Consider the following 256,028-nt stretch of genomic DNA (forward strand, 5'->3'; position numbering starts at 1 on the left):
TTATTTCTCTAAAATACACCAACACAACACATTTGTTTTAAAAGCTGGACTGAAAAAAAATACTCCACAGGGATTTACATTTGTTTTGTTTGCATGTTAGAAAAACATGTCCAGCCAGACATGTGTACCTCCAACATGATTCTTTGAGTTATGTTTGCATGTCTCTCTGCTTGTGCACAATCCATAAATGTTTCATTCACTGTACTGTCGTTCCTGTCAATCTGAAATTTGGAGAAAAACAGAACAAAACATCCCGTTGACAGTAAAACAGGAAACCTTGACAGTAGATAAAACCGGTTGAGAAAAAGTCCATTATGCCACTTCAGAATTACAACTGAAACCTGAAATTCTCACACACTGCTCAGGTTCATGCCAAAATATTTTTGATATTTTGTAAAAATAAAAAATAAAACAAAAATGTACGATTTTTTTTGTCACTTATTTCAGATAGTGAAACTTGAATACTATGCAGATTTATTACAAAGAGTTAAATATGTCAAGCCTTATAGATTATACTCTTGATGACCAAGGCTTCTAGATAATGGAAACCAAAAATTCTGTTGGTCATTGATTGAGTTCACTGTGGTCCCACACCAAATCACTCCTGAATATTTACACTGAACTTCAAGCAGTGGGGAATCTGTGCATCTCCACTCTTCTTCCAAACTCTGAGAACTTGATTTCAAAATTAAACACAAACGTTACATTTCCCAATTCTTTGAATTACTGTATTTTTCGGACAATAAGCCACTCCTTTTTTCCCACGCTTTGAACCATGTGGCTTATAGCCTGGTGTGACTTTTCTGTGGATTTTTTTGGACAGTCAGGGAGCTCTTTAGCAGGGAGTGGATCATTGGGTGTCAAAATTGGAAATCAAAGAAACTGATGATTTTAATTTAGAACAAGTACATGCTACCATCAGGCACGATGGAGAAAGGTTTTCAAACTTATACCCTATCATCATGTAAACCACACGAAGAAGTTCATATGATGCAGTTTTTAAGTTGAGGGCTATCGATTTGTCAGTACAGATCGATAGCCGCTGCACATAAGCTCAGCGTGAAGGAATCCAAACGTAGGGCTGTGTCCTTGTGGAAAACTGAGAGCGGCGGAGATACCAGCGGCTTATAGCCCGGTGCAGCTTATATATAGACGTTTGTAGTTTTTTTTGTTTTGTTTTGGGGTTGTTGTTTTTTTTTTTACTTTGTAGGTGTGGCTTGTCGTGAGGTTCGCTCTATAATCCGAAAAATACAGTACACAAAAAATGAACAGATTATTTGGTGGGTTGTATCTATAGTTTAAACTGTTGGAAAACCTGACACGTATAAAAAGGCATTCAAGTCATACAGTTCAAACACTAAGGAAATGTATGTTAGATGATAAGAAGAAAAAAAAGTTACTGTAATTTTGTACAGTTTGTGTATGTCTGGTTTCAACTGGACTTAACTAACCTCTGCAAAGTTTTTCCATTTCTGCTCTTGCAAACCAATGGGTGATAAAGAATAACACACCAAGGCTGGCTTTTGTGCAGTTGAAAAACAATTCTCTTCAAGGTATAAAATCTCATTAAAATTTGTATCGAGATAAGACAGTTCCAGCTCACAGCGCTTAAAGCATACATTAGTAGATCTGTAGTTCATTGGCTCTAATCGTGTATTCCTGTCCGCTGGTGTCTTTTTGACTCAGGCAATTTAGCATGCTGGCATGTTGCTTTAAAAATGACCCAATTAATTTGATTATGAAGCTGAGGTTTAAACATGAGTGGAATCATAAGGGTAGTGGTGGGGCGGGGGTGTTGATGAGAAACAAATTCAGCAAGAAAGGCAAATAAAGAAGTTTATGTAGGTGTTCCATTTAGTTTCACAAGAGCTTTGAACAAGGATGAAACAAGGAAAAGTATTTTGTGCAAAAAAATATGTCAACAGAAGATCACTCAGATGATATGCAGCACATGAGATGATTGGTGTTTATTACATATATATATGGGGTGGACAATTAACGTTACCAAAACAGGTCATTTTATGTTGAGTAGACTATTTTTGGGGTTGTATATCACTACTAAAGATGCTTTAATATGCCTGAGAGCTGGCTCAGAGCCAGTGAGGGGAACTTATTTTCTGAGCAATTTAGGAGGAAATTGGTCTAGAAATGGAGGAAAATTACTTTGTACAAAAAAATGCACTCTGGAAAATAAATAGATGGAAGATTTCATTCTGATTATGTAATGCAAAAGGGAACTGGAGGTGATTTGGTTTCATCTGTTTCCATGATTATGTACATTTCTACTGCCCTGTTGTTTTTCTGTTGTGAAGGGGCTGTTGTCCATCTACAATTTGGAAAAACCAATTGATTTAACATGAACTGTGTGATGAAGCCAAGGATTACTTCAACACGATTCTAAAAATACTGCAGTGATGCACATGTGATCTGAACTGTCGACTTTAGGCTGGTCTAACGAAGGTTTTACTTCATAATGTTGTTTTCAAACATGACACTCAGTGCCATTTCCAGATATCCATACGCAAACATGATTTGGTAAAACAGCAAATTTGTAAGATTTCCTTAGGCCATTATCATGTGCATTGCTTTATTGCATGTATTGAAGAGAAACATACAAAATAAAAAAAGAACATGCTCATTTTGTCTAGCATGTTCAAAAGCAGGAGAGAGATTAAATATTTAGAATGACCACCTACAAGTACTGATCATTTTCAAAGTATTTTTTTAGTAAAAACTTAGCTTTTTGCCCAGTTAGGATTCACACATTACTGGCTCTTCCAACTCCTTGGAGAAATTGTGGCTTTTGGAAAGCCAATTACTTTAACATACATTTTGGTCTTGCTCAAAATGTGAAAGTACCCAAGAGAGATGCTTTAGTCACAGCAAATTGGTGTGCAGGTATTACATGAAATTTGATACAAAATAGCACATTATTATTAATACTATAATAGTATATTCCAGAACAGAGTCCCCCTCACTATCTGAACAGTTCTATACAGCTGTAGCTAAGATGCACGAAACTTGTGATTTTTTATTTTTTACTTTTTCCCCACTGTCTACAAAGCATTGGCTTCTTTGCTCCATTCTGGTCATTTTGTAATAATTCCAATTACATTTGTTTTTGTTGATTTTATTTTCTCAGCATTTCCAGTTTTATAGTTGGCTGATACTTTTTCATATTTTACTGAGAGCTTATGGCGCTCATTAGGCTATGGCGCCCTGAGTGGGAAGCCTTACACCCCATACAATCCTGGTACATTAATACAGTTGGAAATACATGACACTGATTTCAACTTCAACTGCACACTAGATGTATGTGACTTAAATTAAATAAAGCTAAAGTAGAATAAAACAATGGTGAAGGCCGAGAGCTTTTTTACTCTCTCATAGCTGCGATTACGATCAACAACAACAAAAACGACATTGTAGAAGGCATACATGTTTCACACATTCATAAAAGCAATAAACAGTGGTAACCTTCAAGGATTAAAATGGTACCCCACATCCGGTCTTGATCTATTCGAGCCATAATCGCCTTGAATGCTTCATTGGATGTTTTGATTTTCAAGCACTGAATAATTCGCTTAAAAAAGGGAGACTAATTGCAAATCAAAATGTCTCTGCTCCGAGTATTAATTATTATAATGGATGCATGTTTCAGTGCCACACAATCCTCTTGCATCACGCATACACACCATATAACGCGGCGCGGTGCACTTGCCTCGCTCCTCGCTGAGCCCTCCTTCCCACGATCCGCCCACCACCTCGGGCTGAAGTCACGTGCTCCACCGCCTAGTGTCTCTCGGCGTTTCTACACCATCACAAATCAAACTCTCAGTCAGCGCCGGGCGGAGAGGGAAGCCGAGATGAGCGGCGGAGAGGCGTGTGCTGCACAGACAGAGAGCCCCCAAGACGCCAGCGGGCTATTCACTGTGAACATCTAACAGATTACATCCGCTGCAGCTGGCCTTTCTTTTTCTTCTTTTTCTTTTTTCTTTTTCTTTTTTTTTTTTTTTTTTTTTTTTTTGGTACTGATTCCTGAACTCATCGGAACAGGACAGGAGATGAGATTCACACAGACCCGGAGATCTCCGCCTGGTTCCAAGCAGTCCGCCAGCGTTCAGCGGTGCGTTGAGGGGGTCCGGGGCACAGAGCGCGCAGCCCAGAGCCGCTCCACCTCAACTGTGGACTGAAGACAGTTGCCTTTCTCTTCCTAAAGCGCACTTTTGTTCTGCTGGATTCTGGACTAAGGTGGGGGGGATACCATGAGGGCTCTCTCAGCAAACTTGTTCGCTGTGCTCCTACTGTGTGCCCTTGCAAGTGTTTTCTACGTGTGGAGCGCGCTGGAGAATCGCTTGGAGCGACACAAACGGGGCTTCTCCGTGCCGGACGGGGGGTCCTTTCATCAAGGTCCTTCAGAAGACCTTTCTGCCAAAACTTTCCGAGCGCTCCTTGCTGTTCCAGTTGCACAAAGACAGAACTCGGCGGGCAGATCGAAGGCTCAAAACCTCACCACCCCATTTGGCTTCGTGGGAAGTCGAGATTATCATGTGAATGGGGATGACGAGAGGTCAGCGCAACGGGAGGGTCCGGTCAATTTAGGCTACCCAGTGGATGATGGGATATTCTGGAGCAACTGGCTGGAAGACCTCCTCCCCGTGAGATTCACGGAGGGATACGCCGAGGCTTGGAGGAGCAAGGCAAGGACATCAGCGGTGGTGAAGCTGGAGCCTGGATGCGGCAGGATATCCAATCAGCTGGCCACGTTTGCAGACGGGACGAAGGCGTGTGTGCGCTACGGAATCAACGCGGACCAGGTGCAGGGGGAAACTCTGACATACTACCTGGCCAGCCTGCTGGGCATCACAAATCTGCCTCCACTCGTACTGTCACAGCTTAACGGCGACAGTGCGCAATGGCTGACCGTGAGGACGCGGGTAAATAATTTGCAGTGGAACGATCGGGCTATTGTGTCTCTCACAGAGTGGATTTCCAACCTGACCGGAGTGATCACACCTGCGCCCCTCAGACAGGAGAGCAGCGGGCTGCTTCCTGCTCTCAGGTGCTTCGAGAACAAAACTACGGCAGAGCTGCTGGAGCTGATGCAGTGGAGCGACCTGGTCGTGTTCGACTACCTGACTGCGAACTTCGACAGGCTTGTCAGCAATCTGTTCAGCCTGCAGTGGGACCCCCACGTGATGGAGAGGGACACCAACAACCTGCTGAAAACGCCCCACGGGGACCTGGTGTTCATAGACAACGAGGCCGGACTCGTGCACGGCTTTCGGGTGTTGAACATGTGGGAGAAATATCACCATTCAGTCCTGAGCTCCGTGTGCGTGTTCAGGAAAAGGACTATGCAGCGCGTGGCGGAGCTGCACAGGCGCAGAGACTCCAGGCAGAGGCTGCTCGATCTCTACAGAGACAGCGAGCCTTTGTCTCAGGAACTGGGATTTCTCTCTGACGAGCACGCTGCTGTGCTCCAAGACAGGATAGATCAATTGCACAAACACATCATGCAATGCAAAGAAAAGTACGATCAGCCGTGAGCACCAAGGGCGCACAGGTGATAGATTGGCATGGCAAGTCATTAATGACAAACAGTGGTGCTCAGGACGCAATACAATGTGAAAACCCTACCAGAAAACCGTATTTGAAAACTCTTCTTTTCTCTGAAGAGTTTTTTTTTTTCTTTTCAAGAAATTGAAAACGAAATTAAGCTACATTGTTCGGCTTGTGTAATATGTTCATGGTAATAGTAAAAGTTTACAAAGGCCAGCTGATGTCAAGAAAGTTGGTATCAATTGTGGTACGTTTGTCCTATTATAATTTTCAAATGTGTTGCTGTTGTTTTAAAGAAAAATAACTTTTATTAATATCTATATAATAAAAGTTGAAGCAGTTAATTGAAGCAACTGCTTTAATGAAGGCGTAAGTGGTGGAAAAATTGCCATTCAATGGCATGCTGGATGTTTTTAGTCCTCATGAACAGTTTTTTTACTGCACAACTGTGTGACATAAAAAGAAAAGGTTTATTGACCAGATAGATCGCTTTGTTTTCATCGGTTGTTAACACAACTTCATTTCACAGTTTTTCAAAATGGCATTCAATGACTGGATAAAACATGTAAAATATGGGATTCTGGTGGGGATCTTACAGTGTCCTGATTTTGAATGGTGAATTTTATTTTATTTTATTTATTTTTATTTTTTTAACCAAATAGTACACCAATGTTTGACACTAATGGAATGCCATAGACGATTTGCACGGTATGATGAGCTTTGCAAAACCAATGCCTGTTACACAAAGCTGATTTGAATATCCAACTGAACTACCTCTTGTGAATAGAATGTGTTGCCTACTTTAAATATAAGTCGAGTTTGAAAAATGTTCAGAAGCTTCCCGCTGAGATTTATGCCTCTCTGAAGTGGAGATAATGTGGCCAATTTGAGTTATTTATTTTTCTTAATTTGCTGAACATTTGCTGACTGGAATATGAACAAATGTAAAGATGATCTGCTGTAGACCTGTTTGTGATTAGGTTACCATAATAAAGTCCTTAAAGAGATAGCTCAGAATTTTTACAGTGAGGTTAAAAACTTATCAGCAGTTAATATCTCTGATGTATCAGATAACTTTCATAGTGTCTTCACTTTGCAAAAATAAGAAGTGATTTTCTCTGGATCCTGAAGCTAATGGCTACTCAGAGAGGGATCAAGATCGAAGTGGGCTCCCACCCTTTTAAAATCAGAGTCCAGTCTCGAAAGTGTCACAGTAGTTTATGAAAATTATTTTTTATAAACATTTAAGCTGTCATCATGTCTGTATGGGGAAGTTATTAAGATGAAAGCTGTTGATTTCTTTCAGTGTAAGAAATAAGGAAATCATGGAGTGTCCTGTCTCCAGGAGATTGTGCACTTCAGAACATCTTCCATGTGAAATGCATGCTAAGAACACAACATGTTACTCCTTTTCTGGTTATTTTAGTATTTTAATCATTTTAAGATGTTAGAAGCCCACTTCTGCTTGACTCCTCTTGACTTTTTTATATGACACTATAAGAGTTTTCTATTTTACTAACGATGTTAACTACTCATAAGCTTTTTGCAGAATATCACTTTTAAGAATCAGAACTTAAAAGTTCTGATTCATACCCTTATGTTGTGTTTGAATATTTGCCTTGTGTTTAAATATCCAAGTGACATATGCCTACTCCAAAGCCTTAACCTATGTTGATTCTTCTTCAGTATTGTATTTCTGTTCACATTAGCTCGCTTTTTATAGACAGTAATTTGCACACATTGTAATAGATAGCACCTGCACTCGTGTCAATGTGTTAATATTCAGCCTTAAAAGTCACAGGTGTGTCATATCTATTGTGCATTTGTTGCTTCTGTTGTAAATATTGTCTGACAACAAGTTTTGATGCTAAACTGACTTAATGTGCATTGTGACATTCCAAAATTGTGTCCTTTTTTGAACAAAGAAATACACAAAATGTATTTTACAACATGTGTTTTGTACACAGAATATACCCAAAAGCATTAAAATCACTGTGGTGTAGTATATGTAGAGTCTGGGAGTGGGGAGTTAGTGTGAAAGTCTATTTAGTCTTTGTATTTTGCAGGTACAATTTTTCACAAAAGCTTGACTGTTGGCCACATGCTTGTAACAACACAAATCTCTTTAATCCCCCTTTTATAATCTCTACTAGAATGATGAGCTAAAGTATACTGACTCTTTGGGACATATTTGAAAAAGGGTTTTAGTGTTCCCTAACTATAACTTCCCTTTATTTTTTTAAATTGTTATGCTTTGGTCAAAGATTAGAAATGGTTACTGATCCAGATCAATAATAGTTTGTGTTTTAGGTTCAATCTATTGACCTAAAAGGGAAGCACGCTCAGAGAGGATTGGATTGAACACTTCACAATTAATGAGAGCAGTGTTTGTATTTTTTAGCAGCATGATTTTGGAATTTTAAATTTATTTCCTGAGTGAATAACGTCACTACTTCACTTTCCATCATTTTGTAGGCCCTGTTCTGTGCCTAATTTCTGTTTGTCAAGCACATCCAAAGAATTTTGAAGGCTTAATCGTCCACTATTGTGCTGTCATACCGATAATTATTCCGATGTTGCTTCCCTTACTAGATTAAATGGTGCAGCACTAACTGTTTCTGCAATATCAAATTTCTTCATCTCTTTCAAATTGTGGGTATTTTTGGAACTTGCATCCTTTGTGTCAATGATTTGTGGTTATTTCACAACAGAAATGTAGGCAGGTGCAACTGGACTAGTTTTTTTTCCTCTATTAGTTTCCAGACTGTGCCTCAGCTGGGAAAGGGACTTAAGGATCAATATGTGCACTGACTGTAGTATGGGCGAAAGCAGGTCATGTTAATGAGCTGGGTGAGGGGTTACATGTGAAAATTTGTGTCTCGGTGGGGATTTTGCAATGACTGCACTTGCAGCTGGGTTTGGTGCTGTAAGGATGTCTGTTCATGCTCTACAGAGATTTTGCAGCTAGCTGCACATACTAGGGATTAAAAACAATGCCAAACAGAGGTCTTCACATCTGAAGCGCACTTCCTATCCTCCTTCTGTGTTGTATTCTCTCTCTCGGTATTTCATCCACATCACAACCATTTCTCCAGTGCATTTGCATTCTTTTAAAACATTATTGTCAGCTTCATTTGTGAATAAAAGAGAGAATGAAAGTTTAATTTTCCTAATTAGCCTTTTTGTGGACTCCTCTGCATGTGAGAGCCCTTTTAACCAGGGGGACCGTGCCAGCAGTAATCACACTAATGGGGAGAAATCAAAGAGGTTTTCAAACCACTCCATAACTGTTCACATATGTTCTTCTTTCACTCTTCCTGTCTGTTCCTCTTCAACCTCCCGATGGCAACTTTTTTTTTTTTTTTTTTTATAGCAAACACATGGCATTTTTTTGGGCTATTCTGCAGAATGCACAATTTTCTTGCTCTCTGAATGTCAGGTTTATGCTCTTTAATCCAAAGTTTTCACCCTGCTTGTTTTTAGATCAAACCTAATTGCAGGCTCAGTCAGTCTGTACTTCCAGGGGATCCGGGCATGTCCGAGCAAAGACCCCAGGTAGTGGGGCTGATCTCCTGCTTCTTTGTGCACATTGCAAACATTCCAGAGAAGCAGAGGGAGGATCATCTCCATGGACACATTAACACACAGAGACACTGCTAAGGCAGGAAAGTAAAAAGAATCCCAGCTGTGTAAATAAATCTCTGTAAAATGGTTGTTGTTTTTTTTTATTTTGTCCTCAAAAGTTTTGAACTGGTGAAAGTTAGTTGTTAAAAATGTTCTTCTCACACTAATGCAGCATTTTATCTGCTCTAGTTAAAGACTGTTAGAAATCCCTCAGTAAGGAAAATTCTCACACCAGAAAGCAGCTATATGATTTGCTGATCTTTAGTACTGGAAATGCCATTTTGGGATCCAGAGGGCATAAAATCCTGCACATTTCTTTGTTACAAAAAGAAAAAAAAATGGAAATAAAGAAGAATAAAATCAGGACACTCTATAAGTCTTAAAAGCACACATTTGTCTTAAACATCCATAACAAGATAATTTATTGCTGTTTTATTTTTATTTTTTATTGATGTTTCTATGCCATGAATTTCATGCCTTCTTGCCTCCACTCAAAGTATAAACGTTTTTGTTTTGTTTTGTTTTTTCCCCCACTGCATTGCTACAAGTTTAATACTAAATTCTGAAGATGTTACAAATGTTTTTTATTTACTTTACACAGCTGAGGCTGTTTTCCCCTTTCCAACTCATTCCAGGAAAGCAACTAAACATCTAAACTATCAGGTTAAAACCATTGATTTTCTTTTAAAAGAAAACATACATTTTCTATAACATTCCAAAAACTGTTGCGAAGCAGGTGACTAAATGTTTTCTCTGCCTTATGCATGTGTAGAGACATTCTAGTATTCTTTTCAGGGCTCTGCAGAACCTGGAATCTCTTGCACATGATTACATTATGAAACATGGACATGAGTCACTTAGTCACAGTTGAATGAAATAGTGGGTAAACTGGGGGGCTGAGTCAACGTCTGGAGGGGATTTGACAGCATAAAGGCTGCGGTGTCCTGCAGAGGTGGGACAATGCCTGGCTTTGTCCAAGTCACTGTTCTAGGACTGAGGTCAAATCCTTTGAGCATTCTTTCTCAAGGGAAAGTTGAAGTTAATGAATATAAGATCGAGAGGGGGAGGGAGCAGTTCCTGCTTGCAAATACTTTATCTTATGAAAAGATAAAGTAACGGAAAAAAACTATGATTTTATTTAGTTTTCATTCATAGTTTGTTTAGGCTGGTAAGATTTAGTCTTACAAAATTTGGTGTCCTTCCACAGATTTGCATGCAGCATTAAGAAGAGAAAACTCTTCTTATTTAATTTTACATGTTCAGTCAAAAATAAATCAAATTGTCATTTTTATTACACTTTAAGAAGAGACACTGCTTGATGATTCATATTGTTTCACATTTTGTCTGTAATCAGTATTAAGGAGCCTACATTCAAGATGTTGGCATCTAATATAATGGAAAAACAGGCTTTCAGTGCTTTTTATAAACCACTCCTCCTTTCTTTTGATTTATTTTGTTTGTTTTAAACCACCTATGTTTAATCTTTCAATTTTGGTCTCTAATAAAACTTCACTAATATGTTTTCAGTCTGCAGACAAGCTTCAATGTGAGTAATGGTAGTTTTTAAAGTCTTTAATGCATCTGTCTGCTTTCAGCTGTCACACTCCTGTCATATTGGCACAAGACAAATTAAACCAATTGGTCTCTTTCCTTCATCAAATATGTCAAAAACAAGTCTTTTACACATTCCATTATATAGTCTAATAAAACAAGATAAAACTGCTCATTGTCTTCTTATTTGATTTTGCATTACAGGATTGAAACAGATGATACTGCAGAGTCCCTGCATACAGACACATTGATTTGGATATAATCCACTAAACTGTTTTAGAAACAAGAACTATTTAACCTTAATTTAGAGTCCCTCCATTTTCCTTTAATACGATTTTCTTCATGCCAGTCATAGTACACACAAAAATAAATCCTGATTAATTTTACCACTTAATTCCATCCTATTCGATATGCTTTGTCCCTCAAGCTCTGTTGACAAAACGTCACACGAGAGTCTGCAGAATCTAACGATGGCTGCATTTTATGCAGAACTCGGAGAAGAACTCTTCGACTGTTTCACGTTTGGATTATTTTTTTGGCAAATTATGTATTGTGAAATGATAATTGATAAAGTGATGGTCATTCATTTTCTAGAAACTTATTCAGATATTTTTTGTACGTCTGTCGGAAGGCTGTTGATGATATAATTAACCACATATCAAAAATTGTTTTTGCTTTTCTGATTTAGCCAGTCTTTTTCATTCAAATATGTAAAAACATTCAGTTGTAATGTTTTGCTTTCCCCATCTTGACTTTCACTGCATTGATTGACATGTTTGATGGATTCAGATTCTTTAGGGTGATGTTTGTTGATGCCTCAGTACAACCCGGGGAGTTTTTTCAAGCACACACTGTTTTGCATTTGGATTCATCTCTATGTAAATGTGAATCAGTATGCTTATGGAAATTATTTTTTATTTTTTTTATTTTAAGTTTTTCACTAGAAAGAATTACTGATCATATTCATGGGGAAATAATCTATCATTTTATGGTTGAATGCATTTTTCTTGCAGCCATCTGCACTTAGCTCAGATTGTGACTGTAATTAAGGTTATATTATGCAAATTTCAGAAATTCGAGGTGGGTGGTCCCAAATAAACTCCAGAACAAGGCAAATAGCTGGCCCAATTTAGCAGACTGGACATAGAGTTGTGATTACCTACCAAATATGAGGAGTAAAGGTTTGTGCAGATGCAGTTGTGCTAAGCAAAGTCTGCTTCTACATCTCATAACTTCTATGTTAAAGAAGAAAAAAAAAGAAACACTGAAAACCTTTACAGTCTAAACTGCCTGAAACAAAACTGTTGCTACATGTCATTATTGTCCTTCTTCATGTTTTATGGGAATGTTGTGGATTTTGCTCTCTCCTTGCCTGAAGGGTGGTGAGAATCAATACACAGAAGGGCAAAAGGACGTGTGATACTTGATGACAAAATACCTACAACCTGCTGAAACAGCACATTCCTTCCTGCTCGCTAACCACTTCATCTCTGAATGTTAGTGTTGGCTGGAGGCTGTAACCTGATGGAGTCCTGCGTGTGGGTATTCAAAGCAGTCATCTACTGGCTTTAACAGTGATAGGTAATTTGGCCATTTCTATGTAGATTGGACGTTGCGCTGCCATATCAGGATGTTGTACAGCAGCATATACAACTTTCCTCTTCACTCATTGGGATGGTTAAAGGTAACTGCGAGAAGACAGGAAGTTGATTTAGAAGACAATTCGGCAGAAGTGCAGAGAGGAAGGCAATTAATGAGACCAATGAGTTGGTGAAAATGTGTGTAGGACCCAGATCATTGTATTTATGTTACAGGGGATAAACCTAGGAACAAAATTATAGCAGTCATTTGTCTGAGGGCGGATATGCCTTAGTGGCCCTGAAGTGAGGCTAATTTAATGGAAACCAAATGTAAACATTTGTAAAATGTGGGTAAATTTATTGGTAACAGTTCAACAAATCAGTTTAAGCTCCCACAGACATGATTGATGGTTTTTTTTTTGGACCTTGACATGGCTAAATAAACAAATAAATCCTCCGTAGTTACTAAATCAGTTTTGCTCTGGTCAGAACCAAGAGTACTATGCAAGGTATGCAGTTGTGTTGGGAATATAAACACAGTGTTTTAAAGTAATGGTTAAACCTTAACATTTCGATTTTATTTCCGTACAAACAAGTGCAAAATGAACATTTCCCATTTATTAGAAACAAAGAAAACATGTAGAACAATTATTTAAAAGGAAGGAAAAATGTTGGGCTTTTATCACAAAAGTGAGGCACAAATTAATGGCAGTACACTCCAAAGAAATAAAAATAAAAAAATATTAGATTTTGTTTAACTTGTGTTCCGTAAAACATGCTTGGATTCTTAGCTTCCCTGTGAATATTTTGTTTCAGAACCACTGTTTCTCAGAACTGCTTCACATCTGTGTTGTATGGAGTCAACCAAGTTCAGGTACTTGTGTAGAGTTGCTTCAATTTGACGATTTTTACTACATTCCACAGCGCCTGTGGAATGTAGTAATTTTTAGTTTTGTCTCAGAAATAGCAGTTGCTTTCACAGCCTCACTGAAACATTTATTTCAGTCAGACATGAGTGTCTCTTATGCAGCAGAGGGCAAAATGACCACTAACTATTTTAAGTATGTTCACATTAATCCATTATATGCAGTAAGTGATATTGAGACTAAACATCATAGTATGAAAACTGATATCTTAGAATCAGAGTGTACCATTGGCTGAATATTCAGTCAGCTCCTAATGCTGACAAAGTGTTTTTATTCCCTTTTTGGCAGAGCAGACCAGCTGTCTTAAGGACAAACTGTTTTTCGCATTTTTTTGAATTTCTTTGTGAAATAGTCTTTTTTTCATACCGAAATATATGTGACCATATTTAGTTGCAGATTGTTTTTAATTTTTTCATGTAATATTTCTTCCTATGTTGTAAATTTGCCCTCCCTGTGCAGTGTTTTATTTCTTATTTTTTTGTTTTCATATCTTTATCTTTGTGTGAAACTGCATGGCTCTTTTTTCCCAAATTAATTTCCGCATTGAGGAACAATCAAAGCAATGTCTATTCTGTGCTATTCTAGTCTTCAAGTACATGTCAGTTATTTGTATTTTGCCTTACTGTTTTTTTTTTCAATTAGGTACACACATGCACGCATGCACGCTCACACACACGCACGCCCACACACACGCACGCACACACACACACACGAATACTAATTTTACCAGAAAATGTTCTGTTAACTGCATTTGGAAAACACTTCATGACACACACCACCTTCATGAAAATAGTTTTGTCTCTGACTTTTATGGGATCTCTTTGCTTGCATGGTTTTGAATTATTATTGCATGTTGAAGTGCAGAGAGAACAACCATTTTTTCAGCATAATAGAATGTCAAAACCCAGTGAAAAAAGAAAGTTTTTCTCACCCGAGATTCAAACTAAACCCAGAAATATTAATCACCATCCTTCCACTCAGACGTGGAAAATATAGTTTAGCCTTTCAACTACTTGTACCTCTAAATGTTCAGACACTAAATTCTTTGATTACCTATTTGAAATGTTTAGAGATGATACGAACAGTAAATGTCAAGCCACTCTGCATTTCTTTCAATTCTAAGTTGCTGGCTTTCTTGTAATCCATCAGTGCCAATGTTCTATCACACTTTTTATTCTCTCAGACTTTTTAGACGTCTCAGAAAAATGATTTTTTTCTTCAATCAATCCTCCATGTCATAAATCATTAAAGCATGAAAATAAAATGTTAATCTAGAGAGAGCACGCATTTGACAGGCTTAGCAAGAAAGTACAGTTTATGAGAAATTGAAGTTATATTGTTGAAAGGGTATATTCAGAAGTCATACTGACTGAAAAAAGGTCAAAGAAATGCATTTTTTAGGATTTGGGATGATCTGAAAATTTGTGCAAAGGCCAGAGTGTACAAAGATGCTGTCCATGTGCAATGGGGAAAGGTCTGAGTGTGCCAAGGATCATGTTGTTTTCAGTCAAAACATAACTTTTTGCTATCTGTCAACACCACATTTATTCTGTTTCGTTAAGATTATCTAGAATCGTGAGAATTAAGTTTACTTTCCATGTGTCTATTAAAGAGTGTGAGAACTGAATGTAGTGGTGGCACAACAAAGCATTGCAGTGCTTTCTATTTGGAGTCAGAACTCTAAAATTCCAGACTTCAATTTGAAAAATCAACTGGAATGCCCAATGAAGTCAGAGTTTGCACTCAGAAAATGAGAGAAAAGTGGAAAAAAGTTTTAAAACATTTTAATTTAATCACATTTGATTATGTATGCCTTTTATGTCCACTGAAAATGGTTTCAAATAATGGCAGAATATGTGATAAAAAAAATGGTATATGTTGTCATGATGCTTATTCTGCTCTTAAAAACTTGTCGGAAAACACAATAAGTTTAGAACAAGTAAAGACCTGCTGGGCCAAAAAGGGCTGGCTATACACCAGAAGCCTTGGAATGTTAACTTAAAATGAAATGGAGAAGACTTGAGGGAAGATGTGATACCAAAGCCAAGATATACTTAATTCTGCTAAATTGTTAACCAATTAGTCTTCAGGGTCATCTTAATTGTAGGTATGATTCACAGATCAAGTACCATGTGCTTTGTAAACAAAACAATACCCTGACAATACACCGGGGTAATTTCAAAGTGAGTTAAAAGTAATTTCTGTTATGTTCATAAAATATGTTGTAAGTCATTTACAGAGCCTGATATTCTGTTGGTCCAGAGAGCTTTAAAATGGGCTTACAGAAAAGTTAGACTCAAAATAAAAAAAACAATCGGATGTGACTTAAAAACTATCTACAGTGTGATAAAAACGTTGCTCCAAATGTCTTTGAGAAACCTCAATTACAGTCTCTCGTAGTATCAATATACCCAGTTTTTTAGAAGTGGGGCAATGTGCTAATGGTGGAATTGTTGAATAAATCCTCTTTAAGCCATGCTCTGCTTTTCATTTTAAATGGCTGCGTATGCCAGGCTTATGCTTGAATGAGTACCTTGTTAATTCTTTGTAACGTTTTCTTTTGGCAATATCACAAAGTCAGATCTAGTTAGATTTATGTGTCAGCCACAAGTGCAAACTCATCACTCTGAGAAATTAAGGAGTTTGCTTTGCTTCATAATGTAACATTGTGAGGAATGTAACTCTATACAGATATCCAAAACTTACAATTGTTGTGTTAGATGAAAGGCTTCAGCTGAATTTTCCCCCTGCTTTTGACATATGATATTCCTTAAAGGAAAAGCTACATTAGGCAAAGTAACAATTGATTAAAAATCAATGCTTCTACAGTAGCACGACTAAAAGCTCACAAGTAAGATTTCAAAAGTCAGTGAGAATATAAAGCATCACAAGCAACGCAATGAAATATCTGAGAAAATTGAAACAGCATAGATTTGCTGTTTCAGTTTCTTCATTTGATGTTCTGATCAATCTTGAACAACATGCAAAGCAGTGGTGGTGAATACCAGGATATATTACCTTAGGTTAGTGATTTTTAAGCCTTCCTCAAGTTAGATGTTTCCCTCCTTCAGCAGACCTGAATTTAATTGTTTGATGCCACCAGTCTTTTAGGTTAAATGTCCCAAAATGCACCAGCAGGTCCAGTTTTTAACAACAACAAAATTGAGATTTTTAAGTTGCCTGGTGAAATTTTGGGCTTAAATCTACTTAAATTGCAGTTTCAAGACTTAAATTGGCAGTTTATACTTGAAAACACTACAATGTGGCTAACCAGAAATATTTGGACCCATGAGAGAGAGTCACAATTCCTCCACTAAGATGTAAATGAAATATAAATTTTTACAAACACCCAATATTGTCACCAAAATCAGAGTAGCAGGTTACCATGAATAAAATAGAGGTGGCAATTAATTATTCATCCAGAGCCAAGTTGATTTTTATATCTTTGTCAATTAGTGCATTTGATTACTTGAACATTTTAAGCCTGAAAAAGGCTAAATCTCTGAAATCTGTAACACCATTTCACAGCAAATGAACCTGTGGAGTATCTTCTATAAGAAATGACAGAGTGAAGATAACAAAGATTCCTGTCGACATTTTGATGTACATTACCCATGTCCTCTTTCTACAAAGACGTGTACTGTCTGGAAAATAAATAAGCCAAGTCAAGGACAACGTGTACTCTTTACAAAACTTCCTCTCAGGAAGTCCCCACTGCCACCCCCACCACCAATCCACACCACACCTGTAACATGACACATTTCAAATTACAAGTCTGAGGGATCCGGGCTTCCCACGCCAGCAGCAACAACAATTATACAACAATCTGACACGACTGCTGGCTGAGGACTCAACGTCTGGCACTTCTTGACGCCCTTAAATTACCTTAACCAGAGAAACAACAATACGTGGTGTCGGAGTTCACTTCCTTCCACACTGAAGGGCAGTTTAAGCAGCTAACCTTTTGTGTTTATCTCTGTTCCGTGCATAATATCCATCCTTTGGCAGCAAAACTGAAATTAGCCTCCTAGGTTTCAATATCCTGTCAAGAAAAGACATTTGTTGGAAGGAAAGGTGCGGCTACAGCAAATTTATATCGCCTGAGAATCAGCAAACTGAGTCCACAGTAGAGAGAAGCTTTTGGAAAGACATGTGGCTGTTGTTCTTATCTCTGTTTCACATATTCGTCCCATTTTCCAAATAACTCATCTCCTTTTTTGATTCAATCTTTTTCCTTCCATTTATCTGGTCTGTGCCAGTATCACCATTTTGGGATCCAGAGGGCATTGATTGAGTGGATGTGGGGGGCTAATCATCTGACTCTACTTACAAAGACATTTTCAACACAATCAATGCCACTGCAAGAAGAACTAAATCTTCTTAGGGTCCCACAGTCCAAAGTAATATAGGACTGTCTACCACATGGGAGATATCTATTTTCTCTCATTTTGACTCTGTTCATTGTTCCGCCATTCCTTCGATTTTTGAACCACCTCATTAATTCTATATCATTGATGCTTTCAAAGAGAAAATGGGAGAATTTATCTGACTCTTGGGGTTTGAAATACGTCAGCTGCAGCATATGAGTCAATTTTAATGGAGGAAAATTATGTCCCCCCATGAGGACATTGAAGAGTAGAATGTTGGGCAAAGGCACAAAAGATGCTTCTATAGCAAGGACAAAGAGAGAGCCTAAGAGTGATTTATAAATTTCTGTTTGGACTTTTATGTCCATCTTATTTTTCCTGCAAGTGTGAGGTAGCTGCAAAGAACACAATTTTAGTATTTGTAAACTGGTCATGCCAGACCTGTCACACACAAGGATGCAAGCAACAGAATGATGACCATCTATATGACTTGTTCATCAAGAGAAAATTAATTAGGAACTATTTCAATCTTTCATGAAATCATTTTAATCAACAAATAAGTTATTTATCCTGCACTTAAATGGATTGGAGAAAGTTTAATCTGAGAATTGCATTACATTTCTCAGACAGGGAGACAGGTCAATGCATTTCCTTAAGAGAATTTTCTAATCGGTTCTGCTCTGTAAACAAAACAGTGGTTGTTGTATTTAAATGGGAAACGTCAGTTTAATCTCTTCACTTAAAGTCAAGTGGGTTAAGCTCTCATTTCTAATGGGTATTTTTTTGTCAACAAATGTGAGATTTGATCTATTGAATTAAAGAAAGCAAGGTAATAAGAAAACGTTTTCCATTTTTCCTTTGTAGGTAGACTTGAAGCGATACTTTTAAGTGGCAATGATGGCATGTTTAATTGATGAAGAACAATCACACTGAATCTTTAAAAGTAAATGGTATAGTTAAATACTAATTATTATTTCTGACACTTTTTCCTGGCAGAAGAATTATGACGAAGCAACAAGTGTGTTTGAAGCAACAAGTGTGTTTGAAGCAATGTTTGTGATGTTGAACGTGAATTTAATATATTTTTTAATTATTAAAAGGTAATTATAGTGTGAATTACATAAGCATTGCTTAAAGTAAAACTACCTTAGCAATTACTCTTTAGAATTCTATTCTTCCAACCCAGAAAATGAATAAGTCCACAGAACACTTACTTATAATTATCTAGCAACCCTGAATAGGAGCATCTAGTTTATATACTTTGGATCAACACTATTAGATTATTTTTTCTTATTTTGCTTTCCTTTGGATTGTTATTTTGTTTGTATTTCTTTTCAAGTCATGTAAAACACTTTGAATTGGCTTGTTGTTGAAAATGTGGTATGTAAATAAGTTCCAATAAATCAGTCACACAACTTTATTTTGAGAAACTTAAAAGATGATTGTCAAATTATGTGGACCTAAACTCCTGGTGAATGTTTGCACCATAAGCAGCAGGAAATTGAAGAAGAGTTTAGGAAAACAGATGGTAAACAGATTCAAACTAAATGCTGATCGCTGACACAAATGGAGCTCAGACTCTGAGCATGCAAGCATGAGGAATGTGAACTTGCTGCACAAGATCGACAATCAAGCCAGGTTCAGTGACCCTGACCATGTTTTGTTTTCATAACCCTCTGCCACTGCAAAATCATTCCTCTCTGCCCTCTTTGTCTCATCCTTTTGTTTTCCACAGCTTATTTCAATCTGAAGTTTCCTCTGGACATTTGACCGTGACCTGGTAAAAACAAGAGGCATACGTGAGAATGTGCATGCAATCAGCAGGCTTGTTTTTCACACTTATTTCATAATACACAGGTGTAAGATAGCCGTTCATCAGAACTAATCCATCTGTCTTGTTTGCTGTCAGCGTGTTGCCCTTCATAGGTGTAATCAAGCCAATCCCCCACCCCCTCACATGCACTCTCAGTCTGTCTCCCCGTCTCCTTCACCCTTCCCAGGTGTTCCCATAACTCACTAGGTTCTCAAATCCCATATGGGCATTCCTGAACTTCAGAGCCTGGATTTATGTCTTGCTGATTGATGGCGGAGGGGGTGCGGAGTGAGGATTGGAAGGTGATAGGGTCCACTTCAAAGAGAAGGACACGTTTGTTGTTTTATCCAAGACACATGTGGTGTAACTGGCTCACGCTGCAGCTCCCTACCTCAGACAGCACACTCAACCACCGGTTTACACACAAAATATGCAAAAATAAAACAGTTGTTGATCATACCCTTCATTATACATCTTTCATACAACAACAATTGCACAAACATAATCGAGCCTTTAATCTTCCATAATATCAAAGGTGACCCTTCAAAGATTGCTTTTAGATTGCACATGCATACAAGAACCTGGCACTTAAAAGCCATCTCATTCCATCTTATTAGAATATGTTTGGGTGACTTTGCATATTCCTTAATAGGTCAGAAGCTACCTCACAAGTGTGTTTGTTTCTGCACATGAGGAGCTCAAGCATCCCCAAGCAGCCAGCATTTCACCGCACTGGGGCCCTCGGTGTGAAAAGATGATGGATGGGTGGCGTAGCATCGCCTCTGCGAACGGATGTGTAATGAAGCCTGCTTTGCCTCTGTAACATTTCAGCTGATTGATTACAAACAGAGGCCATTTAACAAGCAGTAGGGTTGCTTCTTGAGAATGCAACACAGCTTCACAAATGAGACTATACATTTGGCATGTGTAAAGATTGTTTCTCTTTCCGCTGTTCTTTTTAAATAGAAACTGTTTTGGTGTTTTCTTTTTTTTTACACCAACAAGAATATGATGAAGCTCCATGAAAACTTATAAAGATGTCCTTATCTGAACGCTGCAATTCTTGAAAGTGATTGTCTGATTGAGATAAGAATATTGAAGTTAAGTGCTTGTTGTACCTTCTGAGGACCCAGTTCTCTCATTTATATTTATTTCTCTTTTTCTCTTTGTCCTCTGCTTTCTCTGTAGCTGCTCTCAAAGCACTTTTTTTTCTGAGAGGTTCCCAGCTCTACTCTTTGTGAAGCTGAAAGCTGATGTAACCTGTGGCTGTTAATCCAAGTAACTAGGGTGATTCAAAAGAGTCCGGCTTTCCCACATTTTGTCCAAACTACTGTTTGCTTTCCCTCTGCTTTTCTTCACTGTTTGGTGTGCAAAATAAAACTGTTGTCAAAAAAAAAGATAAAAACTAAATATTGAAACTGCTCTTGAAATGGAGAAATATTTGTTGGTGAACCTGATACATAAAAGTAGTAAGTAAATTCTGTTGTCATCACAGTAAACTCACACTGAAAGTGCTTGTTCATTTTACTAACTGGAGAACGCACAAAGAATTGAAGTCTTTGCTCCAAGCTGTCTGTAAAATCTGGTTGTTCCTTGCTTATGCACACATCCCTTCAGCTCACTCGATTGGCTTTTAAAAAAAACCCAGGAGGTTCATGACAGTGGAGACCCACCAAAGAAGATCAATTTTTATTTCCAGTAAACTATGTATGTCTTGATTTAAGTTTGGGCGGCAGATTCTTATTTAAAAGGTCCTGTCATTTTGGAGGTTTTATAATGCACTCTAACAAGCTTTGACAGAAGCTTTAGTACAGAAAAAGGCTCACAGTATCACAAACACTGTCACCACATTAAAAAATTGCCATGAAGTCCTTTTCCACACCTCCACACCTCCACACCAAAGTATAAACATGCCATATTCATGCTTTGTTTCAGTCCCATCCCATGTGAAATATTTGTTGCTAAAACAGTCCCCTTTAGTTTAATCTAACTTATTCCACATGACTATAATTGTGATGGTGGGAGAAACACATATGCTTTCTAAATGTCTGACCAGATGGCATCTGGTTTTGTTAACCCAAAGTTGCCTTTTTTTTTTCTGCAACTTTCTACCAGTGAGCTTTAGAGATTTGTTTTATCTCCCTCGCCATCCTGTCCAAAATGCGGGGTGCCAAGACAAATATGGGTCCACATCCAGGCTATTGGCTAAAATAAATGGGCCTACATGTCATGTCATATTTATATCCCAGTTAACCAGAAAGTAATGCATTAAAAATTAAGTGTTTCTTAATTTTTAATGCACATAAAAAAAGCAAATCATACATTAGGAATACTTTTATTACTTCTAAGGGGCTTTTAACGGTACCGATATTTGTGTTAATAGTGACTGAAGAAAACATACATTTCTAAGTATTGAATATTTTTCCCCCACTACACTAAACAAATATAGTCAAATTAAAGTTAGATGTTTCTATAAACAAAACAAAACAAAAATATTCTTAAAAAAACAAGATAAAAACTAAGTATTAACTTCCTATTGGAGTTAATACATTTCACAGAAACTGTATGCTTATCAGTGTGGCTGCATTTAGTCTGTGCTTTCATATTGTTTTCCGTCTTTGCACCATGTAGAGAGACTATCGAAATTGCTTCATTTAGCCAGGCAGGGGTGCCACAAAATTCTGACTCTTAATGTGTGTGCGGGTGTGTTTGCAAAGTGTGTGTTGTACTGGCCCTGAAGTTACACAGCGAGGGTATAAATAGCGCAGGCCCACAGATCACAGTGCCAGACAGAATGTGGCATCTGCTGTGCTGAGAGAGAAAAGTGTTTGAGAGTCTCTAAACTCCTCTCCATTTCATTTCCAACCCCTCTTTTCCCCACTTGTTTTTCCCTCTTTCATACTCCAAGCTTCCAAAACCCATCCACTTTCTTGTTTTAATATTTTCTCATATTCCTGCTATTCCCCATTCCCCCTATTCCTTAACTCTCTGTCCCTTGGTCTTGTTTTCCTTTTCACCCTTTTCCCCTCTCAGATATCTACACATCTGCTGCCATGTGTTGAGCATTGCAAGACAGTCCCACTTTCCATTTAGGTTATAAGATTGCATTACAAAACACACAGAAAGCACCAGAGGAGCTGGGGAAATGGTGATAAAAACATAGAAAACAGGAAAACATGAATGGCCCTGCAGAGTTTTAACATCAAAAGGGTCGATTTTAAACCATCTCAATTTCAACATTCCTGTGCACCACATTCACGATGTAGAAAACATTTAATCTCACATGATTATGTGGCAATCTCAAGATGCAATCTTGACCAACTTTGTAAGAAAAGCAGACAAAAACCAATGAAGATAAAAAAATTTAAAAAAAGTCCTTGTCATTGGGGATTAAATCCATCCAGAGCTGATTACCAGTCCAACTGATTTAGTGATTCATTTCCTTTCTCCCAGTAAAGCCACAGTAATCTGAAAATAAGCTCTCAATCGTTGCATCACTCACATGGTGTCACACTTTGGAAAATGTCTAGGAATAAAACTCATTCACCCACTGTTTGTTTCCCCACCCAATGCCCTACATAAATATGCACACAAGATAAAGAAATCAGAGCAGAACAATCTTTTTCTAATGCTATTGTTGCTGTGTTCATTTATACATCTGATCGTTTAATATGCATTTCCCAGAAGCACACCCCTTAATCTTATAATCTGCTTTTGCTTTGATGGAGAGTTGTATGCCTGCAAGATAGAAGATAAACAGGCGGGCACACATCTGCACATAGACATTTGCAGCATCAGCAAAATTAATAATCAGTTTAACCGTCTTTATAGCTTCATTTTTACAATGGTCCAGCTGTTCTTTGCCCGTCGCTTTTAAAAATTTTTAATCTTTTGCTTTAACCATCTGAATGAGTTGTGACAGGTATTTCTTTGCATTTGTGTGCTGTCAACCCCTTTGGTGCTCTAGTAATTGTTTCAAGAGTTGGTATTAGACAGCGGCAGAGACCGAAAAAGGGAGAGAAAAGTAGGAGCTGCCAACGAGAAGACAAGGGACCATCCAAACGTCAGCAAGAAAATGGCAGCAGGTCATCTATTCATTCTTCTTTTTTTTGCTCGCAGGCGCTGTTCTTGCCTGTGAAGATGAAATTCAATCTTCATTCCTTCACTCACAGATTTCTTTTCTCTCCTCTTTTTATCAGCCTGTCTTTGTGCTAAAATTATTCTTTGCTGCTCCTTCCTTCTTCCTATTCTTCAATGCATTTTTTTTTACCAGGTTGTCAGCAACATCAGCAGCAAACATCCACAGAAGTTTTAAACATTACAAGAACTCATTTTTGCCTTTAAAGTTAGTAATTATGTCAGTGATTGAAGCAAATGTGGTCTTGCTTCTTCAGCCTCTGTCGTTCGCTCATTTCTTGCGTGCAGCATGAACATTTATGTTTTGACTGGCAGGTGCAGTGTCTGAGCAATCTGGGATCAATACAAAACTCTGATTAGGGAACACATATGAAAACACAGAGCTTGCCACTGTCAGGATGAAGGACTAGTTATGACAAAATGTGATTTAAGAGGTAGCCAGTAGATGATAAGACTCAATAGAAAATAAAAAAAAACTTTAATTTTCCTCAATGTCTAAAATGTGGTTTGTTTAAGTATTGCTACCTGAAGTGCCTCCAAAGTTTTGTCATATTACAACCAAACCTCAGTATATGTTAATGAGATAGACTAACACAAATTACTGCATAATTGTGGAAGGAAAAGGATACATCCATCCATTGTCAATACCTACTCAACCCAGTGTTGCGATGGGCTTGGTGCCTAAATAAAACAGTCATTGGATGAGAGACAGAGCACTGCAGAGCACAAAAGGACAAAGAGGATGAGCAACCTTTTACACACACATTCATACCTACTAATAACCAAACTCTATGCAAAAATGGCTCTGGTTGTGCAGTTCCTGGATGATTATACATCGTTTCTTGAATTTTCTGCATAGCAGCAGCACAGCATTACTATTTAGATGTATCATTAGACAACTGAATGCCTTAGATGAAACATGTAAAACATTTGGCTTGGGGGACACTTGAGGTCCTTGGAATGACTCAGTGTGTCCCTTTATCGCAAACCAAGAACAGCCATAATTTAACTCACCAGCTAAAGAGGCTGATGAAAGAAGACATGTTTAATTGCTTTTTGAGGATTTCACAGACCAATTAGGATGGCAAAATGGAAATTTTGGAAGCACAGAGCAATTACTTTTTATTACTCCAGTTTTTCATCTTAGATTTTTAACATTATACATTTTAGAACCATCAGTAGTCAGAAACTCAGAAACAATCCATATCCCATTCCTTTTGGTGAGCAAAGATAAAGCCTTCTATCTGGGCTAACTAAATACAAAACAATTAACTATTTTAAAAATGTGGACATTGTATGTCTTTCTATTAACAAGGTCACCTCTGTTTAAGAGGTCATTTTTACACAAAATCATAGCACTTTTACTATGACTAACTCATATAAAAAGTTATGAATTAGTCATATTGTTGTACAGGTGGAAAACAAGTTTCTGTCCCAATTTGTGTAGTTCTTTTAACTTGAAAATTGGCCCACATGACATAAAGTGTTGACACCCTGTTTTAGATCAAAGCATTTTCTTGGACAAGTCAATGTCCAGATCTGACTCTAACTGGGAATCTATGGCTGATGACCTTTATCTAATTTGACTGAGCTTGAGCTAAATCAAGATGATTAAAATTATACTTTTGAATGTGCAAAGCTAGTAGAGACATACCTCAGGAGACTTTCAGCTTTAATTGCATTGAAGGATGGTTCTACAAAGCATTGACTCAGGGGACTGAATGCAAATGCAAGGCCCTTGTATAATAAAAATTATATAATAAAAATCTAATTAAGTAACTTTCCCTTGACTTCACATTTATCAGCATTTTCTTCTGTTTTTCTTTTCTTACTTTTGTGCATTACTGTGCCAAAATATGAAAAAGTTTAAGTGGATTACTTTACACTAAATAAACTATTTAGCTATACACTGTGTCCCAGGGCACATGCTCACATTAGAAAGGTTTCTCTTCCAACCTTTTGAAAACTGAATCTGAGGCCTAAGGGACGTCATCCTGGGATTTGGAACAGTTGAAGTCTTTTGGCTTGCGCGTCCGTTCTGAGAATTTTCCAGGGCGACATCGGTGCCAGGACGCCATAAGTCTGAGGGCACAGAAGAGCATTGTGACCTGGCGCCCACGTTTAGGGGCCTGCAGAAAGAGACCACAGAGAATAACACTGAATGTCATTGTCGGAAGGCAAAATGCCAGCGATCTGCTCCACATCCCATGACATCACGCCAGACAGCTATCCAGCTGTGGACAAGCATGCAGCACTTTAAAAAAGAAAAGGTAATTAGTATTTTTATACCACAACTTAAATATATATTTATAAGCTTAATATGACACTATTTGTGCTTCATATTTTATTTACAAATATTCTTTCTCAGTCTTAAACTTTTAGAAGGCAGAAGTCTAAAAATGCAAGTGTTGTGCTCACAGCTCCAAAGATTCTGACTCACAGACAAGAATGCACTTGTTTTCCACTGATGAAGTACAGATGTAGCACAAAGTTGTTGTGTGAATAAAGCCAAGCAAGAGCCTACTTAGACAAACCACCCATTGTATTGGATTCACAGTTTTTTCTTTCGAGTTTGAGGGAAGATTTAGACTGAATCCAAAAGTTTAACCAGATTAGTATGGAGCAGCTTTAATGAGGACACAGTTGTTTTTGATCAAACATAGAATGTCCCAGCTTTTCTAAAAATTCTTTATGAGACAAGAGAAAATTAATTTCACTTCATACTAAGAGAGTTCAGTGAGTAATATAACTCTTGAAAAACTCTTGAGACCAAATTGATGCTGTTTTATGTTAAGAAGAAAAATGTACTGTGTAAGAAAGTATACTTTTACATTTCAAAAGATGTCTCAGTCATATGGAGGCTCTCCATACAGTCATGCTTACAACAGAAAATCAATAGAAGTACATAGCAAAATGCACCTAAATGTACATAAAAAGGAAAATGAAAAACAAATTCAACAGATGGAGACACGATTCATGCATAAATATTAATTCACGTTTGTGACAAAATTCTCCAGTATGCATGAAGAATAAATGAAATGGGTCAACATGTATGACAGGGCAGGAGTGCTCATTATCACTTCAAGAATTGTCACTACATGGCTCCCACAGCTTTTGAAATAAGCGAAAGTGTTATCTCTGCTGTAACAAATCTGCTCCATCTAAACAGCAAGGATCATCTGATTAAGCTACATCTTAAGATATTAATATGCTGGGTCTTTTTAACCATTTTTGTATCTTTAGGTTGCAGAAAGGGAGCAGTGGATTTAAAGGTTTTCACAGCACAAATGTTTTTTGCAGGTGAAGAATGCAAATAATTTCACCACACTAAAGCATCAGAAAACAGATAAAATGTGTAACTAGTTGAATTGTACAAGATACACATGTGGGTAAAACTGTTGGTATCTCTCTGTCAAAGGTAAGTCTTATAAAAAATATAAGATTTTTACATATTTATTAAAATGTACTATTTCACAAAGTCTGTGAAAAAAAAATCAAGCTCCTCCCTATGGTCCTACTGCTATTTGCATACATATGTTGCTCAGTCAGAAGCAACTAATTAAAGCCAAGATTGCCTGATTAGTGCTGTCAATCATTCATGTGTACACACCCTCCACCTTGCTCTCTGCTGCTCTTTGGGTGGGTTACCAAGATGGGGTCAGCAATGAATGCACAGGCTCACTAGGATGCAACCAATAATGCCTGAAAAACAGTTGGTAAGTAATGGTAAGTTGTTTCTCCTCCATTAACAGAGCTGAAGTGCATTCATTGACGATTGACCGTGCTAAGCCACTTGTCCTGGCTATGATTGGTTGTTTCTGAGAAGGAGTGATGTATTAAAGGCCAACAGTGGCAACGCTGGCAGGAGTTCGTCCGGTAACCGATGGATTACTGGTTCAAGTCCCTGCTCTGTCATTGTTTTCTTGGGCAAGATACTTCACTTGCCTTGCCTCTGGGTGGTGTTCAGGTGTCAGACTGCTCCAGGGTAACTGTGCCAATTCTGAAAGCTGGTCTAATAAAAAGTATATATCTGCTTTAAAGTTATTTTCAAAGGTACTTCTAATCTTTTATAAAGAAGTTTAATCTCGAGACATAACATATATTATTCTGTACAACTAACAGATTGAAAAGGAATCTAAAGTCAATAACACCAATAATTAAAAAAAAAAACAAACACAAAAAACATTTAAGGTTTTGCTACAAAAGTGAGAAAAAAATATGAAGTTGCAGCTTTGGCTTTGTTACACTCCTTTCTTTCCCTAACTTTCATCTACACTCAGCTAATAATTTCAAAAACTTAAAAATGTAAATTGATCTGTGAGTTTTCTCTCCTATGCATTACCTACAAATGAAAAGATTACTGAAGTATGACATGCTTCAAATTGTTTTAGGATGCTCAGGCATAATTTGCTTAAGCATTCAAAGTTGATGTTGGAAACTGAAGGATGCAGACACAAGCAAGTACTTAGAGATTGCACATCAATATTCTGAGGTTAGTGGTGCAAAAGATTTACTGTGGTCACTGAATGTGTGAACGGATGATAAAAGTGGCATATATGTCAAGATGGTAAGTAAATGAATATGACAAGGCAGCGAAGGCACATTTACAATTAATTTCCCTTGTATTTCTGGTTTTGAAGAGTGTTCACCTAACATCTGAATGTAATGTAAAATTATTTGCTAAACAAAGTGCAGCAAAAATAGTATAAAGGTTTTTCTTTCCTATAATCTGTACTTTTCTTCGTAAAATAACGGTCTATGAGGATCATATATTATCCAAAGGGTTATTTGTTTTTTTTATTTGATATGTAAGCTATTAAAAGAATTACAACGTACTGTAAGCACAGCTGTGTCTTGAAAAGAAACCCAAACATTTGGTTATCCTTCATTCTACCTGTTCACATTCATAAATGTATTCCACACTTGAACTAGGGTCAATGGGAATCCATGCAATTGCTGAATAAGATATGTATTAACCCATAAGACACTTATATAAACTTACTGAAGACTGAGACGAATGTGCTCCAATTAATGGAGACATACATCATTGCTCATAATGGCAAATGGTGAATGCAAGAGAAAATAATTTTGTCATTAGGGAATGTAGCTGTTTATGAGAAATTTCTGAGCTAAAAATAATATAAATTAGAATGCTTATGTCAGCTGGTCTGGAACAAATTGGTAAAAAGGCAGTCAGGAAAAGGGGAGAGAGGGTTGCACATCTATCTCTAACAAAACCTAAGGACTTGTGGCAGATAAACAAACAACTTACAATTTCATGTTAAAATGAGACACATTTTATTTAAATATTGTCAATTTAAATGCAAATGTATACATATCAGATTTATTGAACAGCTTGAGGGCTGCCAGTGTTGCCTTGCAGTGAGAAAATCCTGGATTCAAAGCCCAGACTGTGTTCTATTTTGCTTATAAAAGTGTGTAGATGTGTCCATTGTTGTATTTTCTGTATCTGTCTATGTTGCACTGTGATGGACTGGCAACCTGTCCAGGAATACCCTGACTTACCAGAGAGAATAGTCGTGTTCTTGAGTAAATATTGTGAGTTATTGATTGTGCCCTTCCTTGTAAAAACAGATTTTTATGCCTCTGCCTGGCTGCACTGACCCATATCTCAGAACACTGCAGTGCCTCTATTCAGTCTTGACAGTGTTCACTCCTCTGAAATGCCCTGTACAAATACAAGTGAAGCTTATCTTAGAAAACAGCCTCTCTGATTTATCAGCAAGTGAAATGTAAAACATTTATGTTTATTTCTATTGGATAATGTTCCAAACTATTATTATCATTGTCATTTTTTTTTTGTCTTTTTCATTTTTAATCTGTGTTCTTCATTGGATGCAGTTCTGGTCAGAAGATTAGACATTTTCACCACTCAGTTGAGTTTAAAATGTTAACTTTTAATGATTCATCAGAAGTGTTGATTTTTAATGGACTGATCATGCAGCATACTGAACAACTTCAATGACATTTAAAAGCAGGAACTTGGTCCTGGTTTGACGTATTGTGCAAGGGAGCCGCCAGGAATCTTGGGCCCCTTGACAAAAATTAAATTGCTCCCAGAGCAAGGCGAGGGAGGGAGCAGCCACATGAGATTGTGATTGACAGTCCTAAAACACTATAACTCTCCTGCCTCTGATTGTTTGTTTCTAGACAACAGTCATTTCTACACTATACTGTCTCAAACTAATGACAGTTTTAGTAAATATTTTAAAAATATGTTTGTTTTGTAAAAGTTACGTACTGCAGCTTTAACTTCAGAGAGGGCAGATCAGGAGGGAGGTGGGTTAGAGCTGCTGCTGACTGACTTGTGTGTTAAGTGTAGTAAAAAGTACAGGTGCAAGTTAAAAATATGAATATGTTGGGTTTTTTTTTTTCCTTCGTTCATAGAATGCTAGTAAAATATAGGCAAACAGTAGTTTGAAGCTGAGCTAATTATGCTAAATGGCTGATAATCTCAGACAGTTTACCCACCTCTCTTGGAGAAAAACTGGGTTATAAATTGGCACTCTTGTTTTTTCCTTTCTCTAAAACCTGACTTTATTCTTTTTCTTAGCGGCATAAGTAACAGCCACAGTCATTCTTGTCTTCTACTGATTGCTGCTGAACACGTCACCATCAAGGGCTCCAAGCAGGAACAAACCATTTCATGGAGATCCAGAGGGGTTCGGATGTCTGCCATTTGGAACCAACACACAATAAAATCTTCTGACCGAACAATGATCCCAAACCCAACTAAACCTGGCTCTTGAAGGCTGTCAAGCTTGCACAATGATCTGTCCAAATCCATATCAAAACGTGTTGAATATCTGTGTGTTGTACTTAAAAGCTGGTTTCCCACAGGAAGCCAACCACCCTGATTGAATGTTATGCATTCTGTCAAGCAGAATGTAGCTACAAAACCCCGATAGCTACAAAAGCCATGTGGTCAAAATAAAACCTCTAAAGAAACATTTCATCAAACACTAGGGGAGGTGTATGTATATTTAAATTTGTTAGGGTAAAATTGATAGAAAATCTATAATAAATCATAAACTTTTGCACCCATTATTTTTGCTTTAATGGAACTTTTAAGTTGGAAAATAATTTAGCTCTTGACAATGAACAGCTTAAATGCATCTCTGAAATCACAAAATTAATCCAATGTTCATACCACAATAACTAAATGTTAACTTATCACTCAGATTATAGGTTTCATAAGTCTATAGCAACTTCCACACTGGCATATATTTATTATGTTTAGGTTTCTAACTCATCAGAGAGGGGGCTATGCTAACTTACGTCAGACTTATTCACTTCTGACAGTGCAGCCCTATTCCCCTGCAGGACATTTCATCTTGAGACCAACAACTGACCTCATGCCAGCAACACAATGTTAAAGCCAAAAGATTAAGTAAGTGTTTTCTGTGTGCTCTGCTCTTCTGCCAGAACTGACTCCTTCAGTCTTGGCTGTTATTTCTAGGAGCTTGATGTCCTTTGTGTTGCAAGCATTCGTGCACAGCAGTTCCTGAGCTGTAGAAATAGAATTTAGGTAAACAAATTTAGCTCCTACAGCGTGTCACATTTTGTTTCACAAAAACTCTCATTTGGAGATGAAGAAACTGCATATTGCATTCTTTCTAACTGCTAATGTAATGACACGCAAGCCAATGAGGCTTTTAATTGTTTTCAGTTTTGTGCAGAATGCAAAACGACAGTTTAATTTCGCCATGCAGTCAAATTCAAGGCATTTAGACATTCTGTAATAAGTCAAAGGTGCATGTGTCGTCACACAGAGAACGCTGTGAGTTTAAGAGTGCAAATGAGTATGTAAGCAAAACCGAGTTCATTGTGATGTGCAAGGCAAAACCATTTGTGCTTTCAATTGCATTAGCTCCATTTCCAGTTCCAGTACACAGGTAAGATGCAATACCCACAGGACACACTGTCTCAGTTTTAGACATTACATCAGTGTTGCACAAGAACCAAGCCAAAAGAAATATTTTCCAGTCAAAAATGTTGCCATTGAATCCTCTTTTATGTATATAACCCTCTGTAACACCATTTTTAATGTAGGAGAAAATCTCTTCAAAGCAATGCAGAAAAAGTAATCCATTTCCACAGAATGCTGGAGGGTTTCTTGGAACACATAAATGGTTATTCTCTGTTGTAGCACTCAAACCAAACTACCAGTCGGTGAGTATTTGCCAAATAGAGCTTGTGTGAAGCCCAGTTCAATAGGCTATTTAGATCTCCACAGAGAACAGCTTGTTTTTCCACATTTCTCTGTATCTCTCTCTAGACCTCTAATCCTGTTCCATTGTCTCTCTGTGTTCCTTTATGGTGGGCATGGAACAGAAGGGAAAGCTGATATAATAATTAGAAAATCCTCATTAGGACTTGTAAGAAACATTCACAGTTACTCTGCCCTTCCAACTGAGCCTTTTCATTTTCTCTGTTCCTGGCCTATTCAGATACATGCACATGGCCTTCTATCTGCTGATTACCCATTTTGCTGCAATTCCTTATAAACATACATACAGACAATATACAACAAAAAAAGGGCACTGAAAAAAGTTTTTATACTCAACATCAGTATTTTGCAGTTAATAGACAACTAATAATCCACAAGCAGGCCTTTAATGGTACATGTTTTTTGTTTTTTTTTGCTCACATGTTTTGAATACAGTAAATAACACAGCAGTCCATGACTAATTAGATTTGAATCGGAGACAAACTGGGCTGATCATCTGACAAGCTTAATGTCTGAGGGCATGCACAGCGTTTAAAGACCATTTTCTATTTTTGGCCATGGCATTCGAACTTACGAGAAAAAAAAAGTAAAACAATCTTTAGAAAAACTGCAAACTAGACTCTATGTTCTTGTAGATGACCATCCGTAATTTGACTGCATTCATGTGTGCAGCAAATTTGCAAACACTTCTCTGTGTTTAAAAGTCTTTATTGTACAACTGTATGAGACTGTCTGTCTTTGTCTTCTGGCTAAAAGTTACTCCAGTCACTCTCAGCCTGGTGGGTGGGCCAGATGCTGTGCTGGCAGTTCATTTCTAAGCAGAGCTTGTTGAGGAAGAATATGGTTTTGAGAATGGTGTGGGGAGTACGGGGGGCATGGGTTTTGGGGTACGCCCTGGTGGGTATTGGGGGTTTGGAGGATGAGTGCATCTGCCGTGGCCTGCTTGATGCCTGGGGTTCTGGATCCCATCTGTGGTGGGAGTGGGCTCTGCGTCGCTCTATGGTGTATTAATACGGAAACAGGCAGGGGCCAGGTTGGTGGATGGCCCCCAGAGGAATTCAAAAAGGGTCCTTGGCACCCATCCCCTTCTCCCTAACATATGTAACATTATGCTAGAATAAATCTTGATGTGTGGTACAATGGACTTTGCAGGTATGCTTCTGCTCTTTCTGGGTACTCTGGCTTTGTCTCACAGTCAGAAAACATGACTGTGAGGTTAACTCTCTCTTAATTGTCCTTCCACTTTGTGAGTGTATCTCTTTGTGTTGCCCTGTGATGGCCTGGTGAGTTGTCCTCCAGCATGGACCCCATCTCTTGCCCAATGACCTCTGGAACTAGGCATCAACACCCCATGTGACCATGCAAGAAAAAGCAGTATTAGAAATTTTCTATTATATTCAGGAAACAATACTTGTATCCCCCAACAGTCTATACTGGAAATATACCTAAAGATAAAATGATTTAATTACTTGTGGACACAGGTGGGTAGACTATCTAAGAGCTTCAACACATTTTTACTCAAATAAAAGTAAAAAGTAACCATCCATAATATTACTTCAGTATTTTTTTTAAAGGCTGCTCATGTAACTGGCCGTAACATCTGATTTAATATTCTGCAATGTCATAAGACAGATACACACACACACACACACACACACACACACACACACACACACACACACACACACACACACACACACACACACACACAAAAAAGTTTCCATTTTGAGAATGATCATTCCCCATGATAAGCAAACTTATCTAAATGAAAATACTTTTAAACTAAATACCAGGTTTGTCTTCCTACCCCGGGTTCTCTATTTCTCTGGTGGTTGTAAACTGTCTTTCCTCCGCCTGGCCTCTATGTGTCTCTGTTTCTTTCAGTCACTCCCAAAGCTGTGAATGAAAAATGAACAATGAAAGAAGCAGAGAGCAGTTCATGAAAATAAGGAAGTAAATGGTGTTGGACTGGAATCGTAGCTTTACCTCTGTTGTTTTGAACAGAAATGTATCAGGTAGCAGCTCCGTGACAGAAGGCTAAGGAAGTTAGCGCTTAAGCTAACTCCTTAATAGACACATTCGTATCGTAAAGCAGCCCATGTACACAGAGACAAGTGAGAGGAAGACACGAACAAGTAAGTAAACAGTACTACCGTGCTGAGTAAAAGAAAGGGAACAGATTTGTGTCTTGTATGAATACGTTAGTCAGAAAGAAGTGGTAGAAGCAAAGAGGAGAATTTCCCCCCCTTGTATTCAAGCAGTTTATGTTGCTATTCTGAGTCAGCCTTGATGAGTAGTACAAAAACAACAGCTCAAAAAGAGAAAGAGGGACACAGGTAAACAATATATTGCATGTTTGTCCTCCTTCTCCTCCTCCTTTCAGTTCGAAGAGACATACCTACACACACAAACACACGCACACACACAAAGAAAAACATAAAGGTCAGGGCCTTGGGAGAGCAAGAGATATTTGGACCCGCTGAGACTACACATACTCAGCACTTTGAGTTAGTAAATAAGGAGAGAGTGAAAAAGGTATTTCAGTAGCTGCAGAAGCAAGACACCATTTAATAGGACTTGGACAATGTATTTTATTGTGTTCAAGGTTTGCATTCATTTATTTATTTTTTTTTCTGCAGAGCTTTGCTGTCCATAATGTGCTGCAGACGCATGCCACTAATCAGACATAATGTCATAACTACACATTTTTGCAAAGTAGCAATTTGTTGATTGTATATGGTAATGTGTAATGTCAGTTGTTTTATTGCTTTCTGTTCGATTTTTTTACTCTAATTTCTTAAATTAAAGACAATATAAATGTGTCTTTTCTACTTTAATATTCTTCATCAGCTTTATTTAACGCTATAGAAAATATACAAGGCTAACCCCAATCTATCCGATAAGTGCCCTACAGGTGCTTGTTTTCCTTGTTGTGTACTAAAGGGAGAAATTTCTGAGATTTACCTGTTGATGCAGTTCCCCAACAATGTCCATTTTTATTGTTGGGGAACCTTATGGAAATCGACAAAGATTTTAATACATTTCAGATTATGTTTTTGGAAATAGCCCTGGCACTGGAAAGAAAATGCATTGTTTTTGAAGTAAAAACAAACAAGAAAAAAAAAAAAACATAGGATCTTTAAAATAGTACAATCCTTATTTAACCCCTTTAATATCAACCTCAAAATGCTTACATGTAAGTCAATGGGTCCATGAGGACACAGGTGATGAGCACTGAAACACAAAGTTCTTAACATTATGGTAATCTTCCAGTTTTTGAATTTGATTCCCAAGTTCTTAAACCATTTCTGGACTGCATACGATTTGTATGCCCTTTTGTGATGCTGTACAATATCTGGCTGAAAGAGGGCACAGCCATAAGGGAATTTTGTTTTCACACCAACTATACAACCCATAAAGAACAAAGTGCAATGTATTGTGTATTCTGATGCCCATCGATCAGAACCAACATAAATTTCTATTGCAATGTGAGATGTAACATATTTTATTTTGGATAAACTCTACAATCGCTTTGTACATGAGCTAGTCAGACTACGCTGTCTGTGACCCTGTCACTGGTTCCCCAATTTTCCTGTCTTGGGCAACTTTTTATAGCTGGAGATCACTACAAAACCTCTTGAGAGATGCAGTTTGGCAGATTCTCCAACCCAGTCATTAGCCATCACTCCTGGCTATTGTCAAACATGTTCAGCTCCTTTTATGTTTCTATCTTTTTGCTTTAACACATCAACATCAGTGAGAAAATCTTTACTTGTTGTCCTATATATTTCATTCCAAATCAGGGACCTTGATGAAGAGATAATGGGTATTATTTTACCCGTCAGTCATTATAATATTATGCCTAATTGTTGTAAGTTAGGGATTAAAGTTGTGAATCTTAGACTTTTCCCTCATTTAAAGATATCAATCACTCCCAGCAGATCTTAGTTATATACCATGTCCCATGCTATTTGTTTCTAGTATAACTTATTTATGTGATGCGCAGATATTTCAGTCACGATGGATCACAAAGACGAATCCCTGGAGGGGCTGAGTCAAGATGATTTGCCACAGATGGATGGCTCCTGTGATGCATGTGAGCCTGATGAAGCCCAACCAGCGACACATGTGTGCCACATCTGCAGCTTCGCCTTCTGCCCGATTCATGCTGACAGACACTCCAGCAGCACACGGCACACCTTAATGCCTTATAACAGTGAAGGTGCTCAGGCCTGTGGTCTGGACACAGAAAGTGATTCAAGAGTCGAAGGTACAGCCCAGGATGGATCCGGTGAACAGAGAGCAGCTCAAGTGGATGAAAATCAGGATCTGGCAGAAGGTGGTGAGTGCGTGGATGCAGACAAAGAAAAAAATGCGCAGAATGAAGGAAAAGATGGGGAAGAGGCTGAGGCTGCGGCTGCGGCTGCTGGAGAGGCAGGGAAGAGGGACACAGTGACAGTGGAGAGACTGCGCTGCAAAGAGCATGGCCAGGAAGGCTCCCTATACTGTAAACCAGACGAACAAATCATCTGCGTGGTTTGCGCTGTGCAGGGCGAGCACAGGGACCATGAGATCATCACTTTGCACGAGGCCTATGTGTGGCAAAAGGTAAGCAGCAAACAACATGACAGGTTCATACAAGGAGGGATAGCAGAGTGTGATTTATTACATGCCAAGTGTTTGATCTAATCACTTATGGCATGCTGTACTATATCTGCAGCCCTGCAGCATTTTGTATTCAGACTATCACCTATCTGCTTTGCATTTTTAATTTATTATCAAGTATTCCACTAGCTGTGGGCCTTTCACTCCTTACAGCCAGCTCAACAGGGCTTTGTAAGCGCTTAGTTTAATATTTTAAATACAACATTTCATGGTCACCTGCATGACTTCATTATTAAACTGATCCAACTGCACTGCGATATAAGTACATTCCCTGAAAACCATAAAATGGAAATGAAACTCTCATCACTGTCAATTTTGCTTCACATTAAATGTGGATAAATATAGTTTTTTGTCTTTCCGCAATGTTTTTCCTTTGATCATATTTAATTGGCTCAGTAATTTAACTGTTGTTCAGTAAAGCATAACATTACCATTGGAGTTTAGTTATTTCTAATCATTTATTATGTTTTCTTGGATATACATATTTAACTTTGTTAGTTTACATTTCAAATGGTTATATGAATTACTATTGTAAAATAATATTTTAGTAATCGAGTAATCTATCTACAATTAATTGAGTAATCAGATTTAAAAAAATATCAAGTAAAACATTGGTAAATCTAACATAACAGCCATATTACTATCGCATATCAACATTAGTCCAGTTTTTCACAGTTGAAAAGTTATACAAAAATCTTAAATTGTATTCAATTCAATAATAAAGAGGCAAGCTCACAAATATGCTTATAAAAAATCACTATATACTCCAGCTTTTCGTTTACAGTATCTTCAGTATCTTCAGTCAATTTAATAGATTAACTCTCACCTTGCCCAGACATTTATAGCTTTTGTGTTCATGTGTTCATTTGACACCTTCGTTCGTCACACACAAAAGTGTGTGACCAGCTAAGTGCCGCCACGATGCGCCCCGGGATGATATAAAATAAATTTCCGGTTTGTCCGTAAAGCTACACATACATTGATTATCTAATGCACAGCCACCTGCAGTGTACAGTCTATCCGCCCACCTGTATTCATATACCTGCAGCGCTCTTCCCCGACGTTCGCTCTTCACCGCCACCAGGCAGCAGCTCAGGTCCAACAGTCTCGTAGAAAAGGCTGTTTTATGCCATTTAAATAAAACTAAACTTTTATGAGTAACCATTTTTTTAGTATCTTTTTCCTTTTAGAAAACAACGTTTGTAACATCTGAGGTTGAAAAAGATTTTAGTGTATTCTCAAGTTATTTTCTATTTAACTTCAGTTTTGCATTGTAGTGAAACATAAACACTGCATAGACCAAAAAGTTGTCATTGAGATGAAACACAATTGCAAAGCATACATTTTTTAAAAACTCAGCCATAAACATTAAAATGTTGACTTCTCAAATTAGTTTGAATGGATAAAAATAAGTAGTTTTGCCTCTGCAGATTTTATGTAGAAATCCTTTGTGTCGTCTGGGCCTAAAATAAAAGGAACCATTTAGTCTCAAAAGCCACATCTGTCATGTATTTATGTTTAAAATGCCTGACTTGAGCACTGTGCTCTTTAGCTAAGGTTCCATTAAGGGTGACTGATGTGCTGGATGAATAAATGCTGGCACCACTGTGGTTTTCTTTTTATATTTTACAAAAGACATCACTCGTCTTGTCTAGACAGTAACAACCATATGCTGCAGATCTTGTAGCAAGTTGTTAGGTTTACAAAGAGAATCAATTAACATGTGTCTAATGGAGTCAATCACTGTGTTATCATTGAATTACTGCTTAAGCAACAAAAGTTTTCAGTTGTGAACACCGCAATAGCTTTAGGAAATGTGGCAAAAGTTGAAAAAAAATGTCATACAAAGTCATTTTATTAAATTTTCTTTTGTTTTGTCATGTGTCTGTCCATCTGGAAAAGAAAGGTAAAGTAGCCAGCTCACTGGTTTATACTAAAAAACACTCATAGATTAATGAGCACCAAAAAAAAAGTCACACATGTGGCCCAAAGACTTTTCATTTAGTCTAGACCTACCTCAGTGTTCATTCTTACTTGCAACAATTTCTACTGATGAGTGATGATGGCAGACCTGTTACATGATTCAGTTTATTGCACAAGTTTAAGATATTAAGCTTTATATGTAGAGTTGCAGTCAAGGATGCATTGATGTCACACATAATTTATTTTGTGTGGCAAAAGTGGAGTACTATCACCAAAATCTGTGTGCCCGATTCATGCAAATACTGTTTTGCATGAATTTATATATTGTTGGGTTTTTATGCCATAATATTTGTGTTCATCTCATGGTTTTATGTAGTATCTTACACTGTTGTATTTACTCCTTGTTGACGTTTTCTATCTGCAGAGCAGGCAGGGTCACGACCTGCTGGGCTACACACAGCAGATGGCTGAAAACGTCAAGACCAAGTGGACTAACCCTGAGGTGAGTGCAGACCTTTCCTGAACTCCAAATAAAATACTAACGCAGTTTAGTTGATATCAGAATTTGCTAAAGAGCACCTCTCAGGAGATGTGCTCCAAACTGCTATATTTAACCAATAACTTCAAAGCAGCACAAGAAAATTTATGTGATCTACATCTGGATATAGAGATTCATGTTAGATGTTTCTTTAGAACTTTGTGTTACTGATTTTGTAATAGGATTTACTTGTAGTTCCACTATTATGTCTGGAATAGTTTTATTAAAGTTGACAATAACATGAAAAAGCTCATATAAATTAATGAATTAAAATATTTTATTGGGAAAAGATTAACCACATAAATGAGTCACTCTCAATTAACTTTGTATGATTGGTTGTATATAAATAACCTTGCATTACATAGAAGTGATGGAATGTGAATAAAATATACTACTTTACTGAGCTACCTAGAATATTGTTGATTTGATTTTTTCTGCTTTGATGGCCTATTTGTTCAACTGATTTATGAGAATTTCTTTCATATTCTTCAAAGAAATCGGCATCCATTGCTGCTTCATTCAGCACAATTTCCAAACTTTGAAAACACACAATTTTCTTCAAGATATTTAATTCCATTATATTATAATTCTTGCATAACTCATATTTAGACAGAGCTGTACGTGTGACAGTAATGAGAAATTCTGCAAAAAACAAAATAAAAGTGCCAAGACATTTACTTTTGCCTCATCACCAATACTTGTGTTATTCAATAAATGTCTTTATTGTGCTATTTCACAAAATTAGTCAATGTTTTTAATCAGAACCCTGGATGACCTCATGTCAAAGACATAAACAACAAACCACCTTCATAAAGAAAACGCTATTGTCAGATGTGACTATTTTCCAACAAACATAATACATGTTAAAACTTAATATTTTTTTGCAATCTCACAGAAAATATTTAATATAATAATAAAAGGCAAATCTATTCCTAACCTGCATTCAATTGTATCAAGAGGCTGAGAAATTATTTATTTGCCATGTAGAGTCTGTAGCATTAAACAGCACAGCTTTATGGTTGTTGCAGAAGCACAGCAGTCCAGAATGTTATGCTGCCTCATTCCCAAGTCTGTTGTTACGGATTCTGCAGATAAAATTCAGCTTGAACCATGACATGAGTGTGGACATCTGTAGGCTTTGGCTGATGTCACTTCTTTGTGTCAGCATATTTGTGCAAAGTCAAGAGCTGTCTTTTCACCTTTATTTGTCTATTTTCTTCCAAAGTGAATATTCAGGGTTTTTATATGAAATGTGGAATACTCAATGTCCTCAAGGTATCTTTAAACTGATTTTGAACCTAGGCAGTTGATGGAAGGAAAAACAAAAGTTATAGAATAGTGACCCCCAAATGTCTGCACACCCTTTTTATACAATGTCATATCTGTACTCTAGATCTGAAAAACAAATATGTGTGTGTGTGTGTGTTGGAGATATTACTACAGGATAATTGCTACATTAAAAAAAGCTGGAAAAAATATTTATTCCATCATTCAATTTTAATAAAGTTGCTGACAGATTTGAGAGGTATTGTGTGCGAGTAAAGTTTTGAGCAGCTTTTCAGTGTATAGATATTTCAAATATGGTTGCTCTCAAAGGAATTCTGACCCATATATAGGAAATATTTAATCTTGATGGTTGCTTAATTCTGCTGTGGTTTGTTGTTGAGCTTTTTGTCTCTTGATAGTTTTTGTCTGCATGGAACATTTTTTTCTGCATTCCTGTTGAAACTCCTCCAGGTTACTCTCTGCAGAACAGTGCAACTTGTGGATTTCTGCTCATGTTAAAGGAGAGAAATAAAAAAAAAAACTACTTAAGGTGAATTTTCATAGCAAGCCAACCTTGAAAATAGTTTCTGTATTTCCATTACAGATGCCGTATAGTGGAGGCTTGTTGTGTCACTGAAAATAAAACCTGACCGCCTAGAGTTAGAGGGTTGTGCATTGAAGGGCAGAAGAGTGAAAAGCAACATCAGAAACGTGCGGCTCTGGTCTCAGCAAATTACCACTGAAAGCAGAAGTAGTAGCATCTCCTGCTCTCTCAACCATCCACACATTTTCACCTCTGTCAAAAACGCTAAAGGAGAGCAGTGGCATACCCGAGCACAGCTGAATACTATGAGGTGTGACCCAGGCACAATGGCATAATGTAAAAGGTTAATTTCCCTCACCTGTGGGAGATAACACTCTTTCTTGTAGCTTTCTCCCCTTTACCCTTTACCCCTCCTTTACAGTTCATATGTATTATCATATTGATATACCAGCTCTAGCTATAGGTTTTCCTGAAGGTTGTGCATTTTGCTGTTTCAGTGCAGGGGAGCAGTGTGTTGGGGAAAAGCTCTTACCTGCTCACTCACCGGGCCTGGTGTTAGAGACCATTATGTGGATTTGTCGATGTGTCCTTTCTGCTCCCTCAAATGTCAGTGTTTATTATTATGCATGACAGGCAGCCTTCAGAGAGGCTGCTTCTGGTAAGGAAGGTTATGTCTTAAGTATGTGAGCAACACAGAGACAGACACACAAAGTGCATTTGGAGTAGGCTAAATTGCATGGTATTGACATCCTGAAACACTTTCAGTACGAAGAAGCCAGAGTGGTTGTCTGGTTGGAAAAGATTTAACCCTTACCATCAGTTTGCTTCTTGAATCCAGCCTGCTTTATATCAGTGTTTTGCAAAAATATTATTTTCCACACTCTGCAAATATATTAATATTTTAATACATTATAACCACAAACCTAAGTGTATGATACATCATCACAAAATAGGATGTAACTGAAATGAAAAATCAAGTTTGCATAGTTTTCAAGCTTTTTGATTATACAAATATGAAATGTTTCAATTTATATACAGCTCCACTGAGTTAGTACCTTCCAGAAATGCCTTTCAATACAGGTATAGTCATAAATTTTTTCAGGTAAGTCTCCTCCAGCTTTGTCCATCTTGAAATTTTTGCTGATTTATGTTTCTTTTTTCTCAATCAGTCTGGAGGGAGATCTTCTGAACAGCAATTTTCAAGTCTTGCAACATATTCTTTAATAGAGTCAGGTCTGGATTTGGAGCCATTTTTCTCTGGTTCTATGTGTGTTGTGCTAGTGAAAGGTGAATATGCCGAGTCTTTAACAGACACTAATGGGTGTTCTTCCAGGATTGCACTGCATGTAGCGTCATTCAATTTTCCCACAACTAACAAAACTATATTAGGCTTGTTTTCAGTTGTGTCATGCTCTAAACACACAGCACACATAATTTGTTTACCATTTTCTCTAATTACCTTCAAGGTTTTATTGAACTGCTGGATTTCACAGAAATAAAACGATAGTGATCAACAAGTTTCACCAACAGATGAAAACAGTCTTTAATGGTAGTGGGGTAAAGGGAGCTGTATATACTTGAATGCCATATGTTTATTTATTTTTTATGGATACAAAAAAAAAACATGCATCTATACATATAAAACATACTTTCTAATCCACAATTCTATTTTTCATTTTCTTTGTCATTTGGATTTTGTTACATAATATCCAAATAAAGAAAAATTAAAGTCTGTGATTGTAAGCTGACAAAATTTGAAAATGTTGAAGGGCATCAACATGCCAGCAAGACTCTGTATGTCCTTTCCATACAGAGGTGAATGGTGATTTAAAAGTCATATTTTCAGTTCAAAGTGAAACCGAACACAACTAACATATCAAAAGGTTTACACTGAAGGCGGATTATCTAAATTATTAAGCATTATCTGCAGTCAGTGAGCAAAAAGGGAAAATTTATGTGCTTATGGTAGATACTAACTAGATTTATCTTCAACTTACCTTTTGTTTCTTCACGTTACGGTATGGGGGATGGCACGTACATATTGTAAAGCTGCTCCCTACAGCTGAATCCCTGTGATATGATACATCAGCAGAGCACAGCACTGCCAGTCACAAAAGTGTATGTGTGTTTATTGGCTAAATCCATTTTCACTGTCTTATATGATCTACAAGAGAAGCAAGCACATTAAAGCTGTCTTAAAGACTCAAAGCAGAGAGGCAGGCAGTGGAGGAATAAAAAAAAAAATCTTCCCTATCTTTATCTTTGTTCTGTTCTTTCTATCCAGTCCAATTGCTCTTTAAGGCTGTCACTTCTATTCTATCTCGACATTTTAATTCTGTTACTTTATGGCATTACCAGGAATGTTCCTTGGCTGACATTGCTTCACTCAAAAGCAATAAAAAAGTTGCAGGGTATTGAAACTATTATAAGATCCCATGCCATCTTATTTTTCTTTCTTTCTTAGATATAGATGATGTCTGTGATTGTGTCAGAGCTATTGTTTTTCAAATAAAGACTATATTTATTGCTTTGTTTTGTGAGAAGCTAAATTGGAAAATCTAATTCTGAGGGGAGATAAAAGAGTTTGAAAGTAAGAGTGCACTGCTGTGTTGGAACACGTCCACTATTGCCAAGGGCAAGGACAGTTCAAAACCATTTACTCCTAATGAATTATTAATGGTTTTTAGGCCCTTTTAAAAAGACATCACACCAAAAGGAGGACTGAATAAGCAGCACCGTCGGCTGTGATTTTGGAAGACCAAAGATTTTAAATAAACTCTCACTTTGCAAATCCCGCCCCCCACAATTTAATACTGTGTAAAAAACATTAAATCGGGAATTCTGTGCTCAAGCTCTTTAGTGTATTTAATTTACATATGGAATATTTTAAATAAACCTTTAAAAAAATTGATATTTATCTTAAATTTCTAAAGCTTTGTTTCTTTGAAACAATGTGAAACGTGTAACTTTGAAAGCTGAAGCTACTTTCGTGAGGCTCCTTGTATTTTGTAGTATTATTTTCATATTGTTCTTTTTTGAATTCCTGGAGTTTTGCTTCTTCTTAACTTTTGACTACAGCATATTCTTTGTATCCGGTCAGAATTTATACTTCAAAAGTTTTCAGTATAGTTGCTGTGTTTAGTAATTTAAAGTGTCACATAAGAACATTGGACATTTTTTTCATAAACTATAAAATCAACTGTTTTAGAGGGTTATTAGCCACAAGAAGTTGTTTACTTTGCTACATACATGACCGCAGCAAGAGCATAAAATAAATCTTAATTTGTCCCTTTTTGCCATGTCCCCACTTTCCTAAACAATCAGCCTGATGTCCTGCCAGGGCTTGTTCCCGCTTGCTCCTCTTGCGTCCTTACAGCAGCCCTCCCTGCGTAAGCATTGTGCCGCTGTTCCTCCTGAGGCCTCATTTTGTGGCCTCAGCTTGCAGTAACGCTAATGAAAATTAGCATGCATGAATGCTCTTTCCTTGCGGCCAGTTTTTTTTTTTTTTTCCCCAGAGCAAAAGGTTTGTTGGCAAACTCCACAAACACAAACATCCCAGATCACAGTGTACATCCGTCATGTTGACCATGAGGACTTGTTTAAAGGGCACAGGGCTTTCTGTAGGTACTGCGAGATGATGTAATGGTACACATGTAAATCTTGACAGAGACAGGATGGAAAGTTTTGTGTTAGCCAGTGCAGCCCTATTTGTGTTGAGAGCATCCGATTTTTTTAATGCCTCAATACAAATTACTATGAGTAGTTTATATATGAAAATTAAATTTCCTAATAAATAAAATCATTTAATTCTTGCAAGTGCTGTTCTTCTTTTCATCTAAGTTTTTTATTGTTTTCTCAACACATTAACATATTAAGATAGTTTTCAGCATACATTTACATAAGACATTAATCAGTCAGTCAAGACCAGTCAATGTGAAATGGTGTTTATAACTCTGGAATTTCCTCCATCTTCTTCATCCACTGGTCCATAATAGCTGTAAACAGATTCAAACTGCCCAAATGTTCAGTAACTGAAGTCTGACTTCTTGCTTTTAGCTTAACTTCAAAAGGCACATGTACATATTTATTTATTTATTTATTTCCATGTCAAATGTATTCACACGTGGTAGCTGTCAAGATAACTCTTCATGGTTACTTTCATTTACATGTCTGAAATTGAGAAATATTTTTCAAATATTGTTATATTTGGAACAAATCTGAAGAACGGAATATGATTACCAAATCTCCAGCTAGAATATAACCTTAATAAAGTAAATATATTGTGTACAGTGGAGAGGAGTCTGAAGAATTGTTGCGTGGGTGTAAGAGTTTAGAGGCCTAATCTACCAGCAGCTTATTGATGGATTTAGAAGTCCCCTCTTGCCAGCCAAATCTCCCTTTTGTGCAGTGACTTAAGATTGCAATTTGAAACACAAGCATTCCCACTGGATTACCCTCATAAACCTTTGCTCACAGCCTGACCACAGATTATGTGTTCTGTAACTTTTCAGTTGAGCTGTTTATATTATATTGTTTGCATTTGGGTAGTTTAATCCAAGTTTGAGAAACACTAAAATTACCTCTGCCTCTCCTAGTTTATATTTGATCCTCTGGATGAATTTTGTTCATACCTCACAAGTAACTTGAGATGTATTTCTCCCAAAGACCTTTTAGGATCTCATAGACTATGGAAAGGAATTAAAATGCATTATTTTACCAAAAACGTCAGCCCGTGATTAGAGACTGGTGTATTATATTCAATTGATTGAAAATTTGTTATAATATACAGTTTACAAATGTCCTGCTCTGAGACATGTTTCTCTATTCATGTATTGTTTGTAGGACGATGCGACAATAATTTACTTCCACAACTTATTGTAAGTATAGACTTTAATGTACTGAGACTTTACGTCTCCACAAAATATCTTTAGTAGTGTCATCAGCATAAAACATTTGATACCTAAATATCATTTAGTGGATGATGCCAAAGTCCAGTTTTTGTGAGCTATTTTTCTGCAACTTTTAAATGCTTTCTTGCTCCAAAGCACCGAAATCAAATAGCTGAATTCCTTCGCTGCCAACCATTCAGCCCTGCAGATGCCCCGTATCAAAAAATTACTAGATGGTTGCTCTCAATGAATTAAGTTGGTCATCCGTGGTCTAACTATATTCTCACCTATCTTGTTATTGGGTGTACCTTGCTAGTGGCAGATTGGACCTTTTTTTCCTCCAGATCTGTCTTAATTCTTGATGGCATTGATTCAGTAAGATGTTGGAAACATTCCTTTGAGATTTTTATTGACATGAGAATTACAAACTTGCTGCACATTTGGGTGTAGCACATCCAGTCTCAGCAGAGAGCTCCGATTACACAATATCCCAAAGTTTCTCTATTGGACTGAGATCTGGTGTAGAGTAAACAAGCAATGTTAGAGTTCATTGTCATAAAATTTTGGTAAGCCTTTTAATTGTACCCTCATCTTTCCTTTCTCGGTTGGCAAGAGTGCCACTCCCAGTGCGTTCTGCATTTTTAGCCCATCTGACTCAAGATGTGACTTGTTTATTAGAGATTGTATTCCTCATACCTTGGATGTAACAAGTAAGGATATGACTTAGTGCTTGATTCTCTCTCAAACTAATTTGTTCATTCTTCTCAAACCGCTGACATCAATTTTATTTGAACTATTCTGTGTTAGATCCTGCTTAAATTCAAAACTTCCTATACTTAATATTTGCATACAAATTAAGCTCGGAGTTAGAGTTTTGTTGATATACAGTGATAAGCTAATAAAAGGTGTTAGAAAGTGACAAACTAACAGCAGCTGTTCCAATACAAAATTCTAGTAGTAAATGTCATGTAAATTATTAGTTTATACTGTATTCTCAGAGAGCCTGCAGCTGCAATTTTTATTAAAATTAACCCTTGTATTTTGTTAATTTCATTAACTATTAATCCCGGAGTGGTTGTGATTAATGACAATGCTATAACTTTAAATCTTACGGCTGCCTTACCAGTCTTTCAGAGTTAGAGATGCATTTAACAAGTCCAGATAAGCACTGAAGCGTTGTCCAACCTAATTTCTTGGCTTTCGTGCCTCATCTCTCAAACATATATTCAGGTTGTTAATTTATTTGGGACTGACAGAGAAAAACTCATTGCTCTCCTATTGGATGTTAACTCTCTCCTTCTGTCTTATTCAGAATGAATGATGAGCATGTTTTTCTGTCCTCATAGAAAGAGTAATTTAAAAGTGTTACCTATTGCGCTTGGTTTAATGGGCAATTTGGAGAATCTGATTGCTTGTGAAGAAATGGCAAATGCATAATAAAACTTTGGGCCCTTGGGGGCATTCACTCTGCCAGACTTTGTGAAGACAATGATTCTTTGCTTCACTGAAGAGAGGGAGGCTGAAGGGAAACAAGACTGAGTGAATGGAGAGGAACAGAGTTAAATTCAGCTCCAGGGAAAAAGGGAGATAGAGCAGCTGATGTTTGCAGATTAAAACAATTAGAACACATTAAAGAGAAGAGACCATGGCAAGAGAACCTGGAATGTTTTACGCCATGACGGCCTCTTTTTTTTAAGGAGGAGTCATTTCAATAGGAAGGATTGTAAGGAGGAGTCTGCTTATTGAGGTGCTTTAATGTAATGAGTCGGATCTAAAGAGTCTCAGCGGAGAGCTTGGTGAGAAATTAAAAAGTTTCTCGGTGAGCAAGTCAACCATCTTGAAAGCAAAACAGATGGCTTCTGTTGTAAAAGAAGCATCTTAGTTCTCTGTTTACTTATGGGATTTGCAGAGTTTGCCCCAGTGATTCTATGTCTTACTAACAAATAGTTCCTGCATGAAAGAAACCTGTTGACTTGTAGAAATTTGTTTGAAAAAGACAACGACATTGATTCTTTCTCGCTTTCTTTGATCTCTTTATTTTGCTATGTTCCGCTACAGTATTAGTCACTGACTTGCAGTGCCTTGAAAACTATTCATATACCCCTACATCTTGTAAATTATTGACATTAAAGTCACAAAAAAGAATTGCAGAAGACATCTTGTTTACAGATTGTCTATTTAGAGGATACAACCAACCTGATGAAGATGATCTGATCAGATAAAACCCAAATGTTACTCTTTAACTTGCATGCAAAATACTATGGACAAATTCTAATACTATGTGTCCATGACATCATTGGCAAACTTGCTGCTGGCACCATCATGCTGTGGGAATTCTTTCTTTTGTTTAAAATTCATAAAAGTTTGGGGTTGTAATACCTTTGTTTGTTTTTATTTCCTCCTCTCTATCATATTTTCTACTAGATGTCTACAGAGGAACTGGAAGAATATGTCAGTGGCCAGTTTGATGAGCTCCGCAGGTTGGTTCGACTGGAGGAGAGGCGAACTCTTCACCTAGTGGACCTCAAAGAAGCTTTCCTTACAGCATCGGCTGCAGAGAAAATTGCTGAAATCACCCTCGAAACTGAAAAGCTGCAGGAGGAGATGGATAACATCACACACCAGTTGTGCCTGCTGGAACAGGCTGAGGCTCAAGCAGTAGGACCTGCAGCGGTGGCAGAGGTCCTGGCAGCGAAGCCTGGACCAGTCCACAGATTACTGGTGAGAAGATCCTCTCTTATTCACTCTCATTGTTTTTGTGAACTTACTCAATACTACAAAGCTGAGTTACTGTAGAATTTTGAAGATGCACAAGTATAACTATTACAATTTTAGCAATTGGAAAAGAAATGTAAATTTTTTTCTGTAAATGAAATAATTCAGTGATTTTTTTAAAGCTGTAGATGATTTGTATAATTTTAAATTGAAAGTGTAGAAGGTTATCCAGTACTAGGATAACAGCATGTTTTATTTAATGTCTTGTTTCTTACTCACTTGTCAGTAACAATATGAAATATAATTTGTTAGCATATTACTGATATTTCCACTTTAACAAAACACTTTATCTAATACATATGAAGCCTCAAAATTGATGTTGCAGAGCACAAGGCTACAAAAAGTTCTTTGAAGGTTTTAAATAACATTTATTTAAGGACAGCACAGATTTAGTTTATTTTGTAATACAGGAGTAATTTTGGTGACATCTCAGCTATTCATAATTTGGATTAGATTTAGCTCTTATTCTTACAGTTATTCAGGATTTATACTTCTAGCCATTTAGCAAAGATCCAAGGTTTTATTATTCTTTAAATTCTGCTAGTGTAGAAGCTGCAGTGATACACAGATTTGTTCCCTTGAAAGGTCAAACTAGCTCAGTGATTTATTCTAGATATTATATATATTTATACAAACATACATAAGAGATAGTTGCATGAAAATATAAAATCAATAGTTTTGTACTTTTTTGAAAAAAATAAAAATAAAAACTTGGAAGACATACAAAGGCTTGGACGTCTACAGAACAGTGAGGGATGATCACAGGATTCTTTTTATTATAGAGAGACAAAAATACACTCCTTAGCATCTGGCAAAGTGAAGGACACTCTCCAGAGAAGACTTCAAGTGAGCAAACATAGAGGCTTCTCCACAAACTGTAAACCTAAGCCTTCAGAATGGAAATGTCAGATTAGCCAGTATTCTTCAAAAAGATAAAACACATATCATTAAACAGTGCAAGAATTATGGGGAACAGAAGCAAATACAAAGCATGCCTCAAAAGCACATCAAATAATTTTTCAAATGCATGAAGAGCAGGTGATGACATAAACATGCATTGGTTTCGCATCTCAGGTTTGCTAAAGTTTAATGATAGTAACTGAATGCAGAAACAGCTGATGAATTTATCTCCTGTATTTCAGTCACAGAATGCAGCTAATGCTAAAAATCAGTTCTCTTCTGTGGACAAGAGAAAAAAAAAACCCTGATGGCTTCAATGACAGCAACTGGGGTGATTTTGATTAAAAAAGTGGAGATTCTTGCAGACGCGGAGTGAACCTCTATCATTCCAATCACATTATGCATGTCATTTCTTAAGGAAAATGCCATAAAAGAGCCACAAGCATGTAACCAATTTTATTGCAGTCCTTCTATTGTATCTTTCCTTGTTTAAAGATCAAATATGTTTTAGAGCCATTAAAATGGGAAAGGATTAGACAAATAAATGGTAATCTAATGTTTTTCAAAGTGAAGAAGAAATCTCTCAGCTTACCTTTATAAAACAAATGGTGTTTGCGTGACTCTGAAGCAATAAGCCTCCACCATCTATAGATTATAATGTTGGTTTCTTAGTGGATCATTTAATATGAAAAAGTTGAGGGCACTGGTTAGTTTATGCCACTGCACAAAAGTGATAAGGAGAGACTAAATGACCAATATAGTTCATAAGTGTTTTTTTTTTGTATTTTTTTTTACATGTCTGCTGTAAGACAAATGATCAAGAACGTTAACTTCACCTGCTGCCTAAATATTTGTTTTAACTTTCTTTCCATCCCCCAAGATTGTGGCATTAGCATGAAGTGATTTATTTATTTATTACTATTTTTTTGAGTGCCTAAAAATGTTTTGGGGAAACTAAGTAGAATTACAGAGAGGATGCAAGTTTATTATATTTTAAAGCAACTGCATTTCTCCTGACTTCTGTTTGCTTACTTTATGAATCACCATAAAACTCTTTACTTCATAAACTACATTTTAGCTACAATTTGTTCCTTCGTTGCATCTGTCGTTTGTGGGGTGTTGTGTGTTTATGTAAAAATTTGGAATCATCACCCTTCATCCCCTTTCTGCTGTTTGCTCAGCTGATTTTCTTTCATGTGCCTTTTCATATTTCTCAATTGGGACCCTGGAAATGAATATAACGCTCATAAACTATAAGCCTGGACACATTTGAAAATGAAAAGTTGTAAAATCATTAAATATGCTCTAAAATTTTCTTTTCATGCCAAAGAGCCATTTAAATCCCAATGTCTGCATAGCTGTTCTATATAACATAGAGCTTTTGGAAGATGTGAGCTTTGGCAGAAGAGCAAGTCATGTCCTCACACTCATCAAATTCTTAAGCACCTCACTCCCATATGTCTCATTTCAAAATTGCAGAGGGCTTTTAGTACTTATAGATGCCAAATTTAAAAAAAAAATCCCGTTGGTCCATTTTTCACTCACTACATTTTAGTCACCCCAGTGAAGACAGGAGGCGTGAGGCTTCCCTGGAGATGCTATGCATGGCTTAAAAGGCTGTAGTAATGGTAATAGCTGATATGCAGATTGCTTTTTCACTGAGAGGTAAATCCATGGTGGGCCAGGTTCATTACTGGCCCTAATTGAGAGTTCCAGAGCTTCTGCTGTATTTGTTATTACTAAAGTTGGCAATAGAAAGTGTAGTCACCTGAGATGAGTCTCTGTAGGGATGAGATTCTTTATTTTTTTAATTTGTGAAGGATTGCATAAATTAGCATTTTAATTGTTATTTATGCTGTAATTTGATTTGTCTTTTTTTTTTTTTTTACTTTTCAGAATGTAAATGAGAGAGAATTTGCTTTTCTCAGTGAAGTGCTTGTTCTGAAGCCAGAAATGTTTACATATTAGGCTCAAATACTGCCGACATCACTTGACTGACTTGCTGAATCTATCAACTGTAATGTAAAACACAGCCTAATGGAAAATAAGTAACATAATTACAGAAACCAATCCTGCTTTAGGTTGAACAAATATGTCATAATATACCACTGTACATAGATTTACAATAAAGGTCAGCACGCATTTGAAAATGGACAAATTTGTAGAAAGCAGAGACAGAATATGTTAAGAGACTTTGTCTCAATCTGTCTTCAACCATTATTAAAAACTCTGCCTCAACATGTTTTTATTAAAAAGTGCCAAAGGCTACATTTTTACAAAAATTGCATTGGGCAATAAGTAACCTCTGACTTTTAAATCCACGGTTAGATCTTTGCTGCTTAAAATGTGCATACATATGATTTGAATATATTAAGTGAAGACATGCTCTAAAAAAAGATCTCAGGCTCTGAACACATGTAAGCAGTGAATTTGTAACTTCATACTTGATTCTGTTGCATGTAGGGCTTCTGCTTCTCAGGTTTACAGGGATTTATATAAACCTTTAAATAACATAATAAAATAAAAAGTAAAATAAAAAACTGCAATAATCTGGTTGTTTAGTTTAAGAATGTACAGCCTTAAAACTAATACTTTGTTGAAGGATTGTTTGAAAGACTGCATGAATTTATCTTTGGTTCAGATCTGTCAGCATTCAACATCTCAACAGTTGTTACTTGTTTCTTTCTGAAAACCTTTAGTCCACTCACAGTCCTCTTCTGGTGAGATTTCCTAGCAGATTTACTAAATTCTGGCTGGTTATTGTGAAATTACAGTGATAAAAAGGTAAACTATCATTCACATTTTTTAATACCATAAAAACTCCCACGTGTGCATGCCATATTTAGATAAACTGTATATTTCTGTAATTAACTATAATATTCCATTGTGTCTGCCTCATTCAGTGTGACATGTACTGGTGTCACTTCATATTTGAAATTGTATTTTAGAAAAAGTTCTATGCAGCTCCTTCCAAATGTAATTATGTCTGGGAATCTAAACACTCAACAATTTTTCAAGCTGGACAATTGCCAAAAAAGGAAAAACTCAGTTTGTGTTTCGTTCATCTTCTTTTCTGACGATGCACATTTTTTTCTATGTAATGAATATTTAGAATTGAACTATTAATATATGCAAGGCTGGTTTTCCTTGTCGAGAGAGAGCGCACGCTCAGACTGAATCGTTTGACTGCTGACTCTTTAGTCTTGATTGCCCTTTTCATGGCAGTGACCCAGCTCATTTAAACCTATTGAATAACACAGAAAATAGGTAATTAAGATATATTAATCCGTTTCTCGGCACTTATAGTTGCAAAGGTTCTTACAATAGTATCAAAGTGCCGTAATTTTCAGCTTGTTGGGTTTTATCTGCAGGGGTGCTTGCATCCAGAGTAAATGTAAATGATTCATGGAAGAAGTGGAGATAAATCAACGTAGCTATCACTTTTTTATTGCATTGATCTTTTCTTTATTGAGATTAAAATGAGAGATGTTTTCCAATGTTTATTCATGATAATAGTAAAATGGTAAAATGTCATTACAGTGTAAAAAGTCACTTTTCTTTCATATAAAAATTACAGTCTTCAATACGTATAAGCTGACGGTTAAAAAATTAAAATTCTAAAATAGTTTCCTACTCAAAGAAAAAGTAACAGCTAGCCCATGAATAATTTCTGCAGCTTACTGGTGCTTTGCTCCAGATAGTTCCTATAAAACCTCATGAATATACATGAGCACAAGTGGTGACTGAAAGTGGAAATTAATTGGTCTGAATTAAAGGCACACCAGATGTTAATATATCTTGTGCTATCTGACTTTATAAAATTGTTTTGTTGATTCCAACACTTGCAATAATCTTTTATGTCTCATTGTCACCCCCTCCCTTCTTTCTTTTTCTCATTGTTTTCAGCACGACATTGAAGCCAGGCCAAGGTAAGAATGCCTGTGTGATTCATGCTCACTTTCTTATAGCACAATCGTAGGTGTTACAGAAAGTGGACCCCTCTGTGCTTGAGTTTTTGGTGCAACTTTCACCATGAAACTGACTAGTATTCCTGGTGCATAATACAACCCAGAGAAACACACATTTTTTTTTTTTTTTACGCTTCCTCAAACAATTCCACCTGCCAGCTCTGCCTTCAAACATCTGACAAACTCCCTGCAGTCACATCAGGCCTGCCTCACCCCCAAACCTTTCTGATCACATGCAAGTCACAGTTGTGCAGTAGTGGTGACAACCTGCCCAGTCAGATGAAAGGCCTATGAAACAGTGGCTGGCAGGCAGAAATTTAACTTATGCGTAGTTGTATTGTGTACATGCAAGAAGCTGTTGTGTAATTACCAGAGAAGAGTCTTTGTTTCTTCACATTGTTCACACCTTTTTCTTCTTCTTCTTGCTTTTTAATTTTTGTTTCTTTCATAAATCTGTTTTTGCAGCTTAGCAGGTATTTTATGTGTTTAGTGTCTGCCTTTCTTTCCCCAGTACCTTGCAAAAGTAATGATGCATTGTGAATATATTCCCATACTGTGTGATTACAACTAAAGAAAAAAAGTTTTTTTGTAGTGTGTAATTGTGAAGTGGAATGAAAACTATTTACATTGAAATAATTTACATATATTAATCTTTTATGAGTGACATACATTTGCATTCAACCCCCTTAACACTGACTCCTAGATACAATGACTTGCAAAAGTATTCATACCCCTTGAACTGTTCCATATTTTATCACATTGCAACCACACACATAAATATATTTAATTGGTATTTTATGTGAAAGACCAACACATAGTGCTATACATGATTTAAAACATTTTTTTACAAATAAAAATACTGAAAAGTGTGACATGCAAACATGGCTATAAAGCTAAACCATTGGTGAAAATTTGGATCAAGCAAAATACATGGCAACTCTGAAAAACAATTGTTCTAGACTGCAAAAGACTTGAAAGTTGGCTAAACTTTTTCTACAGCAGAACAATTATATGTAAAACTGGGACATAATCCAAATGAACAAAATTATGTAAATTATAATATTTCCCTCTATTTAAAGGGATGTGAGTTCTAGGCACAAATTCACAAATTTGTATCCACTCTAAGAATACCAGCAATTTAAGATTTTGTTAATGTGGAAACATTTCTAGTGTTTTGTATATTTTGGCAGGACATTGTATGTCAAACGTGTCTTTTATGACATAAAACCACTTTTATAACATAACCACTTGTAAAAACAATTACCTGTTTATGATAGGTAGGTTTCAAAGTGAAAACTAATTTTGGTAATATACATTCAGGAGTATTTTACATTTTTTTTTATATTTAAAGCAATCTGAAATAGAGATTCCTTTACATTTCTCAAATGTGAAAACCTTTGCCTTCTTTACTTGCTTTCTTTACTTGGAGCATAAACCCTGACAGGAGAGCAAGTAAAGAAGGTAAAGGTTTTTACCTAATTTGATTTCTTCATGGCCTTTCATCTGAAATTGCTCCAGATGCAGACAACACACATTCACAAGAAAAAAAGGCTTTGAGAAAATGTTAGACCATCTGTTATTAAAGAAAAAACCCTATTCTCCTCTAGACTTCAAAGTGAAAACTACCTATTTATGGTAAAATGTACTTTTTGATGGGCAATATGCTTTTTCCTAGAAAATAGAAATTGGATTTTTACTTGACATTTTTGTGGTCTTGCTGCTTTCTTCTAGGAAAATGTTCCTTATTTCCTCTCTGTGGAGTTTAATGTGCCTTGATTTTAATAACCAAGGAAAGTCGTGACCAGTGGTGCAGGATGGTTCCAACATGTAATATGGTATTGATTGGTCAGCCTGTATTATGACCCCTAAGCACTGGAGCAGATGGCGGCCAGCTTGGACCTGAGGGTGAGATGTAACTAATGGCTTGCCCTTAGAAAAGGTTGAATTCTACAACTATACAAACACATACACACACACACACTAATATTAATCCAGATCAAACCATTTTGCACCAAGCTGCAGACCCTTGAAGAATCCTTAGTAGGTGTGACATGTGACACTTTTTGAACAAGTTGCTAACCAAAAAAAAAGCCCGGAACTTGGACTTGAACTTGGATAAAAATGGACCCGGATATTTGTTGAGAAATAGAGAGTTTTCTGACAATTTGAGGGTGAAGTAAACCAAAAGGCGAAACTAACCGGTATTGGGAAAATAAACAGAAAGAAAGAGAGATTTTGGAGGATCAAGCGACAAATGGATGGTTAGGGTTGTGTGCAGTGGGATCCAGACAGCAAATTGATTATGGAGCAGAAGCACTAATCCGCTGTCTGAGCCCCATATCGCTGCCGTAGACAAAGCATCCCCACAGGATCTCAATCCTGCACCCACACTCATCTTTCTTAGACTATGCTCGTCAATAGAAGCCCCCACCTCTTTGCAAGCCCCTCAACATAGGTAACCAATGTCTGCCAAGATTTTTCTCGCCTCTGAATGTAAATCCTTCTTTTGTCCCCTTCTCAAAATCATTTCACTGGTGAGTCTAACATGATGCATTGCAAATTTCACTTCATGTCTGTGCTTTAATCTGCACACCTTCATTGCAACCTGTGTCCCTGATGTTTGGATCTTACAAACGCTTACATCAATGCTCCTCCACTGTCCACACATTGTACATCCCAGTATTCAGGTGTTTAGGTCTCTATTTTTGTTTTAGTGAATTTGAGCATTTTTTAAAAGGCAATATAGAACAACACCTAATCTTCACATGATTTATGTGCATGAATTTGCAAATGTGTGTACACGTTCGTATTCATATGCCCACAGATGAAAGCATATCATCATCTGAAATCTTTGGGTGCATTATTCAGTGTGCCCAAAGAGATCATATCTCCCAAATTATAGAAGATTGTTGTTCCTGGCAAGTAGCTTCTTTTTAATGCCTCAAAAACTTGATTATCAAACAACCAAAAGTGCAAAAGCATTAAATGGTTGAAGGGGTGAAATGACCAGCAAAGTTTAGAAAAATATGTCTGTTTGTTTCATTGGGCATAATCTCTATCAGTCATAATCAGAATAGGGATGTTGAACCACAAAGAAAATTATAAATTACTAAAATTGTTACAATTATACACTATAAAATAGAATCTCATAAATATTGATTATATGCAGCTGAGCACATATTTTACCTTGTCAACATTACCGGTAATATTGCCAAGGTATTACCTTGTCAGTGAAATGTAGTGAAATGCTACATATTGAATTGTTAGGATTTATTATATGTAACAGTTGTGAGAAATTGTGCAGAGTTCAGAGGCCATCTGTAATGGCATAAGCTCAAGCAGACTATTAAAGGATTAGATAACTTGTATATCTGTTGAGTCTGCATACATATTGAATTTTATAGAGTATTTGATTTTTTGAGACATTCTGTTTGCACCCCATACCGATCAGCCATAAAAAAAGAAGAAATAAAACACTGCTTTCTGTTATTCCTTAAGGCAAGTACGACATGGAGGTATGGGGTCATTGTTGTTTGCCTATTTGTTTGCAAGATTATGCTAAATAGTTTTTTGCCAATAGATTACACCTCCTCAGTTTGAACTGAGAAATTGCTTAATACTGATGGAGTGTGAAAGAAGACACAGAATGACAAGTAAGGCTTAAGGGAAGCTAGCTAAAATGATAGATGCAAAACAAATAGACAATAACAGTTACTGCAAAGTAAGGAAGCTGATCTTCCAGGCATGATATTTACAAAGAATCTCTGAAATACACGTCAATAAGCAATAACACTAGCAGCTAATAATTTGATTTGATTTTCAGATTAGTTTAAAATAAATACACAGATTTTGTTAATTTATTTGTGCAAACAACCAAATCAGGAAACATATCAGTTGAACATTTGGTAAATTTGCTTTGGTAGATTGTTGGAGACCAGATGACCACATGTCAATACTCCTCTCACATCCCAGTAATTGAAGCTGGCAAGGGAGCAGAACATATCATTTCTGCAGTCATGAAACTGTTTACTGTATCTGACATCCTATTTTACACTCAGTGCATGCATGTTCTGTCATATATGCATCCATGAATCTACTGTTTTGAATGTCTTATATAGAAACAAGTTTATCTAAATTAATACAAAACTACATTAAGCATAAATTAGCTTGTTCTTACAAAAATGTACATTTTCAATAATGGATCGTTCAATCACCACTTTGCAGTGAACAGATTCTGAAGACTCTGTTCCCATAAACATGTCACAGTTACTTTAAAAACACACTTCTAATTAAATTAGCATTGACAACACCAATTATCATTTTTAAATTAGGGGAAAAGGTTGTGTGGAGCTGCTGAATGTAACAAATGTAGCAACTTGTAATCTAACTCAGTTACTTTTGAAATCAAGGAAAACAACTGACCTTTTAATTGGTAGTCACGTTTCTTTTTCAAGGTGACTTTCGTAAAATATTGTGACAAAGTTAATCGTCTGACATGTTTGACCTTTGTTTTCTAAGTTTCATAGTCAATTTCAAATGAAGTTTATTTCATTTTAACCACAATGCAGTTCAAAGTGCTTTGCACTTAAAAACAATTTTGCTTAACATTTGTCAGGACTATGTTCTCTAAGGTGCAAAGACCTCTCTGTCTGTCAGCCTAAGCCAAGACAGCAGCCCTGAGGTCCCTGTGTTTTTAAAAATGGCTTCATGCTTTTGTCAGATTATTAGCTAAACTGAAGTCACAAAAGCTGAAAAATTTTGATAGCCCAGATCTGACATCCATCTGTTTTAAGTGTGACAAGGGAGACAAACTCCCATTTAACATCTCTTTCGTATGGCTACTCCTTGATCCAGAACTGTTTCAATTCATGAAGACATCATTGCTGTTTTGATGTAACATCTCTGACTGAGTGCTCTGTTATTCTTGTCTGGCTGTTGGTTCGTTTCACTATTTCTTAGGTGCTTCCTCTTACCTGACACTGTTCACAGACATAATTTTCAGAATGAAATTGGAAGAATTGGTGGGTGATGCATTAAGATCTGTATTAAGAAACAACACAAATTGTTGTATTAAGTAAAACATTTACAAATTCTAACTTGTGTAAATTCTGTATTTTAGCTAAATGCTACAGTTTTGTTTTTTCAGATTCTTGTGGACAGAGTTATACGTCGTCATAATTTGATTTCAAGAGTTAATCAACCAGGTCAGATTTTTGGAGGTTATTCCCTTCACAGTTCTGAGAGGTGGCTCATTTAAAATCATTATTATAACAAGTCTTTCACACTGCACGGCTTCATTCTTAGCTCATTCATTGCACTATTTGTAGAGCCAAGTCAGCTTATAGAAAAAAATCATTTCTGAACTATAATATTTAGGACTGTCTTCTCTGAAAGACATTTTTGTAATCTTAATTTTGTTAGGGACTAAAAATCCACTGTGCATTGTGTACCAAAAGACATGTTAAATTATAAAAACACTAGTTACAGATGTTATTTTAGATCACTGTTAACTAAAAAGCTATCAATTCTGTACTTCTTGCCCTGCACTCTGGCATTTTCTTTTTCAAAATTTGATCTACCATCTCATTGTTTCATGCATGGACAACAGAGTTCCAGAGATGTTTGTCCCAGGTTAGAGACCACCCATTGTCACACAACGAATTCACATGAACACACAAACCAAGAAATGGAGGCTCGCACAGAAGCAGAGCATAATCTAAGGGACACAGCTTATCTGTCTGAGCTTCATGCCTTTCACTGGGGTCAAATAGATGTGTTAAGTGAGGCAGGAAGTGAGGGGAGAGTGGCTAGAGGACATTCGATGGAGCTCAGAGATTAAGACATGGAGGGAGATGCATTTCCTCTATTGAAAAATTAATATAATCACCCAGGATATACCCTCCCATTGTTATGTTTTCTGCCTGTGTCTTTCATTGCTTGTTTGTTTGACCAGCTGTCTTTGTGTGAAATGCTTTGAATTTTCAAATATGAAAAGGAATTTTGTCTGTTCCTCTTAATAGTTGATAATGTTTCGCTGAGATCAATCTGTTTCTATTTTCTTGTTTGCATGTGTGTGTTTGCTAGAGAAACCCAGATGCTTGATAAAACCAATCTAAACTTTTCTGCATTCTCTCTCACGGTCTGTCTGGCTTTCTCTGAATCTGTCTTTGTTTCTTTCCTTGTCAGGCTTTCTTCTGCCTGCTTTCCTCAGGCTGGCACTATTCCACAGTGGCAATACTAAGCTTTCAGATTAATTTAAAGCACACTAACCAAACCGTAAATATATAAACATGGAGATAAGAAGGAGGCATATTTGAGATGTTGAAGGAAAGGGGTAAAAAAGTCTCAGTATGAGCACCTGCTTTTGAGGTTTGTGATGACTAATGGCACTTATTAGCTTCTACTGAATATTTCCGTGAATATAAATTACTTAATTTAGGTAGGAAATACCTCTACTGGTGTTGCTGCAGCAATATTATCTATTATATACTTTGTAGGTTGAAACCTCCTTTATGCATCAAAATTAGACATTTCTAAGAGTTGCGCTGCAAAAACTCTGTTTAAGTGATGTTTTTCTTTTTTCATAAATCTTTTTGTGGCCTGTTTTTTTTTTTTTTTTTTGTGCACAGCTTCTTTATGTGACAAACCTTCATATTTATTTAAGACAATACAAATTAATGCTTTTGTTGTAAGAAACTTTGCAACATTGTTTCTCAACTGAAAACATACCCGTTTAGTCAGTCATCATCCATCAGTTTTGACCATCAGGATTTTACAAAATCCAGTTCTGAGAGTGAAATGGTTTTATTCTTTCCATGTCGTGCAGCCTTGTATCATTTACAAGGAGCAGTAAATAAAATATCTGGGACTTCTCTGCTGCATATGAGGACTGCAGCAAATCTGTGCGTATCAGTGATTCCAGAAATGACGGGTTGTAGTTAGAGACCAAGGTACCTTCTGAGGTTATTGCTGATGTGTTGATGTTATGTGCTTTAATTGCCATTGAGAAATTCATTGATAGTCCAGGTATGTAAGGTGCAGCTCTTTCCCAATAACCTTTTGTGAACTTCTAGATGCTGTTTTTGTGTTTGCCAGCAAAGATGTGTGTTGGTCTATGCTCATTTATGCTTTATGTGCCCTCTGAAAGTCTGCCGAAGCAGATTGCTACCCTTTGAAAAGGCATTCTGATCCTAAAGCAATAAATCAATGTTCACTAAATATATCTCATCTCTAAAACATATTGAAACATAGTCAGAACTGCACAAAATATCCTATACGTTCGATAAGAAAATCATAAGAACATAAAATGGATATAGAGAAGTGTGCAAATATTTAATTCATAAATGACTAAAGACCACTGGTAATTCATTTTCATTCCACAATAAAACAAATACTAGCCTTTGTGGTGTTGGCAAAGAAAATAAAGATTTAAGCATCCATAAGCTTAATTGAGGCTTGTATAAAAAAGAACATTTTGTTGAAAGTAACTGGTTGAGACCCTTTGCTAATCATAGTGGCTTAATGCTCTTCACTTTGTGATTCCTTCAGCCTGATGTTTAGTAATAAAGATGTTTAAGGAGCAACACCGGTGGATATTGGATGAGAAACTGTGGGTGTAACTAGGCAGGGAGGAGATGAAAAGAAGGTGTAGCCTGCAGAGATGTATTTCTGCTTTGTCGAGGCAGTTGTGGGGAGACTACTGAGGAGGAAAGAGAAAAATACATATAGGAGGAAAGAGGGAAACTGTGTCAGGTTGGCAATTCTGTGGGGATAAGCATGAAAAAAATGAAAGAAAGCATTACAAATAATGTTTCAAAAGGCTACACTCTACAAGATCCTGAGACAATGGGTTAGAACATTGAAACTACATCTACGTTTTCTGGCGTGAACATTTTATCTCCTCAGTTGGACCACATATTGTATTATCAAAGCATAATGCCTGATGGCTCCTGCTACTAAACACCTTCTTGTGAGTAGTCATACTATGTTTTGGTTGTGTGCTTCATTTTCGTTTCTAAACCTGTATTCATCAGAAATAGTCATCCTGGCTTTTTTTTTTTCCAAGTTTCTTGTCTGATCCCCACAGTACCATAGAACAGTGGATTCCAGCTCCAGTACTCAAGTTTTACAGCACTTTTCCACTAACCCGCCTCTAACTGGTACAATTCCTGTCCACCTTGGCCAGATTAATTTTCAATTGGCAGTTCCCAGATTTTTGTGCCTGCTTCAAGGTTAGTACTAGCTGCATCGAGCCCAGTATTGCACCAAAGTGATTTGCTTGACAGCTATCTATATTCGATTGGCTTGCGATTACCTCACAGCAAATTCCAAACTACTTTGTTGTTTAATCAGCAGGTTTGAGTTAATTTGCTGATCCAATTTTAGTGTGAGTGAAATGATCCAATAGATCCATTTCATGCGCTGAGAAAAAAATTGAGAAAAAGTACTATTTACATTCGAGCGAGGTTTTCACATACTTTTATTTTTATTTTCTTTATTTTGTGTGCTTATTGCCTGAGAATAAATGCAGTTCAATTTTATCGTTTTACGTTTAAATAGTAAAAGATTAAAACATTGGGTTGGTTGATTCTTGGTCTAAATAACATCGGATGTAGACAGATTTCAGTGTATGTAGGTGAGTTTTGACGATTTGCAGTTTGAAATTGTCCACAGAAAAAGTTTGCATAGCTGCCATACATTTCCACGCCAGTGATAAAGTGAGTATATTTACGCAAACTTTGACGCAAAGTTCATTTTTATACATGCCGATTTGTGCGTAAAATGTGCATTGCTGAATGTTGCTGCAAACATCAGCGGAGAGTTGACCACAGTTACTGCACGCTCAAGTTCTGCCCACAATAGTGAATGGCAGACCATATAATGGAGAAGTTCACTGCCTGAGGTAGGATCAAACCGCACATTAACTGGTTAGTGGGCGACTTGCCAGTGGAAAAGCACCTGTAGATCTGTGACTGCACTAGCAAAGCTGAAATGGTCCTACTCCCTCTCACCATGTTCTGGAGAGGTCAGCTAATAAGTCATCTTTTCATTCAGCTGTGTTCAACGAGGACAAGAACTAAAACATGCAGGATATCAGTGACTAGGGACTGACGTTGGATACTCCTGCCACAGACGTTTTTGCAGTTTGTAGACTCTATTACAAAACATCAAAAATTAATTTTCAATTCAGATTTGTAGCTGCTATGAATGCTACTGTCTAAAGCAACACAATTATATAGAAAAGAAAAGAGTCAAGAGTCAACAGTGAGAATAGATTTTATCTAAAGAAGAAGCTGGATAACAGCATCAGAGAGGTATTCTTCTCGCATGTTTATCACATGTCAAAGCATATCAAAGATGATGGAAGTCTGTTTCCCTCGTAATGAGCTGACCTTTTTTGTCATATTATGTTGTTAATGAGCACTGTTTTGTAGTCAGTACAAGGATGTCTGTTGGGTATTTTGCCTTCAGACTGCAAAGCATGACTGTGCTTGAAGAAGAGTAAAGGGGAGATATTCCTAATTAAAAAAATTATTGTGTTGAATTTAGAATACAACCAAGTTAAAGCTGATTATTACTATGGATCGAAATTGATAAGATGTTAGCGAAACAATTCCATTATCAAGCTCATAATGGATCTATTATGATCCATTATCAAATTACTGAATATCAATTTTGAATTGATTTCAATGTTAACATAGTCTTACTCTAAACAATTCCAAATACAAAATTCTTACAAATGTCAATTCTAAATCAACTTAAATAAATTCTAACTACCCAAAAAATAAACTAAATTGTTACAAATTATAATTCACAAAATTTAACATAAATATGCATAACACCATGCTGCATTTGATTCAAATAAAATTAAATCTGGCTTTAAAAAATAGGAATCTGTCTGTCAAATGAACATTTCAACATGAAATGCAACTTTTTGCACATCAATCCTTTTCGTGCAGCTTTCTAAAGATTTTAGAAAGCTGTAAGGAAACAACTGCTCAGATGTTATTTTAATTTATGTTTTCCTATAATAATTATAATAAAACGTTAATGTACTGTATGTCAGTAATTTTGAAAATACTTTATGGTACCAAGAGGCACCTGCTAACGAAACCAGTTTCAACAGAATCTTTCTGACAAAAACATGCATGTCGTATTCTCACCAAATCTTTGGTACGTTAGTATGCAACACAATGTATTCTATGCTTGCCAACCAGAGTTGACAAGCATAGTAAAATCAAAATGCATTGTAATTTTTATAGAGAAAGAAAAACATCTGACCCTCAGCCAAACTGCAGACCAGTTCTGTCATTGGTCTGGACAGCTTTTCCTTTCATACCTCTGCTTCATCTGTCCAAAATTCACTCCAGCTCTCATTTTAAACAGTACATGTTGCAAGATAATTACACTTAACTGCATGATCGCCTACTTCAAAAGATTTACTGAAACACAGTTTGGAATTTGATTTTTTTTATTGTTTTTTTTTTTTACGGAAACTGAAAAATAAAACTAGGCCTGTCGACAGTATAGCCAAATTTAAGTTTTGAACATTTTCTGAAAAAAAAAAAAAAAAAAAAAAAATATATATATATATATATATATATATATATATATATATATATATATATATATATATATATATATATATATATATATTCCCAAAAAATGTCTAATTTCATTGTCAGGAACTTGGTATGTCTTGTCTGATGAGCTGGATGTGTCAACAGGTATCTAATGACTACTGTCACTTATGTCATAAAATGATTATGCTTTTGACTTTTCTTAGTTTTTATTGTTAAAAAGAAAACTTGGGCATCAGCATACAGCCGGGCACACTGAATGCAGTCAGCAGTACAGTGGAACATAAATCTTTGCTTACTTTTGAAAATAATTTGGCTTTGGTGTGACAGAAATGAAATATTGCAGAAGAGAGTAGATAAGGCAATTAGAGCTTCCTCTTCTTTTGACCTCAGCACTTTAGTCCTGTACTAGTTGTTTTATGCACTTTAATGGTAAAATTGGATTGATTTCTTAGTGACAGAAGATTACAAACAGCTTATGTGGAAATTCTTTGGATTTTCAGTCAAACCCACATACACAAATGCATAGGTTCTCTACAAGTTTTATCCATATGGCAGAATGTCATATTTGATTGGCGTATGATCTTTCATGGAGTACTCACACACACTGTAAATGCACTCAAATGATGTGCTGTGCACAGTCATTCATTATTCTTTGTGCTTGTGTGTCTGTTAAACAACACAGACACACAACCAGACATTTGCATCCACCAGGTAATCAGAGAAAAGATAAAAATATCACAAAAGCCATCTTTCTGAGCTGTCAGAATGACACTTTAAATGCACTGATGTAATTTTTTCATGTAGTCTGACCTATGGCCTTCTTAACCACACGCACATGTATCTGAATGCTCACCCATATAATCATAGCTGCTTTAGCCTTCAGAAGGAGTACAGGTCTTACTTCAGCTTGGTGGAGATGAAGAAAGATAATGGCAAACTGAACCCAAAGGGCAATGAATCAATGTCTTATAAAACTATTGCTCTTGGTATGAACTGTCAACACAGAATCTGCCGTCTCCCCTTCCACAAACGCACTCTTGAAAAAACATATTCGTTCCACAACTGGAGATGGCACCAATGGTGCAACAACAAAATCTGTGCCTCTCCTAGTTCTCACTTTGTCCTTCTGATTAGTTATTTTTAAAGTGGGGAAGCAGGAGAGTGCTACGGGTGGCATGTTTAATTCAGCAACCTCATGTCAAGTCCTGTTGCCACATCAGTTTAAAATGTTTGGTAGTGAAATATGAAAATAGTTTGGATTTAGCTACCCGTAGGCTGTAATAGAAGATATTGAAAACCCTCTAAAAATCACATTAAGCTAGTGATTCTTAGAAAAATAGAAGAGGATGCAGGAAGTATTAGATTTTTTTACTACTTCCAGTATGTTTTTTGGGAGAGAATTTACATATCGTCACTTTCCTAAAATAATGGCCTGAGTCTTTTTTTTTTTTTTTTTTTTTTTTTTTGCCAAAAGGTAGGTAATATCTCCTATTTTCAATCAGAGACAAGAAATAGGGCATTTTACTAAACAGCTAAAGATCCATTTTCTAATTATTAATTAATTTGTCTCTTAAAACAGGTTTTCTCTTAAGTGTGCAATCACCTTCAGTTCCCTAATAATAGAATACCTAATAGGTGCATGTGACCTCCAGGAAAAGGCAGACGTTTATGACTGATGTTTTACAGGATGCATTAGCACACATAAAAGTTTATTAGTCAGGCAGCACTGGGGGAACCTTTAAGCTTCACAGATCTGTTTCATTGTGCTACAGTGTTGAATCCAGTCTGAGTGCCTCTATAAGAACCCAGTGAAATAACTTTTTTTTTCTACAAAACTGATCATTGCGTTACTAATATGGTTACAGGTACGGCTATGTAGATCCTGTGTCCACAAGCTTATTTAGGCAAGTTTTCATTTTATATGTTCATGTATTGAATATTTTGAATCTCTCGTAAAAGTATAAAACCTTTCTCTTTGACTCAAAACTGGTTTTATAAACAACTATAACATTGTCGTCTGTTGGAATCAAGATAATATGCATGTACATTTAACTTTAAATCCTATATCAGTAAAGTCTTTGCTTGATGTAGTAGGTTGTAGAAATGACATAACATATAACTTTATCATTGGAATCTACATATCAACTTCCTTTAGCTTTTAGATTTGTTTTAAAATTTTATCCCTTGTTTTTGTAAGTCTTGATGACCTCATCTCATGTCTTAGTGACACTTTTACCACTTTTGTATGCTCAACCCAGAGTTGTAATCTACTGGTGACACCAAAGACTCCAATCAAAATGGAAGAAGCTACTTTTAGTTATCATGACCCAAAACTCTGGGCTGCTCACAGAGTCTGAGACCTACTGACCCCTTTAACTATTGTACCAGCTTTTTATGAAGCTTTCTTTCATTTTTTTTCCTCTATGAGGCATTTTGACAACAGTGCTATTGAAAAGGTGGTGCAGAAATAAGGATGTATTTATTTGTTGCAGGTGTATTTATTTGGTGTAATCTGAGGAAAGTCATTTGATTCATACTAATTAACATTCCGCAGGGTAGAGGAGGTGTATTGTACTTGTATCTGGTCAGATGAGAGTTGTGACAGTCTGGTGACTGGATTGTCTATCTTGATGTCCTTCACACTGAAGGTTTAGATGACAGGCCACTAAGGGTGGATGAGTTTTCGTGTAGCAGAAGGCTTGCCTAATAGCCATTCTGTTCTCCAGCTCTGTCTGCTTTTCACTGGCACAAAGAGGATTTTTACTTCTTTTTTTTATTATCCTCCCTGGTTTTTATGCACCTATGATTCCCCTACCTCTCCAATCAGGTAGAATGTAGACCAGAAAAGGATTAGTATTATTGCTTCATATGTGGCATAAAGAGGCTTTTAATTTAAAAATTTCTCCAGAGCAATCTAGATTTCAGGACAATGCATTGGGGGTACCAGAGCTGTCTCTAATTAAGGAGGCGTCAGCGATCTGCTGTTAGAGAAGGAGCTTGTTTGAAAAAGGCAACAGGGGGCATCTCTCCCAACCTGCCAAATGTGTGGGCGCTGCTGTGACCAGTCAGTCTTCATAATGGCTGTCTGCCCCTGGGACTGAGCCAGTTCTGTGCTCACACGACAGATTTGTGGAAATGAGACTAGAAAGAACAGGCTTTGTGAGTCCTGGATTGTCGGACAGGGCAGCAACAGAAAGTGGAAAGTTAGTGCAATAAGAAAGCGTTTTAAATGCCTCACAGTAAATTATGTATGAGCCATTTTATTAAAGCAAAGAGAAAGGAGAGAGCAAGAAGCTTTGGGCAAAATGTGGGATGGGGACACTGCAGGCTCTTACAAATTATTACCAGATAGTTATTGAGTTATTTAAGAACAGAAAGCCAGACTATTTATTTTTTGTTTTGCTTTACTTGTCTTCTTTTGGCTTCAATTGCCTTTGGTTCATAATGACCAAGATTAAAAGGTGAACAAAAAAAAAACCTAAAGATGGCCATTTGGCCCTTTTTTCAGCAGTTGTAAGCATAGCTCAAATTATCACGCTGGGTGGTTTCTTATTGGTCAACACTGAATCACAACAGAATGGGTAAGACACGCAACATGGTTGCAATAAATATCCCTTAATTATTTTATGAAAACCTTTTTTTTTTCTTTTTTTTTTCAGTTTGTGCATTGTAAAGATTAATGACTGCATGTTTGCGAATAAGTTGAATAACAGTGAGTGCTACAGTGCACCATCATAAAAATATAGTCTTGTTAGCAGCAATGTGCAACATCTGTCTTCATCTATCTCTTTGTTATTCATCGGGGAACCATGAAAGGGATTCCATTATCTTGTCTGCACTCCCCTTTAAGGAATCTCCTTAATGTCTTATATTGCCATGTAATTTGCAACTCATAGTATAATGGCTGAAGGAAATGGGAGAGAACGGTCCTTTGCATATAAGAGTGCAATATTCAGAGTGATTGGGGATTGTTGACAGGTTAAAAGCCCCCATGGTAGAGAGGCTTTCAAGAATGAATCCCTCATTCTCACTCTGCCCTAAACCAAGCAGCAATGGAAATCTTTTTCTTCCTGTTCAGGTTCATTTCATACTTGCATTGATATTATAGAGAAGTTTTATTATTAGGATACATGGATAACATTTCTACAGTTCCCCTCGATTAGCCATAACCGCAGAAATGGTGAAAATCGCTAAATGAGCCAATGTGAGATTGAGCCTTTCCTGTTGCTAGGGGCTTTTATGTAAATGTCACTTAATTAATTTCCCGGCATGATTAGCAGCGGTTACCTGTGTCACAATAAGAGGGAATTCCGTTTATGAAGGGATAAAGTATTCATCTAACAACTTACGCCTTCTGCAACACAGACAAAGCTATGCGATTATTCTGATTGGCTGAGCATTAGCACACTGCTTTATTCTGCGTCACTGACATTTTCTGCCTCATTGTGCACTGACCGTATTCATGGGAGACCATCCCGAGCATGTCACGTATCTGTGGAGTTTGTTGCGTGCAATCATTGAGTAGAATAGTTTACCACATTTTGTTCTCGAAACTTTAAAATGGTCACGTACAATGTCCAGAAGTTTGAGTAAGTTCTCCTCGAGGGGATGATAATTTGTCATTGTGGTCGATATGGAGGTCATATTAAACATCCTCTAGGTCAATGTCACATACATTTGTTGTATTGCTTGTTGTTTTTCTTAATCTCTTTGCCTTTACAGAAAATTGATTGATTTAAAAAAAAAAAAAAAAACGCACACACACAGAGGATTGGATTGTTTAGAAAGGAATAAGTGTAAATAAGACATATTTCAACATAGTGCCAATACTAGACATAGTATGGAAGAAGTAAAGTTTTACTACCAAAGGATAAAGATTTTGTTCATCTATTAGGGAGATTACAAAATTTAACATCAGAAGTCACATCTGTAACCTTATTAAGGCTGCTGCTTTCTGTGATCATAATGACAAAAAAATGTCTGTGTTACATTTGGCGGATGGCGTAGCACAGGGGGGCCCAAAGTGTGACTCTGAGATCTGAAATTTTCATTAAGAAAAATGTAGACAAATTAAAATAATCTTGAAAGAGAAAACTTAAGCACCACATGAACTATTTATCTTTTAGCAACCATTTTTTTTCTTTCTTTTTAATTTTATTGTGCATAGCATCACAAACATCCAGTGACTTTTACTCAGAAAAGAATTGGGTGCACCTATTTATTAAACTAGGCTAATTAAGACAATTTAGAAAATCATTTTTAAAATATGACTTGAAAAGAGGGCCTTGTCATGTTCCCATATCCTGGAAAACATCTAAAATGATTTGCAGATACTTTGGAAAACTTGCCTAAATTTAACTGGTATTTATTAAATTTGTGTTGAAAATAAATGTTTTATTACTACTATAGCATCAGAAATAACCGTTGCGTTTGGTGTCCAAGTTCCACTTGTGGGTATGTGTGTGTATATATATATATATATATATTTGTTTGTTTATTTTATTGTTTTTAATACCCTGCAGCCATTTACCCAAGGTTGTCACAGAGAATCTCAAACCAGTCATTGCAGTGGTGCTCTCTTTACAGCCTACCTAGAGAATATACCTTGACTTGAACTGATCTGGAGGTTATTTGAGAAAAATAAAACTGTATATTTTCTTAGTGTATGCAGGTTTATGTTGTCATTCTGGGTGACATGAGCCAAAATAGTTTTCTTTTTTGGTATGAAAACTCTGTCTTCTTAACTCTGTTATATCTGTTTAGAACGATATACAAGGCAGATATGTTGCAAGTTCTGCATAGTTCCTTGATGTGTTGCTGCAGATGTGGGGGCTTTCGAGAAAATCACAGATTTGTCATTAAAATGCCCCAGGGGTTTTGATTCCCCTGTAGATTTTTCTCTCATCTCAAGGTGGAAGAACAGGGCTGTGGTTGTTTTTTTTTTGCCCCAAGGCATGAATCCCCATGTGTCTGCTTGCGCACCATTTGTGTGCATGCTAGTAAAGCCTTAGACTCTGCTGTAATAGTATTTTTAAAACCTTTGGCTTCATTTGTTCTGGCTCCTGCAGATTTTAAATTGAAGCACCAAATCATAGCAAAAAAAATTATAATAATGACAACTAAAAAAAATATATATATACATATATTTGAGGACATCTGATATATCTAACGGGTGTCAGATGTATGCTTGTTTGCCAGAAGTTTGATAGTAAAATAGTTTTTACTGGAATAAAATCCAAACAGTGACTCATTCTTTCTGTCGTCCACCTGCTGTACCTCCACATATTGCTGCACCTGTGCCCACACAGCAGCCTCTCACTGAAGACTCTTAAAGGCGTCTCCTCATCAATAACCACTGTCACATTGTTTATTATGCAATGGCAAGGTAAAAAAAAATCCTCTGTGATCATATTTTAAAAATGATTTTAAAAATAGATACAGTAAGCAACGGGAAGTAAACAGAAGAACCCAAAATAAGAGCTAGGGGAAGAATATTTTGATGTGAAGCACCTTTTTTGTCCTTTTTTTAACCTGTCCTACCTGTTATCTTGAGGTGAGTTATCATAAAGCTTCAGACTCTTGAGCTCAGCACATTTTACCTTTTTCCTACAATCTATGTTGTAAAAATCAAGACATGCTTCATCTTTACATCAGCTCTAATCCTGTCAGAGGGGCTTTCATCTGTTATGGGGAGGATGCAGTCATCCTTTGAAACTAGTCTCAGAAATTTAAAAATAATTGGAGCTAAACTTAGTAGGCACAGCTGACGAAGCAACTGTCAGAGGAAAGTACCTCTATCCTTTCTGCATTGAAAATTTTAGCAGCTGCATTTTGAAACAGCCAGGGTAACAAGGTTATGTTTTTTTATTCAGGGAACTAAAAAATAAAAAAAGTGTAAACATGCTGGAGATGCAGTTTGTGAACAAGTTCACTGTGTGTTTTTTTTTTTTGTTTTTTTTTTTGGATCACAGAGGTAGACAATGACACCCCAGATCATTTGGATATGCAATTGATTCATGGCGCAACAGCACAATCTCACCTTTTTGTTTGTTATAAAGAGCTAAAAATAGTCAGTGATGATCCATCAGTGCACACCACTGTGGGCCCCTCACCTTTTAATCTAGTTAAGTTCCATTCCTCTTCCTTTTTATGATTTGTTAGTCTTACAGAAACTTTTATTTTATATTATTTTGTATAATTGACAATCTACAAACATATTAGACTGTGAAATTGTTTCATACAAAAAGACAATTGGGCTTTGTATTTTTTATTTAGAGGAAATAAATACAAGATTATTGTGCATGTGTGATTTTTTCTGATTCTGATCAAAGCTCTGTGTATTTAAGGCTGAAAAGCTACTATAGCATTGTAATAAATTAGGATGTCACTGTTCTTTGACAAGTTTTATGGAGATGCTGATGTTATTATCATTCAGTAATTACAACTTTACTTAGTTGACCAGCAAACTGGTCTGACTTAAACCTCGTATAGAATCTCTGGAGTGTCGCCAAGATCAAAAACATAATCCGCAGAATAGATCCAACAATAATGATGAGCGAAAGGGCACGATTAAAGCAACCTTAACTTCCTTAACACTTTATCAGAGCTGCAGTCTGATAATGGTGCATGCACAAATCGATCAGCAACTCGATGGAAATTGGCATCCTCAAGTCCTCATCAACACAATCTGGAATTGAACTTACAAATATCTGATTACAGGATGATTAGTATTCCCACTATAAACCATAGCCACTCCAATTAAATATAACCTTTTTGTAAATTAGGATGTCACCTCCTTGATACTTTTGCGCTCCGTGTTCTGATTGTTATCTACCTGAAGCACATCCTAATTAACTTTTTCAGTCTTAAGGTTTTGTCCTTCTCTCTATCATTATTTTTTGTCATTAGTGTTTTCCTTCTTATAAGGGAAAAACTATTAGGTCTGCAGATTATTGCTCAAACTAAACAGAGTTGAAAGTGTTGGGGAAATTGGAAGTTCACCAGATGGGAGATCTCTGTGGTGCAATCTCTAAATTAGACATTTGTTACTTAGACATTTCTTCCCACAGTTTTACTCTTCTGTGAGCATTTCTGTTTTGTTCTTTTCGTTTTTTGTTTTGTTTTTTAGTTTATCTAGTCTTAGGGAATTTCAACCAGGATTTTGCTTTCATTTCAAACAATGGCTAAATGATTATGGAGGTAACATTTTAAACTGAATTTAGCATCTTGTATAACAAGCTGGCATAATCGGCATTACTACTGGGGCCTTCAATGTCAATATGTTAACGTATGCGATTAATCTAAAAACTTAATGCACTGATAGTTCATGGTGCTCAACTAAAAGCCTTCAGAGCAGCATGTCACATGGTCGTCTACTGGATTCAACAATGCAGAGTTACAATAGTGAATGTAAAGATGAGTGAAGAGAGTCAGACTGGTGTGCTCAGCTGTAATGTTCGCTTTAAAAACACAGTGGTTGGAGTGGAGGCCACAAATTTGAAAGCCATCCTCAGTTCCTTTCACGTTTCTTCCCTCTTCTATCTGTCCTGTTCCTGTCAACTTAGTACCAAACAACAGCCAAAAAAAATCTTAAACGCACACAGATGCACATTTGAAATATAAAGACTAATTTTAAATCTTCCTGAAATTGAAAACCTGGGAAATTTGATGTTTTCCATCTTGCCGTCTTGTTGAGACAAGAAAACATTTCGTTAAACGTTTTTTTTTTTTTTTTTTAAACCTGCATTTCACATTTTTTATTCTTTTATTCACTCAGTTTGTTTTTTCTTTTCTTGAAAGTACTTAATTTGTGTGAAGTCCTTTTGCGAATTTTATCTGTCAAAGATGCTAAATAAGTAAAATGTACCTATATATTGTTTTATTAGAACACTATTACTATTTCTGTTTTTTTTTTTTTTGTATAATGTTGTTTATTATAACTGGCATTTCTAAAAGTCTTTTAATATTTCCATGTTCAGTATGTTCCAAGATGTAGTTTTGAAGCTCTAAATGAAGCCGTTTTGCAGTGCTCTGACCCGTACCATATCTGCTGAAAGTCTTGCTCTCTTCCATTTTCTCATAGCTTTCTTGAATTGCAGACAAATTACACAAAGTATAGTTTCCTTTTTTCTGTCCTCACCATCAACAACTTATAGATTCTAAGCAAAGCTAATTTTGAGTTACCATCACTCCAACAAGTGTTACATGTGTCTGAGTGGGCAAAGATCATTTTTTTAAACTGGTCTTTCACAGGTGTTTGTGAAAGACCAGTTGGTTTCCACTTTAGGGCCAATCAAGAACATCCAATTCCAAACAATTTCTTGGGATTAATTTCTCGTTTTTAGTGTTTTTTTTTTCTATAATGTTGTTCATCCAATGCTGTTTAAAGCATGGGAGTTATAAGCCAAGTGGATTGCTTCTCAAGAACATGGGGAAAAAATATGTTCTCTTGGGCTCTTTAAGTAACCGTCAAGGATCTTCTCTCATTAGAAAAAGCTTCATAATGCCTCAGGGCTTAAAGGAATGGGTTCTGCCTTCCTATGTGATGGAATATGCATAAGATGGCATCACTACTGTCTGGGAATGCAAATCAGAATAGTTATTTTTTTTATTTTTATTTTTTACCTCTGGATGATTGCCATGGGGTCTATGTACATGGCCTTATTCTCGTTTAACTTCCTTGCTTAATCAAGAAAAACCTCACTCCCCTAAGGGCAATTCCCAGTTTGCTCTTCAAATACTCCTTTTCTCATCTCTCCATCTCTATACACATATACACACCTCGGAGGCTCATAAAGCATTTCCAAGCTACTGCAGTATGATTATTCATATGGCAATGAGGCTGGATTGAGCCAGCTAGGCTGCGACAGTGAGATAGGAGAGTTTTCGTATGATGACTTAAGAGCACTGCATTTTCTCGCTCAAGAATAGCGAATTCAAACTTAATCAGGGCAAGCACCCATCCATACTCTCTTTTCCAGCTAGCTCAACAAGGTTGAGGCCAAATTGAAAATGGAAAGCAGGAGACAAAAGTCAAAGTCTGGGCAGCATCATACACACTTCTATCCTTTGTTTCTTTGCCACGAGCCTGAGGTTTTCTCCCATGAGCGATGGGTTTCTCTTAGGGCAATCAGAGAAGCATTTCTGTTTCACTCGAAGAGGAGACATTAGTAAGATTAGCTTTCTTCCACTCGATCTGACCTATCTAAACCCTTATCTTTTTCTCATTCCTTGTCGCACACACTCTCACAATGTTCCAGATTTCCACACACAATGGTCACTGCCATCCATCACTCTGTAGGGCACCAGGTATGTTTTAGTGAAGCCCCAGCCAGTTCTCCGGCCAGCCTCACAGCCGTCAGCTCTCCTCTTTTTCCACAGGCCATGGTCACATCAGAAGGAGGAGGCAATGATGGTTCTTGATCAATAAAACATCGACCGCATTAAAGCTCATGAATAAGTCATAGAGGGAAGGAACTCAGTCGTTGGGACACACACATACACACACAAGGAAATTGGTTTTATTTAGGACAGGGAAAATGAACAGACACAAAAAGAGAGTGAAGAAGAGACCTTAACTTGAAAGAGGTTTATTATCCGGCGACTGACACTTCGTTATGTTAAAGCTCTTTCTTCTCCTCCACTACCTATCAAATTTGTAGCTGTTTTTTTCTCAAGTTAAAGGCTCTTTATCTTGTGGAAATGACAAAAAAGCTCTTGCATCCTTTTGTCCTAAACTACCTACATATAATTAGTTTGTTTTCCTCCAATGGCTTTACATTTGCCATATGACTGTTTCTTGGTTACACAAAGAAAATGGGAACTTATTGGAAATTAGGAGAGTCGAGAAAGATGTACTGCTCACACTCAAATTTGCTGAGGTTTTACCAAAACGGTCATCTCAGACCGCATGAAGCTGTGTTTGAGAATGAGGTAAAACTCAGAAGACTTTGCGAACTGCTTTCTGCTGAATTCAAACAGCTTCAACAAAAACTAACCTGGATCTTAAGTTGCCGCATTGACACAGATGAGGAATTAAGGACTTGTAACCTTTTTAATTTTATTCTTTGATGTGCTATCATTTGTACTTCATGTGAGTATGCACTTTATTTAGGCTGTCTTTCTTTTCCTTTTTTTTTTTTTTTTTTTTTTGCATTTGGGTTTGCCCAGGATTGAAAGATATGCACTTTTCCTCAAACATTCAACGAAAAATGTAAATGCATTGGTTAGGATTTTATAAAATTTGAATTGTTTAGATCAGCATGTTCATGACTTAAAACAGTCTAGCAAAGTCAGACATAAATTATTTTGAGAGCTGTGACTTAAAAATAGATGATTATATTGTAAAGCCATGTTTTCTTTACAGTTGGTGTGTTTAAGTATTACATAAAATCCCGGTAAAATATTTTGAGCTTTGTGACTGTACTGTGGTAATATAGAGAGAATTTGAAGCAGTTTGAAACTTAACTAAGATCCTTGTTTCAGATTCAATAACACGTGAAAGTACCTGACCTCAAATAATAAAAAAATTAGAGAATGTGAGCAGTTCTACTCTCGAATTGCATGCAATGTTCTTCTCTTGAGATGTTTGTTGCAGGCTGAACTGGGATGATTTGCTCCCTCAAAATGTATAATGAACGATGAGAAATATCGCTTTTTTCCCCCCGTGAAACAGGAATGTTTTGAGAAGAGTTCTCAGAAAAACGTTTTTAGCGATTTTGCTTCCTATAAAATGTGGTTTGCATGGCTCCTATTGTTAGAACTCACAAATGAATCCACAAGCTTCGGAAATGTATAAGTTTGAATATTCTGACTGAATCATACCCAATTAAAATCTCAAAAATAGAATCGCCTTAAACGGCATAAACACGATAGTAATTAAAAAGTGTTCAAAAAAAAAAAAACTTGCAGAAATAATGTTTTGAAGGTGGATCACTGTGCTACAGATGTAATTGGAAAATATTGATGACTGACGAGTAAAATTCCAGGAGAGTTGCCTTTCATGGAGCAGCAGGCAGCAGGGCTCTGCCGCCCTCACTGCACTGTTCAATTAGAGCATATGATTAGTGTAGACTGTCTCAAGTGAAATTGAATCTATCAGCCTGGTTCAGATTACCACAGGTCCTTGCAATTCAGCTATCACTTTGTCTCTGTCGCACTAATATAATACTGACTGAATGAATGATTTCTGCTTAAGGCGACGCTTGATTGAAGCTGATTGCATTTTGCAGAGGTTTATTATGTTTCCATAATTTATCATCATGACTCTGAAGTTTGTGTTTGCGAGGCTGCATGCAGGTGGTTGTGAAAGAAGGGAGGAAAAAGCAGCTGGAGTTCTGCAACCAAAGTCATGTTTATCCATTGTTTTATTTTTTCCTGCTTGCAGGGTGCCGGAGCCGAGAGCGAACCTATGGACCCACGGGACCTTGAAGACAATGATTCTGGACCGTCCATGGACCACGCCCCGTGATGTGAGCGGACCAGACTCCTCGTGCGTCTACCTGTCCTTGATGATTTGCCTCAGCCTGCCATCAGCCCAGTTGAGCCGTCAGCCCGGCCCTTTCTCTGTCAGTCATTTTCACCCACCGCTCCCGCCTCCTCTCCCTTCCCTGGCAGTGACCTTGAGAGGAGGCTGCAGTGACAAATATGGATGGCAACAGCTATTCCACACTCAAACTTTTTTCCTGATTTCTCACTTGCTACAAACTTTCTTTAATTGAAGCACTGAAGTTATGTGCAATCAATTACCATCAGGCTCAATTTTCACAGCCAAACAGATCTATGACTCACTGATGAGCCTGGCTAATTCAGAGAGGAGTTTGGGCAGGCAGGCAGCTGTAAAAAGCAGCTGTTAAGCTCAACAGCTGTTAGAAAAACAAAAGTATGTGATGCAATGAGTAACACTCCTCATTTATTTGGAATATAATTATGGTTCTGCCGTTCAGCCTTACATCTTCAAGAGATTTTATTACATCTAGTGCTGCACTGAGCGGGCTTAGGCCAACACCAATTTACAGTTTACTTTAAGGTCTGGCCTTCTGGTTCCAATTTTGACCATTGCTGATTTTATTTCCTTTTCAGAACTATATACCATATGAAAGAGAACAGAATTAAAAATGGACTGCTCTTTCCGAATTTAAGGAATTCCATGATACATGTTAATGGGGAGATCTATTTTCATTCACGGTTTAAAAACTACATTTTCCTTTTTTAACAGTGATTAACAAAATTATTTGTATTTGCTAAATAACAAGCGAGATAATTTCTTAGAGATTTTTATTGCTATTTAAAAACAAATCGTTTTAAAATTTGGTAGAAATATTCATGACTTGGGTCAAATGTGTTGGGTGTTCTCTCCTTCAGTAATTGGCTGGCCCTTTCTTCCGGATAACTGGTGAACAGTCAGATTTGAAGGCCTTTTGGACACAGCGTATCTGTCACAATTTTTAATGATATGGAGATCAGCACTTTGTAGTGACCACTTCCAGAACACTTTGTCCTTAGTCCAGTTTGTAACTAACTTGCCAGTATGATTAGGGTTTTTGTCCATTTGAAAGACCCATTGAGCCCAAGCTTTAGCTTCTTGGTGATGGAGATGTTGATTTAGTATTTCCATCTCATGGTCTGTGAAATGTACCAATCCCCTCTGCAGTTCTCACTCAAAAGCAACTAGAAGATATATTTCTCAGAGTATAATATCATACAACAAAGCTGCACATTTGAGATGTTGCCTTAAAATACATCCACGTTTGCCTCTGTGTAATTCAGATATTGTGAATTATCCGGAAGCTTACAAAGCCTTTTATCATCATCTGGTGTTTCCTAAGTGCTTGAAAGGCCTTTATACATTTGTGTATGTAAACTACAGAACTTGAAGAGATTAACAAAAAAGAAAAAGCAAGTCTTTAGATATTCTGGGATTTTAAAAACTTGGATGTTTTATAAGGTGTATGTAAATATTTTTTTTCAGCTGTAACCATCAAAGTATGTGCTCTTTAGAGACATGGGCTGGTTTCCATTTTCAAATTATACCAAGGTTATAAAAAGTTGTGGCTTCAAACTGCTGACATTTTCCAGCACATCCAAACTGTTTCAAGTCTTTTTGTTTAGATGCAAGACAAAGTACAACTGGAAGTGGAGTACTGCCCCTACCTGCTGCTGTTCAGCTGGCTGAAAAGAGGCTCTGTCTCCATTTCTTTTGTTAATAAAAACAGATGAATTTGGTTGTTTGGAAACATATCCAATCAAACTCTGGGAAGCTAAATGAGCACCAACAACCCGTGTTATTAAGCTAAGCGCAGTTCAGAGTTGGAACGATTCTCACTGACTTATAGTTAATGAACGGAATTATTCTGTGAGAATTTAGATGATAAAAAGATGATTTGTTAAAAATGTTTTGTGAATACATTAAAGCCATGATGTTTGTGTTCAAGTTTATCGTAACATGAGTATTTTAGAGCAGCCCATGTCCAACTCTTAACTTTCATTTGATTTTTAAGTGAAACACAAAAGTAATCCATGTTCATGCTGTTTGTTGATGCATCTGTAGTTCACCATGGTGAAAGTTCTTAGTTGTTATTCGTTTAATTAACTGGCACAAAAGAGTTTTGATCTCTGACCAGTTTTACGTATATCCGTCTACAAGGGTGGTATTTTGATTGAAAAAGGGGAAAACAAAGCAAAAAATAAAAAATAAAAAAAAAAATGCTGTTTTGTTCTGCGCCATATTGTGGCCTTCACTTCTACATTTGCTGTTTAGAAAAGTTTTTAGATGTGTTCACACTTACTCTTGTTTTTCTTGGACGACTTATTAAAATCAAGGTGTATTCTGACACCTATTGATTTGTAAATGTTGCTGAATCTTAATAGAGACTTGTATTTAGCTGTGCAAAAACAGCCTTTCTGCATTTACCAGCTCCATGTGTACTATAATGTAAAGGCTCATTACTCCCGACCCGTCAGCAGTGTATGACGGATTGCAGTCCAAAGATGCGAATGCACTTTTTTCCTTGACCTGCTGAGTCGCAGCTGTCACTCATGACACATTGCCACAGTTTTATGTTCATATCAGCAATTTGGGGTTTTTGTTTAGTTTTTATTGTGATTTATTGTGTTGCCTTAAAATCTGAACTGAAATACTGTCATTAATGATATTTGGGATGGGTTTCAAAATAGTTTTTTCACTACAGTAGTGCTGCTCAGAAATGTACTGAAGTTGCATACCTACTCAAGGGATTTGTTAATGTGTCAACAGCAGATTGTAAACAAAAACAACAAGATCGTATTCTGTATTCTTATTGTGACAACAGACAGGAGTCTGACTGTTCTTCTGTTTTGTCTGTTTTGGTTTTAAATCTATAAATAAACAGTCTGCTTCTTAAGGCTGGAGGTAGATGGCATTTATGTTTCAGTTTAAGAAATTTTGTTGTATTATTTGACTCTTGCAAAACTCGGGGAAACCGTTGAAAAGCATCTGTCAACCAGTCAACCGAGTCTGTGGTATCAGCAAAAAAACCCTTGCACCATGTAAGGTTTTTCTATGATTGATGGAGACAGGAAGAGTGATGAAGTGGCTTAAAGAAGAATTCAGGATGGGGAGAATTTCAAGTTCTTCTTCATTAAAATTCAAAGCAGCAACACATCCAGTTAGGACTGGGAATAGGAGGTTTAGGAGCAGGGGAAGGCAGTGCCTGAGCGATCTTTGGGGTTTCTCCTCCTCTCTCTGCCCAGAAAGACTATGTTTAACCAATCCTTCCTCCAAACAAGCCCAAAAAAATGCCGGTCAACTCCTGAACTCAATCTGAAACCATTTGCGTCTTTGCTGTTTATTTTTCTCATCTCATCTCTTGACAGACGCACCATCTGGTACGCATTAGTGCCACCTGCTCTCTACCTGAGCCGTTTCATCCTCTCTGCCTATAATTGAAAAACTGGCTCTAACACATCGATTCACAGATACTTGTTTAGCCACCACTGCTTGCTACCCTGTTGGAAATAGACAATTTTACATTTTCTTATGAGCTTAACTCTTGATCTTAGGTGCTCATAGCTGATGACTCTGTCCTGGTGCATTTAAATTCACCTTGTGTCTGTGGCCATAGCCAGATACAGCTATGTGCAAAAGTACTTCCCTCCTCTAAAGATTTCTTCTTGTCACTTTAATGTTTCAGATCTTCAAATATCTTTCATAGACAAAGATAACTTGAATAAACAGATTTTAGATGACTATTTCTTTCCCACTATTCATTTTGCAGTCTTGTCACAGAGGCTAAATGGCAGTTGTTGCTCCTAAAAGTGGCATGCCCTGTAATTAGATTTAGGAGGCAATTTCCTCATCAGTCCTGGTGGGTTTACTTCACTGAATCCATATGAAAAAATGCATATTTAGTATTTCCCAACGTCCTAGTTTTCTGAATTTCTAATAACATTTTATTTGACAATATAAATGTTTGCGATGTTTCAACAAAGCGGCATCTGTAAGGGGAGGAATACTTTGTCGCAGTATGCTCCGAGCCCACAGGCACCTTCAAAAAGAGAATAATGATCCACTCTTTATATCCATTTCATATGATCAAAGCAATAATAAGTAACCTGAAAGGCGGACAATGTGCATCTTGTCAGTGGAGGAAATGGAAAGAAGATTGTCTGATCTCATTTAGGCAGTGAGACCACAGGCTTGCTCTCCCCAGCCCCTACTCCACACCCAATTACACCTGCTCTTCCAGGTCCACATCACAGAGCTTGTTTCACACAGAGACACAAGGATGTGCAAATAAACAAAAGCACCGCCTTAAGACCCTCGCTCTCCTGATGGGGGCCAAAAAGGACTATTTGTGTATTTGTATTGACATAAATTAATTGCTTCATGGCTTGTGAGATTGAATTAGCTACGTGACATGCGTGCTAGTGGTGATGCAGCTTGATTACTGCCTCTAATGGAGCCTGTTTCTCTGGCATCCCTTAAGAAGCCAGTCAGGTCTGCGGCTTCAAGGTAGTGAAGCAGATTAACAAAAAACCTGTTATGACACACCTTAATGATTCTGTTTATTGGAATGGAAGAGATGGTAAAAATTCTGATTTCTTTACCCCAAAAACACAGTTTCAGACCAATGTGTGTGCATCGCATGTTCTGCATGTGCATAAAAATATGTATTCAGGTGCAAGAAAACAGCTATTATACAGTGAGCCACATCATTTTCTCCACGTTCTTGTATAACTGAAGAAAATGTATTGCTTGGTTTACAGTTGATGTGCTGTCTTATTTTATTTTCCCCTTCCTCTCCCCACATTCACACAAACATGCACAAAATCAATAAAACAGTCATTAGTGTTGGAATTTAAGCTTAGATTTTGAAGTCATTCACTGTGGAGCTGTAGTAAAAGCAACAGTCACGCTGACGGTCACACTGAAATACCTGACTTAATCTATTGTGACCGATAAAAAATTGTGTTTTTAAGTGTATGTTTTTCTCCCTGTTGTATCATGTAGGGGTTTTAAATCTATACTCTGCATTTTAGCTCCATAAAAAAAAGTAAAAATAAAACTCAAGATATCAGCAACAAATCTGCAATCAATTACTTCTACATTGTAATTGTTTCAGTTGTATGATTTAAATTCTTTAAATGTATTGAACATTTGGGTGTCAAGTGTTAAAAATAGGATGTATGTCCTATGTCGCCACACATCTCAAATTTGTATTAAGCATGTCTTTCTACTCTATTATGCACTTCTTTTTCTATTAAAATCTAAATTAAAATCACTTCAGTTTATTTAGATGAATAAATTGACAAAAACTTAATCTACGTTGTATCTGCAAACTTAAATCAAGTAATGAAACACGACTAACAAAGCGAGTGTATAAAGAACTTGCACATTTTAAGTGTTTGAGCTCCCCTTCCATCATTGTGGAGTTGCGTAGGGTAAGTAAAAAGGTCTAACGTTATCTCATGTTGGCTTATTTTTATGGCCTCATTGATAAAACCTGTTGAACTGAAAGATGGTCTCACTGTGTGCTACTGTTACTTCTTCTCTCTTTTCAATTTTAGGCATACGTGGCACATCTGTGAAATATTAACAGATATATATTTTTTTTTCTCCCGGTTGTTGAATTTGTGACTCATATGAGTTCCTGCTATAGCAGGATGGAGATTGTAGACCATCCCAGACTGACAGTAGGTATCTGTCAAAAGTGGCAGGTACAGACAGCTCCCTGGCAACTCGGTCTCATGAACAATGACTGGGTGGAGACGAGACAGGCCATGGAATCCATCTCAATTCAGGACGGGTACCTTAAGGCTCTCTCCATCCCTGCGCGGTCTTTTTCGGCATCCCACTTTCGTGAGTAGTGAGAATTATATAGGATGAAATGAGGGGGCGAGACTAAAAGGATACAGAGATCAAAAGACCAATAGATGAATCAGTTTTCAGCAACGTTTAAAATGGGAAAAGTGAATATGGGTCACATTTCAAAGAACTACCCAAATAACTTGCAGGGATGATGCATTCAATTTCAATCATTTAGGATAATATGGGTTTACACAATTATAAGTTTAAAATTGAAAATCTAATATCTGATCAGCTAATATTTTTTTTTTCTGATCAGCTAATATTTTTTTTTTTTTCTGCCCAGTCGTTTTTACCATAGCAGTTCAGCCTTTAGCTGTGCTTCAAGAGGTTTTTATCATGCTGCTCTGAAAATAATGCTGATGAAGAAATAAAACTGGCTATTCCAAGGCAATACGAGATGTTGATCCTGAAGCCCTGGCTTCAGTTTCAAAGGAAACCTGGGTGCTGTGTTTTCATCGCCTGATAATCAAACGCGCCTCTGAATAAGATGAACATTCCACACAGATAACAGTCCGTGTTTTCCCTGTGAGAGCTGTAACACATTACGCTCCCTGTGTCACAGCTGTGATGAATAATCACACAACACATGAATCCAAGAGGGAGCGATCGCATTTGCAGGCTCACTTTACAAAATGTCAACACACAAAGGATCTTTAAAAACTGAAATGCATTATGTTTAAATTATAGTGTGAAGGTGGTATATGGGCTCGGAAATGTGGCTTTAAAATCTTAAAGACCTAAGAGCATTTAGTGCACCAAAGCCTGGCAACCTGGTGTGATGTTTTCCTTTCCCCCTTCGATCCTTCGTCATTCCTCTCATTATTCATGCTGTGTACACAGCCTGCCCCTTGCTGGTTGCCCAGGCTTCTCCAGAGCTTGTTAATTGCATCGGTGACACAGGTCTGTGTGTGAAGTAGTAGTAGTAATTGCTCTAGACTGGCCTGAGGGGAGGAAGGTGTGGCAGTCTGGCCTGAAGGTCTCCCCTTTGCCAGTGAGATTAGATACATGTCTCCACGTTTGATGAGACGGGTGGCATTAACAATTTTATGGGGAGAGATTTTACCATCCAACTAGTGCTGCTCTTTTAATTGGGTTTGTTAGACGGCTGTGTGGAACCCATCAAAGCAGCTCAGGCTAGATTATCTTATGCATTTCCAGTTGATGCTTCATAAACGATGTGAAAAGCAAGTAACATTGCATGGAAGCATCAATGAAGTCATGAACACAATGATTTATTTTCCAGCAGCAGCATGTGTTAAACAGTCAATATACGATGAATATTGCAATATGTTTATTCCTGTTTACAGCGCTGTGAAAAATATTTGCATCGGACTCTTCACTCTCCGATCCAATTTGTACGTAACGTACGGTTCCACCTCAGCTGTCCGTTCAGTGTGGAAAAAGTGGCTACGCACTATATGTGATGTTTAGGGGAGCTGCAATACAGAGGTCACCAAAACAATGGTGGAGAAATGAATCCTAGCTTAGAACGTGCTGGGTTGCTTTTTTTTTAATTATTATTACTTTGTTATCACAGGAAACTTAAGCTGGGGAAGCAGAAAAGAAAGTTCTCTGGGACAGAAAACAAAGAGGGACAAGGATAAAGATGTGTAGGGATGAAAAATGCTTTTAAAGTGATTAATGGACAGTAGTTTATGTCAGTCTATGAAGAGGTGGCCTGTAAATTTGCAGGTTGCTTAAGTTACTAGTAAAATGTGCTGCAGTTAATGTGTCCACTTTCACCTCAGAAAGTATAGAGCTGTGTCCCTGTGTCCGTCCACAGACCACCAGACTCACAGGAGTGAGTTTTCACATGGACGTATTTAACAGAAATCCTACAAATATTAACACAAGCCAGCTGCTCAAACAAGCAGACAAGATTACAATTTTACTCTTTAATTTTTTTTCTGTACCTTTGAGGCCCGATCATGTACACTTTTGTGAGTAAAAGATTTTCATTTGTATTTTTCCCAAAACCGGATGCATTTAATGTTGCCACAACGTTTCATTCAATTTGGGTCAGATGCCAAATCAGATCTGCTGTTTTTTTAGCATTTATAGATTGACATTTATAGATTTTTTTTATTTTTTTTTTTTTTTAGACATACTTAATGTTTTTGACAAACTATGTCAGGTTCCATAAACAGATATACAGAACAGATAAAGATTGTTTAAGTGAGTATTTAATTTCTTAAGGCTTTCCAAACATAACATGCCTATGTGAAAAAGTAATGCCCTTATTTGTTGTTCCAGATTAAGAAATCATTTAAACAGCTGCCTAATGACATAACATGAGCAAGAAGATAAAAAAAATAATAATTATATTATACCCTGAGCTACAATAAAAAGTTAACAGATGAGGAAAAAATGACATCACAGTCAGAAGCTTCTTAAAGAGTAATATAGGCTCTATATTAAAGAAAACAATTGTTTTCTCCAAACAACTGTTTGGAGAAAATTACATAAGTTACAACATTTAATTCTCATCATGTACTATTAAAGTGAATTGAATTGTATTGTATTGAATTTACAGTGAACCGAGTCACAGTAATAAATAAGTCACACTTCGAATTGCTCAGAGATGAAAATTAAAAACTTTTGGAGTGGCCTTGTCAAAGTCCCAACATAAATCAAATAAGGATGACATGACAATTCAAACAATTAAGCGAAGAATAATGGTCTGAAATTTCTCCACTGTAAAAGAATGCAAACAGGCCCAAGTTTGGAAGGCGTTACATAACACTTTAAGTATTTTTTCCCCACAAATCATGACAGAAGTCACAATTTGAAATTTACCCAGGATTCTTTTGCTTGATATTAACATTTGTTTTAGGATCTGAAACATTTAGGTGTAAAAACACCAAAACAATAGGGCATCTTTAAGGGGAGAAATACATTTTCATATCTGTATATTTTATCAGTCATTTACTTTGAAACAAAACCTCTTTCTTTCTACATAGTCACAATTCAATAATTATCAAAGTATAATCCCATACAGCAGCAGCATGCAGCATTGTTAATCTGCTTTATTCAACCGTGATTCATTCTTACAAAACTCACAGCTCCATTTAAAGTGGATTATTACACACCACAAAAGCTGCAGAATTGCAATTTACTCTGCTAGTATATCACCTTCTATACTGAATTGCACAACTGGTGTTAAAATAACTTCTATGCTTTTACAATAGCATGCAGTTCCTTTGAACAGTGTTTGTATTTAAGATTAAATCCACAATCTTAAATGGATTTCCTTTGGATTGTATCTAATAATTCAACAAAAAAAAAGTTGTTTGCATCTCTGCAATAAAAGTAAAAGGGATTTTCCTTTAGGAATAAATGCTATAAAATCAGGCTGGTCACTTGCCTTTGATGAGCCCGTACTTTATGGAAGCACTGCTGCTTCCCTGCCAGTAGAGCTGCAAGTCGTTCGGGTATGCAACTACTAATGTGGCACATAGAAACTGAAATCTTGATCCATTTTTCTTCACAAAACAGCTCAAGCTTAGCCAGACTGAAGTGAAAGTGTCCATGAAGATTGAATGTTAGGGGTGCCACTGACTATGATTTGGAGAGAGTAATGTATCTAATATTATATACAGTGTGAGACAATAATGGGAGGGATGGAGGATGGGAGGGACAGAGGATGGAAAGGAGAGAGGGAGGGAGGGAAGGATGGGTAGAACACTGGGTTAGCCAAATGTACAAAATAACAGTACAGACAAAAGCTCAACACTGACAAAATAATAGATCCACCAAAAACAGCAGAGTATTTATGTATTCTGATCCACAGTCCAACTCATTTACATATACAGTATAAGTAGAGCAGCTTGACAACTGACTATATTGAGTTGGCCGTCATATTACCCAGAGTCTCAGCGTTATCTGTTCAATTTATTTGTTTCTCTTTACTCTGATGCAATGAGATTAAATGGTGAATTTGTAGACCCACATGCATGCAAATAGCAGAGCTAAATGCCAGCTGCTGCACAAATAGGTTTCTCTGAAATTGGGCCCTAGAATCAGTGCCTTCCATTCATCATGGCATCCTTGAAAAGACAGGATACTTTACACTGGTAATGATCCTAGATAAATCAAGGTAGTATTTGGTGAGGAGAAAGGAATATCTAAGGATGTTTTTTTTTGTTTGTTTGTTTCGTTTTGTATGTTAAAAATGAGGCAGTTTGATTTACTGTCCAAGAAAGGATGGTTCTTTAAAATATGCAAACTTAGTCTTAAATTTAGTGCAAGAATTAAATGAAATGCAACGCATTTGTGCCTGTTTTGATGTGGCAAAGCACCTTTCACCGACTCGGTTTCAGCAAAGTTTCACATACCTTTAAAACAGGTAAAAGTATGTGAAGTACAAAAGAATCCTAAGAGAAAATCTGAACTGCGAGTGGAGCTTTAATATGAACAAAGTTTTTTTTTTTTTTTCACTTTTGTTAAGAGCTTGTAAGGACTGACTAATCTTCTGAAGCATGGATTTAAAAGAGGGTTTACAATTGTGGCTTTAAAAAAAAAGTGTTATTGTCTACGGACAGTTGTCTGTTATTCGTAGAGATTTAGTGAGAAGTCACTTGTGTAAAAAGGAGAAGTAATTTTCTAGGCTTTTTGTGATTATGGCAGTAGAAATGCCATCTGGAATTACAAAAACAAATCAGTTCCTTTGTTTGGTCCAGGAATGAAGTTTTGTTGTTCTACAGATGGCACTGTGATTATAGACAAAGAACCACAAAAGCTTGTATTGAAACGAGAGCTCAATTGGCCCAGGATCACATGGACTTCAGGAGTATTGTGCAATAGTATCCCATGTCCTTTAACTGTTCCTTATTTTTGACACTTTAAGAGCACAAGCTGCAGTGTATTTTATTGGAATATGTGAAAGACCAACATAAAGAAGTGGAATAAAATGAAGCATGACTTTCAGTACGTTGTCATCTGCAGGATGGAACTCATATGCAGTGTGTAAAAAATAAATAAAATAATGAACATATATATTATATATACATGTGTGTGGATATATACACAGATACATATTTCAAGGGATGAATACAAATTGGTCTAAAAATGCACAGAGAAATAAGTAAACAAATATCAGCATCAGTAAAAATTTAACACTATCGAAAGGATGTTTTCCATTTGGCTCTTCTGTGATAATCTGTATCATTGTCTGTCCTTGTATTTCCCTCCCTCTCAGTGTTTTTCCACTGACTCCCCATGGTGATTCTTAATCAAGATGACAAGCAGCTTGAAACCACATCCTAATTGGATCTCCTAGTGGTAAGATGTGAACTGAACATGCAGACATTCATGTATGCTGAATTAGCCTCAATAAAGAGTTACCAGAATTTCTTAATAACTTCAGAATTTATTAAGAATTTCTTTGTTTTTAACAGACTGCTAAATTTTATGGTTGTCTAGAATTGTACATATATATATAGAGTGATCTTTAACTTCTGTTGCACTTGTTGCATTTAAATTTGCATTTTAGTGTAGCTTCATGTGATAAAATAACCATAGACACTTGCAGATATGCAGATCTTTCAATGACCTCATATGAGGAAACACTTCTCTCTCTATATTGTAGGTTCATGTTTGTTTTCCACTTTTTGTGCAAAGACGTCAAAGAAAGTAGAAATTAATGCAAAGTTCACATAAATCACTTAGAAACAGATGCTTTTATTTATATGAAAGTTGTAAAATGACCCACATTTACAGTTTATGCCACAATAGTATACATTTATTTAGATGGTTCTTCTCCAACAGTTCATTCAGAGAATGTTCTTACATTTTTAGGAAGTCTCAACACCTCCCACAGAGAGACTGAGGCCCTTTTTTGTAGCGCAAAGTGAAAGTCTTGGAATTTTTTTATTAGGCTTCTTAACTAGAGCAGCAAATTGGCAGAATATATATTTTCATCACTTGCTTTGTGGTTTTCCTTCTCCTTTATAAAGCATAGCGTATGCAGTCTCCAGGGGAGACATGTACCTGCAGGAAGAGACAGAACTACTTTACAGGTAGAAAGAAACACAACATAATGTTTCAACTGAGAAGCATTTTGAATCCTGAAAAAAAAAGAGCAAAATTGGTAAACAAGCCATTTGCCAGATTCTGCACCTGCTGGTGAAAACTACTGGAATAGGAAATATTTCAATGTGTACATAGATCTCAGTGTGCTACTAGCAAACATGCAACTTGGAATTATGTAAATATAATTTAAAAGGCTGGAGGCAATTTTGCGGGAGGTAAAGAGGTAAAAAACATTATCTCAAGCTCTAATAGTTATATTTTCATTTGCAGCTTAGGAATGTGAATTATGACATAACTGACACTGTGGAAATGGAATAAAGGGAAATTAAATGTGGTACAAACTGAATTCCTGTATCTGATACAGGGAGGCAACTTAAACGTGAGAAAGTTGAGAAAGCTCTCAGATGCTATTCAGTCTTAAATTGTGCATGATACTCACAGAAGCAGAAAGGGATTAAAGGTATTTATGCTTTTGTCTCATGTCCACAAGAGCCTGAAAGCCCACTGCTCTTCGATCTCATTGTCTCTCCAAAAGTGACTAACATCCATTAGTGGCGGCAGTCCGGGTATTGAGATGAATGTGTTCCAATTTTCACCGCCCCTCTGAGTGCCCTGCTAATCTTGCAGCATAGTGGGGCTCTGAAGTGAGAGCAGTAGCTGTCCCGATCCAAATGACTGCCTAAATGTCTCACACCTAAATCTATACACTGGGTTGAAAGCTAAAAAAAAAAAACACCTTTGAATGTGCTAGTGCAGCTCCATAAAAATAGGTACATAGAGGTTTATTCTTTTTTCTTGTTCTTCCTCTCACTTGTCCACAGTTACGTAAGTGAGCAACATGTAAGCACTTCAAATGTGGCCTCTCTCTGCCAGCACTTTATAGCAAACAACAGTGTAAAAAGACCTTCTTTTTTTTTAATCTATAGACATTGCGATCCCAACATAAAAGCTCAGAGGAAACTAAATAACAGTTTTTATTTATCAGCGATGCACTGGAATCACAGTCCACTACATACAGAATCCTCTCCTTGTGAAAGCTTTGTGTTTATCTCAGCAGGGATACAAAAAAAAATGCCTCATTTATCCTATTGGAAATTTCAAAGGAAATTTCTTAAAATTTGCCCAAAGTTATAATATATTATTGTACGTACTGCTGGAAAAAAATTACATTTTTTTTTTAGACTTTCCTTTATTGACTTTCTCATATTTCATAAAAAAAATTCTAGGTTTTGGTGCTGTGCATCTGAAGGACTTTAGTTGTTACATTTGTACTTTCGTCATCTTCTTATTGTTTGCAGCTACAGCAATGAGACAAGTGTTTTGCAAGAATGAGCAGCTGATTGACATCTCTAGAGCTCAAGTCATACTCCAAATGCGACCCTTAATCCTTGAGGAGTTAAGCAGGAGATGTCACAAATGTGCAGTAGGGGCAAAGCAAAGAGGACATTTAAAAATGAGATCCCTCCCTCTTGCTTTATTTAGTTCTTTATTTCACCAGTTTGTGAAAGCCGCAGCAACACATATACTGAATGCCTTTTATAAGTATTGGCTTACTGACAGCGTTTCACTCCTTTTTTGAGGATAATGAATGATCATAGTTCGTCCAACTCCACAGTCATAAATCTTCCCTTCAAAACTGGTGGGAAATTCCCAACAGGCTGTACACATATCTGTATTAGCTACAGGGCTACTTCAGAAATACTCCAAAGGGCACGAAATGTGCAAGCAGGATTTGTTAAGGAGCTCTCTCTTTAACACAGTTACTAAAATTGTTTATGCAATTTATGGGTAAGCTCTAGGATCCAAGTCTGTACATTAGTCAGATTGCTTTTCAAGAAATGTTTACCACTGAAAAAATAATGTGTGGAAGTCAAGTTAAGACATATTGTTTTTCTTTTTTTTCTCTCTCTCACATATATATATATATATATATATATATATATATATATATATATATATATATATATATATATATATATATATATATATATATATGTATATATATATATATATATATATATATATATATATATATATGTATATCCTTACAAACACTTATGCTGTATGAACTTTCTCATATTTTGTCACATTGAAACCTCAGACCTAATTTTATTATCTTGGAATTGTGTGTGATAGACTAACACAAAATAGAGAGCGAAAACAATTTTAGAAATCAGCTCATTATTATTATTATTATTATTATTATTGCTCGTCAACAAGTGTGATTTAATCTCAGAATAAATGAACAGATATTGCACAGCTATGAACTACCAAGGCATGGCCAAGGCTGACATAAAAACTGACATGAGAAGAGAGAGAATTAGCAGGTAACTCTGAAGGGGAGTTGCAGAGATGAAAGGACAATTCTTTGTTATTCACTTCACAAATTTCAATCTTTTCACACTGTTGCACATTTTCCTGTGACCAAAAGGAAAGTGTGCCACAGCTGACAGGGAAAACAGCAAATGGAAAAGAAGGTGATCTTGTTTGATGAGAGCAAAATGGAAGGTTTCAGGTTACATGCAAAGTGCTGTGTGTGATATAAGGCTAACACTGCACAACACACTGAACACACTACGCTGACGGAGAAATACGGATCCAGCATCACCTTGCTGTGGGAATGTTCTCCAGTAGGGACAGAGAAGCAGGTCAGAGCTGATGGAAACCTGGACTGAGCCAAACACTGGGAAGTCCTGGAGGAAAACCCAGAGGTTCCAAGGTCCTTGATACTGGTGGGACATTCACTTTTCAACAGTAAACACACAAATAGAGATACATGTTTTTGAGGAGTCCATTAAGGTTTTGGTATGTAACTTTAATAATTTTTTTTTTTTTACCTTGTTAAAACTATCATTATGTTTTGACAGTATAGTATGAGACACATCATATGTGAAGAAAATTGAGCTCCTTTGCCTTCTCCCAGTGCTCCCAGAGCTGATTGAAATATGCTGCTTGCTCAGAAACAAGCTATCAAAACCTGAAGGATGGTCTTAATACCGTCAATCATGCTGTGGTACGAACTGCTCAACCTTTCCCACAGAGTATTTGTCTGGTACTGTCACGACATTGTGACAGTTTCGACAAATGTAAAAAACATTTTAAATAAAGGCTACATACTGCAACTTTAAAGTAAATCATTTCAATCTAGAATCTGTGTCAAGTTTTAAAACATCTTTAAGATCCTCTATCCATATTGTGGTCAAACTCCAGTCAATGTTTTATTCAATTAAAATTCAATAGAACTCAAACAAACACATAAAACGCATATGATTTAATCCAATTAATAATAAAAAAAAATCTTTACTTTGCTGCAATTCCCCAACCTTGAGTGAGGAGAGGGTGACTCGACCAAGAAAAACTGATCATAAGTTTGAAGAAACCTCTAATCATCTAGATCATGTCGTTGGTGTTGGAAGAGGACAGAAAAGTCACAGAAAAACACAAATATTGTTGGAAAATATAATACCTAAAAAACCAATGAGAATGAATGATTAAACATTAACACTTAGACTAAAATTGACAAAATCATCAGGTAAAACAGTAGTCCAAAAACAAAAACAAAATGTGAACCTTTCAGATCTGAAAAAAGCTGCAGCTTGGCCAACAAGATCTAACTATGGAAGAAAAAAGGTGATTTTTAAAAAAAAAAGATTTTTGTGAAGGAAGTTAGTGAAGGCAAGTTAAAACCGGGAAATATTCCCAGTGATCATTCTCACTGCAGGCCTTTTTTAAAAAATTATTATTATTCTGATTTGTCAAACAGAAACTAGCGCCACCTGTTGGAGCCTTCTGTCCTCTCTCAGTGGCTCAGCTCCTCCTGACATAGAACGTGCTCCTATGTGAAGAACTGCGTCGATACACGTCAACAAAGTCCCACTGCCCTGCAGCAATGACTCTAATGAGAGCACGCCCACGGCAACACAAGAGAACAAAGCGATTTGTTTGTGTCTAGAGCTGTTTGTGAGTGTATTTTGCCAATAAATTAATCAGTGTTTGGAGAAAGAAGCTGATATTTGAATGTGAACGTTTCCCACAGTGCTGTTGGGCTGAGACCCCGCAGCAGCAGGCATTGAGCTGGTAATTCTTCACCCTGTGATCAAAGGCTCAGTTCCCAGAGAGCTCCCTACCGCTGTTGCTCGGTTCGCTTTGGCCTCCCTTCATTCCCTGCTCCAATCACAATCAAGAGCAACCAGGCGTGAGCTATAACCCTGTGGCAGTGTTGCTTATTAAGGTCTTGCTTGGTAACCCCTCACCGTGCTGAGTTGTACCCCCTCTAACCCAATTTCCTTTTCACACGGTCAATCTGCGTGCTCCAACTGAACCCAGACTTACAACCACTGATTTCACTTCTCGCTTTTGTTGAAAACTTTCTGCAGCTGATTCAGTGTTTGCTATTTTCCTCCTTGTTTAACGCTCCTGAGAATCACATCATTCACTCATCCCACTATTGACAGAATCTCTTAGCAGCACTCCTCATGTTTCAGTTCAGCTATGATATTTCACACACCCTTAACTTAACTTTCCTCCCAACTCTTTTTGAAATTGTCTATAATTTGCCGATTTTGTTGCTGAGAGTGACGTGAACTGATGCTTTTAGCCGCCGTCCAGCATAGCCTCTCTCCTAATACACAATTCAATAGCTCAAACGTGCCACTTTCTCACAAGCCCTTTTACATACCCATTTTTACCCCTCATATGTTTCAACTGCATGCAGCACTATTCTCAAGGTTATTCTCAGCTTCACTCTTCTGCAAATCTGGGTCTTTTTTTCTTTTGTCTTTATCTAAAACTATCAAAGAGCCTAGAGCATTCTGATGGAAAATACAGAACAGGGTACTGTCATGACAGGGAAGGAAGAAAAAAGTGGCCCATATTTGGCCCATAAAAAACCCCAAAAAAACACCTGAGACAGTTGGTGGCTGCCTAAATGACGGTAGCCTGTGGTATGAGCAGAGTAGGTCCAACCAAAATGATTGCTATAAAACAGGCCAAGCCAGCTGGGAGCGACGGTGCCTCTTTTCATCTTGGCCTGTCTCCATGACATGACCTTCCAGACCTAACGCTTCCATTAATCTGGCTTCCTCCACCTCCTTGCTGGTTTTCTGAAATATTACAATTCCTTATTTTTCTTTATCTGTTATTAGATTTTGTATTTTTTGTATCTTTTTCATGGCTACTATGGCTTCTGTGCTCAGGGGAGTTTGAAATTTATTTATTTTTTTGTATTGAATGCAATTTTAAATGAACTGTATTCAAAATATTCTTATCTGTTCAACTTTTACCATTTAGTCACATCACAATAGATGTTGATGTATTTACTTGAGCTTGTCTGTTACAAATAAACACAAATTGTACAAAGAAGGAAGAGGATACATGATCGTCAAAAATGCTTACAAAGAAATATTTGAATGGTGTGGCATGTATTTGTATTGAGCTACCATTCATTGAACTTCTAACTTTGCACATCTAGAGACTGAAATTATTTGAAATTATGTTCAATTTTGACCAGATTACACCGGAAAAGCTTCAGATTCTCTAAAAGGAGCAGTTTGACTTGTATATTGTTCCCTTTCTCTCTCTTTCAATTATCCATTTTGCTACTTCTCACACTATTCTCTCTTTTCCCAACAAGTCAGTGGATGGGCAAGTCTTGGAAGGTTTCCAAAAGGTACTTCTCCCTTTCTCATGTGACTTTTCATGTGACATTGCCAACAGGTCCGAAAAGATCATCCAACAAAGCTTGTATGGTTACTCTTTATGATTTCATCTAGGAGCTACAAATGTGATTCAGTGACTCAACTGGGTCAGAGTGATTCTTTGTGCCAGTAGCGGAACAAGTCAGAGTCGGGCCAGGGGGCGGGGCTAAAGACCGGGACCTTCATACCCAACTAATATAGCTCATTATCATTTTATTTTACAACATATATAGGCCTGCAACAGTGGAACTTACAACTTTTCTTTTCCTTGCTCTATTTTTTCCATCATTTTCACTGTGCCGCTCCACGGAGCTCCACCAATGTTAACTTAGTCCGTAGAAATACTCTAGCTAGTTTGCCATCTGTTGCTGATTGATGGTGCCGTTGGTAGATGGCTGGTAATTTTTGTAATTTTGTGTGTCATAAAGTTAAATGTAAGAGTGTCGCAAGTCCACTGCATGTTGTCATGTGGCACATTTTATTCAATATTTTACACCCACTATGTCGCTAAAATCAGTCAGTCTTGTAAAGATTTTAGCAGCCACAAGTCAACAATGACTGGGGCAGCCTATTATATAATCAACTGGGGCACCTTACTGCATAATCCTGCATACGTCATACTTAAAAGGAGAGGGCCCGCCTCCCATCCGGGTGCCTGCCGACCCCCCAGCCTCCCCTGACACTCCGCCCCTGCTTTGTGCAGTAGGCTTATGTTTGTTTATCTCTTTACTTGTTATGCAAAGATCAGATAAGAATTTTATTTACAAAGAAAAATAATCTGGGGTCCGAAACAATGAAAATGTGTTTGCATTCTTAGCTGTACTCGACACCCACGTTCTGTGAAGGCCATCACTGCTCCTAAATTTAAGCTCCCAGAGGACACTTAGAGTCTGACAAGCTGCCTCTGGTGTATCTTTTTCCCTAATGAACCGTCGTTTAGACTAAACTAATAATGATTGGATCATGGAATGACATGACAAGTTGCATGAGAATCGTTTTAGCTTATGTTTCGTTTTATAAAGGGCAAAATTTAAATAATAAAACATTGACTTCTTTATGTTTTTGTCTGCCTGTTGTGTGGCGAACAGATTAAATCACGGATAACTGGAGTCTGTTGAACATTAACTGACTCCTGCTTGTTCTGGATTCAAACTACAAGATTGAAGTTTGAAATTCTGTATTAAGTTTTTTGTATCCAGAAAAAGATACATCTGTACATTTGAAGGATTATGTATGATTCATTCAATTGCAAAAACAATTAACTTAATGATTTTCTTCTTTGTTGGTTTAATGAGCAATCAATAAATAGCAATCGAAGTCACCAACAATTTACTTTCCCCTAAAAATGCTCTGGGATGGATTCACTTTATTTAATAACTGTTTTGAAACTGTAATATTGTGCTAATGCTGTATCAACGATGTATCACTTTTATTAAATTAGAAAGATACTTGTTTATGCTTGAGGCATTACTCTTTGCAATTGTCTTTCCATGAAATCCCAGATCAATATCTGATCTTTATCGGATGTTCTGTCTGAGCCTAGTAGATTGACAGCTGTTTACAGACACACACACAAGACTTCTGGGCTTGTTGACGAGATGACGTATAAACAATCATTCAAATGCCTGGAAGCAATGTGTCAGTATTGCTAATAATGCCACAGTAAAAAATTTATTGATCTCATCATTTAAATATTAGTCAATAATGTTGCTATTATTTAGGAATATGAAGTTTCAGACAGACGTTTTACATACTCATCATCAGCATTATTAGTTTGAGGCTTTAATCATTAATCAAAATCGTTCTTTTTTATTAAATCTGGACTGATAATGCAAATGTGTGATTTATTTTATTTTGGACTTCCTTTGATTCTCAGAGGAAACATCTTGCAGGCAAGCTCAAATATATACATAATCTCTGACCAATTTGGATAAATGTCCCCTATCAAGTTGAGAAGAGACCCCCATCTTTTTGTATCCATCAACATGTTTCTGAAATCATTCTGGGGAAATATGTGCCCTCTCCTCTCATCAAATTTGGTATTTAGATTGGTTGGTTTCTTCCAACAAACCCAATTTTTAAGCAAGCCCAACACAATCTATTAGAGTTTGACTTTGGGACGAATTCAAAACCTTATTGTTTGCCTGATTTATCATCTCCAAAATCAATCCCCATGTCTGTTGGGGACAGAGAGTGGAGCTACAAGTCGTACCTATCCAACTGTTGATTTGAGAGAAGTCAGGTATTTGGATGCAATGTACCTTCATTGTTCCATCTACTGTGGGAATAATTCAACTGGCAGATAATACAATATATCAAAAATAACGGACCTTCTGAATGAAGTATCCCATTCCTCACCCATCCAGACACTGAGAATGCCAATAATTAATCGTAGTTCTCTTCCTTTAAATCTTATGATCTAGTACTTTTTCTGAGCATCCATCCATCAATTACCCAACATGCTTATCCTTGCTGGGTATCAAGGGGTGCTGCTGCTTACCTCCAGCAGTCAACAGGGAAGAGGCAGGGTAAACCTTGTCACAAGTCCATTGCATGGTAGTACAGGGACAGAGAAGACAAACAACCAATTTTTTTTCTTATTTATTCCTCTTTTCCTAGATGAAATCCCAGAATGTATTTGTGCTGATGATGATTTAATTGGAAATGTATATGGACAAGGGCAAGATTCATGTTATTTATATGCAGTGTTGTTCAGGAACAGCTACAAATGGACTGTTCAGACTTTTCAATATTTTAATCGGATTCTTGAAGGGCAAAACTGAGAATGCTACAGAATTCATTACAGCCTTGTAACATGACGAGTCCTGTCTCCTGTCATTCTGCCGTTTCAGAACCATGCACTCACTCACAAACAACAACATGCTTCATACTGGTGCACTGGTTATTAAAAAATGTACAACGAATGTCAACAGGCTCTCAGCGGAGGGTGAACCTGCGTGTGCCAGTCCTCGAGGGGCCTTGGCATTTCACAACTACCTCGATAGCTGTCTGCTGTGACAAGGACATGTCATCTTTAAGAGCACAAAAGCTATATCTCCCTCTTTGTCTCCCCAGCCCATATTCCGCTTAGATAGTCTGATATATTGTAAAATTTTTGAGTGGCAGGGATTTCTGCTTTTTTCGTTGTTCTTTTTTTTTCCCTGAAATTTGAATGTCTTTGCTTTCACTCGTAGTTTGAAGCATGCAATTTATTCTTTAGTAAGGTGGGGAATTCTGGGTAAGCAACTTCCTTCTCTGACTTGTTATCTCATATCAAAGAGTGATTTCTTTTTTCAGTTTTTTCACCTTCTTTATCACACTTTTTTTGCATCCTAGTATATCCATCCTTTTCCTTGCCTTTCTGGAAAAAGCCCTTGTCTCTCTCTACCTCAACACATGCACACACCCAAGAAGGCTTTCTTTTCTGTTGCACCTGTACACATTCTCGTACCTCACGCTTAATCTGAGGCTGAATCTTTCTCTCTGCGCCGCCATTCGCCCGCAGGCAAAGCCTTCCCAGGTTCCTCTGCCTTTTTTGCCAATCAGATTGTAGCACTACCTCAGAGCCATTCTTCAAATTCGGCCTCTAATTGGGTTTCTCCAGCGATTAACTCAATAACAGCCAGCATATTAGAGCTTAATGTCTCTTAATGAGTCCATTTGTTGGCCAGTAGCTAATTAGGTCCGTGCTGTTTATAGATGTCCTAAGCTATTTGATAGGCATTAGTGAAACACAATGTCAATCAGGAATGCATTCAAGCACATTTCTGCTTTTAGTCCTTTTGTGCAGGCCCACCAGCCCCCAAAAAGAAAGTAGAAAAAAAATAAATAAATAAATTTTAAAAAAAAGATTATTCTCTTCTGGTTACTGGATCAGGCTGTGTAATTTGGTAGACAGCTCAGCATTAACATTAATGATAACTCCAGGGGAGCAGAATAAAATCCATTTAACGCTGACTGACAAATCTTCTTCCTCCTCAACAAGCATTCAGTTAGACTAGTGGATGATTGTATGCGGGATTTGTGTTAAGGAGACTTGTGTCTGCCTTTGTTAACTCTGGTAATCACTGAAAAATTAATGTCTGCCAACTGTAGACAGCAGTGGTTACTCTGTGTGCTTGCACTCCCTCATCTCCCATCAGCACTCACTGTAACATAATAAGAACACAATAATACATGAGGCCTTGCAGGCAGCTAAGGGGGAGGGGGGGAACCGAGGACAATGAGGCCATTGCAGAAGCTATCAAACTGCGATCTTTGACAAAGTTTTGACAGATTAGCCTGACATGCCAAGACCCTTCTTTCAGAGTGTGAGCGTGCACAAGTCTTTGGCTTGATAGCGTAGTCAGTGAATGAATATAAAGTGAGCTACAGGAGTTAGATATTGGGACTCATCCCAATCACATGCCTCCAGGTTAGCATGCTGTCAAAAGGAGCAGGGTTTGTTTGAAGCAAGGTTGTGTGTCTCCACACAGCTGCACTTGTATGATAAAGAGGAGAGGGGCCTGATAGGTGAATGCTCTGGTTTTTCTGTTCCTCCTCCTGACTTTTTACGATATGGTTCAACCTGAATTACATTTAAACATAAATATAAAGCCTTGGAATACTTCCTTCCCTACCTTCTATTTTGTATACATATTGCCTTGTTAAGGTGTTCATAATTATAAAAGATGTCCACATTTTGTCATTCTACACCCCAAACTTTATTTTACTGTTCTGGGATTTTAAGTGGGGTGATGGTGGCTGTCCCCAACGGGGACAGGATATTCTTCACATCTGTGTACACTCTTCTCCTCAACTCTGACCTAGCTCCTCAGTCTTCCAAAACAACAACAACAACAACAACAAAAGTTATCTCCACATCATGTGTTACTCCTTGCACCCTGTGCCACAATGGAGATATTTTATTCAGGGTTGTGAGTCTCAAACCTTGTTCAGCATGTTTGTTGTGTTTCCTACATGATTTGCAGTCAAATGCAAAAAGGACGTCTTGTGCGTTTTTTTTTTTTTTTTTTTTATAAATGACTTTCTTCTCGCCACTCTTCCATGAAGATCAAATTTGAGGAGTGAATTAAGGAATAAATTGCCATGGGCGTCTTGCCTGCTTCTCTGATTCATACACACTTTCCCAAACGTGTCAGTTTACATAGACAGTCATGTCTTTGGAAGTTTTGCAGTTTTGTCATACTCTTTGGTGCAAAGATGTAACCATGGTTTCAATCTACCTCTGACCTGTCAGTCATGTATCTCGGTATTAGATATATTAAGTAGTGGTGTATAACAAACCTTGCATTGGATCGTATTTAGGCATACATGAGTAAGAGCATATACCACAGTTTTTTTCATAGTTTTACTTGAAAATAAATTGACAAAACACTTTATTAAAAAAAAGGATTAGGTATAGTTAGTTTTGTCCTCTGCTTCACATTTTGATTTTATACCTAGCATTTCATATAAAATCCAATTAAAATATTTCAATGTTGAGACAAGAAAAATGTGAAGGTTCCATGGTTATTTTTTACACATGTGCTGCTGATTGAAAATACAAATGCAACCTTAAGAGAACACATAATGCACTGCATGGGTTCTTTATTAACAACTGCACCCCCACCACCACCCTCCCCACCCTTGCCCTCCTATGTGTGTAGAAGAAAGACAAGCAAGTTCACATCAGTTTAGACTTTTATCCTCCCTGATACATTTACTGTAAAGCAGAAGTTAGAAAACATAAATCCACAAGGTAAAACATAATATATCATAAGTGAAATGACACTTTTATCTGTATGAGTATCATTTAAATTAAACACAAGTATTAAAAGAAGAGAACTTTGGATTACGTATCTTGTCCAAGTGACACATGGCAGAGAAGAAAGCTGATACTTGAAAAAATAATTGATGGCTTTGACATAAAGGCTTTAGAGTTGTTGACCAGTTAGGATATCAATGCTGACCCCTGTCCATCTCCAAAAGAATAAATGTGTCAAAAGTGGAGTGGAGGACAACAGAGGAAGGGAAAAAAGCTTCTTTCACACAGACAGAGGGATGCATAGGCTACTACTTGTCTGGAAAACATATGGTACCAGGAACAAGCCAAGGCAGCAGAGGCGGTATGTTGGATGATGTTTTGCTCAGAGGTCCTCCCATCCATTTTTCTGTTTTTCTTTTTTTTTTTTTCTTATCATTGTGGCACACATACTACCTATCAAAGCATTGTTGCAGAGCAAGTAACTATAACTTTTCATAAAATGATCAAAAATGCCTAAAAATAGTTTTAAAGTGCAGAACAACTTTGAGACAACGAGTTCTCTAGAATTCAACCCAATGGAGCATCTTAGAGTTGTACTTGACAAAGTGCTAACATTTTACTGCATTAACAAGTCAGGGTTGTTTTACCATAGAGAGACACAATATTAGACGGGTGGCCATTATGATCGGTTTAAAGGCTGTAATGGAAGCCAGATTTCAGAAAAGTGAAAGTTTGAGAGCGTTATACGCCCCCTCGTCCCCCAAGCTGTCTGCAGGTCAAAGTTTGTTAATGACTTTATTAATTCATTCATTAATTTTTTTATTTTGGGAGGGGGGTGTAGCAGTCCTCAGACCTCACTCAGTCTGAGAGCCGCTGACCCGGACAAGCCGACCTATGGTCTCCAGTACTTTGCCTCCGGCTCCGCCTCCCTCTCAGCACCGACCGACGGCAGAGCCAGCCTGCCCGCCACCCCGAAGCCCCTTCAGCTCCGACTTGTGAGCTTCTCTCCTCCCAGTCTCCACGAACCGGGCTCGGTACCACTCTGCTACCGCGATCCGATTCCTACCGAACTCAACGCGCTCATCGTTCCGTCTGAAGCTACAAAAGTCCAACTTTAGAGGAGTTTCAGCATCGGAGAAGTTTGTTTGTTTAGTTTTTTTTTGTTGTGTTTTTTTTTTTTTCCTTTTTGCCCCCGGATTCTGGCCCCGTCGCGGGGCAGGACTACAAAACCAGGCCAACAACGGGTGAGAAAAGAAGCGAGCATACGATGTGGATCTGGTACCTTCTGCTTGGTTCGGGGTCAGGCTCGAGAACTGCCGGTGAGTTTTGTTTTGAGCGGAACTGAGGTCGTTATCTCGACGCAGACACGCATCAGTGCGGGTGGGAAGAGGACAAATGCGCTTCAGGGATCTGCTGCTTTTGTCTTCAGAGAAGTTGGCTTGAACTTAAAGGGCAGCGCTTCTTTAAACTGAAAATTAGAGCAAAACAGAGGAAGTGAAGTCTTATTATGTCTGGCAACATATCGAGAGTCAGTGATTGTGTTTGAATCCAGTTTCCTTTTGCTCTGTTTACTAACGTTAGCATGTTGTTGACAACACTACCTATAGGCTATAGGTCTTGCAGCCAGTACAAATTCATGGCAATGTCACCATAACTACAGACATTTTAAAATGAATTAATTTGATGTCTTTAATTTTGCTTCTCATTTTTACTTTGGATTCTACATTTTAAAGTTCCAGGTTTTGTAAAGTTGGAATTTCAAGTGCAAAAAGCTAATTGTAAGTATAAGCCATATTTTTTGTGTTTATTTTTATGTTTTGTGTTTACATATTCAGTTTTTTTTTTGTTTGTTTTGCTTTTTTTTAGTGTAAAGCCACAATAAATTTAACACAAAACCAAGACATTATTACTTTTAGGATAAAAGTAATATTATATTACAGTATAGTATTTTACACTATACATTACATATAGTGAAATATATTTTGAAACTATTAGAGTTATTCTAATGGTGTACAAATACAACTGCTTCTAAACCACACAATATTTAAACTGAAAATGTTCAAACTTAAACACAGCATTTATTGATTGAACCATTTGCACAGAAATAGTTCAAACAGGAAGAGTAACAATATTATCCCTACTAAGAGCTTCTGAGATTTTGCAGAATATTATCATTTTGGGTTCATCGTTTTTCTCACAGGACAAATTCTTATTCAATAAGAGAAATTAAACAAATGCCAATACTTATGCAGTTTTAAAAAACTGCTTTGAAGAACATGCTGCTACAGCAGAGAAATACATTGTTGCTAGTTTTCATTGATAATAGTGGTTAGTCTGATGACTGAAGTTCTTCATGCAGCAATTAGCGAAAATAGCTGGTTTTCATCCTTTGACCTGGAAGTTGGAATGAAGCCATTTCTACATCCAAGTTCTGAGTGCAGATGTAAATGAAACCCTGCATAAAAAGGCACAAAGCCTTGTTGCAGATTCACTGTTGTCCAGATGTATACTTGAAGTTCTAGAAACATTCTCCATGCACTTCTCTTTTATGACGTTTCCAACAAAGTGAAGATCAACGGGCTTGAACAATCGGCCTTTTTACATGTCACAATCTATTAGTTCTACTCCACAGTTTGTATTTGTACTGCAAACAACTGTGCCAGAATTGTTTCTGGGTGCCACTAAAGACAGCTGAAGAACTCCTACAGTGTGAGAACCACATCACCAGATCATTTGTTTATCTGAATGAATGTAAAGAGTTTATACATTTAGGATAAGCAGTGCAGGACATATTTTCCTACCCCACTCTCGGAAATAACGCAATACGTTTTTAACAATTCTGTTAAAAGCTGTTGTTGATGGAACAGTACATCTTCCTTTTACAATCAGGACAGGACTTTGGTCTTATTCCACTACATTTCACAAAGACAGAGGAATATTTGTGATAGTTCTCATTCTTTCCTCTCTTCAACTCACTGCAGAGGTTTTGTATTGGTTTTAGGTCTTGGTCCTGGCAGAAGGTTGATTTTGTATCTGGTGAGCTTTTTGCCATATGCTTTGGATCACTATCCTCCTGAAAGATTCAATGTAAACAATAGACAATCAAACTTATAGATTTTTTAAATAAATTTATGATGTTCTGTAGTCTAACTGTTTTAAAGAAGAAACAGGCCCACACATCACAAATTCATTCACAATACATTTTATCTTGAAACTATGGTTAATGTGGAAGTTAAAAAGTACAGTTGTTCCATTCAAAATAATTTTTGTTGTGCTGTTTAAAAAAACACAAGGAAACAATTCAAATTTTATACATATTTTTTTCCTTTTGAAAGGATAAAGCCCGCAACTTGATTTATTGCAGTGCAAGAGTGGTTGTTGAAGGAGAATAATGGGCACTCATGACGCTGAATTGTTTCCATGCCTTTCAATTATTACTAAAAAGCTTTGAACTACATTTTTGAAATACTTGGTTGCACCTCAGTTATTGAATGTCAGGCTGAACTTCTCATTTGCATAACGTCATAATCTGTTCTACTTAAAGAAAATCTCAATAAATAAATAAATAAAAATATCCAGAACTAAAAAAAATAAAATGAAATCAGAAGGAACAAAAGGTTGAAGTAGAAGTTGAACTGAACTGCAGGTCGCATGTATTTAGAAATTGTCAAACATGCGGGGGACCTGGCCGATACTAATTATACTCCCTAGTGACGTTTTTGGTTGCTTTTTAACAAACAGATGGAATCTTTCAACTTTGGCTTGGAAGTCTTCTACCAGTTTCCGATGGACCAATGTCTGTGCTCTAAATTAGGGTGTTCAGAAACGACTCAGCTCTGCTGGTGAAGTGTGCAGTGAAGGAGAGATGCCTGCAGGGTAAATCCAGGATGTTGGGAGGGGGTTGAATAGCATGAAGCCTTGCACCCAAAAACAAAAATCTACATTCAAAGTCATTTGTATTCATCTCCTTGGCAAATAGGGTGTGGAGACATAACTGTACTGTTCACTGTTCTTGCAGTTTTGAACCATTCAATTCCATTTGCCAAAAGCAATTAAAATCGCATGTGAATAAGTTGGTTCACATGAAAAGTTATTAATAAACAATAATTATCCTCTTCGTGATTTGCGCCAGTGGAAACATCTGGTTGTTGATTATGTGATTCGTGTGATGTGAGAATAGTGCTGTCATTGCAGTTTTGCTAAATAAACCAGTTCTGGTAAAGCCAAAGAAACCCCCTCACTTTTAGGCAAAAAACAACTTTTTATTTTTTTTTCTGAATTAGGGTGTTTTCATTCAGCAAACTTGTTTTCAAAATGCCAAATTGAGAAATGACATGATCAATGGAAACTCGGTTAGTGGTTCATGTACATCAGAATGAGAAAAAGCTGTATATAGTCTGCAAAATGGAAATCCAGACTGTATGCTGTATGAAAAGTTAAACGGTACATGCTTAAGATCAAATTTTGACAGATTGGAAAACCAGCCATCTAATAAAAATGTTAATAATTTAACTTTGTTTAGCATTGATGTAACTCCATATTAATGGACCCATCAAGTGCACATGTCAGATTAGTCAGAAATAAACAAAAAGACAAAGGGCGTTTTAGCCTCCTGCCAGTGTATCCTGACCCACTGGGTCTTCATGTCCTTTGCCAAATGAGCTGTATATGAACCTTAACTGACAGTTAAGCTAATAGGTTCTGATGAGGGTCATATTGATGCTACTGCACTATAGCTCTGGAGCAGTGTCCTTGTTCTATTAATAACACACTGACCACTTAATACATTTTTAATTTTTAAATGATAACTCAAATCAAATCAAAATTTATAATGAGAAAATATGATAATTACAGTGCCTATGTTAGGCTTCAATCATTTGAAACACACTTTTTTCTTTAAAATGTGCCCGTCATGTCCTGTTGGGCTGAGTACATTGCTGATTGCTTTATGTGTCAAAACCTGCTCTTGTATTTTTAGTGCTGGCACACCTGCATTTTCCATAAGGATTCACTAAAATGAGAATTTTCTTCTTAACGGGATTATGGTAGCATTGTCCTTCAATGCTGTGTGCTTTTGTAATGTTGAACATTATTTGTGGCAGTAAATCAATTGTAAGGTAAGGACGTAAGCCACATACTGTGTTTGATTGCATGTGTTGCTCTGTCATTCAGGTCAATATGGAAGTTAGAAATCTGCACAGCTGTTAACAGCCAATAATGTTATCTTGTGGCGCTGTTTGTTGTGGCGCTTTTCATTATAGACATACACCAATAACACGAGGTCTGTGTCGAATACATTTTTTCCATCCAGTGTGTTCTTGTTGAACATTTAGGTTATAAATTTAAAAAAGTGACGGCTGTAAATCCTGGGCGGCATGATGTTAAATACCTCTGTGACATTTGCACAGATGGCAAACAGAACATTGTTCTGGCTGTATTTATTTCTCCATCTTGTCAATGACTTTTAAATTTTATAGTTATGTAACATATGGAGTGTGTTTAGTTTTCGTCATTACTGTGTATGAATGTGTCCTACATTTTAGAAACTTTGCACACATAAGCCAGGTGATTTGAACACTTTCATTTTGTCCCCGGCACAGGCTATTTGGGTCATTCAGTGAACTGGATAAAATAATTACATTCTTGCTCTGCTCATTGTGCTTTGTATTTCTGCACAGTGGCTTTGCTGAAACAAGCCACCTGACTCAATCAGTGTTGCGTGTTTGTGCTTATGTTTGCATGTCATTGGAGCAGAAAGGAGAGGTGAAGGCATGTTTTCACAGTATCCGTCGTAGTTTTATTGGGGGGGGTTCCAGTTAAATGGCTCTGAGATAGCCTGAGATTGAGTGTGGTTCTAGTTCCCATAGTCGTTAAACAAAGCCTCATGACTGGAGTCACGTTTCAGAGCCCAGTGACAGAGCAGCTTTGACAGCTAATGTCATTCTTACCTCATCATTTCAAAGTCTAACAATACCTCTATTTGTTTAATAGGTTTCACCTATACAGTGTTGGTGTGGTATTGGACTTTATAGTGTTGGCTGCATAAGGTTATATTGTACGTGCTCTGACCAGTCTCTGTGCTTGTCTATTCAATAAATTATGGTGTGAAATATTTTATGAACTCCAGTGTAAATGGATCGAAGTAGACAGCAGAAACAAGGGGGTAAAATACAGTGGGGGAAAGGTTTTGAGCATAGCCCATTATTGATTGGTTTTGAACTGATCTGTTTTAATATACTAAGTGGTAATGGATAGGTTTTCTCGGTTCTTTATTGTTTTGATATTCTACTGTTTATTATCTGGTACTGGTCTGTTACGTCTTTTTTCACTATTTGAGTGAGGACGATCAAATACATTCTGCATTCAATTAAAAACAATGAAAATCCATTTCCTTTACAATTTTAAGTTGTGTATTTTAGACCAACTTCATCACCATTTTGCTAGAAAATGGCAGCATCTCCTTCAATGCTGTTGTCAGTGAGCAGGTCTTATTTATCAGCTGCAACAACAGAATAAGACAACCAAACTGCTACTTTCTTTCTTTCTTCAAAGTAAGAGTCTGAAATATGGATACAACAGGGTGTAAAGCTTGATGCTCTTACCTTTGCATCCATAATTTTACCAAAATATATGCTAACACACCAGTTAGATAATGCTGCTTGAGACAAACAACATGTGGATGAGATGTTGTAAAACATTTCAATATCACAAGATCCACTTGTGATATTGTTCCAAGACATCTTGAAAAAAGCCGTACTTGTTACACAATGCTATTTAGGGGAATTTCAGTGTCCATAAATAATTTTTATCCTTATTTTCTTAATTACTAAAGCTGTAATATAAAAATGGGTGCAAAAGGCTTGCAAATGCATTTGAAGATATCTTCCAAAGTGTACTTTTTGTGCACACATATTTCTCATAGTTCGCTGACAAAGTGTGAAGTCCAGTCAGCTATGCTGCACCGTGAGCCCTGTCACACACTTATAAAAAATGTGCAGCCTTATAGTAGGCTACCTGACGCAGAGTAAGTTTAAATTCATTATAATTTCCGATGCATGTAGTTAGAACTTTATCCCTTTCTTGCCTGCAAAAAAGAATGGATACTACAAGCCTCCTAGCATCTTGAAATATATTCTGCTCATCTCTGTGAAGAAAACAGTTGTCACCAGAGACATCATACTGTGGCATTTGTTAGAGAAAAAAAAATGTTTGTGGGCTGGCTCTCTGAGCTCTTTATACTGGAATTGTTGATTAAATTTTCCTCGAGCCTGCTTCGCTTCCAGATTAAATTTGAAGGCAAGACTATGACATCTTATATGTATATAATTATTATATAATGCCATGCATTCTGTTCTTTTTTTTTTTTGTTTTGACCATAGCAACAACACCTAGATGTATAAAGTTGAACAAGAAAAGGAAAATACCTAGTTGGGTATAGAGGATGTTTCAGAGCTTAATCCATTAAAAGAACAACCTTTCTCCCCAAAGTGATATAAAAAAAAACTAGAGCACAAATTGGCAGCAGAATCTACAACAAAAGTACAGTTGCAGTATTTCACTGTTATGTTGCAGTTTTGTTTGAAACTGCAAATACATTAACTTTTATGTTATTTTTTTTTTCTTATTTATTTGATCAAAAAAGAAGGCTTGTCAGGAGCCAACTCTTTCAACAAGGTCTGAACATTATGTCAGCTTCATTCTGCTGGATGACCTTCCTAACTTTATTTATTCATCTAAGGTGACCCATCGGGGACGAAAGGGATCTGCTGCATGACTCCCCTGTGTTGCTTTGCCTGCTGTCAGAAAGGGAATGGAGGCTGGAATGGTGACAGCTGGCTCCCCTTCTGTCCCCTGTGATTAGCAGTCATTTGCTGTCCTGTGTCTCACAGCCAGCATGTCAGCCAGTGTGGACACTGGCAGGCTATTTTAGTCAGAAATTTCAGCATTGCTCTGTCAAACCAAACAAACACTACCTTAAAGGTCAACAAAAACCCATAGAGGATTAGAGATAACATCAGGGCTACTGATCCTTTGTTTGTTTGTAGACTAGAGGGAAACTATGTCTGGTATACATCTCTGAATTTTTTTCTGACTTTAACATTCCCCTTTATGATTCTGAGATTGCTATCATTAAGACACAAGCTACTCAACTCAACATATTGAGTTCTGATTTCTTAGTAGATTTTTTTCTAATCTCACTTTTTTCTCCAATGGACTATAACATATAAACTAGGAAACATGTGTTACACTTTTTCCTGATATATGCTGTAATTTTGAATCCAGTAGAAAATTAAAGTATTGCAAGATTACTCTGGCTTACATCAGAAATTTAATGGTCGCTTTACTGGGTACCCCTAACTAGTGATGGATTGGATCTCAGTTTGCCTTGAAGGTTGACTCCTTTTTCCATCCATAGACTGATCAAGACATTTGAAATATTCTTCAGCGGTTTTGGTCTGTACTGCTACATTTTCATCACACAGTTGTTACAAATTTGTCATCTGCACATCTATGATGCAGATGTTCCATTTCACCACATTCCAAAGGAACTCTGTTGGACTGAGATCTGTTGGTTATGAAGACCAATTAAGACAGAGAACAGTAAACCAGTTGAAAATGACTGGGACTTTTTTGACATGGTACTGTTTCCTTTGGGAATTAGCTATCAGAAGATCGGTAGCAGACATGAAGGGATGAACATGGTCCAAAACAAAACTTAGGTAGGTTGTTATATTTGATTCTTATTTGGTGTTGAGGGACCAATGCCATGCCAAAAATTATCCTCTACCATCACTTCACCACCAGCCTGGACAGTTGAAATGTTGTTTATGCTTCATTCTAAGCCTATATCTGTCTAATATAATAGGATTAATGATTTTATGAAATTTTCTTTGGAATATTTATGTAAATACCGTGACACCATTTTTTAAATTGATGAGTTGAGATGAAAAATGCTCAGAGTTGTCCATTTTTATGTAGTAAATATATTGTAGCCGATTAAGCAAATAATGTCAGATCTCTGGCTGATTAATTGGTGCATATCTAATTATGAACTTAAAATGCATTTATAAAGTCTTTATACCATAACTTAAAAAATGTCCCTATAAAAACTAAAACTAGTGACTTTGTCAGTTAGTAGATTTTCCTCTTAAGCCTCAAAAAGACGTACAGGAAAAAGTCAACACACTGCATTAATATCATGTTTGCTTTTCTGCCTTAGTATATTTTTGCAGTCTTTATTATATCCATATATTGGAAGATTACACACATCAACTGCAATCCCTGTGGAGGTAATTATGCAGCACTAAATCTTTGTGTGAATAAACCTTTAGCCTAATGTGTGGTTGTTTTGTGCTCCTGATATACCTAAGGCACTTTAATCACCATATTGATTGGTCCAATTTCATTCTTTCGCTTAGGTTAGCATAATGAGATGCAAGTTTCTAAAACTGGTCTATCAGTGAATGCTACCTGTGTGGATGCATTCATCGAAAGGATTAGAATAATCCGTATCATTACTGCAGAACTCTTTTTCTGCTTTAATGCACGACCAGTAATTCTGATTGTTCATAGGGCTGGGACAGATTCTAACCCAAACACTAACAATCAAGCACTAGTGGCAGATGAAACAAGCCCTTTGGTGAAGTGAGCCTCACAATCATAATTGAGGAGCTGCAGAGTGTGAAATTTACAGACTGCACTGAAATTTCCTTTCCCACAAGAACAAAGCATATCCGTGTGTCTCATGGATATTAATCGTAGGATTTCTTTTCAGGGTTTAAATGAAATTGTGATGTGGCATTATTATTTCATAGACATGTTCATATGGATTTGGTTCTCACATCTGTAGAAAAATATAGGATTATATGTTAGTAAATTACATTTGATATAAAAATTCTATACCCCATATCGGTTAGTACTTTTTTAGGATTGGGAAAAATAACATTCAAGATTATTCATTTAGACTTTTTTCAGCTTTAATGTGAAATGCAAGCTGTATGTAACTCAGCTTAAATAACAAGCTCAAAATAATTTAGGGATTAAATGAAAAATACAGGAAAAATAAAGTAATGTGGTTGCACATAAAATGCACACTATTTATAGATACACGATATACATTATTGTATATCTCTAAATGTAATTAGAATTAAATACCACATATAAAGTGTCCTACACTTTATATGTGGTATTTGTCAAAATATCAAGTACATTTTTCAGTATAACTGATAATAAGTGAACACTTTTTTTCAAGATCTCCTTTGCACCAAAATTTGTGTGAACCATCCTTATCTTCTGGCTTCCTCGCAGGAGTGGGACAGACAAAGACACTAACCCTTCCCCTCAGTTGCACTGGCTTACCTGATGACATATTCCTCATTTCCACAGAGGGGTATGGCCACATCAACCCCCGTCGTACCGCTCAGTGGAAATGAGGCATAGGAGTAAAGAGAGTAAGATGGTGCCTGAAGTTCAAATACTCATGTAACATGACAAGTTTTCAAAAAAACCAATGCTTTTTGAACTGTTCTTTCTTTGAATGTATTTAATCTATGAGGCATAATGAGAAAAAACAAACAAACTGAAGGTTGTCAGTGAGCCCTTATACAAGCTGTGGTTAATGATGGCTAGGAAGTTAATTAGCTCCACAAACCAGACAAAGCATTTGTAAGACCCACAGTCATGCAATACAATTTGGAACATTATTGTAAATAATAAAGAAACCAGGCAGGTCAAGAAAAACAATATTTATGAGACTTTTATCTAAAAGGATTTAGTGCTGTAATACAATTCACTGTCCAAGGCAGCCATTTCATACATTTTTGTTACCTTTGTTCCCTCCTTCAAAAGATTTTTTGTGTTTTACAGGTCACATAAAACACAAAAAAGTTGTGAAATCATTTCCATCTCAAAAACTTTCTGCGTGCAGACATTTTATACCAGCTGTACCTCTGGGAGTATGTGTGCTTGGTCAGGCGCGATTGAGTGAGCGGAGACGACAGCTAAATCCTGCTTGCTGTGAGATTCTGTCTGTTTGCAAAAAGCACAAGAGACGTGATCTGCACCTCCTTCTTCACCTGATTGACATTAAGTTGACAGTGCCAATTGAATTATTTTCACCTATCACTGTGTACTCATTCACAACGACACATATTTAATTTAACAGCCTTTCAGGTGAAATTTCAATCTATGGGCATAAAAGCTATTATGGACCTCTGCCTCTTTCTTCAGCAGAGTTCATAGATGGACAAATAAGATCAATCTCAGTTCTACAGTCTTAATAATTGCCAATTTGTCACAATTAATTTTACTCTCCAAACCTACTTACCTGAAAACCAGTCCAATGGAGCTGAATCTGGAGCTTCTCTGTGTTAAATGGAGGATAAAAGGGTCAAGATGGTAAGAGATTATTTCTCTGCTAGAAAAAAAGAGAAAGAGAACTGGAAGTTAATGCATGGAAAAGGTGTTGCTCCACCTCTGCAGCCACACAAACAAGCCTTAACTCCCTGAGCTACGAGGTTCTTTTGACTGCATAATCTATTTGATTCCCCACGATTGTCTTTCTTTTCTGACAGCCATGATTCCTTTGAACTCTCAGGGTACGTATAGTTTGTTTGTGCATGGATAAGGTATGCAGGATGGATGTGTGATACTGGCCCAAGAGATGAGTGTGTATTCTCTCTTGGGCCAGAACCATACGAAGTGAAGTGCTCATCTTCACTGGAAATAATCTGATTCTGCGTGCTTCTTGCAGAAACAGCTCAGCCAGCCAAATCATATACAAACCTCTGCTAATTGTCTTAATGCTGCTTCACTGTTAAGAATGACTTGTCAGTAGTCTCCAGGACGAGGCCACAAGACAGATTGTTTTCAATTCTTCACAAGGGAGATCCTGCCCTTTGTGAATGAATAGTAATCGATAAATATCATGCTTTGATTTTTAGAATCAAACAGAGCAGAAAATAAGGTTGGAAGACAAATTTATTGTGACTGGAAAATTGGACAGAAGGTCAGGCCTCGCTTAGCATTAACAACTAATCTGAAATGATTTATGCAACGATTCCTAGCTCAGTCTGATTCAGCATAGTTTCATTTTAGCGAAAACTTCCAACTAAGTTCTGAATTGACAGTTAAGATCAAAATGATTAATTCTCCTGAGATATTAAGATTTACAGTTATTTTCATTCAAAACAGAGGTTTGTTTTCTTTTGATGACTGACTTCTCCCAAAACATAATAGGCCAATCTACAAAGGTCAAATTCTTTAAAAGCACTCTGAAAACATAGGTTTGAATCCTCCTTACCATCATACTAGTGTTTAGCTCACTCCATGGATCATCAATTGGATTCAAATTGAGACTAGCGGTGTACATACAACATAATATGCAGGTATATTTTGAGCCTAATAAAATCTGTTTTAGTGAATGTTAAAATAAAAAAAAAAAGTTTTCTTTGTCTAAATTCAATTTTTTACATGTGAAGACAATTTTGTATATTCCAAGCTCATTACAAAGAGATCATAAGAAAATGAAAGAGCTTAACTTTATTTCTGTTTGCTAATTCTGTTATTGTGTAGTATTAAACAGGTTGGTGTTTTTATAAATATGTCTTGTATGCATGAAAATATCTAAAAGTTATGCTATTTTGCAAAAAATATCAGTTTTTCAAAGAAAATTGTTTTCATTTGATGAAACAAAGCACTGGGGATACATTTTGAGTGGATCAGCTGACACTTTCAGTAGCAGCAAGGTTTTGTTACCTTGTAATATAAAATAGTCCCAAAACATCAAAGCAAGCACAGCTGGACATAGATCTGATCTGAACACTTGTCATAACCAGATGAAGGATGATGCATCTCTCATGTCTTGTCAGGTTTTTGCTGCATCTTACTCTTTGATTTTCTTTATCTGATGTAGACAGTTCAGTCCGCAAATTTTAAAGCATGCTTCCCAATTTCCTAACAGTGTGTTTTTATTGCTTTGATGTCATTTTAAAACACTTCAAGAATTGTCTCCATGGGGCATGCTGTCGTGGCGTAGGGTGTTAGCTCAACCCACATATGGAGGCTTTAGTCCCCGACAAAACCGTGGCAGGTTTGATTCCCGGCCTCGTCTTCCCCTCTCTCTCCATCCCATCAGCCTACTTTCAAAAAATACAAGCCACAAAAGCCAACAAAATACTTGGAGGAAAAAAAATACAAAAAAGAAAAAAAAATGTTTCTTTACTTCAAAGAAAAGTAGAGAAACAGAGTGATTTCACACTTTTTATCATAAAGTGATCACAGTGTATTATCTATAATAATGAACAGACATCCTGTTGATGCTGGCTGATTATGAAGAGCCTAAAGGACTTAGCAGCAAACATTAACACTGTTAAATAATGTAGCTGTTAAACAACTCACAATGTTTTGAGTCCTGCAGAGTTTTAAGAATTTTCCAAATATCAAATGTGGAGTCTTTTAGACTCTTTTTAAGCTACTCCAGAAATACTATAACTGCCTCAATTTTCTCAGAAATGTAAGAATTACTTCAACCTGTTCGCACTTTCTGTGAAGCTAGAAAGTTCAAAAGAAATCTCACAGAGAAACCAATAAAGCTGGTGAACGTCATGATTAACCTTCATGTGATTCTCATCCACAGCGCGGCAGCCATAAGTCAGGAGCTCATCTATCCTGAAAAAAACCCACATGGTAGATTGTGATGGATTCTACCCTCACTGACCTTTCCAGTCACAGATTCCTTTCTGAATTTCTACACACAACGACAAATGAATGGTGGTGCTGTTTGCACCACAACTTGGTCAGCACTTCATACCAATCATTTTGTCACTAACACTAAAATGAGATAAAAGTTTTTTGTATGCCTACATTAATTAAAAAGGTGCAGAGTGAACCTTTGCCTAGATGATCTCTTTTTAAAATGAACTAATTTGTGGGTTTTATTAACTCTATGCACTGATTACAAACAGAACGATTAATTACAAAAACAGAACAGCACCACTTAATGTACCCACCTTTGTTTCAGTTAAAACGGGCATATTATGCAAAATTCTCTGTATGCATATTTTGTACTTCCATTTGGGTCTTTATTACTTCCAGAAAAAGTTCAAGTCCTTAAAAAAAAATAAAAAAGTAAATGTGTCAGTGTATGGAAAAGGAGCAGTTTCAAAAACGTTCCCATCATTAAGGCACTACCCCTCACCTGAGAACCCAGGTGGAGCTCCACTCGGTTATTCAAAGATGAACACGTTTGTCAGCTGCTTTCATCGCTCTATGTCCTACACAATGGCAACGAGATAATCTCAAAAAACTGTACTTGTATGGCTTCATTTTATTTTAATAATGTGGTTTCCATCAACATTTTCTCATGCATTAGATTTTCGCATTAGAAAAGGTTGATGGAAATGGCAAAATTCAAAATATGTAACCACAGAAGCTACTCAGGTTGCTGCAGGGAACTGAGAGGTGTTCATTACTGGTATGAGCTGACCCCTGTTCAGCCATGTGGCCGCTAAGTTGCGAAAGCAAATCAATGTTGAGCAAAGGCCATGAGACACAGTGGGTGAAGTGAAAGAATGTGAGTCATTTTGGTACTTTGATTTCAAAGCACTGCTGCTCTAGATATGAGTCTGCATGTAATTTCAGCAGTAGGAGGTCTGACATGTTGAAGAGTGAAAAGTAAATGGTTGGCCGTCATGCGAGTCCTTAGAAGCTTTTTGGAACTATTGTTAAAACCCATTTTCCTCATTACCATGACAACACAGAGGTCCAGGTCTTTCCCCATTCGAGTTAAACTTCTGATTGTCAGAGAGGGAGTGAAGAAAAAGGCATAAGTAGCAACTCAAAAAAACTGTCTGGATTGTAATCATCACGAGAAACATTTTGAACATTAGATTGTATATTTACATCTGCCTCGCTTTGATTTCTTTGGCTGAATTAATTTATTCTATCAATTTATTTGATAGTATCGTGTAAATGTGATTTTTATTAGCCACTAGTGACAGGCATTATTTCAACAGAACAATAATATGTGATCAAATACTATCAAGAGAAACTGAATGTTAGCATGCAGTGAACAGTGGTGTTTTTGAAAAAAAAAAAACAACCCACAACAAAATAGAGAAAATATTTGTACTTTACTGAATATTTAGTGTAATAACAGTTAATTAAAATGCCCTAGAATAGCTGTGACTCTTTGACTTCAGTAAATGCATGCTTACAAGAAGGGCTTCTGAGATATTATGAAATTGGATTGTGAAATTATTGCTTCCAATATTATCTGTGATCTGTAGACTCTTGGACACTGTAATCTGTCAGGTTTCAGCATATATGGAAAAGATACTCCATCTAACAGCTAACAAATATATGTATCTGAAATAAAAGACAAGTATTGCTTTCCTAACAGTCCTTTGCAACAACATAATCAATGCTAACACTCAGCTGATTGATAAATATTTATTGTGCAGTCCTCAGTCAGAGGACTTAAAACTGAATGTCTTTTCTCATTCTCTACTTATCTGATGTGATGCTGCAGCATAATGTACAATTCAACGTTCTTTTTCTACATTCTGATAAAACTGGATTTAAAAAAGACGAACAAAAATCCAGACTCTTTATCAGAAAGAGTCAAATTGGCTCACACCAGGGCTGATTCTTCAAAATAACACGGGTGTATCTTAATTTCTTTCAAATTAAGAATTTATGCTTGTTTAATTAATTTTGGATTTAATCTTGACTACTGTAGAGTAGCCTGGAACATAAGAAACAGATATTGACTGAGGTTTAAAATGCCCAGGTCTGCAGTAAACTGTCATTTACACTAAGGTCTACAATAATTTCTACTGTCCAGATGATGGTACGCTATGATGTTGGTGTACTTGAACTATCTGTATGAAACAGCAAAATGGTATGAACACAACAAAATAAGTCTTACACAGTTATTTTATTATTTAGTTATACTTCTTTGCTGATGGATAACAGACAAAATATTGTCATTAGTTGGCAATGCATGTTTTGTTGAAGTGTACCACTTAGATGTATGTTCTATTTTTCTCAAAAGTTTAAATTTAACATTTGGAAATGCACAGGAAGGTTCTGTGAAGTTGTCAATCCTAGGGTGAAATCTGCTCTGTTTAAATGTGTTTTTACGTATCCACATTGAGGCAACTTTAAATGTAGCTAATCCCACAAAAGCCAAATTGAAAATAAACCAATCCCTATTAAAAGCACAGTCATATTGATTAATGGACATCAGAATATGTTAATTAACAACGTGAGTTGTCCTACGTTACTGGAGACATATTTCTTTCTAGATTCCCTGACCTTCTTTCACCATAACTCATGTCTTTTCCTGTCATGGCTCTTCTTCTAAGTTGACCTTTTACAGAATGCATCTGCAAAAATCCTATTGGAATGAACTTTAGTCACAGAATCATTTCCCACTGTCAGATCTAGTCATACATTCAATACCATTTTAATACCCTGCCCTCCGTTTAACTTTTTAACATTTTAGCTCATTACTAAAGATGGTGTCTTTAAGAGACACGACAAGAGGAAATGATCATAACAAGGGAAGATACAGAGTACATGAAATGGCCACTGGTACTTGTTTGCCCTCATCTGCATTCTGCTGAGATACACATTTTATTGTAATGCCCTCATCATTTCCCCTTTACCCTCTTCTCCTTAATAAGAAGGCTCTATTTCTCACGTCCCTTTATTTCTTTTCTCTCTCACCTTGCGCTCTCTCTTTCAGTTCCTCTATCAATCTCTTTGCCCTCACGCATTTGGCAGATACAGTTAATTCCCGCTGCTTTTCAACCCCTGCAGTGACTCTACGGCCTGGCTGCACAATTAGGAGCTCATTACTTGCTAATACACAGAGTGGAAGGGAGACAAAGGCAGTCTGTGCCGTTTTTGTGTTGCGTGCAGCTCACTTCTATCATTTTATCGCACTCCATCCCCAGGCACATTTTAAGCAAAAGGGTGTAATTTGTCTTTCCTCCTCCTCCTCCTCACTCTTCTCGTCGTTGTCTACAGTACATCAACAGCATGGTACATAATAAACCTGTGTGTGCTGGGAACAATTAACGGTTTAATTTCAGATCTTAGCATGGTTTTCTTCTTATAAATATTATTATGTAATAAACTTCCACCTTCTGTGATGATTAAACTTTTTGTCTCTGATTCAGATTTGGTTTTTTTTTGTTTTTTACACTGAAGAGTTTGTGATTCATTTAGTTTTCTGACTGCAAGAAGTACATTGTGAGGCGGTATTTATGGAGTCTCTATAGATGTACCGTAAGGTCAGCTCTTGCAGATTACCACAGTGGTGCTGTCTGCATCATCTCTCCCGATCTGGCTGGCTGTGCTGAAATGCCAATTTAGTCTGTGAAGGCTCTCGCAGCATGGTGATGGATGAAGGTTATGTCCTGTTTACCAGTGTGTTCTGCCACAGTTGACTGCATGATGAAAGAGACGCAGGGGAGTGTTGACATTTCGTTTTATGAATGGAATAGATGTTTCTGTGAGAGCGGAAACATTTCCTCCAAGACTGATGAACAAAAAGCAACTCTACCGATAGTTCAGGTTCTAGATTGTTTGGGTTTGGATTTGCTTGAAGCCATGATCGTATTGCTTTTGAAAAATATCTACCATTTTATCCAACTCATAGCAATTTGGATATGTAATGCAACAATTAGGAGTTTATATTTTACCTAATAGGATTGAATCTTCTACACAGATGGATGGAGTGTAAGTAGCAAAATTATAAATCATTGGTGCATATTACAGACTGCAACCATGTTGTGCTAGTTTACACTTAACAAGACCCAGTTTTAAGCTTGATTCACACAGGAGTTATTCACATTCAAGATTCAGAACTACAGAAATGTCTAAAGAAATTGTCACTCATTTAGCATTGGACCATTGAGAAACCAAACTAGGGAAAGTCTGGTTCAGTAGTGGCCTACATGAAGAGTATTAAATTTGTAATTGCTCATATGCTGATTCCAGGCTTAATCCACTTCTTGTGAAGCCACTTTTTACTTAACAATCCTGTCGAGGCTGTGGTTATCCGACTTGCTGATGCACTTTTTCCCTATCACTCTTTTTCCTTCCAGTCAAATTTCAATAAATATGTTTGCATTATATATGTTTGTAGATTGTTATATTCAAATTAATCTGTGAAAACCTTTAGATTTTACCTTAAAATTCCCAAATGTGCTTTAACTGTAATTTGTAACAGCGATACGTCACACAATTACAGCTTTTCAAAGCTACCATTTGTGCTGCAGGTACAGGAGTGAAGTTCAGATTCTATTGATTCAAAGTCAGGCATCATTTTCTTTTGTTATGTTGAGGCTCTTTGCGTGGTCAGCAGAGTTTTGACCCAACTTTGTGGAAGAAGTTGGTCCAAATTTAGGCTGCAGAGCATATTACAAACCTTTGAATGGCAGTGTACATAATATTGATATTGTACAAAAATCCTTGAGGTGCAAGCGAGGTGATTAAAATTGATACTTTTGAGTCAATAAAATATTTGAGAAATCATGTTATTTCTTCCTGTTGTAGATAGCCACACCTGGTTGGGAATATAGATGCTAACAGCCCACAAGAAATATTTTGAGCATTATGATAGAATGAAAAGACTGAAGACAATATAGCAATATGTACCGATATTCCATATTCCATGTTTTCCCAATACTGTATTGTGCAGCCTTAATGCAAAACCAACAACCAATACCATCCTCAACTAGATTTCCAGCTGTTCACATTCTTCCTAAGCCACCTCACCTCCCCAATAGTTTTCACTATGCTTTTACTTTTCCTTTCTAAAGCAAATCAGAGTTTAAGGAAGCCTTGTATCTGTGTTGACGATCGATGATGAAGGACAAGTGGACTTAAATGTTGCATTGTATAAAACAGGAAGTCCCAATAGATGGGTTATTACTGGAAATGCTAATCTTTCTATCTAAAGACAAATCAAGTTATTCCAGTAACATGAGGCGTGCTATCAGTGCAGCCTTTAATTGGTTGGATCATCTTTCCAGCACAGGCTTTTCACAGTCTTCTTTAATGGCAGACTCTGATATCTGAGCTGTATAATCATCTAGAATCTGGATACATGATGTGCAGCAATTAAGGGAAATGACAAGCTGCACATGGATTGCTGATGCAATGATAGTGTAACAGCCTACATGCAAAAAAAAATCAGGGAGCATTTTTGCATATAATTCATATATACTAAAATTACTCTGATGCACTGCATAATTGTGAGGGGAGGAAGTCTCCTCTGTTTCAAAATTTATAACCATGCCTTTTTTTTTGTTGTTGTTATTCTCACAGAGTTCAGGAAGGCTCTATCAAAACAAAGACCCAGCATGTCACCGAAGACAGCTCACAGTGACCACATTGCCACATGCATCTCAGTCGCTCTGATGATGATGTTACTGTAGAGTAATATTTCTTCGAAATATATTTTCCCACTGTGTGACTGTCACTTCGAGGTTGTATATTCATTTACTGCATATACACATAGCTGAAAGATATATAGATCGAGTCAAAAAGGCCAGCTGAGTAAGAAAGCTAAACAAAAGCAACATGGTTTCTGCTGAAGAGTAAAATAATGTTGAATCTTCCTTGATCAGTCATCCACATTTTATGGCATTCTGTATACTAGTTGTAAGACCAAAAGACCCCGTTCTGCAGACCTATTTGCCTGTAAAACTAATGATTTGAAAATGTCACGTTGGGACATGAGGAAACAAATCTTGAGTGAAATTGCGGTGTTTCGATCCTCTCACCCTTCCTGAATTTATGGCTTAAAAGGTTGCAGGCCACATGCGATACACATACATGCAAGCAGCAGTTAAATTTAGTACTTATGAAATGAAATGTGTGATTTGAGCGGCTACGCTCAGGCTGAAGTGTAATCAGACCACCGCCACTGCAGTAGTGGGTGTGATGTGGCGTGCCACTGCGCCGAGAGGCATCGCTGCATTAGCATATTCATAAGACTTTGAATTTTTGATGAGAAACATGGAGTAGATGTGCTTTTAATCCTTTCCGTTTGTTTATTAAACATGTGTTTGTGGAGAAAGAAAACATATTAGACAAAATATCATTCATCACAGACAACTTTGTGCTCATCTCTCAAGAGAGAACGTTAACCATGTAAGAATATTCTCTTCTTAATATTTCATATATATTAACTACAAGCAAGAATATAAAATGTTTGTTTTAACTTGAGCATTCAGCTGTCTTTAGTAGGAGTCAAGGTGTCATCTTGACTTTTAACTCTAGCTTGTAAAAATTGTCCATATCAGATTGCATGAACATCTGTTGTTCTCAGTGCTCCTTTTGTAACCCAGATAGTTTTTCCTCATATTTAGTTCCAGACCTATATAGGCCAATTCAAATTTCATCTTTCCTCTGGTGAAGTTATTTGTTGATTTAAATGTATTCTTGGACATTTAGTGAAACTGGAAAATGAAGTTCTCCTTCAGCTTTCCAGAAAATACCCAAATATCCAAAGGGTTTGGATCAAAACTGACTGATTTTGGAGTGTGTTTATAATTTTATTCACCTTGAAAAAAAAAAAAAAACTTCAATTTGAAGAAAACTGAGCCCAGCTCATGCTGCCACCACGTTTCACTGTGAGAACGGCGTTTCTCCCACATTTCTCCCACATTTCTCTCACATTTCTGTTAAACAGCCTTTTTGGAATTGCGGCCCAGAATTTTGTGTCTGGTTCTGTCACAGCACAGCACGTTATTTCAGAAGATTTAAAACATTTTTAGCTGGATGTTGATATTTCCTTTGAAAGAAAAAAAAAAATCAGTTTTCGCAATTCTACCTATTAGACCAGACATTTGGAAAATACCAGAGATTTTCATGATGTTTTACAGCAGAATCAGCATTTGACAGAATTCCCTACAGTTCCTTCACTGTAATCTTGCTGTCAAAATCTCAACAGATTCCAAAGTCTTTTTTAATCCTATTTTTTCATTAATTCTTGACAAACGTCCAGTTTCTCTTCTGTCAACATGTTGTTTTTTTTTAATTATTCCTAACTGTCTTCACTGCACTATGATACTTTATCTGTGTGGATGTTTGAGTTTTGGTGTTTATCAGACTCTCCACACTGAACACTTATTTTTCTCAGGAAATTTTGCAGAAAAAAAAAGAGAAATTTCAATATAATCACACATTTCTGTTGATCATGGTCATCAAGTCAAGTTCTTTATTCTAATTGGTTGAAAAAAAACTTTGTATCTAAGAATACCGAACAGCTTACGTTGAGTCATTGACTCCTCCTTGATAAGCCTGTGCAACAATCCTTCTACCTAAGCATGCATGTTGCAACAGCGGAGACATAACTCTCCAGTATTATTGTGTGTGGACGTGCAGGTGTATGGGTGTGTGTGGGAGTGTGTGAATCTGGCATTTTTTTTTAAATTGTTATTATTACGTAACAGTTTTCTTAGCCAGATGAATTTACTTGACTTATAGTGCGTGTGTCTGTGTCTCATTTATGACACAGACACCGCTATGCCTTTAAAGAACTAAAGAACTATGCCATTAAAGTGCTAAAAATGTAGCCTATTTTATATTGTGTAGTTTGCTAAGTTAGGTTGCTGTCTTTCCTGTATGTATTGTCTAGATGTTCCTGTGTTTTAGCTCTGGCATTATCAATGCATATGTCTTGTCCATTTATGTTTCCTCATCAATGTATCATAGTTGTATGGTATTCTGCTGAAATAGTCCTATAGATGTTGGATGAACAGATATGTACGCCTTCACATAAATGGTTTTTCATGCACAGGCAAAGAAAATGGATACTGATATTCGATTGGTGTTGTGCAATTTATTTTTCCAATTTCCAAAATTATTCAATGTTTTTAAAATGTTAAAGATGAAATTATTTTAACCTTGTGTGTGAACACAATTGTAGTGCAACACATGTTACAAATAATTGTCCTTAACCAATATAAGAATAAAAAATTCTTCAAAACACATTAATTCTAAAGTGCGCCATTTTTGACCCACTTATGGAATATTGTGCATCAGTTAAATATCAATATTTTTTAAATGGTCAGGATGCATGTCTCATGAAAATTAGAATGTTTTGAATTTGTTAAATTGAACTTAGCTCTTTAAAATTGTACTTGAAATTGAAGGTTGCTTTGTTTTATTTTTCTCTACATCAAAACCTAAAATTATTTCTAGGTAGATAAAGCATGTCAGAGACTTATTCATGGGTTAAGAGTCCTCCCCATTGCGCTTAAACATAAACAAGAACATATTGTAGTAAATATATTCCCCACATCTTGGCAAAACTTTTTTAGGCTTACACCTATTATTAACATTCCAGGGTATGAGCTTCAGGCAGCCTTGTAGAGCAAAATGTAAGATTTTTCATTAGGAGGAGACCACACAGCAACCAGCAGGGATCTACATGGGCGAGAATCACTCTAAAAGCCTTGGCCTTGTTAAAGAGGCTGGATTATTGATGGTGCATCAGTGGGCAGAAATAGAGAGTCGGGTGGGGGGAATATCTGATGTTGGAGAGAAAAGGGTCATTTAGAGGGAAAAGAACAGTTCTTTAAAGGCATAGCAGTTTTAGAAAACAACAGAACAGCTTGTTATATTGACTACAGCTACAGCTATTTTTTTTCCTCTTCTTTTGCATTTGTAAAATGTTAAAACTTCAAATGATCTGCTGGTCATTGGGGTTACTTTGGGAGAAACACTTTGTAGTTTCAGTAAAAATGTAAACTCCAGCAGAGTAAAGTAAAAGCTGAGTCAGAAAAGAAAATATTTATTTTGTTTTCCCCCTGTAAGCAAATCCTTACAGTACTGGTTGTCAGGTTTGGGGAAATATATGAAAATTTTTTATGTCAATTGAGTATTTCAGTGTGTTTGAATGATGTATCTGTCGTCCATGAAGTCATGATAATGTTTTTGAAGACTATAGATGCCCTTTGCATTTTAAGGAAAGTACGCAAGATATAGGCTACTCACAGCTTCTTTGAAAGTATCTTTCTTCATTAGAATATCTGCAAAAAATCTGTATTGCTCCTTTTAGAAAAGAAAACCATTCAATTATTATAAGTGCCAGAGATTAGCCTCAAAGTATTGTCATAAAAAGTAGATAATGTACTGCTCAAATTTCCAAAACTTACGATCCGAATAAAAAGCAAGAATATTAAAAATACCTCCAATTCACTTTTATATCATTATTTTTTGGCATATGCACAGTCATGCCCACCTGTAGCAAGTATTTGTATTCATAATTATACCTGATTGTGTTTAATCCCTAACCTTCATTACTTATGACACAGCTCTAACCAAGCTGTTTCATGGATAGTCATGTATGTTGGCCTTTCTAAAATGTGTTTTAGGTGGATCTTAACTTGCATAACATGTTAACTTTGTTAAACAGCAAATATTATGATATTATAATGCAATAAAGTATGTGTTGCTTATGATGCAATCTAGAGCATGTGTTTTGGAATAGAGGGAATTGATTTGTTTCTATTCAATAATTGGCTAACCAGCTGGAAATCAAAGCACAAGGCTATCAGCTAAATTTAGCAGAAAATAGCTAGACGGTCCTTCGATTGGTGCCATTTCAATCATTCAGCATGCAGAGGTGAGTGAATCATCTTAGAAACCACATCTGCATAGCATGATAATAAGTAAATTTACTATTTTACTGTTTACTGTTGGTTTCATAGTTTTCAGATTTTTCTGGAGTAGTTTGCATCTAAGAGTGAAGTGGCTGGGATGAAAATCAGCACCTCCAAATCCAAGACCATGGTCTTGATCTGGAAAGGGGTACAAGGCCCTAATTAGTTTCTTTTTGTTTGAGTATTTAGTTATGAAGACAGTACTATTTCTCTAAACTTGCACCTACAGCTATCTGGCAGCATTGATAGAGCACATTGCCTGGACTGTGTGTTATTATTATGTATTATTTAGAGGCAAATTCTTTATCAAGCAGGGCTTGCTCTTAATTTGGTGTATTCTTTGAATCTGTGGAGCAATTACTGGCTAAATTAGTCTCACTGGTGAAATTGCACTCCATTAATCACAGGCTGTCCTCCCATTAAATGTGGGATCACGGATCATAGTGAACCTATAATACATTGCCAACAGTTTATACTTGCTGTTTATGAGTCCATCTTAACCGAGATGCAAAATAAGAATTAGAACACAAATGCAGTACAACACAGTCTCAGTGCTAAAGTCTCAAATCTATATTAGTCACTCTCACAATGGCAGCAAAAGTAACTTTCAGACATCTAGTTTTGTTGCATTCCTCTTTTAACCACTTGGGTATCAGGCGGGCAATTGTCCATCTAATCCTCTCAGAGATGAGAGTGGCTATATAAACACAGCCTCAGCCTGTTAGTGTCAGTTCAGGATTAACATCACAGAGGATGTGGGCAAAGATGAATGTGGAGGGGAATAGGGACTGAAGTGAGATATAGCTTTGTGGCAAAGCTGTTCACTGATCAAATGTGAAGGGAAAAAAAACAAGGATCAAATGTAACCAATAAGATTTTGTAAAATAACAAAAACTGTCAAAAATCAACCTTGAGCTCATTTTCCAAAAAAGACAAAATACATATAATATGGTTTGAGCAAAAGAGAGCATTTCAAGGTACATTCACAAGGTTTTCCTTGTGAATGTCCTTTCTTATCTCTGTGACACAACAGTTTAAAGCGGTTCACCTTGATCACCAAAATGTTATACCTACTGCACTGTGTACATTAAGGCCATGTTTATGTATCCTAACCTGCCCTTTAACAGTTATTGTTTGCCAGAGGCAAAAATAACTTGATTAGATTTTTTAAAAATATGTTACATATATGTAGGACAATGTGTAAATGGTCTGTACTAATAAAATATATATCACTGTGGAGGAATTTTGGCCCATTTATGTTTGTTTTAAATCAGCCTTATTGAACGTTCCAAGTATTATGAAACAGGAGTTTAATTGGATTTAAATTTGAAAATATGATTTTATTGATTTGAGTCATGCAGACTCAATTTGGTTCTTTATTCTACTGCACAATCCAGGTTCACTTCAGGTCACAAACTAATCACTTCAACCCTGAGAATCATAGTTTCATTAACATCAGGAAGTTGTCACTAGTTCAACTGAAGAAACCAAACCATCAAACATATTCTTGATTTTTTTTTTTAGGCTGAGGAATAATTTGCTGCTTAAAATTTAGTTGTGTTTCAATATGATTTAATAAGAAAAATGTTTTTCTTTTATTATTATTATTATTCTTTGAATGAACATTGTTTGAATAGGCTTTTCACCCTAAAAAGTGGATTTTGTATTTACTCAGATTATCTTTGTGTGATATTAAAATTTGTTGTCAATAAGTGAAAAATAAACAAAGTAAAAAAATAAATAAAAAAATTCTGTTAGGGGAACAATACTTGTGCTGGATGTGCTTGTTCCCCACTGAAGAATTTGTTTGAAGACTGGCTGCTTGTGAGAGTATTCATGTCGCTCATCTTATTGGGCCTTGTTTAGCTGGAGCAAGCATAAAAGAAAAGAACGTCGGGTTTCATTTTTGAACTTTGCCTTGGATATGAAAACACATATGAGAGGAATTTAAGTCAAAACACAAAACGTGTTGAAATGTTCGTGTCCTAACCTCTTTGATGTTCATCCACTTTTGAACAAAAAAATGCTGTTCCCAGGTGAGTTACTCCCATCAACGTGACTATTTTTTTGTTGTCATGAAGCTTATTTTTGGAACCATGCTTCATGAAGGAGAAAATAAATGAAATGACCTACATACTGAAATAACTACTATCATAACAAAATCAACTCACACACACATACACACACACACACCAAGGTTGACAATATTAAATGGAAAATGGAGTAGACCAAGGGTAGAACAACTTATAAATCTTGCCACAATTTTAACCATAAAACAGTATGCTGGGGGGCCTTTTCCATTGATGAAATTAATACAAACAGATAAAATAATACTCTTAGAACAAATTGTAGGCCGTGATACCATAGTAGCACCACAGTCCAGGGTGTACCGTGCCTCTCGTCCATTGACCGCTGGACATAAACATTTTAAATGCTGTGAAAGACCATGTGAACAATATGTAAGCATCCAAATCCTGGCTTGACATTTTTTTATTCCTGAATTTGGCCATAATGTGAAATAGTTTTTCATTAATGAGTTGTTTTCTTTTGTTCTTCTTTTGCCTCTTTAATCATCCTTAAAATCCTTAAAACCTTAAAACAAATGTTGATGTATATCTTGTTGGGTTGCTGGTCAATTCCCTTCTTTGCCATTTTAAAATTTTATCTTTCTAGTAATTTGTGTCCTATTTTTAGAGATATAAATTTGATCTGTCTGCCACAGGTCGCTCCATTTGTGCGTTGACAATGATTAAAGCTTTTCACTTTATTTTATTAATATGTGGTTCAACGACAGGGGGTTAATAGAATTATTTTTGGTTTGATCATTGTAATATTTCATTACAATCAACTGGCTCAGACAAAGACCAGAACCTAAACAAATGACAATGCAGTATAAAGATCTTCTAACAAAAACTGATACAATATTAGAAATAGAAAATATTTGAGAAATTGCAGGATTATTTCCACGTCTTAAGCTGTAGCAATTTGTTTTCATAGCGCTTCATCAGCCATTCTCTGACTAACAGGAGTGAGTTTAACAAGCATGAGTTTACATGAACATTTTTCTAACTTGCACTTTGTTCTTCTCACAGTAAAATTAAATTAGCTCAAATTTATTGTGGGCCTTGCTCAATTTAACTTTATTGTCAATTGCTCATTTAGCTTTTATAGCCAAATGACACTACCTACATAACAGGTCATGGAGCCAGCAATACCTCCCTGTAAACAAAATGTCCCAGAGAAGAGATTTGCCCTTTGACACTGAAAGAAAATAAAATGAAACAAGCTTAACAGCAGCTCAGTAAGACAGAAGCTGGTTTCATACTTTTCCGGCTTGTTGTTTATTTCCATGGATGACTGATTTCTCTCTATCTGTGGCCATTAAGGCCTTGCTTGCTCTGATGCTCACTCCCTGCATCATGCTTCCTGTAAGTCTGTCCTTTTGAGGTGCCTCTAATTGATGCAGACCAGTTTGTTTACACTTGTGCCTATTTATACTGAACGCTCCAGTGAGCTGAAGGAACAGATCAGAATATCCCTTTTTTTTAGAACGTTCTCTCTCTGTCTCTTTCTTTCTCTCTCTCTCTCTCTTTCTAACCAACACACAAGAATATATTCTGTGTGTGTCTTGCATTGTGAAGGGAAGCACCAAATCACCTCCACACCCCTGCTGCGCCTCAAAGCCTCGAGCTTGTATAGCCAACCCATTAAAAATCATGTGTAATTGAAAATACTTTTTTTTTTTTTCCGTGAACCTGAAAGTGCTAGTTTTTATTCAGGGCTATGCTGTATTGATTCAGCCCTTCTCTATCTTCCATGGTAGCAGACTTTGCTGCCCATGTGTGAATTGATATCATCAGGCTGGAATTTAATTCGGCATGCTTCTTCATGCGCACGTATATCCACCTGATTCGGTTGAGATATTTCTGATACAGACTGGTGCATTACTGGAGATGCTTACATTCATGGTCCACAAATAAGAAGACGAGATTTATGTTTTAGAACAGAACTGGTTGATTTTTCTTCTTTTTTTTTAATACTGCATTCCTTCCCTTGGTACTACTTTCATTTTCACTCTGTCCTGCAAACTGAACAATACCAGCCAATCAATTCTCCGGCGCTGTTTCAGTGTGAGTTAGAACCTTTATCCGAGGCTAATCAATGCAGGTCAGATGTCCAGGCCTTCTGAGAAACAAAGGGTGAAAGCTGGAACAGCCCAGTCAACAGTCTTCTCAGATTTAGATTTATATCACTGACCTTTCTTCTGCAGAGCACATGGGATGAGAGTTGCTTAGGGCAGCTATTGCTTGGGATCCAGGGGCAGAAAATGGGATCCTTAATTTTTATTAGCCTACTCTCCACCATTTTCTTGCTTAATTGCTTAGCATGGCCATGTCCGTTTTTATTTTTTGTTTCTTGGTTTCTATTCATTCACTTATACTTCTTTCTCACCATCTTTTTCTAGCACGGTGATGCCATTTGAAGAATAAAACACCATAATCAGATTATTTGTGCATCAGAAAACAGATCTACTGATTACACTTTTGCGGTCCATTTCCAGTCTCTAAGAGCATTTTGTGAAGCTTTTACCTGCTAACAGTGATTGATATCAGCAGTTTATATATATATATATATACAAATATACATAAGGACAGATTTCAGAATTTGGGGCAGATGAAATGCCACAGTGGGTAAAAGCAGGTTCTTTCTATTACTTTATGACAATCAGAAAATTATTAAGGTATTCATAATTTTAGCTGTATTTAGCTTTTTTTTCTCCAGAGTTTTTGCGGCACTAGTGGCTTGTATTTTCAACAATTCTAACATTGCAGCGTTTGTGTATTTTCACAGGAAGCCTTGTTCTCTATCTGTCTTATGCAGCCTTCTTCTCACAAACTACCTATGCGCCTATACAATTTGTTGAAGATACTTTTTGAGATGAATTCTGACATCCCTGTGAGTTTATTTATCAACACCTTACTAATACTGTAATGAGTAAATTATTATCTTTTTCTTTTCATAATATAATAACTTCCACACTGAAGAGTGACGTTGGCATGACCTTGTAGGGCTTAAGTTTTATGTTTTTACTATTTGGCAAAAATTCAGAGTTTTGAGTCATAACCGGTTGGTCTTTAATCAGGGCTGATTAAAATGGCTTTATCTCTCTAACTGTCCCTGATTGCATGAGATATATTTTCCTCCAACAGTAAAGTGCTTGGCTTTATCTCCATGTTGAGTTTTGCAGCAACATTTACTTCTAATAGACTTGGCCAAACAAGACTGAGGGGATATTTTAAGGAGAAGCTAGGCCAAGTTTGCCATATTTTCCATAGCTGCTGTCATGAGTTACAGTGTTTAGATTTTACAACCAAATAGGCCGACCAGCAACTGAATGACGTGAAGTGTAAAATATTCATAGGATTTGTAACAGTGCCATGTGTGTGGGTGGCTGGTCATATATTTACATATTATAAGAAATGTTTAGAGTGCACTGAGGTCTGTAGGCTGCCATGTCCAGAAGCATTATGTGCTTTAAAGAATCTTACCTGCTGGAAACCTAACGTGTACAATACAATATGTTATTTTTGTATTCTTGAAATATGTAAAAAAAAAATTATATATAATTTTTATTACTCTAAATTCAATACTTTGTAATCTAATTGGATAGATTTTTCTGAGATCATTCCAACATTCAATAGTATAACAGTTGTTGCAGTAGCTTTTGTAAAACTGAATTAGGATATTCATTTTTAATTTTAAACAAAGATTTGTGACTATCTTGCAGAGAGCAATCAGTTCATTACCCTTCATCCAAAGGTTTTTGTGGAATCTGAAAACTGAGTGCAAATTTCAAACTATAGAGTGCTATAGAGAATGTTTTCCTCTAAATATCTACCCTTGAAACATTAAAAAAAAAAAAAAAACAGACAAAAAGTGCAATTTCAGGGCACTACCTGAAGGTATGACTGAAAGTCACACCTATGGATCCAGTCCCCTTAATGAGATCTTGCAGAAAATGCTGGATTGACTCGTTATAAAAATGAGCTGCAAGCAAGATGTCTATTAAGCAGCTGAATGGAGGCAAGTTCCACTAGAAAGCCTGACTGCAAAACTTATATCAGATTATACTTATGTTTCTCTTGAAAACAGCAATTTGTGAACCCTTTTTATATTTTCTTTTTCTTCAATATTTTAAAAAGCCAATTGTGAGCCAGAATACAGAAATGGTCTGAAAGAGTCATGGCTCTTCTTAGAAATGCTGTGGCAATATTCAAGCATTAGCTGAAAAAATGATTCTGCATGAACTAATTCTATATTTTCAGAATCCATCAGTGGACCTAATATTGCATACCATTTGTCACCCAACGCGTACCAGTTGTTCCACCTTATCTGCTGAAATTTCAACAAATATATGCAGCAGGTAATTTAATAATCAGTTGGAGTTTCATTCAAAACCGCTGGGAAATTAGACTTGAGTTTATGCTGAAAGTCCTTTTTTCTTTTAAATTAGAATTAATGTGTGCTCTGAAAGATCACCAGCCACAAGAGCTGAACTGAAAAATTAGGAGGCAAGAAATTTTCCCTTAGTGATTCGCTCAAGCTTTATTTAAAACAAGAAGAAATTTAAATTCTAATTAAAAAAGTATCTAGCCTGCATCTCTAGCATCTATGATTTAACAGTCTAAATGTAACCTGAGAAGACATGCAGAGATAGAAGGGGTCTGACTATGTGGAGAGGCTAAGATAGTGTAGTCAATATTTACTCTGAGTAATTGGTCTACACTTCCTTCAGCAAGATACACAGCTGTCCAGAACCATCCGTGCCTTATCTTCTTCTCTTTTCCCTCATACACACACACAGTGTGACCACGGTTTTGCACAACAGTAAAGTTTTGCTGCTGTTCACAATCCTTCTAGCTACCCACAACATAATAACGTATATGGATTGGTTGGTTTACAGAGTATGCTTGGATACCGCCACTATAATTGACAGATGGGAGTGTTGCAAACAACATTATTCTGTTTTGAAGTTATATGAAATGAGTTTGATACACTTACTTTCCTAATGAGTTTCTTGTTACCCCAATGGTAAACGACAGAAGCATCCAGGCTTGTTACTGTACCACTTCAACAATGTAAAGTTTGGAATGAGATGCGCACAGCTCGCCAGAAAATAGGGCTCCCAAACTGCCAACAAAAGATTTTCTGTTGGCATTATCAAAGACACATTGGAACAGATTAGCTGTCTATCAAGCCTTCTTTCTCCTCTGCACTTTTTGACCACACACAGTCCCTTTGCCATTCTGCCATGCCCTGAAAGCAACTTTCCAATTAACCCGCTGCCTCCCTGCAGCTGTCCTTTGAAGTTATTTTCGCAGGGTTCTCTCTCACATTTGTTCTGCATTCCTCTGACTGGACATTTTTGGCATGTTTTTTCCCTGGAGTGCTGTCAACACTGAGAGGCCTTAATCAAATGTACTTTTGCATAAGCTTGTTTACCTAGATATGTTCATCAGTTTTATACTTGATTTGAAGTACAAAATGTGTAGGCTAGCAGCACCATCATTAATATAATCAAATAAATCAAGAACAGATTCCTTATTACGTGCACATTTTTAGCAAACTGTCTTTTTGAACCAGATTAACATGTTTCAACTTTATGTTGTAAATAATTATTGGTTTTGTTTGAACCTAATAATGGATAGTCAATATTAGAATTGTGGTAAAACATTGACCTAGAGAGACACGGCAAGAAATATCAGGGTTTAATGAGATTTTAGCTACATTTTAGGATTAATTAAAAATACATTTAGAGTTTACAAATGAGTTTAAAGTTTCTTAAATCATTGTAAAACAATTTGATTCATATGTGTTTGTGTTTAGCTTAGCCCTTTAGCTCAGCATATATTTTAGCATCATCAGTAATTAAGTATTGTCAGATTCCAGGCTAGAGGCTGTAATTTCAAAGAGTTTACCAAACATTCACATTATCTATCTCACCCTCTCTTTTGCCCGTCAAGCACTCAGAAGCTGCCACTGTAATTTACAAATGATGAGGACGTCATCCATGCTTATTCGATTTTTGTTTGTCTGCTCTGGTGACTATCACCCAACTCAAGAACTGCTTTCTGTGTTGCTTTAAAATGAGAGTCTCAAACGTACAGATTATCAAGCTTAAAATATTTGCCTTGAGACCTTTGTGCAACAACTTAGATCAAAACAAATAACACTTTGGGTTTTAGAACTTCACTTTGGCGAGAAATTTTCAGTTCAGTTTTTAAAATTACAAGATGTCGTTCCACATCTAATGGACATTGATTAGTAACATGTTAGATAGGTACACTTGCCCTACAAGTATTTTACAGCGCTGTCATATTGTGTATATGAAGCTGACTAAATAACAATAAAATATGAAAAAGACAGCAGAGATCGTAGCATTTCTGGTAGGAATATAAGCTGAAATTTGGGCGTTTTTGTTTGTCAATTTCTTCTCAAATGTGAATGTGTAATATTTGCTTCATGTGAATAACTACCTAAATTTGCATCTCTGTAGAGTAAGGTGACCTTTAATTTGAGTGATGTTCATTTTGCAGTCGTGCTACTCTCACAGTGCAGACTTGCTGCTGGCCACTCGCCGTGCTTACAAAACATTCATATCTCGTCTGTCACCCTGAGACAGCACTCAAAAGGCTGCCACCATAATAATTTTAATGTGGTGAGGGCGCTTATTTCAGCTGATGTTTTGTGTCTCTAAACTTAACGGAGTTAAGTGATACTATATTGTTTTTTTTTTCTACTAAAAAAACTAAACAAAATAATATCATTAAAGGGTTTAATGGTAAGCTTTATTACTTTATTGATATAATAAACAAATAAATAAATAAATAACCCTTCACCATTTTGAAGGGTGTAAAAATATGTAGTTAGGAAGGTTGTATCCTTCTGAGCTGGATCTGTAAAATGCAAATCTAAACAGCTTACAAAATCATATTTTTAAACACAGATGGTCTTAAAAAAATGCAATTGTTTTCTTTCCTTTATTGTGTTTACGTTCAGAAATGAAAATATCTTGTCAAGTCAGTTTTTGAGCTATTTCTTGACTTTGCATGTGAGTAAGAAATATCTATAAAAATCAATAAAATCAATAAAAAAATTATTGACAGCCATGAATTTACTCATGAACTAAAATAAGTCTGGATTCATTCAGGTGTTGTTTAGTCTGCAACATTTCTTGTGACTGATGCAATTTTGTTGTCTAAAAACAAGTGCAACACAGATCTAACTGCCACAGAGCAATAACCCCCACAGTAATATATTTTGTGAAAGCACCAGCTGCATGTTTTTTAAACATTGTAAGTCGTGAATAAGAGTAAAGATAGACATAATAGAAATTATAACACTATTTTCAAATTAGTTTTTTTTTGTGTCAATTTTCAAATGGAAATTCCATTTCTAAATTGCAAAAGCCAAAACAGAACTTTACATCATCTCAACAGATTATCAGAAAGATGGTGTCATTTAAGTGAGGAGCTGTAGGCTGTGTTTCTGGTATCTGCAAAGGTAACAACCAGCAGAGCTGGGAATGATGCAAAAATAAGATTGTTCTGCCGTCAGTTACTCTGCCTGTCTGTTTGCACTGAGCAAATATCAGTCATCTGTAGTGTCAGTGAAAACTCTGGTAAGAATTTCAGAACACAATGTCAGTGTTCATTTGTATATTGAGTGTGACCAATTTTAAATTAAATGTAGAAGAAAACCAAAAAAAAAAAAAAATCCTTGATTTGTCATGCATGTGTTTTTGCGAACATTTCACCTACAACGAGGCGTGGCTCAATTGTGAAATGTTTTACATTCGCTGGAAAAAATCAAATATGTACATTGTATGCTAAAATTTGTGGTATTTCCAGCTGTCTTTTCCTTTTTGTAAGTTTAATCAAAATAAAAATGCTTCTGCTGCCATGTAGTATAACTAGGCTAACAAAAAATCAACCTGTCCATTTCATATGCACACATAGTGATGTTCATGACCATGGGGCGTCCATGCTTCCTGCCAGTAGTTAGTTGATCAGTGGCGCAGTACAGGACACAAAACCATTTAAGCACACTGGCGTATCACAATCTCCAACTAGCATAGCACTCATGTTTATAGATAATTAATATTTTTGTAATGCTGGCAATTCATGTTTTTGCTTTATTATTTTTTATTGCTCTAAAATATTCAAATATTAAACCATACAAAATATATATTTTTAACAATTTACACATAATAATGAAGCTGCTAAATACAATTTTGAGGTTAACTAATCAGAAAAGTGACCAATTTTGCAAAGTATTTATTTTTATTTGTTTTCATTTATTCACCTCTTGTCCTGATACTAAATTGCAGTTGCTGTAGACAGTTCAACTTTGTTCTTGTTACCTTCACCACCTTTATTATGAAAAGAGATCAGGACTTTTAGCGGCAGGTTCACCTTTTGCATCTCATTCTGAATTTGTATGAAGTGGCCCTTCAGTGGACCATAGTTTTGACGCTGCAGGATAAGTGTTCTCCGTTCTGTCTGGAACTCCTCATTACTGTCACATAGCTTTGTTTACAAGTGAAACCGCTCGCCGCACAGTGTCAACCCTCAGCCAAAAGGTCATGCTTCACATTCCAGCCTATTATGCTGCAGCTGCACTGCGTCAACTAGATCGGGCCCAACCTCGATTAGCGTGCATTCTTTGTGTGAAAGTGTCTATTTCTGGTATGTATGGGAATCAGTGCATCTATCTTGAATGTGTAAAGTATGTGCTCTGTGTGAATGAGTGTTTACCAGTGTTTGGTCTATCATCTTTTTTGCCAGGAAGATACTGCCTCGCTTTAAAGAAATAGTTTTGCCAACCATGCTGTTATTCGTGAAAGACCTTCTCAGTTTAAGTATTCATTATCCTGGCGTTTTTTTTATCCTTCTGCTTATTAAACAAAACCTTCCCCTTCACTATGTTTATGCCTTCAAGGGAGTCAGATCATAAAGGTTATGCGTTTTCACTGTGCTGCTGATGCATCCTTAATTGATTTATTTATGAAGTGAAGAAATTGTAAAATAATCTCTTCTTTTTTTTTTCTTTTTTTTTTCCCAAATCAGAGAGCCAAAAGCTTCCTGGGAATAACTTCACAACTGAGTGTAACAGTCCTGGGAACTTCATGTGTGGAGATGGAATGTGTGTCCCAAGTGACTGGCAGTGTAACAAAGTCACCAACTGCGTTGACGGGAGCGACGAGAGAGGCTGTCGTAAGTTGAAGCTTAAACCCCTTTATCAAAACCTGTTTTAGAGTTTTCTAGCTGGTAAAGCAAGATTGCCTACTTAGAGGCGTGCAGTGGTCTTTCAAGTCTTGGACCTTTCTCGTCACAAAGCATTGCAGTCTTCACTGATCTTCCTACCCGGTCCACAGAGCCATGGGCCAGTAAAACCTAATTCTCTGCCGACTTAAATTAACTTCCCTCTTCAGCGCTCACATTGCCCTCCCCATTGCATCCTACATCCTTTTCCTTCATCCCGTTAGCCTCAGTTTAATACCAGGGCAAAACATAATATCATCAAAGACAAGACCAATAACTACTGCATGTGGAAATAGAAAAACATAATTTTACTCTAAGGCAACTGTACTGGCTCATTTTTTATCTTTGCATTGAGCTGGCTCTTATCCCTCTGATCTGCTGCTCCTTGCTTCCTCCCTCCTGACGTACTTTGAGCTCCACACAAAAATGAGATTGCTGATGAAGATTGACTCTGTGTTTCTAAGACGAACTGAAATCCCTATCACTCTGTTAATTTATTTCTCTGTGTATCAGCGTCTTTCTAATTTATCTTATTCGATGGTTTTGGTTTCTAATTTGCTTTGTAGAAGCTGTTCTATTAAAAACATTAAGACCACTTCTTAAAAGAGTTTTACTCTTTTCACCTGACTAAATCTGTTTGGTAAGAAAAACAAAATTACAAATGGCTTATCTTCTCTTCTGTCACTTCGCTTCATTTTCTGTTCTCTTGCCCCTCTAGCTGTCTTTCCTCCCTCAGTTGTCTTGTGGGCAGTTTAGGGAACAGGAAGACAACTCTTGACAGTGTCCCGTAGCACATCAGTGCAAAGAAATATGCATACGGCTGAGTGTCATCAGTCATTTAAGTCTGCAGTGACTTTTTTCCTATAGATTGCAGATTTTCATCTCACTTTTAGAGATGTACTACACTGCTGCTATGATCCCAGCATGTTTTGGCTTCCAGCCTTGGGTAGTCATTAATTATTGATAACCGACAGCAACATGACACAATGAATGTAAGAGAGCAGTCACTTTAAAAACAGCTTCAAAGAAAACATTACAACAAAGACAAAATTATTTGGGAGTTTATACTTTATATTCAGTGGACTGATTGATTTTCTGAATAGACTTGCAGGCTGTTCAATATTAATGGTTCATGACAATATATATATATATTTTTCTTTCTGTAGCTTAGTAATGATAACAAGATATTCTATTATTCCCTTATGGCTAGTAAGGTGTTTGAGATAAAATATTTTTATCAACTAACACCCCATCCAATTTACCTTTAAAGTTGTAAAAAATTAAAACTTGCCCATATGGTGCAGATTCTGTACACCAGATATAGTATCTGTTTGACATTTACCTTATATTCCCACAATTGTGCAGATCTGCAAAAAAAAAAGAGAGAAAAAAAAATAAAATAATTCCCAAATCCCAAAATATTAAGTGTGTCCCATGTCTGACTCAGTTTACTTGAAGATGTTGTTAGTAAGAATAAAAGTAGGCCAGTTTTTTTTTTTTTTTTTTTTTTTTGCTGATATTTTGTGAAGCATCTATGCCAAAAGATCTTCAACCATCACACTCGGCCTGCCTCTGCTGTCAGGGGACTATTTGCACTTGTTGTAGACAACTGCATTATCTCTTCTGGCGTAAGTAGGCCCTATTATCCCTAAATAGATGGCTAGTTGTCATGTGGCTTCCTCATGAAAATGCTCTTGCTCCAAAAGGGTCTCTGCAGACACAGACAGACAGATAAATGGAAGAATGGGAAAAGGGAAAGTAAAGGAAGGAGAAGAGGTGCAGGAAGGACTTATTATGATAGCTCCAGCAGTAGTTCTGTCAGGAAGGGTATTATCTGAGGACACAATGCCTGGAAACCTTCGGGCTTCAGTACTTTGCTCTGCAAGCAGAATCATAATTATCTGTCCCCTGCTAAGATGAAACACACACACAAACTCATGTTTCAATATTTATTCAATAGAAGGACATGACAGTTTGCTGTCCCTTTGTCCGTAAGCAACGTCAATGTCGTGTTACAATAAATATTAATATTTTTTTAAAATCACCTTAGTTATTGTAAAATATTGTTGTCAAACTGACATTATGTTTGAAAGTTGCTAGCTACAGGTGTATCTATGTTAATTAATACCTGCAACACATAAGAAATTGTGCAATTACTTATAGATTTACTCTGCAGAATTTGACCCAGGGAGCAAGTTTTTGAAAAAGTAAGAAATTTAGTTTAAGTGGAATTTCAGGTTTGCATCATATTTACGATGGTTCAACATTACATGATGTAACAAGACTCAACTATATCAATGAGGATCGGCAGTAGGCAGTGAGGTTTCCGGTTATCAGTTTAGGTTAGTAAACACTGCATTGGATAAGGAAGCTTTATCAGCTTCTGCTGTAGCGTCTACAGCATTTACATCTCCTCTGTCAGACTTTTACCCCCAAAGAATACAACTTAGATAACTAAACATATGAGTTTTTGATAAAGTAAGTGAAGTGACATCCAAAGGGTTCCACTTTGCGTGTTTCAACCAGTTTGACTCCGATGATACTGGAACTATGATGCCGACATGCACGGATGGCAAAGCTAACACAAACATTGATTATCTAACTGATTGAATGTTTTCCATTTGATTGGTTTCTGTCTGTTTACTTCTCATAAGTCACATTTGTCTTTTAATACTTGTTTTATAGATACCTGTCATGGGGGACATAAAATTGTGGAGCAAAAACAAATACAAAGTGATGCAGAGAACTAAAGAAATCATTTGCCTGAACAAAATGTCTTTTTTCTGGTAGCATGGACTCAGTCCTTCCCTATGGTGTCAGCTGTATTGATGTTTACAGCATAGGCTGTACTTCAAGTACAGGGATAGCAGGGCTAACTGGACAGATTGTTCTCATTATAGGTTTTCTGCCTTGCTGCCATCATAGCTGTAGTTATAGGGTATTCAGGTCTTGGCAGGATATAATATTTGGACTTGAAAATCATTTTTGAGTTCTGACTCCTCATCAAAAAGCCCCCTTGGGTCTTGATAGCAGTTTCACTCAAAATGATCTCTGCAGATCAGATGAAATCTTGCCATTTCCCTCCTCCCTCAGCCACTTCCATGTGAGTCAATGTTAACAAATTATTCTGAAATACAGTATTATAATCTGGAATGTGGCTCAGAGGTTTTGCCACACCCACATGGATGGTGATTACATAAAAGTTAGAATGTTTGCGAGACATTTTTAATTCAAAACATGCAAATAAATGTTTTGAATCTTTAAGTGTGACCTTTGTAAAGGTCACACTTAAAGAACTCTGACTTAAAGAACTCTGACTTTTGACTTGACTTGCTTTGAGGCTTGTTTTTGAAAAGTGTTTTACTTTGACACAATAACAATTTACAATCTAAGAGGTTAATAAAACTAGCTGCAATATAATGTTTCCATAGTGAGTCAAGATTTAAAGTGACTTTGATCATATTTTACAGAAAAGGCCTGACTTTAAGTTATGTGTGTGTTGTGAGTTGCACTCTCAGATTTTAGGAAAGCTTTGCACATATATTTTTTTTTTCCTATGTAACATGTGATGGGAGCTTCTATACGAATATTTCCAAAACCCATTATTTTATTCCATATAAGTATAAACACATTTTTTACTGATATAAAATTCGCATACGGCCCAGAAGGAAGTCTGGGCCTCCCTTCTTAAGCTGCTACCCCCGCGATCCAACCCCGGATAAGCGGCAGACGATGAATGGATCTAAACAAATCCTTAGTTGTTGACGTCCTTGAAATAATAACATATTTGTAAGAAAAATCCAACTGTGGAGCTGTAGAGTTGAACATGTTGGTTGCACCCAGAAAAAAAACTTTCCAAATTCATCTCAATACAACAATGCAGCTTATGCTTATATTGATTATTGTTTGATGTTGCTGACTTATCTTGGTTGATCAAAGTTTAAAGAAGCAAACCTTTTTGGCAGTTTTAGCAATGTATTCACATCATATGAGGGTAAAGAGAGCTGGATGCAAAGGACCAGACAGGCAAGTGAATAAAAATGGATTGCTTACAAAAGTTTCAAAAACTTATAAGAACTAAAGTCCAGGAGACTCTGTCATAGTCCACCACAAGAGCAACACAGAGCGACAAGAGTGTGCTTTTTGTGCATGAACATATATATTTCGTATGCAAAGTTTTCTCTAAATCAGTGTGTAATTTTACAAGAAGCATTTGAACCAGAAGGCAACTGTAATTGATCCCCTTTAAGCCCATTAGGCAGCAGATTGTGCTGATGTGGCTGTCTCAGATCCAAGGAATACTATGTTGCCTCAAGTAAAGGTCAAATGTGATTACATTTTGCGGTCTCATTAAATAAATGTCAGTTTTAAAATCAAGCTTTTTGCATGTTAAGCAAAATATGACTTTCAAATGGTTTTGTCACTAGAAAATGACACCATTGGTAGTTTTCTCAGTATGGCTATTTAATTTGAATAAGCTTTGAAGCTTTCACTCACGGGGATGAATGAGCTGCATAAGCTGTAAAAGGCTCGCGATACAGATCAACCCACACAGGAACCTCGGCAGATACTCGGCGAAGGATTTCATACACTTTTCTCACGAACAGTTACTTTAACTCAAAAGTAAACTTTGTCTGTGCCTTCTTGTTGACCTGAGTGCATTATATGCCGATGCTAACGCCTGTGCTGAGGTTTTTAAGTGAATCATGAAAACTTCCACAGACTTTTCTACCTTCGATCTATTATTCATCGCAAATGTTCCAGTCTGCTAAGCCCAGTGGACCATGCTGCGAGAATTGTATCTTGAATAGTTAAGAATTTATTGACCAACATGAGACGAACTGCTTTCTTATTTTGCGACCCAGGACTTCTCCTTTTGTTAGTGTGTCCTTCAGATTCCTTCTTGGAAAAAAAGTGAGCTTGGGTAATGTTAAAAAAGTTTTGTAATTCATATTTTGGGAAGAAGCGTTCATCATGTGATTTTAAAGGATGCAATACACTGTGTAGCCTGCACAAAATAATAACCCCGTATTTTATTTTGGCGGGTCAAACCGGACAGCACGCTTTAAATTCGGGGTCAGAACTGCACTCGGATCTGCTCAATTGCTTTTGCTGCTGTCTGCTGGTGTTGGCGTTTTCCTAAATCGCTGAAGAATATTGCAAAATCGAGCCCAATTAACACAGCCGAAGGATTATATTGGGTATAGTCTGACAACTGCTCGACGGTGAGTCGTTTATTTTACGTCTTTTGTTTTTTTTTGTATAGTAGAAAATGCGGTGGCGACACGCCCACTTAAAATGATGTACTGGCGTCTTAGAATGGTCTTGTAAACTAAAAGATCATTCTTTCTTTGTTAATTTTGTGGCCGAATAGAATATATATTCTCAATGAATTAAGCAAACCTTTTGATTTTTGTAATTTGCCCTTTACGGATACTTTTAGTTACTTTTCATTGATTTTGTTAACGGCCAATGGAACTTTGGAATTGGTTAATTTCTTTAGGGTTGCGCAACAAAACAGAAAAAAAAAACTATTTGAAGTAGTAATTAAGTCAATTAAGTTTAATTGACTTTAATGTCAATTAAACTTGGATACAACTTGAAAGTGCACTTTATTAGATCTGTGACTTTATTAGATCTGTGACTTTATTAGATCTGTGATTTTACTAGATCTCTGACTACTTGATCTGTAACTTGATTCTAATCTGTAACATTAATGTGATTAATTTGAAACTCATTTGAATCATTTCTGATAAGTACTTTATGGAATATAACTATTTTTTGTAATGAATGTTTATGTGTCTCAAATAGCAGATTAAGCCTGTTACATGCTAATTTGTTTTATTTATGACCTTGTTTAGGTCAGGTTTTTTTTCCACCCCGGTTTCAACCCAGGATGGTGAGCTACCAGATCACCGCAGCTTTGCGGTAGGACTAACTTGGACCAAATTGCTTTAGTTCTCTGGACCTATAGCCCTGGATCATGGACTAGGGAAAACAAAAGGACCTAGTCAGACTGTGATTGGTGGATCATTAATCACTCTGCATGTAAAGTACTGGACTTGAATGAGAAAAAGAACTCTTGGGTGTTATCGGGATTTATTTATTTATTTGTTTAATTATTGATTTATTTTTGTTGTTGTCTTCTTGTTGTAATTATTGTTTATACTCATAGGAAATATATATATTATTATTATTGAATACCTCCCTAAATATATGCAAAGATATGCTTTTGAATACAATGACTTAAACTTACAACCTGTCTGTTGGTGTTTTATTCACATGCACGGGCTCCTCAGGCGAACCCTTCTGATTGCCTATTGCTATATTTGGCTGTAGTCAGGCGCCTAGCCTCAGTGAGCGTTACACTTGGTGAGCTAGCCAGGAGCCTGTGAGTGTGAATATTTTTTTGGGGGGTTCCTTAGTTACACTTTGAATATTTATTTGAGTTTTGAGGAGGAAAAGCTTGAGTAAAATATATAATATAGAGGGGAAAAGAAAAATAAACATGGATTTTGTTGCGCAATCTGGTATAAATGTATCACAGTCAGTGATGATTACTGGTGCTACTAATACCAAGGCCGATGAAGAAATACTTGATTGCTTGAGTAGCTATGGTAAGCTTAGTCGCACTCTGTATGTAACTGATTCCTCAAGCACTTTTTTTAAAAACCTGATCGTTGAATTTGCGGATTCCACTGCTTTTTCCGCATTGCAACCGCTTTTGCCTTATACTTACTCCTCTCAAACAACTACTGATCTTGTGTTCCGTGTCACTGCTTTGGCACTCGAGTACGCAGCCACAGTCGATAGCAGCAGTAGTCATCAGCCCAACTATGTCACTGAACTTAAGAAAATCGCTGAGCAGAGCGGCCATCGTTTTGAAGATGTATTAAAGGTAGTAATGAGCCAGATCGGCCAACATTTGCATGCAGCAGGAGCCGACGACAATTTTGGAGGTGATGCTGGCATTAGAGATGATGATGATGATGATGATTATGACGACGACGATGACGATGAAGAGGGTGGAACAAAGGTAAAAGAGGAAGAGGATACATTCATTGCTCGACAGCCAGTGCAAACAGGATTGAGATCAGGGTCATTATCCTCACTTCCTCCTGCTCATTCCTCTGCGGAGCAGGGAGCACGACCCCGACGCAGGAAACCGGAACCAGCTTCAAGGCTGACACTGTCCACCAATGACCTCAATCCACCTCAAATACAACGGGTTGTTGTTGAACATGTGGTCAGAAATGCTGATTTGACTGGTTCAACCTCACTTCGTCTTCGAACTTTTTCTGGACGGCTTCCTAAGCCGAGTAATGAAGCGGATTTGAGTCCTGGCGTTCCCAGATTGAGTCTCTGCTTGCTGACCCCAGCTTTCCTGCGCTGCATATCACCAGAAAAATTACAGAAAGCTTGTCATCACCTGCAGCTGACTTGGTCAAAGGTTTGAGCCCCAACACATCACCAGCGATTTTGCTAAATATACTGGATTCTGCCTTTGGGACAGTGCAGGACGGTGAAGAACTGTATGCCCAATATTTAAACATTCTCCAGAATCCAGGGGAACGACCGTCAGTTACCTTCAAAGGCTTCTGCTTACTCTTAACACTGTTGTGAAGCAAGGAGGAATCTCACCTGCAGACATTAATAAACATCTATTGAAACAGTTTTGTCGTGGGTGCTGGGACAACACTGTCATAACCAAGTTACAGCTGGAACAAAAGAAAGATAACCCACCATCTTTCTCTGATTTGTTGTTGCTATTGAGAACAGAAGAAGACAGACAGTATGCTAAAGAATCACTTATGAAAAAGCATATGGGCACATCAAAACAGAAAGTTCATATCCAGTCCCAAAGTGCCTGTCCTTGTGGACATTCTGCACCCAATGAAGAGCTGAAAGAAATGAAAAAAGAACTTCAGAAATTACAGCAGCAAATGTCTCAACTTCTGTCCAAGAAAAGTTCAACTGAATTCAAGTCCATGCCAACACAGAAGAAATCATACTCTTCTTCACCTCAGTCAAAAACCAAGCCCAAGCCCTGGTACTGTTTTAATTGTGGAGAAGATGGTCATCTTTCCTCCTCCTGCACAAGTAAAGCAAACCCTAGTCTTGTTGAGCAGAAAAAGAAACTGTTACGCCAAAAGCAGCAAGCATGGGATGAAAAGAATTCAAAATCTTTAAACTAAGAACAGCTTCTATTGTGGGACACACAGAAGCTGTGCATATGAACAGTCCCAAAGAACGCCAGATAAAGACAGTGCCACGAGGTCTTGTTGGCACAAAGAGTACAGGCCAAGTTCAAATAAAAGGAGATTGGTTCAACTGCCTCCTTGATTCTGGCTCACAGGTTACTACTATCCCCTACTCCTTCTACAATACTTACCTCAGGGATCATGAAATTAAACCAATAAGCAACCTGTTGGAAATAGAAGGAGCTAATGGACAAACAGTGCCTTACCTGGGATATGTAGAGATTAACATAACCTTCCCGCCTGAATTGTTTGGTTTACTTGTTGAAGTCGACACACTCACTCTTGTTGTGCCTGATATTAAACCTTCTCAACATCTGATTCTTATTGGCACCAACACCTTAGATGTTGCTTATAGCAAACATTTTGATACCCATCCTGATGACTCATTTCAACCTTTGATGTCAGGCTATATAGCAGTGTATAAGATCCTCCAACACCGCTATGCCCAGAGGTTGAATGACTATAATGCAAATGTCACCCTGCAGTCTAATCAGCCTCAACTCATCCCTGCTGGCCAAACCACAGTTGTAGAAGGTTGCTTGGCTGCAAGATTATGGCAAGATGTAAAACAAGTCCTCCTTGAACATCCAAATTCTTATGCTCTCCCTGGTGGGCTTATGGTAAAAACGTGCCTCATTGACTTGCCTCAACATAGGCCCTGTCATCTGCCAGTTGTGGTAAGCAATGAGTCTGACCATGAGATTCATATTCCAGCACGAGCAGTCATAGCAGAAATCAGCACTTTCCAGAGTGTTATCTCCCAAGAGCAAAAAGTTCAGAATTCAACCCAGTCTACAGAGTCACTACAACAATCTCAACCACATTACAACTTTGGAGATTCACCTTTATCTCCTGAATGGAAGCAGCGAATCACCGAAAAACTCAACAGTATCCCTGAGGTGTTTGCAAAGCATGACTTGGACTTTGGCCGGACAGACAAGGTTAAACATCAAATCAAGTTGTCTGATCCCACTCCTTTTAAACAAAGGCCAAGACCAATCCACCCTCAGGATGTCGATGCTGTCAGAAAACACTTGCAAGAACTTTCTGATTCAGGAGTAATAAGAGAGTCTAATTCGCCATTCGCTTCCCCAATAGTGGTTGTTCGCAAGAAGAACGGCAGTGTACGCCTTTGTATTGACTATAGAAAATTAAATCTCCAGACAATAAAGGACGCCTATGCTCTACCAAAGCTGGAAGATACCTTTTCTGCCCTTTCTGGATCAAAGTGGTTCACTGTGTTAGACCTCAAGTCAGGATATTACCAGATTGAAATGGAGGAAAAGGATAAATCCAAAACGGCCTTTGTTTGTCCATTGGGGTTTTGGGAATTCAACCGCATGCCCCAAGGGGTCACTAATGCCCCAAGCACATTCCAATGGTTGATGGAAAAATGCATGGGGGAGCTGAATCTAAAAGAAGTTTTGGTCTTTATTGATGATTTGATTATTTTTGCACCCACTCTGGAGGAACACGAAGAACGCCTGATGAATGTTCTCAACAAACTTAAAGACTTTGGGTTGAAATTGTCTGTTGAGAAATGTGTATTTTTTCAAACATCTGTGAAATATCTTGGGCATGTAGTGTCCCAGAATGGTGTTGAGACTGATCCTGATAAGATCAAAACACTTACTTCCTGGCCAGTACCCAAGAACCTGAAAGAATTGAGATCTTTCCTTGGTTTCTCTGGATATTACCGCCGTTTTGTTCAAGGATATTCAGTCATAGTTAAGCCACTGCATGACCTCACTGCTGGTTATCCGCCATCCCAGAAGAAACTGAGGTCAACTGTGAAACCAGAAAATTACCTGAACCCCAAAGCACCATTTGGAGGACGGTGGACACCAGTGTGCCAGCAGGCCTTTGAAACCATCATTAAGAGATTAACTTCTGCTCCTGTACTGGCATTTGCTGATCCACAGAAGCCCTACACACTCCACACTGATGCCAGTTCTACTGGTCTTGGTGCGGTGTTGTATCAGGAGCACGACAGAACAAACAGAGTTGTGGCATATGCCAGCAGAGGTCTCTCGCGAAGTGAGTCTAAATACCCAGCTCATAAATTAGAGTTTCTCGCTCTAAAATGGGCAGTAACGGAGAAATTTAATGATTATCTGTACGGCGCTCAGTTCACAGTTGTCACAGACAGCAATCCACTAACTTACTTGTTGTCCTCAGCAAAACTCGATGCCACCAGTTACAGATGGCTTGCAGCCTTGTCTACATTCACGTTCAAGATCAATTACAGAGCTGGAAAGCAGAACATGGATGCTGATGGATTGTCTCGGAGACCTCATGGTGAGCTGTCTGATGATCTTATCTCCAGAAAGGAACACGAACGAGTCCTGAAATTCGTTCAGCAACACCTAAATGAACCAGATTATGTCCCTATTGACCAACCCACCATTGAAGCGGTTTGTGCTCGTCACATGGTGTATAGTAGAGGTGTACATCTTGACAATGCTCTGGTGTTGTCTATGTCCGCCCATGTCAACAGCCTACCGGATAGTTTTACTGACGATGAACAGTTCAACTCCTCTTCTCTTCCTCAATTCTCATTAGATGACATTGCAGTCAAACAGCGTGACGACCCTGTTATCCGCCATGTCATAGCTACACTCGAAGGAGGAGAGTCACCATCACCATCAGTGAGGGAAGAACTTCCTGAATTGCCCCTGCTACTGCGAGAAGTAAACAAACTGGAGCTCCAAAACAACCTTCTCGTTAGGAGGAGACAAGTGGGAAGTGAGCCAACATACCAACTAGTATTACCTCAGAGGTATCGAGCTGCTGTGCTACACCAACTGCATAACCAAATGGGTCATATGGGAATTGAAAGAACTCTCGATTTAGTCCGTTCCCGTTTCTACTGGCCCAGAATGTTCATCGACGTTGTTGACAAAGTCAGAACTTGTGAAAGGTGTGTGAAACGCAAATCATTGCCTGAGCGAGCTGCACCTTTGGTCAACATCAAAACCACTCATCCATTGGAGTTGGTGTGTATGGATTTCCTTTCTGTAGAACCGGATCGCAGAGTCAAAGACATTCTTGTCATAACAGACCACTTCACAAAGTATGCCATTGCTGTGCCTACTCCAAACCAAAAAGCCAGAACTGTTGCAAAGTGTTTGTGGGACAATTTCCTTGTGCACTATGGTATTCCGGAAAGATTGCACAGCGATCAGGGTTCAGATTTTGAATCGCGAACCATTCGAGAGCTCTGCAAGATGGTCAATATCCACAAAATAAGAACCACTCCATACCATCCAAGAGGAAACCCTGTTGAGCGTTTTAATCGGACACTGCTGGACATGTTGGGAACGTTAACCGAAAAGGAAAAAACTCATTGGAAAGACTTTGTAAAACCGCTAGTGCATGCCTACAATTGCACGAAAAACAATGTTACAGGATACTCACCATATGAGCTGATGTTTGGACGCCAACCTCGCCTACCAGTGGACTTAGCCTTTGGACTGCCATTGAGTAGGGACGGATTTACCTCCCATACGCAGTATGTGCAGAAGTTAAAGTCCCACCTGGAGGAAAGCTATAAACTGGCTAGTAGGAACTCAGCTAAGGTGATGCAACGTAACAAGACTCGATTTGATCGAAAAGTTACTGCATCAGACCTGGACATTGGAGACAGAGTATTGGTGAGGAATGTGCGACTAAGAGGGAAGCACAAGCTCGCAGATAAATGGGAGTCATCTGTGTATATTGTTGTGAAGAAAGCCGGCAATCTTCCTGTGTACACAGTCAGACCAGAAAGCCAAGACAAACCACTAAGAACCCTACATCGAGACCTTTTATTACCATGTGGGTACTTACCAGTTCCTGAGGAGGAAATACCTACCAGAGACAAAAACAAATCTCCTGTGTTTTCCCCAGTACCTGCTGCTGATGATGACCAAGCAGAGGATGAACTAATCAATCCACCTCTGCACATTCCACTATCTTATGAACCTGTCAAATTTACAATTGACCTTGATCTACCTCCTGCTGAGCAGCCTGTCGACTTCACACAATTCCCAGGACCTGTCACTGAAGAAGACAGGGTCGCTGAGGAAGATTAACCCAAACCTGTGGAAGGGAAACCCACAACTGTTGAAAAGGAACAACTAGCAACAGGCAGTGAGGAACCTGAAATTGATTCTGGACAAATCACTTCTGCAGAGATCTCCAGAGCTGATGGAAGTCTCTCTCTAGATCCTGATACTCCAGAATCTGACAAGGCAGGAGTTGACATGCAAGAGCTTGATGTGCCAGACATTTCCAGCTATGCTTAAGAACCTCAAGAACCAGTGGAATCAGTAGCTCTGGATACTGAGGACCAACCCCTGAGACGTTCCAGCCGTACAAGACATCCACCAGATCGGCTACAGTATACTTAAACCTGGCAACCCATTATTGAAAAGCATCCAGACTTTGCTTCATGGATTGAGTTCTGCTTTCTCCTTCGCCCATCAAGCAGATGAAGAGCAATTGATTGCTTCATACCCCAGCCAGCCACCTATCTGCTGCCAGCCTACTACATGTGCGAGGACGTACATGGAATCAGGAGGGGAGAGTGTAACCTGCACAAAATAATAAACCCGTATTTTATTTTGGCGGGTCAAACCGGACAGCACGCTTTAAATTCGGGGTCAGAACTGCACTCGGATCTGCTCAATTGCTTTTGCTGCTGTCGCTGTGGCTGGCTGCTGGTGTTGGCGTTTTCCTAAATCGCTGAAGAATATTGCAAAATCGAGCCCAATTAACACAGCCGAAGGATTATATTGGGTATAGTCTGACAACTGCTCGACGGTGAGTCGTTTATTTTACGTCTTTTGTTTTTTTTTGTATAGTAGAAATGCGGTGGCGACACGCCCACTTAAAATGATGTACTGGCGTCTTAGAATGGTCTTGTAAACTAAAAGATCATTCTTTCTTTGTTAATTTTGTGGCCGAATAGAATATATATTCTCAATGAATTAAGCAAACCTTTTGATTTTTGTAAATTTGCCCTTTACGGATACTTTTAGTTACTTTTCATTGATTTTGTTAACGGCCAATGGAACTTGGAATTGGTTAATTCTTTAGGGTTGCGCAACAAAACAGAAAAAAAAAACTATTTGAAGTAGTAATTAAGTCAATTAAGTTTAATTGACTTTAATGTCAATTAAACTTGGATACAACTTGAAAGTGCACTTTATTAGATCTGTGACTTTATTAGATCTGTGACTTTATTAGATCTGTGATTTTACTAGATCTCTGACTACTTGATCTGTAACTTGATTCTAATCTGTAACATTAATGTGATTAATTTGAAACTCATTTGAATCATTTCTGATAAGTACTTTATGGAATATAACTATTTTTTGTAATGAATGTTTATGTGTCTCAAATAGCAGATTAAGCCTGTTACATGCTAATTTGTTTTATTTATGACCTTGTTTAGGTCAGGTTTTTTTTCCACCCCCGGTTTCAACCCAGGATGGTGAGCTACCAGATCACCGCAGCTTTGCGGTAGGACTAACTTGGACCAAATTGCTTTAGTTCTCTGGACCTATAGCCCTGGATCATGGACTAGGGAAAACAAAAGGACCTAGTCAGACTGTGATTGGTGGATCATTAATCACTCTGCATGTAAAGTACTGGACTTGAATGAGAAAAAGAACTCTTGGGTGTTATCGGGATTTATTTATTTATTTGTTTAATTATTGATTTATTTTTGTTGTTGTCTTCTTGTTGTAATTATTGTTTATACTCATAGGAAAATACAAATATATATTATTATTATTGAATACCTCCCTAAATATATGCAAAGATATGCTTTTGAATACAATGACTTAAACTTACAACCTGTCTGTTGGTGTTTTATTCACATGCACGGGCTCCTCAGGCGAACCCTTCTGATTGCCTATTGCTATATTTGGCTGTAGTCAGGCGCCTAGCCTCAGTGAGCGTTACAACTGTATTAGTATCCTGCTGAGAAAGGCTGGAATTCTAGGTTTTTTCTCAAAGGTTTAGCCAAATTTCAAACAGAAGCCTATCTGTAGACTTTGTAGTATGTTCACTGTTGATTACCTTTGCTCTCTTCATAGTTCTTGTGTCACAGTAATGGTGCCTTGCAACACCTTTCAAACCTATTAAACCTTTTCACATATTGTCACATTACAACTGTATAGTTTAATTTATTATCAGGATTTTGTTACACAGATTGACATAAAGTTGGAGGATCCAGTAAATATCCAGCTGTTCTGTTAATAGATCAGAGGTGTGCTAAAGAACATGTGTGAACAAATAGCAACATCAAGACCAAGAAGCACACCAGACAGTTCAAAGAGAAACATTTATGTGGGTCAGTTTATAAAACTATATCTCAAGCTTTAAACATCTTAGGAGGTGCTTTTAATCTTTTGCAAGAAAATGGAAAAGATCTAATGCAACTTCAATACATGGTTGTCAACCTTACCTGACAGGTTGGGTAAGGAAACATTAATCAGAGAAGCAACTAACATGGGTTCACAACTCCAGTGAGAGTCTGTTGACAAGAAACTTATTAGTTGTGTGCTGCACACATCTTGCTTTTGTGGAAGAGGGTAGAAAATCAAACAACTGAAAGCTCTATTTAAAGTTAGTCATGTAGGAGCTGGCCAACATGTGGAAGAAGGTGTTTTTCTTAGATTGGATCAAAATCACTTTTTGTGAGGCTGCTCTTCCTTAAGAAAGACAGATTACTTGGTAAAAGTTCATGAATAGAGGTGCATACAAATTCAGTCCAATTGAGAAGCTGAAAATTGCTATGCACACATGTTCTCCATTCACTTCCAAAGAAGAATTTTCCTTAAGGAAATGGAACGAAATCCATCAAAAGATGTTATTGTAACAAGAGGTGATTCTGTCAAGTGTTGACCGAGGGGGGTGACTGCAACTGGATGACACAGTTTTCAGATTTTATTTCATATAAATTGTTATCTGTAGTCTATAATCCTAATTCTCTGAAGATTGTGGTGGTAACTAGACAAAAAGTATAACAGTTCAGGGAGAATTAATCCTTTCAGAAAGCACTTCACTTGCATGGAATCACATGTGTATCACTCCATGTGATGCTTCAGTGACTCAGAATGAAAAAAAAAGTACATTTTGTTTTGTGTGTGTTTAAAGTGACCATAACTGGTTGAATCTGTACCTGGAGCTTTTTATAACTTTGTGCATCATTGCGTACTATGGAGCTCACCTCCTGACAACAGAGGGAAAAAAAAACAAGTCATGAATAAATTGGTTTAATAAACTGTGCTCTGGGAGTTGGAGTTCTTGCTTGTGGATAAGCTATCATGTCAGATGTTGTCAGTCTGCGCTCACAGATTTTTTTTAATGTGTGCATATTTTTTAGACATGACTTCTTTCTTCGGACGGAAAATAGGAAAGCAAGTTTGTGTATGACGAAAGTGTTGTGATAGATGTATAGTTATGTAAGCCTGAAGGTGAGCTTCCTTCAGACCATTTAATAGGCTGCAGAGTTTTCACCTCACAGAGTAGATTCAACTCAGAGTGCTTTGAACTACTGAGGTTGTAATAAAAAAGCTAGTCTGGCACAACATACTACCTTCAGTGGAAAACACCAACACAAGCATTTAGCCACAGTTTTTGCTAGAACAGAATCATTAATATATTTGCTGGCATGATCAAGGGAACCTGAGGCGGAGATTAAGAGGGCATGGTCCTGAATAATTCCTCACAAAGAGGTCAAAAGTACTATCCTGCTCCCTGGTGTCCATAACACCGGACTAGGAGAGTGTCAGATGAAATGTTTGCTGACAGAAGAGAGAAGGGAGAGAGCTGACTGAGCCTCAGAGCCAGGATTAGCCTCTTTGCCCTTGTCTGAGCAAGGCATGAGCCAGCAAGACAGCAGAAACATTGCAGGGCCGAAACTGGGAGTGGACATGATGCATACACCAAGACGTGGGGAATCAAAGACATAGACCCTTGTAAAAATGGGTCTTGTACAGAGAGAGAGAAAGAAAGAAAGACTGAGAGGCACTTTTCAAAGCAGTGATTGTTCAGAAGTAGCAGACCTGCAGGCCATGGTCATGCCCTCTTTGTGTGGGAGAATTCATGTGTTCAGAACGCACCACGTACATCCATCTGTAAAAGTTCAGCTTTTACTTCACTGACCATCAGCGGGACCAGTAGTGCTCAGAGACAAAAGATAAGGACGCCATGACATTGACAAATAGCTGCTCACTGGCTGCTAAGTTTCTGCAAAGGAATCATGAAATCATGACTTTAAAATGTAGATGACAGTTTTAAGATTTGTAAATTGGATCTTAATAAAGGGAAATTACTTTCATGTCTCACCAGTTACAGTGTTGTGCAAACACATTTATACCCCTTCAAGTTTAAAAAAATATATTAATGTCACAACACTTTGTGTATTTAAATAGAATATATATATCTATTCCAACACACCAGTGCATAACTGTGAAGCGGGAGGGGAAAAGGATATGGTTTTCAAAGCTTTTTTCAAAATAAAAATTATGAAACTGTGGTATTAAACCCCTGTTTTGATCTCTCTAATTAAAATTCAGAGCATACAACATACCCATGGTTACGGTTAAGGATCTGCAGAGATTCGTAACTCAGGCAGGGGGAACTCACATCATGACAACTCTTAGTCATGCTCTCTACAAACCTGAACAGGGAACATGGAAAGAATGGAGGCCATTACAGTTTGCTACAAGCAGTGTATGCAACAAAGATAATACGGAAATGAGTCAGATAAACCAAAATTCTACTTTTTTTTAACGTACATGCAAAAATCAGCCTTCTTCTAATTGTGGTACTAACATCATCATTTTATGGCATGCTTTTCACCAGCAGAGGTAGAGTAGTATACCAGAGTTGTTGGGAAGATAGATGATGTTAAACACAGGACAGTACAGGAAGAAAACCTGAGACTTGAGACTGGGGTGAAAGTTCACCTTCCAAAATCACGACAGTATTTAACATGGAAGAAAAGAACCAATGAAGTTTCCTTGAGGTAAAGTGTCTGTGGCACACTTGAAAATTTATGTTCTCAAAAATCTTCCATCCAGTCTGATTGAGCTGCTTTTATTTTACAGAGAATAGGTAAAGGTGTAATTTTCTACATGTACAATGTTGATAGAGACAAATTCCATAAGACTTGCACCTGTGATTGTTGTGAAATTACTGATTCAGAAGGCCTGAGTATATGTGCCACATTTTTAGATATCTGAAAATAAATAAATACAATAAAGGTTTAAAAACAACTTACTGTGTAATGCAATTGCCAAGAGATAACTCCTGTGTGTTAGGTTTCTGAAAATAATTCAAATGCATTTGCTTTGCAATATGTTGGCAATATGAGCTGATGACGTGATTTATCCAGATATCATCCAGCTTTGTGTTATTTAGTTTACTTAAATATATTTTTTGAAAAATGTGTGAATATCTATTTTGTATTTATTTATTTTTAGATTATGTATTTTGTTTATTTAAATTATTTCATTCAGTTGGGGACACTGGGTTCCCAAAAAGACACAAAGACAGTATTATTTGTTTCAAAGTATCTGCTTGCTAACAATGAGGGTTGTGAGTTTCAATTTCCCGCTTCCCTGTTTATTGATGTAATGATGTCGACGTAACATATAGGAGCTAAGTAAATTCCTCTGTTTGATATCGGCCTTGATTATATTAAAGATTATTTCTAATCTTTAATATAATTAAAGATTATATTAAAGAATATATTAAATATAATCTTTAATATATTCTAATATCACTCAAAGTGATATTAGAAGTCAATATCACTTTGAGTGATATTGACTCAAAGTGATATTGAGTCAATATCACTTTGAGGATTAAAAACACAAGCCTATGCCTGGAGCCAAAGCAATTGAGCTACTTTTTTCCTTGTTTTCTGACTTCCACTGGATTCTTTTGAGATATTGACTTGAAAAGAGCCTTTAAATGCTTATCAACAGCAACAAGTTCTGCTTAACAGCAGGGGTGTAACATGCTCAAGAATGCTAAGGTGTTTGTTTTTTTCTTAAATGAAGATATCAAAGCTTACATACTGCAGTCCTTTAGCTGTCTCATCATGTAAAGGGAGAGGGTTGTCAAGATTAGCAGGGTGTGTTCATGTGATAAGAAAAGTGGCCACAACATAAAATTTTAACACAGAGACGATTGGTGTTTTAGTCTCTTAATCCGTGGAAGCTTTAGCTTGCCAGATGGATTTATTTCAGTATTCAGATATTTTCCTTTTGTGTAGCTATTTGTTTTTCAATTGAGTCAAATGACACACACTCATGGATAAATCAAGCAATCAGTCTGCATTGACTTGCAGTAGCAAGAGCTTTTTTTTTTTTTCTTTTTCTTTTTTGGTTTCACTCTGCTCTCTTTGGGAGATAACAGCGGGCAGCAGTTCTCATAAGAAAGACAGTGTTGTTTTTGTGCTCCGTTAACTGATTGAGATAGGGAACCTTGGGGAAAAAAATTAAATCGCATCCTTTGGACGAAGAATGAAAGGCTGATAGAGGGTGTGTAGGTATAAGCTCAACCTTCTAACTGATGAGCCAGCAGTGGGAGCCATGAGAGTTTGAAATAGAAAGTGGTGACTGATTTGTTCAAGCAACACACTGCCTTTACAAGCTCATTACCATACTAACTCTCACCACCAGAATGTTGAGCTTAACCTACTCAAACTATGCTCCACTCTTAAGTGAGCCGCAAATTATTTCTTATAAAATATGTTATCATTGTAGAATAGCACAGTTCAGAGGAAACAGTATACCTGCTATGGTTTTCATCCTTGTTTCTTTTTTTTTTTCTTCTTGGAAATAAAAAAGCTCTTCTAGGGTGCAGCAGCAACATGGGGGGGAAATTACTTATGTATGGAGACCTCAGTCTTCTACACGGTAGTCTTGGGTTTGAGTCCCTATCTGTTGACCTTTGCTACATGCCTCTCTCACAACCAACTGTTGCTTCATTATCAAATAAAGGCCACTATAGGCAAAAATAGACCATAAAAGTATTAATGTTTTTACAAATAGAATAAAGGCTATTCTTTATTCTTTAGACTACATCTAAAGCAGTGCTTTACAGAATGTGTTTGTAGTATGGATTTATAGGATGCCTCCCTGGAGCCTCTTTGGAGGGTTTCTTTTCCACTGGGATAACAACCCTGGGGCAGACACTGAACTTATATCCTTCTAAATCTCTTCTGGCCTTTGAACACTTTGACATCCACTGGAATGTGCTGCAGAAAGCGGATAAGCAGGAGGCAAAAAAAAAAAAGATGTTTTCTCAGTGTAGAACAGTCAAGTATTAATTTGATCAGTCTACATAATTATCTGAGCAAGTGATTATTAAGTGTCAATATAGACAGCTGCAAAGCAAATGTTAATATATAATACAAGTTGATCAATACAAACTCTTTAATTCTTTATTAAGGAAAAAGGGAGTTTAACTTTGGAAATTGTGATTCTGAAACCTTTGCAAATATCGGTTTGAACTAAGAGAGAAAAAAACAACAACAATCTGAGACAAAAGTATGATACATAAATAAAACATCAATATAAGGGAAAGCCTGGAAATCAAAGAAAGGTTTCATGAGATGTCTGGTGAATTGTATTCCCTTAATGCGTTTCTGATCAATGACCGACTGTAATTAATATGAAGGTACAACGATGAATTAAAGCTGCAAGCAGCCTCGAACGGCCCTCGCAGCCAAGCGCCGCTCCGGCCTATTGCCACCGCGGGGTACGAGCAACCGCCGCCTCACGCCAGCCACCACAGAAGCTCTCACGCAGTTTTCAGCTCCTCTGCCCGCACCGCAGAAGCTGTTGCTCAGTTTCCATCAACGCTGGCCACGTGCTAAGACAGAAGTTGTTGCGCAGTTTCCGCGCCCGTCCACCAGGCGGTACGCACTGATGCGTTCGGATTCGCTCCTTGACGATGCAAAAAATGTGGTGCAGATTCATTGGTTTAGCGAGGAAATATAGCTGGCGGATTAATGTAGGACGCGCAGTGGAGTCAAAATATATTTCAATGCTGTTGTTCTTTTTAGAGGTCAACAAAGGTCATACGTATCCAATTTGGCGTCAGTCGGATGATCCACGTGTCATTTACAGCCGATCGTATGCACATGGCGAAGTACTACAGTTCGTCATTTTTTCATCATTTTCAGCTGTGTTTCTAAAGCACTCTATTTCATTGTTGGAGTAATACTTACTCAGAGTGGCGAATTACTGAAATGGTTTGGAAGAAGTAAGAAAACGCTACATTTACTGCATGATTTAATTCAACAAAAATTATCTGAGACATTTCTATCCTTTTAGAAATTTCATGGCAACGCTCTCACAAAGTTTTCGCGCCCATCCGCTCGTGGATCTGTTTGTCATCGGTGGAGGAACACTGACACATACTGGCGAAATACTGATATTGTTCTTCATCCTGTTTATCTGCTGTTTCATTTGTGGAGCAATACTGACCCCAAGTGGCGAATTACTGAAATGGTTTATAAACGCCAAAAATGGGATCAAAATCTGAACTTCAATCTAAAATGGCTGACTTCCTCTGGGGTTTAGACCATGGGTCCAAGAGACTTTTTTGTAAGTCCTGACATGGTACACATGTGTACAAAGTTTCGTAATTGTAGGTTAAAGCATGGCTTGGGGCTGATCATTTAAAATTTTCTAGGGGGCGCTATAGAGAAATTAGGCCACACCCTACAAATATTGTGATGGATTCCTGTCGGGGAGTGGATGAAGATCCATCCTTGTTAGTTTGGAGCAGCTGCGCCCAAAAATGTGGAATTGAGAGCCAAACGTATGGCGATGGCGTTACAGGTCACTTCGCCACGCCGCCACGCCCAGCTGCTCCATCGAAGCTGGTCGGGGTTGGAATCCTCAACACACCAACATGTCTTCTGTGTCTGGGCACAGTTTCATGTTGATGAGGTCAAAGGGGTCAGATAGCGACCGTTCAAAGTAAAACATGACACTTCCTTTTCTCAGGGGGCGTGGCCTAAGTGATGTCATCATTCGACCATAGGGTGTTGTAGGACACCCGATGATGATCAATCACAGAAACTTTGGTGCCTCTGTGAGTTTCTGTGTAGGAGATATAGCAGTTTATTTGTTTACGGCGAGTAGGTGAACTTTGACCCCTGCTAACCCCCCTTCAGCATTCTCAAAAACTCACCGTTTTGATAACTTTAGATGGGACATGCCTTATGAGCAGACTGACCGAGTTTGAAGCCGATCAATCGAAATCCCTAGGAGGAGTTCGATCAAATACGGAGGCTGTAAACGGCAAAAATGGGGTTAAAATCTGAACTTCAATCTAAAATGGCCGACTTCCTGTGGGGTTTAGACCATGGCTCCAAGAGACTTTTTTGTAAGTCCTGACATGATACACATGTGTACAAAGTTTCGTATTTGTAGGTTAAAGCATGGCTTGGGGCTGATCATTTAAAGTTTTCTAGGGGGCGCTATTGAGAAATTAGACCACGCCCACCAAATATTGTGATGGATTCCTGTTGGGGAGTGGATGAGGATCCATCCTTGTGAGTTTGGAGCAGCTGGGCCTGAAAATGTGGAATTGAGAGCCAAACGTATGGCGATGGCGTTAGAGGTCACTTCGCCACGCCGCCACGCCCACCTGCTCCATCGAATCTGGTCGGGGTTGGAATCCTCAATACATCAACATGTCTTCTGTGTCTGGGCACAGTTTCATGTTGATGAGGTCAAAGGGGTCAGATAGCGACCGTCCACAGTAAAACATTACACTTCCTGTTCTCATGGGGCGTGGCCTAAGTGATGTCATCATTCGACCATAGGGTATTGTAGGACACCCGATGATGATCAATCACAGAAACTTTGGTGCCTCTGTGAGTTTCTGTGTAGGAGATATAGCAGTTTATTTTTTTATGGCGAGTAGGTGAACTTTGACCCCTGCTAACCCCCCTTCAGCATACTCAAAAACTCACCGTTTTGATAACTTTAGATGGGACATGCCTTATGAATAGACTGACCGAGTTTTGAAGCTGATCAATCGAAATCCCTAGGAGGAGTTCGATCAAATACCAAGGCTGTAAACGGCAAAAATGGCCTCAAAATTGGACCTTCAATCCAAAATGGCCGACTTCCTGTGATACTTGCACTATGACATTAATTGTAAATTTTGAGCATCTTGGGAAGCTCTACAAGTGTACCAAATTTCATGTCTCTACAATGAAGTAAGTGAATAGCAAAGGGTCCTTTGAAAATTTCTAGGTGGCGCTATTGAGCCATTTCTTGTGGAATTTTTGCGATGACTTTAAAATACGTAAATTTAAACAGGCTTAAGGCCTCCGCCAAGTTTGGTGAGTTTTTGAATATGATAAAGCCCCCAAAAAGCCAATTCATTTGGAGGGAGAATCATAATAATAATAATAATTAAAGCTGCAAGCAGCCTCGAACGGCCCTCGCAGCCAAGCGCCGCTCCGGCCTATTGTCCACCGCGGGGTACGAGCACCGCCGCCTCACGCCAGCCACCACAGAAGCTCTCACGCAGTTTTCAGCTCCTCCGCCCGCACCGCAGAAGCTGTTGCTCAGTTTCCATCAACGCTGGCCACGTGCTAAGACAGAAGTTGTTGCGCAGTTTCCGCGCCCGTCCTCCAGGCGGTACGCATCGATACGTTCGGCGGCGCTCCTTGACGATGCAAAAAATGTGGTGCAGATTCATTGGTTTAGCGAGGAAATATAGCTGGCGGATTAATGTAGGGGCGCAGTGGAGTCAAAATACATTTAAATGCTGTTTTGCTCTGTAGAGGTCAACAAAGGTCATACGTATCCAATTTTGCGCCAGTAGGATTATCCACGTGTCATTTACAGCCGATCATACGCACATGGCGAAGTACTACAGTTCGTCATTTTTCATCATTTTCAGCTGTGTTTCTAAAGCACTCTATTTCATTGTTGGAGTAATACTTACTCAGAGTGGCGAATTACTGAAATGGTTTGGAAGAAGTAAGAAAACGCTACATTTACTGCATGATTTAATTCCACAAAAATTATCTGAGACATTTCTATCCTTTTAGAAATTTCATGGCAACGCTCTCACAAAGTTTTCGCGCCCATCCGCCCGTGGATCTGTTTGTCATTGGTGGAGAAACACTGACACCTACTGGCGAAATACTGATATTGTTCTTCATCCTGTTTATCTGCTGTTTCATTTGTGGAGCAATACTGACCCCAAGTGGCGAATTACTGAAATGGTTTATAAACGCCAAAAATGGGATCAAAATCTGAACTTCAATCTAAAATGGCCGACTTCCTCTGGGGTTTAGACCATGGCTCCAAGAGACTTTTTTGTAAGTCCTGACATGGTACACATGTGTACAAAGTTTCGTAATTGTAGGTTAAAGCATGGCTTGGGGCTGATCATTTAAAATTTTCTAGGGGCGCTATAGAGAAATTAGGCCACACCCTACAAATATTGTGATGGATTCCTGTCGGGGAGTGGATGAAGATCCATCCTTGTGAGTTTGGAGAAGCTGTGCCCAAAAATGTGGAATTGAGAGCCAAACGTATGGCGATGGGCGTTACAGGTCACTTCGCCACGCCGCCACGCCCAGCTGCTCCATCGAAGCTGGTCGGGGTTGGAATCCTCAACACACCAACATGTCTTCCGTGTCTGGGCACAGTTTCATGTTGATGAGGTCAAAGGGGTCAGATAGCGACAGTTCACAGTAAAACATTACACTTCCTGTTCTCAGGGGGCGTGGCCTAAGTGATGTCATCATTCGACCATAGGGTATTGTAGAAGACCCGATGATGATCAATCACAGAAACTTTGGTGCCTCTGTGAGTTTCTGTGTAGGAGATATAGCAGTTTATTTTTTTACGGCGAGTAGGTGAACTTTGACCCCTGCTAACCCCCCTTCAGCATTCTCTAAAACTCACCGTTTTGATAACTTTAGATGGGACATGCCTTATGAGCAGACTGACCGAGTTTCAAGCCGATCAATCGAAATCCCTAGGAGGAGTTCGATCAAATACGGAGGCTGTAAACGGCAAAAATGGGGTCAAAATCTGAACTTCAATCTAAAATGGCCGACTTCCTGTGGGGTTTAGACCATGGCTCCAAGAGACTTTTTTGTAAGTCCTGACATGATACACATGTGTACAAAGTTTCGTATTTGTAGGTTAAAGCATGGCTTGGGGCTGATCATTTAAAGTTTTCTAGGGGGCGCTATAGAGAAATTAGGCCACGCCCACCAAATATTGTGATGGATTCCTGTCGAGGAGTGGATGAGGATCCATCCTTGTGAGTTTGGAGCAGTTGGGCCCGAAAATGTGGAATTGAGAGCCAAACGTATGGCGATGGCGTTAGAGGTCACTTCGCCACGCCGCCACGCCCACCTGCTCCATCGTAGCTGGTCGGGGTTGGAATCCTCAATACACACCAACATGTCTTGTGTCTGGGCACAGTTTCATGTTGATGAGGTCAAAGGGGTCATAGATAGCGACAGTCCACAGTAAAACATTACACTTCCTGTTCTCATGGGGCGTGGCCTAAGTGATGTCATCATTCGACCATAGGGTATTGTAGGAGACCCGATAATGATCAATCACAGAAACTTTGGTGCCTCTGTGAGTTTCTGTGTAGGAGATATAGCAGTTTATTTTTTTATGGCGAGTAGGTGAACTTTGACCCCTGCTAACCCCCCTTCAGCATACTCAAAAACTCACCGTTTTGATAACTTTAGATGGGACATGCCTTATGAACAGACTGACCGAGTTTGAAGCCGGTCAATGGAAATCCCTAGGAGGAGTTCGATCAAATACGGAGGCTGTAAACGGCAAAAATGGGCTCAAAATTGGACCTTCAATCCAAAATGGCCGACTTCCTGTGACACTTGCACTATGACATTAATTGTAAATTTTGAGCATCTTGGGGAGCTCTACAAGTGTACCAAATTTCATGTCTCTACGATGAAGTAAGTGAATAGCAAAGGGTCCTTTGAAAATTTCTAGGTGGCGCTATTGAGCCATTTCTTGTGGAATTTTTGCGACGACTTTAAAATACGTAAATTTGAAACAGGCTTAAGGCCTCCGCCAAGTTTGGTGAGTTTTTGAATATGATAAAGCCCCCAAAAAGCCAATTCATTTGGAGGGAGAATAATAATAAGAAACAGTAGGAAAACAATAGGCCTTCGCAGCGCTTAGCTGCTCGGGCCTAATAATAAACAATAGGAAAACAATAGGCCTTCGCAGCGCTTAGCTGCTCGGGCCTAAATATTGATTAGACTTCCAGTATCATGCTTTCATTTTTTTATCATGCTTTGTCTCAATTTATGTCTTTCTTCTTGCTAATTTGTCACTTCAGTAGTCACAAATTAAGAAAAGTAATTGCTTTGAATTCTTTAAACCGTTGAAAAAAAGTGTCTTTCTTCTTGTAAGAAAACTATTGTTTAATACGAACAACCAAAATTAGTCTTTTTAACTGTGTCGCCATTTTCTGTGTATGATGGATATTGCATTGGTTTGCGGATCTGATAAATTACACTCTGCTTTTTTTAGGTTTGCCCTTCCTTTGCTCCACTTTTTTTTTTTTTTTACCAGAAGCTGGTAAATTATGACAGCATTCTTCTTCATGTTGTTGCTGTATGGCATACAAACTAGAATTGCTGTATCATTTACCATTAAGCTTGATAGATTTTCAGAATGCCAGTGGCCTATGAATGCTTCCCCCTGGAAAGGAAGCTTGTCTCCTACTAATGTCTCCCACAAAAGTCTACTCTGCTTTACAGTACATTTATAAGTCATAGATAGTAAAATGTAGAGAGTGATTATTTTGATCGCAGGACCCATTTGAGTGAAACTGCCCGTTTGGTTCTTGCTTACACTGCGACTCCGTTACCTATTGATTTTTCCCCCTCAGAAATGCCCAGCAAGGTCAGAGAATCCTTTGATGTCCTCAGCTGTCTCCACTCCTTCTCGCTTTCTATTATCTCCTTCCTCTGCTCTCCGTGCCTTCTTTCTTGTTAGTCTCTTCTCCGAGGCCTTCTCCACACTCTGTCAATCATGCACCATGACCGAGCTTACCTGTACTGAAAGTTATTCTGTTCTTGGAGGAACCAAGGAGGAAAAGAAAAGGGCAGATGGTCGTGTGTGTGTGTGTGTCGGGGCAAGGCAGTGGGGGATGGAAGGTAAAGAGGTGGATAAGTGAACGTAGCAGAGCACAGGATCCAGAATGCAAACCAGATATTAATCCTGAAACCACAGGGGGAATGAAAACAAACAACAATATTCTGTTTTTACTTTGACGAAGATTATGTAAAGAATACTTTTAATTTCCAACATAGAACACTCTGGACTTTGTTTTCTTTGTTCAGGGTGTGGAAATAGTAAAATTATCTCATGGCTTTTCAAAAAAGTTGAGTTTTTCAGAAAAGTAAATTTTCTGTAATTCAAATCTAAAAATTCAATTAGTGAATTACATAGAATTGCAAACTTTTTGATGATTATGGCTTAGAGCTGACAAAATGGCAAAACGGTTTTCTCAGAAATTTAAAATATTACGTAAAAAACAATAAGTTAAAGAATTTGGAATCCAAAAATAATATATTTGACCTATACAATCATCTGGATGACTGCTGATTCTGCAGGTATCCAGCAGACCCTCCTCACACCCTCCTTAATGGGGATAAGTCACAAAAGTTTATTTAGAAGGAAGCTGTCCACTCTCATTGTTGTATCTAAGCCCATTACTGGAAGCTTTAGGGGAAGGAAAGTGTTTGGTATACAATGCTGTACAAGCAGCTGGAGTTACTGATGTCTCCAGAGTATTAAGATTAATGTCCCAGGGTCTGCAAGTAGAACAGGAAGGCACAGAATCCAAGTTGGTCCATTGTTAAGTTTCCACAGTCTGTGATGATTTGGGGAGCCATGTTATCCGCTGATATTGCTCTATATTTCATCAAGTCCAAAGTCAGCTGCTTTTGCTCCCGTCTTCTGACAAGTTTTAAAAAGATACATATTTTATTTTCTGAAGAACTTGGCACCTGCTCAAAGTACCAGAATCTGGTTTAATGACCATAGTGGCACTATCCTTAAATTACTAGCAAAATGATTGGACAAAGCCCAATGGAGAATCTATGGATTTTGACAAGAATGAGTGACACCAGGCCCAATAAGGCAGATTAGCTAAATTCAACTATTAAAGAGGTAGATATATTTCTAGGCACATAGTGACACTTTATAGTGCAATGAAGTAACTGTGTTACCTTCAGTTGTTATAAAAAAATGCTATAGATATATCAAACATGACTTTAAAAAAAAATAAAAAATCATTTCGCAATTTAACACCTTGTAATTCGGCCTCTGTTTCTTTAAGAAGCTCCTCTTTTCTGACACTCCGCCTTAAGTATGTCATCACAATAACCTCCATTCTTCATTAACCCTATAACATTATCAGTAGTTGCTCTTTTAATTTGAATGGCGTAATAAACTACCTTCTTGATGATATTCTAATACCCAGATAAACACATGTACAGTATAGTTTTTTTTTTATTATTATTTATGTGAGATACAGTTATAAATAACAAACAAAAGCTGTGGATTTTGACTTAAAGTTGTTTCAGTCGAAGAAGCTTAAAGGTATTTTCAGTAGCAAGTAGTAAAACAGAGAGACAATGGACAGGCTTATCTGTTTGTTTCTCTACCTCTATGTTTGCATGCGTGTGTGTGTGTGTGCGTGTGCGCGGGTATGTGCCCACCAGCTGTGTGTTTTTTTGTGAAACTGCCATGTTTTTCTGCTAGTGATAGTCTTTCCTCAAGGAATGAGCTCAACTGCTAACCCCATTCGTTTTCATTTGTGCTGCTTAGCTGAACATTGGAGCAAAGTTTGGAAGCAGTCCAACGCTCTGCTTGATTTTTGTAAACAACTTCTTAGAAAAAGGTTGAGCGGAATGGAGGAATATTTGGCATCAGTAAAGCAGAAACTGCACAAAGGTTTATGAGCAAGGTGGAACAGAACTGATTGTCGGTAATATCGGAGTAGACAGCAGTGTTTACATCCAAAGTTCAGGACTATTGAACCAGTAAACTTTCATAGAATAAAATTCAAAAGCTAATACGTTTTTATCTTTGGCGTGTCTTATACCCTCTGCTTTCTCCATGTAATTAATTTTTCAACTTCCTGCTCTCATAACTACTTGGCTCAGGCTATAAATGGCTAAAAAGCCACAAAATACAGCTAAGCACATTAAGTTTATCCTTCCGATGGGCTCTGCGTCTCCCACCCACAGCTTTCCACTCATGAGTTTGCCCTTCGTTTGACTTTTGAGCTAATTTGAAGCACAAACATTGACTGAGATGAATCATAGCCAGCAGTTAAAGCAGTAATGAGGATTCAGATGAGGGAGGAAGTGTCTGACAAAGCTGTTGCAGAAAACACTTCTTTTAGCAAAGCTCGCAGAGCACCAAGAATAGAGGGAGTCAAACTTGTGTGAAAGCAGAGTAGAAACTTTCAATCATAGCTGACAAATCCACAATAAAATTCTCTGGAAAAATTATTGAAATACAGCAAATGTTAAATAAATGCAGACAGCAAATAAAAAAAATATGTTTATTTTTTTGCTAAATTAATTTCAACCTCACTCCTTTGCAGTGGCGTGTATTTTTATTATCATTATTTTATTTTGGCTTCTTCTACAGCCCTGAAGCTTGTCTATTTTTCTTCCTTTGGCTCTAATGAATGTGATACAGCATGCTAAATGTGATTTGGCTGAGCAGAGCTTCCGCCATCCAGGTAAACAAAGACTCCCTAGATAACATACACATAGATTGGTTGCTATCCGTTCTTCCTCCTGCTTCCAGCGGATTACATTTCATCCCAGGGATGCATGCTCCAAACCAATGTGGTTGTTATGCGTCCTCTCCCCTCACCCTGATATACCCGGCTTGAAAGAGCTCATAAATCAGTCTGCCAAAGAATATTGTGCAGGGAAAAATGTGTGCCCCTGGCATTTGAGACAACCCTTTGCCAGCCTATGAGAAGGCCAGTTCCACCCTTTGTGTTCAGTACAAAAAACAAAGAGAATATACAACACACACAATACTTTGTGGGTTGTTTTCAGATTTATTGGAGGCCAATTAACTTTTTCTCTGTTTCAACTTTTTTTTTCTATTTTATAGACATTAAAATGTCATGCGTTTTTTTTTGTTGTTGTTGTTTTATTTCAGTTTTGCTTGGGATTTTATGAACTTGTTCTATACAAAATAGAGTAAACTAGTGGAATATATGTGTAATTTTTACAAATACAATATAAAATATTTTGTTGTAGACTTTCACTGTGCCTCTCCTAATTTGATACTTTGTAGAGCCAATGTTTCCTACACCTGAAAGACTTCCAATCTCTCTATCAGCTAATCTGGAGACTGAAATCTCACGCTCTCTTTGCAAAATAACTCACCCTAAGAATGTACAGTGTTTGCATACAATTGGTATTTAGGTCTTGCCAAATGTTCTGAGATGAATTTAGTTCTGAACCGTGTTGATTTTCATGCCGACATTTAGCATGCTGACCAAAAATATTTATAACTCTGAAGCAGTTTAACAGCAGCCAACGTAAAGTAAAGGAGATGTATGAGATTACATTGTTTGTAAAAACAGTTGCAGTAGCGTCTCTTATCTATTTTTCTATTATGTGTTTAAACCTCAGCAGCCCGGTATTGTTACAGTCAAATTAGCCATATGCTATTATTTCCAGGTGTCTTCACTTGCTCACACGTATTATTTTATTTATTTATTTTTTTCGTTTTTCTTGCTCCCAGATCAATATGAGCTAAAAGCTAGTCGTGTTTGTGCTAAACTGAGTCCAGCAAGCATTGATGTTCTACAGGATTGTCACTCAAGTCTCAGGCCTGTCCTTGGAGATTAGACCCATGGCCTACTTAGGCTGATCGATGATGGGATCTATACAAACACTCTTCCATGCAATTTGCTCTCTTTGTCTTTGCTGTTAACTTTGTTTCACCTATTGGTTCATGGTGTGCAGAACTATTCTTTTGTGTCAGATTTGTTCAAAAGTGAAGGTAAACTTTATGAGAAAATATGTGCTGAATAGTAATGTATCTCTGGAACAACATATTTGTTCTAAAGTTTGGACCTTGAATATTATTTATGTGTGGTTCAGTTTTCAACTGGAAATCCTGTTCCACAGAGTATTTGTGCAAATTGCTTTATAAAACCTTGAAGAAAACGCAGTTGACTTCTTTGAATAGTTCCTCCCTTTTCTTATGCATCCTATTTAAAGCCAATATTGTTTCAAAATATTATGTAGTATGTTGAATGTAGTTGCATCTGCTTATTATGCACAGACTAATCTTTTGTCCCTCGAAGTAACATGTCTCATGACTTCTTGTGTCCTGACAGCTAAGGTCAAATCTAAGTGTGCTTCCACATTCTTCGCCTGTGCTAATGGTGTCCACTGCATCATCGGAAGGTTCCGCTGCAATGGCTTCAGCGACTGTCCTGATGGGAGCGACGAGGAGAACTGCAGTGAGTCTCTCACACCATGGTGTCCAGATTCAGCAACACTCATATGCTTCCAGGCCACAGTCACAAAAAGTTATAGTCAAAGTTATAGTCAAGATGTACCAACCTCAGGTCATTACACTTTATGGATGAGAGAGGGCCAAAAATTTGGGTTTCTGGCATGAAATATTTAAATAGTACTCCTGCAAAATCTGAGCATTGTGTTAAGGTGGTGATGGACACCAGTAGTTTTCCAGGAAAGTTTAATTTCACTTTATGAAGGGAGTTCTGGACCGCATGGCAAGATTGAGTGAAAAAGTTCATTTGTAGTTCCATGTCAGAGATCATTTGGATTTTGTTTAAATGTGGAAAAATTGTAATGTATTGGACAGTAAAATTTATAGGGTTTATGTATTGGGACCAGATCATTGATTGCCAAAATGCTACATCACCATTTTGATGTTTTTAATGCTTAGCTTCTGACGGTCAATGATGAAGGAATGATTCATTAATTTATTAAATAGGTTTGGTTAACCACCAACTGTGTTACTGGTGTGACATACTATTTGCCTGGCAGCACAATTGAAGAAGCAGATCTCTCTTTTGAAGGAGTTTCTGCTTAACTAGAACTTACTAAGTAGTAAAATGTTAACGGATTAACATTTTACTACTGCGTATTATAATAAACAAAAGTTTGTCAAGAATCAACAAGTCAGACTCACTCATTTTCCAGGAGGTCACCAAGTGTCCTCACAGTTGAACATGCTGTGGGGATGTGGGAATTCTTTGTGAGTTGAGCAGAAAATACATTTCCAGGAAGAAACTGTTCTTTTTAGGTTACAAACTTAAATCCAGAGTTGGATCTTTTGAACTGTCAGGTGAAACTTCTGAAGCAGAACAAAGATAAAGTCTTCAGCTAAGAACATTTGAATTCGTAATACTTGTAGTTTCTTGAGGCGCTTCCCAGAGGATCACCTTTTCACTTGTCACTTTCAGTTCAAATTAAGACAGGCAAAGAGGAATCTGACAACATTTTGTCATATCAGGGTGTGCGTCGCCTTGTCCTCTAGACAGAATAGTTTAAAACTATTTTTATTATTATTTAGAAATCTGACCCTATTCTGACAGTAAATTTGCTATGAGGAAGTAAAAACCAAGCATTCATATACAACTGTATCTTTACACATTTCTCATAATGTTTCTTCAATGTCTTTATTCCGTCTATTCGTTCCCCTTTCTTTTTATTTATACTTTTCTGCATATGAATAATGAGATGTTGCTAACAAAAGTTACATGAAACCCCAACTTAGATGTAATTTTAAAATTTCTAAGGCTGAGGTTCCAAAAATATAACAGAAATCTATAAAAACAAATCCTGGTTAAAAATCAGGAATTTTTCTGCTCTATATTCATATTGTTTTTCTCATTATCAATATATTAGTAGCATCTTTGATTGTAAAATCTATCCTGGTGTATGTATAACTGTTAACACTTTCAATTCTGTCACCTTTCTTTAAAAAAAGTCAAGTCATCTCCACTCGTTTTAATTGCATGACTTCCAATAAAATTTCTTCTCACAGAACCACTTCACTGCTTTCCCACTGAGAATCACTTCTATCACTCGCCATTGTCAAAGACGATGTTCTTTGCCTGCAGGGCTCAGACTCAACCATCTAATCGTTCCATTTAAAGGAGCTTTGCTTCATCCTTGCAGCAAATACTGCATCACCACTCTGTAATTTTATGAAAATTCTCAGAAGATGATTGTGCCTCCTTTTAAGAAGAAGAACGAAGACATAAGAGCTGAACACGTGTTACACAGGAGTTGTGGTTCTGAGAGGGATTTGGCATGTTTTTATTATGCCAAATAATAAAAACATAAATCTCTGGATTTAGTTTTTTATCAAAATTTACCAATCAAATCATGAACAAGTTTTCATTTTTCTTTTCATTTCCAAAAAGAAAATGCCCATCAAATGATAATATCATCTTCCACCCGTTATCTGAACACGCTTATCCTTTCAAAGTCCCGAGGGGGAAGGGGCTGGTACCCAGCTCCAGTGGTCATCTAGTGATAGGCTCAGTTTTATTTTATTTTAACAGAATAAGATGGTGCAGGTTGGGGAAAAACTAAAAATAAAACAACTGCAGTTCTGCCTGTAAATTATTTGTTTATATTTAACATGATTGAGGTCTCTCATAAATTATCTCCTGTTTTTCTGTTCTAGCCAGTTTGAATAGAAACTTTGCTCTAAGACCTTCTTTGAGCAAACTGCTGACCTTTGACACCTGTCTTTTCTCAACCACAGCAGGTAACCCCCTCGTGTGCTCAGAGACTCGCTTCAAGTGTCGAAACGGCCGTTGTGTTGACCGAAGCTTTCTCTGCGATGGCCAGAACAACTGTATGGACAACAGCGATGAAGAGCTCTGCTTGACCACAGCAGGTAGGTCTTCAAATGTATAAAGAAAACATGCATGCAGAAAAAAAAATGACTGCAGATCTTTTTTTGTTTTTATTTTTGTTTCTTTATTGTTTTGTTTTTACAAAACTCGAAATGGAAACTCTTTTGTGGCAAAGATAATCAATCAACCTAAGAATGATGGTCGATTAACAATGAAGAACTCTGAACTGCAGCAGGAAAAAATGTTGGAACTATTTTCAAGCAATCTGACTTGCCTTTTTATTCAAACACACTGTGTATTCCTGACTAGTAACATACTGTACCTCACAAAACTATTTGCAATCCTAAAACCTTTTTACATTTTGTTATCTTACAACCTCAGACATAATGAGATTTTGTGTAGAAGCAGAATTAAACTATGTGTGGTTTTCAATATTCCTGACTAACATCTGGAAGGGTGCCATACATATGCATTCATGCCATTGTATGTGATACCCTTGAAGAAAATGTTGTGTACACAGCAATCTGTATTTAGTGTAATTCCTGTGAATATGATTATTCTCTAAGGGTCCCAGAGATTTGCTAGAAAACATTAGTAAAAACAAAAATACCATGAGCACTGTGGACAAATCAAGAATAAATCCAAGGAGAAGCAATACACCAAGCTTTTGTCATCCACTATCTAAATATAAAAAGTGAAATACAACTGCAAATTTCCCAAGGACAAACATACAATATTTATTAGGAAAACAGCCAGGAGGCTAGGTTGCCTTTAGGGGAGCTGTGGAGATCTACAGCTCAGGTTGGAAAATATCGTTACAGGATAAGTCATACTTATGGAACACACAAACTTGAGCTTCATAGAAAAGTGGAAAAAGGAAGGACACTGGAAACCTGTCTCCACTTTGTCACAAGTCATACACTGCAGGTCTATTGCAAACATATGAAGGAGCTGTGGTCAGGTCAGACCGACATCGGCATTAGTTTCTGTTTCATAGTTAATCTATTGTCATCTTTCATAATTCATGTGTGGCAACACTCCGAATGGAAATTATGATTGTGATTTAGATTTAGATACATTTATTACAGACTCAAAGTCCAAATTACATAAAAAGAAAACCAAATGCAATAAAAAATAGTAGCTATATGTGTAGCATTCACTCAGGTTGTATTTCACTTAAATATCTTAAGTGGACTTCTGCAGCAGATAGCAAAGTAGATCGCAGTTAACTCTGTATAAACTACAGATAAAATTATGAAGTGTAGGAGGTGCTGTTCATTAATATCTAATGTTCCCATCATCTGGATTCCACTTAAATCTTACAGGACACGTATTATACGGTCTGTGTTTCAAAGTAATTAACATTACCTCCATGCGAGGAAAAATATATGCTGCTTTCATTTGACCTTTTTGTCAATGAAGAACCTTCTTCAGTTTTGTGCCTCAACTCAAAGACACACATGTGGTCGTATACACTAATGGGTAAGATGCCTGGTGCTATAGGTATCCATCCAATTGGCTGGGATCTCCATTTCCTTTTGGCATTGAAAAGCACAGCTGTCGACTGCTGTCAACACTTTAGCTGCACTTTCTGCCAGTAGTATAACCTTGACATACATATATCCACAAGCAGCCAAATGTGGAAACAAAAATGTTCCTCCTGCTCCATCATGGTGAGGCTGTCAGGCTGATCACTGGTGGCTTGTAAATATGTTTTCAAAAATAACAAGAAAGAACATGTCTATAAGTAACCACAGCTAAAAATGAAACATTGTTAGTATTCAACTAAACTGTGATAAAAATGCAAAAAAAAAAAAAAAACAACAACTATGTTTCTGATAGATAGGATAGCTATAATGGGAATAATTAAACAAAAACATCATGAAGCTTATAAGATATATAACAATGCATCCAGCACCATTTAAATTAGGTTTTACTTGCCCTAGCTAATTACTTTAAGACATTGTTTTTTACCTAATATTGGAGTTGTTCGGTTTCCTCCGCTTTTGAGGGAGAGAGACACCCAAAGTGAGTCAATGCCTCATTACTAGCCAAAGCTTTTCACACTCCACAACTCAATACAGAGACGCAAAATGCTGAATGGAGCTTTATTGTGATGAAGGAGTATTGATCAGTATCTGTATCCACTGCACTCTATTTCCTTATTTATAAGTGAAGAATGAAAACTGCAGCGTATTCTTCAGCTGCAAATCTTTGTACTGTAGCATCCAAAGGAACTGTTAGAAGCATTCCTTTCAGCAAATACTAAAGCTGTCCAGCTTTCTTCAAAGCTAAAAAGCTTTGAAGAAACCTTTATGTTACAGGGGCAAAACAAAGCAAATAATCACACTATTGTCAATGCTTTATTTATGCTGTGTAATAATGTGTTTTATTAGGTTCTTTGAGAAATGTACTCGAGTAGTTTCTACTGAATTCTACCGAGTTGATTAGACATTTTCGATTTTTGAAACATAATCTCTTTAGATGGCTGTTCATATATGATGCACATTGCAGGTTCTGAATACAATTATGTCACCCACATTTCAAAACATATCTGGCCACACAGAAACCTCTCTGCCTTCAAGCAGCTTTATTTCAAAATGTGCACTAAGATGAGCCTTTGCCAGAATAGTACCATCTCCAAAATACTTTTTTCACATGCTGTCACGCTGCAGCCACAAATGTTTTTGATTAGATTTTGCATGGCAGACAAATGCAAAGTAGCTCAGAATTTTAACCTCAAATGTTGAAATGACTAAATGGAGGTTTGGGATTTTGGAAGTGTGGTGTGCATTTTTGTTCAGCCCCTCCACTTCGATGTCCCAAAATAAAATTCAGTGCAACATATTGGATCAATTAGTTAGTATGAATAATTTAATTCGGGAAATAATTTATTTCCCAAAGTAGCCTACCTATTTTCCGGACAACAAGTCGCACCAGCCATAAAATGCATAAGAAAGTCGCATTTTTGAGGGAAATTTATTTGATAAAATCCAACACCAAGAATAGACATGTCATTTTGAAAGGCAATAAAAATAGAATAGAGGCAACAACAGGCTGAATGATTGTGCGGTATGCTAACTTTGCATGACACATGAACAACGAACTGAGAATGTGCCTGGTATATTAACATAACATTTTAAGAGTTATTCAGATAACTGTAGCATAAATCACTGAACGCAATGAAATCTTCGTCCTCGATGTCGCTTATAAACAACTCTGCTAACTCCGAAAGTAGAATTATCACAGGCCTAGAGCACCCTCTTGCGGTTTAGTGTGAAAGTAACATGTGATATCATATAATGACGCGTTGGATAATTTCCACATATAAGTCGCTCCGGAGTATAAGTCGCACCCCCGGCCAAACTATGAAAACAATTGCGATTCAGTCCGGAAAATATATACAATGCTATAAAACTATATATGATTATCTTTACATAAGTACCAGAGTATTTTTCACATTTATTTCACTGTATCAGATTTTTACTAGGGCAGATATGGGTGCTCTTTTGTTACAGCAGTCCCTATCACCATGGATCTTAATATAGTCTTTGCGTGTGTCTGTGGTGCACAGGTGACCTAAATGTACTCCTGCATATTTTTGCAGCTGCCTGTGCAGAAGGTGTTGAAAGGTTGCGAGTTTCATATTTTCATGGCCTTTAGAACACATCAGAGAAGCCCAATGTTTATTTCTCCTTATATAATTTGTTTCATCCACCACACTCTGTGCTGTGGAGGAAGCGAGGGCATCGCTACAGTTTGCATTCAAACACTTGCCTCACATTCTGCTCTGACTTTGCCTCTTTCTATAATAAGCACAGACCTGCAGGTGACAGATAAGGCGTACAATATCCGCTCTAAGCCACCTGAGAATACCATCGCCCTAATTTTCGCCTCTGCCTCTCCTCCTCAGTTCAACCCTCCCTTTTCTTACTCATAATTACTTACTTCAGTGTCTGTAGGTTTGTTTCCACTGTTTGCAGCCTTTTTGTAGTTTGTAGCATGCTGATGAACACATTGCAGATTTTCTTTATATTTGCTTATACAAATGGTGAAATGGTAACATCTACATAAGCAGAAACGTGTTCCATCAGATCATTAGTGCTGCAAGGAGAGCCAGAGCTGTTGGCACTGATTGTTCAATCTGAGGGCCAGCTGTTGATTTTTAAAATTTAATACAAACGATGGACGAGCAAATAGCACTATACGGCAATTCAGATTTTTCTGTAAATGTGTTTGTGCAATCATCTCAAAGTGAGACGGAGGGTGCGGTACAGGCCAACTGAAATGGATACATGAGATAAAGAAATGGAAAGAGCGCCACAGGAACATAGCACAGTGAACCTGAGATGGAGTCACAAGGAAGCAATGAATAACAATGTGCAGGAAGATGGAGGTAAGCAAAAAGAGACAGGTGATTTGGCAGCGAAAGGCAGGGATTTGGATAGAAGTCAGTAAGGTATACCGGTAAGCTGGAGAGGATGAGCGCTGCATCCATCGAGAGCCGAGCCCCGAGGCCAGGTGGTTGTAGCTCTGGAATCAGACATGACATTAAAGCAAGTTTTGCAAAGCTGAGCTTCTCTTTGCTCCTCCCCATCCTTCCAGTCTGTTTACAGAAAGAGAACAAGACAGAGAATCTACGCACCGTATAGAAGCAACCTGTGCTTGTGCTTGAGTGCATGAACTCATACTGATGCAATCAGACAGACAGCGAATTCAGGTTTCTGTCAGTGGTGTCTGCATATTTACTTGGAAAAGAAAAAACTATCTGAAGGTCATTTCACTGACAACTTTAAAGAACAAAAGTGATGAGCAGGGCTGCAGTGTGCTTTAAAGAAGTCCCTTTAGACTGCTTTCAGCATCATAATTGATTTGAAATGCTCACATCAGCACCTCTCATTATGCATTAATTAAGTTGAAGAGACAAACAGAGCCTAATGTGGAGATGAGACTGTGGTGGTAATTATGATCACATCCCCTTTTAGTTAAAGAAGCGGCAGTTTTGTTCTGTTTTTGTTGACTGAAGCTTTGAAGAGAGAAACTGTAGCAGTAATGGGAACTTTAAATGGCGTGAGACTAAAAACAGAAAAGAGGGCCAAAGGATGATGTGAGGGCTTCAAAAGCTCCTTGGTGGTTTAAGGGGATTTTGATTTTGAAGACTTGCCATGCTTTTTTTATAGTTATACACATCAAAAGATTGTTTTGTTTTTATCTTTATTCATATCAAAAGTTTGTGAAGTTCAAAAGATTTTTTTTTTTCATTTTTTTTTATTTATTTATTTTTTTATGGACTGCCCCTTTCCTGAATATGATCAAGATTAATGCCATCATTTCTACATCATATTTGCAAAAGGAGCCACAAAGCAAACAGGTTTTTTAGGAGGCTAGTATTTGTGTAGTTCAACATTAATTTAGCAAGCCAACAAGGTTTTCAGAAGTGTTCATGAAAGAGCCCGTCTTCAAATCTGCTAAAGACTCTTACATCAGTCTAAAGAACCTTGCGTCAGAACTGCGAGACTCCCGGTGTCTTAAATAGGAAAGAACCTCTATTGGGTTCAGACAGTGTAATGCTTTTTTATTAAACATTGGGGCAGAGGAGCGTTGCAGGACGCCAGATGATTATATCAAAAAGATATTCAACACCCACCTCAGTCATTTACAAGTTCATAATTTTTTTGTATTTATGGATCCCTGAGCTGCCCCTAACCTGAACCATTTCCCCCAACTCTACACAATAGCTACGTTGATGAGATAAAACATTTAATGTTTATTTTTCTACTCACTGTCAAAGCCTGAAAGAGAACGTGGAGAAATTTTCCTTTGCACATGCAGTTAGAGATAAACCTAGAATATAAGCCAAACCAGGGATGATTCTTCCATAATAACTTTATGAATATTGCCTTCTTTAATAATAATTGTCTGGATTAGATATTATTACACTCTGTCTTTTAGACTGTTGGCTACTTACCTTAGATCTAACAGTCATTGGAGTATAATAAAAAACATTAACAAATTATAATGACACCGCAACTGTGATGAATTTCAGAAATATTAACCCAGTATCTAAACTTTAAGGTCTACTATCTATAATATCAAAATGTATCAAGCTTTTTTCCCCAAAAGACATAACTGCTGATAATTAAACCTGCCAGATTCTATTGTACATTTTGACGAGCCTCCGAGCTTAAATTATTTCTTTTCACAGTCCCTGTCTGGGGAATGCAGTCAATTCTAACAGTAACTAAAACACAGCATGGTAATTAACTTTCTTTTTGCTTGCTAAAGGTCCAACCACCTCCCTATCGCTGCCAGTAGCACAATAAGCAGTTCTAACCTCTGATTTGTGTGGCGAGCATGCAGTCTGAGATGTCAAATCCCTCATTTTGAACTCCAAGGATACTCCTCTCCCACTGAGTAATCTCCAGCTTTCTGTTTGTTATATCCTCCTAAGGCCATGCAAAAACTCGGCGATAGATTCTCCAGCAACGCATCTGCTGTTTTGCATAAGTACTGTGCATTTGACAACCTGTCTTCATGGCATTGCCATTTATGGGGTCAATAAACGCCAGTAATTCAGAAAGGGACGTATACACAGTGGCATTCTGCTGACACCTAGCAGTAATTTCTACTTCACCATTACACAGCTTGTAAACTAGACATTAATGTATAGTGTCAGTCTGATATATAAAGAACAAAGAATGTCACCGTGATTAAAAGTCCCTTCACCCAGTATCCATTGCTGGTATCATTTTAGCTTGCTAATAGCTGCTCACACAACCACGTCCTCCCAATTGATTGCTGCTGTGGAAATAATGTAGGTGCTGCAGATTTAAATGACAAATTAATCCACGTGCAAGTGTTTGTGACGAAGATGTGTGTGACGCCTCGATGCTGATCTCCTCAAGCCCTTTGTCAGCAGCGTTCACAGAGAGCTGGCAGCGAGAGAACAGTGTAGGAGGGAGCGTGAAATAGTGTAGAGGAATATAATGGCAGGAGACTGAGGTGTGGGAGTGGAATGTAATAGTGCCAGTTTATCAGCGCCAACATACACTTGACAGGCACAAATAGAGGGGTTGCAGGCGATGAGGGGCGAGGGTTCGCATGTCACAGAGCTATGAACTTGAACTGCGGAAAAGTTTGAGGTTTTTGCTTTAGGTGGTGTTATTCATTTCAGAAAAAAGTGCTGAGGGTCTGAAAGTGAGGAAGGCCAAGCAATTGGGAAAAATGTTTTTAGGTGCTGGTGGTGATGTTGGACTGTTGCATCTGAGCAGATTTCTGTCTATTTGAAGTCATACTGTGGGATATATTGATTTTGCTTGTAGCTCAGTGTGAGTTTTTGTTAATATGGCAGTGAATGCTGCAAGTTTAAAGATCCAGCACTATGAAAAAAAGGGAGTGCTCTCTGCGCTTTGACTGGGCTTTTATGCGCTTTTGTTTTATCTTCAGCTGTCTCTTCCCTCATCGCCTCAGCCACCAAGGCTAAGTGCTGGTCTTTTCAGAGTGGCTGTGTTTTTAAGAGGCTTGCAGCCATTGGCTGTGCCTGCTTGAGGGTCACTCTGGGGACCAGAGCCCGTGTGATTCATCCCTGTCCTTGAATCTGGACCAGTCAACCATCATACTTAAGGCTCCCTTTAAATTAACAACCTTTTCCTCCCAAACTGTCCTCCTCATAACGTCACCATGGTGATGATCCTGGTCAAGTAGTGCCCATTGCCCACCAACTAGCAGAGGAATTTCGCTCTGAACAGTTGCTCCTCTGTTGCAAGAGGCTTTATTTGTTCCTTTTAAAAGTTGGTTCAGTTTAAACACACAATACAATAGTTTTCTAATAGTGCAACAAAATGCAAGAATAAATTATTCTTATCACCAACTTATGTGGACTGTAGATACACCTGATAAAAGACCCAGACCAGCTATTATTACTACTATTATTATTATTTTTATTGGTTTGTTTACCTTCAAGTACCTTCAGAAAGAAGAAGCATGATGGGATCATCCAAAGAGTGGAGACAGACCAGAAGTGTTGTTCAGGAGTGCAGTGTGATGAAGTGTGGAAGTGGGCGTTAAGGATGATATGCATGCAGCAGAGCAGCTTACTAAACCCAGAACAAGTTATTTTTGAAAAATCTGGAGCCCAAGAAAGATCATCAAAATTATGTTATTTTATACTCAGCTTTCTGTGAATATGACATTTGACTTTTGGAACAATTAAGAAAAAGAAATATTGTAAAGAAAAAAGTATTCCATGAAAATGTTGAAGTATATAGTGACAGCATCTTGTGAATTCTCCACCTACCAGATCTGCCTCTACAGAACTCAATTTGAAACCATCATCTCTGACAATGCAGTTGAAGGGAGCTGCGATTCTTTCCCTGTATCCATGAGCTGTTATATTTTTTTAATAATACTGCATTTAAGTGCAAGGTCTTTGGTTTATACAAACTGTATATGAGAAAATGTCCCTTTATTTTCCTTACAACATAGATGTAGATTGGATGTATAATGCAATCTACATTATACATGTAGATTGTATATAGAGAGTATAAAAAAAAAAATTATGCATCTTTTTGCAGGGCAGACACACACATGCCAATTTGTGGAGTTTAGTAATTTACTTACCTGCATTTAAGTCGCCAAAAACAGACTAGTGTGTTATTATGAAGCAAATATTCATCTACCTGCACCCTTCAGAAGTAGCTTTGTGAGTAAGCACTCTCCAAGTGTCTGTAATTTAATATTTGTATTATGTACTCTGCAGCCAAATGAAGGCCAGACCAGGTGAGCTTCTATGAAGAGAAAAATAACTGAGAAAATAGAAAAATTTTAACAGTTGAAATATTAAGCAAATCATTATTTGCTTCTCTTTGCAGAAGAGAATAATATATATATATATATATATATATATATATATATATAATATATATATATATATATATATATATATATATATAAAGAAAGCATTGGAAGAAAGCCCTAAGAATTGCATTTTGCAACAAACCATGATACTTTAAACATTTGGAGGAAGGTGTTGTAAAATGAAAATCTTGGCCTACATGCAAAATGCTATGTGTAGGAAAAATCAAACATTTCTCATCCTTTCAAATTGAATAGAAGTTGGATGTTACTAAACACAAGTTTGAAAGAGAACTTGTTAAATAGTTGAAGTGTAAGGTCAATGTACAGTCTCAGATATTATTGAAAGGCAAACAAATAAAAAAAATCAAATGTGTGAGAAATTATGTACTCATACAACAGACCCAAATCAAACTTAATCTTTGGCCAGAACCCTTAAACACAGTTGATGTTGAGCTTTCTTGCAGAGAAATGCCTGTCTACATGTGAAAAGCAGGTATTGACTTAAAGATGACTGAAATAATTTAATACTTATCTGTATCTGAACTGTGAGATGTGCATGTTAAAGCAAATGTCCACATTTTGTTCTGAAGGATTTGTCTTGTTTGTTTAAAATGAGGGTCTGTTGCAGTTCTAGTGGAAAAGACAATTGCTGTTTGTAAAGTGAATAATTTCAAGAAAATGTTAGGATATATTGTCAGTACCTCTTGAATTTTCCTCCTGCCTGTCAGAGATGCTGCTGTAGCACAGAGTTTGAAACAATTATCTTTAACAATTTGGGTGCAGGAATCTGAAACTTCTACCCTGTATTTATGAGTTGTTTCACTGATTATTAAAGATTAATTCAATAATCTACTGCTTAAAATCCTCAGATTTTACCAGGACGTTCCATTTAATTATCTCAGGTGAAAACAACACAAAATGTTCAACACAAGAGGTTAAAAAAATCTTCATAGTGTGAAGATGTCATAAAATTTCAAGTCAGGAAAAGATGGTTTAGCATATTTTTTCTACAGGTAAACATGTGGTAATAGGTCAGTTTTGACTGGCAACACAAGGGTTAAAATCCCTAACAGCTCTAAACTAGTGGAAGACATGTCTTCTTTGCAACACTGCTTCTGTGCAAAAGTTCAAAGATGATTAATGAAGTCCCTAATAAGTTGAATGTGGTCCAGAAAAAACATAAAAGTGAAATTTAATCACTCCTTATTTGTGCGTTTCCCCTTGAAATATTTTCATTTGGTTCCATATTATTTTTTAAATTAAATTGTTCCTTTCCAGCAGAGGAAGAAAATGCTGTTTCCACATTTTTAGTCTGCATAAGTTTTAGTTAAATTCAAAGAAAAGTAGGAAACCATAGGAAAGACGTACTAAGAATAGGATTTAATTATGTTGCATGACTTTGATGAATGTTTTTTTTTTTTTTTTTTGTAAATTTGGACAAAGTAATTTTCAGAGATAGTTAAGGGGTCCAGTGCTCAATTTAATTCCTGCCACGCTATTTTTACGACCGTATTATCTTTTTTTTCCCAAGCATGTGTAATGCACCCATCCATATATTTTGTATTGAAGTCATTCAGCTGTTTTATGGCTCTTGCCTGCTGCAGTTTCAGAAGGGAAATCATGAGCTTATCTTGAGGGAGTCATATTGGAGAAAAGAACAGGATCCTGATGCAGCCTGGGAAAAGTGCAAAAAAGTGTGAAATTTAATGTGATTATTTTTCAGGGCTTGATAAGTATGGAAAAAGAAAATGTTTGTATAAGTTCATCCATTTATTCATCCAACGAAAGTCAGTGTTTGTATCTGTCCTTTAGAACTTCAAGAATATAGGTTTAAAAAAGTTTGGACATTTTCTGACAAAAATCTTTTGAAACTGCAGCTGAATGATATCAAAGAAGGAAGATACCCTTCCTAAAAATTGTAATGATGCTATTACAACTAGGCCACAGTTTTCTGACTCTTTTCTATGATACAGTGGCCTTGACACATTTCTCTAAGCTTATTATCTCAACAACCCAGGCGACATTCACACAGCAAGCAAAATGTTACAGAGATCTTTTTTTTTTTGCCCATCTGTAACCCACATCCAACTTTTTCATGGCAAACTGAACAAAATAATTCCGATATTTTCACCCTCCCAAAAAAAAATTCACATTTGTGTCACTTCCATTTGTGCTACTAAATCAGATATGTAACCAATAGTTTTCTAGACTTCTCCAATCTGAATGGTCAGGTTGCATTTTAGTCAAATTTTACGTCATCGACGTGAGACACAACATAATTCTACCCCAGACTCCCGTTGCTCAAAAACTTTCAAATTGATCCAGAGACAAGCAGCATCCATTATGACTTTCATAAACAGTTCACTGCTGTGTGACATACATGTTCTGGAATGGCAGTGATAATGGGTCGCAATCGCAGAAAATAACACAATGGGGAACAATGCAAACTGGAGAGATTAATTGCAAAGGGAGAGGTGGAAGTGACCAAAGAACTGGAAGAGCTAATCAGGAGGGAATAGTGTATAGCAGTGGGAGAAATGAGGAGATGAACAACAGCTGTGAAGGAAAGAAGGCTGAGGGAAGGTGAAAAATAGAACAAAAGGAACAGAGGTAGTGAAAAATTAAAGGTCTAAACTAATTCAGCACTCCTGGAACACCAGGAGGAGCTGAGTGGACCCTGTGTGAAATTTTTACCCTGGCACAGACCTGGAGGGGTAAGTGGGAATGTGACAGAAAATTAAAAAATAATAATAATAATTAAAAAGCTGAACTTTTAGGCCCACCTACTAAATGCTATGTGTGGTAGAAAACTAAGACTGAACATCGCCCTATGCAAACCATGTAGAGGTAAACGATGTGAGGATCAAAGCATGGTTCCAAATGGCTTGTGGAAGGTGTTACAGTTGATGGGAATATGGATGGAGATAAAAAAAAGAGAAAAATCTGGAAGAAAACCTGTTGGAAGCTTGTAAGGTGAGCTCTCCCATAGTCCATCTTTTAGCAGCACAATGTCTCTAAACACCCAGACAGACCAATGGAAGTCTGGACACAAACAATTTAATGTCTAGATATGTGAAAGAAATAGAATTATACTAAAACTGTGACATTTTAAATGCAACAGATGGTGGTTCTATGTGAAAAGTTGGTTCTTAAAATCTTTGACTGAAGAGTTGTTCAAGCGTTATTAATAATTTTGAGAAACTATTGTGTTCTCATTACAACAAATCAGCTTTCATGGCACAAGGCTGTGTCGTTAAATGGGACTTTTTTCAAAGTCTTGTCTGAGCACTGAAGTTACTGGCCACATTACCAGCATGTTAAAATAAGGGATAATAAAAATGCTTTCTTCGTATTTTTAAAAAATGCACGGATCTTGCTTGTTCTGCAAAGTGCTGGTTGTAGGAAATAATCATCGGTGGTCCTATAAGGCAAATGTGCAAAATCTGCAAATACTTTAAGCACATGTTTACACCCATTTACTAAAGAAATCACATTGGACTGCCTTGCTGCACAGTCTCAAATCTTTTCATCTAACCTTGCCATATTTAGTTTTTTTTTTTTTTTTTGATAGCCTGGAGGATTTTGTTTTCAGAAGCAGAGGATATTTTGAAAACTGAAAACGGAAAGAGAGACAGAACAGAAGCAGCTCAAAAGGAGTAGCCAGCAGCTAGTCTTATATCAGGAGACATCATCATATGAGTCAGCCTTCTGGTATGACTCATGGGGTTAGAGATTTGGATTTAGATCACCTAAAATCTTCAAGAACTGAATATTACCCCATAATACTATGATTTGCATTTATTTAATAATCTGCCTGACAGTAAATAATTCTGTGTTAATTACTAAGAGCCAGCATTATCTATTTGCAGCTATTGAGAGTGAATGGCATGTCAGTCAGCCGTCACTGTAATGTGATGAGCTTTTCCTGCCAATAGTTTTAGTGTGCATTTTTATTTTAGGTAATTGCCACAAAGGCATAGCTCCAAAAAACTAAAAATCTCCAGCAATTACAAAAGGTGTCCTGTGATTTAATGGTATGAGTGTGGTTTAAGAGGGTTAAACATTTATGTATGTGTCTGCCTTGAATGTATCCACCAGGGAGCTGCCAAATGAAGGGTAGCTTAAATGGAACGAGAAAAGTGTAAGAGTGCCCTAGAGTGAGAAAAGAGAGATTGCACGCCAGAGAATGTGAGAAATTGATGTGTGAGAAGACAACATTGGAGGCGAGGAGGTAAAGTACGAGCTAACAAAAAACATAGTGCTAGTGTGAAGACAATGGAGCGGAAGGGGAAAGCAAAGCACGAGGGACATGGTGGTAAACAATGAGAAAGCTGATTGAGATGAGAGATTAGGAAGGGAGGCAAAGCCAGAAAGAAAAACGCATAAAAGCTTCTGGGTGCACTGTATGTAGAGTCAGGGATTTAGAAGATAGACAAAGAAGTAAAAAAAAAAAAAACAGTGATGTGAATAGAGTAAATGAGGGCTGGGCCATGGAAGCTGGCAGAGGAAGAAGCAAAGCACCAAGCAGAGCAGTAGGAAAAAGATGAGAAAGTTAGCAGGAAACAGGAATAAGTAGACAGCAACCTGAGAGACAGGTGCAAAAGGAAAAATAAGGGTAGAAGAGGGAGAAAAAGCATTTGGGGAGACAGGGGAGAACAAAGGAAAAGGATCCGGATCAGTGGATTGAAGATGAGCCAGAGTGGAGAAGTGGGAATGAAACAAAGCAGGTTAGACAAAAGTAGTGTGAAGGCACAGATGAAAACAACAAGCAACATAGAAGATGAGATATTTGAGTGATGACAGGATAATGCAAGGGTAAAAAGCAAACACAGAAGCGTTGTGAAAAGACTTTTTAACAGGATTCGTAGCTAAACACCAGACTGAAAAGAAGGCTTGATTAGACCCATTATATAAGACTGGTTCTATTTCTATACTTCTGAGACTCTTTTATTTTCTAGTCAATCTCTTTTCTTGTTTTGTCATTGCTCATGTCTCATCATGACAGAAAGAGAGACATCTGTTTTTGTTAGCTTTGACATTTGTCTCTAATCTCAGGTCCTTCTCACGCTATTTCTTATTTTAAATTTCACCTCAACTGCCCCACTGTCTCTAACTCCCCTCATTGTGGACTTTCTTTCCTCGCTGTGTTTACAGCTCATTCCCCAGTGGTTAACTGCATAGCCTGTGTTCAGATCCAGTATTATAAAACAGAAGGTGCTACACAATAATTTACCATCCCTTCTAATACCTTTGCTTCCCCCATCACCCTTCTCACTTCCCTATTCAACTCTTTTATTATGTTTTAATTGTTAGATGCAACCATACGGACACCCACGCACCATACACTCATTGAAACTATGCAGGGTTTTGTTAAACCTTGGGGACAGGAAGAGAAAAGCTGAAATGGATTTACGGAACAATAAAAAGAGATTATTTTTTGTTATTTCATGTTTGCTGCCTCTACTAAGCTGGTTTGTTTGATCGAGAGTGTGCAGAAAGCGAAGCTAAATTTGGCTTCAGGACAAATGTGTGTGCAAATTTGTCCATGCATCTGGGGGAGTACAATCAGATGATGTGGCTGGAACTTAGATATACAGCCTTTAAAGTACAACAAGCCATAAATATTCTGGTATTGACGTACACCTACAGGCCACTCTATTAGCCGTTTTTTTTCTCCAAATTTCCCCTAACTCAGTGTATCCATACTGATTGCTACATCCCTGTTTGCTATGTGTCAGTGGATTTGAGATGGACATACTAATTATTAGGAGTGTTTGGTACACTAATTATAAAGTAGCCTGTGGTGTTTAAATGACACCCAGTTAGTACTTAAGGGTCTCAGGTAAGCCAAATAGAAACCCTTTACCTTTAATAACATGAAGCTTCTTTTTTTTTTTTTAAAGTTTAATCAGTAATACTTTTATGACAAATTTATGTCAGATCATGATTTCTTGGTAAATGTCAAGTTGTCATAACAGACATTTTTAATAATGTCAACTTTGTATCAAAAATGTCATGATTTACCGAATGACACTTTATGACAACAGTGATAAATATTCATGAAGACTTACTTGTGTTCATGACAGGTGTTATGTCATGTTTATGACGGTGTGATGACAGTCTTATTCACAACCCGTCAAATAAAGTGTCACCACCAACCTTTCAAAGAAGTACTATATGCCATCCCTTTGCACTGTTGATGCAAAAGGATGGCATAAATGAGATGTTTGACTCTTATCAGAGTAATGTATTGTTCTAATATCATCAAAGGTGGAAAAAAATTGTTTTTCTGAAAAGGAAATAAATTTTTTTTTTCAGATATTCCTTTTGAGCATACACATAAATGGAGTGAAAAATGTAATTATAGAACCATAAACACATATTATGCTTTATTTAATTAAGTTTATTTGTTTATAAACTCATGTAGAGTTTTCTAGCAACATGAGTGTTTTGTTTTGTGTGCTACATTTTTTTTTATTTATTTTTCATTTTTTTTAAATGAATCAAGTTGTGGGGGAGTTTGGGAGTCAAAGATAAATTACAAATACTTTCCGAGAAGACATCATCATTAGTTATTCAAAGACACCAATTGATGCCTGCCAGCAAACAGTCATAATGTGTAGTGTCATTTAACTTGCTCAGTGAATAGATGGTGAGAAGCTGGAAGCTGAAATATTAATTAGACTGGCACCTGCTCTCTGCACCACAATCATATGTGTGGTCTGTCCCAGCTGTGGCTATTCGGTAAAGAGATTGTGTTCCTGTGTGTTATCTAATAAGGCCAAGCATGCCTGAGACTAGTGCTGATGGATGGCGTCTTCCGCAAATGTGTGTTATTTCAAAAGCCCTAATTACAGAGATGAAACAAAAGTACATGAGTGCAAGGATGAGGATTGATAACACTCATGCAGCTGTTTCCTGACAAATAAATCAGCTGTGTTATTTATATAGAGTGATCCATTGATGTGGAGGAAAAGTTAACTCCTGGTTCTTACTGTAGGAAAAATCCACTGGTCTTAGGAAGTGAGGTAAATTGTTTGATATCTCTATGAAAAAAATACATTCAACTGAGAGAAGAACAAGATTCCACTCATTAATTATTCACCATATACAAAAATATTCCTGCTTAAGAGGGAGGGGCAATCCTTCCAGCGGTAAATGGAGTTAGTTGCCCATGTGACAATTTCAGAAATAACTAATTGAGGGTTAATGGTTGGATGTTTTAATCAGCATTGTTTGCGGCTGCAAACAATGCAAACAATTGCTTGGATCTCAAATGATCCAGCAATCTGGATCATTTGAGAATAGATATTTGCTGACATTAAGTTGCATTCCAGTACTTCATTAAAATCAATGTCATGTCTATGACATGCTCGATATTAGGAGAGCTACACTTGACTCATTCAGTAATGCTGCTGAAGATGCAATCTCTCTTATACAGTGACTCGTCCTTTTCAAGGCTTCTGCTTATCTGCCTCAATATACTGCTCCACCTGTCATTTGTTTCTAAATGTGCATCTGACTCAACACAAACAATTGCAGACCTCAACAAACTTGTGTTAAATTCCTGCAGACAATGTTTTCATCTGAAGCAATTTGCTGAAGTGCTTGGCAAACATTTGCAGTATAAGGTCCGAGATATTTGCATAACTCAGTGATAATTTGGCTCAAGACATATTTAGGTGTGGTTACTCATTTTCATTTTCTACTGACAGAAATGTAAACACAGCGTCTTGTTTTGTGTTTCACTCCGGGTGTGCTAGAGATCTTTTAAGTCACATAACACAGACAAGTACCTTAAGCAGCCAATGCAAAACTCTCTTTCTCTGTCGAGGAACACTTTGAGTTTCAGAAAAAAAATCAATTTAATAGAACAGCAAAATATCATATGTAACTGTTATGCAGCTTTGCAATCAGTCTAAACCAAATGCATGTTATTTTTATAACTGATGGCTTGACAACCCATAATTTGCATAAATAAAACTCCTCAAAAAGGAAAGCAATCATTCTTATACATGAGGCAAACTTGCTGGTTAACACTGACAAAGATTGATCATGAGGCTCATGTTCCTACTCGTTTTTTATAACTTGAGTGCGTGTCATTCTCTCTTGGGTGCACTTGGCAATATCGTACAGAAAGAAGTGTTGGATTGAGTTTTGTTATAGATTCAATTACCAATCATGTAAATAAGGATAAGATAAGATTGGGACACCTCCAGTGACTCTAATGCTGGACTTTCATGATAGAGACATCAGAAGAAGAGGGAAAAGGAGAATTTGAACAACTGAGGTAATATGATTCCTATAAGGCAAAGAAGTGCATTCCAACTTAAAAAAATATAGAACAAAAATGGATCTAAAGGTTGAGGAGACCAACATCCAAATCTCTAAAAAGAACTGAAAACAAGATCATTTTAGCTGGCAACTTGCTGTAAATGTGATTTGTAGCAGCAATAATCAACACAAAAATGCTGCCTGTTTAAATTAAAGTTTTGTGTAGCTCTCAGTGTTTCTAGGGTACTACTATGCTGTCCAGTCTGTCAATATATAATGGGGTGTGCTTGCGTTGGTATGCCTCTTGTGTAGCAGTGTCTGCACTTTTCTCAGAACCTTATTCTTTTCATCGCTTCAACATCAAGCAAATGCAGAGTTGGAGAGAAAAGTACAAACACACAGATCCATTCAATGGGTTTCAAAAAAGGAATTGAAAACAGCACAAACTTCAAAGGAAGCAGGGAACTGTACGTTGTTGAATTCATGTCCATAAATCACATTCCCATCTATGTGCACAGAAATATAGATTCAGGTAAATCTTTAAATATTTTTTTGACAAGAAGTTTTTGTATCCTTATGATATGGTATGGTAGCCATCGTGCTAACATACTCGTTCTACATGAAATAGTTAGGAAGAAGTCATATGCCCACATATGTCTTCTTTCTCCATATTAATACACCCAAGTCATTATTTAAGATTATTGAATTCTGTAGATTGACACATTCATGTAAACTGAGATTCCCAAAGTCAACTCTGAAACTAGAAAACTCATAACACAGCACATCACAGATAACGCCCTCTATTTCCAGACGTCTGATCTGTGAACAAACAGAAGTGCAGAAACCTTCATATCAAACACGCTACAGTAAAGAAGCGGCTCTCAGGTGATGTACTGACATTGTATTTGAATGAATACAAAAAAGCTGCTGAGACTTTAAAGAGAAGGAGATGAGAGAACAGCAAAGGATCCTTTATATTAAGAATGTAGAAATTACATAAAATAGTGCAATTTTAAAAAATATACATAATACACGTCTAATGAGTCTAGCCACAATCTTCAGTCTCAGTTAAAACATATACATCCTTAATAACAGATTCTCTGCAGCAACGTCAAAGTTGTATTTTTGTTGTGTTGTTTTTTTCTTAGCAAAGTGACCTTGCGCTCCAGAAACCTAAACTTTGGAATAATGAACACATTTCAATTCTTTATAATACAAGACTAAAACTGCTGTCATATAAAACTCATCTTTTTGTGTCTAAAGACAGATTTCACATAGGTACAAATGTGAAGAAAGTGCCTTTAAACAAATACGAAATATTGTGGGTTGCGTATGACACAATCTCTTTATAGTGCATGTCTGTCTGGATGAAGGGTATCAAAAGTTCAGTTTTACTACTTTGCTAGGCAAAAGGGGTTATTTTTTGTCATGACATTGCTATTCCATTTTTGGAAGATTGTTTGTTTTGAGTATTCAAAAAAATATATTTGTCTGGCTAAAAGAAATGTACCAAAATTTAACAGTATATTGTGTTACTGTTAATTAGCCACTAAGACAATATTGGCTCTCACTTCTACAACCACTTTTACCAGGAGTTGTTTCAAATCGCAGATATGCTTCACCGAGATGGTGAAGCATATCGCATAGCTTCACAGATATGAGATTATTTTTTAAAAATCTGAACTAATCTGTCAGTGTTTGCTTTATGATCTGGAGATTAAAGTTCAATTCCCCAGATGCCATCTTTGAGTACAGGCTGAGTTCTGAGATTTTTAATCACCACAAACATAAGCTTAGATATAGATGAACTAACATTATCAGGTCTTTGCTTCAACATTTGTACTTTGCTTATTGTATAAGTTTTGACACTTACGCCACAAAACCGTTCACAATGTCCAAATATCTATGTAAACCAGTAGCTGATCAAAATAATTTGCTTCCATATTAGGTGTATGAGAAGGGAAATTAGCAAAATGTCATCAAATGTTTAATTGCTGACTCAAAATTACAAATATTTTTTCTTATTAACAAAACCTTGGACAACTAGAAAAGATAGCCAGATATGTAAAATTGCATATAATTTCTAAGAAATAAAATGCTTTTCCATAAGCAATCCACCCTCTATAATGAAATATTACTCATTTGTGTTAAAAACTGAATTTATCAGCATTGGTTGCTAGTAAAAGCACGGTTAATGGATAGATTTATGCAATAAATGCAAAGAGCAGAAAAAAAGGTAGTATAACTGAAGCTTTAGTTGTGGATGCAAGACACTAGTCATGTGGGTCAGTTCATTTACTTAATACATGCCAAAGTCGAGCTTTTACGTAAATTGGACTGGTCTTTCTCCAACATCCCCATAGAAAAATGGGAATATTTTCCCTGACATACTGGGGAACTCTGTTGCCATTTCTACTTAAAATTCCTGCCATTGAAAGGCTTTCTGGAAGCTTTTTAATGGTTTTCTGCTTTCTGCTAAGGAAGAAAAGCACTGGCAGGGGGCTAATGAGAGCTTCAACACAGCGTCTCATAAAAGGAAAAAGTGCTCCCACTCACGTCATTGTTGACAACGCGACTCACAAGAAGCTTGCAAGTCATACAGTCATAAAAGCACAACACTGTATCCCAGTCAGCATCAGTCCAATCCGTTCCAACTAACAGGCTTTTCTCCCTCTGTTGTGATAATATCTGTCTGACAGATCATACAAGTTTATTTTAGGATAGATTAGAACTGTATGTCTTTTCTTTGCTGACAAGATGAGACTTTCAGGCCATCTTGCTGATTGCCTGACATCGCTGCATAACACTGGAGCCCCTCTAAGAAGAGATTATCAACTTCAAATGAAGATGGGTACCCTTACATCCTTGTTCCCAATTATAAAGGTTAAATTTACCCTGAACTTCTGGCTTCAATTTATCCAAGAAGCCCCAGGGTACCCAATCATTTAAAATACTTTATGTTATTAAGCAAAATTGATTTTCGCTTTAATCCTAACAAGATGTGTTAGTAAAGCATTTCCCTTCAGTTATATGCAGGATTTAGTTTACTCTCTTAATAAAGTGGTGTTTGGAGGGATGTTTTGATGCAGTCTGTCACAACCCGCAGTCCTCAGCTCCCCATCTCAAACATGCTGACCAGAATGTTTGAGATGTTTCTCTGCCTCAACACACCTAATATTAATTTATAGGTAATTAGCAGGCTGAGGAGGTGATTCAGTTATTTGATGGGGTCTAAAAGTGGGTCCTAAAGAGCACAATTGGGAAATAATTTGAGTGACTGTGTTGTAGAGTAGTTTTTCACTAGTATTTTTGTTCTAAAATAACTTATTTTATTGTGTGCTTACAAGTTCAAGTATGCAAAAGGAAACTGAGATGAAATGTGATAATAACTGGATATTATGACAAATCTCTTGGGAGATTATATTAAGCAAAACAATTAACAGGTAATTAGTTTTAGATTATTGTTATCTTTCATACCTATCACACTGTTGTTGGTACCAATTGACAGGATGCTTAACTTCCCAACACATTTTGGCTCCACCTTGGTTCCCACACTTCAAAGGTCAGTGACTTATCTTTGAGAATGCTCTGGATGCTTCCTTATCTCTGGCCTCCAAGTACCAGCCTCCCCTTGGGTCTATCATTCTGTACGCCTCCTCAAGCTGAACTCTCTCACTGGGAATGAATGGGTTCACGATGTACAACTGACCATCTTGCTTCTTATCACTCGGACAGAGGCCATTGATTCCTCTTTAGCTGAGCGTAGATATGAGCGGGAACTGCAAACCTTCAGTCACGGACTGTGTTACTCCATTGTTTGACTTTGATAAACCTCGCAGGGCTTCCTCACACCTCCACTTGCCTGACCAGGCCTATTGTTAAATGAGGGATTAAAAGATGGACTGGGCCCAAGTGTCTTGTTCTGTTACTTTACAAAGTGAAGAATAAAGCACGACTGAGGTCTTGCACTCTCTAGGCCTGCACACTGTAGTTCTTGTTGGCCAGTTTTAGTATTGGTGTAAATCTAATACTTTGTCAGTACAAGCAGTATGAATAGATGTGACTGAATACGTTTTATCCCACTTTATTTAAACCCAGGGCCTGGCATGACACCCTGTACTCTTTTTCCCCTCTCTGAGCTCAGATTTTAAGTAGCATGACTCCTGGGATAAACTGAGCCAGTGCAGTAGGTGGATGGTGACCAGTTTTTTGGGGGGAGATTTCAAATCAGCAAGCAACACCTTAAAAATTTTATATTTTTGGGGTTTCCAAGTCTTGTTTGAAATTTCAATAAAATCCTGAGTAGAAGGTAGTTTGACTTTATTTTAGAGTTCATCAAATACATCATCTAGTATTTTGCATTTACTTGCGTTTTATTTCTTCACTATTAACATTGCAATCTGCAACAGCTTGAAGGCATCAGAGTTTTCTAATTTAACACCAGGCAAATTAACAACCTTAGCAACTGATCAGAACAGTTCACTAAGACATAACTTAACTTTTGTAAAGTTAGTTTTTCCAGCGATGAATGTTATGATTTAACTTTTATTAGTTTTCAGCTATTTATACGGCTCCAGCTGTATAAATAGTGAAACTATTTTAGGAACTTCCTGATCCTTTGGATCCCATTTAAGGGACTTTTAAATGATCAGTCTCAGAGTCCCTGAAAAATGCAACAATATTTTTGCTGTCGGTGTACTGTCTGTAATCTAATGTCAGCTACAGGCTCAGCGAGGTGTGTGGTCATGTGTTCTGCATCCAGATTATTTTTTATTCATGGCCTGTGAAAGGCTTGCAAAGATGTTTTATGCTGTGTTCATTACTTTGTTGATGCAGTGGTCCTGATCCAGTCAGCTACTAGAGCTCTTTGGTACAAAGTGATCAGATGAGATTGTACTTTGACAGCCCGGACAGGACTGACAGCTTAACAGCCTCTTATGTGATCAATAAAAGTGGCATTTACACAGGGGACTCGCTCCACTTAAAACAAGTTGCAACAACCATCCAGTGGGTTTGATCACGGCGGAGAGTGAACATGGGGGCAGCACCCACCAGAGTCGAACACTGCTGTACTATGCATGATGACATTTTAACATGTCAAAGCCATATTTATGTCATTTTATGTTAATTGATTAATATTGTACTTTTTTTGAGAGGTATGACATTTTTTACAGAGTTTAAACATGCACTGCACCACAACACATTAGTAGAAAGCTTAGCTGAAAGGCAAAACTGGACATTTCATGATTCAGTTCAACCTGTGGGCCTTAATGTCAACTTTTTTTTGTCTCCCGCTTCATCTCCATCCTAGTATTTTCAAAATAAATTTTGCTTTTGCATTTATAAGCCACATTCATTTTATGTGATTGACACATAATATGACTGGTTTGCTGCTTGTGACAATACACATGTAATTTTCTGCAACTTCTCTTTTAACAAGAACCAGTTCATGCAATAGAACTCAATTAATTATAATAAATAAGTTTATTGGTAAAATATAATAAGTTTAACTAATTGCCCCATGGGCCAAGGATTGGATCTGCTTCCTAGAGGGACTTTGGTGGATTCACTCCAGGCCTGGAGAAGGAAAACCACTTTGATTAGAAACACCAACTTGATGACGTATTTCCTTTTTTTTTTCTAAAAGACAACATCTGGTGAATCACTTGGCCCACAAAGTTATACTTTTTTGGGATCTAATGTATTTGAGTGCATAACTGCAGACTTTTCATTATTTTATTATTTCATTATCAGATTAATTTAATCTGTTCTCTTTCAACATGAAACAGATTAAATTAATGTATTTCACAGGCTTTTTTCTTTTTCCCATGCAAAATAATACCTGTGAGGTATGTTTCAGTGTGTTTCAGTTTTTATTGGTGTGAATGAGAGTGGTTGATTATTTTGAAATTTTTTGAAACAGCCGACAGCTCATTTTCCATTACTTAACTCTCCAAATGCCTGGAAATTGCAAATAGCAAATCAACTCCTGACCTTTTGTCATTTTTATCTGCAACATCTGAAAAGTAAAATGTGTTTGTGTGAAAACAAAGGTTGAAGTCCTATTGCATGAATTTGACTAAGGAAAACTTTTCAAAATTTGCATGTAAATTGCCCCAGATGCAAGAAGTGGAGTGAAACATTTGTAGTCAATTGCTTAGTTCTCTTTAGAGAACATGAAAACCAGTTTGAGCAAACTGAACAAGCTGAAAATAATTTTATCTGAGACATTTGACGATAAAGATGATTCTGCTTCTAAGAGCTGAGCCAATAATTTTTTGGCTGGCAGTGACCCTTATATGGATAGTAAAAAAAATCTGTTAAAACAGTCAGTAAGAGAAAAGAGAAAAAACCCAGTGGAAAATCCTGGCCACAATGTGGGTGAGAAATGTGAGACACCAGCAGTAGAAAGCTGTAAAGTCTGGTGTAATATCTAGTCATTAGAAAATTTGTCCTGCTGGAGAACAAACACACTGCCAGTGCCTGACTGTTGGTAATTGGGCTTTGTCATAAAAATTCTCTCCTCTGTTTTGCACATCAAAGAAGTTTTTTGGGGTTTTTTCCCCTTCAAATATCCGTGGAATAACCTCATCCTTCCACATAGTATGAACAACATTTTCTCTTATTTTCCAACTTGGTAAATAACCTTAATAAGTTATAGTTTGAGGTATTAGGTCTAGTAAACTTTATGCTTTCAAAACTGCAACATTATCATGCTATTGAAAGATTTTGGGACTGCCAATCATGTTTGCATACACGATGCTCAATGTGCTAATGGCGGAGAAACAACTTACATTTACAGGAAAACTGTTTATATGCTGTCATTGGCAGCCATGCTAACTAGCCTGAGCACTCATGGCAATCTCTGCTATTGGGAAGAAGCTCTGGTGAAGCTTCTAGCAAGGGGTGTCTGAGCAGCAAATGCACAAGGGTAAGAGTGATTGACAGTGCTAAGACCTTCCTCTTCGCTCTGATTGGTGGGTTCTTTCAGGGAGAGGTGCATTTCTGAGTAATCCTAACCCAGAGGCAAGTCAGAGGATCTCAGTCTTTTTTCACAGATTATAGTGACAGTTTTAACAAATATATTAAAAAAAAAACACTTTGTTTATAAAAGTCACATACTGCAACTTTAATATTAATCAAAAAGTAACCCTAATTGTTGGTACATTTTGATTAAAACCTTGAAAATTGGATCCCTTGCTTTATAAAGCTATCTATTTTTGGAAGCTAAGTAAAGTTAATGGACTGAGCATGCCAGATTTCCCCTTATATAAGCATTCAATAACGAGAGGATTTTACTGACACATTTGCATGGCCATAGTGTTAAAAACTATGGATACTTTTTTGCCCTAATTCATTTTCCCAGGTCTTGTTAACATTCTTTGTCTTAAAGGCACTTATTAATCAGATTGTTGTCGACAAGTATGACAGACAGGTTCTCTACACCTATATGTCCTTCCTCCAGGCTGTTCTGTCAGTGAAGCCTGCAGGCGACAATTTATAGCGCTCGTTCTTCCATTTACCAGACCTAGATTAAAACTCCAGAGTAAACATTGCTGCACAATTCACAATGCCTCCAAACAGGAATATTTGTAGCCTTGACACTCATCTGCACCACATCAAGACTTTATGTCCTTGCCTTCTGTTGGTGAGTTCTGTTTGTGTCCGCATTCAGGCTTCCCAATGCCCTTCTGCTCATTCTTCGCTCACCTTTTGGTGCCAAAGAACAGTTGCCATGGAGATTTTACCCATGAGGTTCAGTGGGACAGGCTTATATTCAAAAGCCCTCAACAAACCGTGCAACCTCTCGTCCTTGGCATTCTTTCTTTTATTCCAGACAAAACATTGCAAACCCTTTTGACATTCACACTGCTCTACTAAAAGGTTTCCATAAATAAAACTAAAAAAAATATTCTTAGTTGCTTTGTTTTTTTTCTACTTTGTTGAATTCTGTGAAAAACAAACAGAAGTGGAAATGTTTTGCCTTTTTTAACCATCTTCCACATCTTCCAAAGTGTTATATTCTCTTCACATCTCAAAGCCTTTCTCCACTTACTTACATTAACCACCGCTCTCTGTCATTTCTCACTTATTACACGTTCCCCTATAAAAAAACAACATAAAGAACATTTCAGTTCTTGAAATGCACTTTAGAACAAAGATCTATTTGTTCTTTTCGCATCTTGCCTTTTCAGTTGCAACAGAAATGTTCTAAACTTTGAACTAAATAGTTAAAAAATAAACTTCCCAGCTCCAGTTTTTGGACTTTCTTGTACAACGTAATGATCAATGATCACATTGTCGGCTCTTAATGCCATTGCAGTGCCTGACAAAAAATAGTAACACTCCTTGAGCCTCCTTGCACTTTCAGTCACAATCTTCATTGTCTTTTGCAAAAGTTTGTAAATAATATACCTACAGTGAATATTTGTAAAGAGGAAGGACAATTTCAAAAAAAATTTAAAGTACAAATAAAATTCTGCAAATTAGTAGGCATTTTATTCAGCCCAATTTAATCTAAAACCACTGAATATGTAATACCACGATCCAGGACTTGCCTGGATAGTGAAGGCATTGAAGAAGGTTCTAATACACAAGAAGAATGTACATTATAAAGATCGGGATGGGACCGATCTTATGGAATAAGGATGCATCTTAACCCATGCATATCTATATCTTGCAAAAACCCATGGAATTAATATTTGTGCAAGCTACTATAATTTCTTCGAATCAAAAACTATGACTTCTGCTTCCAAGAAATTAAGATTTCAGAAACCTTTAAGGGGGACTTTCTTGCCTTTGCAGGTCTTCATTAAAAGTTCCTCATACGTTTCTGTTCAAATCATAACAATAGAGCTAAAATTAGGAGGAACATTTCTTGGTGAGAGTATTTATTCCACAGGTGCAAAAATATCATTGTCTAGATAGCTGTCATAGTGATAGCTATCACTATAGCTGTCACAATGTGGACTTTTTAACCACATTGTCCTGTGGTTAAAAAGTCAATGACCACATCAATAAGCTCATTAAAGTATTTTGACTACATCAACAACTGGTTCTACAGTTTTCCCAGTGTTCAGTCTTCATATGTCTTTTTTTTCTTCTTCTTTGTAGTGCTGACTTGTAAACTGGAACATATCCCTCAGTAATGATTCACTTGGAACTCTTTGTCCAGATTATAACATGTACAGAGCTTTTTTCAGTACGGTATTTATTTCTTACATCGTCTTTTACCAGTCCCTACCAAATGATTTACTAAAGTTTAGTTTTTACTTTTGTTTTATATATATATATATATATTTCTTTAGGTTTTATTGCTGCATTTTTAACTCAGGAGAGTCACTCAGTTGTCTTCCACGTTTCCCTCAGTAACAACGTTGAGTGTTATGATGAGATCCTACAGTTGTAGTCAATAGAGCAAACAAGCTATTACAGGACAGCAGATAGAGACCATTAAAGCATGAACCTCTTCCTCCCCCTAAATAACCACTTCTGCACAACAATTTTTATGCTGCTCCATATAAAGAAAACATGCTTAAAACATGCTCTCTTAAGAAACTACTAAAACGCAAACTGTACATTTTATTTATAGAAAATAATGTACATTCTTCTTGTGTATTAGAACCTTCTTCAATGCCACCTAATGAGAAAATAAACACATGAAGTCGACATGTAGTACAGGCCAGGCCAAAAGTGAAGGAACTGGGTGACAGCACTGAGTATAAATATTAATTGTGGGCTGCCAAAGAAAAGCTGGAAAAGTGCTGCGGTTAGAGTGTGCTTTGTACTGTGCTTTGGCAGAGCAGCTTTCACTCCATCAGCGTTTTATGTTCCAGGAACGACAACTTTGTTGGCAGAAAGATTGGCAAAAAACCCTCTAATGCATAGCAGAAGATGGTATGGGTGATTAGTCACTTGAGTAAAAACTATATGCACCTAAGATCTTAGGAGAGCAGGGCTTTCAAACATTTCAATGTAGTTTTACAACCAAATCATCATATTATGAGAATTAACAATATATTTCCATTAAATCTAAAATAAATATATGATTTTTACTAAGAATCTACTAAAAATATGATTTAAATTTTTAGCTCTATGTATGCATGAGGGCGTTTATGCAAAGAACTTTAATTCTGGACTTCTGAGAAAACCTTGTGCCCATCATCTACCTTATTAAAAATCCAATATCCTGTCCTCAAAGATGTGATTGGTCTTAAGGTCATACAAGATAAAAAACATTTCCAGTATCTCCTGAATGAAATATACTTTAGTATTTCCCATTTTCTCGGCGATAACTCCTATATCTATAGCCATTTATCAGCTCTGTCTGAGTGGACATGTTTCATCTGTGCGATACAACAACACAAGAAAACACCATACATCTTGAGTTGATTGGTCCAAATCTGTGAACTATATGAAGGTGAGGGGTTTATGTAAATAGTCATAGACTTTAATATAGATGTCTTACGTTGTCATCATGCAAATGAATTAATAAGCCACTTTTAAAGATGGCCCAGATTGCAGAATAATTTATTTTACTAGACAGCCAAAAAAAAAAAAAAAACAGAGATTTTGAAGATACAACTGATCAGTTATGCAGCATGATATTCATTTTTTAATCAATGTGTTTACTGGGTCAGACACGCAGGAGAAGACAGAACAGTTTAAATTTTATTGTCCTTTTTATGTTTATTGGATTGCTTTAAGAGTGTGTTTTTCATCCTCTTAACCTCAAAACTATGTTGTTGTTGGAGTCAGAAGAGAGCAAAGTCAACCAAAGTTTCTTTCTGTGGTTTCCATCCTGTTTTTTCATCAGCTTTCATAACATGGAATGGTTGAACTGAGCTCAGTTTGGTTCATGATGAAAGAGGTGCTGGTATTTGTTCTGCTGTTTTTAGCCATGTGACGATCTAAAAATTGCCTGTCTGTGAATGTCAAGGTGTGTGTGTGAGTGTATTTTTGAGACTTCCTTTCTAAGCATCTTTATTATTGAATATTTATGCATGATCATGGATGTACAGTATCTTATATGTGATGTACATAAACTATCCTGGAAACATGTGGATTTTTTTGTGGGTCTTTTTCCACACCGTCTTGCCTTTCTCACACTCTTCCACCTACTTCACACCCTTAGCTCACTCTCTTGTCTCCCAAATTCTTAGCATAAAAATATGAGATTCCTGCCCCCTAGTGGCTCTCTCTCTTCCCTTATCCTGACAAAGAGCTATGTCTTTAAAGATTCCAGATCTCAAATTACTCAACTAGTTCTCATTATTATCAAAAAGGAAATGATTATCTCCAGTATCAAGCTTTATGCCAACAAAAATATGCAGTCCAGCAAAACCTGGACCGGCAGAGTTGAATGTGTGAAATTTTATATTTTTCCGGATGTGGATAAGTATATAAAATGAAAATAGATTCTGAAAAGCAATTGCATTTGCATACTTTAATCCCACTACCAGAACATATTCATGAATCCATCCATTTGACTTGGGCCTCAACTGTAAAACTGAATATTACCAAAAAGAACAAAAAAATATGTAGTTATAAAAAGAACAGGCAGCTCTGGAAATCAGAGTCTGGAAAACCATAAAAATTTCACATGAAAAATCCAAAGGAAACGATCCACCACCAACCCATCTACTCTGGGCTCCTTTAAAGCATGGATTTTGTGAATATGTGAATTGTACACTGCACCTTTTCTGCCCCCTACCTTTTTCCTCAAATGGCTGAAAACACATCTTTCTTTTTTATTTATTTTCTATTCAGAAGTGTGCTAAGTGTGGCATTTATCAAATGATGGCTCTTTCTTTCAGCCCATTTTCTTTTCATCTTATTTTGCCTGTTCACCTTCAGATGGGCCTAATCTGACAGCAGTTGATTAGCATTGTCTATGGCAGGTAGCCAAACAGACAAAGGATCTTGTTCCAACAACCTAAAGGATCTTGTATCTCAGCAACCCAACGGCTAGTCTGTTGTTCATCTGCATCATTATTTGATTAACAACAAACAAAAGAAAGCTTCTTTCTTGTATTAATCGCTACATGCTCAATCGCCCATTGTGCATCTGCAGAGGCCTTAGCTTTGCTTCAGTGGAAGTAGGTTGTTCTCTGATCTTGTGTGTGGCCTCTCTCAGCAGATTTCTGCTTTCCTAAAACTCCTGCTAGTGCATATTTTTGGTGATTTCGATATGAAAGCTTTCCGTCTTATTGCTGTGGGCTGTTTTGGATTATAATGTAACTCCCTTTGGCCTTTCGAGGATGATTTTTTAAAAAGAGTGGAGGATTTTAACATGCAGCCACACAAACAAATCTTTGTTGGATATTTATGAATGCATAATAAATCGGCTCCTTTCAACTGGATTCAATTATAATTTTACTCATATTCCCTTTATCATTATAATAGTGGGTGTTTATGTATACAAAAAGCAGTGATCCCTCATGGCCATTCTCAGTCTTCAGTATTAGTCTGCATGGCAGGCAAAGGAACTGCTGGGGTTTTGGGGAAAAGTCTGAGTCATTACAAAGACTCAGATGGTTACTTTCATTTCCCCTTTTAAAGAAAAAGAAGCATCTGCAGGGTCTGGGAGGGATGGCACACAGACGTTCATGCAGAAACGAGTGTGTTCCTGTTACTGAGCAAAGCACACAGTGGGGGTCTGTATTACTCAGCCTCTTGTAGCAGGTTTTTGGAGCAGAAACAGTGAAGTTTCAGGAAGCTGCGCGTAAGATGTTTCAACTGGCACTATTTATGTGTGATTTTTTTTTCTCCTGATCTCTGTTTTGTTAGTTTGTTTTTTTCCTTCTGTATGTTTTTACTGTGTTGATGAGACTGTAGCATGTCAATATATAGTCTTTCGTTCTTGTGAACTTATTCTAATTTTGTCAAGTTTCACCTTTAAAGGCTTGATATCGTCTTGTTTCCTTTGATCCAATATTGGACCAAAGGAAGCTGGTAGCACAATATTTACAGCTAGTGAATAACACACAATTTAATATCAATGCCACTTTATATTGTGGATTCTCCCTTGGTTTTCTCTGTGTTGTATGTATTGTTGACTATTGAAACACACAGCGGGTCGACCTGGACCAGTCCATCGAGCAAATTTTGGCACAACCCAGCTCCAGTTTCGAGTTGGGATCGGTTCAGCCCGGGGTTTTAAATCTAAACTCTAACATGCAACAAGTTGCATACAATTTGTGATTTGTTATTTGAAGCATCATTAAGGGTCTTCCCAGACCCTTAGAAACATGTTCAACCCTTAGAAACAACAAATTTTTCACAAGATCAAAACAAACAACCACTGCAAACACAAAGGTTTTCTTCAAATATCCCATTTGACAGCTATCTGGCGCCTGCTCAGCCTGACTCACCAAGAGACCAGCACCGAGCCTTCATTCTAATAAAGTGATTGATTGTGTCCTCGAAGTCAAGCCATCTGGATTTCAATGGCCAATATGGCAAATCTGTAAAGCCTGTCTTAAGACATAGAGGAGCCCAGATTCTTTGTTTTATTGAAAGCTCTCTCCCCACCAGCACCAATCAAAGGCAATGTACAAAATATATGTAAAGCAATGCAGACTTCTTCAAAAGAGTTTTCCTGTTGCAATTTACAATAGTCACCCAACTCAGCAACGTCCGTACTATATTTAGTGATATTTCAGTTTTAATAAAAAAAAGGTTTTGGCCAAAATCAGGCTTTTTAAAGATCGACGATCAGCCGCAAACAGTAATTGGTGCACGTCTACTTATCAGGCATTGTATTGATGAAACTACTGGAAAGACTATTTCTGATCACAGGCAGTTTAGTCCCCATCCACATATTTATTGTGTTTTAAAACGGCAAGGTGCATGTCATCTCCAGGACAACTGAACGAAATGAAGCGGGAAACGCTGTGAAACAGAGTGAAGAGGAGAGAAGAGAACAATAGAGCTGAGAAGAGGGTGCGGGAAACAAGAGAGGGGAAACAAGAGGGGGACAAAATGCACTGGGAGCAGAGGAGTGGAGGCGAAAGAGGGTAGACGAGGGATGTGGGGAGATGACACTCTGATGTAATTAAAGTGGCCTGTTTGAAAGGCTGCACCTCTCCCACAAGCCTCCACAAATGAAAGGTTGGGGAGTTTATGAATACAGTACGGATGCAGTGGGAGAGATGGCGGTGTCACAGGGAGAACTGCAGCGTGAGGTTGTTAATAAGGAACCTAAGTGCATCTGTGCTGCCCCAATTACACGAAATGACTAGCTGGCAGATCAGAGGCACCACATATATCCTTAAACTAGGATTTTCCCTCATGCCAAGTCCTTTAAGATTAAGCACCTGCTAATGTTTATTCCTAATCAGTCAAAAACAAAGCAATGTACAATATATTGTATATTCTTAAAATCTTAGTTTAGCATTACCCAGAGGCCTCTATTTATTTATATATTGTTTTTAATAAAACTTGTTAAACATTTGCAGTACCGGCAGGTAGTAATAACATCATTATTAACAACATTAGAATTCAAAGGAAAATCCTACACAAGGCTAAGCATTGCTAGACTGAAGATCCTCTCATAATGATACAGGGTTAAGCAGGTTAAGATGTGTTTTAAGTGACAAAACAGGCGCATATAATTAGTTTTTTTTAACATGTATATCATGCTCTATATATAAAACCATAGTATTTAATAATATAATTATTTTTTAAAAACACTGAGGTGGAGTTGTAAACACAGTCTTTCTGTCACTCTTAAACAATTTTTTTTTAAGAGCACAAAATTTCAGATTTGTTAGTTTAATAAAATAATAGGTACAGCCTGCAATATAACTTTATGAGCTATGTAACTAAAAATGCTGAGTTTGTAGTGCATTGCCAACTGCACACCAACAAGTAGAAGTCTGAGTTTTGCAATGGACTCTAATACTGATCGACTAAAACACAATACTACTGTTCGGATCAGGACATCATTAGTTTAAACTTCTTATCTACTAGTTTTTCCTATTTTATCTGTTGCTTTCAGGTATGTATTCCAACAAATATTTATGTAAAGTGTGCTGCTTCATGTCTAAGTAGTTATCATTTGCTTATATCAGAAGTACTTTGTGGATTTTGTATACTTTCATTTTGTTCAGTCATCATGGAGGCTTACTTTTTCCAAACAGCTGGGCTTTGTAAAATATTTGTTTTTATGTTGCAGCACAGAGTTTGTGTTAAGAGAATGAGGAATGTGTTTATCTTTGGTTAACAGTATCCTTGCAGATTGTTTAAAACTAACTAAATGGATGTTCATAACATTTTTAGGAGCTAAATGCCAAAGCTGGACGTTGAACTTCCTCTAAATGAATTATATCATATAGTGCTAAAAACAATTCCTAAAATCTACAAAACAAAATATATGAGGAAAAAGATATAATGCTATGCATTTACATAACCATGTCAGTTTTCATTCCTTTTGATTCACATGCAAAATCTTTTTTAAAGGATTTTGCATGTAAATTTTGCAAATAAAAGCCAGAAATGCCTGTATCTTTAGCAACTACATATCTGATTATCAAAAGTGATGAAATATTAGCATACATAAGAAGACTATTGCACTCGAGTTATATGCAGTTTTTTTCCTTTTTTTGTTGCCCTGCTCATATTCTTTCATGTGCCCTGTTCTCAGCATCTTTGATCAGTTCAGCCTTCTGAGACTTTGATGTGTGAAGTCATTCATTACTGTAATTCAATTTGGAGGTACCCGACAGCAAGGGCTTACAATTTCAACTGTTAAATACCAAGTTTGAGTGTGAGCTTTAAACACATTCCTGAACGGTCCTGGCTAGGGATTTGGTGTAATTTAAGCTCAGAGTTCAAAGCAAAAAGATTGAACAGGACATCCAACATATTGTAGGTATAAGGAACAAAAAAAATCCAAACATACTTTGAGCAAGGATGTAAACTATAAGTTGAGGGTTAAAGATTTTCAGCAAGATACGAGAGATTTTCAGCAAAAAATTAACGAAAGAATTGTACAAATCTGAAAAAAGGAAAATACATGAGGTTTTCTAGCAGCACATATTTTGAAAAACAAAACGTTATTCCCTCCCCCCCTCCAGCCACCTAATTAGAGACACCGTTGCTGTTTTTAAAATTCCTCACTTTTTTTTTTTTTTTTTTTGGGCATATAATCCTTACAGCTTTTCTTTTTCTGCTGCTAGAACTGACATGGTAAAAGGCAGATTCCAAAACTCAATCACAGACATAGCAGGGTGCCAGAGACTCCTGGGACCCTCTCCTCTGACAGTAAAGCGGGGCCTGCGCCTGTCTCCACCCTTTTTCTTTTGTCGCCTGTCTTTTCAGTCAGTGTGTCATTTGCGGCAGGCTTTCAGGGCTCCATCACAAATCTTGTCGAAGATGCACCCATTGTTCGCGTTACAGCATTATGAGATTCCTTTGTGTGCGTTTCTCTTTGCTCCCAGAGGACTTCGCTGAATCTTGAAAGCAGCATAGGTTGGCAGTGGTGGGATCTCTTTATTTTAGCTTTTTGTTTTGTGTTTTTTTCCTCTGCTAGGTAATTATGTGAATAATTCCTCTTTGTTTTGGCCTTTCTCTGCTGAGAGTTCGGCGTGTGATTAATTGGTAGCGTGAAGGACCGACCAATTTTAAATCACAAGGGAGGGACCTGTGGGGCTTGTTTTATTGGCTCTTTTTTCTTCCTTTGATTGGGACAGCATGCGGGTGGAGCATCTGAATTAGATTAAATTTAATTAAGGCATGGGCCCCCTGACTACAGTGGTACATTACAAAGGCTGTATGCCAGGGTAGTTGTTGGTAGGTATTCAACAATGTGTGCGAACACAGTTACTCACACACTGAAGAAGCTCCCTGAGGCCCTCAAGGTCAGATAGATAGAGGAAATGAGCACTGTGGTTTCTAAAAGCAAAGAAAAATACAGAGAATCTAAATTTATCATTTGTAAGCATGTTTGTTTTTCCACATTGTAGTCTCGGGGAAAAAAATTGTGTAACATACATAGCCTTTATTTATGAAGGTAAAAAAAAATATCTAATTGAAATCGTATATTTTTTTTATGACAGATCTCAGCAATTGCATCATGCTTGTATTAAACTTTTAGACACAGTTTAATAGCATTTGTACATATTCACAAACAAATCACCCGGGATCTATTGAAATGACAAAAATCTGACATCTTTATTTTCTTCTTTTCCATTTATCAACTTTTATGACATGTCAGTGTAAGAAATATATCTGTTTAGATATTAATTATTTAATTTTATTTAATCAGCAAGAATTCATAACTAATATTAAGAAGCAGCTTTATTTGCTACTCATAAAACTAATACACATTTTGTAATGATTAACAAACCAAAATAACATTAACATAATGAAATGATTGCAATTTCAGTACAGGAACAAGCTGTTGCCCAGCTCAGAAAGGTGGAGTCTTAGCCAATCAGCTCTCTTATACAGAAAAGTGATGAAATTAGTTTGCTCAATCAAATGGAAGAACCATTTAAAAATGTTAAATACTTTCACCAGTTGTAACAGTGAATATAAAATTATTAAAAGCTGATTTAATTGTTTATCAATATTTGACCTCAGTGTGGTTTACCTAAAATGATCTGCTTCTGCTTCTATATTACATTTTGTCGATGAATACTAACATAAGCTTTATGTATTTTATTTTTAAAACTTTCAGCTCATTTTACCTCGGTGCCAACAATTTGCTTTGGAAAATTAAAGTATGGGTAAGAAAAAAAAATGAATATACATTTCCATTTCCATAAATCATGTGGATTGGTGTCTTCAGTTGTCCATGTGGAATGAAATGCATAAAGAGAATAGCAGCTTGGTTTTGTATATATTTGCATTACATTCCAGGTTTTTTGGAGACTCCATGTGCATGATTTGAGCCCCGGTGCATAAACTACGTTGAAGGTTTCAAAAGCTTTCAGAGTGATAAAGTGGATCAGAATGAGTCACACTGGTCTTCTTTATTTTGTTTTCCCTGTTCTCACTGCTCTTTAAATGTGGAACTGGTTCAAACACAATTTTATTTAAACGCCTATCAGTGTCTCCATGCCTGGGATAATTCAAAAAGCTGCAAGATGGCTTCCTTCTTGCAATTTCTTGCCATCAAATCCCTCCAGAAGGAAGTGTTTTTCAGACCACTAATTTAAACTTGAGATTTTTTGTAATGGTCATTTCCTGGCAAGCACTCTGGATAATAACCTTAACTGCCTGCTAGATGGCTGGTAGACAGAGACTGGTTTACGTTTCAGGCGATGCACATGGACTTCTAAGTAGCACCAAAAAGCCTGGAAGACGAAGCTTAGAAAGCCTCCCTTTGAGTGTTTTTAAGCTTTTTTTATGTGACGTACAGACGTTTGATGTTCGCAGTCCCCTAAGGCAGAAGTTTAATTTGAAGTGAAACGGCAACTGTAAAATACTTTAATGTAGCTTGTTCCTCATTAGCACATGCTTTCTGCAGCTCTGTAATAAATAAAATTGCTTCCCTTCGCTCTTCTTCTCTGCTTAATACAACAGTGGTGTCGGCTGATAAGCTGGAACACCATTTACACGAGCCCCATTCCAAGTGCCTTATTGAAATTCTCTCACTGTAATATCAGTCAGTGGAAATGTTTAAGTGCTATTCCCTCATCCTATCCAGGATAATAAGCTGCAGTGCTCTCTGGCTTTATAGTCGTCCCTCTCCTCCTTTAAGCTAGTAGTTTGGCTCGCTCTGAGTTTGTTCCTCCTAGCCCAGGCTTTCATTGTGGCCAGTAAGTTCCCTGCACTTCCAAGTGTTTTTCAAAGTCCTCATGTGACTGTGACAAACATGGTGATGTGTGACAGCTGCTGGTGTTCTGCAGGCCTTCTCTCATCGTTAATGCGGAGCAAGCAGCATTTGATATCGGAGTGCTTGGGGTGGTTTTGTCCTCACAGAGACTCATTTACTTTCTGTCTCTGTTCTGGTTCCCTCATATTAGCCTTCAACAAGTCTCAGCAGTGATCCATGACTTGTCCTTTATGTCTCATCGAGTTCATTGGGCCTCACCTCTCATCTCCAAGAGGGGCTTTTGTTATTGAATCACACGGAATATATTTCAAAATGATTGTGGAAACAATTTACTGCTTTGTATTCACGGCTGTCTCCTTCGCTCCTGTCTCTGTTCCCCCCGGCTCTTCATCTCCACGGCTCATCTTCCCGTTTCCTCAGCCTCTGTGTCTAAATCCTTCCTTCCAACCCCTAAGCACCCCTATTTATATAAAGCAACACACCCTATCATCTGTTTTCTCTTCTCCTTTTTCTTCCACACAGAAGCTCCTGGCTTTGTGACACTTGACCATAGTCTGCGCTATTACCCCAGCATCACATACGGTGTCATCGGCAGCGCCATCATCTTCGTCCTGGTGGTGGCCCTGTTGGCCTTGGTGCTTCATCACCAGAGGAAACGGAGCGTCCTGTTGCCCAGGAGTGTAAGGGGGAGCACACATCACCATCAGCCCCTCCTGCTGTCCCGACTAGTTATCCTGGACAGGGGTCACACTAACGCCAGAGGTCTGGGTCTCAGCCCTGGCTCCAGCAATGCTGCGGGCCAGTACACTGCAACTCCTCAAGCTTTGCATCTGCTGTCCGGGGCCATGTATCCCTCCTCAGTGTCCTTAGACTCGCCTCCCTCATACTCTGAGTCAGTTCTGGATGTCAGGTAAATGAACATTCTTAGCATTTTGCATTTTAAAATCTGCTTAAGTAAAATACAACTTTACAACTCACCTGTTGTAAAGTACAACAACGAGCCTGTTATGTAGTTTGTTCGACTACATAAGCCAAATCAACAGAATTATGTAGCCTGTCTTTGTCCCCCAGCTCTTCATCGCCACGGTTCATCTTCCTGTTTCCTCAGCCTCTGTGTCTGAATCTTACCCCTCAAATAAACAGGCTTTATTAGTTTTCACACCCCTTGAAGTTTCATTACATAATGTTATAACCACAGACTAAAACAAAGTATTGTATAATTGTAAAATGGATTAAAGGATGACACACAAAGGACAAAATCCTTTGTAGGTCAAATCAAGTTTGAGGTTATGATGTGAGACAATAAGAAAAAGTTACATGTATAAAAACTTTTACAAGGCAATCTATGTAATTGCTCTGTAAAGTCTCGATGTGCTTTGTTTTCCCCTAGTCGGCCTCCTTGGTTTGATCTTCCCCCTCCGCCTTACGTCAAAGAAAGCGAACTTTCTTCAGAGGGAAATCTTCCTCTGTACGACAGTCTGCAGGATAGTCTGAGCCATCGCACATCGCCTGACTCTGCATCCCCACCTCCCAGGATGCTTGCCCCAGCCTCGCAGACGGGTCCCAGACCTACGGAGGAGTCAGACCAGCTGTAGCCCCGTCATGGAGACTGATCAGACTTTGGCCAGTCAAACAGCTGAACTAACTAATCCAGCTATATAGAGTTATCAAAGACGAAAGGACAGCCCTAAATAAACACCCTCTGGAAAAGATTCATGGGAGTTAATCAACTTCAAAAGGGTCCCAAACTGGCTGCCTTCACGTCAGCCTGCTGAAGCTCCAGCATTTCTCCTGTAGACTGAACCAGTGTGCTGGTTCCCTCTGCTGGCATCACAGATTAATTACATTTCAGAGTGTTCATTTGGTGTTAATTCAATTCCTTGAACACATGTTATCTATTATACTTACCAGAAAACATACTGAAGACTACAAAGAAGAAATCAACTACTCATCTTTGTTGTGGCTCACTTCTGATTAGCATAGGATGAGTTTTGCCATATTTTAAAATACTCCACAATGTGCCTATTCACATTTAAAATATAATTAAATGAGATTTAGCTTAAATAGTTTATTTCCTAGTTCATCAAATGAACCATCATATGAGACACAGACACAAATTAATACCTTGCTGCTTGTTTGAAACAATTTTAAACAGATCAGCTTAGGCTTTTTTTTTTTTTTCTTTTTACTCATTAAATGTTTTCCTTTGTGTCTCATCTTGCCATTTAGTTAAATACCAATAACAATATGTAATAGGACCACCTATGTTTTAAGAGACAATGTTTGTACTTGATGTTCTAAAATCATTCCTCTAAGCAGAAGAAACGAGGCGTTTGGAACCTGTAAGACCAACAGGGTTCATACGCAATCTGCTTTATATTCCGTAAGAATGCAAAGGAGGATTCTTCTCCTTTGCAAATGATTCAACTCCTTGCAAAGGAGGTTTGACAAAACATCTTACTGCTTATTTGGTTTTCTAGATTAAAAATGCACAAACTTTTAAAATAGAAAAAGTTCTGTGTTTTTTTTCTCATTAATTTAGATACAAACTAAATTGTCACATCCCAGCTTGAGTTGAACATTTTAGCCATTGGTACAGGTTTTTTTCACCTTCCATTTCAAGAATGGAACAATAACACAAACAGCCATTGCATTCTATACTACCTTTTTCTTTTCTTTCAAATTTGGAATCCACGTCCATAACAGCTGGGTGTGAGGTAGAAAAGACATTCGACTGAAATGCACATGTAAAGAAATTGTGTACAAAAGACAAAACAAATCAATCTATTTAAAACAGACTACTTAGAATGTGAAGTAAAATATGATTGCGTTGTATCTCATTTGTATCTTCCTGTCCTGTTAGATTATGCAATTAATTCTGGTACAAAAGTAAATGAAACCAAAGATATGAATGCTAAAAATTTACCAATAAAAGAAACAACTATGTGTTTGTAATTTTATCACCTAAACAACTGCAAATGTTTGATTGGGTGAAACTGGACATGAGTCTCAGGTCGTATTCCCACCAGGGAATTGATTTCAGTTTTGATTTGAGATTTTGTTGTGATCAAATCCTTCTTTATTTCTGATTTTTAGTCCTAACTTTATCTGTCCACATAAATCCCAGATCTGTGAAGTGTTCTTTCATGATTTCTTTGTTCTATGTAGTGTGTACATTTGAAGTAAAACAAATTTCTGATTCATATCCTGAGTTGATATTTCTTTTTTTCTACGATCAAATATATTTCTTATTGGTTGTTGGTCAGGCTTTTGTATACCAGTATCTTAGAAGCATGTACTTAAGATACAAAATAATCCATACACATGATAAAACTCTAGTAATAAATAGACTGATTAGAAAAAGGGTTGTCAAAGTTTAGACTCTGAACTGCAATACAGCTTTTGCTTATTTGAACTCACACCAGTGTCCAGAGAAAAAGAACGAGAAAGAGATGGGTAGAAAATCTGAACACAGCTGCTAGAACTGACTGCAGTAGATCTTGGAAATACTGGATGGCAAAATTGATGTCAGCATTAATATAATTTGGCTTTTTGTTGCAAGTATTCATAATAATATTGATTATATTAGCAGCAGATTTATAACACATCTGGTGGACAAAAAAAATAAATAAAAAATCTATTTCAACAACTTTAAAAGAGGGTGTAGGCATCTTGTCACAACGTTTTCAGACATATTGTAAGGACGCCAACATCTGCCTTGGTTCAATAGGAGGCTCTCCTGCCTCTGACATTGAAGTGTGGCTAAAAGAAATACTACTTGAATGCAGGAAGAGACTGAGTCATGTCATATTTACACTGTCAGAAAATATGAGGTTTGGGATTTGTAAATGAAAGCTCATTAGCAAGTGTTACTGTTTCCTCCTGATCAGGGAGGGAGAAATGAAGTGTTTTGTTGAACAGTACTGAAATGGTAGAAAACATGTTTTTATTCAGTGTAATTAGGGAGCATGTAAAATTGGATATCTGGTGAAACTAAATATCAATTCATTAGAAAGCAAATTAAGTCAAAATGTGTGTTTTCTTTTTATTATTTATTTAATTATAGAGTTGGGTGGCTCAACCAAGGACATGCAGTTCCAACGCTTTCCAATAGATGTCACCTGGTCACCATTCAGGACAAGGTTCAGTAAAGCGGGATGTCAAAGGGATCCCTGTCTTGGATGTTTTTTGGATGTTTAGTACATGTGTTTTTGAACATTTTATTCATTATTTGCTTTGCTTTTAAAAGGATAGTATCTATTAAGCTGCTTTTTAAACCATTTGACTTTAAACTTGCATTCTGATGTATAACATTGAAGGAAAACATCGACTCCATATGTGTCACATTCGGCTTAGAATCAAACAGCGCTTAGCAGCCGCCTCAAATTTGCATTGCAATGATTCCCTTATAACCTTCCATCTCATTTTGCCATTCCCACCCTAATATCCGCATCACATTATGACACATCAGATAACAGGATACCATCTTTGACTTCCCTGCCTGTTCCCTTTGCTTGGGTTTCCATCACTTTATCTGGACATCACTTTATTTGAACCCTTTATTCCAGCCTGCTCATCCTTTTTTCCCCCCCTTCATCCAAGCACATAACTCATTTTCATGTCCTCAACACCCCCTCCTCCATTTTCTAAAATTAACCAGTCTTCTCTGGACACTGCACTCTTCTTTACCTCATCTTAAACTCTGATACTGGAGGCCCATGTTTGCTCACCCTGAGCCCTTAACTACACAGACTTTAATTAAAAGCCTGCACACTTCTTACTCTCCCCGTTGCACACTTTTTCTGCATGGCAGCTGGTGTACAAGCTGGATGGGAATTGTGCTATTTTGCAAAGTATAACCTACTGGTCATTCATGGTTTATGAATGTCATGTTTTGTTACATTAATGCAATAGGCATTAATGTAAAACAGAACCAATGATAAACCAAGACAAGGTGAGAATTACCAAGATAAGAACTATTTCTACACTGTAAAAAAATAAAAAAATCACTGTAGAATTTATATTAACTTACTGGCAGCAGGGTTGCCAGTAAGTTACTGTATTTTTTTTTTTTTTTTTACAGTGACCTTATTGTAATTCTATTACATTTGTACTGTGATTTTATTACAGGTTTACTGTTTGTTTTTTTAATACATAATTGTTAAAACTATCACTATGGCAGTGGTTCCCAAAGATTTCTGGGCCTTCTAAGGATTACAATAAAATCACCCCCCACATCCCAAGCTTACTCAGGTTGCTTGATGTAGCAAGAATGAGGGACAGGTTTAAAGGAGTTGAAGACTGAAGCATTCTAAACTACTGGATCAAAACAAATCAAGATGTCTTTCACAGAACTGGAACCTTCTGCTGGCTAAGGTTGAAAATGTGCTGCAGAATGCCACGTAGCTGGTTCATAGTTCTTCAGGGCTCTGGGACTGACACCATCCAGATTTTATAGTCTAATCTTGACCTACACAATTTAAATGTAAATTTGAAAAATATAGATCACCAAAACATTACCATTCCCACATTAGATGATAATGCATCTTTAGGTATGACTGAGGTTTTTACCATAGTACATGAAGTTATGCATATTTGTAGATACTGGTTGGTTTGATTCCAAACCATTTGGTGACCTCTAGAAAACTGAAGATCAAGACAAATTGTATACGGTAGCAAATAAGTGCCTCCACGAACTTATTCTAATCCTCAAACCAATGACTTTATGAGAGGAAGCTTGATGCAGAAGAACTGATGACTTTGTGCATAAGCTAAATGTTCAGGGACTGTGGACAAGAGATGACCTCATAACCTCTTGGATGTGGAGAAAAAATATTACAGTCAAGATGCTGGATGCTGAACAGTTCCCTTCCGAGACTGAAAGCTTAATCAGAAGACATTTCCACAAAGTACTAAAGTTTCTTTTAACAGACTTGTTATCAGATACATTTTTACAGGATGAATGTCCCAGTATATGTTGAAAACAAATTAATTTATTATGGTTCTGAAAACTTTTGAGAGTCACTTTATTAAATAAATTATGAATACGAATGTTGTTAATAGTCTGCATTGCCATATTCCAAAAAGATACATGTTTTTATCTCTTGAGAGGCTTCTGTTTTCCATCATCAATGTCTTTAGCCTTCTGATGTGGTGTAAGTTTAATAAAGCTGCCCAATGTCCCAATGTGAAATTCATTTTTTCACATGTTTTCTGTTAAGAAAAAGTAACTAAACTCAGCAAAGGCTGAAAATACATATAGTTCAGGGCACATGACTGTTCTCCATTCACTTTGCTTATACCCACTCAGCTCTTTTAAGGCCCCTTGCGCATACATATACCAACACACACTCTAACTAGGCTGTGGAGCCATTGCTCCAGTGAGCTGGAGATAAGACCCAGGGTTTTCACATGTAAATTGTGTGAGGATGAAGAGGAAGGAGGGTGTATTGTAAGCATGGAGCAGCTCTAAGCGGCTCCGAGGAGCTCTGCTGAGGGTTTGGCCAGTACGACCCTTATCAGATGAAGAGCAGGCCTCTGAGGAAAGGAGGGGGTCGGCGAGGGCCGAGGGCCGGGTAGAGTTGAGGGGGCCAAACGGAGAATAGAACAGCTGGCGGAGTCACGCGTGCAACCCCAAAAACACACAGAGCCCAGACATGCTGAGCACGGTGGGAATCTCCTCGACTAAGAGATTCACGAAATACGGCCTCTTGTGTTATTATCAGCCGCCAGCCAGCAGGGCTGAGCACATAATCACACACAGCAGTGGCAGGAAGAGATGGACGTCTCACACAATCACAGTTACACATGCTCACAACAACACAAATGAAATTTCAGATTTCATGCATGCTTTTCACATAATTGGGCTCACAAGAACTACGGTTACCTTGGGCCACTGATAACTTACATCAACTTTCAGAAACACACTGTGAACATCTACTTCCATCATCTGCTTTCAAATTTGTTTTTTAATCTTTAAGCAGAAATCCAAGAATGAAACTTCAACTTTTAATCTGTTTTTGTTTCTACAAATATGTGTCCCTCTAATTTATCAGCATGCTGCAGTAATTGTAAGTTAACATAAAAAATATATACTTTTAACTTGATATCTGGTGGCATATTTTTTACACTATCATTTACATTTATTACAAAATCATCAGTAAGCAAAATCTAAGCTTTTAAGCAAACAGACTAAAGAAAAATAGTCAATTCTGCTGCATTATGGTAGAAGACATTTCAAGAAGCAAGAATGGAGATGTTCAGATGGCATGAATATAGAGGATGAGTAAATTTTATTGGACTTCAACACTGGTTCTGAAGATTCCTAGTTGCAAGAGATGTGACCTTTATTTGCATGAGTTTTGACTTTTTCTCTAGACGAACAGACAAACTCGTTCTATTTGTCTTTGTAACATTCCATCAAAACGATCATGTCAGTAGATCAAGGGAATTATAATTTCTTTTTATACATGTATTTATGCATATATATGCATAAGTCAGAGCAGCATTAGCAGCTGTAACAGTAACACTTCCCTGGCTAAGAATAGGCCAGGGTGTTGGCTCTTGTCCTCTCCATTCAGGCCAGTGTTAAACACACAAACTAGAATGCTAATGGGTAATCCCTGAGGACCAGCCACCTTTGTTCCAGCCTTAAGAGGATGTCTCTCTCTGGGCACTGGGTGACAGCCACCAGCCTGCCTGCTTTGGACAGACAGCATGCTGCTAGACACTGATCCCCAGGCCTCCATAGGGATGCCAGCAGGTTGCCAGTTCATGATAGGGATGATGGACTGAAGATTGATGTCTGGGCTGATTTTCTCTGCATGTCTTCTCCTGATTTTGATGGAGCAGGAGGAGGTTTGGTATCTTTCTTAGAGGGGAAAAAATGTGAAAGGCTGACATTGGAGAGTTTTGTCATGCTGCAGGTGGTTGGTATGGGTCAGCAAAGGGCTCCAGTTAATATAATGGACTAAAGCAGGAATGGGCAGAGGTTTCTACATTTACAGCTGGACCTGCAGATTTTTTCACTGATCTTAACAATAATTAAAAGAAAACCAAAAAAGATTTTAAAATATTGGATTGCAAACTAAAGGAGTTGCAAATGCTTATTTTGCTGGCAACAGAGAGCAGACACTTGACACTAAAATGTATTGGTGCAATAGCCTCTTAAGTGCCAAGACATTCCCAAATAAAACCATGTCAGAATAAGGGAAAGGGGGCTTTTTTATGCAAATTGATGAAATGTCAGAGAAGCATGAGCTCTGACATTTCCTAGAGTTATGTGAACCTTTCTCTGTTTCTCTATGGATTAGGACATTCCACACTGCAAGGTGGACAGTGGGAGAAGGAAGTGACACGGGCATTCATTGATTCCCTGAGATGACATTCCAAAGTGCAAGGTGCAGTAAAAAGGCCAGTGAAGGAGTTAATTCTTCTGGGTATAATAATAAAAAACAACAGCATATCTTTATAGTTGTGATGAAAGTAACACCTCCGATGACAAGCATTCAGGAGACCATAGTTAGCTTTCAGAATTGATGACAACATCATCTGCCACATGTGTGGCATCACATGTTCTTAGGAAGAGAATAGCTGTGTGATAAATATTTTAAAGAATTTATCCGGCTCTGGTCCTATACTGTCCATGATGAAATATTGCGACTTCCTCCCAACTCTGCACCCTCATCTGTCTTTCTCACCCCCAGAGAACTGGGCTTGCCATACAGCAGCACCCACTTCTTTTACACACAGTTTCATTAGTAGGGTAGCAGGCAGTGGAACACGCAAGTATCCTTTCACTTCTATGATAAAACATCTCCCATGTTACATATTTGGAGGTAATTGCTAGACGTGTGCAGGTCTATGGATCTATTTTAAAGTGGAACTATGTGAACGACATTGTTGTTTTCTTTTGTATCCTAAGCAGGTATGAGGATGTGGTAAATAATAACAACTGGAAGTAATTAATAACAAATCACCTCAGGCTCCTTCACTTTTTCTTTGTCGGACCCCTTTTACTTGATGTAACTGCCAGAAACAGAGCAGTATAAAAGCTATTGTAATTTAAAGGGGCAGTATTATTTGTTTTCAATCCACATCGTGTCATTTTATGGCATGATCAAGTAACTGTGCTAACTGTAGTTAATATAAAAATGCTAGCTATAGCAAATATGACTTAAAATAAATTTTATTTTCTAATTTAACAGCTTAATATCGGGCCTCTGCCTTCTTTTTACTTTGTGTTGCATGGTGGTCAAATATAACTGGAGTGAATGCAACATACTATTTTCAAACAACCACATTTCAGCAACATATATAACTTACCACCTTTTAGTCCTACACCACTAGGGTTATGATTATCTCATTTAGTGTAAAGGTGTTTTGGCCTTTTGGAAAGCTCCTTTTGCTGTTATATCACTAACTGCTTTCAAAAAAAGTTGTCTTAAAAACTATTTATTCAAACAGAAATGCAAACCAGCTTCGATGTGGCTCCCATCATTCTCTGAATAATTTTCACCACTTTTACCCCTGACCTGAGCCTCGAGGCCCACCCCACGCCTCACACGTTCCTCTCAAACGGGCAGCACGACACTGGGGCCCTCTATACAGATCTACCCTGTGGGTCCCTCCCCGCTCAGCTCATATATGCCCCCTAGTTCCATCCATCATATCTGCCCCCCCTCCCCCACCCCCAACCGTTCATCATGCTTCCACAAAGACAGCTAAACCAAAGAATGGAGAAGGCAGAAAAAAAGGGAAGAAGAATACAGCCGCTACCATGCAGAACAGTGCTGGCCACAAGGATCGCCTTTTGTTCTCAGCCATGCCGGTCTTTGCCTGGTTTCTTCTGCTAACACACCCTTTTCTACAAGGGAACAACAGCCTTGAGGCTGGGGGGGTGGAACTGGGGTGTGGTACTATCCAAAGTAGTATAGTTAAGGCCCCCTAGATGGCCCCTTGGTCACCAGCAGACCTTGTGTGTTGAGCTGTCAAACGGGGCCACCCTGTCCCTCCCCTTACGTCCAACGGAACTCCCTCTGCAGGGCAGAAAGAGCCCTGAACCGGTGACTTAGAGTCCAAGGCTCACAATGCTCTACTAACCTGACCACTGAGACTCTGTGAAGTGGAACCATGCAACTCAGGTGAAACAGGACCGAGAGCACATCTGCATTGGAAAGATGAATAAAACATGGGATTTGTATAAGCTGACTTTAAGGACAATTGAATTTTGAATTTTGGCCTTGCTATTTCAAGTTGTACAGAAAGAAACAATAGACCATTTTAGAAACTACAGAAGCTTTCTTTGCATTCATATCCCATTAACTTTTTCACATTTTCTGATGTTAAAGCCATAAACATGTATTTTATTGAGATGTGAGGCAAACACAAAGTGGTGCATTATTGTGAAACCGAAGACATATGAGACAGTGTCTTACATTGAGCTACCTAGTGTTTTTATTTAGCCAATGTTAGGTTATAAAATGAATTCCAACCTTGGGATGACTTATGAAGCACTGTTAAATCTTTTATTAAAGAAAAAAAAGCACAGTACATCCACCTAATTTAGTAACCCAGGAAAAGAGAGAATTTACCAAACTAACAGAAAATTCTGGAAGAGTTGCAGCAATCCATAGCTCAGGCAGGAGAATCTGTTAAAAATGCAGCTAATTGTGATACACTTTACGGAAGAAAATAAAAAGAAAATAAAAACAAGACAAGTTCCACAAGCTTCCACAGTGAGCTTATAAAAAGCTGCTCTGATAAATTCTTGCAAGACAACAAACAGAAAATTAGACATAGTTACTCAAACACAATCAAGAGCGGACCTCCAGCACCCTAAAGGAACTGTGACTGACCATGCTTCAGCTCCTTTCACTCCTGGGACAATAGTGTGCTGAGGCTGCATAAAGCCAGTTCAGTGTGTGCTTTTACTTTTACTTTTGTGTGTGAGAGAGAGTGTGTCTGTTTCAGACCCGAGCCTCCTCATCAAGTGCACAGATTGTGATTTTCCCAGGTGATCTGCGCCATACGGAGCGCTGCAACTTCAAGCTCATTAAAGACGATTCTGTGCCATTAGAAAGCATTCAGCAGGGGTGTGCATTCCCCCAGACTGCTCTGTCAGGGCACAGAGCCATACCCAAATGCCCCAGGGTGGAGACCTACTCTTAATGGGCCAAGGGAACACACCAGAAGGAGCTGATCCCTTTTCTTCAGACATCACTGGTTGCTGCATTGATGGATAGGAAGGTGGGGTGGGTGGTGCTGAGTTTAACGATATGTGGGATAACAGCTTGTTGCGTTCCCTTACTGGGGGAATTCAAAACTGCTGAATACAAACAAATATCTTATTTGATTATTTGGTTTATGTAACTTTAGGCATGAAAATTGAAAAATATGACAGCTGTAAGAAAAAAGAAGAAAAAAATAGTCCCAGGGTGAAAATTCTAAATATAATGGTTTCTTTTATTTTTATCTAAATCTGAAACTTTAGGATAAGACTGATAAAGACAGAGAAATAATCTTGTGGAAAATTGAAGTTGCTAGACTTCAATTTTCTTGAAGTGTGGCAAGAAAATTGCAACTACTGAAGTATATGATAAATAAAGTCATCTAAGTGTTTTTTAGTAAAATGAGATTTAATGTGTACATGTTGGTTCATGTGTGCATACGAGAAAACAGAAAAGAGAACAGACAGGACCAAGAAGTAATGGGAGCCACTTCCACCCCTGGTGGTTATAAATGATTCATGTCAGGAAAGGGACCTGAGGCCATCTGTGATGCTCACGCAATTTTAAATGTGTTGAACAACCAAAATTCCTTATGATTGAAACATTTTTTAAAGCAAGGATTTTAAAGTAGTGTCTGTCAGTGAATTCAACCACTTTGTCAAACCAGATGTACCCTTTAAATGCATTTTTTTAAAAAAAAAAACAACAACCTGAAGATTAGATATCTGATTTGTGACCATCCTAGTAAAAATGTGAAAAACTTTAAGGGGCATCACTACATTTGTACGGGATTGCAGTCCAAGTGAAATAATGACATTATCTTGCTATTATTGCTTGAGTTGTCATTATTATTTAACCAAAGCAGCCACACAAATTAAATGATGTGCAACTTTAAAGCTCATATTGTTTGTTAACATAAAAGAGAACTTTGAACATAAAAGTGTTGCGCAAAAATTTACAAATGAGAGAAAGTTTGAAATGAACCTGACCAAAATTAACTTTTGGTAAGGTTGTATAAGTCTTGAATGATTTGGTACAAATCACATCGTGACACATTTTAAGAGCTCATTTTGCCAGACAACCAAAATAGCAAGGTAGTTGCTGAGTTAGCTTATTTATTTTACTGATATCTTGAAAAATAAGACTCTTTGGACTTTACACTTAAATAAGATCCACATTCAGTCGTATAGTGTTGATAAGAATACTGAACTGATCACAGAGAAAGACACTGTGAAAGAATAGATTTCAAGCATAAACTGAAATAAACTGCACAGGAATTCTGCAAGAAGCAGGGCATGCAGTGCTGGTGCAATGCTTCACTGAAAAAAAAGGCTCAGATTTACTGCTGAATAAGATGTTCTGCACGGTATGTAGGATGGGCCCAAACTTTTTCTAGGCCTCCTAAAAACATGATGTATGTTCTCTTTAAGTCTATTAATCAGATGACTTGCCACCCTGTTCCCTCTGGTAAGGAGAGCAGGACTAAGCACAGCCTCCTCTCAGGGTGAGGACTGGAGGAAGGAGAGTCAAATATTTATAGAGCTGCACACCAGGATTCATTTCTCTTGCATGACATTCACTAATTCCTGTTTCATTGTATAGCACTTTGGCAGCCATCTCCGGGTAGATAAATAGCTGTGTGTCCGATCACATTTGAATTTATTTTAGCACTCTTAGAAGTCAAATGTAAACGTCAACAAGCTCCCACAGAAGATTGCATCATGAATCATGTTCGTAAGAAGGAAATTAAAAGTCAAAGTGACCTTTTGTGGAGCCACTAGAGACTCCTACAATGAGGAGAAACTCTGCTATTCCTCCAATAGTTTAAAGTAAAGCGGTAGGAGTAGCTAGGTTAACTTTTGGCACTATGATCTGATGCAGACTGAGATAAAACAGAGCATGACAGGCTTGCCACCACAGGCTCCAAACCAGAAGAGCAACAGAAAGTTCAAGAAAGAAGGAGATGAGCTGTGCTGTAAATGAAGAGAAGATGAAATGAGGGATAAGAACACATCAAAGTACAACACAGTGGAAAAATAAACCAACGTCCTGGAATCAGCAGGCCTCTCCATCCTATTCATTGCTGCATCTCCACAACAGACAAACAAAAGGGCTGTAAAATACCACAAAGTTGTAAGATACAAAGAAAAAAGGCCTGTAAAGGTGAAAGGTCAAAGTTGCTGCAGTTTGAACTTTTAACCTTCTGACCTGGATTTGCTACCCAATTAAAACAATACGTTCAGCACCTCCATAAGTGTAGCCCCGTGCTCAGAGATACCTCCTGGTAGCTGTCTTTGAAAAACATCTCCTTCATCAATAATCATGTGTCTTATCCTCCCTCCTCCTGTATCTCTCCTCCCCCAAACCTCCTCCGTCGCGGGCACTCTTCAGCTCAACTCAAGTGGGGCTGCCTCTTCGCCAACAAAAGACATCTTTCTCTCATCCTCCTCCTCCAAGGAGACACAGAGACGCATGAAGAGACAGAGGAGCAGCAGTTCATCTCTTTAATCCAGGGTAGACATGGAGACCCTTCAGCAGTGAGGTGGAGAAATCCACTGATTGGGAGTTTAAGATGCAAACCTTACAAAACTTATCCAGTCCTAGTTGGGCTTATCACATCAAGGTTCAACATCTTGCTTTTGTATGAAACCTACATACTAGCAAAGAAAAAAAACACAATCCTTACAAATCGCCACAAATCCCAAGTTAAAATTTCTCAACATAATATTTGTGGAAATAACTTCTTTGTAAACTGAAATCATCTAAATTTTCTGACCACTGGTATACAAGGTTTGCCCCTTCCCTGCCCGTTACAGCTCACTGCCCATCAGCCAGCTGAAAAAAGTTGACATCTTTTATGAGAACAAAAGTATTGAAATATTCTTGTTGAAAATTATGCTGACATTCATGGTGGAGAAACGAAAGTGTTTCTGCTCATTAAAATTACTAAAACTTCTGTTTGTCATTTTAGGTGTTAAGCTGCTTTGATGCAACAATTGAAAATAGAAAGTGTTGTGTCTGTAAAGCAGCAGCATGCAGGCTAGTTGCCTCAGCAGATAGCCCAACAATTGTTGCAATTTTTTCTCTGAATGCTATTTTACTGTGAAATAGTTTAAGTTTTAATGAAGGCTATCGCAATAAAATAATATCATAAGTCAGTCACTTATATACACCAAAATGATACCACGTCTTTCATAAACCTGGACCTAATTTCATGTATGCAAACATATTTTTGTGCAGTTACCCATGAGCAAATACGTTTGTGTGTGAGTCATTATGTGTGTCTGTGTCATCGTTTTTTTGTTTTTTTTTTGGCTTTCTTTTGCAGTGTGCGCCAAGTGCAGCGAGTGTGCGTCTGCATTCAGCCTCACCCTGTGGCTAATGAGTGGCGGACCACCTCTCCAGCAGGCCTCGCGGTCTTTGGCTATGGCGCTAGAGCTGGCTGTTTTCTCATGGTAATCACACACTTTGTCCCAGGGTGGATAATTCTGCGCAGGCTTTGTCTGAGCCCCAGAGGAGAGCCCCACAAGGTCAACCTCGCCTCACAGACAGTCACAAAGACCCCAAAAGCAGCAGCAACAGCACCCTACTGCAGGCCAGTGCTCCTCAGCACACACCCAAACACGCGAACATGAACGCGACTGCATGCTTTCACACTGGCTGCTCATGAGTTAGCCTAGTTCCTGGTATCTTTGTAAGTACATTTTGATTGCCTATGCAAAACCAAAGTACTACGTTTTACTGAATTTTCATTAACTTTGAAAGTTAACTTAGACATTGCAAACCGGTGATGTAATATCCAGGACAAAAAGGAATCGAATAAAATCACTCTGTACATTATTACCTGTAATTTAGGACTTGTTTCCCGTTCAAAAAATGGATTATAAAATATATTGACTTTCTACATTAAAACTAACCCTTCAGCTATGACTATTTTCCCACCTTTTCATAACATTTCACTTCAAAATGATTTGATTAAATGGATTGCATTGCTGGAGGCAACATATTCATGACTTGGCGTGGCATCAGAGAGGATTGGCTCAGTTGAATATCTGGAGGGCCACAGTGAGATGATGGAGGATCTAGGGAAGGAGAGTAATAGACAGGCTCCCACAGGTATCTTTACACTCCTCTCCCAGAATCATTAACCAGTGGACCTGGAAGAGAAGCAGCTACTCCTGCTGGAGCAATAAGGTTGTTCATCCCTTTACACATAGTAAACGTGACCGTCATAGTCAACGCTCAGAACAAACAGCCCTCTTTTAAATTCTGCTTTCTGCAACTTTTTTCTGGTTGCGAAACCAATGATTAACAAGAATGAGTGCGACGGGAATTAGAAAGCAGAGATTTCTGGGTTTCCTGGTAATCAGGGCCTGGTGTTTATTGTTCAGTACAGAGGAACTACCAGGGTCTGAGCCAAGATCTGATGTCTATTTGAAGGAATGAATGCGTCTCACTGGGTCATTAGCCAGGGAAATCGAGCACTGTGGAGCAGTGTGAAGAGGCAAAAGGAGGGTTTGTAATCCCCTACGACCAGTGGGACACAGCCAAATGTCTGTCTGGGGACACACTAGGACATTTTTATTCCACAAACAAGTGAGATGCACACATACACTCACACACACCCACGCATGCATACATACATAAACACACAGACACAACTCTGGAGATCCAGTTCGGTAATCCTCATTGGGTATTCTGGCTGAGTTTCGCTGTGGACACCAAGTTGACAGACATAGCTGAGAAGTATAAGAGGAATGGAGAGAGAGGAGGAGGGAGAAAAGAGAGAGGAAAAGGCACAAAAAAATGTCCCTCACTTTCCCTCCCCCAGCAGTCATTGGTTGATGGCACAGGTTCTTTATTTCCTTTTTGCTAATTGGCCACCCAGGCGTCGCCTCCAGCATGTGCATGCCTCCATCCTCTGGTGCCCCACTCCCCCCATCCACCTTCCCACAGCAGCTATTCTTTGCTCACCTTGCCATTTAAATGGCACAGAGGATGCGAGCGACCGCACCTGAAGGAAGTATTCCCTGACGGCGATGGTGAAAACATTTTTTGAAACAGGTGCAACATCAAACTTCATTTGATGTAAGCTACGGATTTCCCCTCTAAGAAACTGAATTTTAGTGAGATGACAATATTGAGAGAATTTGGTGTTCTGAAACAAACTAAAAAATGTTGTTTTCTACTTTTTCACTACTGATGACAAGCATCCTCACATCACCATGTCTCCCTGAAATGAATACTGTTAAATGTGGGATGTTCAGCTTTGGTTTTCCTCCAGTTGTTCATTTTAATCTTAAATAGCTGAGTTTTTTATGATTAATGTGTTCTGGCTTTTCAAGGGAATGCCTTACTGTTCTTGGTTTTGATAAAAGAAATACCTGTTGTACAAAGAGCAAATGGCTTTGCAAATGATCAAACACACAATGTGGATTGGGGGAGGATTAACTTGCCATCATGATACAAGATGATTTGAATAAAATTGATGTTGATGTTGCAAGTAATGCTCATTTTGAATTCACAACCCTCCAACAATTGGTGAACTGAGTCATTAATGCATCAAAGAATAATTAAACTTATGTTTAAATGAATACATTGCATAAATCTTTATCCCATAAATAAATATATAAAAATTCAACCTTGCTGTCATTTTTCAAGATTTGCTTGACATAAACATTGTTTGACATACACCAATCAGCCTGGCCAATACCGATGGCTTTTTGTTGTCATTGTCTTGTTTAGCATTAGGAATTTTTTACACATGTAAAAATTATTGAAATTTTAATAATAATAACTGCAAGAAATATCAACTGTAAAAGGAAAAGACTGCTCCTGGTCCCATAACAGAAACAGTCATTTTGCCAACAGAAACTGAAGGAGACAAAATTATTATTATTTTTTTTTAATGAAAGTAATTTGAAAAAACAACCATTCATTTAGTGATAGAAAAAGTCTGAGATTTTAGTTTTGAAGGATGGAAAAATTAGATGGTGCCTTATTCAACCGACCAATCATGTGATTGGTGCGTCACTAGTATTTTTTTTTCTTAGAACTATTCAGTTCTTGATGGGCATTGAAAAATCTCATTATTTCATTAACCCATTAGGAGTGTTGGAATCTGTTCACGTCAATGACATGGCCTCACTGCCCTGGGCTGGTAAATGCAAAGGTCCTCGCTAATTTCTTTAAGAAAAAAAAAGAGAAAAGACAAAGGGGGAAGAAGAAGATGACATGAGAGAAAAGTAATTTGATTGCTGCCAAGCTCCATATGGTTCGGTTGCTTTTAGGTTCACCCTTGCTGGCTGCTGGCAGACTGAACCCTTTCACTTTCAAAGCAATGACAAACTTCCCTATCCTCCCTTCATCCCACTTCTCAATATCATCCCTTCCCACCCCTTTCTAAAAACCACCCAAAATACCCTGAATCTGGTTAGAGGAATAATGGAAGAGGCAAACAATGAGGGCGAATGGGTGGGTGTTGGAAATAAGAAGGAGGGGGATGTCAAGTGACCCACAGAAAATATTATCAAACAAGACTGGAACTCTGAAGGGCTGACAATGAAGCGGCCTGCTCTTTTCTGTGCTACGCTGCTGGTGAGGCAAGATAAGGGAATTCCTTAGTATAGCAAAAAGAGAAAAAAGGGGAGCCCTGCGTTTGAAAGATTCAGTCCTCCAACCCAAACACTCCCCCCGTAGATTATAGCTTGTGTGTTTTAAAATAAAGCGGCACTTTGTTAGACAAGTTAGCCTTGTTGGTGTTGATCTGCACAGCCATTGTGAGCAATGGTTTTATGCAGTTCTGTGCAGATGACTGGAAGATTAGGAAAGCCTTGGTCTACGCAGGCCTTTAAAGTTGTGATACAGAGCTTTATCACAATTATTCAAACAGTAACACAATGGCCCCAACTGCTGCAGCTGTCTGAATTTATTGAGCTTTGAAATACAACAGAGTAAGCAACGGATTTAGCTGTTGGTCCCACATTTCTTATCAGAACCTCCGATGCACTCTGTTTGACTTGCGCGCTCCGAACTAGGATGTCTGTGGTGTTTGAAAAGCCATTGCTATGGTAATCTGAAAGTCAAACAGTGGCCAAGATAGTAAAGTCGGCCTAGGGCCATATAAAGGGAAACTTTCAAGATGTGGAAAAGGCAGTATGTCAGGACCTTTCAATTTCTCCTGACGTAGAGTAAAAACAGTCCACATGCAGCCTCAGGCTTTGAGGGAGCAGTTCTGCCCCGGTTTGATCAAGGTGAAACAGTTCAGGTCTGACTGTGCCAGTTTAATGTCAAACTCACAGTGTCACCGTCAAAACATTCAACCTGCCCTGAACACAGAAAACCTCAGTCTCTTCTTTCACATCAACAGGACTAAAAGTAAAAAAAAAAATGCAAAATTTCAACACCATATCAACAAGTTGGTCTCCTCTCCTCCAGAGATTGCTTATGTGGACCTGTCGAACCAGCAGGAAACAACTAGCCAAAAGGGAACAGGGGCTTAGTTCACTGAGGGTCAGAGGGGGAAGGCACTTACGGAGAATTACGGAAATATGGCGGAACAAAATGTACAACTAGCCAAATCTAACACACAAATGTGCTTTGATTGAAATCATTCCTCCAGCTGTGGGTTTAGGGTTATTGTCCTGATGAAAGGGAACCTTCTGCTTCAGTCTCAAGTGTTTGTAGCTTGCAAGAGGTTTTCTTCCAGTATACCTCCATTTATCATCAGCTCTCTTGTTTCTGCTGTGAAGAAGCATCCCCACAACATACCACTGCAACCAGCATGTGGAAGGTTTGTTCAGGGCAAACAGCACTATTGTTTGGCATATTGTTTTGCATAAAGTCAGTTTTTGTCTGACCTTTCAGGACCTTTCCGTTTCTGTCTGACTTATGGAACATTGCAAAAGGGACAAGGGCTTTCTGCGCCACACTCTTTGATAAAGGCCAAAACTGAAGCGCATCACTATAAATTGTTCTGTCCACAGATAATCATATCTGAGTTGTGGGTTTCTACAGCTCCTACAGAGTGGCTACCAGTCTGGTGGCAACCAGAAAAAAGTTGCAGAAAGCAGAATTTAAAAGAGGCCTGTTTGTTCTGAGTCTGTCGGTTTGGGCAGCTAGCTGTATCTTGGTAGGTTTGCAGTTGTACCATACACTTTCCATTTTTTTATCTTTTTATCACAGCTCAGAAGTTCAAAGGTATTGTTGAAAAAACTAACCCAGCTTGAAAGTTTTCAACTTTATCCCTGACCTGTATGCTGTGATCCTTGACAATGAAGAGATAAACATGATGGGTATTTGTTTTATGGATTAGGTGACTTCTATAGAAAGAGTTGGATGTCTCTTCATGTCTGATTTTTATCTGTTATGTAACTTTTGTCCAGTTTTTTTTTAAAAATACTTCAAAATGCTGTTGTGCTTTGTGCTGGTTTATTAGGAATATGTGGATTTTTTTAACACCCTTGACAGGTCGCCAGTCCATCGCAGGAATAACATAATTCACTAAAAAATAGTAATCTATTACGAAATCATTTGTGTAGTTTTACAGCAGTAATGAAACATTTCATACTCTTTACAACAGGCAGTTGAGACAGCATCTTATGAATAAAATCAGGCTTGCTTATCTCAGCGTTTGGGGCAGTAGGGGGCTTTGCATTGCCGCGGATCTACTCAAACATGCACTATTTGCACAGTGTACAACTCCCCAGTTGCTGCGGATTAGGCAAACAATGCAGCTCCTCCATGGCAGCCCCCTCCGCCAAAAAAAAGCCTCCACCCAAATTAGTCCTTCTTTGGCCAGTTATAAAGACCTGAGTATGAATGAGGGCCTGTGTTAGTCCAGGCAAGATAACAAACTCACAATCAGGGGGAGCTGCCAGAGTTGTATATTCCTCTCTGTCGTCTCTGACTTTCTTCCAGAGAAAGTTTTGATTCTGATAAAAGATGAAGAGTCCTGATTGGTGGGTGAGCATAACTGATCTGGACAATTTGTACACCTGTCCAACAGTTAACTTTTATGATATGTGTTGATGTGTGCATAGAGCATGTCAAGACACAGTATGTGTTTGAATACTTTTGAACATCTCTAACAGAGATAAACAGTCCTCTGGCCTCTTTAAGAAGCATCAGGGCTCAGAAGATTTTGAGCTAATTTGTTTGTGTAATTTACAAACATCAACTCTGACTAAGCTGTACAAATAACAGACGGTTGGAGGGGGGGTGGAGAGGGCGCTCTGTAGCGTAACGCATGCACCGTTGGGGTGAGGTGCGGTTGGACCACAGTGACTTGATTTATGGAGTGCAGGTTGTTTCTGCCGTATGAGGGCGCAGGTGCACCTGGGGCACATTCCTCACAGTCAAATAGAAGGCAAGATTGCCTTCCTTCAATCACTAAGTGGAGGGATAATATAACCATTTTACAACACCTGATTGTCAGAATGTTGTCACAAGAGAGCAAGTTCAGTAGCGTCAATTTTTTAAAAACAGCGCATAGCTAAATTAGGACTCTAACAATTTTGTTTTTCTATTTTGGTCCTTGTGTGTTAGAAGAATCTAAAACATTAAAGTTAAGCTGATGGATGCCATCCAGACTTCTATTAGACTGACAGATAAATGGAATGTGCAACCATTTCACCGCAGTATACAATAATGTTAGCAAATAGGACTTGATGTAAATGCTTTGTAATAGTATTAATCTTTTTTTTTTTTATAATTTTGTCTTATAACAGAAATAAACTTTATGTATTTTATTGAGATGATATTTGATAGACAAAGATAAGTGGATTGATTTATGATTTTCTGATTGTGTGTTGAATGGGAAATTATAAGTGGATAAAAATCTGAAAACTGCGCTGCACATTCATCCTGTGCCTCCTTTACTTAGATATCCCTCAAATAAATCCAGTCCAGCTAATTACCTTGAAATGTAAACTAATTTCATAATATCAGTACTGTTCATAAGCAAAAGCATTGTGAACAAACAGCATGATCAAGACCAGGAATACACAATAGGTAAGATATAAAGGTTTGAAGCAGTTAAAAGCAGGGTTAGATTCTAAAACAATATCTCATGATTTGCCATTTCACAGACCAGCAATTATGGAAAGAGTTTGGGACAGCAAACCCACCAAGACATGGCCTGGCAAGGAGTACATTCACTCAGGGAACCAGTCAAAAACGTTATGCTAACTCTGTAGGAGCATAGACACGAAGCACAACTTGTCTTCACGAAAAAGTGGAAAGGCTGCTGAATTGCCATTGTTCTTGCTGTTGCCAACCTTAAAGAAGGCCAGAAGAATTTGCCTCTGCAGTTTGCAACAAGCCACACAGGGGACCCAGCAAACTAAGAAGAAAGTGCTGAGATCAGATGAGACTACACTGGAACATGTTGGCCTCAATGCAAAGTGGTACGTGTTGCATAAAGCCAGTCCTGAGCCTGCCATGCCAATCATAATAAATGGTGGTGGCAGCATTATGGTGTTACTTCAGCAGGACAACTTGATTAGAGTTGATGAGATGGATAGAGAAGAAAACTAGCAGTTCCTTGGAGAAACCCTGTTTGCAAAACAGAGGCTCACATGACATGTTTTTTACTGAAGCATAGTTTTGTGTTAGAACTGCAAAGACCGACATCTAACTGAGAATGTTTTGCATAACTTTGATGTTCTCCATCCAGTCTGATGAGTTCAGCTATTTTTCATTGCAGAATTAAAAAATGTCAGTGAGCTGATAGAGCCATGCTACAAGACCCACAGTAAAAGTTTGCAACAAAAGATCTTGGTATAAAATAACATGTTTTCCAATTTGGTCTACTACTTGTAATGTCACAAAATGTGAAAATGTTCTAGGGATGTCAAAACTTTTGCAAAGGAATGTACGTGTTGATCACAATTTCTCACTGTATGAGTATGGATATCCAAGCACATAAGTGTAAATCTCCGTTTAAAGGAAACAAAGTGCAAAGAAAGACAGCAATACAAAAAAAATTAATTAAAATCTGGAACGGGCTCTGGGTGTTTGTGATCTAAACAGCCCTCGAGCTGAAAGGAGGGATTAACATAGAGCATGGACAGGCCTGCAGCAACTGCACGCTCATTACTGCAGAATGGAAAGATAAACTAGAGAAAAAAAGAGGAGGGAGAGGAGAAAAAAGAACTGACAGGTTGAGATGCAAAAGATTGGTTTGAATTCAAACTCACCATAGTGTAATGAAGATGTACAAAACAAAAGTATGTGACGATATATTACGTTAAACTTCAAATTGCAGTGATTTTTCAACAGCACTTAATTTTGATAAGAAAATAATAATAGCTCTTTAATTGCAATATGATTCAAATATCACTGTATGTCTCAAGTTTGAAGTGTAAATGCAGATGAGAAATAAAGCATTTCAAACTAAATTAAAATGAAAAAACAATGCTAAATTGAGGCATTAGTAAAACAGCCATTTATATTCCTATTCATTTTCAGTCTCAAGTTTGAAGTATGAAAAAGGTCAATATCAGCCAGTACATGGAATATTAGATAAAATGTATTTTTGTGTACATCTATAACATGCCAGAGTCTGTGCTAAAAATCACAGTCTTTTGCAAAGGGAACAAACACCTGTTAGCAACCACACACAAGCTTTATGTACTAATGAAAGTAAAAAAGTAAGATGAAGAGGTTAATCAGACTGCAAAACGCACAGCATGCTCTACGTCCACACGGCCACTTCCTGCTCCGCTTCTACCAATATCACATCCTACAAGATTTGCAGCGTGAACAAAAGGAATTTTACTCTCATTGCTGTTTGTGGCATGATGTCCTTTGGTGTAAAATAGGAAATTGAGAAGCAATGTTCAGTAAATCAAATCATTGCAGGGGTGAAATGAAACTCAGTGAAGGTTTCATTTGTAGTTCTTTTGACAAAATTCATATCAATTGGCATTTATGGGTAAAACTGAGGTTATCCATTAATTTATATGAATTCATGAGCTCTTTTAGAGACTAAAGTGAGTTTTACACACACATACACACCCACACACACACCTATATACACACATATAGATAGATAGACAAAAGTATTTTCTTAAGCAGGAAAGTCGTTGGAGCAAAGTCATATCACACAAGCTAGTTTGCTAGTTTAAGGTCAATGTTGTTCTGAACAAATAATAGAAAACCCCAAGGTTTGGTTAGAATAACCTTTTATCTCCTAAAAAGTTAATATTGACTCTCATTAGACAGACATGGTGAGACAGAGACATCAATATGGCACGCCGCTTCCCAATCACTCCTGCTCAGTGATAAGTGTGAAGGCAAAGACATGCATGTGAAGCTCCTTATCTGTGTTTATCTGGCGGCACATGAGCAGCTTCTGAATCCTACCACTGATAGATAGTCTGGATGTGTGATTGTGAAAGCCCAGACAATCACCACGACAGAGGAGACAGATTCCAAGAGAACCTGTGAATGAAATTCAAGCATGTGTGTATGTGTGCGCTCGTCTTTATGTCCGTGTGTGCGCCAAAGCCTGTAGGATTTGGACCCAAATGAGTGCAGTGTTGATGCATTAATGAGTAACAAACAACAATAAGACCAAACATATTCACACTCGTAAAATAAAAAAAATAAATAAATAAACACCTCGGCCCTAATGCACATTGTGGCACCGTCGCATATCCGCCCTCCCCTCTGACATTTCAAGGCTGTGTTGGGAGCCAGAGGAGGAACTTCTTCATTTGGACTGTGAGACAATGTGGCAGGCTGGTTGGCTTTGTGCTCCTGACATCCCGCCGAGGCACAATATGGTCCCGTCAGGGATCAGTAGGAACACACAATGCCCATTACTCACGGGGCCAAGCGGACGGCCTTAGGGGCAGGGCCGGGATGGGCCAGTTTCCAGACTACAGGGTGTCTAGGCCACACTGGAAGAGAAACATGGAAGCAGGGAAAAGGTCCAAAGGGAGATAGAGACTGAGAATTAAAGCTAAAAGATATGAGAAGAGATGAGATAAATGCAAAAGGTTTGTGATGAGAGAAACAAAAAAGGTTGAGGATGAAGAATTCTGAAATGATTCTTCATTTCAGGATATGAGTGTCACTCATAGCATATGGGGCTAAAAGAGTTAGAATACCAAACAGAGGGGAATGAAGGGAAATAAAATGGAAATGGAAGCAGGTTTTCTGCCAGTGATACAGCCCTTTAAAAAAAAAAGACATTGTGCCTAGGGGGCTTTTCCAGGAGGAATGGAGGGGTGGGGGTTGTTTGGTTTATCTTGGAGCTGAACTTGGTTTCTTAATCACATCCAAAGTAATGACAGCCTTGAACAAACAGGCTTTGGGAATGGATGCGTTTTCCCCTTCACTGCTGCTCCTTTGACCGTTTGGCTCTTTGAGAGCATGGCGTGGGTGGACAGAAGCTCCAATAGGGGTGGACATCAGGGGGCAGAAGGCCAGAGGTGCTAACTAAGGGGGACAGAAGGCACCCACAAGGACAGACCGAAAGGGACGAGGAAGAGACATGGGTCAACGAGCCAGCTGAACTTAACCATCAGTCTCCCATGAGAATCTCTCCTGTCACTTTCTTCCACCTTTCAGAAACTACTAAACTGGTTAGCTGGACAAACAATCTGAAAGTCTAGAATATCATCTTTAAATTTTCAGGAAGGGAGGAAAAGTGTAGCATAAAGGCATGCTATGACCTTCATGTCATAGATTATCCTAAAGTCAACCAAACCTATTCTACCTATGTTTTGCACATTGTTGCAATTCCACATGAAAGACATGCAGGACACAAAGGAGCTGAGCCATTCCTGCTGCTCCAGACCAAACGTTTGCTCTCACCTTAGTTAGGGGTCAGTACAAGTCTGATTAAATGGGTCAGTGCTCACCTATTTTCAGCCACTGCTGACAGGGAGATGCATTGGTAATCTGGGAATACTTCCCTGGAAAGAAGTGGAGAAGATAAAACTGCTGTGCCTGTGAGTTTGCATGTGCCCATAGGAACTCTCTCTGCATATCTCCCATAGGTACACACTTCAGGTGTTAAAGGTTCCCTTATCTATATTGCATTCTAGCAGAAATGATGAGAATTTTAGTCTAGTGGTTTGTATTCCTTTAGAATTACCCTGGGCATATTGGGGGACTGGGCACTGAATCCCTTTTTTGACTTGGCCAGCTAAAATTGACAGATGGTTCTTCATCTTTCTTTTGCTGACTTGGATTAATTGTCTCTCAGTCTGCTTCCTGAAATGCCAACCCTTTTCTTCCCATGTCTCTCTCAAACACACATAAATCTGGAACAAATAATCTCATGTATTTGGCATCGACAAAAGGGAACAGGGGCTTAGTTCACTGAGGGTCAGAGGGGGAAGGCACTTACGGAGAATTACGGAAATATGGCGGAACAAAATGCACAAAATTTAACTAAGAATAAAATATTTTACAACACACAATGTGCAGGCAAAAGAGCATCGGACTCCTGTTGAATGTTTCCCATCAAACTCCCCTTGTTCCCAGGATGCTGCCACAGGTTTATTTAGATCTGGGGAACAAGTCCAAACTGCACAGCTTGCTTGAATGGAGGCTCACAACATGTGGCACACCCCACTCCCTCCTCACACACATAGACACACACATATTTACCATCTGGCCTGTTTCTCTCTGCAGCGTGAGTGTCCCACACAGCTCAAAGTGCACAGATGTGCAATCAAAATATTCCCATGGTCATGCACACATGGAGACTTTCCCTGTGTCATGGTAACAGTTCCCATTTCTTCTGAGTAATTTGGATGTGCAATTTCATCAAAATGTATTAAGGCTGTCACACACAAAAAACTAAATAATTAAATTGTTCAATAAAGGCTGTGGCTTGCATGAGATATCAACAGTATGACAACCTTGAGTAAAAATACCACTGTTTTGTGGAATCACATTTTACACATGACAATTTAAAACAAAACAATTACAAATATTAGAATTTTTTTCAGTGTTTTTATTCAGTACAAAAAATTGAAAAATGTTAATGCAGTCAAAATATTATTCCATTTCATTGGTGTTTAATTTTTGATACATGGAGAACTGCAACATTTTAAAAGTTCAGAGCTTTTAAAGAGGGACCTCATTGAAATGTAATCAACTCCCTTGACTTCTTAATTTTGTAAAAACTCAGATTAGCCAATGGAGGTTAAAACTAAAAGCTAGTCTTAGAGAGGTCAAAACCAAAGCAGACTTCTGTCATGTTTGTTTTGAGTTATTTGAACAGATTATTTAAACAGGAAGAGGGCGGACAACCAATAGGTTTCTGAAACATGTACTTAAAACAGAACATGTACAGATCTTTGGACAAATACAGTGGTATGAAAACAGAAAGTATAGTAGTTTTTGTGTGTACTGCTTTATCTGTCTTTCTTTACAATGCCTTGCCTTTTAGTAACCGTTCACTTACTTCTTTACGTGGTTAGATGTCAGAATATCTCTAATTTATTGCTGTAACTATTCTCATCTCCTTCACTACCAATGCAAATATGTTGAAAGTTTAAAAGTAAAAAAAAATGCATTCCATATTTGCTCATTCCATTTGGGGTTTTGAATTGTATAAGATGTTACAAGTCTGCTTTTGTTTTGACTGCTCTTGGATGAACCATTACCTTTGTCCTCAGTGTCCTCAGGTGATAAACTATTCTGAATAATCATCAGACAAGGCCAAGAAACTCAACTTCTGCAGTTAACTTATTGTCTTGTAAGAGCTCCTTGACAGAAAGTCTCCTCAAAATCCCAGAGCTTGCTATGTCATTTCTTTGTAATATTTTAAGCTCTTCAGTTCAGTCTTGAACTGATGCTGACTTTGTATTCTATATGTAAGAAATTACACAAAAGTTTCCCAGAATATACAAAACTTTTCTCAACTACAGTGGGGAACAATTGTACTATTACTTAGAGGTACGGTTATGAATTTGTCTTGGTCCTGGCAGCCATAACCTCAGCTAAAATTTCCTCACATCTCACGGCAGACAGACTGTTCTCCAACAGGAGCTCAATGCCCATAAGCATGTTGACCTTTTGGGGTCAGAAATCATTGTTTCCTCTCCTTCCACTGTGTGGTCTCTGGTGTATAATTGACATTTAATAAAGGCCTCCGTTAGCACGGGGCCATAATGGCTCTGAATAAAAGAATAGAGAGAGTGGAAAGGAATAAAACGGGGGGAACAGGACAGATTTCGAGACACATGTTGACAATGAATATTTGCGTGAAGAGTAAAATAAAAAGAAGACAGGGAAAGTGAGAGGGGGGGACGGCAGGGCAATCTTCAGAGATGGAGGATGCCAGGGGGCGAGTAAGGGAATGAAGCCCAGAGGATGAGGGACTGTTGTCTAGCTGCCAAGCCCATCTGTCTACTTTCACATCATTTCAATCAACCACAGAGGGTGAGAGTACTTCTGCAAGAGACAGAGAGAAAAAAAAACTGTATGGCCTTTCTTAGAAATAAAGGATGTGTTTAAAGGAGTGGCTTTTTTTCATATATTTTACACCAACTGAACTTGGCCCAGTTTCAAAGTCTGCACAAGGGGAAAACCAAGTTGAATCATAATGGTTCACAAAATGTGAAAAGTAAACAACTGTGTGGGCACAGTGTGGTTGTGACTTAATGATGATGCAGTAAAAAAGAGTTTTGCCTCAGGCCAAGACTGAAGCCTCGATGAAAAGCAAGTTTCAGAACCCTGTTGTTTTCTGCAAGAGAACAACAAGCTTCAGATACAACTTCAGTTCAGAATTACAGTGTCCCTTATTCACCTATTATTTATTAGCGATACAAAAAAGTTACAAAAAAGAAGGTTGATAATGTTATACACCCAGATCTACACTGAGTGTACGATGTTTTGATGTTTTAAGAAATAAATGTAAAGAATTCTGATAATCTCTCACATGTGAACTATATGGTTTCTCATCACTAGAGCCAATTCATCTTTTCTAATTTCCTTTTCTTAAATTGGCTTCACAACTCCCCAATGGACAAATTTATTTTGTAACATTGTTTAAATTGCTTACTAATAAACTGTTTAGCATAACTCCAACAAACATCTCCTGTAACGGCTTCTGGGTCTGTCCCAAGATCTGTTCCACTGGGACGTTTATAGAACCTGTCTGGAAAAAAGAAGGCAAGAGAACGCACACTTCCTAAACATATCTGCACCATATCACCACTGATTAAGCCTCAAAGAAACAGCAGGAACGGTGCTGCCTTTGGGCAAAAGTAAATATTAGGGAGTCAACCTGGCATGTCACAAAATGCAACATAAATAAGAATGCAAAACAGGTAGCATGTATCCCTGCAGTATAATTAGACCACCTGATCACATCAGCCTGCTGGTTGGTTTCCCCTCACTGTAAAATATGCAAAGTGGCCCATGTATTTAATTCAAGTCAGTTATTTCTTTTGTAATCTATAGTAATTAAAAAAGTCCCTCCTGAAGGAGGTTCCCAAAGTGGGTTCAGTAAACTACGGGAGGTCATAAATCAACAAGTATGAGGTGCTGAGATCTTCTTCAGAAACAAAAGTGAAGAAAAAAAAACAATAAAAAACATGAAACATGAAAAGTTCAAATGATAAAAACAGTAGGTACAAAAACAATGTATTGGTTATTAAGCCTGTGTGCATTGCTAGTATATTCTTGTTTTGTGGACACCTACATATTATGATTTTTAGTTCCAAATCTCTCTTCCATTTAATATTGGAACGGACTGACTGTAGTCTCGCACCTGAAACTGATGAAAACTATTTTCAGCTCCCACCATTTAATAGCTGTGTCTTATTTTTTGCATTTTTGAAATTATGTTCATAGGCTTTGTTGAAATAACATATGAATAAAAATACCTATTTAGATCATTCTCAGAGACATTCCCAGAATTATTTAGCTAACATGCTGGCTCTTTAGCTGTTTTTAGCTTCTTGGATGTTTTGTTTTGGGGTTTTTTTTTTTGCTAATCTGTTTACTCAAAGTCTTTGATGCTGTCACATACACCGTGCCGTACAAAAGTAGATTTCTAGTGTTTGCATAAATTAAGCTCAGATGTCCAGATCAAGAAATTGGGAAAGCAGCCCAAGATTATCAACCTACCACCTCTGTGTCTGATTGTTGATACAGTGATTTTTTAATGAGATCCTGTGTGTTGGTTTATGCTAAGTCTCTTTCAAGAAAGAAAATATGTAAGATGCTTGAGTCAGAGCAGAAAAATATTTTCATAATTCAATTCAGCAATTGCATGATTGAGACTGAGCAAACGTTTCACTGACGGTTTAGTCAAAAACTCTTTTGTGATTTCAGGATTTGAGGTCTTCATTTTGTTTTATAGAACAGCTGGATAGGGGTTTTATTATATTTTCTATTCATATGGTCAAACAGACATCTTGTCATTATTTTTGCCTCTTTCGTCTCTTCCTCTTTTAGTACCTGTAACCAGAGACTTGAAGCTGTTAACGGTCACAGTGTATGTCTGCGTGTGTGTGCGTGCGTGTGTGTGCGTGTACGTGAGTGTGCATGTGCATATGAGAATGTTTGTTTGGAGACACGTGTTTCATATAAACATACGTAGAGTGAAACGCCTGTCAACACCATCCCTTGTCCACAAAGAGAGGCAAACAGTGAATCATAACCACACATTTTTTGTTTTTCAAATAGTGGTGTGAGAAAGAGCGAGAGGGAGGGAGAATTTGCATAATTTCTTGAAGACTAACAAGTAAGACATAAGGGTGTATTTCTGAGAATCAAGATTACAACGGCCACCAGCGGCTTTCACTTTTGCTAGACCCCTGTGACAACATGTACTTACTGCCTTTTCTGCTTTTTTTCTGTCTTTTGTGCTTCTGTTGGCAATTTTTTTTCAAGAGAGATTTTTGGTGCTCCTGTGTTCATATTCTTTGCAGAGTTGCATTATTGGGCTTTGTGTATTCCTCACACAACTTTTAGGGTTTTGTTTGTGTAGTTAGAGTGAAGGATGGCATGAAAACATCTCCTTAATCAGAGGTTGACTCAGTCAGTGAGTCAAGGTCCAAAGATGCTACAGTTAATGCCGTTTCGTAAAATAGGACTAAGTTTTCAAAAGGTTTTTGTCAATATCAATATGATGCATCATTCCTTAAAGAAGTACATTAATTTAGCACCTTTAGGCTTTAACCATCTGACTTCTGCCTTTGTTTGGGTCAGTTTTTGCTTGCACATAACAAAAACAATGCTAAATCAACTTAAATGAACAACTAATTTGAATCACTACATTGCCGTTCAGTTTAGTAACACTGACAAAAATCCATGTTTTCAAACAATATCAGCATAAACCATGTGATCACGTGCGTGGACACTGACTGCATATCATCTGTCTCCTTAAACTTTTAAGCATACTGCTGAAATGACAGACAAAAATTCATCTTCTCTATTAATCAGATGCTTTCATTTTTTTGTTGTTTGGAAATTTATTGTAACTGGTATTTTAATATAACCAATTTTTCAAAGCATGACAGACGTCCTTGATGTGATCAGCATCAATGACTTTAAGCAGACATACAAAGACATGGAGCTGTTTGATTCCTACCTTTTACTTTATATTTTGCTCTGAATTCACAAAGCAGACTGTCCAAAATACATGAAGCACTAACACAACCTCTCAGGTCTGACATCCAGAGCTTATTTGAACTGTCAGGTCAGTAGTTCTGTCAAAACACTAATTAACTAAGATCTCCAAAGTCCTGAGAGGATATTGTTTAACACTTTGAAGACATCTCAATGGAAGAATTATGTTTCTAAATTATGGTTGTGGAAATGGTAAAACTGACTTATTAAAAGAATGAACAATCATTTTAACCATTTTATTTGTGAATAATAAACACTGACAAATGTTAATTACATATAGTGTACATGCATTATTCTTAAAGGCATATTTAAAACTTAGAGTACTGGACTAGAGCGCCGTACTGTTCAAACTCAGAACTGACTAGCTTTGAAGCACACACCGCTATTCCATCATGAAGCCCTCAGGTTTTATTTTGAGCTTGTTTTTGTTTGTCCTTTACATACCCCAAAAAGCTTTACTTCATGTTTTTGTTTCATACACATTTTTAGTTGTCGGCATTCTTTGTGTGTGTGTTTTTTTTTTTTTAATTAGTCTTTATCTTTTTCTGCATTTTAACAACCTGATTTTCTATTCTCTTTGGTAGATCCTTCATATTCAGCAATGTAATTTGTTTGGTCACTTATAGAAATATATATTTTTTTTTTGTCTAAATTTAGATTTGCTCAGAGTTTATTTGACTGAAAGTTTTTAAATTTATTATATTGCAATTTCGATATAAATGCAACTTTGTAAGTGTAGCTAAGGAGTTATGGCTCCAACAATTTCTGTTTTATTTGATAAGATTCATATGACATGTGACGTGTCGCCCTAGTCAAAAGATCCTCCTGACTACTTTCTGTTACACTTGGGTTGCATATCTTTGCATTTCAGTTTATGGCCTTGAGCTAAGAGGGAAGCGTTAGGTGTAAAAAGTTAAAAAGGTCAAAGATGTAAAGAAGACACCGTTGTTCCCTGTCACATTTTCAACATTTTCACGCTGATACATGCTTCACCTTGGTGAAGGTATAGTGAGATAATGGAGTAAAAATTGCCTGGAGGGCCAAAATATTTCCCTATAACTTCTCTCTTCTTTTCCATATTTCTCCTCCCACTCTTCTCATTTCACTTTTTAAGGTCAAGCTCAACCAAATTCCCATATTCTAATTAACTTGAAGGAAATAAAATGAGTCCCATACCACTAAGACTTCTGCTTCTGCTGAAAATTCATGCACACCTTTCACACAAACGCAAACATGTCCCTTTCCTGAATGGTTTGATGGGTCGACATTCCCATGGTGTTTATATCTCCATTTTACTGTTTGAACAGATGAAAGTGGCACTTTTTAAAAAATATTTCTTTCAGGGTGTTACAGAAGAAAACAGCATCTTAAAATAGACCAACAGATGTAACTCACTTTAACTTAAACAGTAATAGTAATGTTTTAGAAGCTTACTGCATTGATATATACCATATATAAATTGCTGTGAAAACTGCACAAACAGCTACACATTTCTAAGAGTGTGAACAGGGTGGGGAACCCAGTAGCATCAGACAGCCAGCAGCCATTTCTTGTGCTTGGTGGAGCTGTCAGAATGCATTGCATTGTCCTCTTTCTTTTTGGTAGAGCGGGGCATGTAGTTGTCCGTCAAAGAACGGAAGGATGAAGCAAAGTAGGTGTCTTCATCCTTCAGGACAAATTTTCTCACATGTAGCAAAGGTAGATTTGCAAACACAAACTCTGACAGGGTGGATCAGCAGAGTGGAATGCAAAGTGAGGTCTGGTGATGTGACCCATCTGCTGGTCCTGCTGATTCTTTCAAGAACCTGACACAAACGGAACAGATTAAACAGAATGGAATATGACGTGACTTCACAGAGTAATTCCAGCCAAGGTAAAGTCATAAAGTTTGCACTGAATTTAGTTTAGACACTGATAGTAAAAATCTAATGATTTTTTCCAAGTTTGCCACCTTACTTTGCTTTGACACCAGTAAACATCCATACTTCCTTCGGGTTACTCTAACTCAGGGATGTGTGCAGAAGCAAGAGCAGACCTGTCTGTCACATTCAAAACTACAGCAGGAGAATGTAATGACTTGTCTATTTCAAAGATTCAGAACTATGCAAAAGCACCACGCCAACTGTTTTGGATGAAACTTTACAGGAAGAGGACTTTCACGTAAGAATTGTTACCTCTGACTTTTTGAAAGTTTTTCTTTTCTTTGCACTTCAGCTTCATTTTCACATTCCAACTAGATTATGAACCAATTTTAATGTGAGCCTTAAATCATTTTCTTAAGACTAGCTTGTCTTAAAGGCACAGTCCATTTCTTTAACTGGAGTTAAATGAAATTCCAAAACTTCCAGAATATGAGGAATAACAAGAAAGCCATGTCCTGTATGCAATTTGACAAAAGCAAACTGCAACAATGACTTGTTAATCAACAAGTTAATCCACAAGTTACAGTTGTTGGTTAACAATGAGGGTACAAGCAACTCTTCAATTGTTGTTTTCTCATAATGAAATTAAACCTAGAATATTTATCTAGAGAGCCATTCAGGAACAACCAGAAGAAAAACACATTCACAAGAAATGAACTATTAGACTGAAATAGTTTTCAAGACTACCTGGCATGAAAGCAAATATAACTGTTATTTACACTCATCAATCATCAAAATCAGTTTTACTATTTCCTGGTTCTTTTTTTTTTTTTGCTTGTTTTGAAGTGATGCCAAGAAAAATAAGTTATAAGCCATAGAAAATTGATTTTAATTTCACTCTTTTCGGTTAAGATTTTCTGATATGGCAACTGGAAATGTTAAAGTCGTTGCTGAACTCTTGTTTAGTCAACAGTCTTAAGTCATCAGTTATTGCGTGTCACAACAAAACAGGCCAGTATCCGGCTGCTTCTGCGTGGTTGGTGAAAACATAAAACAATGGATGGATGGCTTTGCAGTCGCAGCGTTGTGCGTGTGCTTGTGAGCTTCATTGGAAGAGACCAGGCAGTTTGGCCCATACTTTGATCATCTTCTGCCAACACCATGTCCGTTTGTTTACTGTACAACAAGATAAGAAAAACCAAAACATTGTAAATGCCACGCATGCTTAGGTACTCATAAGTTTCATTGGAATGCTGCTGAGGTTCTCAGAAGGCAACTGGATCTCCTGGGAGGAGGTGGACGATGTTTGCTGCCATTGTAAACCATTTAACACAACCATAAACTAAAGCATAAAAGATTTGTGCCATTCTGTAATACTACTTTTTTTAAAAAACAAAAATACAAAATAGTGAAGTATCAACCACACAAGCCAGTGCTGCAAAATGAACAACATTAAGTGAGTTTTTTGATTAAACAAATCTGCTTCTGACTTTGATGATTTTTTGTCTCAGGAAATATATCTGTGTGTGTGTGTGGGTGTTTGGGTGTGTGTGTGTGTGTATGTGTGTGTATGTGCGTGCATGTGTGTGTGTATAAAAACTTTGTCAAAGTGAAGGAATCACAGAAATATTTATCCAGTTTAAAAGTTTAAGGAGGAGAAAAAGGGCCTTGGCACTAAACCCCTTAGTGAAGCAAGAGGAATGAAAAACTGCAATGTAAAAGGACCTATTAGTCTCAGAACACGGGCATTAGCATGATAGTAGACTTATCCTCAGGGCTGAAGGGGAGGGACGCTGTCTCCGTGCTTTCAGCTTCCAGAGAAAGCGGGGGTTCCTATACATAGACACACACATACACACAAGCTTGGGGAAATGCAAAGAGGGGGCCTACACAGGCACATGGGCAAACCCAGTAAACAAGGGGGAAAAGGAGGCGGGGAGGAGAGAGGGCGGGACCCAGCAGTGAAGGAGAGCGATGTAGAGACTGAAGAATTAAACCTGTTCACAACAGACCAAGAAGAGGGAAACCATTAAAAGATGCAATGAGCAATTTGTAATACTCCAAAGAAAAACAATGCTCTGCAAGCTTACAAAAGAAGTTCATATCTTTTTTTTTTTTTTGTATTTCTCTGTTTTCAGGCTTGTGCATTAACAAGTGAACAGTATGACTACTAAACTCTGTTTCAGCAAGAATAGTAGCCTTTGATTTTAAGAACTTTGAAAATCCAGAGTTTTTTTATGAGGTTATAGAAATAAAAAGAAAAAATTATGGATTCAAAAGATCCAAAATCAGAAGGCTTGCAAACAATGGGCACATTTGACCTGTGTAGAACAACTCGACCCACACTGGAAGTTTGCAATCCAGCATTCCTGTTCTAAATCCACAAACTCAAAATTGAGCAACCAAATCACTTGTTCAATCATGTGTGGTCATACAAACATGCAAACACAAGAGTTGGGCATGTGGGTGGCAGATGAAGGGAGTTTTCTTAGTTTGGAGGCACAAGGGCCATTTATGCACAAAGCATTTGTTGATATAGTATAAAGATGGAAGTCACACAAGCAACTCATGCAGGGCGAGTGCAACGAATGTAGAGAATGAAGCTCATTGTATGGCGATTTGAAAGATGCTGAGCATGGTGCGGCGGTTGTGTAGGTGACGGGAGGGGGCTTCCAGAGCTGAACAACAGAGTTGAAAGTGCACACTGGCATTGAAGTCTGCAGTGACTAAAACAATCAGCAGGCAGAGGCTGGAGGTTGAGGGTGCTACACTGGGGAAGACACCTCCAACGAGCCTCTGGAAATATGATAAATGGGCTGTTTAATGACAGCATTCAGAGGTTTTAGACATGGCAAGACATTGAGGGATTAGGCTATGGGAGTCAATATTAGTGTTGGTGGCATTAGGGAAAGCCTGTCTGGTTTAAACAGAGCCAGGAATAAAGCGCTTCCAGCTGATGTCAATGTTTGAATAATGATTCCAATCATTTGCAAAGACATGAGGTCTGTGTTGGTTTGCCTAAGATCAGCCGACGCAACATGACACTAGAAGGGTCGCAGAAAGTCGAGGCAGAAGAGTTTTATGAATAGAAATTGCTGTAAATATTATAAGTGAACTAAATTTGAATTTAAAAACTATAATGTACAAAAGCCAAAGAAAAGTAGACTTTCTATATTGCTTAAGCCTTTTGTCATTTGTATTAAAAGTGTCCCCCTCCCAAACTGACCACTGTTAGCATCTTGAATCCAGCAGAGTTTCCACATTGACCAGACTTGATTGCACTGGGATGACCATCAGGTCACTGGTTACCGGGGAAAGGTCCTGCTAAGTGTTATCAATTAGATTAAGATTTAACACCCAGACTTTAAATCTGCTATTCTATGACAATACTATACTTTGATATAAAATATTTCATTGTTTCTTTGGTTGTATTTTAGTTTATGCATTTTCAGATAATGGATGGAACAGTGAAATGTTCAAAGGTTGGCATATTATTCTGACAGTCTGCTTTGAACTTCTCCAACCTTATCCCTGAGCTGTGTGGTGTGTGCGCTCCTTGCTCCTTTTGATTCATCCGGACATTAAATTACTCACAGGTAAGCTCTATTAGTAGACTGTAACCAACACGGGAAGTTGATTACACTGGGATTCTTCAAGGAGTATCAGAATAAACAGGACTTTATGAAAAGACTCAAAATAGAAAAGCCTTGTTTTCTTTCTGTTTCACAGTTGTGCATAAGATTCTGTTAACCTGTCACTCAAAAAAATCCCATTAGGAATCCCTGAAGTTTGTGGTTGTTATGGGACAAGATGTGAAAAGCTTCAATAGAATTAAAACTTTTGCTGTGTATTGTTTGACGTTATTGTACGTGCATCACACAGAAACTTATTCAGTGGAACGAGTTAGAAGATTTTTATCCAAAATTTAACACAAAATTTGTTATATACTTCTAAAATTCCTGACCATCCTTAATGGAGGTTTTTTTTTCTGTTTTTTTGGGGGTAGGGGGGAGGTTTTACATATAACATGTTTGCTTATCCTACAATGATGTTAATTTTTCTGGAAAAAATATCAAAACATTGTTTATGTAACTGATGAGTATACAAAGGCTGAGTTTAGTCACTCATACATCAAAAGTAAATCAGATACTAATAGAAAACAATAGAATCAAATTAAATAAAACACATGACTTAACACACACTGACAAGGACACACAGTTTTGCAGGGGACTTTTCTTGCAAACAGTATATGTTTCAAATGTTTGTTTCAATCCATATTATTTCCAGGGAAGTTGGCCCAATTTTGTAACAGCCAATGCAAAATTTCCCCACTTCCAACTGGCACTAAAGTTTCCACTGCAGCTTGGCACATTGTGACAGATAATAAGCAAATTTAAGCACAATCAAGATTTCACCAATACTAAATGGGAACTTCATGGAAAGTTCAGCAGCTCTACAAGTGTTTGCATAAACTCAGACAATAGTGAGAAAGAATCATGGAACCTTACAGTTTTGTGTAAGGTTGTGGTATTTGCGTGTACGTGTAGGTGTACATGTGTGTGTGTGTGTGTGTGCGTGCGCGCGCATGTAGAGGTATCCCTATAAGACAGAGGGAATATGCTTGGCCCGCCTACAGCTGAGATGAATGGGTCTGAGGCTTTGTACCACAATGCCCCTCACTTCATTACTGTCACATGGAACAGATGGTGCCTTTCACCGTAGCATCACATGTACGTGCACGCACGCACACACACACACACGCACACACAGACATAAATACATCTCCTTTTTGGGGATGCCGTAGTTGCAGTGCGTGAGCACACACATACGGATGAAGGGTGGGGAGGGTTTCAAGCGGGCTTAATTAATTCTACACCACATGCAGCTTCTGTGCTCAGCTGAGGCCCAATTTACAGATCTGAAGAGCAACCAAATAAAAAATTAGATCACGGGAATGAAATGTTAAACAAACCAAAGAGGGGGTAATTGAATGAAGCCGGGAATAAACAAAGACCTGCGTTCCGTCCTCCAAATGGAAAATTGTTTTTGTTTTCTGGGAGGCTTAGTTTGCATGTGTCACAAGACAGAGACGCCTGATGTTTGAGGAAAAACAACGGTGTGTTTCTGTGTGAAGATTTGTGTGTGCCTCAGGGACATACAGGGAAGATAATATGAAATTCAACTGGTGCTCAGAGCAAGACAAGCACTCCCGCTAAGATGGAAGAGTTGTCTATTTGCTTTTCTAATGACTAAAAATACAACTACTTAAACAATCACATAAAAAACAGCAAGGGTATATTTTCTTTTCTCATTCTCAAAATCAAGGAGCTAAAATTTCTTTGTTTTCCTCCTCCTTGTTCAGACCCCACTCTACTGTTCATAGCCTCTGGTTGTGTGACTTTTTTATTTAAGTGTATTGACTCTCTACCCACGATGGAGTTGCATGTTGCAGCCGAAAACTTTTAATTCCTCTGGGACTTTTTCAAATGTATTCATGCTACAACTGTAAACTTCACTGGTATTTTATTTTTAGCACCAAATAGTAAATAATTTTAAAGCAAAAGAAAAACTACTTTCTCTCTTTGTATGCTTTCTTTTGCTAATTCAAGTGTGAACAGTATATTTTAAGCACCATTCACAGACATAATTTCTTTGTTATTTTATGTCTTTTTCAGAACTCTGCACAACTTTCTCTTTGTCTTTCCAAAAGGATGACACGAGATGCAACATGATAAAATGTGAACCAGTTCAAGAGGCATGAATGCATTTGCAAGCTACCGTAAAAGATTTCTCTGTCACTTGTGACCGTTATTTTTCTTCCTCCACTCTGGTCACAAATTAACAAATCTCCACTCACTGAATTGCCCAGGAGTTTCCCGGGGAGAGATAATAGAGGCTGATGAAAATTCCCTTCAAGATCATTTCATTTTATCTTTCCATTTTACCTCCAGTCTTCCTCGTGTGGCCCAAACAGTTTCACCTGTCTCAGAAAGAGAGATGTCTGTGTGCAGGGGCAAAGTTCACAAAGAAACACACTAGGTTTTAAAGTTACACCTGCCTATAAAAATGGCCAATCCAAACACTATCTTAACTTTGCGATCCACCCCCTTCTGCACACACACACACACACACACACACACACACACACACACACACACACACACACACACGCACAAACGCAAACATTTTTATTCTGGTATCTAACTGAAAATCAAAACTGCTGATAGAGGAGCAGAGACCACACGCCATACACTGCCAGATTTGACCTCTATCTCCAAATAGAGTCCAGATAACTTTGTATTATCTTGTTGGTTTAGCATTAAGCAAACTGTGGCAGCACATCAGGCTACTAGCAATTGGTTCCTCTTTTCCACTATCAAATTTTTGTTTGCTATCTTGACCTTCTGCTATCTTTAAGGAGGCAATTAGGACGCCATCTTTAAGTAAATGAATACATGAATATACCTAAATGTATACATTTATAGGTATAAATAAATGTGTACTTATGTTTATAAGTATAAATATCAAGTAATATAGGAGGACAAGAAAGATAAATTGTTTTGAATTAATTATTGGAGAAGGGTGGAATTAAATGTTTATTCTTCTTTTTAGAAATTGCATTGAATTCATGTTATTCGTTGCCTCTTAAATTTTTCTACTTCATTTTTCTATTTGCATTATTTTGACTACTTATTTTGTTCACGATATTAAAAAAAGAACTGTGTATAGTCAGAATAACATTTACTACTGCTATGAGAATATCCAAATAAAGTAAGAAAAAGAATGTACATTGGGCTGTTTTTGTAAGTTGCAAAAACTTACAAAAGTTTTTGCTTTTGTAAGTTCTCAAGTGAGGTCCATGAAAATAGGAGAGGAAGATAAAATTGGTCTTGAAAGACGCTGATTTTTTCTTTTTTTCTTTTTTTTTTTGCATTAATGTTTTCCCCTCTGGGAAGCAAACAAAGGAGAGGCATACAAGACTCAAACAAGAATCAATTTAGATGGCTAATTTAATTTGGATTAGCAACATGCAGCAGTGTGAATTACTCAAACAATAGTTGGTCGGACAAGCATGTGCTTTCTTTATAATTAATGTTTTGTCTGAGTCCAGTTGGTCAGAGATGCATCTTCCCACAAAATAACAAAAAGCCCAAACTTGTGTTGTTCTTCCATCTGCAAGCAGTAAAGAATCTCTGCAAGAAAAGCAAACAGCGTTCTTTTGTTGCCTATTGTGGTGAAATTGTCAGAGGGACGGATCACCAGGAAGTTAATCAGACCTGATTTTCTGATCCCAAACCACAGAGAGGCTCTGGATGGGAGTTTGATTGATCAGGAAACAAGTGGGGCAGATTCTCTCCTCCTGGCTTCTTCTGCAAAGACGAGCATCTGAATGGCAAAGTTAGTTAATTTCCACACCCTGTGGTTTCATCCCTGTCAATCTTCGATAGAGTCTCTCACTCAAATCTGTCAGAAAAGGAGGGGGAGTAGAGTTGTGAGGATGCTACTGTTGTTATCAGTGTAGGTCTTAGTGTCTTTCACATCAGTGAACGTGGACCCCCCAGTAGGGGTGAAAGCACATCACACATTCCTGCGTCTACAAGGAGATTAGTTATCACTGCGTTCACACTGGATACCTCCAGGTCAAACAGAGACACATGTGTGGTTCCAGCACAACAGCGCAGCAGCTTTTTCACCAACTGGATTGGAGATAAAACATCTATCCCAGCTGTCAGAATCAGGCAACGCATCGTCTCAGCATAACGTGATCATACCTGAAGGATCTTTAATAATGTCTGAGTTGGAGCCTGTTACAGCTTGAAGAGCAGAGTGTGCTTCTGGGCCACACGAAGGTGCAGAACATTCTCACTGCATTTAATGAGCCAACACAAAACATGGCCTCGTACATACAATGCCTTGCAAATGTCTTCATACTCCCCAGTTTGTTTGGTTTTTTTTAGATTCACCTTCTACTCCTAGTTGGACGTGCATGTCAGTTCAGCAGGTAAAAACTAACTCCTTGTTTCATTCTTTGCTTTTCAGAGAGAGTCTGGACCCTTAGATAGTGAAAAACAATTGCTTGTTGGATGTGATTTTATCTGGTAACCAATGTTTGACCATGACCTATGTAACGAACCAGCTCAAATGTGGAGGAAGCTACGTTATGAAGCTTACCAGAAATTGCCTGCACTATGAACAACTGTCCACCACTGGAAAGTCAAACAAGACGGCTATTGATAAAACCTGCCGGCTTTCGGGCACAAATTTAAAAATCAGTAGAGTCAAGGAAACAGTAAATTGATATGTGACATATTTCTTTACTTCTTCCTCTGTCATTGCCAAACTACAACCATAGGCAGACAACAATTCAAATACAGCGCAGAAACTCAATGTCATCATTCACAATTCCTCCCTCTGATTGGCCCAGATGAAACCAATTCTGGGACTCATCCCAGAAGGGACAAATCCCAGAAGAAGCACTGAATAGATATGAGTGACCAGGACATGTGTCAGTACCTGGCTGGTTCAGATGAAAGTAAATGCGTAGGATACCCCGGTCCTAAACAGAACAATCAAGCAAATGGAAAACATTCTCCATCCAACCTGACTGAGTTTGAGATATGTTGCAAAGAAGAATGACTGAACTGTTCAGTCTTTCTAAGTTCAAAGCTGCTTTCTGCTGTCTCCCGGAGCACAAGCAACCTGTTAGTTCATCAGCCCAGGTGTTTTGTTCCAGTGTTCATCCTCATAGTGTTGAAACCCCTCTTCTGCTCACGCTCCTTGCTGGTACCATTTGTTAAGCCCTGTTAATTCCTCCATTCCCTTCCTGTTTTGCCTTTTGGCTTTATCATTGTATTTATGGTTTTTGTTCTGCTCTGGCTCCCTGTGCTCCTCGTGGTTTTTGTGTTGATCATTTTCATTAAATATTTTCATCATCTACTCCACGCCTCCGATGATCTGCATTTGGGTCCACAGACAACCTTCAACACATCATGCCACTAATCTAGGGAGTCAAATATATTAATTGTGAAGGATTTTGAAATGTATGTACCTTTTCTTGTCATCTGCTTAATAGTTGTGTTCTACTCTATGTTTGTATATCAGATAAATGTTGCAAAATGAACTAACATTTATGGTTACACTGTGACAAAATGAGAAAAAAGTGATAAGCACAGTGTTTTAGAGTATTTACCTCCAGCTAAATTCCTTATTTTACAAAAGGCTCCAGCATTAGCATATCAGTGAAATTTTTATTATCAGGGTCGATTTAAATATGTGGGTGTGCATGTGCTGTTGGGTAAATGCGTTGGCGTTCAGGCGCTGCTGGGTAGAGACACTGACTGGCCTCTATCCAGGGAGCAGGAATGTGGGGTGATGGAGGAATAAAGAAAAACGCAGTTTCATCTTTTATTGCCCTGTGCAGACCCAGGAGTGGAATCACTTGTGTGCAGTAAAAACACGCTCGACACCTGCTGGCATGTTGACTTAAAATCTTTATCACTGATATCTGCTCTGTGAGCTTCTGCCTCTGATAAATGGGCTCATGTTGGAATTTCTCCCCTCCAACTAAAACTCATGCAAAACGCAGGTGTGTTTGGGTGTGTGTTCTAGGTGGCAGGCGTGCGTGTGCGCGCGCGCGCGCGCGTGTGTGTGTGTGTGTGTGTGTGTGTGTGTGTGTGTGTGTTTGACTTGTAGCAAGGATTTGGGGAAAGCTTGTGCATTTAGTTACTCTGTGTTGACATGGTTAATGCTCCAGAAAGTGTAGGTGTTCAAAATTGATTCACGTGGATCGTCTCCAACTGTGGAGACCACGAACCATGACAGGACATAAAGAGGTAAAGGCTGGGGTACAGTGGTTACCTAACAAGTAGTGATTAATGGTGAAGAAAAGCAGACGCGTCGCCACATGTCTTGGAAAACGTACCGCGTACGTACAAAACAGTTTATGCTTACCACGGAGAATTATTTTAACTGAATGAAAGCGGTGAGTCACGTCTTTGTGTTCCTCTCTCTGCCTTTGTGACTTTCCGAGCAAAGACGGGCCATCCCCTCATAGAGTGAAAGCCAGAAAAGAAAGAGCAATGTTCAAAGCTAAAAGAAGGCAGCCAGATATCTTTAGATCGATAACAATTGTGGATTTTGTTCAGAAAAATCCTGGATGGGAAGCTAATCTCTTACACACTTCAAAGTGTAAGGATTAGACTTTTTCTTTAAAGTTAATCCCAGGAATCAAATTACAAGAGCTGCTTAGAAGATACAACTGAAGACCCTGAAGACAGCAACATTTTCACGTGGTTCTGCCTCCGACTAAATGTTGATGATGAGGGTTATCAATAAAAACTACTTTGCTTCGCAGCTGTTTAATAAAGATGTAACAGAAGAGAATTCACCTGACCATTACTTTAGAATACAGCACCCTCCACATGTACTAGCCAAATACAATGAAAAAAATTAAATGTTTATTCCAGTCGTTGCCTATAATCCTTCGCCATAATTGTTAGAAAACACAACTGTAAAAAAATCCACAGAAGAGAATAACACTGGCTTATTGATTTAAGTAAAATGTATGTGTTTTTAATGGGTCATTTTACCACACTCAAAATATAGATTTTTTATTTTCAGAATGAGGTGGTTCAACTGTAATAATGTTTACAATGTGTCAATAAGGGAGAAGACTGCTGTACATAAATATCTACTTGGCCTAATCTAAACCCGTAAAGTGATTGTAAAGATGTACAACTGCAGAAAACATTTCAACATTTGAGGAGTGACTGTGGTGGAGAAGGACAGCAGAGGACCACGTGGTTCAAGGATGACTATGCAAGTTTGAATGAAAACTATAAAGAGAGAGAGCTAAAAAAAATCCAATCTATTTTTTCTTCCCATGTAGGCAGAACTATTGGCAAAAAGAAATAAAAAATTGTCTCAGGAATTATGCTATTGCTGTCCTGAGATGACTGAAGTTTTTTCATGAAAATATCTTCAGTGTATTGTATTGGAGTTTTGTGATTGAGCAGCAAAAAGTGGTGCATAGTTGTTAACTGGAATTAAGAGTTATTCATGTTATTTAAATAATACAAATTTAGAAGAACTGTGTGTATTTGCCCCACTTCCCCGGCTTTCACTCATTTCTATTGTCTCGCTTTGACTTCTCCACACTTTAGTCCTAAACCTAACCCATAACCCCACAGCAGCACTATCAAATACAAGGCCACACACACATCCAAAAGTGGTGAGCAGATAGGAGCTGACCCAGAACAATAGAGGTATGTCCCTTGTTGATGTTGCTGCCAGGATTTATAGAGGGGAGCAGCACAGCAGACCTACATGGATTGATAGTGGTTGACCTGTTAGAAGATATAAAATCAGATGAGGAGATACAGAGGATCATCTACAAACAAGGCCACACAGGATCAGACACATTTCGATCATGTTTGTGACCCTGAGTTAACCTATGTGTCTGTTTTACCTTTCTAGGTCAGTTCGAAGACCATTTCTGTTATTTCGAACACGGAGGACACAAACTGTTGAGTCACTTCGTGTCAGTTAATTAGGATGAAATGGGATTACACAGACTTGCCTTTTTTTTTTCTACAAGTCCTGTGCTGGACCTGGTCTTTGGGTCTCAGGTCTTTAAATCCACGCTGATGAGCTTGACTGGTCCTGTCACTTTACGGGCAGCAATAATCGCTCTTTAGGAGGCTGAGAGGCTGAAGTGAGCCCTAAGAACCCTCTCTGTCAGCTTTAACCTGCCAGTAGAAAGAAAAAGTCATAATTATGGTACTCGCAGGATTTAAATAAGGCTTTCTGTTCGGGCCCTGATAGGCACACACACACATACATACGCACTTCCACTTCAATAAAAAGGCACTAATCAATCAGGGGTTCCCTCTTCCACGGCTTCATTGAAGCCCTCGTCTGAAAGAAGGACTGACAGCCCTCAACCTCCCAGCATTGTCAGACCAGACTGATTAGGCTTCTGACTGGCTACCTCAGCCACCAGCCAGCAAAGCACCAAGGTTAAAGGGTCTCCATTTGAAATCGGCGAGCTCTGAAAAGTTGGGGACACCTGCTTTTTTAAAGTGATCCTTGTCTCTGAGGTTCTCTCCTCTTTTTTGTTATCTGCAATTTAAGGGCAGCACAGGGGAAAAGGAGGGGGGGTGGAGGGGGCAGTTGTTTGGGAGAGTGAAAAAAGGAGTGAGAGGGGTGCTCTCTGTGCATGTGTGATTTAGTGTATGCGTGTCTGTGTGGTGTGTGTGGCTTAAGTTTTTGAAGGGGGAGCTTGGCTGAAGGCCCAAAGCTGGAACAAAGAAGGGACACTCTTTACATGCACAGCCAGACAGGGTGAACTGGCCAGTAGCGTTGGTATCAAGGAAGGCAAAAAAAGAAAAAAAAAGTACCAAAACAGACTTTTTGATTGTAAAAACAGGGAATCTCAGAGCAGCACTAACTCCAGATACATCTACTTTGGAAAATATTTTTAGCTTTCTTGTTTGCTTGTAGTGAGAAACGCTTTGGGTGGCATACTTGTAGGGCACTATTCAGCATAAACTGCTAAGATTTTATTGTGCTTGCAAGCAATATGGAGCTTGGAGGGGTCATGGGTAAACGGAAGCTATCCCTTTGCAAACACTTCCAGGATGAACAAATATGGGCAATTTGAGCACCAGAGCAGCAGTGGAGCAGGTGCTTGCAATTTTCTTTTTATATCAATTGGCTGAAGTAAAAAATATATCTAGATGTTACAGAAATATAAAAATGCACAAAAGTTTTTAATTACTCATTTCTAGATAATTTGCTTTCAGTGAACCCCATTTGCTTCAATTTCTTGAACAGTTCTGTAAGATTTCTGAAGATCTTTCATACTTTTCTTTTGGACTCTTTATGCTCATTTTCTCTCAGTTTCTTCTACCAGATCATTGCAGCATATTCAGCTTAATGTCTGTGCCCCAGGATAATTGATGATTTACATATAACAGCAAGACTTGGAAAATCACCCTGGTCATAGTAATTGTATAAATGAAAGTTTGTTGCAAAATGAAAACGTTTCTTTCACATTTGGGATGCACCAAGATTTGCAGATTCTGAGGAAGATGATTACAGATGTCAGGCTATAACCATATAACCTTTAGTGTAGTTGCACTGACATTTATATCTCAGAAAATAGCAATAAACGGATCAAAATCTTTTCAAAAAAATTACATCATCCAAACCATGTAGAGGGTAAAGCTATGAAAGTTGGTATAAAAAATGGAGCTTTCTGTTCTACAAAACATGAACAGAATGTGGAAGTAATGTAAAAACAATGATGATGTAACTTGAGAGATGCATTGCCCTTCTGTGATTTTTCAAATAAATCGCATTTTTCAGCAACTAGCTCGTTGGCGATCTTTGTCTACAGGTTCAGAAACTGAAGGTTCTTAATTTCAACTTTAATAAATAAAAGTTGAGAAGTTTTTGATATGAAGGAATCCTTCTAAAATAGTAACACGCAAGGCTGAAAATTAGCATTAAAGAATTTCAAAAAAACGATTTCAAAGAGTCTCAGGAAGTCTTAAGAAATGTTGCCAGAGACAACTTTGAAAGAGCTGGTGTTTAAAAAATGAAAGGTGAGAGATTTTTCAGACGTTTTCAGTGACATTTTATGTTGAAACGTTAACATAAAATATAACATTTAAGTTTGTTTCACTGAAGCTGGCCACTGCAGCCAGGTGGCAGCTTTAGTGTCCATGTGGGATTTTATAAAACAAGGCATCCTATTTTTGCTCAACTTTCACCTCTAAAATTAATTTAGAAAACAACTCCGCAATGGTATTTCCCTTTAAAGACAAGGGCCTCTCCATCAATGAGGAACAATAGCATATTCTGACAAAACCTCAGAGGGCATTAAGCCATGCTGCCATCACCAGGTTGCCTTCCACACAGCCTCTGCTGGTGACTGGTAAATGCCACTTTCAATCTTTCTTTCTTTCTTTCTTTCTTGCCTCCTTCCTTTTCACCACTGCTATTCCTTGCCTTCAATGGGTGTGTTAAGTATTGTGCATCTTAATGGGGGCGGTGAGTCAGTCAGGATAATCAAAAGCAGGCCAAGCCTTTGGCCAGATCAAAATAATTAACTGGAGAGGTCACAAGCTAATGAAATGAAACGGAGGAGTGAAAGGAATCCCTAAATGGTGCTCGCTAATCCTCCATCTACCTTGTTTCAGGGAGGGGGCAGGACCCTATAGGCCTGACCATAACTGCTGATAATAGTGTGTGGGGAGCTGGGAGGCCTGGGGGGGACCAGGGATTTGTATGTCAATTCATAGCATCGTTGTGTGTGTGTGGGGGGCTGCATATATGTCTGTGTGTATTAGACAAACTAAATAAAATGTTGATCTACAGAGGGTTTTTTTTGTTTGTTTCCAAAAGATACTATGTGCTTATGTATTCATCTTGGTGTGTCTTTATTGTCATTGATTTAATTTAATACAGGTATTTCTGTTTCATCTTGAAATCTGTTTCTTTTTATTGTCGTTTTTTTTTTTATTTTACTTTCAGTTTTCAGATTTTGGTCCTCTAATATCAGACGTTCAGGAATGTAAACACAGAGCTGGGGAAACAGAGAGACAGAGAAGAGCAGCTCATGATCGTAGCACTTACAAACGTCTCCAAGGACACCAGGGAAGAATACAAATAACGCTTCAAATCAACAGCTCTCTTTCTTTTCTAATACATGAATGAAAGTTTGTACTTAGGGAAAATTAAGTTATTTGTAATATTTTTATCTTTGTAATATTTTTATCTTGCTATGCTGTTTGTCAGTCCTTTAAACTGTTTTATGGGAAGAAAGAAAGAAAGAAAGAAAGAAAGAAAGAAAGAAAGAAAGAAAGAAAGAAAGAAAGAAAGAAAGAAAGAAAGAAAGAAAGAAAGAAAGAAAGAAAGAAGAAAGAAAGAAAGAAAGAAAGAAAGAAAGAAAGAAGAAAAAAAGAAAGAAAGAAAGAAAGAAAAGAAAGAAAGAAAGAAAGAAGGAAAGAAAGAAAGAAAGAAAGAAAGAAAGAAGGAAGAAAGAAAGAAAGAAAGAAAGAAAGAAAGAAAGAAAAGAAAGAAAGAAAGAAGAAAGAAAGAAAGAAAGAAAGAAAGAAAGAAAGAAAGAAAGAAAGAAAGAAAGAAAGAAGAAAGAAAGAAAGAAAGAAAGAAAGAAAGAAAGAAAGAAAGAAAGAAAGAAAGAAAGAAAGAAAGAAAGAAAGAAAGAAAGAAAGAAAGAAAGAAAGAAAGAAACCTTTGACGTTTTGCCCTGAAATGAATCTATAGGTGTGACTCCATGTCACTCAAATGTTCTTATGTCAGTCACTTTTTCATCGTTTGTCATTTTAATCTTGAAATGTATTTATTTATTTGCTAATTTTGATTTATAAGGGAATTAGGATGTCTGGACCTCTCTTATTATACAAATATCAAAGGTTAATGACGTTTAATATAGATAAAATTATTTTTCCAGTGACAAGGTAGGCTTTAGTTTATGCTACATTATGATTGGGGTCCAGTGCAGCTGCTGTCACCACATCTCTGGAATAAAACTGACCCATCAAAATCTTTATGCAACAAACTTCAAAGGCTCGCAGCTGCCTTACTTCCTCTGGTCCAACACTAGCAATTAACTGCTAGTGAATTACATATGCAACAGTCTGCATACAGTTCCCAATTCACTGTTTCAAAATATCATTCATTTTATTAATAGGGGGTCCAAAAAATATTTTTTATATACATTTTTAAGATTTTTGGAAGCTGAGGGAGTGGTCAGCTCCTGCCCCTTCAAATGGTGCCCCTGTAGCTAGATTAAAAAAGAGTGTTAGAATATATCAGGGATATAATGACAACATAGTACATCTATTAATCCAATATGATGAAAATCAAACAGTAAACAAACATAATTGCAGTTAGCAACAACCAACCACCTGTTCTTTATTACTTTTATCATCTTAATCCTCTGTGTGCCTTCATGTTTGTACTTTGCAACGTCACACACACAAGCTATTCACTTGCCAGGGGAGAGTGTACACTGTGCTTTTACACCATACAGAAGGTGAATCCATTGTGTCATGCTGAGATATTCAGAAGATGCATAAAGGAATATATCCAAGTGTCCTACTGTCTGTCTGAATCAGACAATAGCAGAGTGAGCCATGTGATCTAAAGCTGAGGGCAAGACGTGTCAGAGACTGATGAAGCCGTGTTTTGTCACTGCGAACAAGTTCTCCAGGGGCAGGCTGCAGCCTGTTGAGGACCCCGGGACATGACAGTGTGTTTGTCTGCACAGGGAGGGGACAGGACTTGTAAAGAAGAGAGTGAAAAAGTGTTTTACAAAGAAAGAGGTGCAACCTTTGACATCCAGACAATGATCGATTATGCACAGTAACCCACATGTACATAGAAACACTAAGACGTGACCGCAAATTGTTGAGTGAAGGAATGCACCTGATCTCAGGTGAGCCTATCGATGAAAGACTGTCCAGTATAAAGACAAAGATAGAACGTAAAAGTTGTGATACTGTAAGCACCCACATTTCGTGCTTCTAGTAAACAGAGGGATGCTATTTTTCTTAGATTTTTTTTCACCACCTTATGTTTTCAATGTGAACACAGGGCAGAGCAGAGAGCTTCTCGGAGAACTTCAAGGAGAAGATCCTGACAGAGCCTCAGAAATCAACAAAATTACTACTAACTGGTGAAGTTTACATATCATAGTATTTATACACCGGGAACTTTTTCACATTTTGTGACATTACGATTGCAAACTTCAAATTACTACTTGAAATTTCTTCTTCAACCTTTACTTAACCAAGATAAAACTTCTTGATTTCAAAGCTCTCTTTCACAAAGCGTCCTGATAACCAGGATATAGTTTAAACTTTTGTGATATGCATTGCCAAGTCTCCTGGGAGGACAGCACATATCCACAGCTGAAGGGGGAGAATTTATTGGCACAAAAACTTTATGTTGCATAAATACATTTCTCATTAATAAGGACAATCAAATGCAACCAACTGCCTTCATAGTACACCTACATAGTGGACTATGAGCATAATCTAATCTCATCCTACGGTGAAGGTGTTTGTTGGAAAAAAACTTGTCAACAAATAGCATAAAGTCAGACATAAAGTTATGGAGACGTTTACAGAAGATTTAGAGAGTAAAATAAGTCCTTGAGCTTTCATCATCTCACAGACTACTGTCCATTATGTGCAATGACACAACTGCATCCTTCCTAAACACGACTCTCCACCAAAACAAACAAGCCTGGATTTAGAGCATTAATCAGTGAATCGCTAAAATGCTTTTCTACAAAGATCTGCATCCCGGGTACAAGAAACTGCATTCAGGAAAAAAATGCCTATCAAACCTGGTTTTTATGGAGGTGAGGCAACATCGCCTCGCCTCCGTAAAAGGTGAGGCGATGTTGAGAAAGTTGTGATGTTGTTGAATGCAAGGGACATAAAAAACATTCTTAGGAAGGTGATTTGGCCAGTTGAGAAAAAATGTAAACTTTTTAGCCTACATGCAAAACTTTTTCTGTGGTCCAGAACTGATTTACATACGCACTCCTTATCTGATCTTTCCCAGGTCGAGGTATGTTGCAAAAGAAGAAAAAGAAGAACGAGCAAAATATTCACCGTCAAGATGAATAAAGGTGGTTGAGACATAGTGCAGCTCTAATTACCACAAAGGTGGTCCTGCTCAGGGAGGCTGAAAGCAGAAACACACACACACTCCTTTGCAGATTTTTCTTTGGAAAAAAAATTGGGAAAACATTTGTGCATTTTCTTCCACTTTGTGATTATACACTGCTTGCTCTATCGCATAAATTCCAATAAAATACATTATGTGACAAAATGTGGAAATGTTTATGGAGAGTGAAAATAAAAAGCACCACAGTAAAAAGTGCTGAGGCAAAATCTAAGACTTTAACATGCAGTCCCACTATCAACCACCGGAGGCCATAGACAACTTGAATTAGCAGGTCTTCTTTCCACAAATCTACACACTTGTAATGACAAATTTGAATTTCAGTCTTTTTGTGTTCTCTGTACAGAAAATGTTGCACAATTCGGATTACTATTTACCTCAGATGTAAACTCGTTCCTGCTCACAGGTGAAGTTTAATGGCTTCAGAACATGCTTCATTGTTTCACAGATGTGGGATGTTTGTCCTGCAGCGACAGAATTCAAATTGAGCCACTGTTAAATAATATTGCTTCTTTTATGATGCACTTTTCCTAACTAAATCCCCCCCCCCATGAGGCCTTTCTTTGCTCTATGTTCCCTAACAGCCTGCATGAATCAAAAGGAGGAAAGAAAAAAAATCTCCACCTCTAAAAAAGTTTTACACAAGTCACCGAGTCTGCAGGCTGCAGCCTCTCTGAACCATCATTACAGTCATTAGGCAAGAATAAGCTCTGTATCACAGGCGTCCACCAGCGTCCAGTTTAACCCAGCACAATTAGCACATCCGTTGGAGTAGAATTACCCTGTAAAATGAGAATGCTCTCGACAAAAGAGGCAGTAGAGTTGGAGCTGAAAAAAGGGTAAGTGAGAAAAAGGGGGAGAGGAGAAATAAGGGAGCACAGGGAGAGATTAAAATTGTTTGAATTGAATCCACGCTCACCCCATTCATTGGGTATTCTGCTCAAATCAGGCCTTTTGTTCAGCCTGGCGTAAAGTAGTGTCAATCATCTCGACCCGGTTTTGTAGAATGGGGAAATTTATTATGAATTTGCTCCTGCAAATAATAAGGACTACCCCCTGCCTGCTCTCTCATTCTCCCCCAAGCTACCTCTGCTGACCCCCCTCCCAGATCCGTGCCTCCACCCCCCATATCAATGCCACAGAATAGGCAATAGAAACTGAAGTTAGCAATCTCAGGGCCACTTGCACTCTGGACCCACATCAAAGTGACAGAGACGTCCAATCAGATTTGTCTTACAGGCATTACATGATGAATATGGTGCGGCCGTAGCACAAAAGCGCCTTTGTGTCTCCTCCAAGCAGAGACTATTCACAGCTCGCCACAGCCAGCCAGAGTGGAAGTAAATGGGCAAAAGGGCCCAAGCCAAAAAAAAGCACCCAAACTTGTGCAGCACAATGGGACATGCAAATAACTGCCCCGCCACCTCCACCCAGCCACACATCCCCACCTCTTCCATCCTTCCATCCTTCAAGCCCAAGCTTGGTTCTTCTTCTACTGGGTCATCTGAAGTTTAAGGCCTATTTACTCACACAGAGAGGTGTCAGTTAAAAGTGCCTGGCTGCACGAATTTAGAATTGCTTTTTTATTTTTCTTTCGTTTGTTTGGTCTTCTATCAAAAAGGAAAAGATTTCTTCTTTAGGAGAGACGGAAGAAAATCTCGAGTTGACTTTTTGTCAGAATGTTGAAATGACTAGGCAGCTGTGTGCAGTGTACTGGTTTTCCTAAAGTCGGAGTTGGTGGAATGTTTCAGACACACCGGTGTGTGACCTGATTGCTGGCATTGCCGAAATTTCTTAAATAAAATCTCAT

The 256,028-nt window shown here is 37.7% G+C and overlaps 3 protein-coding genes across 3 annotated transcripts; all 3 read left to right on the plus strand.

Moving 5' to 3' along the window:
* The first annotated feature begins 3,761 nt into the window (after window positions 1-3,761).
* Window positions 3,762-8,726, plus strand: fjx1 (four-jointed box kinase 1). Its single transcript, XM_055038074.1, has one exon. The coding sequence runs from the start codon at window positions 4,266-4,268 to the stop codon at window positions 5,547-5,549; it is 1,284 nt and encodes a 427-aa protein (XP_054894049.1). The 5' UTR covers window positions 3,762-4,265; the 3' UTR covers window positions 5,550-8,726.
* Window positions 8,727-33,720: 24,994 nt separating this feature from the next.
* Window positions 33,721-76,437, plus strand: trim44 (tripartite motif containing 44). Its single transcript, XM_055031672.1, is given in 7 exon segments — window positions 33,721-33,946; window positions 35,818-36,419; window positions 38,824-38,901; window positions 48,061-48,357; window positions 53,218-53,240; window positions 76,248-76,261; window positions 76,264-76,437. Coding segments are annotated over 7 exon segments (1,119 nt in total). The 5' UTR covers window positions 33,721-33,909; the 3' UTR covers window positions 76,332-76,437.
* Window positions 76,438-100,634: 24,197 nt separating this feature from the next.
* Window positions 100,635-207,004, plus strand: ldlrad3 (low density lipoprotein receptor class A domain containing 3). Its single transcript, XM_055031685.1, has 6 exons — window positions 100,635-100,999; window positions 134,497-134,643; window positions 165,381-165,506; window positions 167,792-167,926; window positions 204,322-204,709; window positions 205,190-207,004. The coding sequence occupies exons 1-6, from the start codon at window positions 100,948-100,950 to the stop codon at window positions 205,392-205,394; spliced, it is 1,053 nt and encodes a 350-aa protein (XP_054887660.1). The 5' UTR covers window positions 100,635-100,947; the 3' UTR covers window positions 205,395-207,004.
* The last annotated feature ends 49,024 nt before the right edge of the window (window positions 207,005-256,028 follow it).

Source organism: Poeciliopsis prolifica, unplaced genomic scaffold (assembly GCF_027474105.1).
Source record: "Poeciliopsis prolifica strain line A6 unplaced genomic scaffold, Auburn_PproV2 SCAFFOLD001, whole genome shotgun sequence".
NCBI classification, from domain to species: Eukaryota; Metazoa; Chordata; class Actinopteri; order Cyprinodontiformes; family Poeciliidae; genus Poeciliopsis; species Poeciliopsis prolifica.

What these genes read in the sequence shown, in the direction of transcription:
- fjx1 (XM_055038074.1), top strand. Translation starts at nt 4,266, where the DNA reads ATGAGGGCTCTCTCAGCAAACTTGTTCGCTGTGCTCCTACTGTGTGCC.
- ldlrad3 (XM_055031685.1), top strand. Translation starts at nt 100,948, where the DNA reads ATGTGGATCTGGTACCTTCTGCTTGGTTCGGGGTCAGGCTCGAGAACT. An exon ending in GTCAGGCTCGAGAACTGCCG is followed by an intron (nt 101,000 to 134,496) that starts GTGAGTTTTGTT and finishes TTCCCAAATCAG; the next exon opens with AGAGCCAAAAGCTTCCTGGG. An exon ending in GAGTCAGTTCTGGATGTCAG is followed by an intron (nt 204,710 to 205,189) that starts GTAAATGAACAT and finishes GTTTTCCCCTAG; the next exon opens with TCGGCCTCCTTGGTTTGATC.